Below are 205,483 nucleotides of genomic sequence, written 5' to 3' on the forward strand. Positions count from 1 at the left end.
CGGTCCCCTATGTGGGATATGTGCGTCTGTTTCCATGTGTGTGCGTTGTGTGCCATGCCATGCATGGGTGGTTTGCTCCTGAACTACGGCTCCACTTTTCGCTGACTGTGCAGCGTTGTGGAGATGAGGCTACCTTCACAGTGGGACAGTGGGAAATTACTGCTGTCATTCCTGCAATGGCTGACTGCCGTTGGATTTGTGGTGGTACAGAGAAATGATGTGATAGATTTATTCTCCAACAGGGTGCACGGCCATTATGATGCATACCAATCAGACAGTTTCTCAATTTTAAGAATAAACCTATCACTCTCACCTTTGCATATATTTGCCTTTAAAATGCCCTGCAGAGCACCACTGTTTTTGATGTCCAGTATACATTTCTGTTGTTCCCTGATGTGAGATGCATGCATAGGAAAATCAATAAAGCACATTTAAGTAACTCCCGTTATAAATATTACATGAACTACATCCCTTGTTCATTTTGTCATTCCTTATTCAGTGTAGCTAATCTAAATGGATGGGATTGCAATATCACTTGCCAAAGCACAGAACAGCTGAGAGCATTTTAAGGGAAATTGCCATCATTTGGCTCTCAACCATGGCACATGGAAAGTGGAGGTCAGAGGAGTAATTTGTAGAAATTGGCAGACTGTGTCAGTTGCTGCTGTTTGTGCAGTTTCTAATTCTGGCCAGAGATGGCAGCAGCGAGCCCTGTTGTATGACTGCTACATTCTCCTCCCAGCCTTCTACAAAATGATCTTGGCTGGCTTTTGAAGTGTCACCATCTTCTTGTTTACTGTAATGCTATTAAAGAGGATGTAGAGGCATAAATTGAAGGAAAAAAAACAATGTTAGAAGAAAAAAAAAGAACAACAACAACACATTATTTCAGTATTTGGTAGAGTGTTGTAGTGCCTGTTTTGATCTCTCTGCAGACTTTGGCTCTATGAAAGATTAATTACTTCTGAACATTAAACGCAGCCAAGCCAGACAAGAACCTCCCATCTTTAATGATAGTATCCAAAAAGGTATTGCAAGAATCATAACCAACAACTGTTTCAGGAGTAAAAGAGGTTAGTGTGCCCATGTTTGTTTACGTGTGTGAGTATGTGTGCAGTAGGACAGGCAGTAATTTTGCTTTTATTCAAAGCAGCCACTTCCAATTCCACCATGCTTCAGGGAGCAAGGGACAGAAATTACTTTAAAGAACAATAACAGATGTAAGCAAGGGTATTGTTAAAGGTTCATCATGCACTAAAGAGGTTTGGTGGCCCACTGCATTGAGTACAGATGCGAGTCATGTTCGTAGTCCTGTGTTTAAAGAGCAGGCGACGAGCGCCTCAGGATAAACATGTCGCTGACTGACATCACTCAACCCCAACTCTGTGATTTCTGTGTGCTGCTGCGAGCCGAGCCGAGCCTGGTCTGCTGGGAAATGCACAGTATGATCTAATCTACCACGTGACGCGTGTCCTGATGTGTTTCTGTGAACATGTTTGTATGGTTCAACACCTAATTCATGTACAGTGAATTCACATGGGAAGATTAACATCATAAGGTGAGAGTGACAATTTATGTCTGATTTAATCTGAGCAAATACAGTGGGATTCAAAAGGCCACATTCACATTCTAAAAAAATGTAGAATAGAATTTTAACCTGAAAATAAACCTGAATACTGTAGGTCAAATTTTATTCTGTCGACTATTTATTCAAATATTTTTTTAAGTAGTGTGTGTGTGTGTGTGTGTGTGTGTGTGATATTAAAAAGTATTCAAATATAGTAAATACAAATAACATAATAGTAAAAATATCAGTCTGTATGTCAGTTGATACTGGGCTGTTCAATTGTGTTTGCTCGTTTGCCCTTTTTTTTTAATTTAGGTTACTTTTATATATAATGTAACATATACTAATGTATATATAATATAATCAAATATCTCATATAAATCACATATCATATACAATTATTTTGTAACATTAACCCATTTTTCACAATGTATATTATAATGATGTGATTTTGTACGATTTAAGATGATTCATTTTAGTTTTTCTTATTATTATTAAATTTAAATGACCTAATATCAAAAATATTTATTATAAAATAATATATAATATAAAATAATTTTGATAACAAGAATTCATTTTTCAAGCTATATATTTTGATATGATGCCTACATTCATTTTGTAGCATTTAAGATTATTGTTTTCAAATTACTTCTGCTGTCATTTTATGCTCATGTAAAGTAAATTTTTAATAGCAACTGATTTTTAGAACTGTACATTATAGTACTGTGATGTATTTTAATATGATTGTTTTTAAGTTTTTAACGTCTTAATTGAAATGTATTTATTTAAAATAGTGTAGATATGTAATATCCCTTTATTGGTCATCAGCTATAACAAAAGTGCAAAAGGTTGATATACCAAATTCAAAATTCATTTTCAGTTCATCTTTACAGAAATTATGCAAATAATATATTTTGTCATTTAAAAAAAGGCGTTAAATGTGATAAAAATGCAAAACAGAAACGTTTTCACAAATAGGCTTTTGAAGCACTGCATTGTGTCTGGAAACCTCTCCAGTGGAGACCGGAGCTGCTGGTGGTTGGCATTTTCAAAGCTCTGGCCACCGAACCATGTATCCTCTCTGCGAGCACTGCCTTAGCTCTGTCCCAGATCACTTTCATCACAAGGCTAGTGTCTAATCAATCAAGTGGAAAAAAAAGAGTCACAGTCAGCAATGAAATCGCCATGAAGTACGGTCTGGATCCAGGATGAAAACCCACAGACCGGCACACTTGTACAGTTAAATCAGTTGATTTCCAATGGATTTGCCAGTTTTACATGTGCTATTATATTAAGCACCTCATTGATCTCACCCGAGCCAATTGTACCAGCAAATTCCTACCTGTAAGTCCGGCCGTTGCCAAAATCAGCATTCAGAGCTACCACCCACCACTGCAGGATTTGGATTTAGGCTGTCCCACACGTCGTTGCTTTTTAATGTCCATCTTGTGCACGTAGTTGAATTAGATGTGCTCTGATCCATGTCATGGCTAATGTAATAAGGTGCACCCTGACACAAGAAAGAGAGGCGTGATTAGATAAGCATTCAGAGCAACTCCACCATGTGACACACCCTGACACTCAGCAGGCGTTCACAAACTTGCGTGCCACGACTATAAATCGATCCGCCCTTTAACATATTTTTTGATGTAACAGCTCATGAAAATGACATGAAACAGTGACAAGTGTGCTCACAGTGTGAAAGAGCCGTGGAGGCATTACTCACTTGTGATGTCTTTATGTCCCGCGACATTCAGTTCCATTAGACGAGGTCTGAACTCATAAAAGGAATTGGGTCTAATAGCATTGATATGAATGCCACGCTATACACAGTCTCCGAAAAAGCGCTCAATTATTCACCCAGTTGTCAACTCCCTGGCGCCTAAATGCTTGCCCATCTGTGTGACATGAACCGCACACCATATGATTATACTAATGTATAATTATATAACCATGCGTGCATACATATAGCTTGGTAAACTACAAATGCTGCGATTCCAGCTGTGCTAATGTCAAGAACATTAGCGTTGAGGTATTGTTGGGACACGAAGGCAGAGTGAGGTTTGTTTCAGAGCCTGTCTGAGCATTAAAGAACATGTCAGTGTCTGTGAGGGAAGCTGGCAGACATTTATAGCCGTTGAGTGATGCAATTGTGGACTGATGGAGAAGATGGTTAGGCTCCTCTAGAGCCCACAGGCATGTTCGGTAATCAATGCACACTTAAAAAAGGAGGATAAACAGGAGAAAAACGAGATGGCTAGGCGGAAAACAGCCCAACGACTGCAATCCAGTGATGCTGATTATCATAAAGCTGGTTACTGAGATGTCATGGGGTGTACAGTAACAAAGCTCAGCCTAGATTTGTGTTTTTCCTGTTCTTCTTTCTTAACTTTAGGCTTATTTTCTTCTTAAGACCCTGAACTAGCGCTGTCTTTCCCACAGAACTGCCTACGCATGTTGACTCATTGCCTGTGGCCAAAGATTGACTCGACTCTCGGTTTGCGGTGTAAAAAAAAAGACCTTGTTTTGGAAAGTGAGTGAGATGGATATTAGCCAGGCAGAGGAGATTATTGAAGTCTTTCGTGTCGCAGGTTATCCTCTGGCACTTTAAATTCAGTTTTTGTCATGATTAGAAACAGCACCAGTGAGATTCATTTCTCAGGTCATTGTCCAGACAGACTACTCAGATGCTAGCATCACATGGCTACATGGGGAGGAATGATTGACGGCCGTTTGAATAATAGAAAAGCACCCTGCATGTTTAACTGTGGGATTCTATTTGCTGCTCACATTTTCATTAGCAATTAATTCTACCAGGGAGCACAGCAACACATGGGGATGCCTCTAATTCATGTTTACTGATGTGTAAATTCTCTGTAATCTGAATAGCTTTGTTAAAATGTCAGGGATGCTATTTTGTCTGGCTTCAAAGCGCCATCCACAGATTTTGCTGCCAATTTGTTCGTTCACAATTTTTATTTATAGATGTTTGCATGTTTTTACAAAAAGCTATATTGCAGACTAATCAGCATCACAAAAGAGAATTAAATTAGCTTATAAACAATTCTAAATTGTTCTGATTATTTAGGGGTGCACTGATGTTTCACTGATTCTTTACTATTTAACCTGAATTAAAAAAAGAAAAGTATTTAGTATTTATTTATTTATTTCTGGTAATAATAAAAATATATATATTTAGTGAATTGCTAAAGAGAGTTGCTGGGGGGTAGATGGATTTGATAACACAGTGTCCAGTACTGAAGCTTGTTCGTTATCGTTTTGGATGACTGAGACCAGCATCCGCCATCTTTGACCTTGGAATTTCAGTAGCTTGAAAATGGATCTCGTTTCGATCACTTTCCGCCTGGATGCGTACAGTGTGAGCATCCTTCATTTGCTGTCTAATGTTGACAAGACTATGAGGTGTGGGCCTTTGGCTGTCATGAGACACTATGTCACTCAAAGGTGCTTTGACTCATTTCCTCTCTCCATATCTGGTTTTTCCTCTTTGTCTCTGATGACTTCATTAGATTTGGGCATGCTCTCTTAATCAAAAAACCATACGGACATGTCAAGAGAGAGTGCAGAGCCACTCCCTCCCTGTTTTGTTCTGCTAAAATATATCCATCTTCTCACATAATCTCTGGTTTCTCTCAGGACATGGATCATCTGGGTTTTAGTGGGCGATTTGATTTATAACACTTTTTAACCCATTCCTCTCCTGTCCTCCGGTCATTATGCTCGCCTCATCTGTCCGGCACCTTCTCTCGGTTTGTTTGTGGACTCTCTTACCCTCCTTGAGCTGCAGGGTCTTGCCAGGGCCTCTTTGATTGCGGTGTTTAATGAGAGGCAGCCACCACAGAGAAAGAGAGACAGGAAATCCATAACCCAGAGAACAGTAAACCCTGCCAGCCATTAATCACTGACAGCAGTGCTCCTCCATGGCCTTCACCGCTGACAAAACCCTCCCTTTTTCATCCTCCCTGGGAATGCGCGCCAGTCCTGCACGTAACACATAGCAGACTAGACACACTTGGCCTGTTAAACACCCCACAACCAGTCAGTGCAACCGACCCATCCAGTGCACATCCCTAAACTAACCCATCACATGCACACACAGCCCCGAGGGGACGTTCGAGCACTGATCCAGCCTTCAACAGTGAATGCGACTGCCTCAGAGAGTTAAATCAATGCGCTCAACTGTCCCTTTGCATGAGTCTCAGCGTTCTATATGAACACAGCTGATCCAGCAGGCTGCTCTTGAATGCCACTTGTGGCTGATGGTAGTTTAGGACCCACAAACAAAAGCTTATAAATATTATGTTATGATTTGACACGTGTTTGTTTGAGGCACATTTGTGTGTCCTAACATAACTGGCCTATAAAGCGATAAAAGCACTCTCTTTATGTAAATCTGAGCTTTTGTCCAAACCCGCAGTGACTGCATCAAGCAACAGGACATTTCACTGTCTATTTATATGGCCCCGCCCACTGTCAAATCTGATTGGTCTAAAGCCTGCTTCTCATAACTTTATATTGGATATCAAATATCATATTTGCAAATGCTTTTCTGTATGATTTTAAACCAGGAAGTCTATTAATTGTCTAATTAATTAAAATATTTTATTCTTAAATAATAATTTTATTTTTTAATATTGATTATTATATGTATTATTATAATTATAAATACAAATACAATTCCAATATATATTCATAATTGTATACTAATTACAATAATAATAATAATAATAATAATAATAATAATAATAATAATAATAATAATACTAAAATTACAAGATGAAGAAGAAAAAGAAGAAGAAAAAGAATGAAACATTTGGGGAAAATTTAACATTGTTATTGCATATTTTAATTATATTTATTATGATAATTACATTAATGCGTGTGATAATAATAATAATAATTAATCTGAAACATTTGGGGAAATTAACTTGTTGTTATAACACATTTTATTTTATTTTATTATTTTTTTTGTTATAATTTAATACATTTATTAATTAAATTCCTTCTCTCAGGTTTTCTGTGCACAGGTGCTCTATAGCTATAAAACTTTCTGAGGTTTTTGGGAGAATGTTGCTTGTAAATATTTCACCTGTGCTGGAACACAAGTCATCGTCTCTTGAGAGGCTTGACACAAATTCTCAAAGACCTTTGAACCATGCAACAACACAAGAAGCTATGTTTGCAGTGTTATCAGTGGCTAAATTTCTTCATCTTTTGCATGTCAGGGTACCTTTCTATATCTAAATTGGGGTCCAAAATACTCTTGTGATTCGATTTCACCTTTTCTACATTTTCATTACAAATTATATTATCAGCATTTAACAATTGATTGAAATTGTTATGCTGATAACATAATTTCTGATGAAAACATAGAACATTTGAAAAATGTTTTTGAATGCAGAAAAAGCTTGTGTTCGGGTTTAGTAAAGAATAGTTTTTTGCTCTTGTTCCAGTAGCAGCGCAGGTAGTATGGTTGTGAGGGAGTTGGCGTGGTCGACAGGATGCCAGTCTTGGAGAAACAAGAAACATCTCCCCACTGCAATCGCTGAGGGATCTCTGCCCAATCTGATTACTGCATTCGTCAAGCGCCACCCTGTTCTGCAACTAAACAAAGCCATCACCAGATAAGACCCTGCTGACTCCTTCAACACTGCTTGAGACAATTCCACACTCATGTAAATGTACCCATCCCCCACCCCACTCTAACCTAATGCGCACTGGGCAGGGAACACATTGAAAAATAGTGGAAATGCTTTCAGTTCTGCTTATTTGATGGACAGAAGACGAAGGTCTACATTACAGTCAAGCTCTAATGCATTGCATTACACATGCCACATCCTCAGATTACTTCTGGTCATGTCCCAGTGGCAACCCTGAAAGACTGCAACTGTAGCTCAGTGTTTGTGGATTTTCCTATTACAAGCCTGTCCCAGCTCTTTATTTTTCAGGTTGTTGTATTGCTTGTTCCTAAAGGCTCAATTCTAGAGTGATTACTGACTATAGTTCTTGAAGCCTGGATTGGGTTTATACCAATATGTCTTGTAATGCTCCTCGGTGAATATCTTATTGGGAGCTTAACAGTCTGACATTCCTTATCAGGAACTGATGGTGATGAATGGCATGATCAGTGTAAGCTTCTCCACATATGTTTACATCATTATGAAAATTCTTCTTTTCTAATCTGAAAAGAATGTCATGTTTCAGGATTCAAATCAAGAAAGGGCGGTGTTGCACCTGCTTAGAAATGGTAAGCTTAATAATGCCTGTATCAATTTCCTTATTTTATGTCCATAATTAATAACAGATGGTCAGTTTGTATTCCCACAACTTTTTTTTTTTTTTTTTTTTTTTTTTTTTAACCATTGATTCTTTATTTCTGTAACACTTTAGTTTGGGGACCAGTTCTTATGAACTTACTATTAACTATGACTTTTGCCTCAATAAACTCTTAATTTGCTGCTTATAGTTCGTAAGGTCATTGTTAAGTTTAGGTGTAGGATTAAAAGACCTAAAATTCTAATATGCAGAGTAAGGCATTAATATGTGCTTTTTAAGTACTAATACACATGCATGCTAATTATTTATTTGTTATTAATTTATTTGTTATTTATTAATTATTATTTGGATTTATGAATAAAATAAGATCTGTATTACCATTACCCGAAGAGTCTGATGGTGTTACATTGTCAAATAAGATTCTTAGTCAAAATAAAATTAAACATTTTCATTAATATTACTATTATTATTACTATTATTTTAACCAGTGTCTAATCTGGTGTTATTATTATTCTTACACAAGTATTATTATTATTTCAAATATTTTTTGTATAGTGATTAATTTTTTTTTACTTATGTTGTGAATGTCCCTTCAACATTGAAGGCATTTGTTAACCGCTGACATTATTATACTTATGTATACTAAACCACTATTTTAAAAACCCATTAGAAATTCCTGAGGGAAAACTATTGCATATTATTCTTCCGGTTTAACATCATAACTGAAGGGCTCTATTGCAATAAAGAATAATTTGCTGTCTGTGAACACAGTGACATAATTAGTGCCTCCTCAACATCATGAAAATGATGCCCTAAACCATACAGAGCCAAACAGACACAAGACTGTGTTGAAGCTTATTAGAAATGTTAGATCCTAGAACAGAAGTTTAAGGATGCAATATTTCATCATTAATTTATATTATTCAATAAATAAGCATTTAGAGCGGATATGAGTGTGTTTAAATTGAGCTATTCCTGCAACTTTCATTTACACTATGGTCCAAACCAGGCCATGTCATCAAGGCGGCAATGTTAAAATACAGATTCCTTATGAATAATTAATAACATTATTTTAAATGAGGGCCACAGACCAGTATTGGGATGCAACATTCTTTTTTAACTATGCCTTCAAAAGACAAACAAACAGCAGGGCCCATTGTGAATATGTCTGAAGATGCATCTTCTGCGTTTCATTGTGTTACAGTAATCATACTTTCAGAAATTCTCTCTCATGTAACCTTAAAAGCCAAAGAGCGAACAGAGCATGAGGCTTTGGAAGAGGAATCATAATGCTCAGACTAAATATGCTGCATATCTGACAAAATAATGTTGTATGTTGTAAGTAGTTATAGTAAACATTTAGGATATAAATACATAAGTCAATATAATGTTATGATTTGTAATGGGAAGCCCCATTAAAATGCTGTCTTAACATAATCTTGTATTGAGTAATGTCTTTGAATTTTCAAAGTCTAAATGAGGAAATAATTACTTTGCTGAAATTAGAAAAAAACTCTGGGGAACTCATAAAAATGAATCAAGATACAGGTCCATCAAAAAGGAAAAGGAATAGGAAAGGAATAAAACACATGCACACAAAACTGATCATGATTATGTACAGTAATCATAAGAAAAAAAGAACCTTTAAAATGTATTGCACCCATTTTATGATGTTTTTCCAGATGTCAAAGAAGACCAAAACAGCTGATTCATTCTAGCCCCTTTCACAGGAGACAGGTACTCTAAATTAGATTTTATTCGCATCACAAACAACATCCGTGCTGATGAAGACACATCAACACAGAGCAAAGATTTCCCCAGAAAGCATGCATGTCATCTCACGCCTCACCATAAGTGCCTGAGGAACTCACACCTTGTGTATTAAAACACCTCTGGTTTCACATGTGTAGAGATTGGGCCTGTTACCAATGCAATGTTTTGACGTGGAGGGACGAGCCATTGAACCATGCAACTATTGAGTACAAAGCTGGAGGTTCCCAAGAGAGCTTTGGCCCACTTTTCTTGTCAAAAGATAATAGCTAACTGAGCAGAAGAGGGGACATCGAACATATTGGTTTTTGAGCATTCTGTTTAGTGTTCCTCTCTGAAAAAATCCCATACCCAATAGATGGTGCCCAAAGAGCTAATAATTTCACTTGTATTTAAGTACATTTATAATTACATTTATTTACTTGAGTGCAACGTTCTATTAGGTATTCCTAACTACTATACACAGCACATGTATTAAAATGTATTACAGTGTACATGTTGGATACTTATTTTTTGTTGTTAAAATGCAACACATTTGCAATTTTTTTATTTTAGATAGCAACAGTAAAGACTACAAACAATGCAGAGAAGACTGAGGTGGTGGATGGCTACATGTTAGTGAACTGCTGGGTTTGCATGCAGTATTCATACACTATTCATAGACAGTCCTGTGGTGATCCTACCCATGATGCTTACCTTAACCTTTGTAGGCACAAATGTGAATCTAGTTGTGTTCACAATGTGTTATATTTAAATGAAATGCTTGAAAACAATATGCTAGGTTTAATGTAAAAGCAGGAATGCAAATCTTTTTATCTTTATAACATTATATTTAGGTCTTCCCTTAAGATGTGTGTACAATTTGATCCGTAAAGCACTTTGTCTTTTTTACTTTCTTTTTTTTTATGGCATTGCATTGTCATTTTCGATTGCACAATTTCGATTCACAATTGCAATGAAATTGTTTTAACGTGCATATTATATATATAACATTATTTAGTTGTAAGTACTGTAGGTTATATAATATACTTCACTTCTTACAAAGCATAGCTATTTTCTTTTTAATCACTGGGAAAAATATGCTTTTTAGATTTTTTTTTAAATTTATTTATTGTCTGTTGTGATTCAATATAGCAACAAGATCTCTCATGCCAGGGTTTCTCTCATTAGTAGTTGTAAAGAAAAGTGGAGATATAACGCTTTCAACAGGGAACCAAATCTATCACTCTGCTCCACTCGTATATACTATTCCAGACCGTCTTTTAGTCTTGGTGTTGCTTGGCGACAAACAGAGCTTGACGTTTCTTTTGGAACTAATTTAGTTGGTGGAAAACAAATATACTGACTAATCAGTTTGGAAAAGTAAGTTCCTTGATATTAATTGCTGTACTTGTTTAAAGAATTGTTCAGCATTTCAGCAGCACTGAATATTTTGAAAACTGAACGTTTTTACCTGCGGGCTCCTGCCTATGGCCAAATCACAGCCATGCTGATGTTGTTCTTCCATTAGTATAAATGCACACTGACAGTTTACATTACAGTGGCCATGTGACACGTATATGGTGCAAGTACAATTACACGTTTAATTAAATAGCAATAGCCTATCAAGGACTATTTTATTATCAAAAACAGATTTATAGAATAAATTACAAATAAACTGCATGCACTCAAATGACTCCTTAACTGACGATATTACTTGTCAACATGCACACTGTAATGTGAAGTGTGATAAAATGCTTTTATTCGTGGCGGGCACGATAACGGCTAAAGCTGTTTCCTCATCTGTATGTGAAGTTGTTAATAACGGTGAGCGCTGTCCAAGGTGCTGCAGCGCTCTCGCCCCGCCCATCTCCATCACACACTAACCGGGAGACACGTGACGCGATGTGCTGACAGTCCCTGGCAAAGCTCGCCTGAGAAACACATCGCACCTTGTCTTGCACACAGAACAGGGAGCGATATCTTCTATTTTATATGCACCGAAAATAAACTAACATTTACATTGGAGAATTTCTTAAGGATGAATCGTTTTGTACTGAATCTTAATTGGTTGTTGGGTCCGTTTTGAATTATTTTTTCATTTTATTTTTTTAATCTATTGGGACTTAGGTGATCCGCATACGCGATTTCTTCTGCTCATTCGACACCGATGCAGTGGTTTTTTATTTATTTTATTATTTTTATTTTTAATCAGATGAAAGCCTGAATCGATGTGGAGGAAATCAACCAGATTCATCAGTGAGGTTAACCTGTCAAGAGGCTCACAATGGTCCATTTCTCAAGGTAAAATAATTAAGGATTGTGTACATGTAATTTGAAGGCGTATTTGAGGTTATGAGCCGTTTTCGGTGAGAGTTATGGATGTGCTTCACGCGCTCACTGCAGTCACGCGCAGGTGAGATGATGCAGCTGGGCTTCATTTCAGTGTAATTTCACTCTATGGCCGATTCATTCCTGTTTACAGCTGGCCCTTGCTTCATCTTAAGCGACATCTGATGACTCCCTATATTTCCTGGTCGCAGCGTCTGAAAAAGAGCACGGTAAAGCCGTGTTAAAGGTGTCTTTCTAGCTCTGTTTGAACAGATGGTGGTTGATTATTGGCTGTATTGCGCATCTGAGTCATCACCAATTTTAATCAAAGGAAAGGAAAAATTGAGGAAAATTGTTATTGTTTGAAAGTAAATTTTAAATGGCATCTATTTGTTTTGTAGGATCCCGTTGTTGTGTAAATCGCTATTAGGATGATCGTGGGTAGTTCGAGACTCCATCTATTAGCTACTGATAGCAAGGCATGACCGTAATTGTTTCGAGAATACGGTAAATAAGACTGCGTTCTGTACATTAAACGCATATGATATGTTGTGTAAGATCCATCTGTGAAAGGGGGTCGGTTGTTATCTTGCTAAGTAGCCCAGTGTAAACCTGACAGTAAACACATAGGAATTCAAGCATGAACTGATTGGTTGAGATCAGTTGACAGACAGCCCAGAGGCCAGACGATTGCAGTGTCATTAATGCTTAAGAGGCGCGCGATAAGCCCCCGCCCTGGGCTCATTTTGGGATGCAGGACTTGAACCGAGCGAGGTTCACTGAATCAAACGAGATTACCCCATTGCACACTGTATCGATGTTGCCGCCCGTTCGGACCTTTTGTCAGACTGCACATACCCTCCTGCTGAAATAATTGTAAATATGATTGCCTGTATGTCTGACTGGGCTGTAAAAATAGTCGTAATTATAAAGGAAAATAATTCGAAATACCAAAAAAAAAAAAAAAAAAAAAAAAAAATTAAGTGGTTAATTGTAAGACTACCATTCCATACCTTACGATTTATTAGTAAACTATATAGTAACACTTTTTTATACATAAAAATATACTCATAAAAATATATGCATAACTAAATAAATATTTTACGGAGACCATTTACATATGTAGACTATTATTAGGCTTATAGGGGGGTTAAGGGGGGGTTAAGTTTTGTTTTATGGTGTGCACATTTTAGGGTTTTATGTTGCATGTCATATTAATTAGTTAATATTTGCAGCATAATTTAAGTGTATGTTTAAGTGTATATGTTTGTGTGGAAACACTGCATTCTGTATTTATATTATTATTGGCACAGTTGCTGCAGAGACAAATTTTGATGACGTAGAAGCCGTCATGTGGTCTTCCATTATTTTACCCGTGTTATTAGAATTTATTTTTCCAGAAACAAAATTATTTTGAAATAGGATGGCATATTAACCATATACAACTAAACAATATATATATATATATATATATATATATATATATATATATATTAGTCTGGAATTGTAAAATATATAATGACCAGAATGCTTCATGCAATGTTTGCTTTACATACCCATTTTGCAGCAGCAGCTATATCCATGTCATGAGAGAATCTCTCTAAGATTAAAACAAAGTGGTATGGAATAGCCATACTCCAATAAAAAAATAAAAAAATAAAAAAAGATAATAATAATAATAATACTAAGTCCATTGGATACCATTTAATACTCTTTATTTGAGTTAAAGCTACTTTGGTTTAACCCAATCTACCTCTGAAAATTATAGATTTGTTTTTGCCTTTTTTGATTATTAAATTATTAAATCATTATTTGATACTGTGGGGAAAAAACAACAGCCGCCTGATGAAATACACATGAGTTTTCTGGTTCATATGCCATGAATTATACTGAGAATATACATGAATTATAATCACTGAGAATTATGGCGAGAAAAGCAAATATAAAGTACTGATGTAATTGAAGATTAATGCAATCAATATCAGCGTGAAATTTGAGGTTTCAATATCATTATCACTATGAAATCGTGGTTTTGGGTATGTATGATTGTGTTGTGTATGCTATCTATCTTTTTAAAAGTGGCCACCTTATCTTTCTTTTCCAATAAAGAAATTAAGATGTTCTTTTTCATTCTTTTCAGATTATGGATCAATATGTCAAAACGGATGTGAATTGAAGGTTTGTGAACACTGAGGGCCCTATTCGGGCCTACACGTTAACTCTGCAAAGTGTACTTTTTTCTGCTTTTGATTAGGGCTGACTTTAGGCCTACACAATGACTTTTAACTAGATTTAAAAGACCCTGACATTAATGTCCCTGTATACCCCTAATGAACTCTCTGATGTACAGCACTACACATGGCTGCAATTTATAGATACTTTGACTCGGCCCCGCTGTAGCACATCTGGATCCCACTGAAGTTTTTTTTTTAGCTAAACAGTAGCCTTATTTTTTTTATTTCAGTAGACCAGAATTTGGGCCTTAGCGAGACCCTTTATTGTTCTGATTTGTATATTTAGATTTTGAAAAAGAGTTGGCCGTAACACAGGCCTTCTCCCTCTCTCAGTGAACAATGAGTAAATTACCCCAAATGCATACCAGTCCTGTATGTTATAGAGAGCTCTGTTACACTTTAGGAGCACATCACTAAGAGAGCTGAATCATTTTAGTTTTCGATTAGTTCTATTGTTAGTTCTAACTTCCTTAACTATTCACAATGAGCTTCTCAATGCGGAACGGTGCACATCTAATCTGGATAGGCTTACTGGTTTGTTGCCTTGTCGACATGGGGGCCAGTATGGAGTTCACCGGTGCAGAAGGCCAGTGGGCACGGTTTCCTATGTGGAACGCCTGCTGTGAAAGCGAAATGAGTTTCAACATGAAGACCAAAAGCGCTCATGGACTTTTAGTGTACTTTGACGACGAGGGATTCTGTGACTTTTTGGAACTGCTCATCCACAACGGTAGACTCAGTTTGCGATTCTCCATCTTCTGCGCCGAGCCGGCGACTGTGCTGTCCGATACCGCCGTCAATGACAGCCGCTGGCACGCTGTGACCTTGCGCAGGAATTTCAAAAAAACTACGTTAGTTGTGGACGAAGAGATCAAGTGGGTGGAGGTTAAGTCGAAAAGGAGGGACATGACGGTCTTCAGCCATTTATTCATAGGAGGGATACCTCCTGAGCTGCGATCTGTAGCATTACGCCTAACATCTTCAGCCATCAAAGATCAGGTCCCCTACAAAGGATGGATAACCAATCTGAGGGTGAACAGTTCCGAGCCGCCGCTTATTGGTAGTGAGGGAGTCAACAGCGGCATTTGTGAAACTGACCACATTTGCCTGAACGGAGGAGTCTGCAGCATTGTCAATGACGAACCCATTTGCAACTGCTCCGAAACGGGATTCCAGGGAAAAGACTGCAGTGAAGGTAAGAGGCCTGGATTCGTCGTCTCCATTGTTGAGGTGTTGAAATGTCTTTTCAAACACAGCCTTTTCACTTCTGTTTTCATTATAACATTGCACTAGTTTCTCAGAGGCAGTGCATGCTACATCATGTCTGTTCCTGGCCTCCACTATGGGCCCAGTACATTACATGATTAGATTACCGCTGATCTCAGTTGGAAAAAGCCAATGATCTGAAGGAGATCATTTAAATAGGCTTTAGTGCCGTCTGTGTCAATTCCGGAGCATCAGTGAAAGCCTGTGCTTTTGATAACATGATGTCAGCAGAGGCTTCTTTTTTTTATGCTAAATTAACTTAATATACTATTGACACTGCTCTGGCATTACAATTAAGTACAAAAATGATGAGTTGAACACATGCACACAAGCCCATGATTGAAGTATGATGATTTTAATATTATTCTCCGTCTGAATTTAAGGGGTTGGGTGCTCTAATTATATAATCAGCCAGATGTTCCATAGAGTCACTGTAATGACTTAGCCAAAGTTACAATTTCAACATCACAGGAAAAATAGTGGCATACTCAATACAGTATTCAGCAACCATCACAAAGCATTTTTTAATCCAGCTTTACAAGAAAACCTCCTCTACTGCACTTACAGAGTTATTTTAATTATAGAAGTGATTAAAACGACTGATGATGTAACTAAATAGGGGGAGGCCATTTCTAATTCTGTCCTTTGAAAACGGATGGTTGAACGCATATTACAAGAATTCAGATTTTCATGCAAAGTCTGTTCCCTTTTGAATATGTATGTTCTGGTTGGTTTCCTAGTTTGACTTAATCCCTTGGTGTCTGATTTCACTGTTTTTATGTTCTTTCCATCTTTTTCTTCATTTTTACAACGTCTCTCTGGACTGATCTTGATGTTGATGGATATAGTCTGGGTTAGGTCGAAAGCCGAAGAGGCACCATGTTTCCAAGGAAACTACATACCCACTGAGTAAATGTTGCCCTCCTAAAGCACAACAGAGAGACAGTATGTTTCACTGACAAATGTTCAAACTAGAATAGCAGTCTTGTTGTGGTACAGTGTTCACTGGGCTTTCAGCTACTGTAAATGCATCGTCTAGTGGATTTGATGAGATTATGACAAAAGGGCAGGGCCCTAAGATGCTCAGCAGCTGCCTAAAATCAAGATGCACCGCTCTCCAGCCCCTGTGCTGGTAGAAATGCGCATCTTTGCCGGGTGAGTCAGAATAGACCTACCCACGCAGCTTTGAGTGGCCTCCATCACACGCTTTTGGATGACACATAAGGATATGTGGAGATGGTGGAGGCTACGGGACGTGTCGCTCTTGATCATTAGTGTTATTTGTTTATTATTGGCGTTTCTTGAGATTAGCAGTGTTAGGCTTGGCGCTGCCTGCTTTCTTTTTTTCCACTGTAGTCTGCTTTGATGATTTTATTGTTCAGTGCAAAAATGTGTTGTTTATCAGATTAGTTCGATTCAAAAATCTACCATGCATTTTATTAGATTAACTGATATACACTCTTTAAAATAAAGGTTCCATATGAAGAACCACCGTTTGAGTTCCGCAGAGAACCGTTTAGTTAAAAAATATCCTTTTTTTTAAGCAAAGGATATTTAAATAACGTAATAACTTTTTTTCACTTTAAAGAACATTTGTTTTGCAATGGAACGGTTCCATGGATGTAAGAATTTCTTCATGGAACCATAGATTATGATCCTTCCTTTTTCTGTCAGAATTGTACAGATGACCTTTCATTACGTCTTTCTCTGTTTCTGTTATTAGAGCAACGACAAATCTCCAAATGGCACCGCGCAGGACAGGAAAGCCATTATAAAGGATTAATTCCTCAAATGAAATAGATATAGAGCCAGCGTGGTGTTCATTAAAATGACAGCATCGTTTTAAACTCCTCTTAGCCTAAATCTGTCCTTGCTTTGGTTATTAATGCAAATCTGGCCCATGAAGCTCCTGCTGAGGGGAAAGCAGGCTACTTTTTGTCATTTTTCGTGTTGTCAGCTTGATAACCGAGGTGATCTGTCAGCTGACCACCGACCACCGTTGCCAATAAAACACTAAGACTCAAATTTTTTTGTGGATAAAGAAAGGGATAGCTGCATATTAAATGACTCATTAATGAATGACTAGCTTTTTCATTTAGATATATGTGCTGCTTGCTTTATCTCTGTCGTCATGGAAAAAAATTGCAGTGTGGTGAGAGCATGTGTACGTGTTTGTAGATCTCAGGCAGGAAAGGGTGGTTTGTGGATTAAATATGTCCTTTCTCTCCACACGTCCACTCCGTCATTCTCTTGACAGGCAGTTGTGGTAATAACCTTCTTTAGCAGAGCAGGTGTGGGGCTCTCAGCGGGAGAGGTAGTCCGCACTGCAAAGAATAACAGTGCTATGGGTAATGAGATATTTTTGCCCTGCTGGGGTTAGAGAAAGGGCCTTATTTTGTGTTATTATGGTTAATGCTCTTACAAGTCTGAATTGGAAAGCCAAAAGGGTCTGCTCTGTATCAGCTTGCAGCCATTGATACCTTATCTTTATGCTCTATTAACTGTATAATGTGCTCCGTCTCCTGGTTAAAGATGGCTGTAAGGTATCTGCAATTGACGTCCATGTGGTTTCATGTGCTAGGAAACTTTGGTTGGAGAATTGGATTGTGTTGGAGGGCTTGTTTACAACAGCGATTAGATTGTTTCACCTCATCTCTTATCTTTTGTGGTGGAGCTAACATTGTAAGGGTCGGTCGGTCCCTGGCTGTGCACTTTGTCGTTTAATGATGCAGTCAAATTTTAAATGCATTTTTTTTTATCTGCTTTGGATCTATGCAAATTAATTAGGGTGGTGTAGTGTAGTGTACACCCATTAACCTCTTGCTAATGAAATAAAGGACCTGCTTTAATTGGATACATCAGCATCTTAATTTTAATGACTTATTTAATCATGTCACCAGGGGCCTGTTTTGAAGATGACAGAAGATAGACTTTGAAAGGATAGTTTGCAAAAAAAAAAAAAATATATATATATATAAATATATATATATATATATATATATATATATATATATATATATATATATATATATATATATATATATATATATATATATATATATATATATATATATATATATATATATATATATGTTGCCATTTACTTTAACCAATGTCATTCCAAACCTGTACGACTTTCTTCCGTGAAACATGGAATGTTTTAAACCATTTTTATCCATGCCATGCAGCATAAATCAGTAGAGGCCCAAACCATTTGTACCTCGTTGGTTTTCACTGTATGGAAAATAACAGTTTAAAATATGTTGCGTGTTTCGCAGAATTTTAGGTGAACTGTCTCTTTACGTCAACATACATTTACCTGTGCATTGCAATACCTACATAAATTAAGCAAATATTTGCAAAGTGGAAAACTGGAAATGGATTAATTCACTATAAGGCATTCCAGTATAAAATCCATTGACTAACGAATCACTGTATGGACAAAAACTTCCTTTTTGTTCCGCAGAACAGAAAAGTACATGAAACATGTGCTCAACAGAACACAAAAGTTGTACAGGTTTAAACATAGATATGTATAGCTAGATGCCCTATTAGTGGCTGTTTCTGTGGGCCACTATACATAAGCCATCCACCATATTGGAATGTCAAAGCCGGTCCATAAACATTCAAGAGCAAGGTACAGGTGCATCTGAACTACAACTGTAGTTAAATGCACATGAATATCTGTATCTTCAGTAGACTTCAGAAGATGCTTTTGCTTAATTAACACAATACAAGATGATTATGCCATTAGATAACAAGGCATTTAAAATGTGCTAACGTTTTAAAAACCTGTAAACCAACACATTCTTACCTGTGAAGGTTTATAGTTTCTTATGGAATTTAAATTTAGGTGATTTTTAAAATCAGATGCTGCAGTATGTTGTTGTATCTTGAAATTAATTGATTGTTATTGTGAGTAACGACATATAGACCGTTCAAAGATGGCGGACGTGTTGACTTGTCTGGAGAGGTCAAATGTGGCATCTACCTATACATATATATGGGTTTGAATAAATGGTGACATAATGGCTAATAAATTTCTATTTTGGGTAAACTGACCCTTAAGCCAAAAGACATTTGTGTAATCAGCACATTACAATGGCCACATAAATGAAGCAAATTCAAACAATGTATAAAACCCAAAATGGATTAAGACTATTAATTTGGACTATTATAATATCTGTGGGTTCTCCCCATGTTTTGCAACTGACTTTTACCTTCCTTGATCTGGCAACATCACTTGATAATCTTGAATGGAGGGGGAGCCCGTGTCAAATACACTGTATACTGAGAATTCCCCTATCAGTGGCGGATGAACCCTTTCCAGATGGACTAAGCTCACTAATCTCTCTGTACTGTAGATGACTGCAATATGGAACTTGCTGCACATTGCTCCCTGTGGGGGAAATGTTAAACTAGATTTGGTGAAGAGGATTAAAATCCCCATCACTGGCGCAATGACAAAGCGCTATATTTAGAAGATTTTACAATGAGTACTTTTGTTTTGAATATATTTTCCAGTGGTTTCTGTTTGACTATGGGCAAAACTCACTTATATTTAGTCAAATGGGATTTGGATGTTTCTTTAGGATATCAAATGCAGAAGAACCTGTGTCGCACATTCACCCCGTTTCAACTGGATGGTCATTATCAGAGTTTTTTGAGGTTTTATTAAATCGCTGTTGACAGCTACATCTTAAGTGACTTTGCCGCTGTGCTATGCGGAGCGTACGCTCGTCATATGACCCCTTTGGGCAAGTTCCATGCGTGTGCGCTTGAAAGTAACATGCTCTGACTTACTGAAAACTGCTTTAAACGAGCATCTGGAGCTGCAGTCCGGTTTGTAAAGGGCTGCATGAGTGCGGGCGTCACATCATGGCTGGAGTAAGGGTGAGTTTGTGTGTGTGTAGGTCATCCTCAATTTCTATCTCTTATTCTCTGCCAAATTCAGGGCTGTATGCAAGGGCAGCACTTAAAAGAAGCTGTCAGCTCAATGAAAGCCTGCATGTCTCTGGCTCCGTGTGAGCTCTGCAGTGCTAAGGAGAGGCTCCATGATCCTGATCTGTCAGTCAGTGAAATGTAAATACAACCGCTGTTCGGTCAGCCTGCCTCTGAGAAGACCAGGCGGAGCGTATATGTGCGAGTGTGTGTGGTGTTCTTCCAGAATGGCTGCTGCTTCCACACACACAAATACTGTATATCTATATTTCGCCCTTGGTCTAGCAGGTTTTGTAAGAGAGAATGTGGCACAAAATCAATAGAGTGGGTCCTTGAAACTGCTGTAGAGTCAGTGTAGATGGCTAGTTAGTGTTTTGTGATAGTTTAAGCCAATTAAACTGTTTAGGATTTGTTTTTGTAGCATTACTTTTATCCCTCCGAGCTGTTTTTTTTTTTTTTTTTTTTTTTTTTCAGTGGGATGAGTTTTCACATTTGTCAAACCAAGTAGGGTTTGTCAGCCTCTTCATAAGCTGATAAGAGAGGATAGAAAATCACCTGTCATTTATCACTGCAACACTAACAGCTAAATATTTCTTTGTCATATTTTCTGGCATGGCACTCTTTTATGTTTATTTTTTTTCTCCTTTGTTTTCTTTGTTCATACATTCATCAGCATTTTTTTTTTCGTGGCAGTAGTGGTGCATGCAATTTGTGTTTGGTCGGGTGGAGGAACCGGCTGCGGTAAGTCCCGGGTCATTATTCTCCTCCTCAAGACACGGAGGTAGGATTGGATGCTTTAACTTTAAGATAGCCAAGTCCATTTTTAGGGAGTCTTGGGTGAGTTGATCCAGGGACTGAAAGTGTCACCAGAAGTAAAAGGTGTGATGAATAAATGCATGTATGAAGGTAATGTACTCTTTTTGTTTTAGAACAGAAAAATGGTATTTCAGTGTAAAGGGGGTAATAACATGACATATGCATATTCAGGTATTGTACATTTCTTTATTACTGACCTCACTGAATGATGTTGTTTTCTCTTAGTAGGTTCATTTTGCATCATCTACAGGAATTTTTATTTCCAAACATGTGCATGCTTCACAAATAGCCCCTGTAAATTCCCCTCACACGCAACCATGAATGCCATTTAAAATTATAAATATTAATTCAAAGGATGCAAATTTTTTTGAACAGTCCTTCAAAAAAATAAAAAATAGTCATAATAATAAAATAAGATTTTCCTTAGGGAAAACAGCATATTTTTCTATGATTTGCTTTCTGTAAAACAGCTTCTGTGAAATTAGGGGTCCCACCATTTTTTTCTCCGTCTTCCAGTTAATTATGATGTGCATGTTTGCGCATGGTCATTGATATACTGTGAAGAGTCAATTTCACCATGTGTTTTATCAGCTTTTGAATGACTTAATAATGTGTTATCATCATCTCACCATGGAACAACGCTCTTTCAGAGTGCTGTAGACACAATGAGATTAGATCTTGAGGAGGACAGAGGACACTTAAAGTCAAATAAACCCTCTAGTCTCCACATTTTTCCATGGTAATGAATGTTTGGCCTGGGCACAGGATGATAAGACGCATGGTAACCACGGTAATCCTCAAGGCTGGGCCACCTTCCAGTCTGCATGCTTCTTAATCAATGTCTCCTTCTTTCTCTTCACGCCTCGGCCGCCCCTCCAGAAGAGGCCTATGTAGGAGGTGGGTAGACATATTTTTCTTTTCTATTTTCTTTTCATCCGACCCGTCCCTACTCATGCACTTCTCTCTGTCTTCATATTTCAACCCTTTCTTTTAGAAATATTATGTATTTCCTATTTATTTGAATTCGGTACAAAAACAGTAAGTGGAACTGGTGTACAACACAGGTAAAAGGTATGCAACTTCAGTCGAAAGCGCTTCCTTAATTAGAGGTTGTCAGTAAACACATGCTTCACTCAATCCATGCACATGGTTCAAGAAACCAGAGGCTGGAGCAAAGCTCATTTACATTACATCTAAAGATACAGACACATGACTGTAGCTCCTAATATGAGCTTCTGAAACACCTATATAGTGAATAAATTACAGTACATGGAAATTCACATCCATACATTATGAAGCGTTCACTGCAATGGAAAACCTGGGCAGTCTTTGACAGGTAAGTACCATAAACAACTGAAAAACTCTCCTGTTTCTTACTAACAATTCCAAATACAGTTTATAGTTTTATAATGATTCATTCTTTTGGAGGTATTGCTATATATTTGGGCTGTGGCTCACAGAAACCTAAACAGACATCCTATGAAAGATGAAATGGGTAATATTGATTTATCCCAATATAAACTGTACGTAGATATTTTGTTATTGAATTTACACATTTTTGTGTGCAACCTAACTTCATTTTGCTAAGATCCAATCTGTGTATTTATCATCTTCTTCCTGTGGAAGGTTGACCAGGCGGACGACATGTTTGATGTATGGTGACAGCGAAGTGATATATATATTTTTTTCTAATCTAGATTTGTCTCTTTCGAGTGTGACCAATAAAGCATTGCAACCGCTGGGTTGAGGAAATGCTTTTTGAATGTTCCCTCACACCCACTCTCTCCCTCACCTCTTGACCCCACCCCAAACCCCCTCCCCTCCCCCCATCCCGCACCGCAGGCATCCTCTGTCCAGACGATGCCCGCGTGTCAGTGTGACAGAAAACCTTCCCATGATCCCGTTCTCTGTGCTGACTGTGCTCTTGTCTTCCCTTAAGGTCTTGCGCACCTGATGATGGGCGACCAAGGTATGGGTTTCATTTCTTACTCACCTTTTTGCCTCCATCAGCCACTCCCTCCTCCATCTCTCAGCCTCTCTCTCTCTCACTGTCTTGTGCTGAATCCTCCTCATCTCCCTTCACTGCTGGTAGGGATTTACTGGGGCTGCTTTCTTTCTGGCTTGGCGCTGAGTCAATGGATGGTTTGGTCTTTTCCATTATTTCCCCACCCTCTCCTCTGTCTCTCCTTCGCTCTCTCTCTTTCTCTCTCTCTGTCTTTTGGTTTTAACTTCCCTTCAACCCATCATGCCGCTTCTTTTGCGCTTTAGTTTTTTTTTTTTCTCCGTCATTCTCTCAACAGCCCCAAAATTCCATTGCTGCTTGCCAACTTCATTTTCATATAGAGGGGGAAAAATACTTTCAACCCAGTGGATGATGTGAGTTACAGGGACTTCTCTCAGGGGTTTGTTCACTCTTTGTAAATGTTCTAGTCTGTATTCTCGAGCTCCAAAACTGGAAAGCATTAGCTGTCTGTTCGATATTCATGCATTCTCCCTCATCTCTCTCATCGTCGTGTTCTGGCATGTATCACGATAGGAAGCTTCCATCTCCTCTTGCCTGCCCTTTCTCTTTTTGTCTGCAATGCATGGAGTCTCTTCTGAACGTAACCTTTCATTTTTCTGTCTCTGAATCTAACACGCGGCCATGATTCTGACTGTTGCCTCTTTCCTCTCCTTTGTATTTTCCTGTATCTCTCTGGACTTTCTCTTCATGGAACCATTATATCAATATCATAGGGAAAAGAAAAGGTATATAATGCTTCTTTCATACTATGTAATGATGTAGTTTAACTTGAGCTCTTTAAGCTCTTCATGTATATCCCTGTACCTGTGGCTTTACACATTCATCTGTTTATTCGTGTGTTTGTGGTACTGAAGTCACACTGATTTTTCTGTGTCAATCCCTATAAATATGACGAGAGACTGGAAGGTAGGTGAGATGTCATGAAAATGGGAATGCGTCATTGTGCAGTTTGTCAATGAATGCAATGTAGGATTTTAATGAGTCTGCTAGTAAAATTCAGTTGTCTAGAAAATCAATGCACAGAAAATGTAGATGGATTATTATTGGCAACATAAAATTGATTAATTTTTAATAATTAATTAAGGCAATTAACCATTTGTCATAATCTACAGTATAACAAAAAAATAATAAAATTATAGATCGATCTCTATATGGATAGAACAAAGGTCTCTATAGATAGAGAGGTTTATCGCCATTATTTATACATATAAAAAATCTGCATGAAATATTGACTACACAAAGGGCACATTGAAAAGCATTCAATATAAATACATGTGTTGTCAGATCATCAAAAAAAACAAAAAAAACAATCAGGTAAGAGGTAATATTCGGATTTTCATATTCTGCAGGCATTAGTCTCATTTAGAACATTCCATACAGTCTATACGCACCAATGCATATTAATGTAGTAGCACTTTACTGCTCTTTGATATTATATTACAACTTTTGAAGAGCCCGATGAGATCCAGCTAAGGTAAGTGGACAGCACCTGGCACTATCACAACTGCAAGTACTCACAATCCTGCACTCGGCTAACAGATCACTGCATGCTGGTTTATCCACTGAACTTTAAACACACATAGACTGATGGGGTTATTCACCTTGGTTTGAAATATGAGGGATCCCGGATAAGCGGATCAGGTAGGTGTGCTCTCTGTCTTTGGCGGGTCTCTTTGATTGTGCTCTGTAAGGCACTGCCACCCAGGCCATCTCACTATCCTGAATGGGCTAATGCCCACAGGAGTTGTGGGGGCTTCAGGCTTCTCTTAGCACATTTGAATACATTTTCAGAGGCATTTATATTTTCTCTCATTCCATTTTCTCATAGAAAATTGATTTTCATCTTTCTATAAAATTGAATGAAATGGTGCGTGTGGCGGCTGACCTTGCCAGCAGGGTCACACTGGCATTATCAAATGAATTTCGCATTGTGTTCCTTTTCTGTGGATATATGTTTGTGTAAGGACCACATTTGTTATAGAGTAAGGAAATGAAGTGAAATTTGCATCTCTTGTTCATTTATATTCTGTTCACCATTCTCATAGCATCTTCCTAACTGCACACATTTGGTTTTGTGGTTCAGTGAAGTCCTGCAGTTAAATTTAAAACAATTACAACACCAATTTACCAATAACTGCAGCATAATTAATTACATGGCAGCACATAATACATTCAGAGATTCAGGAAAACTTCGGTTTCATCACAATCTTAATATTGGGATGTTCAGTTGAGCTCTATAAATTACCAACATGTCTGAAATTTATTGTAAAAGTCAGTAAATATAAACATATAAAATATCTATTCTTATTACTTTCTTATACATGGTAATTGAGTGCCAAAACTAAATAACAGAGTAAACATTTTAAGTTGCAGTTTTAAATTTGAATTAAGCTATGACCAAATATGATAGCTGAAGATATGAAAAAGGTTTTAGTATTAGCGATTCTGTTTCTCCTAAATGTGTGTTTAAACGTGAGATAAAGTTCTTAAGGGAAAAATATGGAAAGCGCATTTATCACCATGCGATTTCACATGCTTGTCATCTTAGCATTTATAATGAAAGCTTGGTCTGGTTTTCAAAAAGAGCCCTGCAAGATTTGGAATGTTACAAAAACAGTCTATATGCAAAGTTCTTACAGCAGACTGAAGAACAAATTAGTTAAAAAAAACCCAAGGAAAAAAGCTTGATCATTTAAAAAACCTAATGTTGAATAACTAATAATTTATTTGATTTGATTGAATTGCAAAAGTTACGTTGTTAAATGTAAACTGTACATGTATCCTCTTCTATTACCTACGTTTTCTGTCTTTGTAATTCATATGACATAATATGATACTATCTATGTCATATGTTTCGAGACCTTGAAGATCAGGAGTTCTTTGAGCAGTGTCCTTACATTCGGCATTAATGAACTCTAAGCCCTCACAGACATTTGTTTATGTTATATGTGTGCTTCCAACCAATTTTTACTTGACATTAGCCGGTTCGAAGACAAGTGCAAATATCTGATTTAAATAAGTGGCAAACAACATAGATGAAGAGTGGGTCTTTGAGATTGGGCTTGTCTGCTCTTTGCAGCTGTATTACCGTTGCTCTTATGCTGATTTGCTTTGGGAAAGACAAAAGATGTGCGGTAATACGGGTTGTGCGCAGAACGCCGGTGGGTCTAATTGCTGTCATTTCACATGGAGAGAGCCTGTGAAGCTGAATCGCTGCTGCAGGCGTTGTAAAGCCCGCAGACTCCAAATTAGAATTCTTTAAGTCTAATTGACATGGCAGCATAAAGAATACCAGCAGCTTGGATATTTATGGTAAATCCTTTGAATTGTAATCTGCACCTGTTTAAATGAGCAATGTTGTGGTAGATGTATCAAATTTGTTCTATTCGTGAAAGGTCTTTGTGCATTGGCTCTCATGTCGGTTGCGAGTGAAATCATCCAGACAGCTTGTTCCATTTAGCATTTTTAGCTTTTGCTATAATCTAGAAAAATGCTGTGCTGGCAGCTTACAGTCGTTTCTTCATTGCAGAGAAATGTGCCTCAGACACCATCACTCACATGTGTCATTGTCACAGATGAGTGTGATAGAAAGAAGAAAGCCTGCTGTGACGTGTTGATCAATACGTATTTAAAATCCCATTATGCCTGCCGTTGCACATCGGATGCCTCGTTAATGTAATTACAAAAGTGGAACGGCCTCTTAAATTACTACCACTGTACCTTTGCTGACTTGCAACTGTCGCATTCATTCATACACTGCGATGTATTAAATGAAACGCAGAGAAAATAATGTAAGTCTGCACTGGTGGAAAACACCACCGGGTTTCTGTTCTGGAAAAAGAAAAATGACTATCCTGCTAGCTTAACCACAATGTCAATATTTAGAAATAAATCAATATCGCTACCTCACAGACACTGGTGATTAAAGATTAAAAGATGGTAATCTACTCTGTACTCTGGCTTCATGCGAAACTTTGTGTACAGGCTAAAAACAAATACGAAAAGTACGAACTCACCAACTCTTTATCTTAATTGTAGCATAAGTCACACAAGGTCACACATTTTGGTTATAAGCACTTTCTGCAATCTAACAGCCGCTCAGCCATCACAAATCCCATCACCTTACTCTGTTCTCATTCAGTGCTGTTTGACACAAAACTTCAAATACTTTTTTATGAGGAAGAGAGGCAGTGTTTCAGGCATGCTGCCAGTTGGAACTGATGTTGTGTAGCTTGAAGTATAAAAAAGCAAAGAAAGAAAGAAAACTCCTTTTTTTCTGGAGGAAGTGTATGTTGTGTTATTTATGGATTTAATACTGCCTCCAGACTCCCAGTCTTCATATCTTAAAGACACCAGTCCTATGCTAGACCTTATCTCAAATTGGGTGCACATTTCAATCAAACATACACTTTCAATTGGAATCATTTTGGATGATATTTCACTTAAAATATATAAATAAATGGGAGGGGGAAGGGGGGGGCATTAAACGTCAATGTCAAGTGGCCTAATGTTGTATTTTTGTGTAATAGGAGAGTTTTGTTTGTAGGTATTTCCTTTGCAGATTACTAGACAAGTTTTTTTGGAGGGGCTCATTCTTTCTCGAACATTTCTGATGCACTCAAATCTTTTCAAACCACTTCAGACTGAAAACAAGACTTGTGTAGCAGATAATGCAGGTAAAGGGAGACACTTTATTGCAAATCATCATTGGTGTTGGTTTTCAAATGTGATCCATATGGCTTCATCAATACCTCACTATTTTACTGTAGGTAATCTTAAAGATTCCAGATAAAAAATAAAATAAAAAAGTCCATTATGACGGACAAAACAATTGGTCCAGTTTAGCCAAACTATCTTTGAAATACAAATGAATGTGGATGAATGACAGGACCATAAAAATGGACGCACATTGGTGAGTAGATGTTAGATGTAATGATGTTCTCCATTCATGTAAAATATCAGCCTACACAGAACATGGACTTAATGCAGTTAGCAGATGAGTGTCTGATATACATTATTGTTATCATGGATAGCGGTGACTATTGGTAAACTAAAACTAACTGCTGAATGCAGTGATTGACCAATGAGAGTCAAGAATTCCAGAGCGCTGTGTAGAAATTTTAGCTGAGGTATTCTGAAACAAGCATGCATGAAAAATATGTATAAATTAATTAATAAATGCTGTTTAAAAAAAAAAAAAAAACGCTTGTTGCTAGTATATATATTGCATCAACTAATGTTATCAAATTGAACCTTACTGTACATTGTTCCTGAATTTTTTATTTATTTGTTTTTCCACAAAATGATAGAGTATGTGATTAAACCCAAGTGTTCCACTTTATCCGTATCCATCCTACACCTACAGTTTGACAGTGTTTTCAGCAGATAATACAACCGATTTATGGCGGTGGTTATATCCCAACATTTATTCAATTGGAGCAGTCTGTAATGGAGGACAGCTCATTTCATAGGGTTCAGAGGCATGGCTAACCCCATCAGCGCAGCAGACATTTTAGGATTGTGTCTGGGCTAAAGGTGCTGAATGCTGAGACAGTCAGGGGACTGCGATGAGTTCACCGTCGCCATTTATGTAGAGCCGATCATTGTTAATAAGATGATTTTCTCATTCAATTCCTGTAATGAAATCAAAAAGTAATCAGCAGATGTCATTCATGCATTTTGGGGATGGGGGGGTTTATCTTTGGGAAAGGCGAAAGGATTTCTTGATAGGTCAGTCTAGCTGCTGAGAGACACTTTAATCTTAAATGCCACTGTGCCAGACCGATTCAAAATGTATTATCCACCTCTTCCAAATGGATTTTAACTGAACGCTGACATCATTGGCCCCAATTTGCAAGTGTGGACGCAGTGTACTGAAATCAAGGAATATAATATTCACATTGATATTTAGAGAATCAAGCCACAATATTATGTAGATGTTTTTTAATTTATGTGGTGCAATAAATTATATATATTTTTTCTAATTATGTTAGTTTTCTAACTTGTTTATCTCTTTATGCAAATTAAAGTGGCATAGAAAAAAAATTATCTCTCTTCCAGGGAGAAACAATATCATACAATATTTTTTTAACAGTGAAATTTATATTTGCTGTGAGCCATGCCATTGTCAAGTAATAGCTAGCAACATTAGATTATTATACATAATTAGGAATATAATTATATTTAATAGCATATTTATTTCAAGCATTACATTAAGACCTAAATGACCCTCGTCAATGACAACAGTGTGATATTACCAGATTTTATTGCCATACGTGTTACACTGCAAAGTGTTATATTGCAATCAGTGAGGCAAAATAGGGCAAAAAAGACTATGTAATGAGAGGGAGGAATAGATAGGCTCAGTCTTTCTCTCCTTTGGATTTGATGCAACACTGTTATCTTGTTGAAGGAGAGGAACATGCTGAGCCTAATTTGCTGAAGCAATGCTCGCTGGCAGTATTTTTCCATCAGGTCAAGCTATTTTGAAAAACCCTCAAGGTGTGATAGTGCTTGGACTCATTGTTGTGGTGTGCCTGCCAGAATGTCATTACCAGCATTGGTAGGTGGGTTCTATCCTCAACCACTGCACTGCACGTTCACATGCGTGCTGTGGTGAGTTGATAGCTGATATAACCTTTTGGACGATATTTAGGATATTGGCCTGTAAACATTTAATTAGTTGAAGTCTGTCACTGGTTTTTGATAGTGATTGGCAATCTTGATTTGTGTGCAGTGTTGGGGAAGATAGAAATTGATGCTTTGCAAGCTACAAGCCATAATAGAAGTGGTTTAACTACAGTATAATCAAGTGTTTCATTAGGATTTTTTTCTTTTTTGCATAAAAGTATATAGAACTTAATTATGGGGGTAATATATTTTTTAAATGTATATCTATATGTAGATTTGGCAGGAGCTGAATGGTGTTCATGACGTTTTTTATAAAAAAGCAATGTCAAACAATCCAAAACGGCAGGCGGAATTACATGCTCAAAATCCTGGCTAAGTTCTAAACACAGCAGAGCAGACAATCTGCAAATAAATCCAAATCAGTAATTAAGCTGGGAACAATCCAAAAGTCAGGCAAAAGAGGTCGATACAAGGGCAGGGTGAAAACATGGACAGTAAAGATCACTTTGATAAAGCAGAATGACAGTACTTGGCAATGGGGGTATAGGGAGCATTGTTCAAATACAATATTAAAAGGAAATTGCTGAATGGGATGAACTGTCCATGGACTGAAGTGTGACAGAATAATAATGCAATATAATTAATAATTAGCAGAGAACCATATTATATATATATATATATATATATATATATATGTTGACGTGGCGTCAAAGTTACAACCTTCTTTCTTTGCCTGAACATTTGGGTGGTGTTACGCAAACCTGTCTACACAGTGATGTACACGTGTTGAGGTGTATTTAAACACCTTTTATAAAAGGTATTAACTTTTATAAAGAATATATCTTTGGGTTTGAGACTTTAGTCTTTGCAACTTTAGGGATCTTATCTATTCGCGAACAGCTTGTAATACTCTAAAGAGAAAGGAAAACTTGAAATCGCATCATATGACCCCTTTAATAAATCTGAATGTCAGGAAGTAGAATTAAAGTTAAGTAAAATCTAATTCAGTTGATTCAAAGGCTTGTTTGAAAGTTTTTATAAAGGTTTAAAATACCTTAAAAGTTGAAGTTTTATAGATTCAGTACATTTCTCTTCCTATTATTTCAATTCAAATTCCAATTCAGTTTCCTTTGGGGCATGGACAATTGAATTAAGATTTACTCTCATAAATTGAAAGGGAGCTAAAAATTTTGTGCAGCCATACCAAATACAGCTAAAATCTAGACGACACCAGATTGAGATGAATGGTTAGTTTTCTCCAGGTATTATACGTAGATTTTTTGGATCCTGCAGCTGTTTTTGAGCTTTGCATTATACATAGAAGCAGGAAGTCGTGACAACCTTTTAAAAACGAAACCCGGAAAAAAGAGTGAAAGAAAACAAAAAGAGAAATCATTGGCAACACAAATCAATACACAATGGACACACAAGCTACCCAGGTGAGCTAGATGGAGATCAGACATTGAATCGACAGCCTGAGTGACTGAGGTGATGGAAAACTATATTCTGGGCAGACGAGTCACAGTCCCTGAGGCGGAGGGGTTGGGGCCCTAAGCTGAGTTTGCACAACCGTTTCATTTTCAGCGGGAATACGTCTGACCTTGGTTATTTAAGATTAGCATAAATCTCCCATGAGTAGAGCTGGCAGTATCTCACTCCCTGTTGTGCCACTTATCTTCATAGAGCATCGTTTGCTAGCAGCCAAATTGTCAAGAGATTATTTTTACTTTATTTATTCTTTTATACCTTGGTAGCAGATGTGATATCGTGATTTATTGTTGGTTCAGCAAGTTGATGCCAGGAATAAACAGGACGCTTATCTGTATTATAATTTCTGATAGAGCTCCCACAATAAAGCACTGTAGCCAGCGTGACCTTTAAAAGCGATTAAACATACAAACATGTGCATTTGGAAATGAACCTTAAATACACACACGCGTGCACACAAAGTTTTTTTTTTAAGCTCTGAAGTGATGCATGATGACAGCTTGTGTATTGAAAAGCAGCAAATATGCATGAGAAAGGCTGCTAAGCATTTTCCTCTTCACAGTCGGTGGATTGTGAAGATAGATGTGGATTGTGTGACTCACATCTCATTAGTCGTAAAGCTTATGTATTCATAGTCACTACTTTAAGTGCCATATGTGAACTTCAGATTCAGGTAAGAAAAAAATAAAAATAACCAGTCGGATCCCTGCAGCTAGTTGCCCCTTAAAGGTTTGCAATGCAAAAAGATGAACAGACATTTTACCTGATTGACAGGTATTTTAATGAAACCATAAACAGGGCTGTTTTCCCCCATTGCAGATTCAAGTGCAAATTCAAGCCGTACTCTTGAAGTAATTGTAATACCTTAATTAACAGAACACATGAATGCGTAAAGGCCTCAGAAGGGAAAATATATATTTAACTCCTTCCGTTCAGCCCACTTTGATGAATTTAAAATTTCTCACACTGAAGGGATGGGGAGCACCCCCGCAGGACAATGAGCTCTGCCATTTCCCCATTCCTCTTGACCTGCCAAATCTGTGGCGGCCAGCACCAGTCGGCCTCCCTGGGGGTGTGCGGGTACTCATTAATCTCCGGCCCACAGTCCCAAAGTGGGCAGAGTAATTGTTTAATAGTAGATACTGAGAGATCATGACTCTCATCGTTTGACATTTATGAGGTCATCAGTGTCTCTCTACATTAATGTACATATTTATTCACACGACACGACTGGGGCTTTACTGATATCCGGCGAACCGCACAGCCAGCTGAATATAATAAGGGTATCTGCGTGACATTTCTAATGAGTGTATAATTTACTCAACAACGCAATTACATCTCTGATATAACGATGGGTTGTGATTGACATTGTGTGTATCTTAATAACAAACCACAGTGACATATTTCACACGGAAGTGTTGTGTGTCTTGCCCTCGCTGATACTCCTTCTGTTTGCTTAATTATTTTACTAATTATCTTGTAATGGCATAATGTTTGCCACTCTATATGTCAACTCTAAAAATAGGTTGCTATTTATATTTTTGACACAGGCTGGGGAGTTTCAATGAGTGTGGACTGCAAATTTTTTATCAGGGTATAATTATTGATTTGAGCCATGGACTGGCTGTAGTTACGCCCTTATTAAAACTGAAACCTCTTTTCATTAAAACCTCCCAAGCCATTGCTCAGGAAGGGATGTTGAGGTGGTTTTCTCACGTCCTGCTGACCACTTCAGTCAATGAATGGTTGTGACCAGAATCTCTTAAAGGAAAGGTTCACCCAAAAATTATAATTCTGTCATCATTTTCATGCCACTTCAAACCTATATATGATTTTATATGAATATATGAAACAACCCTGGACCTCACTGACTTTTATCGTATGGCAAAAACACTAATTTATTGCTTTCTTCTGTGTAAAACAAAAAATATTTTGAACAATGCCTTTTGGGGGTTTATTTGTTCATACAATGAAAGTCAATTGGGACCAATGTTTCTTTTGAACCGCACAGAAGAAAGGCAGTCATACTGGTTTGGAACAACAAGAGGGCGAGTAAATGATGAATGAATTAGCATTTCTAGCTGAACTGTCAGTTCTGGAAGCACAGACATGTCATGAAAATCAAACAGTGGTGGCATGATCAAAATTGAATATAGTGATAAAGTTGACTGAAGTAGCAAACTCTGCTAGTTAAATTTTATAAAGATAGAAGGCTGTTTTCCTGTGATCTTCACTCGCTGCCTGGCCAATTCATTTAAGTTGACTTAACAGAGAGACCTCTTGGATTGGCTGTCTCAATCTAAAAGTATGGCCCATCACATTTTTAATAGCAAACACAAGATGGGCTCACTGCCACAGTGGCTCTGGGGCTGATCATTTGTCTCGTGTGGAGAGTGGGGCAGTAAATCAGCCCTGGCTGGGGATGTGACGTCTTGGATGGGGATAATTTGTGCTCATTCTGTTTTGGAGAAACTGGGCCAGAGATCATTAGGCCATAAATCATGCCAAAGACGGATGCAAATGTAAAAGAACAGGAAACACAAAAACAGAATCCTGATTTAAGACTGGAAATGGAAAAAGTGTGCTGTTTAAATGACTTCATGGGCTGGTTTAGGTGGTAATTTTCCTTGAGCAACAAACTTTTTAGAATTAGTTCTTAAAAGACTTTGAAGTAGTGATTCTCATTTTTGAAGTATGTTTTGAAGGGGTCAGTGGAGTGTTACAACCTCTTGGTGCATAATGAAGTTCTGTAAAGTTGCAAAGACTAAAGTCTCAAATCCAAAGAGACATTGTTTATCAAATTCAAAATGGCTCATTCAAACACGCAGCCACATGTCTATATCACTATGTGGAAATATTTGCATAATGCTGCCCACATGTTCACGCAAAGAAAGAAGGCATGGTTTCAGTAACTGCAGTTTGTGTTAAAGCAGCCATGTCAAGGAGATGCTGTGTGTTTCTATGCAAAAGCAAAAGCACTTTATTTGTCCCCTTTTTTAAGATTACTTACAACAAAACAGCAACGCATTTTATGGGCGACCATTTCGTGAACTAGGAGAGGAGGTCATTCTGACTTTGCACGACAATATGGTGCTTCAAATCAGCTACTGGAAGTATGTTGTTATTAGTTTAAATATTTGCCATTGAATATTCAAATGCCAAATTTTGCACATCGTGGGTGTGTGTGTGTGTGTGAGAGAGAGAGAGAGAGAGAGTGACGGTCACACAGTGAAGCCAGCTGTCTTAACCGTCCATGTCTTGTATACTGCAAACACATATGAACTTCATCACTGTCTGTCACGTGACTGTTGGTAACTGATGGTAAACCTAAAGAAATTATTAACTGTCTTTACATTTATTTTGAAATATGAAGCTTGCGTTTATGAAAAGGCGCGTTACATTTCTGATGAGTGCTTGCGGTGTTCAGCCAATCACGATGCACTGGGTCAGCTGGCCAATCAGTATGGAGCCAAAAGAGTCTCAATAAAGATAAATGCACACACTACATTCACATATGCACACACAGGATTCATACATGCACACACATAATTCACAAATACACACACAGGATACACAAATGTGCACAAAATTTACAAATGCACACACAAAATTTAAAAAGCACAGAAGATTCACAAATGCATACAAAATTCAGAAATGCACACAAATTCAGAAATACACACACAATTCAGAAATGCAAACAACATTAACAAATGCACTCAAGATTCACAAATGTACAGAACAAGATTCAGAAATGTATTTCTGATGCACACACACATATATCTTGATTTACAAACTGCTTGCGGTCTGTGAACTTCACTGCATTTGTGTGTGAATTTTGAGACTCCTCTGACTTGCCTTGACACACAAATGCATGAAATGATCAGCAACCAATCAGATGTCTCCCTTCTTTTAGCCATTCACAAGAACGCACTCCACGTGGTTGTTTACTTATAAGCCAATCACATGAACCCGTTCACACAGCGTGATATGCCTGTGGTGTGGCATATTATAGCCTACTTATTTATGAAATTGTATGGAAATACAGATGTTTAGATTACAATTCAGGTTTATTTTTTATTTTTATTTTTATAAAATATAAATTTAAAAATGTCTCAATACATATAGCCCAGACTGTGACTGCAGAAAAAAAGTTAACCATGGATTCATAAATTTGCAATAGGCAATTATTTCATTTTATTGAAACATTTTAATGAAAGTAAAAAAAAAAAAAATTACACCTTTTTAATATTTTACATATATCTAAATATTCTTTTGGATGCAATATAGAAGTCACTTTAATTATAATATTCGGTCCCTACATGAAGAGAGAGTCAGTGGTCCGCTGCGAGAGGAAAGTGACTCTCCGGCTGCGAAAAGTGGGTGTCCGGCTGTCTGAGGAAAGGGAATCGTTTGCTCAACTTGGCTGGGTGAGGAAAGTGAATCGTTCGCTGAGGAAAGTGAGTCGCTCACTGCGTGACTCGTGAGGAAAGTGAGTCGTTCGCTGCGTGAGGAAAGTGAGTCGTTCGCTGCGAGAGGAAAGTGACTATCCGGCTGCGGAAAGTGAGTCTCCTGCTGCGCAAAGTGGGTGTGCGGCTGCGCAAAGTGAGTCGCCGGCTGCGTGAGGTAAGTGAGTCGTTCGCTAAAGAAAGTGAGTCGTTCGCTGCATGAGGAAAGTGAGTTGTTCGCTGCGAGAGGAAAGTGACTCTCCGGATGTGGAAAGTGAGTCTCCTGCTGCGCAAAGTGGGTGTCCGGCTGCGCAAAGTGAGTCGCCGGCTGCGTGAGGTAAGTGAGTCGTTCGCTAAGGAAAGTGAGTTGTTCGCTGCGTGAGGAAAGTGAATCGTTAGCTGAGGAATGTGAGTCGTTCGCTGATTGAGGAAAGTGAGTTGTTCGCTGATTGGCTTATAAGTAAACAATCCCCCACATGGGGTGCATTCTTGTGATTGGCTCAAACAAGGGAGATATCTGATTGGTTGCAGATCATTCCCTGTTAAAAAAAAGGCATTTGTGTGTAGAGCCAAGTCAGAGGAGTCTCAAAATTCACACACAAATGCAGTGAAGTTCACAGAACGCAAGCAGTTTGTAAATCAAGATATATGTGTTTGTGCATCAGAAATACATTTCTGAATCTTGTCCTGTGCATTTGTGAATCTTGAGTGCATTTGTAAATGTTGTTTGCATTTCTGAATTGTGTGTGCATTTCTGAATTTTGTAAGCATTTGTGAATCTTCTGTGCTTTTTAAATTTTGTGTTTGCATTTGTGAATGTTGTGTGCATTTGTGTATCCTGTGTGTATTTTTATGAATTATGTGTGTGCATGTATGAATCCTATGTGTGCATATGTGAATGTAGTATGTGCATTTATCTTTATTGATACTCTTTTGGCTCCATAAATCAGAGCTTACTGCGCTTGTCTGAAGGAGGGACTTTGTATAAAATGACACGTTTGAGAGAATTGGAGTATAGAGGACCTACAATAATATACAGTATTTTAAAAATTATGTGTTTTTTTAATTAAAGCATGTCATTATATTATGTTACACCAAAAACACAAAATAATGATCGTTAAAAAAGTATCATATAACCACTTTAATTAAATATAACAAGCATTCTGTGAAGGACAGTGGAGAAGAACAGATTTTTTCATGTCATCTTACAGTGCATTATTTGAGGAGTGTTTTTTGTTTACGAACAGTTGGTGTGAGTGGTATGATCATGTATCTTTGATTGAGGGGAAATGGGAGTACTTTACATGTAAGTTGTTGCTTAGAAACTCATTTCTGCCTTTTTATTTTACCCTCTGAATGTCTCGGAGCAGGATTTGATGATGAAATGTGAGATAGCTGTGTGCAGTGAAGCTAGTGTATGTATATGAAAATTCAGCTTTGCCATCACAGGAATAAATTACATTTTAAAATAGAAAACTATTCTTTCAAATATGTAATATTTCACAATGTCAATGACTATTTTATTTTTCATCAGTGCAGCAGAAAAACAAAAACATAATTATTCCAAACTTTTGACTGATTAAAATGTTATTATATTTATCAGTATTTTTTTGTAAAACAATTAAAGTATTATTATTATTATTATTCAATTTATACAAGTTAACTGTATCACTTTATCTTTTTACTTTTTGTTCAGTCTTATATTTTTCTTTGTCACTGTAGAGTTCTAATAGAATTCTAGAAGTATAATTCAAAGTCGAATATAAGATTTTTATTTTTTGTATTTATTTATTTATTTTTTCATTATTTGTGCTGGGAACACTTTAGTTTAGGGACCAATTCTCACTATTAACTGGTTGTTTATTAGTACTTATGGCTGTTTATTAGTACTTATAAAGTATATATTAATGCCTTCTGCATGACCATGTTTTAGATCCCTTAATCCTACCCCATAACTAAATTTAACAACTACCTTGCTAACTGTTAATAAGCAGCAAATTAGGAGTTTATTGAGGCAAAAATTGTACCTAATAGTTAGTTAATAGTGAGAATTGGTCCCCAAACTATTCTTATACAGTACAGAATTATCTTTCCACCCTGCTTTTGTGTATACTCTTAATTTATACCCCGGAGCGGCGCAACAAAGGATGAACGCACTGTGTTGTAAACAGTGACATGTAAGACCAGTCTTGCATAATCAGTTCATCCCAAAACGATGAAAAAAATCATTTGCACATTGTCACTTAAAGGGATAGTACACCCAAAAATGAAAATGTGATGTTTATCTAGCAGATATTTACGGCGGATCGCAGAGTTATAAGTGCATTATTGCCACCTATCTCTCAAGTGGACCATTGATTTGAGATTGTAGATAGAGTGTCAATGGTCCATTTGGTGGTGATAATGTACTTATAAGTCTCCGATACACAGCAAAGCAAGAAAAAGATACATCATGAGCCAGGACACGCTCAGGACAGTTTTAACATTTCAGAAATTGTGTGAATCAGAGGTAAAAAAACCCCAAACAATATAAATACTGTTCAGTTTCTTGCACAGACCGATTGTTTTGTGTCTTTACACATCAATTTATCATCATGAGCCGCAGGGTTTAATTTGGTTTTGTTTGTGTACGTTTTTTTTTTTTTAACTCTCAAAACTGTGATTCCCATCCACTTACACTATGAGACTGAAATACTGCAGAGGTTTGTGTTAAAAATATTTGTTCATGTTCTACTGAAGAAACAAAGTCACCTGCATCTTGGATGCCCTGGGAGTAAGCAGATAAACATAAACATTTTATTTTTTGGTGAACTATCCCTTTAACTTCTGCTGCTTGACTTCACGGAGTAATATACTGAAATTAATATTAGTCACAGAAGAGGTGCAGATTTTGCAATAAATAATAATAAAAAATAGACTGCATTAATTAACATTTTGTTGAAATCTCTAATAAATGTCATGTTATTCTGTTAAGATGTATGTTTGGAATAATGGGAGAGTCATGATGTCCATTTGACACAAACAAACAAAAAATGTTGATTCTCAATTGATCCAGAATTGTGCATCCCAACTCCTATAGGTGACTGACTGTTTGTCTCATGACTTTAAGTGACGGGCAAATAGTAATTGTTAGCCCTGACATATGTTAATAACATAATTTATAAACATATGTTATTAAAAAGTGCTCAACTTTATTAACGTCTTTATTCAAAGTTGAACATGCAGCATCTTTGTCATTAGCTACGATTCCATCACATTACACATTTTTTTTTTAGCAATTTAAAAATTTCTTATGACATCAGATAGCTAAATTTTGGGAAAATTCCTTTAATTTGCAAAAAAAAAAAAGTTTTTTATCCACGCTTGAGGTGGTTTTTGACTTGCGAATTAGAGTTAATGCGAATAATGGGAGGTGGAAACACATTTACCGTATAAATTCCATTACTTGGCGCGATGGAATAGCATAACTGACTAACCATCGGACCGATTTTGTTGCATAGCATCTGAAATGTTATGGTCATTCTGAAATGCCACAGTCTGTTGTATCTCTTTATAATTGCCTCCCTGAACTGTCTTACACGACTGCATTCCCAAACAGCAGTCATCCACTTCCAAAAGCAATGAACGCATTTATTGTTTTGTTTCTTTTGGACTCGTTAGAAGGAAATGGTGCTTATTTGCAAATATTTTATGTGATATTCCGGTTTTCCACATGTTCATTTCAAAATTTGTATGGAAACATGAGGATGAGGATGCTGCTGTTGCCATCCTCTCTGACTGGGGTGGGGGACGGATCAGGTGCCTCGGTCCTGCAGAATGACACGCATCAGAGGCTATTTACAAGTGGGTATATGCAATGCTGATTGATAAAGAAATGGTATACATACCTGCATATACCCTGCACTACACCACCGCCTTGAGCTTTACATTTACCAGCTAGAGATAGATGCTTGTACCCTTTCACTTTACCCTTCACAACTGCTCTCTCCTGCTGGAAGGATATTATACACCTCTATATATGCATATTCAATCCTTGTAAATGATTTAAATGTATGTTGTTTGCTCTTTTCTTGCAATTCAAGGCATATTGATTCTGCCCTACATCCTTGTGCACTAAGATCTATTCAATATTCATCCATTAGCTTGTTTTGGTTTCTTAGATCCCTTTTTAATTTGGGTGGGAACATTCACAGTAGTGGGAAGATGCAAAGAGTGCTTTTGGTGTGGGTTGTGTTGAAGCTATTACAGAGCTGTATGATACTTGAATGATGTAAAACAAAAGATTTTATGTTAGAGGAGTTGTCGTGGTTACTAGAAAAGGTCTTAAACAGTAGCTGATGTTCCCCTTGGGACCGAAGAGAAGACTAGCATCACACGGAGAACGGTTGCCTAGCAGTGCTGGAGGAGTAGTTGCTTGGCTGGCTGTGGAAGGCAGTGCTATTCAAAGTATATCTAGTCATATTCAAATGAAAAGCACTTTTGGGTCTTCAATATTTGACGTTACGCTGATCTAGGCAGGTAAATGGGTGACGGATACAAATAATGTTGCATCTTTTGCTCTGTTCTTCCTGTATTTGCAAACAATGTAGTGCAGAGCAATCTTCATTAATCCTATTTCATAATGCTTTTGCTAATTGATTAAAAGGTGATTGCTGAAAGGTATAACATGTTCTGGCTGCATTGGTCCGTCTAGGTTCTAATTGGTTTTTAATTAAGTCTTTCTTTCTTAGAATCTGTATCTCCAATTAATGCTTTTTAAAATGATTGGATAAGTAAGGCTGTTTTCTTTCATAAGATTTCCAATAATCCATATTCATGACTGTTATGGTGTTATGTTAATGAATTGGAGCTCTTTACACTGGGTAGAAATGAGTTCTCTCTCCTCTTTGCTCCTTGTGATAAGTGTGAAGCACGCCGCGCTCGAGTGGAGAGCGAGCTTCGGAATACATTTAGATTCCCACCACAAGAACAACCTGTCAAATTGGAAATATGGAAATATGACAGCTTATTGAATCCTAGGCAATTTAATGAAGAATGATATTTGATAGGCAAAGCATTTTTGTCAAAAGCAATTATACAAATCGTGCCTGTGCCAAGCCTGGCAAAAACAGCCTTGATTCTGATTTCTTTTCCGTTCATTCTGTCTTCAGATGTACATACGTGCATTCATACCATAATTTGAGTGAGAATCAGAGGAAGAGAGCGAGAAGAGAACAGGCTGGCATCCACAGCATGTGCCAAAAACCATAATACCTCACAGAGAAAGCACTCAGCGAACTGAGAAGAGCAAATGGACCAGATGTCAAAAGAGCAACTTTGCTGTGCAGCCTGTGCTGAAACAGAGCAAGCCTCTTTCTAATGTAACAAGGGCACACCAAAAGGTGTCTTCTCTGTAAATTATATATTTTTCTCCTTCTTTTAGGATGTGCATCATACCTCGTATTCCTCAAAACCGAAGTTTTGCTTCAGCTCAGTATCAAATGTATTATTGGCCTTGCCTAGTACAAAATAAAAATTGTAAAAAAGTCAATAAAAGACATTGGGGGACCAATGCTTGTTTTAAAAAGAAAGAAAATACAGGTTTGAAATTACATAAAGGTGACAGAATAATTTTTGGTGTCTAATCCTTTTACAACAAAACTGCAAAACTTGTCAAAACTTTCAAAACTCGGTAAGCTGGTGAGTCCAGGTAGTCACTTTGCTGATTCAGTGAAATCGCAAATGTGCTGCGGCCATTCGCAGGAGTATATATTTCTCATGGTGGCGCTTTAATCCTCCACCGCTCGCAACGTGAATACGTGTCTGTATGTTTTACATGACCCATGCCTGATACTTCATTTGGGGAATGGAGCTAATTTGTCTTCCCAAATGGATTTAGATTGTCAGGGATTTAACTAAATTGAAAGCAGGGAAGAAGAGAGGTAGAAGAACAGCGAGAGATCTGTTAAGGTGGTGCTGTTACTGCTGACAGACTTTGCTGTGGCGACTGGGATATTGCAGCCATTTCTCACTGCCGCTGCGGCTGCAGGAGCCACAGGATGCAGAGCAGAGATCCCTGTGTATAAGGCCATTAGGGACCTGGGCAACCACTGAGCCTAAGGGAAAAAATACTTCACCCAGACACAGCCTGCAGCCAAAACACTGTGTGTGTGTGTGTCCAGGCACTTGCCTATTCATCCAGCTGTTCATTATAACGCTCGTGTATACACTGCCTCAATATTTAATGGTTCTGTGATTGACTCATCTCTACCTCGGTGCAGTCAATGCCACGGGAGAGATGGGAGGGGGAGGTCACTGAACTGTCCATTCTTTTCCTTTAACAGCCAAGGATGTAATCCAAAGCTTTTGAATGTTGTCTCGCTTTACTGTCCTCACTAGCTTTGTTATAATAGCATGGAGCTGCAAGCTCATTTCCTGAATCAAATGGTCTTCGTGAGTGGCAGGATACGGGATGCCCGGCCTTACAGAGAGGCCTGTCAGCCACATTAATAATAGAGGACTCAAATTGCCCAAACGAAGCTGCAGCGAGGAAAATCAATGTGGAAAATGATTGCTGGAAGCTATTTTGTGAAAGGAAGACCTAGAGTCTCATTGTTTGTCTCGCTTTCAACCATTTTGAGCCGTGATTTAGCAAAGTACAATAGGGGATCTGTAGAGGGGGTTTGGTAAAAATTCACCTTCGACTGCTAGCTTGATGGTTCCTTTATAGATTGATATCTGTAGAAAATGTCAGTGTCTACATGTTTATGTCATCTCATTTTAAATTAGAAGACACTAGTGAATAATTTGTGGAGAAATGCCCAAAATCTGAATTTGCATTTTAGATTTATATAATCCTTTAGAATGTATACACTACTGTTCAACCTTACCTTTTTCATTTTTTAAGAATTTAAAACTTTTATTCAGCAAGAATGCATTAAAGTCATCAAAAGGAAAACAAATACATTTAGAATGTTACAAAAATATATATATTTAAACCTTTCTATTCATCAAAGAATCTTGAAAAAGATTATGTTTTCCACAAAAGCATTAAGTCAGCATATTAGAATGATTTCTGAATTATCAGGATATCGTACTAAAGACTAAAACAATGCATGCTGAAATTTCAGCTTTCAAATAGAAAAATGTAATTGTAAATAGAAAACAGCTGTTTCAGATTTTAATATAACAAAATTACTATAATATGTAATTTATGTAATGTTACAATCACAACATCTGTTGCAGCAACTTAAAGATGACAAGCTGTTGTCTTGAAGATCTCAGTTCTCTAATACTCTTGTACGTCTACCCCGTACCTCACGAGTTTCATTTCGATGTGTAGCGTTGTTTTATGCTGTCATGAGCAAGTTACAGGAAAACATCCTGACTCGCCAAGATCTTCCTGTTTCAAGACCTTGCTGTCCTTCTTGCTCCCGAGGTGAATCATGAGAGCGGTGTAGTATGATGTATAAAGAAGGTTTGTATGATTTTTCATAGGTGGACTGTTTGTGTCAGCAGGAGGGAGAGGGTCTGTGGGCTGCTGTGGTTGGGGAAACTGATTTCATCAGTCCTGACTCCTACTTTTGTTGCCTAGACAAAAGTGCATGATGAGAATTTTCTCGCAAGACAATGACAATGATCATGATAGATGCTCTCAAAATGGCTGCATCTTTATCATCCGCCGTTAACTCTATATTCTCATTGTTTGCAGTTAGTGTGTTTACAAAAAAAAAAAAAAAAAAAAATATATATATATATATATATATATATATATATATATATATATATGTTCATCAAAATGAGCAGGGGGAGAGTGAGACTGCAGAGTTTTTGTTATCAAATTGATCATTATAAGCTTTATCTCGCTCGCAGTGTGCCAGAGAAAACAAACGGTTCTGTCAGCCGCAGCACATCACCCATAATTCCTCGTCCTTTTTGCTCCATAAACAGTTGTTCCATCCACACCGACCTTGGCGAGAGAGATAAATAAGTGGAATTAATTTGTTGCTGGGGCGACAGGGAGGCGTAACGAAGAGCACTGCCTGTTATTAATGTCCCTCCCGGCTGTGGCCGCACCCCCAAGGACCATAGACACTCGGAGAAGAGGTCAGGACAGAGGGAGGGGTGACCGGTCCAGTGGGCAGCACAGTGAGAAGGCTCAGGGTGAAAGAATGCACAAAGAGGCCACTGAGAGCCCGAGGCAGAGACAGATGATCTGCCAGATTGACAGGAAATTAGACTGAAAGCTGGTAGATATGCCAACGGGTGCTATCTCTCCACAGAGCGCTGCTTTTTGATAAGACCGGACTTGTGATCCGCAAGGATGCATTTAGTGCGTCAGTGTTAGGTGTGCTTTTGTAAAATTTTACATTGAGTCAGGCAAGTCATAATATTGAGCCAAGCAATCCAGTCCTCGTTCCCCGGTTCGGTTAATTGAACCTGGCGAGAAATAGGGCATTGTCACATAAATGGTGATTGACCTCGATAAATTTGAGGCAACTCTGGTGTGCGAGTGGAGGTCCGACCAGACACTTTTCTATGGCAGACCCGGTAATTAGCTTTAATTTCCAACCTTTATGGCTCATCATTAAAATTAAGCCTCCCAGTAACGCATTTATTACCCTTCTCCGGAACAGTAGATGTTCCTTGCAAAAAAGAAACCCATTTAGACGAGAATTTACATTTTAACGATTATTCAAGCTGCTGTTTCAGAGAAATGTGATGCACGCCGTGTGACTGTATCTGATTTTTACAATATGCAACACGTCCAATTAGCACAGCTACTGTAAGCTAACGTGGGCCCGTGCGCCACAGGATGACCAGGGCGACTCATAGTGAAGAGGATGGTTGGAGACAGCAATTATCTCACCCACTTCTCTCAGATGGAGGTATAAATCTCCATCCACTCTTGGAGGAAGTATTGTTTTGCACATAGATTTCAAAGGATTACTCATTCCGGTAATTCAAGAATAGGCAGTGCATTATAGGGCTCCAGCAGGCCGACTGATGATTAATTGTCTGTACTTTTGAAGATGCAGTTGGCATAGCTGCCTTACAGTCATGTTTATATCTGGACCTTGCCGGGATGGAGTGGTTCACGCTCCTACTAAAGCATATGCGATTAAAATGTGTGATCTACGGTAAATTTTCAGGGACGTGATGGAAAGTCAAGTCACACTTCATTTCGCAGGGTTCTTTGTTCTTATATAGATGGTGACTTAAAAAGTGTTCTCTGTGCAGATCAGTTTTTTACAATTGATTATGTGCATTACTCAGTGACGAATACACATCTTTAAAGTGCTTCACACAGCCGTGTCTGTGGTCTAAACTTGCTAATTTCTTTTCAATTATTTTGATACAAAATGCACTCAATGACCATATTATTCAGTTGCTTTTCTGAAACAACTCAGCAACTACCAAAATAATATTTACAAATCTGCATATATTTCCATAATTTTCATAATTGTTTTATACATGTTTCATCACTGTGCTTTTTTTTGTACAGTAATACCTTACTGAAGAATTAAAAAAAAAATGTATATACATCTAACAGTGAACAGTACTTGTACAACCATCATTAATATTTAAATGTTAATTTCAGCATTTATACAAATACATTTATATAAAACATTATATGCAAAATTTGCATGTGTTAACATACATAGTGAACAAACCAAACTTAATAAGGATTAATTAATGCTGTTAAAATGTATTGTTCATTGTTAATTCACGTTCGCTAATGAAGAATGATATGTTTTAGCTAATGTTTACGAATGAGACCTTATTGTTGATTCCACTTTAAGCTGAAAACCACCCTGAAGCTGAGAACACATTTGATAAATTGTGTAATAATCTATGTAAAAAGTTGAAATAGCCTACCTTTTTAAAATGATTCTGTTACTTAAACATGGCTGACAGAGGAAGTAGTGACTGGATGCATCTGTAACTGGGTCACAATGCAGAATGCATCATTTAATTCTAGGATAACCTTCATGCAAGACTTATGTGTGTTGAAGAATAAGTGAAGAAAATAGCCTTTCACCACTGTCTTACAGTTGTAGTGTAACTAGTGTAGTGTAGTTACAGTTGCATAACATTCCTTAATCCCAGGAATTTCTTATAAAGTATAAGACTACTATTCATATGATAAGATGTACCAGATGATGCAGTGAATGCAGGATATGCAGATGTACTGTATATGCAGAGGATTGCCAAGGACGGACCAGGCATGCAAAGAGATTGCATCACATGTGCATAACAATACATGCGCTGTTCAGATCCAAGATAATATAATAAAACATTTGTAAAACTTCACAGTAATGCTCTGCATGCTAAAGGCAGGGTAGGTGATTTGGTTTTAAAAAACATTTTTGTTATGCTGGTTGAAAGTCTCTTTACATCCTAACAGAAATCACTAAGTTAAGTGGTCTAAATTTATTTATATCGTCTGTGGAAGGTGGAGGATCATAAAATGTTTGTCCAATTATACGATGATAGGCTGTCCTACCTGCCTGTCGATGTATGTTTTTGTATACATCATAAGTGGATTCCATTATACTATTGCAGACTAAGGGCCCTATTTTAACGATCTAAACACAAAGCTTAACGCACATGGCGCAGGTGCACTCAGGGCGTGTCCAAATCCACTTTTCCTATTTTAACAACGGAAAAATGGTCCGTGCGTTGGGGCGCATTTTTGGAATGGGTTGTCCCTATTCTCTTAATAAGTAATGGGTAATGGGTCTAACGTTCAATAAACCAATCAGAGTGTCATCTCCCATTCCCTTTAAGAGCTAGATGCGCTCACGCCATGGCAGATCGCTATTTACATGGCAGAATTTGTTGGTGGAAAAGCTGAATGCTTCTCAAGCGAAGAAACTGATCTGCTTGTGCGCGAAGCAGATCATCTACGGGACAAGCAGGAATCCACCAAAGCTTCATGAGGTGAAGAAAGCGTGGGATGAAGTAGAATTTTATTCATCATTATAAGTAGTAATAGGCTTAATTGCAAATAGGTAGCCTAATTATAATACACGCAATGACTATCCGTCATTACATTTTTATATTTATGTAGCCTACACAATAATATTATTTTAGACTGTAATTCTTTTGTTTTTAATATTTGGCATGATTGTGATTGGGAGTTTCTTCCGAGTGGAAAGTGAAAAGAACTAAGAGAGATGTCAGCTGAGACCCTAAGATCTTTGCTGAATGGAAAGTCAAGGCATGAGGCCTGGTGCAGACTTAGGGGTCCAAAAGAGTTCTGAAGGCTCTCAGGATGCGCTTGTCCAATGAGAAAGGCTGAAATTCCAGGCGGGAGGTTGGAACTAATGAAGAGTTTTTCAACCCTTTGTCTGAAATCATGGCAATTTGTAAAATGGACCTCAAGTTTGGGATTCTTAGAATACTAATATATTTTGCTTATGTACCAACATATAACACACACTCTTGTTTAGATCATCAGAAGACGAATTCATAGATACTAAACATTAGATTAGATTACATATAGGTAAGATTACATAAATGAGCATAAAACAGTCAAATTCAACAGACAATACACAAGAACAGCAATAATATGCACAATGACCTAAAGTACTGTATATGTGTGTCCATTCAAATAGATGTTTTATTATGAACTTATTAGAGAAGAGTCCCTTTTTATGGGCAATATGTGCATGTTTTTGAGAGACATGAGTTAATAGTTGCTTTGCCACATTCCCGAGAGCCATAAACTAGCGTTATCAAGATAGCGTGCCTTTGGTTGCTGTGGAACTAGAGGCCTGTTCTGCCTTTTTTGAGGTGATGGATAGGGCATTTTGGTGGAAGGGTCCATAGACCCTTTGGTTAGATGAGGGGGAGTTAAATATATAATTGATAAATATAACAAATATTTGTGTGTCTGATTGGTCCAAATTCTACACAGTTATTATTGTAATATAATGCACTTTGTACTGTAATATTTTCTCACTGGTGGATTAGACATGAGGTAATCTGACAACATTGCATTCAGTCCTCCACCAACGCCATCTCTCATCATGTCTGCTTTTGGAGGAGGTGTGGCTTTTCAGAGTGATTATGCAGGAAGGGTGGGATACATTATTTTTTACATCTTTTGATTAATACATATTTGATATACATAAAACTTTTAAATACAGTTATATTTAATAGAGTAAGAGTAAGTTTGTGATAGTGCATGATAACTAATGCATTAACCAATAAATTGACCTTTTTTATTTTTATTTCATTGATACACCTAGTATATGGCTTCTTGCATTTAGTATTTTAAGGTTAGTGTGTTTTGAGTGACAATGTTGCTGGCTGAGAGCACTTGCTCTTCAATGGTTGAAGGAGTCAATATTGGTTTTACATCAGGTGGAGTTTTGGTGCACACTAAAAGTCAGATTTACTGATGTGTCAGACTTTGTGTTGTGAACTGTGTGAGGAGACTTTAAAAAAAGTGTGGTCACTGGTCAGTATTGAGAAATGCACGTAACCAATTGACGTTTAAAAAAAATATAACATGTTTGAATTATTGTCTACAGTATGAAGCAGCTGTATGGTATTGATTGAACGTTAAAGGCTGTTTATGTATGTGAAGCTTTTATTGTTTAGAGTAGTTGGTCTTTACAACCATAAATTTCCTCAACAACAGTATGCAAATCTTTTCCTGCACAGTAATTACTCATTTTAAGTAATAAGGGATCCAGCTGAAACTGAGTTTTGTTTGCTGTTGTTCGTACATCTGTGTTCTTTGTTTATGTTATAATGCCCACAATGCCTTGTGTGCCTCCATGGATCAATTCCAGGCAACCTGGCAATGTGTCACAGTAACTGACTGAAACTGAAGCAAGATTAACTTTGATACCCTCCAAAACTCTGGCCCCGATTATTTTTTGTGAACTCTGCTATAAGACCGAATTGGACTGAAGGTTAATATCTGGAGCGTGCATTCATTTGCATACATTTGCATCCATTGACAGTAACGGGCCATCCATCTGAGTACGGTTCAAGAGAGAGCAAAAAGTGATGTGCAAGAGGGACAGCAGATGAGTGAATGAATCTGTGAGCGTTCAGAAGCATGACCTCACCGGTGATTGATAGTGTATGTGAGTGTAAGAGTGTGATCTCATAGGCTATCAGGTTACTGCAGACCACCACAGAGTAGTGAATGGCAGACGTGGAGTCTGATGCAGCTCCTGTGAACAAGTGAGAGTGAACATCCACGGGTGTGACTGTGATGTTTACCGAGCCCACAGTCATGCTGCCCTCCTTCTCCTTAGATGGGGGTCCTAGGCAGGCCCTGTCGCCTGGCAACCCACTGAAATAGCCCAGGACATGTCATGGGGGAGAGGATTACACTGTAATCAGGTTGCAAGGTCACAGTGAGAGAGCGAGCGCCAGAGAGAGAGAGAGAGAGAGAGAGAGAGAGAGAGAGAGAAATTCATTGCTGCAGAATATAGAATTTCATACTTTTGGTTGAACTTCATTCATCAAGGTGTCTGTTGAATGGGCATGCAGCCATGGGGATGAAGAGGTAAAGGTTGCTGGAGAGCATGGTGAAGTGGGATGATGGCAGGGTTGGGGAGGAGAAAATGCCCTCAGGAGTAATTGGATGGGGAGAAAGGATGCTCAGGACATGAATTGTACACAGAACAACTGGGCAGGTGTCGTCTGGGTGCTGGCAAGTGGTTGAAATTGATTTGAGAGTGTATTTAATTTCAAACTTAAATCAAGTCGATCTTGGATAGAAATGTTTGATACTTTTTTTGAAGGGTTATTTGCAGGATTCTAACCCTTTCTTCTCCTCCTGATGAGATGGTACTCTTTCATTTAGATTACTTAGACGCAAAATATAGTAGAGAGAAGCAGCCCATTCCCTTCCAATTTCTTTATTTTGTTTGGTTATTATTTTAACCCCGGCCTGTGACTGGGACTAATGAGCTATTGAAACACATTTGGGGAGGTGCCACGTTCGAGGCGGGAGGTGGGGAGGGATTCGGAGAGAAAATTGAGAGAGGAAAGATGTGGGTTTAAATAATGACAAATCACCCTGACTGATAGAAGTGTAAGATTGCTTTTACTGATTGGAAGAGAAAATATTACGGCCTCTTCTCTGGGAAATTGAAAGGGTATAAATAAATTATATTATAAGGGAGGGAGGGTGGAGTCAATGAAGAAAACTGGAGAGGGAGCAAGAAAGAGAGAAGGAATGAGGGAGGTAGGAAGAAAGACAGAGCTTCAAACTGTCTAGGCCACACTGGGTGAAAAGGATGAGGAGACATTGATTGTAACACATATCCCTACAGCTTATGGGTATTAATATAAGAGAGTTGCAAACATATATTTTACTGGTGGTCTCAGTACATAATACTGTGAGATGGTGCAAGCAGGAAGTTTCTTGAAGGTATAGTGTGTCCAAAATGAAAATTCTGAAATGATTTATCCCCCCTCATGTCCTTCAGTGTATGATTGATTGATTGATTTTGTGGTTCTATATAACTCAAGTTTTGACAAATATTTATATTCAATATAATGAAAATGAATGAGGACTGAAGCTTGAAAACTCAAAAATGATTCCCACTACTAATTGTTTATTAACATGCATATTACTAACATATTCGCTGTATATTAATACCTATAAAGCACAAATTGACACCTTATTGCACCAAAATATTAACCAGCCTGAATAATCATTGAGATTCAGACAATCTTGCTCCATCTTACTGTCATGCTGCATTTATTACTCATCATTACATTATCATGTCTGTGTCACACGTTGTTCACCTCCCTTCTCTCTCGCAGCTCATCAACCATATAGTCATAGTCAGCAGGAGCTATGCATATGCTTCCCCATTAACACATTTACCCACAACATATACATAACACTGTGCACATCGAACACTTTGGCAGTTGACAAACTTGCACACACACCTATTGAAGAAGTATTGCTTTAACAAATGGCTTATATTTCACATTCAGGCCTACATTTAATCACAAACTGACTCTAATGAACAACGCAAATCTAATAGTGAAATGCCTTAAACCATACATATGTGGTTTGGTGTTGCACTACACATGGGATATACTATAACAGTCCTCATATGACATGAATATGCTGTTACATTTTGAAATAAACATGCAAACATGTGATTTCACTTGCATATCATATTGAGTGCGTGGGGTGGGATTCTGGTATTTATGCCATTGCATTTTTCAGTGTAATTGCGTTTCATGGTTCAGCTAAGATATGAGTGGGAGCATATGTGCATATCAAAAACAGCATTTGCTTTGCTTATTAAATATGCATTTGAAGTATTGGTATACCACATCGCAATGTAGCGTCATGCACAACCTCTTGCATCTGTCATTACATGTTGAGGTTACTGTAGCTTCATCCTTTGCACAGATGTTGTGCCCTTTTAAGTCATGATTGTGTTTGAGGCATTTCTGTCAGAGCATCAATTTTCTCTGAATCTCAAAAAAAGAAAAAGAAAAAACGCTCTGTGATGGAGGACGTGTGTGTGTTTGTGTGTGTGAAAGTGTTTGCGACCTGCAATCCACATGGTGATGGGTTTGCCATGACTGAGGTCTCTTTTTTATTTATTTTGGATTTAGATACGATGTGGGTGTGTGACTGTGTCTGTTCCCTTCCTCCATTCACCTCTCTCTTTATATCTATCCCTGCCTTTCAGTCTCCCTCTTTCACATCTTCCCCTCTTCCCCCCTTTCTATTCCATACACAATCGATTTTGCTCTCTGACAGACAGCGGTTGCTTTTGATCCTAATCCTGTTATCTGTTTATACTGTGTCCTCAACATGGTGGCTGATGAGATTTCAATGCATTACTGTCACCCAGTCGCTGACAGCTCGACATCTGTATGTGTGGCTATGTGTTTGTTGCCCAATGCGAGTGCAGTAGAGAGTCTGATGTAGGTGGATTACTTTATATTTTATCACTAGTTTCAGGGTTTGTTTACTGGTGGGAATGTTGGACTACAGTACATAAAATGGTATGTTACTTTACCTCAGTTCAATGCTTGCGCACCACTAAAATGATTATTGCTTGCCTGCTGGGCTTCCAAACACAGAACACGCTCGGTTTTAAGCCATGCATTTAATTTTTAAAGGGATTCTATCTTCGTTTGCTCATCCTCATGTCATTTCAAACATGTTTGACTTTTTAGAATACAAAAGGAGATGTTGTATTCAATGTTTTGAAGTAGGGTTGCATGTTTAATCAGGAATACTGTAGGCTGACACCGAATGATTGTCATTATTCACTGAAAATGTGTGTGTTCCATGGAAGACAGAAAGTCATATGAGTTTCAAAATACTAATGATGACAGAATTGTCATTTTTGGGGCACCTGTTTTGTGATAACAATATAAAACTATAAAAATGACAAACTACTAAACTAAAAAAAAAATAATAATAAATAAAAATAAAAATTCACAATTTGTAAAAATTGTAATTAAAATGAAAACGGAAAATATAACAATAAGAGCTAATTAAATATTAATAAGTACTATATTAGTACATAAATAATACTTAAAAACACAATTTGGTGTACTGTTCCTTTAAGAGAAAGGTTTTGCAATATTTTTCTCGCAGCTTGCTCCAATTGATGTCAGTTAGTTTACTGGTAGCCGTGTGCATCTTAAATGTGTGCCAAAGGCAGACCATCTCTGTAACCTCTAAAAATAAGCTCAGAAGAGGCACAAGTGCATCAAACTGAATTGTGTATTCAAGAGACACATCAATTAGTCATGATGGTCGAGACCGAGAGAAGCATCCCTAAAGAGTTTATGCATCACAGCTCTGAATATCCTCCCTTCTTCTCTCCTCTTTTCTCTTGATTTTTTGCACTTGCTGTCTTTTGACTGAATATTTTTCTCCTTGTCCTTCTGCCTCTATCTCTCTCTCAGTCATTCACTCCTCTTCTTTCTTGTTTGCGTTTTACCTATCCATTTATCTATCTTTCCTCTTTTCATGTCCGTCTCTTGACTATCACTAAATGATGTATTGCTGAGTCTAGGCAGGATGAGCGCCAGCAGTGATAAAGAAGCGTGCTGCCTCGGTTTTCTGCGTCCTCCATTTTGATTCAGTGGAGCTGTCCACGCAGATATGCGCTGAGGCATGCACATCGACACACTCCTGTGACTATAGCAGCACGCACACACAATCTAAGGTGCAGTGGTTGTCAAGCGCGTTCGAATGTCTTTCAGTCTTTCTCAGAAAGGCTCAGGCAAAGTCGTCCTTGAAATAATGGAGGGAGGCATAATAGAGGAAGATGGTGTGGATGGCTCTGTTCCAAAACCTAGTGTGCAGCCTACGTAGACAGCGGGGGGAAAAGAGAGAAAAATGAAGCAGGGAAAGTGTTGATTACAATGTCATTCTAATTAAAAACCATCTGTTTTACCTAATATTTGCGTGTTGTGTATATTCTATGCTTAATCAAACACACATTGTTAGCTTAGCAACATTGAAATTAGGTCTGTAAAATGATCAAAAAAATAAAACCGATTATAAGCTCTCAAGTTATTTTCACTATTTAGTCTACATCTAGACAATCAGGTGCAATCATTCCACATTTCACACTTTCATTTGATAAAATTTAGGCTGCTGTCTTTTTAACACTGGACAAACGCAGATTTAAAATACTTAGTGTGTTCGACTTGAACCAGTGCTGCCCAGACCGATGACATGAAAATACCACAAGATTGAATAAAAATCATACAGAGCCATCTGCTCTCTATAGCTCTCGCAGTACTTTGATGGTATACACAGAACAGTCTATGCAGCGCTGCTTCAAGTTGAAGACACCTACTGTTACACGTGTTTTCTTTCTCATCTCTTTATGTTCATTTAAGACAAAAAAGTCTGTGTTTACAAGGATATACTAACATAATTTTGTGCATATTGCTTGCGAGATGTGAAAGACAAGCCAGGTTTGGTAAAGAACCACCTTTTTCTGCAAGTTCTTTCCCTTTTTGGGCTTAAAATCACATTAAAATGTGAACACTAGAATAGTTCTCATTTAGCAGAATCAAAATGCACAGGTCTTATGGAACCGGTTCTTGATACCCAACCCTAGTAGCAAGCTAAGTTTTGTAACAGAGCTGATGTGGAGACCAAACTGTCCTTTCCTTAATAATTATAAATGAATGTCACTTTGTTAACTTAGCAACGTGCCAACACCAAACTCTACTGAGATCCATTTTGAAATGAGATTCTTTGTGTGTGGAGCTATATTTGTATGCTGATAATGAGTTGCTGTCTACGTAGCGTTCAAAATTGGTTTTGGAGCTGAGCGATGTGGATGTGGAGACACACACTGTCTTTTCCTTCATCATCACAAATAAACACTTAGACTGACAGTCTGATGGAGCCCCTTAGCATTGGGTTGCTATAGAAACACCAGTACTCTTGGAAGATGACCCAAATTAGTTTTCCAGCAGCCAAGCGTAGATGGTCTCCCACCTGGGAGGGTGAAGGAAAGAAGGGAGGAACAGAGTAGAAAGCAGAGGGGGTTAGCGAAAGAACGTACAAATGGAATGAAATGCTAGATAGAGACAGGAGAGGTTTGGTCTGGGAGAAATAGAAAGCAGAAGATGATTCCAGCTGCTGATAGACAGATGTGATGAAGTCATGACAGGGGACAGAAGAGAGAAAGTGACAGAACAAAGCCTTGTGATTTGATACGGTATAGAATGTGTCAAGACGACATACTGTTTGAAGGTAGAGATTAGTTTGCCGGAGAACTCTCTCCATTTTTAAAGGTCACTCCGATGTGGTGGTGCTTGCATTGACCGAGGCATTATAACCTAAATGTTCAAAACTCAGAAAGCTTATTACAAGCCTACGGTCAGATTAGCTTTACCGCATGCCACACACTAATCAGACCAGAAAATACGGCAGGGATTACACGCAAACAAACTTCCCCCGCCACACAAGCGCCATTGTGAACGCTGAGTAACTTAGTTCGAGCCTATCAAAGGCTTGTTATTTAGGGGAGAAAGATGCTTAATGCCAGCCATCAATGCTGAGGAAAAGCTAAAATATTCTGTCTGCTTTCATATTGGGCTAAAGTGTGTTCCATTATTGATTGAAGTCTTAATAGACTGCCCCTCTCAGGAAACACAATCACTGAAATTGATCCAGACATGTCAATAGATTGTCATGGGCCGAAGAATGTCACACCTGGTGAAAACCGGGGCGAAGGAAATCAAATAAGTCAATTAGCATGCAGGGAAATTTCCCAGCTGGACTCATTCCTTTAGGTTCATGAGAGGGGGAGGTTGCCCAGCAACCAAGAAATGAATTAGTCGGTGTCTTCTCTTGGTGTGTCGTTGACACATTTCATTCCTGACCTCTTCCTCAAGTCCATCTGGTTTGGGCCACACAACTGGCAGACAGATAAAAGTCACTTAATGAATTCATTGAAGCCAAAGTGAAGCACATGTGACGCTGATGGTCTATTTTTCTTACTGGTTTACCTAAGATTTGGAGGGATTGTGGGACGTATGAGGGAACCCTGCTGGTTACTGACCGGTTAGACCAGTTCAAATTGAATTGCACATTAAAAAAAAAAAAAAAAACATGCAGCGATGAGATTAAACCAGAATGAATTTCTGTGCTGTTTCAGGCTGGTTTAGATGGTAGTTATGCTGTTTACAAGCAAAAAATAACTGAAAACATTAATAGAATGAATACTGATTGCATGGTGTTATTTTAGTTTCGAGTGTATTCTTTTTCTTCTGTTTTTCCAAGTGTCAACTAGTATGGATTGCTTTGAATTTTCGATGCCACTATCTAAGAGAGCAGCACAGCTGATGGCTGAAGAAAAGCCAATATACAATATACAGTATGTTATTATACTGTTTAATTTAAAGGTAGTAAATAACACATGCTATGATGGAATGTGTATTTTTTCCACATAATATTTAAATAAACTATAAATCATTTGAAAAATGAATAAATATAAAAAACAATTAAATATTAAAAATTAATTTAAAAATGACAAATATTGATATTGACAGTATACTGGTCTTAGCAATATATAGGTTGATCAGTAGTTAACTTTTTGTAAATTATAATGTTTTCCTTATTTTGAAATTATCTTTTTTGTCTTTATCTTAGCTATACAAATCACTTTGAATTACGGTTGTTAATGAATTGTGCTCTATATATCTGTTTAAATAAACTCAGTTGCAAAGCTGGCTGACCAAGGAGGTCTTGCTGGTTTAGCTAGTAAACATCTGTTGGGGAGACAAGCACTCCACAATCGAAAGCACAAAATATATTGGTCTTTTCATTTGGTTGCGTTTTATTTTGAGATTTTACTGGACCAGAAAGGGTGCAGATGAGTGGAGCTGCCACTGACTAGAGGGGAGGATAATACTTTTTTTGAGTAAATATTGTCTCTAGTTGGAGATTTGTGACTTGGATAAAATCTGAATCATGAAGGCAATGAAATAGATTGACAAACAGCTGTTTCTTTATCAATTGGGAGTTGGTGAAATGCCTTTCCCGGCCAATTTAACCCCTAGAAGCACCCGCACTTCTGCAAGTTTGTGTGGAGAAAGCTGTGCTGTTTTCCTGGAGTGTAAAGAGAGAACTAACAGATAAAAGTCTTGACAAATGTGAATGTGACCCAAACATGGTGTAAAAAAAAAGGAAAGCCACTCCATCCCTGCTGAAACTCTCTGGATATGTTAAACCCTTTATCTATGTTGCACCATGCGCTGCGTAGGCCCCTGGTGTGATATGTGTGTGAGTGTGAGCGCTTTGGATAAATATATTTGCCTTCACACTTTAGAACAACGATGAGCTGATATCTGTATTCACACAATGCATGAGTCTATTTGAGATTCATGAATCACGTGGAGACAAAACCTATTCCATCCAAAATGGGGGCACCTTCTGCAACCCCCGAACCTCGGCAACACAAGCAATCAAAGAGTTCAGTTAGTCTAGAAGGGAAAACAAAAGATAAATTCTGGTTTTAGATATAAAGCAAAGGCTGTTATCCTGTCCTATGCTGTGTGCGCTGTTTGCTGATATTAAACCTCTCATTAGATTCAAACACTTCCCCTTGAACACGATAAGCCCAAGGCAACACTTTCTAATTAGTTTATGTGGCCCGCTGGTGACTCAAGACGATGTTTTATTTTTCCTTTTTTGGCAGAAAAGTGTCATTATCACTCGTGCTGATCTTTTTGGAAGCGCTTTTGGCCTGGTTGGCTCCAGTGTGTGTTAATGCACTTGTTAGCGAGAGGAAGTGGCTGCTGTGAAGGAATATCTAGAGGCTAGTGCAGCAAAGTGGAGCAGCTTACATTCATATGCAATGCATGTTATTTTGCCCGTGTCTAGTAATGCTCAAATGTAGCTGTTATTTAATGTTGCTGAAGCTACTTGCTAAGGTACAAGCTAAGCTAAAAGCTACACACGGTTGTAGTAGCTTGTAAGTTGTTTAACAAGACTCCCAAACAAAAAAGAACTCTATAAGACGCTATAAACTTTAAAAAAAAAAAAAAAAAAAAAAAAGAAGTAATATGGCTCTCTGGAAACCTGATTCTGATTTTTCAGTCTTGATGTTCAGCGGTCAAACATTTCCATAAATTATATTCACCTGTGTCCATGGCAATGCTGTATAAAGGCCCCTTCACACCAAGAACTACAACGATTTTTGTGTCCACACCAATGCACACTAATGTTTTGTTAATTATAAGTGCACACTGCAGTTATGCTGTCTACCACTTTAAATACTTGTTGGATGGACTCTGATTGACTGTTTGTTATCGTTCATAAGAGAACATATCTTTCTGATATAATAGCCAATGATATTGCTTCTCTGTGTCGATATTGTTATGGCTGTGAGAGTTATAGTTAATAGTTATTATAATTATTGTCCTCAGTGTAAATGACTCTTAACTGACTACTCCTTAACATACCTACAATATGTTTTCTACATAGCTCTGCTTTAGTTTGGATCAGTTAGTAATCATGTATTTATATGCTGAAAAAAAAACTGGCTATATCATTATAGCAGTTTTTCAAACAGCCTTTGCTAGTTCATTAGCTTAGGACTGTTTACCTCTTGTTAAGCGAGCATGTTATCTGTGTTTAGCGTATCTTCTTTCAGCATTCTTTGCTGTTGCGTAAGGCGAGAACAGAGTGCCAGGTAATTATGGAGTTTTTGGCCAGCTTCTGGAACATCTCAGCCTTTTAACACAGCTCATTAAAAACTGTGGCCATTGAACCAAAGTCTACACAATGTCCATTCAGCGCTGCTAAAACCCCTTATTCATTGTAGCGAATCAGATGGAGTCAGAATGGGTAACAAAGCACAGCATTAAAATCAGTGAATGCAGCTGATATTCGACTGGAACCAAAGAGCGACAGAAGAATCAACTGAGGCACATTGACTGGGCGTCCCTTGTGAAATCTCTGCCCTGACCTGCCAGTCACACCAGACATCCACACTGTCCCTTCGCTGGGCCGTCACTGTGTGAGTGGTTTGGGTGACCACTGGGGCTGCTTCTTCTCCTAGCAGCGCTGACAGCCGGTCAACTGGCTTTAGAGAGCCAAGGCCGATGTCAGCTCGCATGCAGCGTGGTCTAAGTGACCTTGGGCATGCCCGTTGAGACGTTCTAGTTTCACTCAGTTCTCTTTCTGTATCCCAAGATCATTGTTTTTCCAAAGCTATGAAATTTTCACGATTCTCTCACTCTTTTTCCTTTCTCCTCCATGACCTGCTGAGTTCAGAAGAGAATTTATCCTCCGGGGATGCCTGGCTAAGTGTCAACCTCGGCATTTCTCCGTAGTGTTCCTGTTTACCTTTCACTGTGAGTTAATACTCTGTCAACACCATTAATCCCCAGCATAATAGGGAGCGTCCGCCAGCGTCCGCAGTGTTTACCAGGCTGCCGACAGCTCCCCGAGATTGATTCAGTGATGCTTTATGTCCAGCAGTCTGATCTAATGACACGGCTGTAAATTCCCAGCATGGAATGGCCACGGCTGCAGTGCCTATAGTGGTTTTGTGAAGTTTGTTCTACCAGGCTGGGTTCAACCTCACATCTGTTTACTGTACCGCGCCATGTATTTTATTGGGACCCATTTAACACTTCTGTTAGCGAATGTCAGGTACAGACAGCTGATGTACTTTTTTGGTCACACTTGGCTCACTCTCTACAGGGGGACTGACTAAAACCCACATAAATTTTCTTAACTGTCTATGTGTGTCTATGTGTGTCAGAGAGAGAACACGAGTGGGTGTCTGAAATCACAATGACAGACAGCCACATGAATGAGTTTGTCTGTCTGTCAGTCACATGTTTCGAGGATGTCTGTGTTTGGGTGTGAATGTCTGTAAACTGTCATCTGTTTGGTGCTGAGAGCTTCCATAGGTGGGGTGAAACATAATCCCCTTTCGATTTCTCCATGAAACTGGTTCACTGTCATAACCTCAATCCCTCTCAAAGAAACTGCCAATTTGGGCCATGGGGCCTTGCGACTACGGCGCAGTCTGGGTCTGATTCTGGAGAGTCTGATAATAGAGCAAGTGTGTAAGTCACATCTCCCACCCTCCTCCTCTCATTGCTGTGTTCTTATTAGAAGTCATCTAATTTTAGCATCTTCGCAATGAATGTGTAGGATTTTGTTTTGGGTTATTTTCAGGTGTCATGCACATAATTATGCTTTTGGGGTTCAAATAGCAGTCCAGGTTCATTTGGTGCCCTCGACAGATTCAGACCAAAGGCCATGACCATAACGTATTCAATAAATATTTCAATATATAAATCCAATATGAAATAGTATAATGTTATAGCTTTTGTGTAACTGGTTGACAGTCAGAGATCACCATGTATTTTGAATTTACTGTATGGAAAAGAGAAGCTTTAGCATTTAGCTAATGGCTCCTTTTTTATTTTATGAGAACAAAATCGTGACTTTATTCTACATCCTTAATCCTACCTTATACCTAAAATACCTTACTAACTATTATGTTAGGTAAAAAATGTTAGCCTGAATGCACTGTAAGTCACTTTGGATACAAGGGTCTTCTAAATGCATAAATTGAATTTAATTAAATTTTTTATTTCATTTAACTATTAATAGGCAGCAAATTAGTCGTAGTAAATAGTGAACAAGTGTTCCCTATTCTAAAGTGTTTCCAGCTGGGGTCAAATACCTAGCGTTCACACCATGTCACAAATACTGTAACTCTGAAAAGACAAAATTATGACGTTCTTTTCTGAGATGTTCATGTCCTAGGACCGGAAATTATGTTTTTCTATGACAACACTATCAACGCCTAAATTAATCTGCAGCAAGTCAGGTACAGTGGTCACATGATACAAGTAGAAGCTCTCAGAAAATTCCCAGTTTACAGATGGTAATTATGAGTTCTACAAGGCCATTAATGCTTTTTCCTAGTTGTAATTTTGTAATTATGGTAATTGCAACATGGGATTAATGCACCTATACATACCTGGTTAACTGTAAAAAGAGCTGGCCTTTGAAGTACCATCTGGCTGATGTCTGTATCGTCGCTGACAACTTTTCTGTGAAGAGCAAACATTAAAGTTACAGTCTTTATAAGGACATCTGACCTTAGGGTTTACATTTAAATGTGCAGTGTGCCAGTCAATAAAGTAATCATCCTCAGAACAGGTCTCAGTTAACCCACATGACAGACTGCTGATCTGGAGGTGGGATAGGTGTACATTTTTTGTGCATGCTTTAATGGCGTGCATCTTGAGACAAGACAATGGCACTGACATTTTTAAATACATGTCAGTACAAAGTATTTTTAGAAAAGACAGCTTGAAGGTAAAAGTTAAAGGGCAGAAAAGAATGTCCAAAAAATAAATTTTCCACCTCATCCACAGCACATTGAATTCACACAATCAAGAGTGTGTGGAGGCGTGGTCAGGAGATAAACTTAATAAGATGAGTTAATTTATTCAAAAGTTCAAATGTGTATACAGATTAGTAGAATCTTTGCAGTAATGCAGTCAAACTTAAATGTAAGTATATTGTAATTGAATTGTTTAATTAGATACAAAATCAGGGCATATTGTATTTATAAAATTCATTATTTTTTAAAATGATTTACTATTTCATATTAGTAGGAAAGGGCATTTTTGTAATCCTGTTATTCCTCTTTGTGTAAAGTTTTCTTACATTATTTTGAATTAATGTTAAAGCAAAATAGCATAATTCACCAGAGCTCAATGTTTTTCAAAAAAGCGATAAGCATCTGTTATCGCCTCCGGTGGGATGTAAATTGTGTATCTTAGATCTTTCCATCCCTCCCTTTTGTTCTCAGAAGGACAATGTTGATCTTTGATAACGTACAGTGATGAATGACTGTGATGCTCATTCTGTCCCTGTGCTCATATTAGCACAGTGATATTTGACTGACAGCCTGTCATGGAATTACACTTGCTGCTGCATGGTTCGCACGTCTGTGATGATTGTGGTTGAGGGAATGACATCTATTGAGATTTCCACACCGAGTGTTACTCACAGTGGATGCCATTAAATCACCCCCTTACTCGACCCCTCCCCCTCCCCATCTTAGCAGTAAAAACTCGCCTCAGGAGCCAAACCAAGATAATGGCTTTCCCATTACAAAAACACCAATATTTGTAAGACCGCAAACTTGCCACAAACCTACAGGGGCTGAGGTAGGAATTACATTTTCACTCTTATTGGATAGCATTTGAAGCGTGCTGTGAGATATAACTTTTATTTCTTGTGCCCTGAAATCAAAAACCGGTTTCTGTGAAGACAAGTCGACCAAGATGAATGACAGATTTCTACTTTCTTTTTGTCAAAACCCAATCACATATCCATCCAATCGAAGCCACTGATGTCTTTTGACTCTGTTCTCTCTGTAAATGCATGGCTTTGGTTGTTGCATTTACTTATTTATTTAATCTAGATGAGAGAGACAGGAGAAGAGCTTGAAAACTGTGACAGAGGAGAGTGATTTTGTTAGCAGGGCAGTCATGTGGAGTGTGATAAGTGACGGGGGCTGTGCTTGTGCGTGTACTTTGAGCAGTGGAGCATGTGTTAGCACAGCTAGTATTCACTTTATAAATGTGTGCATCACATGGGCTACAAGCCAGGTCACCTTCCATCCACTGGAGAGGTAACATTCCCAAATGACCGCAGAGATGAGAGGTTGTTTCTTAAATGCATTTCTGCACAGCAGAAAGTCTAACTTTTAAGTTGAAACATCATTAAAACTAGATAAGTTTTCTTGAGAAGCAACTGAGTATAAGATAAAAGACTGGTTTAGAGAGAATATGTCTCTATAAGTGTATTTTGCTGTTGTTGTTGAACAGCTAAGGTATAATGTAGGTCAGTAAATACATATACCTGGCAAAGTTTCATAAAATAAACACAGCAACTAAAATTTTATATTTTATTGAAAAGTGTTATTATCTTTTGCAAGGATTTTTGGATGTTATCTTGGAAAACAAGTAAAGTTGGGGTTGGTAAAAAAAAAAAAGGTATGTTTTTTTTTTTAAGAAATCTGTTATGCTTACAAAGGCTATCTATTTGATAAAAAATACCGTAGAGTAAAATTGTGAAATATTATTACAATTTAAAAGAACTGTTTTCTATTTAAAATGTAATTTATTCCTGTGATGGCAAAGCTGAATTTTCAGGAGCCATTACTCCAATCAGTGTAACTTGATTCTTCAGAAATCATTTTCTAAAATGCTGATTTGGTGCTCAAGAAATGTTTCTTATTATTATCAATATTGAACACAGTTGTGCTGCTTAGTATTTGTGTGGAAACAATGACACATTTCTTTCAGTATACTTTAATGAATTGAAAGTCAAAATGAACTGCATTTATTTGAGATTGAAATATATTTCATTGTAACATTGGACTATGGAAAGCTGCTCGGACAAGTTACAATTAATTTTACATTTACATTACATTTACATTTATTCATTTATTTTCCCTGAGAATGACGGACAGAAAAGGAAAGTTCGAGCCTAGAGAAATGAAGTGAGCTTCTAAAAGCTAGAGTACTTTATGTTGTCATTATACACTTAAAATGGTAATTTAAATGTAATTATAATCTAATTAGGTAATTTCCATGTAATTCTAACAAAATACAGTTAACATTTTGTATTCTGATTACATAACACCAAATATTCTTTCACTCCACAAGCCTGGTCGACTGCCCTGCTTAGATGCTCTGTGATTTATTCCAGCGAGCAATATATATATATATATATATATATATATATATATATATATATATATATATATATATATATATATATATATATATATATATATATATATATATATATATAAAAAATGAAATGAAGTGGCTGAGAGAAAATTAAAGACGAGGAGATTGAGAGAAGTAAAGACAGAGAAGCCCCAGTCTCTCATTTAACTTATATAAGCACATAAACACTTGAGGCATGAAATGAACAATTGCATAGTTTACAGAGGCAGAATTATGTAGATGAAGTGAAGGTAGAAGCAAGGGAAGCTTATCAGAGAGCAGCAGGGCTGTTCCCTCAGCTCGTCTCTGGGTGTGTGTGTTTATGGATCAGGAGTCATTCATAAAGCCCTAGCTGAGGTGTTTACTTGTGTTTTCGTCTGTGCATATGGAAATGGAGGAAGCTGGGGCCCGGAGTGAGACTGAACCTCTACCTGAGGAGGGTGCAGCTTTCAAATGCCTCGTCCCGTCGTGTAGTCTTCCTTCCAAGCTACACGGCCCCCTGTTTATCATTCCAGTAGCTTTGGCGTTTTGTTGCTTTTGGTCTTCTGTGGAGAATTTGATTACCATAGCGTTCAGGAGGAGGAGACGCAGACCTGAGCGTAATCGTCTTGTTTGTCTCGGCTGGTGTTTGGAAATGAAAGGTAGTTCTGTGCTCTAACTAAGTGTTTCATATCCACCATAAGGTACGAGAACACTTTGATGTCTTTAGTTGGTAGTACGTTCTGTTGCGTTTGCAATGCAGTGACTTGGCTGTTCTGAAGCGTAGCTGTCCCGTGTCCTGTCTTTGCTGTCATCTGACTCTATGGGTGGTCTATTAAATTCCCTTCTTTGATCTGTTAAGCACGGAGGGGAGCTTTCGCACAGAAAATGAGCAGTTGCGTTTCCCTTCCCAACTGCCTCAACCTGCTCTTGTTTTCCTCTTCACCAGCAATTACCATTGGGGCTTGCCGACACCCTCCCTCCTTCCCTCCCCAGTCTGTAGTTTCTGTGGAGAATGGGAGGTGAAGGGCGCATGTGTAAAGCACACTGATGTGTTAATCACATTTTTCAGTGTGTTCGGTTGGTGCCGTCTTGCTGTGAAGCAGCGTACAGCGCTGCAGCACTAACTGTCAAGTCTTCCATCACGGATGGTAAACTAGCTACTGGAGCAACAGAAGCAACCACACTTTCTGTTATAGGAGAGAAAAGAGGAAACAAGCATAGCTATGCTTTCATTAAGAAGGGATGGTTCACACTGACCCATCAATCTACAAAAAAAAAAAGAAAATAGTAATAATTCTGTACACTCTTAAAAATAAAGGTAATTCTATAAGTTCTTCTTTTATTTTTTATGTTAATGGTTCATAGAAGAACAATTTTTGGCTCTACAAAGAACCACTCAAAGAATGGTATGGAGTGTATTTTGTGATCCAGTGAAATTTGAGTTTAGGAAAAAGAATAAAAATGTTTTGTCAGATGGGGAAAGAACTTAAACTTACAAAGTTCAGTGAAAACAAGTCTTACTGCCTTAAGATGTGGTCCAGTGTCAGCAAAATTATGTATCCCAAAGTTGTCTGTTTTTAATTGTGTAGCAATGTATGTAGCTGAACTTGCCTCTATCAAACCAAGCAGCTTTCTGTTAGTCGATGCAGGGGATTCACTTGATAACTTGAACTAATGCCCAATCTGCTTGGGGAAATATCTCTTCATTTTACTGTTCCTATTTAAACAATGGAATTTTATTTTTATTTTTATTTTTTTTGCCAAAAAAATAACAGAAAAACTGTAAATGTGATTGCAACTTCACAAAATTAAAAAATACAGAAATCTAGACCAATGACTGTCTTCGCGAGTGAGTCAATGAACCGTTCGGGTGATTCGTTCAAAAACACTGATTCATTCAGAGGCGTAACAAGTGGCTGAGTGAATCATTCAGTCCAACCATTTCTAAACACTGATCCATCTGAGAACTAAACAAGTGAATTAAATTTTGAATCATTAAATTTTCTCAGCTACTGCTCTGATTCTTTTTCAACTATTTTCGTAGCCAGACAAAAATAAGTAAACGGCACTATTATGCATAAAATGTAAGTACTTCAGTTTTAACTTATTGTTTATTAATTTATTGTAGAAAAGTAATATCATAGTTGTGCTGTTGGCCAGAGTTCCACTAAAGCAACACTGGCACTCTTACTCATAGAATATTGGCATACAGAACTGTACGTGAACATTTTCACGAATGCCATTTTGATGGTGTGTTAGCGCAGTGTGAACTAGCCTAGACTCCTACATATGGAGTTCAGTGAGTTTCATGAATGAAAGGAGAGAAGAAATAGAGGCAGCTCTGTGAGGGTCGCACCTGGGAGAAAAAGTACAAACGATGTGGTCACTCCATTAGTGGTTACCTTACACAGATATGCTTTTGTGAGGTTGTAAATATAGAGGATCGATAACCTACAGTCTAACAGACAAAAAAGCAGAGAAATGCATTTAAAGATGGAAACTAGCAGAGAGCTGTGTTACGTTTTTGTATTCAAGCTTCTAAAAATACACCAGTGCTGAGAGGACAGCTTTCCACACAGTGTCAAACGGAGCTTACTTTAGCGATCTGCTGAGTGGTGGAAATCTGGTCTGAGATAATGGCATTGATATGCAGTAGGGATGAGAGAGCGCTGCATGCTGGCTCTATAGGCAGTGTCTGCTGTGATGGGAGGGTCTATCATGAAAGTGTGTGTATGTGTATGTGTGCGCATTGATCAGTTGTGAAGCTGTTCTGGCACGTATAGACTGTATGCCATATTGCGTCCATGCTGGAGAGCTTCAGAAGAGAGGGTAGTGCTCTGAGTACTGAGATTCTGAGCTTCCCTCCCTGCTGTTATTCAATATCAGCACAGACCCATGCATCCACATTCACGGTCTGACGATAACATAAAATTACACTCATGCAGCACTGAGATCTGACTGAGTTTACAAAAAACACCTCTCTCACAATCTCTTCTTCTGTCCGTGGGAATCTTGACAGTCTGTATACGCCCACCTCCTGTTTTTCTTTTAGGAACAGTTCACCCCAAAACAGAAATGCTGTTATTTTCTCAACCTTGTGTCATTTAGAGAACTGACTGACTTCTGTTGGACATGAATTAAGTTTTTTTGGTTTGAGAATATAATTGGCCTTTTTCCATAATTAAATCATGTTCAGTTTTGTTACCATTTCTCAAATGTAGTAAATTACTCCAAAAAGGTTTTCAGAAATTATTTCGAAAGACAGAGAAGGCAGTGTAATATATCTACTGACTATACTTGTATAGCACAAAGAGACAAAACGAAAGACTCTCCTTTCCGATATTTTTTTGTGAATTACAAACCTAGAGTATCCAAGTACATAGTCTGATTCCTGAATAATTAACTCTTATGAGCCAGCTCTTTCTAGTGCAACCGGTATAGTCCAGTTCCTGAATGAATGACTCTAAGTTGGTTATTTTTAGTGAATTGAAATTATAGTGGGCATCCATTGCATTCCAATTTCCCAAATAAATTAGTTTTACAAGCAGGCTCTTTTTAGTGAATCAAAAGCTTACAGCACAACCATTGTGGTCCAAATCAAAAAACTTCTTTTTAGTGAATTACAAACAGTGCGATAGGGTTTGCGTGGTGAGGAAAATTTCCCACCAGTTAATCAACGTGTGACAACATCGGTAATACCAGTATCCCTGGGGGATGGGTCCTCTTTTCCTTGCTTTTAAATAGCTTATAAATGCGTGCGTGTTATACTTTCACTTTTGAATTAGTGGCAATTGGCAATTCCATGTCAATTGCTTAAATAAAAAAAAAATGATATTGAATACATACAGTACCTTTTATTACCATAACGAATAAGAATACCGCCACGCAGGCTGAAAAAACTGAACATCGGCAAACTGTGGACCCAAACAAATAAGAACCATGGACGTTTACTGCTTATCCAATATTAGAACATTTTTAAAGTGAATAAGAAAATAAAATAGGCTTAAATAAATTACACAAAGATTAAATAAGATAAAACGATATAAATAAGAAACAAATGTAAAAGAAAAACTTCTACTAATAATTACTACTAATAATAAAATAATAAAACTTTAAAAAGGCATTTATTAACAGTGCTTGCAGAGTTGTTGTTTTTTTTTTTTTTTTTTTTTTTAGGCTGCGGCTCGACGTCGGCTTCCTCCTCATTTTGTTGGGTGCGTTGCAACACTTTCCTACCGAGGATGACAATTTCTTGGTCTCTTCTTCGGGTCGTAGTCATCCCGGTAGCGTGGGTCCAGGAATGTTGTCTCGCGCATAACTGTGTGTTCACACCGCCACCGTCGAGGGCGTCAAAGTGGCCAGATGTCATTCATTTTCAATGTGAGCTGGCGTCGAGGAGCAGCATCTGAGATTGTTCATGTTCCTGGTGCTGATGTGCAGTAACCATATAGGAATAATAATCTAATGATATAATAAATAATAGTACAGTAGTCCAAGTTTACTTTTAAACAAATTTCCTTCATTATACTTGCATTAAGTAATGTTTATACTTGATTATATTTACTTAAGTAACATTTTCAATGCAGGACTTTTACTTGCATCAGAGTATTTTTACAGTGCTTTATACATTATTAGGTTAAGGATCTTAATACTTTGTTTGTTTGCTTTGCGGCCACTTTCAATACAAGATAAGTATTCGATCTGCGTCAGAGTGTGGTGTGAAAGCACAGTAAACTGCCGGCTTGCTTCTGGCAGAGCTTCATATTTCTCGTCTAAAATATATATGATGCCAGCTTTCAGGTTGGCTGCTAGTTTTCCATCCTTATCCCATTGTTTCCTCTTTAATAAAATGCAGCACAGTGAGAAGAAATGACGCAGTTATGCTGATGCAGCCACAGTGCGTTCAGTTTTTAATTATAGTGTATGCTCTGTTTTAAAATAAATTATTTATAATTATTATTTTGACTTAATTCAAATAAATATTTAAGAAAAAACGAATACTTAACAAAAAAATCTAAATAATGGTGGCGACGGTGTCATGGTGGGAAAGTGATGTAACCGGTGTTGTGGCTTAAAACCGGTAACACCGTCAACACCGTCTATCGCAGCAAGCCTACAGTGCAACCAGTATATTTAAATTCCCAAATAAATGACTTGTTATTTTTACTGAATCAAAGCATACTGTGTAAGCAGTGCAGTTCAGTTCCTGAAAGTATGACCTTGTCTCTGTTCTTTTTAGTGAATCAAAAAATACAGCACAGTCAGTATAGTCCGATTCCTGAACTAATGACTTATAAAGTAATGACTAAAGATACACCAAATGGCTGGGTTTGTCAGTATTATCTCATAAAATATTACTTTTTACTATTACTAATTTTTTCATTCAAACTGTTCCTTTAACATCTATCTCTTGCGCTGTCTCTCTCTCTCTCTCTCTTTCTCTCTCCTGATTGATCTTCTCTGTTACTCAGTTCAGGCGTGTTTCTGCTCTACTTTTGCTCTCTCTGAGGCTCTTATTTTTCTGCTGATCTCTCCATCTCCCACTTCTGTTTTTCTCGATGTATGTTTATGTCCATGTCTCGCTCCCCCTCTTCTCTCTCTCTCTCTCTCTCTCTCACTTTCGTTAATGGGGTGCTCTGAGGTCTTGTGCGCAAGGAATTGGCAGAACACTGGGACATATGGTAGGGACTGAGTGAGAGGGTTGGCTGCTGGTTTGCTGCTCCAGAGAGGTAGCTGGCTCTGACAGGTCAGACAGGTCCCAACTCATAGAGGAGGACTTTCCAAAATAAAAGTGCCCGCACGGGTTTCTCGAGAAGAGCTGTGAAATAAATAACGAACTGAATCTTCTCCTTGAAATTGAGATAAGATCTGAAGATTTTACGTCACTCAACCACGGGCTTCTAAAATTTGACGTGGTGTCCTAGAGAATGCCAGCATTTAAAAACGCTGAGCCTCCACACCTGCAAGAAAGGGAGAGCGATAGAGAGAGGGAGTTCAAAAGTTGAGACGGATTCGTTAGGAGAGGAAGAGATGCCTCTAGGACGGCAGGCTGCGTGTCTGTGTGATGCCGGTTTGTCTCCTTGCATTTGCATAAGAAAGGCTGTAATGAGGTGCTGTGGAGGTGGATAGAGCGTTTTGAAGTGAGTTGTGACTTTGCGCTGCATGTTCCACAGATTCACGGCTATTTTTTGAGAGATATGTGTTTGGAGCGTTTAGCTAAAGGTGTTTGGTCACAGCTGAATATAGAAAGACATTTAATAGTACCATATCTCAGAATAATAATTAGACTCTTTGTTCATGAAAACTGGAGCTATGAAACTTGGATTTTTTTCTCTCTCAGTGAACCTCAGATGAGTGAATGCGTTTTCAACCTCAAAAAAAGCACCAAGCCTTTTTCATTTCAATTTTCAAGAAATTATGAATGATGTTTATGGGAGATCAGTTGCCACATTCATGTTTTAAGGACGAGAAGCACAGTATTTGCATGCACTGTTTTGTAAAAGATGTGCTTTCAGTCTCATCAGTACTGAATCATTAGAATGATTTCCCAAAACCTTCAGTTTTAGTTTTACCAGATACGAGCTCTTATCTCAGCAAAGAAAGACTCAAATATTATTTCTCTCCCTGAAATGGAAACACTGCCATTTGGAGAAATTGTAATTTCAGATTGAACTGCATCCACGATATAGCTGCCTCGACAGCTGAAATAATGAGCCAGCCAGTCTTTTGCGCTTTTTGTATCTTCCACCGTCTCATCCCATTCACTGGCAGATTTATGATGTGAGGAATAATCAATCAAACAATAAATCAATATTCAACAAAACACATCTGTGGCCAGTCAAGTGTGAAATGCTCCTCCATAGCGCCAGCTCACAATAGCTTGATGGGTCTCGGCTAAGCTCTGAGATGGATACATTTTGATATCTGGCCTTATCAAGGTCGGAGCAGCTAAGCAGATTGAATAAACTTGTCACACATTATATAGTGCCCTGTCTGAACATAAGGGGGAAGAAAATATCACACAGAGAAATTAACTGGAATTATGACCGTAATGGTTCCTTGCTATCCAACAATATGTATTAATATTTATATTATGTCCATTGATGCAGTGATTGTACTTGAGGCACTTCTTAGTAGCTGAAAGAGCTAAATGGCGGTATAACTAGACCTCAGAGTCAGTTTAATGGTATTGTTGCTGTCCATGGTCCATACCCCCTGGGTATATATTTAGCTTGGGTAATTGCGGTGTTATTATCTTCTGTTGTTGTCATTCCTGTTGTTTTTCTTGCCATTGTTAGATTGGGACTCAGCTGCGGCTTTGGAGCTGCTCTCATTAACTCACTGTGCGATCATCTCCAGTGGCAAAACAAAGCACCTGATTAGGTGTACTGCTCACTGGGAGCCACTTTGACCTCTTCTCTCCTTTACTCTGATAGCCCCTATACTGGATGTGCAGTGATGTACAGTACATCTAGTTTACATACTCCTGATTTTCACTCAGAAATTGTTAGTAGTCAAAGTTAGAGTCAGAAAAGTTAGTTATACATTTTTTTACATCGTTTTTTGAAAGTTAGTTATACGTTTTTTTGTAATGCCGTGAAAAAACAACAGAATCCATACTTTTTTTATTTTTACTCGATGAATGGAAAGTTCAAAAGAACAATATTTATTTAAAATAAAAAGTGTTTTGAATAGAAATCATTATTAGATCACATTTGATCTATTTAATGCAGTCCTATTCATTGCTTAATAGTATATTAACAAAACAAAACAAAATTAACTATAAATATATATATAACTCTATACCCAAGGTATCAATGGGTACCTTATGCCACAGATTACATTTAATTCTGTGAAGGTGAGGTGAGTGTCACAAAATTAACATAAATACCACACACACACACACACACACACATACATACCTTGTGCAAATTGTTTGGGGATGCACTGCACTTCTATGAATAAGAGAGGAGGACAATATTTTGCTCAAATTTTATGCTGGTTGCTCAGGGAAAGAAGGTGTGAAAAATGGAGAGAGGCGAAGTGAAGGCTGGTGATAAATGATAGAAAATGTGGATGTGTTATGGAAGAGGGAGAAGGAAATGTGTGAATACACATGCATGTAATATGAGCCTACTTAATTGCTTCTGCTTCTCCCCAGAATGCATTGCATCCTTGATATTTCCAAAAGATTTTAAGGGAGTTTCCTCACAGCATTACAATAAAGCAGCAAAGTTTTTTTTGTTTAGAAAAGATCACATTCTTTTATGCAGGTCAGAACAAAAGTGTTTCAAAATCATTAAAAGGGACAGCGTAACCAAATATGAACTCATTTCAGTCTAAACTCTTTGTAAGACAAAATAAGATATTTATTAGAATGAACAAGCTGCTTATATTTTCGATATACTTAAGAAAAAAAATGTTGGTGAAAAAATTGTCCCTATGAAATTAATACAAAATTTGATTACAAAGAAATGGCAAGAAACACACTAAATTAAAAGTTACATTTGGAAAGACTGAAGCCATGCATCTTAAAAAAAAGGCATAATATATCTAATTTGGCAATGCAGAATTAAAAATCAGTTTATGCACTTATCAAAACAACAAAAGCAGTCAAGTCAAAAGTATTTCAAAAATATGTTCAAACATCCCATTTTATGTCAAAGAACTTGACATACAGTAAGTTTCAACAAGATGATATTTACATATACTGCCTTTACACATTCAAAAAGTGAACTTCCTCATCATAGATTTACTTTCAGCTGTCATGATTGCATTACACCTTCCAATGCTATGCCATTCATATCATATCTTGTGAGAAATGTTGATGTGCTAGAGCAAAACAGGACCCAAAAAATGATTAAGAAACAAGCATTGTATTTTAATTCCAACTTAAAAACAGAACAGCTGTGGTCATGTTTAAACCCCAAACAGTTAGGCTATTGAATGTTGTGTGGAGTGATTTAATACTGTGGTCCAGTTAGACGTCATTATTAAATAAAAGAACGATAGCTTGTGTTTAACTGTATGCTGTTACCCCACCCCCTTTCTCAAGCAGATAAAATACAAGCAGCTAAGCTATTACTTGAATGGGTTTGTAAGTAATCTTGATCTAGTGGGCTATCTTGAAGAAGTGTATACTCCAACTAGATTTATCTGTGCCCAGAGCCTCAGTCTCCCTTTCAGCCCCACTGTCGTTTATCTCCGCTCTTGTATTCCCTACAGCGTGAATGGGGCCATGGTGGTAAAGCTATATGTGATTCGCCATAACATACCTCTGGAGAGCCTGCAAAGGTCTTTTGGCTAAAACACAAAGAGAGGAAGAATCAAAGCATACAGATAAAATGAATGCACTGGCCACTGAGGTACATGGTTGACAGGTGAATCATTCACACTTTATTCAATGACGGTGCAGTATTTCTCTAAAGATTACAAATTCAAATAAGTCTGTGGGCTAGTGCTGAAGTTGTTTTACCTCATCTTACATATTAATTGTAATTAACTGTGAGCGAACTTTCATCTTATGAAAAATCAATGTGGACGTCTTTGGCAGTTTAACTGGTGCCTAGTCCCTGTTCAGTCTGACATCAAATGTTCACGTATAGTTAAAAATACAGTCAGAGAAGATGCTGTGATTTTCTTTTCTTAACTAGACACATTCTGATTTGATCATTTTGGTGTAGATTTATGAAGACATATTCAAAGGCCCGAATGAATTAGTTTTATGTTCACCTTCAATTAGTAATGTTTTGTGTTTTGTGGAGCATTGTTGGCATTATTATTTTATTATTTTATTTACATTTTTTACTACTGTATGTCCATAAAAAAAAAGAAGAAAAAAAAAACAGCTCAAGCTCGAATGGAATAAGATATGGGTATGGCAAAATGACTTTATGAGATTTCTGTTGTTGAATAGAAAAAACAAGTATTAATTCATCACCACCGCTGCAGTACTGCTAATTAGACAAATTCTGTCATATTGTGAGTATTACTTGCAGCAAAATACAGATAATTAAAGTTGACACTATTGCCAGAAGTGTAATTTATTTATTTATTTTTATTTTTTTAAATATCCCACCCTTACTGGGGAGCCATTAAATAATGGCTTTTCGTAGCTCTTCTTTCAGACTGTGAAGGGGAAACATAGTGCAAGCTTGTCTTCCTGTAACATGGGAGTTCTCAATGCTTGACTGGCTGTTTGGCACAGGCTGTCGCCTATAGCAGCTTTGAGGTAACAAGCCCACAGACATGCTGCCCCCAACGTTGATGAAGAGATAATTGCTCAGTCAGAAGCATACAAGACATCACTCTATAAGTGCGAACAGAAGCTAAAGCAGTGGTTCTCAGAATTAACTTTGGACATCACTGAAATCCATTACACATAATACAGAATCATTCTGTATTTAAGACTTTAAAAAACATTCTGTATAGCCATATATTTGTCCATTATTCGCAGGCGTACATCGTATGACTCCTGTTAAACTCCCTCTCCCTCTAACTTTCATCAACCAATGTGAGGAGCTTTCAGGAGTGATGATAATACTGTGCCGAGGTCGAAGAACTGCAAAGTGCTCTTCCACCATACATTATAGTTATCATTTTTTATTAGAAAATTGTCACATTTTATTTTGTGTCTCCATACTTACTTGTGTAACTACTCATGTAACCATCTTTTAATAGGGAAATCATGGAAGTGTTTAGTAGCTTCTAAATTCATCCTTGTTTGGATTCTAAGGAATGTATGGTGCTAAGCTAAATGCTAGCATAGTGGCACCATGCGCTACAGCGATTGAGTGCATGCACTGCGATGGGAAAAGGAAAAAAGAAAGTTGATGGAAGAACATAGTGGAATATGGAAAAATGTTGCCGTTTTCCTTTAACCTTGGACCTCATTATTAAAACCCAAAAACGACCAATAAAGTCTGTCAATACTTATTCTGTAAGTTAACTGAAAAATATTATAGTTCAAAGTGCCATTGTGTAATAAAATGCTTTATTACAGAATATATTACAGAATTATATTATATTACAGAATATTTCTCTTTCAAATAAATGCTGTTCCTTTATACTCATCAAAGAATCCTGAAAAAAAAGGATTACAGTTTCCTAAAAAATATCAACAATAAGATTTTTTATTTTATTTATGTATGAACAGCAGAATGCTGATTAAAAATGTCATAATGCCGCTGTTCCAAATTAATAGTTAAAGCAGCAGATGGGGTAGAAGTGCAGTGTCAGTAGGTTGAAAGACAAATTATTCAGCATTTGATGTCATGGATCGTACTTCGATCCAACAAAGAAAAGGACCTACTTTAGCATTTTGTGTGACACATTTGGGTGCAGATTGTTTGGCGAATGTGAAAATAAGCTTTACAAAAAAAGCTGTTATTGAAAGATGAGGCAGTGCCAATTATATTAGACTTGACAGCAAATACACAAGCAATCCTTTCACATTCAAAAAGTCTAACCAATCATAGCAGACACCCAACATATTGTCTTAAAGGCAGAATATCAAAAACAGCCAGTTTAATCAAATAAAGAAGAGGAAGGATAGAACATATAATGTTATACTAAATTACAGCTGGTTTTGCAGCAGGAAGATTGACTAACATGAAAACAGACTACAGATAGCCTACAGTGCAGGAAAAAAGGAACAGTACATTGAGTATAAATGGAGGCACACCTTGGTTCCACCAAGTGCAAATAGCAACAAATATCATCTTGTTTGCATTAAGAGCAAATGGAAGTAATGTGCTGTGTGTACGAAGGGTAAATTGCCTGAATAGTGGCAGTTAGAAAAAAATAGCCTTTACGGTTGGTGTAAACAGACACCGCCAAAGATAAATGATAACAGGTAGGATATGGCTTTTTAAAGCACAAACAGAAAATACATGTTATGTTATACAGAAATCAGAGCAAACTGCTATGTGCTATTGAGCGAAGAAGTGATTGGAGGTCCTTTTTATCCAACACATAGCATAATGCTGTATTTAAATAAGCCTTCTTGGTTATCTGCTCTTGAAGATGAAGATTTGATTTCCTACTAAGAGTATTTGCAGAGATCAGAGGGAAGTCCCAACAGAGACTGATGGTGCCGAAAGACTCATAAAGCACTCTGTTACTGGCATTTAAATGGGGATTTGAGGGGATTTTGTTGTTATTATGGGCATCCAATATATACATACCTGTGTGAAACAGCGTGTGTATGGCCCAGTGTGTGTGTGTGTTGGTGCAAAAGCCAGTTTGTGTGTGCTGGTGCGACTCTGTGGGCGCCTTCCTGCACTGAGTCACTTTTATAGCTGACTCAGTGGTATATAGAGGAGGTGGAAGAGAGCCAGATACAGCACCACCCTTTGGCTCTTTGTGCAAACACAAAAACACTTCATCAGCTGAGGAAAAAAGCTTATTTAACTCGAACTGGACACAGGAAGGGTGATGAAGGATGGAGAAAGAGATGGAGTAAATGAGCCTTGTTGATATCTCCAGGGTTTATCTTAAGAATATTCCAGATAATTCCAGAGCAAATGAGCTGGTCTCATGGTGTGTTAGGTTAATTGTGTTGCAGATTCCTGGATTTATGGTAATTTGGTTCAGTCTTGCTGTAAATTGCCTGTTAAACTCATTAATATTCCTGATGAGAAGTAGACTCAGTTCTGCTCTGTAATAATGAAATTATATTTACCAGTAGCTGTGGAGATAGGACTTCGCACTTTATTAATGGGCGCCTCTTCAGTTTATATTTTAACCAAGTTCCCAAAATACACTTGGATCTGGGTGACAGTAGGAGTTGTTTGTGCAAATGGGAAGAGGAGTGAGAGTGTGCGCGACTGGTTTCTGTGCCAGCACACTTACAGTAATGGGTCTCGCTGACTGATTTGGTAATTATGTCCTGATATGTGTGGCTGCTTTATTTATGGCCACCATCATCAAGGACCTTGGTTCTCATTTATGAGCAAGATGGCTCTGACCTCAATCTCTTAGCTGTGTTTGCACATACTGACAGCAATCAATCTCTCAGATTGACTGTGGTGGGTTCCTACTACGTTTGACCCCTTTAGTATGACTTTAGACTTAGCTTTTGCCTTTGTACAGGTAGGTTGTTTGAAATTAGCAAGTCTTGTGTCGAGTAAGCATGGAAGCTGATTATATTACGGTAAGTCATCTACTCCATATTACTATGTATGTAATTGAGGGCTCCATATGCTCACATATCTAAAGGGTAAATGACATATAAAAGAATCCGCTACAAAGAAAAGGTGATTTAATGTTGGATTCATACGGTTTTGGAATTTTTTTTAAACCATTTTCAAGAAAGGTTTCAATGTAATGACTCCAAAAAAGTCATATGATGTAACAAAATGGGAATTATTATCACATTTTCCTTAAATGTACAGTACATGCGTATTTTTTATTTATTCTTTTTTTTTTTTAATCTAAAATGTATTTATTGATTTTTGTTATATCGTGAATTATTATTTCATAAGTAAGGTTTTGGAAAGCCACAGTTGCATGGCATTTTAAAACCTTGCCGTGTTATGAAAAGTTCAGATGATCTGATATTTTAAGAAACATATTTATCTTGACACACAGTCGTGAGGGTCTGCAGGTGTCCTCTCTGTGATGTCATTTCCTTTTTTTCTTGCATGTTGGTTGGAGCACATTACTATTGTTTTCACAGTCAGAACATTTCCATAATCTTTAAAAAATATTAATAAAGGATTATGAGAAAGTTTATTTTTTAAACAAGTTTTTCATTAAGAATAGCTACATTATATCACCTTGACATCTTTATGCCCCAAAAATATCAAATGTTATTAAATAAATTGAAAAATGTGCTTATTATACAAGAGGTTTGATTCTTTATTGTATCTATGAATTGCATTTTTATTGTATTGTTGAATAAATAAATATATTGGCAAAAAAAAAAAAAAACGTTATTGACTCCTATACTTGCTTATCTTTCTAACTGGACTTTTATTTTGCACTATATTGCCTTGCTTGCTTTGGTATTGATGCATCTCTTTTAATAGAAAGGAAAAAAAAAACATTGGTCTGCTCTCAGCTTATCTGCTTTTTTCTCCATGTTCTTGCAGAGAGAGAGGAGTACGTGGCCACCTTCAAGGGTTCAGAGTATTTCTGTTATGACCTATCCCCAAACCCCATCCAGAGCAGTAGCGATGAGATTACGCTCTCCTTCAAGACCCTGCAGCGCAATGGACTGATGCTCCATACTGGAAAATCCGCAGACTACGTCAACTTGGCGCTGAAAAATGGTGCCGTCTCACTGGTCATCAACCTGGGCTCTGGGGCCTTCGAGGCCCTGGTGGAGCCCGTCAATGGGAAATTTAATGACAATGCCTGGCATGATGTGAAGGTTACCAGGAACCTTCGTCAGGTAACCGCGCAGAAACGGCAGAGGTCGAGATTGGATACATTCAGATTCAGATTAGCAGCATCAAACTAACCCTCAGACATTATTTAACTGTATTTAACCACTTAAATCAAGACCAGGGTCAGAAACTAACTTTTCCATTAAGGAGCAATATTTGCCCTCTGGAACTGATTCCCAGAGGCAATTTGACCTTTGTAAGGGGAATTTACATAATCAAATATGTGTTATGCTTACTTAAATTTAACCAGTTACTTCAATCAGTTACAATACTGTAGACTGTTACTAATAAAGTATGACTGTTTAATGCTCCACATATACATCTAATTACACACATATTGCATAATGTAAATCATCTATTACATCGTACATTAAAACTAATTACAGGGTGAAGCTGCAATATCATGATTGTTGATTATTGCTCTTGATATAGCAATAATGATTATTAATGTTGATTAATAGAAAGCTTTTTTGGGGGGATATAATCACTAAAGCTATCTACACTGCTAATTCAGTCTCTTACTTACAACTTTGAAGCACTGTTTATGATGAGAGAATCTGCAACTTCAGATTTCAGAATTCTGTCAACAACTCTGGCGTTTTCAGTGGTGATGAGTCCAGACGTCATACTCCACAGAAATGTGTGCCAGTGGTTGTAACACTCAACACTGCAAGCAATGCATAAAAAGAAATATAATGCAACGTGAGCGAATCTGTAAATCTAATGCAGAAATCAACTTTTTTTTTTTTAATTTTACTTTTTTACTTTAAGCATGACAGATGTAATTGATCTAGCTTAATTGTGCAGGGGTCAATTTTTGCCCTTTAATCTTGAATTTGAGGGGCATTTTTGTTCATTTTGGTGGCATTTTTGCCCCAAGCCCCCTGTTAATTTCCGACCCTGATCAAGAAATACACCCATTTAAAATATAAATTTTTTAAATGTATTTGAAAGTTACTTAAAGACGAGACTAAAAGAGAAAGTTCTAGGAATTTGGTGCACTTTTATCATTTTAAATTAGCACTAGAGCTAATTTATGTAGCAGAGAGCAGAGCTGATGTAAAAAGATGTTTCCCATATTAAAGTATTCATGTAGCAGCCATGAATTCATCTTTCAGACATGAGTCAACATACCTTTAACCCTGTTCCCCTTGACTAATATTTAAATTCAATCTCAGATGCTACGGCATCCATATTTTACTGTCACTATTTGATAGCGCCACCTCTCACTTCATTACATGAGTACGTCACCTGTCAGTGCAGAACACTTTTGAAGTGTCAAGACTTGGAAAAGCTCCTAGATGTCTGGCACAAAGTTGGATAGGACAGGCAGTAAACATAAAAAGCTCTGGTGCATTCTGTAACCAGTAAAGTTAGCGAAGAGCCAGGAATAGGAAGAGACAGTGTTTAGAACAGAATAGACTAGATCCGTCCCAGAGGAACTCCACGGTGCAGATCTCGTCTGCTTCTCCTTTCCTTCTCTTCTTTTGCCCTTTTTAAATGTTTACTAACCTGCTTTTGGGGAAAGAAACTAACCTTTCATCCATGGAATGTGTCATTTACTAACCTGTTACCTCTTACTAACGTGCAACGCTGATGTACTAACCTTGGCAAGAGACCATCTTTTTTGATTGAGGAGCGGTGTTCTGTTCACAGTTTTTTAATTTCCTTTCTCCCCCCTTTTCCACAAAGCACTCAGGCATTGGACACGCTATGGTAAACAAACTACATTGTTCGGTAGATATCATTCTAATTGTTTCTTAGTTTGGGTTTGCCGTGTGTCTATTTTCCTTTTTTTGAATCGTAGACATCAATTCTAAACAAAAAAAGGGGGAAAATGCGGTTGGTACTCTTTACGCTTACTTCCCCTGCCCTGCCCAAATTCCCCATTTCTTTTCCTTCTCATTAGTTGGGTTTCCTCAGCTCTTTATGTCCCGTCCATCTTTTCTTTTGTTCTTAGGTTATCTTGCATCTTTTCCTTCTTTGGGTTCTTTTGCATAAGGTTTTGCTCACCGATCGGTCTCGGCTGGCTGGCTCTGAGTTTTTTCATTGGTCCAGCTAGCTTTGAGGCCTGTTGTTCAGCATGGTGTGCATCCTGGCCACCCCGTGTACTAACACCTCTGCTCCATCAGTACATTCGAGGCTGGCATGGGTGGCCGGTCATCATCGTCTGTTGTAGTTTTTTTACTTTCTTTCTTCATGTGAACACGCTTATGCATGTTGACACTTCTGCTGTGGTTGGTCTCATGAGCTACGTCGTGTTTGTGTCCTTCTCCCTCCCATTCTCTCTTTACTTATTCCTGTGCAATCTAATCTGTGAGAAGAATTGTTCTCTCTAACCAACCATTGCTTGCATGTGGAGAGGGAGGGATAATGAAGCATGCATCCATTCAACCAGATCTGTGAGATGTGTACCTCTAATTGCCTGTGCTTTCATTTCTAACCCCTTAGCACGCCGTGTTGTTTGTTTTACCTCATACAATAACATTGAAAACTGCTGAAACTACTCACACGCACTGGATTCAAGCAATACTAACTCTCAGAAACACACCTACTACTAACACCATTTTTGTGTCTGCTGATTTATTTTTTGTGCTCTATTAATGGCACCACTAACATTGAGCCTGGGCTAATGTGCCGCAGACTTCCTCAGCTCAGACTTACTAGAAGTTAATGCCAAAAATGTAAATCTAGAAAGATAAAAAAAAAAATGTATATACATATATGTGAACAAATTAATAAGAATTCCTGGAACAGACATGAAAATGGGTTCACATTAAACCAATAAAAAGAGAATAAATAAATGCATAAATTAGAAGCATTAAAGACAAAAACAAAACAAAGCTGAGCATCCAAATCCTTACGAGGGGGGACCAAAACCCTGTAACAGTATTCAAGTTATATGTGAGTATAGCGTGTCCTTTCCCTGTGCTTTGTTGTGTAGGTTACAATATCCGTGGATGGAATTCTGACCACCACTGGATATACACAAGAGGACTACACCATGCTAGGCTCGGATGACTTTTTCTATGTCGGGGGTAGTCCCAGCACTGCCGATCTGCCCGGATCCCCCGTTAGCAACAACTTTATGGGCTGCCTGAAAGAGGTAAGTGCTCTGAAAATTATTTTTGGAAAAAGTCACTGCATCCAGAAATATTCCAGTAATTGAATCAAATTCTGTTGTTACTGTATTCATTTACTTTTTGGATTGTAGAAAAATATGGCTAATTCACTATATACTGATTTATTACTGTACTGATTTAACTAGTTTCTTTTTATTGAAAAAATCCTCTAAAATATTCATTTCTTTTTGGAACGAAAAAGAGAGATGCTACATTGCAGCTTGTGGGTCTGTATAGACACATGCGTTTATATGTTTGACTGACGTCAATGCTGTGCTCCTGTCTCAGGAATATAGGATTTCTATAGGATTTAGACTTTCTTTAGGATGTGTCCCAGTAAACATTATGGTTATGCTGCTCTCTCTGGCCCGTGTAAACCCGTAACACGTCACGTACACCAACAACTGAAGGAATTATTTATCACTCGCTACGGACTCAGGAGCCGAAACACAATGGCAGGGTTGAAATGCATTCTCTAATTAACATTGCTGATGAGGTTTCCTCACATCTGAAGACTGTTAATTTGAAAATGGGTCACAGATCGTCAACAGCCACAGAACTAACATATAAACAAGAGTGTGACAAATAGGATAAATAAGTAAATAATACATTTCAGTTCATGTGAAAAGTAAAAGCCTGTCTAATGAAATACTTTCAAATCACTCAATTTCCAGCAATATTTGATGGGTCTGCATGAGAAATCATCGGTCCATTATCCTCACATGTTCTTCACATGAGCTATCTGTGATCATAATACTCCTCAGAGGAAAACCGTAGAGAATATGTCGTCTCATCCATCAGCTTCTATCCTACATGTTAGACTCGCGTCTCTGTGGAATGGGTTGTCCTCTGATACGCCAGCTGGTGAAGTAAATAGCTGTTCGGACTGCCAGAAAGTCAGAAATGCTTTTGATGTTATAAACAGATATTAAGTGCCAGCCATGTTTGTTTTATATAAAGAAAAAATCATCTTTATGTAACCTTGGTTTGCTTATGAAAAGCAGTTAAATTGAGCTGATTGTGATTGATTTATGAAACGGAGACAATGAAGCACTGCTCTTGGTTGAACTTAAGGTGCTATAGCTCCTGGTGATTTATTCATTAACCTGTAGACCCACAGTTAGAGAGAGATGCTCACTGGCATTTACCTTTTTAGTCTATTTATCACGTCCAATCTTACACAGTCTAGGTCACTAGACTTTTCATTGGTCGCCATGTGTCCCAACACAGCAACAAAATTGTTTATTGCCTTTGGTAAAAATAAATAAATAATGCTAAATAATGCTAAATAATGATAGATCGATCTATCTATCTATCTATCTATCTATCTATCTATCTATCTATCTATCTATCTATCTATCTATCTATCTATCTATCTATCTATCTATCTATCTATCTATCTATCTATCTATCTATCTATCTATCTATCTATCTATATATACTATTTTCATATTCATGCCCCCTTGTTATGTCTGTTTTGGGTTTGTTTTTGGGGTTTATAGTCATTGTTCCTGTCTAGTCATGTGATTCCCTGTGTCTTGTTTCTATTGATTGTCTAGTTCTGTCTTGCTTGCCATATGACCCTATAGTTTAATATAAGTAGCCCTCATGTCGCCATTGTCTCTTGTCTGTCTTTGTACTGTGTAAGCTGCTGTTGGTGAGTTGTTTTCATCTCTTTGCCAAAACCAAGCCTTGCTCCTTGTGTTTTGGCTCACTTTTAGTTTTTAGTTTTTTTTTAACTGCACTTGGGTTCATCACAACTTGCCTTCAGTGGACTAATTATTAACTTTTTTACATTAAGATTACCTGTGATTTCCTTGAACCCTTCATGTAAAGTTAATCCAACAAATTTTAATAACTTAATGAATATCTTTTTTTTCTATACTGTACATTATAATATTGTGATGCCTAAATTTACATTTAACATTAAAACATATTGATTTTAGTTTTAGTTTAGTCTTTTATTTTTATTTAGTTATATAAAATATAACAATTATAATATAGTGATTTATGGTTATTATACATTGAATTATCTTCTTATCATATATTATTATTATTATTATTATTATTATTATTATTATTATTATTATTATTATTATTATTATTATAAGCATAGATTTTAGGGGGGCTGTCTGTAGATTTCTTGGAATAGACCTGGAACTAGTTTTTGAAAACCAGTAGTTTAGATGTACTGTAGATCCTGGTTTTAGACAGTGGAATCTAATTCATCAAATAGACAATAATACGAGTTCCTTTCTTAATGCAAATGTAACACTTTAAATGCTCTCAAATTCTTACAAGAGGCACAAACATGAAAAAATGTCTTTTTGTAAAATTTTGGAAGCATTGGATCAGTGCAGACTCTCCATTTGTTTCCCTTCTAAGCCTCCAGCCTTCATTTCAAAACCAATCCACAAGCAATCAATCAGTGTCAAAACATGAAAGTGCAGACTAGTGTAAGCTGTGGTCTGCTGCTGCGTGTAGGCTTTTGGTATCTTTTTTCTGTGCTTAGGCATTCTCATTTTCACAGATTATCAACAGGCCTGAGGTCATTGACCTGTGTTAACAAACACTCCAGTGCTTTGAACTCATGAACAAGAATTAATACTAAGAGGATTCTGAATGGATACTCTTCTTGGTTCATTCACAAGCTTTACTGGCATTAAAAGGACCACTGTGTGTAGGCAGTACAAGGGATCTTTTGACATTTTATTTTGTCATTATTTTGCTTTGCAAAGGTCATGTTTAATACATACGCGAGTACTTATTTACGGCAAGGTTGATTTATTCAGGCATTTAGAGCAGGGGGCACAAGATGCTCATTCATCATTTGGTCAGTGCTTTCCAGCCTCCTGATCGTTCAGATCAGGTGCTACATTCAGATTTGTCGTCCCTGTCCCTAACCTCCCATCTGTAATGCACTCTTCTCCGGCGGCCATGTTGTGCAGTGTTTTATAACAGATCGCTTGAGTTTTTCCCCCATGTGAGCTTATGAAGCGGAAAAGAGGAAGGGGCGGGATTCACTTCTGTAGCCCATTAATGGCTGGAAAGGCTCTTGTGCCTGCCTGTGATTGGCATTTCTGAAGCATCATCAATAAGCTTTTATTGCATCCGCATACCATTATGTTCTTCCTGGCAAGGGCTCAAATGAAATCGAAACTGAATTAAAAGAGTGTTGTCGTGAACACTTCACAGTCTGGTGCTCGGGTTTATATCACAGGGTTTTGGCTTTGTGGAGGAGCGACCGAAAGAGCTTTACCTCACATTCTGAAAGGGCAGAAAATGCTCTGTTATTTGATTCCATCTGGACTGAATAGTAAAACAACACCAGGAAGCTCGAATGATTACATACCCACTATAGTACAAGATAAATATAGTAAGGATATGTACTTTTTATCTCGAGACACCAGACAAGTGTAAATGTCAAAGTTTCTTTTTAATTGCTGAAATGGCTATTTATTTATTTATAAATCTGGAATTATTTGTTTTTATACTGTAATATCCAGAGTTTTAATGACCACACAGATGCCAGAGGAGACTGATGGTTATTTGTTAAAAATGCACCTGAAATAGGCAAGACATGACGTTTGCTGCCTAAATAACCAATCATTATCAGTAACCTCTCAAAATAAGCTTTTAGTGTCACTTCAGTGTCATTGAACCTGCTTGTGATCAATGCAGCAGTCAAAGGAAGGATTTCACATATAGTCAAAATATTGATTTGAATTTTTGAAGGATTTAACAGCAATGAACAAGTGGAGTTCGTCAATACATTGATAAGTACATGTTTATTTGTTTAGTTTTTTTCATTTATTACAAATGCAAATATTACATGCAAATTCACCAACGAATTATATTTATCTGTAGCTCCAGTCAGGAGCGACAGTATTGGGTTTCTGGGCCTTTTGAACAAATTTGGTTGAACATTGATTTTTGCTGTTAACTCAACGAAAGTCTGTTTTTCTTCTCTTTTCATATAAAGGTTGTGTACAAGAACAATGATGTAAGGCTCGAGCTGTCTCGACTGGCCAAGCTAGGAGACCCCAAAATGAAAGTGAGCGGTGTGGTGGCCTTCAAATGTGAGAACGTGGCTACCCTAGATCCCGTCACCTTCGAGACGCCAGAGTCATTCATTACCCTTGACAAGTGGTCCGCCAAAAAAGCCGGTTCCATCTCCTTCGACTTCCGCACCACTGAGCCCAACGGGCTTCTCCTCTTCAGCCATGGAAAACCCAAACCGCAGCAGCAGAAAGACCCCAAGAGCCCCAAAACCCTAAAGGTGGATTTCTTCGCCATTGAGATGCTGGACGGCCACCTGTACCTTCTGCTCGACATGGGCTCGGGCACCACCAAAACCCGTGCTGTCAACAAAAAAGTCAACGATGGGGAATGGTACCACGTGGACTTTCAGAGAGACGGACGATCAGGTAGAATTTGGCTCTATGACTTAATTGCACAGCTGTTCTTATGTTCTGGTAATGTATTCAATATAGTTAGATATTGGCTGATATTCAAGGTCTATGAAATATTGACAGCAGTGCTCTCTTACGCTCGCATGAACACAGTCATAACCATGCCTTCCGGAGCTCACTGTCAGGCAGGCATTTGAATATGAACAGGACACGCAGTCCTTCCTGTCTTCCTCCTCCTTTCTTGCTCTGTCTTCTCTGGCGGAGTTGCCATGGAAACCAGATTTGGTTTCCCAAAGGAGAGAGCGTGCACAGCTCTGCCAAGTAAAGACATTCATCCCTAACTCTCCCGCTATTTCCCTTTTCCTCGCATGTCAATGCTGTTTGCCTGAAGTCAAAAGGAACGGCCTTTGGTACCCGTTCATTTTCTCGCTTCTGTGAAAAAGTGGAAAAGGCTCTATTGATCCATGGTTATTGCGAATCTCTCATCTTCTCTTTCTGGATGTAAAAAATGCCAGTCACCTGCATTAGTTCTGACATATACTGCAAGATTAAATTGTGAAAGTTATAAGGAGAAAATTAAATAGCTTTTGGAGCGATTATGAAATCAGATTTATAAAATAAGAGTGGTATTTTTGTTTCATGCCAATATAGTATTCAACTGGGATTGGATACGGTTTCGTAAGGAGCACAGGTCTCTTTTTTTTCCACGGGTTTAAACAGTGTTTTTCATCAAATCATCGTTTTTATCCACAGGGCTCGGTTTGATCTTGTTCTCCAGGCTTTATTGCTGCACAATCCAGTGGCTGTCATTGTGAGTTCAGGCACATTTTGAAAGAGAGAATAAACCTTTTCTCTTAGTAGCATTTCATGGGTATCTGAAACACCATTGACAGATGGGACCTTGCATTTAAGGCCCACAGAATGAGCTTTGTCACTCTCCCGCCTGCGTGAATTGGCTGCCTACGCAAGCCGTTTGATCATATATGGATAGCCGTCCTGGTGCAGGCTGAGTGTGTGTGTGGGCATGCTGGTGTTTTTGCATACGGTTGTGCATTTGCATATGTGTCTATTAATGAGAATGTGCATATGTACACGTATAGATGTATTTCAGGGGCGTTTTTGATGAGAGAATATAGAAATATGAGATTGGGTGGTGTATAAACCACTTCTTTTTCTAAAGTGACACCATACACCACAAATTGGCCTGAATGAATGGGTCAAACTGGTGGAAATGGACAAGCAAAGTACAAAGTAAACACACCCACTCAGACATCACCACTTTCGGTCACTTCTGAATTGAAACAAACTGGAAGTGATGATATATGAGTGATGATTTAGTGACCACTCAGCTCAGTTAAATGAAAGCTGCACTTCCATGCCTGCGACATTCATAAAACCTGCAGTGTTTACAGAGGATTTGTTGACTAATGGTACAGAAAGAAGGTTAATTTTAATAATAATAGCCAAACATCGGTTACCAGTAACAATTCACACAAGTTATGCGTTTAATACTATACTTCTGCAGTTCTTAATTAATCAGCAATATTAAAAACTGTTTAAACTTGATGAGATTTTAATGTGATTTTTTTTTTAAATTGTGAAGTCATTAACTCTTTCTAACATTTGTATTTGTTGCATTGACAAATAATCTGTTCTGTATCTGTATTCATATAGAATTAGATGAGGGTGGGCTGAAACTAGTTGTGTGTCAACTAAGTGAAGAGCCCATTTTTAACTCCGTTAATTTATACAATTTAAAACTTAAATTGTAGTTTATACTGTAACATTATTTATTTTTTTAAGGAAATCTCTTATGAAGACTTATTTGATCAAAACTATTGTAAACGTAGTAAAATTGTAGTGTGTAGTTGTGAATGGTAGTGTAGTTTCCATATAGCATATATTCATTGTATAATAAATTATTTAAATTAAAACATTTAAAAAGGGGGAAAAAATGTAATATAATATCTTGAAAATATAATATCGTAAAATAAAATATCTTGGTGTAATGTTACTCACATTTGCATTTCATTTGTTTTTATCTATTTTTGAGCCCTTCTGAATAAGATCCTTGACTTCAAGCACATCCATAAGAAATAGTATGTTAATATAATGCATAAACAAAATTGTACAGCATCGATAGTTTGTTGATAGTGCAAGATAAATTCCATACACGTTTCAAGCCAACACCGTGTGAACATCAAATGAACTGGAACATGAATTTACATTGGAATGAAAAAACCAAATGGGACTTTGCATCCATTTTCAGAAATTCACTCTAGTTAACTGGTCTGTGTATATTTTATGCATGTGTACATAATTTAAAACCGGACCAGCATTACGCCTTGCTATAATCACTGAGCAGAGTGAATGGAAGTCGAGATGATGGTGAATCCTCATTATTGATGATCCTGGGGGAGATGTTTGGCGGCTGTTTAGGGGTACAGTCGCCAAGTGCGCAAAACAGGACAAGATAATGTGTGTGTGTGTGTTTGTATGTGTGTGTGGGGTGGGGCTGGGGGGGTGAGCACAAGACGAGGAGAAAGAGCCGCTATGCCTCATCAAATCCACACAGACTTATTACCGACTTAGGAAAATGAAATTCTTATTTACTAACACTGTTAGCATGTTACAAGTAGCATCTCTTCAGTGATGTATCAAGTGGAATAGAACGGAAAGCACTATTTCAGCGTATTTGTCAAAAAACGCTTGGCAGGGAATAAGTTACACGGAGCATAATTATAATTTACTGTGCCTCCATGTCTGCTCGTTTAGTGTTTCTGCCATTTCTTTGGGTTTGCCTGTGAATAATGAGTCAGATACAGGAGGCCGTAATCAGTCTATGGAATCACATTTAATCTCAAAGTGAATTTTTCTCCCTCTCGAGGTATGTGACGCAGATCTGAGCTCAGGCCCAGAGCTCTACATCACAAACTGGAAAGCATTGCAGAACGATACTGCAGCCATTCATTCAAATCCCACAATAGCCATTAATGATGAAAATAAATCATAGATCTGAGAACAAATACATCCTTTACTGGAGCTTGGCACACATATAAATGGACATACAGTACATACTAACAGTTCAGCTTTTTCTCTGATCTATTTACCTAAGAATTATAATAAAAATCCATATATTTTTGGCCAGTTTTTGTTTAGATTTTAGAGCCATTTAAAAGTCCAAGTTAGCATTTGCAGACTGACTTAAAGTCACAAGTCACCAAAAGATAAAAAAGCCATTCCAGTAATCAGTGCCATTTCTAGGCATAGGCCTAGGGCACCACCAGCTGAAGGGGCACCAATGAGCTCTCATACTGGCACTACATTGCTACATTTTAGCAGGGTTGTGATAAAGAGTGGCGTGGTCACCCTGAAATATGACTCCGCCCCCACTGGATGCGCCAACATCATTGGGCTGGAGTACTGTCAATCTGACAATGCCTGTATGCCATTGGATCAGAGCGCTGTCAATTGCTGCCTGATTGTTGCGTGCAAAGTTTGCAGTTGGAGCAATCATCAACGCCATTAGATTAATGGGCTCTGTCATTGCTTTGGCAAGACAATGTTTTGTTTTTGTTTTGTTTTTTGCTATGCAATAAAGCTTCAAAGGCCAGTTTAAAATATTGGCACAGTAAATAAAGTGCACAAAAATCAGTATTTTGTTTAGGCAGTATTTGTGGCAGCTGATAAATCATGTTGTGAGATTTGTCAAATTGGAGTTTTTGCGCCAATGCATTGTTAAAGGGTCAGTGTGTCATGTAATATCCCCATGAAACACTTTAACAGGCAATAAAAAAATAGTGATATAGTAAAAATCATTAATTCATGAGAACAATACAGCCTTTATTAAACCACTTTGTCGAGTTTAATTCAAACTTACAGAGGAGTCAAAATACTGAATCAGTCGCATTCACATAGAGGGAAGAGCGTCACAATATTTAAAGGGGAAGTTCACACATTAATGAGTAGCAAAAGATTAAGTAGCTGCATTGATTACTTTTATGCAGCTGATCAGGCTTTTATATGTAGTTTGTGGTAACAAAGGGTTTTATAGGGTTGACTGAAATAATAATGCAACAACTGACACTTTATATCAAGCAAAAACAACAAAACAATTGAACAAAAAACAAATAAATACAAAAAGTAGCCATTGATAAAATTTAAATGTATCCAAATGCAAATGTAATAAAATTAAGTTATGTGTGATTTATGTGCAAATTCTGTGCATTGGCTTAGCTACTAGGGATTGTTACATCGGGCTATACAGGCATCTAGTGGAAATACAATGATATTAAAGCTAATAAATTGGGCAAAATGTTTATCTTAACATTGCATGCATTCAAGTGTATTGTGCACTTTTTTTCATTTAAAAGTAGGCCTACTGCTAAATGAACAAAAGTGTAATAACATTTGGTTTGCAAACACTTTAAACAAAAAGGTAAAGCCTAAATATCAACTTATAACATTAATGTAATTAAATTAAATATAAAACAAGCCATTTGTTACTGCCAGGACTTTAACATTTAAAAAAATAATAATTTATAGTTTGTTATAGAAAAACAAGTTTTGCTTAGAGTCAAGAGCCTCGATCATAGCATTATAACAGGAATCTTCCGAGTAGAGACCTGCATGATCGTGGGACCAATCGCAGCAGAGTGTGGTGCGGGACAACACTTGATGGGCAGGTAGAGACTCGTGTGGGATGCAGGAGAATAGTTAGGGTGTGCTCACACTAGGCAATCTTAACCCTGCCAGAGCACGTTTGACCCACAAAACCTGGTTCGTTTGACTAGTGTGAACGCTTTGTTTAGCAGTCCCTGGCTCGATTGGAAAAGGTGGAGTAAGAGCGTGGTTCAGTTATATATAGATCTGTGTGCGAGAGAGCTTCTCGGCTGTATTCATGTGCTATCAGAAACTTCCTATTTCCAACTTATAAAGTCATGATTACGAGCTTGTTGCATTCTTTTCTGTTAAAAACAGTAGCCAGTGGTTTGTGAATGTAGATGCTTAGCCTAAATAATTTGATGAAGACCATCACCTCCTGTGACCTACGATATGTCTATATTTGTATTCAGAGCCAGTGAGCAACAGACCTTCATAATAATAACAAACTGTGTTAATGTGAGATAAAATAATATTCGGCATTAGTCAATTAATCTGTTAATATGATAATAACGCATTAACTTGCCCAGCCCAAATATATATATATATATATATATATATATATATATATATATATATATATAGATATATATATCTATATATATATTATCTGGGGGAGCGCCAATAGGGATTTCGCCTAGGCCTTCAAATTGCTTAGGAATAGCCCTTCCAGTAATAGTAAGCCAATAAAATTTGACCTTCTGGAGCCATTTTTTTTTTTCTTTTTTTTTGGGTTCCCATGAGGATACAAGCTTAGAAATCATACAGAATGATCTTAAATGAAAGTTTTCTGTAAGGGGGAGGAATAGGGGTAAGGGGATAGAAAATACAGTTTGACCAGTATAAAGCCTATATAAGCCAATAGGATGTCCCCATAAAACACTGTCCTTTGTAAAGAAAAATCTATACTGTAACTGCACACTTAGCTTATTTTGACTGATATTTCAGCAACAAACATTTGTCAAGGTACCATTTCCTCAAAATAGAGTTTTGTAATAAAGTACAGTATAAAATTAAATAAAGTAAGTAAAGTCGATAATGGATAAGTAAAGTCAGTAATTATTCACAGGTGAAAAATGGTAACATCGCAATCAGTTATCAATAATTTGTTAATAACAAGCCTGTCTTGATCTATTAAAACAATTAAGGTCACAAACTGATCTGTTTGTCATTACATTTCCTACCTAGACAAACTTAACAAACAATGAAGCATAAATAAGTCCTAAAAGACACCAGCCACAAACCCGTACCCAACTCGTCTATGATTATAAAAACTTGTTGCCCTAACTTGCACCTCCATGAGATGTTGCTTTAGTGCTTTGTTAAATAAGCTGTCCCTTTAACGTGTTGCATGCCTTACAGTGCCACCACTCGGTTACAGTCACACTAATTTGCCTTTATAACAGAAGCTGCATTTTTGTCACTAAAGACTTAAGGTTTTGGCACTGAAAAGACGGCATCTTTCATTCTAAGCTGCCTTTTATTGAGTTTGGACTGAGTGTTGGACACTAATAAACAGGATTCCGCAGTGGCCAGCGCTTTGCGTTAATCCCTGCCTGTTCTCTACTATCTTGCCAGTAATGGCTGTTCTTTTGTAACTGCCTTCAAGGCGTGAATAATGGCAGTGCACAGTGGTGGAAAATGAGAAGGAAAATTCTGAATTGACGGCTGCGTACAAATGCCTGTTTGTTGGAGTCGCCAGGAAAACAATGAGGATGATTATGGAACTCGTGAAAGCGTTTTAGCGTTATTAGACCGAATGAAAGACTCGCCTCACCTGAGAGCACTGTGTTTTTGCTCTTTATATTAACCACTGTTGTAAAAGCGGTATTTTAGGCATAAACCATAAAAGCAGAGGGCGGACTGACAAATCATTTGTGAGAACTGAAACAGTCACAGCCAATAAATTAGATATGAATAGAGCTCAGCGTTTATTCTGTTGTATGCCCTTTTGATAGCAATGACTATGCAGTGAATCTGCTACATATTGTCTACTGTTGCTATGGAGACCGCTTTTGAATTTTTGTCTTTGTGCAAGGGTTTGCACTCTCAGTTCAAGACAGCACTAAACAGATTATAACATGAAAGCTTGTGCACATATATGAATGTTAATCCATCTGTGATGGTTTTTGTGACTGTGAGGCCTTATTTCCAACAATATGTAACATTTAAATGATTACTATATACATCCAGTAACAGTATACACACAATATCATACTGTACAGAGGACTTCATTATAAAGATTCCCTTAACAAAATAATGTTTGTAATGAAATATGTAAAAAAAATATATATATATATTTTGAATATTATTTAAATTAGTCTTTCTATTCCAACAGTTTTAATACATTAAAAAAGTGCATATCTTAACCAGAAATTAAAACTAAAGACTTCTCAATGTGCCTATGGCCCAAATTTTGTCCTGGGCTTCCTATTTTTTTCAAGCTCCAGTCTTGTTCATAACTCATATTTTTGCTATTGACATCTATATCAAGCTGATTTGATCATCCGCAGAGTGAATTTATACTCAACACATTCCTACAAATGCAAAACTGACAGATCAGTGCTATATGCGCTGTTCTGACAAATAGTGACAAAGTGTCGCTCTGAAATCATCTTTCGCACTTCCAAGCTTAAACATGAATATACAGTAGCTACATCATTTCAAATTTACTTTGAGGAGTCTGAAACCGAGAGATTTTTGTCTGCTTTGTGTGCTTTGAAAGCAAAGGGGGTTTTATTTAGAGGAAAGAATGAAGGATAATTTCAGTACCCTTAAAGAGCCTCATTTGCATAGTCTGTAATTTGCATATATCATTCCTCATTAAAGCTGAATCAAACTTTGTAGAAGTTGCTGAAATAGCATCTAAACATCAAGTTAAACCAATGAAATTTGCTCCTTGTGGTTTTGTGACAGGTACCATTTCTGTCAACTCGATCCGTACTCCCTACAACGCTCCCGGTGAGAGTGAGATCCTGGACTTGGACGACATGCTCTACTTGGGCGGCCTGCCAGAGGACCGTGCCGGCCTGATCTTCCCTACGGAGGTCTGGACTGCACTCCTAAATTATGGTTATGTGGGCTGTGTGCGAGATCTGTTCATGGACGGCCAGAGCAAGGACATCCGGCGAATAGCAGAGGCCCAGAGAGCTGTCGGGGTGAAGCCGTCCTGCTCTAAAGAACCTCCCAAACAGTGTCTAAGCAACCCCTGCCTGAACAGCGGCACCTGCAGAGAGGGCTGGAACCGATATGTATGTGACTGCTCGGGGACGGGCTATTTGGGACGCTCCTGTGAGAGAGGTGAGTACCTGTATTTTGCATGTAGAGTCTAGACTTTGATTTAACATCGTGTCAATTGACACTCTTTTCTATGATGGCCATGACTGACAACAGTTTTGATGTAAGCTTGTCTTCTGTTTTCTGTTTTTGTAGTACCTCCCACAGTGAAATCTCATTGGTGTAAAATCTACCATTACATAATAGTGGACCACAAAAGCATTTAATCATATTTGGTCACCAAAGCCACACTTAAAATATATGAATTTCATTGTATTAAAATAAAATTTTATTTAACAAATATATGAAATAGTCTGATCTCAAAACAATGATGAAAGGACTTTTCTATTTAACTTTCTTTTTTTCTTTTTTTTTTTTACCGCTTGAATGAGACTAACAAACGTACTTTTAATGGCAAGACACTGCCATTAAAACTCCAAACTACACATTTATTTTATAGCATTTTATCTATTTCCATCTGTATTCTGGTATTGCCTATTTTGCATCTAATCTCAAATACATTTACAAATACATATCAATTTTCTTAAAAGCACTTAAATACAATAAACATTGGATTCATATATATATTCTGAAGGTTTTTACAGAGGGGTTTGTTCATATATCACTCACCTGATATATATTTAAAATCGTATACCCTAAAAACACATAGTGAGATGTTTCTAGCTGTTGTCAGTATTTTCTGTTGTATAGAGTGAAAACAAAAAAATCATATATATCCAAAATCACCTCGGTAAAAACTTTTAATACTCAGAATTCTGTTCTGGAAATGTATGCAAATTAGTGTATAGTTCATTTGCATAGTTATAACTACATAACATTTCAGAATATTTGTCATACAAAACAAATGCCATAATGTACTGTGATTAATTAATTGGGGAAGAATGGTGATATCTATTAGTAAAAATGTTCATCCTATTCACCTTAAATTCTTTGTTTGAGAAGTGCACTATATTTCTATCACATAAATGCCAGCTTTTATTTTGATTTTATTTTTAAATACAAGGACCTCATACATTTTGAAGTGTGGCTTAAATAGCCAAATACTTTTTAGGGATAAACCACATATTTTATCATTAGCTGTGATTTTGTTGCTTAGTGCATTCTTCCTCTTTCACGGAAGGACTGAAGTAATCAGTGCTTCTATGAAAGATCTATACACTCATTCTTTCTCTCATGACGTGTAAAGACGTGGCACTCATTCAGAGATATTTTGTCCATTATGATGCGTAGGGGAGGGTGACATTCACCGCTTTGTCACCTCGGCCTTAGCATAGAAGAATATCTCTCTTTGTCAGTTCATCCTTGACAGTGTGGAAGAAAGTGCAGCTGAGCTGACGTTACTGTTACCGTGGTAATTGTGTTTCTCTTCAGTCTATGTCATCTTCAGAGAGAGCCACTCAAGCATGGATTATGTTTTTGCCTTCTGTCTCCCTCCCTAGCAGAATTTTAATTCTGTTGTTTTTCCAGATGAACAAAGCAGCCAGCGTTCACTCCCTCACTCCTAAAAAGGAAGCCAGTGAGAGCTCTAAGTCCAGCTATGCATTTGTATCCCTTATAGGCATTTCCTTATATTCATTCTGGTTGGCCTGCGTGAAGTGCTTTAAGCTATAGTGGCTAATTCTTTAATGGAAGTGCATCTCTCTAAAGCTTGTTGCTGTTGTCTGGACACTGATATCACCCTGCAGCAAAGCCACTACTGTGGGAAAATACAATCAATTATATGCGCATTGTTGAAGCTCTGTGCAGGAATTATGGAAATGATTCGGTCAATTAAGCCATCAAAGATGGCTTGCTTTATCATCACCCGAGCAAAGTTCACCGCAATAGGCATCAGAAGGAGATTGGTGCAGTCTGGTGCAGTTTAGGGTGTTGCCAGCTTCCTCCAGATGTGCATTTATAAGATTCCAGTCACAGAAAACAGCTTTTTGTGCAGCGGTAGAATGTAGAAATTAAATTAGATGGACGTACAGAGAAAGAGAGAAAGAGACAAAAAGAGACTGATAAGTGTTAATCTTGTCAGCAACATTATTAATGGAAATGTTTGTTAAAGTTTTATGTATTTGTCAATGATAATGAAGATGAGATGACAAAGATGCTTAATGACAATAATTAAATCAGTTTAATTAAAATATGCTTAAAATATGATGAGGGAAAGATAACTACGATATTTAATGCAGCAAATGATTTTAGAAGAAGATAAATGCAGAAAGAACTGGTTGAAAAGATCTAATTATAGTGTGTTGAAAGAGCTGAACAGCAGTGTGTGTGTATATATGTATTTAACAGATAATGAAGCAAACTGACAGACAAACTTGAGTGCTAGTCAGAATGAGCAAGTTGTTGTTGCCATAACGCGTTACACTTCAGAAATATTCTGAAAAGTTTATAAAGCGGAAGATCAATAACAGTCTTTAAGGCATGAAGAACAAAGTAACTGAAAAATAACCCATCATAATGGCTGTTTGTTGTTGTTGTTATATATATATATATATATATATATTTTGTTTTTTTTATCATAAATCTCTTCTGTGATTTGATACGTTTAAATATAGTTAAAAAAAATTTCAGAATTTAAAACATTTGTTAATAGTTGATCTTAACTAATTAGTACATCATTTCAAATGAATATGAATGATGATTATATACTGTATATTTCAGCCTACAATCTAACTAAAATTTGACTACACATTACTGAAATGTAAAATATTTTCTGTTTAATGTATACTAAATGAAATTAAAATGTAGAATATTATAAAGAATATTAAAAGAATATTATAATGTTTTTTTGTGTATGTGTGTGTGTGTATGTATGTATGTATGTATGTATGTGTATATATATATATGTGTCTGTGTGTGTGTGTGTGTGTATAATATTTATTTACTGTAGAGTAATTAATGTACAGTAGATTAGAGTTAGATCAGAGTAAACTGGACAAAATTAATGGATATGAAATAAAGAGGGGATTGTTGTTTGTTCAAAGTGTGGAATACTAAAATGTTGTTTTATTTAAAAAATATATATTTCAAATTATTATATGATAATTCTATGTATATTTCCGTCTAAATTAATGAATATGACACAACAAAAGGCCACATTTATAGGACAATAGAAAGAAGAAAAAACACTGAAATTGAACACCACCGACAGATGTAGACAGGGTGAGTTAGGGTGAGCAAAAGAAAAAAAAAAAGTTATCTGAGCAAGTCATTACATTCACAGTTGGTCCTGCCCAGCTATCTGAGGTGAAATAAACTCAGTGCATAAATCCATAACCACCCAGCTGCTCTCAGGGCTTGACTTACTTGAACAAAGCATTGAAAGGAAAACAAACGCCCCAGAATAACATCTGCCCTAATTTCCTATTATGTCTCCAAGGGTCCTAATGGGCTCTTATAGTGACTAAACTTAGCGTGTAACCTCTGCTCATCCCTCAGTACCTGATAGTTCTGCAAACAGAGTTTTACCCTACAGCGTTTATTTTGTTTAGAGAGGAGATAGGATGTGCTTCAAGCGGGTTCAAACAGCCAAGTCATTATAGACTTCACTTTTATTTCCCACAGCCACACCTGCTTGATTTTGCACGGTTGGCATGTCGTTCATTTTGATTCCCATGTCAGTATGTGTTTCATTGCCCCATCCGCTGCATGCTTTTAGACTTCATGAGGTGTAGTGTTGCGAGCAGAAAAATTCGAACATGCATTTACGGTGAAGGTTCCATTGGCATGCGGGAACTCACCATGAGCAATCCTGAATAATGTATGATGCCTCTGAGCCAGCTCATCCTGTTTATCATGATTGTTGAACATACATTTCCCTAATCCCTGTGGCAACCATAGCTCCTGTGCACTGCAGTATTTTAACAGGGAGGGCCTGGGGCTCCAGCATGGGATTGCTGACTCTCTGGATGTCACCTAGCAAGCTAATCTCAAAGAAGTTCAAAATTCAGGGAGAGTGTATTCAGATGTAGGCAGATTAGACCATTTGCATGTCTGTGAATGTGAGATGGAGGCGTGGCCTAGTAGTGATTAACAAATGCACTATGAAATGTTGAGGATACAGGTGATGCAAATCTGCATCTGGCTTGTGTCATTTCCTGAAACTGCTCTTACTTGCCTACAGCATTTCCAGTTCTTTTTCTGTTATCCCTATCAGTTAAAGGGCAAAAAGTCTGACAATAATAATAATAACAGTAAAATGTTATTCTGGGGGCCATCACTTTACAAACTATTGTAGAGCATGCTATATGTCTCCAGTAAAGATGAAAATCATGTTAAATAATGATTTACTTTGTTAAAATGTTGTGAAAAAAGCATGTGAAAATTGTCATTTTGCTCATCAAGGATACACTAAATACAATTTCATGAAATTAGCTTTAGCAAGTCAGACATTTATGTCAGCACAGACAGTAATGTATTTAAAAAAAAAATATCTTTATCATTCAGCAAATATTGCTGTACTGTATGTGACACAACTAAAACCATAAAATGGTATTACTTAGTTGCCAAAATAGCATTTTTGTTTTAATGTAAAGTACTAAAATAACTACAACTAAAACTAAATACTAAAACTCAAGAGAAAAAAAGTCATTAATAATAATAATAATAATAAAATTATAAATTATAATCAATGATACTAAAAAAAACACTGGAAATAATTTGTTTTCATGACAGAAGCTCTGCAGTGCAACAGAATGACAGTGACAGAACAAAAAACACATTTTAAAAGAATTAAAAATACAAAAAATACAAATAATTAGATATTATGTTATGTGGGAGCTTGATGGAAAAGAGACAGAAACAAATGAGGTATATATTCCTGCGTAGCTGTGTGTCTCCATTTTCATGGCTGATTCTACATATCAGAGCTGAGCTGGACAGCACAGAGCACTAAATGAAAGTAGCAACAGATGGAGGGGCAGATGGAGAGAGTGACCAGCCATGTACACTCCTTTCTACCTGTGGTCCTCCAGTTCCGTCTCTCTCATTACAGACCAGGAGAGCGGCACTTTGAGGAGATTTCGTGACTCGTCAGTGCTTGTTGTGACAAGATTTGCCTCTAATTAAGAGATCTGTGTCATCTATCTATCTATCTATCTATCTATCTATCTATCTATCTATCTATCTATCTATCTATCTATCTATCTATCTATCTGTCTGTCTGTCTGTCTGTCTGTCTGTCTGTCTGTCTGTCTGTCTGTCTGTCTGTCTGTCTGTCTGTCTATCTATCTATCTATCTATCTATCTATCTATCTATCTATCTATCTATCTATCTATCTATCTATCAATAATCAATGAGTAAAACCCTTTTCATTTTCAATTCTGTCCAGTTGCAATCATTTGTTATCAAATGGGTTGTGTCAAATATATAAAAAAAAAAATCAAGGTACAATTTTATATATTTATAATAAAATATATATTTTATTATCAGTGTTTCTACAACTAAGGGAACTATAATACTAAGATTTCAGCTGTTTTTTTTTTTCTGTTGTTAGAAAGGTAAAATTGAAAAGCCTTATTATCACCAGTTTGTGCTTCTTTTGAAATGCTTTGTATTACAATCTGCCCAGATCAAGACTTTCAGTCTAAAATCTAGAAAAATAAATAAATAAATAAAAAAAGTGATCTATACAAAGTGTAGGGGGGGGGGGGGAGAAAAAAAAAAGTTTGAACCACTTTTAATAACATTAATACAAAATATGAGAAATGAAACTTAAAAAAAAAAACTTTGGGGGGGGGGGGGGGGTAAATAGGTCTATTGTGAACAACATTTCTATTGTGCATTTATAATTTTTCAATTATTTGTTTTAAAGGTTTATAAAATACTATATGTAAAAACTTTGTTTTATTTAAAAAATGTAAAACTTCCAAAATTATTTGATATGTTGTGGAAGTGGCATTATGACAAAGTACTCATAAAACTTCCATAATATTGCTGTCCTACACTGTTGGGAATTGATGGTAGATCTATTAAACCAGTTAAAGAGAGTTATTTAAGTCCACAGCATCCAGAATTGCCTGTAACATCTCTTTCTAGTGTCTGAATTTATGAACGGTTGAGCTCCGTCGATCAGTCCCTCAATCCTGTCGTTTCCTATCCTCCCTCTGTTCCATCTCCATGCTGTTTTCTTAGCATGTTTCTTCATTTGAAATCTCTGCAGACCTCTCCCAGGCACAGAGAGCATCGCTTCCATCTCGTCCAGATTGGATGTGATGTGTGGGCTGTCGAGCGGTGCAGATGCCATACTGCTGCGCTCTCTCGCTGTGTGACTGCATAGCGCTGTCTGAGGAGGCAATGAGGGTCTTTCTGAACCACTGGCCATACCTCTCTTTTCATTATCCTCTCTCCTGGTGTGAGGCTGCTGCACTTGAGACGAGAGGGGGGGGCTCGTTTGTCAAGCTGTCATTGTTTTGAGGCTGCCTCCTCTGTGGAGCAGGCCTTGGCGGGGAAGGCTAGTTTTGGGTTTAGGGTTAAAGGCTACACTGTTTTTTCTTTAAAACTTTCGAATAACGTAGTGAATCTTGCCCAATAAGACCAGGAATGTATCTTTCAGAAGTTTCGGTTCTGCAAGATTTTTTACTGATGTTGTATTTTTATTTTATCAAATCAGTGCAAGTAAAGCCACTAGTATTGTAAAATATTATTACAATTTAAAATAACTGCTTTTGATTTTAATATATTTTGAAATGCAATTTATTCCTGTAATAGCAAAACTGAATTTTCAACAGCCATTACTCCAGTCTTCAGTGTCACATGGTCCTTCAGAAAATATTGTAAAATGCTAAAGACATTATTATCGATGTTGAAAGCAGATGTGCTGCTTAATATTTTTGTGGAAATCATGATATTGTGCTATTTTTCAAGAATCTTTGATCCAAAGAACAGTATTTATTTGAAATAATAATAATAATAATAATAATAATAATAATAAAGCTTTACTGTCATAAAATAAATGAAAGGAATAAAAATATTAGTTTAGGGCTGCAACAAATAAAAATAAACATCTGAAATAAATATTAACTAAATAAAAAAGGGCTGCAATTCTACATGCTATAAAAGTAATGGTATATTTATGTGAGTATAACAACTATGCTTACGAATTAACTAACTAATTCTTCCTACTAATATAAATGAACAAGAAAATAAATAACAGTAATGCATTACTATGATTTGAGAAGTGAATTACTGCTTTTGCTTTCACATGTTTTGTACTTTTGTTTGTTATTCTGTAAGGTTTATCTTTTCAAATATTTTTTGAAGATAATTTATAGCATAATCTGCATGGATAAATCCTGCAGTTTGTGCAGTGTTTGGAGGACAACACTGGGCAGGAGGTAGAATAGAAGTAGTAGAAGTGCACGTTGAAGAACATGAGCGAGAAGCTATGAAACATAAAGCTAACATTATGTATTCTTGCAGGCCTCTCAAAAATTGAGTACAGTTACATTGACAAAGCTGCTGTAAGGTGGAGCTTGTTGGGTAAATCAATGTTTTGCAAGAGTTGAGACACATAATACTCGTGCAACATGACTAGGGTATTTTTTTTGTCGATGGCAACATTGTCTCACGCACTCTCTCTTCCTCAGGGGGTGAATGTACATCGCTGCACTGATTTGTATGCATGCTGCCATACTTGTGTTCCTGTCTTCGTCTTGTTTACCGCTGTCTCTCTCTCTCTGTGTTTGCTCTCGGGCTCGGCAATGGTGTAACAGAAACAGGGGATGCTGAAACGAGACAGGCACCAAAATTACAGGAAGATCGTGTGTCTGTGTGTGAAGAAGAGTTCAGCCTAATTGGTGATAGCCTGCAGCCTCGTCATCTCCAGAGCTTCCTCACAAGCGAGTGATGTCTCTGTACTGGTTCCATGCCAGATGTTGTCCTCTGGCTGAGAGGCCGGTCTTTGCACAGAGGCAGATGTGTCCGGCCCCCATTATCGTGCTAAATTATCTAGGCATATACACAGTACCAAGTGCCTCATCGGAACTATTTGGGTTTTTTCTGCCTCTCTTGTCTCTATCTTTTAAACAAAACTCTCATACTCAGCGCTTCTGTGGTTCTGTACCCCTTTTCCACCAAAACTGTGCTAGTGATCTGCAAACTTCTTTTAGAATTGGCCCTTGTTTCTCCCCTAATAGCAGAACACAGATATAACTACTACTGATTCAAATTTAGCATGTTAATGCATACGGTTAAAAGTTTAGCAGCATAAAATATTTAACACCGTCAATACAAGGGCGGAGCTATGGTTAGCCAAGTGATGCCTCTGTATTTTTTTCTTTTCTTTTTTTTTGACAAGTATTGCATTTATTTAGACACAAAATGTCTTTACGACCACATCAAACGGGAGACTTTGACGCACACTCCAATTTCACCTCAGTGCCAGGCGCTAGTCAAACAAGTGCGGAAAAGGTACAAATGATGAGGAGCTTCAGAAGAACAACAGTGAGCTGCATTCAGATGACATGTTGTCAGGCCGTATGTCAGTAAAAAACAATTTTCCTGTCCTGTCAGCCGTTATACCGTGCTCGTAGCCCGTGCTCTTCAAATCCAAACACAAACACAGTGACGCACGCTGTGTTATATTAAAGCACTACAACATATTAAAGCAAAATTAAACTATGAGCTTGCAATGTCGTAGTTATGTCATCAGTTAAGTAAGGAAGTTACCAAAAAATGGCTATTAAAGCTGTCTTCAAACTGTGCATATAATTATTTGTCATATGAGTCAGATTTAAGAACATGTCTCTAAAATGCAGTGGTTTTCACACTGTCCTGTCCAGCACCGTCTCCCAAATCTAACACACTCGATTCAGCTGGTCAGCTCATTACTAGAGCCTTATAGACCTGAAATGGGTCAGAAAAGGTAAAGAGTTGTGAGAAAATATAATGCGTGTCAAATATTCATCATGTTCAGAAGCGGCAGTAAGGAGGTAACGATTACCGGTTTTGACGATTAATCATGATAAAATTCCCCACGGTTAGTATTACCGTTTCATCTTTTAATTATTATTAAAACCATATTAGGTCACCGCAATTTGAACAACTCGTGACAAATAAATGCTGTCCAGCATAAAACACAGCTTTCAGTGACAGTCCTATGTGCGCAAAGCACGGAGAGTAGTTTCATTTTGAGTGAAAACAGGTCAGAATAGCTGGGAGATTTTAAAAGAGTGCTAAGGGAATTATACAAATTAATATATGAATTAATTAATTATATGAATGTCCCTTTGAAGGTTCTGACTGTCTTCAGAAACCCTTCCATGGCATTTTGTTTTCATCTTCGCTCCATGTAATACTTAAAAGAATTGTTCTGAATCGCAATACTGCTTTGTCCATGGAGGTTATGGTTACGGGAAACCGCTCTGATTCAGCTTTTCCATAAGCGCCACCTGCTGTTAGCAAGTGGATTTACAGAGAATTATATTTACAGCTTGTCTGCAGTTTCTGTCTGTCCGAAAATGGATGGAATTTGCATGCCCTGCTGTAAATTTTGACCGGTTGATGAAAAACAAGCTTATGGATTCTAAACATTTAAACAATTCAGATAAGTTATCTAGAATTATTTATGGAGCAGATAAATTACATACAATAATTTATTAAACAATTTTCATTTTGACATATTTTGTTTATTCAAAGGCTGAATTGTGAGGCTTTTATTACTTTATTATCTTTTTATTAAACTTTTTCAAAGCTTTATTTGAACATTTACATTAGATATTTCAACATGTTATTAAACTGTTGTCATCCAAGTTGTCAATTACTTTTTTAACATTTTAAAAATACAATGATAACTGTATAACTAAATATAAAATACCATATATAAAATACTATATAACCGTGATAATTTTGTTCACTATAATCATGATAAAGAATTTTTCATACAATTACATAAGCTGCAGCTCCTAAAGCAGTCAAAAAAAAAACTAATAACCAGCTGCTGTTATGTCTGTTTATCAAAGAACAAAAGGACCTCCTAGAGACATCAGTAGTATTGGTATCAGTAGCCGGGTTTCCATCCAAAGTTGCAAATTTATCTTATGCGTAAAATTGGAGTTTCACACAAAACATTTGCGAACAAGCACCGTTTCCAACCAACAAGTCAAAGAGAACAAAATCGTCACTTCCTAATAAACTGGCACTATACATCACTAAAAGTAGGAGAAGCTACTGAATATAGTAATTTACCAACCCATAGTCAAATTATTTTTTGATGTGCTTGGAGGAATTTATTTGCAAAATGCATACCCATCTCCCATTATTTGCATTAACCTTATTTCGCAAAAGACACAAACCACCTCAAGTGAGCGTAAAAACTTTTTTGCGAATTAAGGCATTTTTATTCGAAATTCAGCATTTTCACCACTCGATTCTGATGCAAAACTTCAAAATTTGCAAAAAAAAGCAGGGCAAAGGAAACCCAGCTACTGATATTCACCTTCAGACATTGAAAAAGAGGACACTATTTTAAAAATATTCTTTATTATAAAATATAATATAAAATAGTCTTTATATTATTCCTTAATTAATTTGAAGATTGAATGTAAAATTGTTGTAATATAAAAGTATATTTAAAAGCTTACTTTTTTGGTTAGATTAATAGCGATTCATTTTAGAAAAAAAGGAACAATTAATCGATTGACAGCACTAATAACTACTGTAATAACTACAACACAGTACTGTAATTGCCAAGTACCATTTTATACATTATTTGTAAATAAAAGCCTGTAATTTTATTGTAACCATGGTTCTCACACAATGTTATACAATTCAAGGTAACATTGCCTTTGGAAAAATAATATAGCTTCTGCATCTGGCTTCGGCACCCTGTCAGTTGGCATGAGTCTCCTCCTCTCTTTCTGGTCTGTATATTTCTGATTGAGCAGCTGGTGAGATTATGCCAGTCGCTCTGAGACCTTGACTATCTCCCATTGCAAATGAGATGTCTTGAGATCCGGCCCACTAAATTGAATCGCTCAGTAAAATAATTGAGATACGAATAAACAGATTAAAGCAATGGACGGCGGTAAACGGTGCTTCAAAAGCCCCTCAGCAGGAATACATTATATGGTGTCTTGATAAATACTGCTTTGCAATAAAAAGAACAAATAAAATGTGGTGTATAATGAGTCATTTTTATGGCCTTTATCTTCTGGTTAGACTGAGCAGCTCTGTGCTACTGTTGTGCAATGCTGTAGAGAATTTCACTGTCTGGCTGTAAAACATTTTAGTAACCAGTCATTCATCTGTCGCAATCAACACTAGGGTTTATGATCAGCCACAGAGCTGCTGTCAATGCCTAGCACCATTTTTCGTGTTTCCTAAATTCTCTCTTCTCTCTTTCAGATGCCACCATCCTCAGTTATGATGGCAGTAAGTTCATGAAGATCCAGTTGCCAGTAGTGATGCACACAGAAGCAGAAGACGTGTCGTTGCGCTTCCGTTCCCAGCGTGCCTATGGTGTTCTCATGGCAACCACCTCCCGGAACTCAGCAGACACTCTGAGACTGGAACTGGACGGAGGGCGTGTCCGACTCACTGTCAATCTAGGTACATCAGCCAATTGGATCGCTCATCTTAATAATCAACACCACACATAGATATGAAATGTCACTCAACATAGCATAGAATATTTTGGTTTCAGTTTGCAGGCATATTACTACACTATTTGTTTAATCTATCGTCTATGTTAATAAGATTTACAGTGTAAGATTTATTTTTGCCAATATTTCCCTTTATTATTCAGGTAACTCCTAAACGTTTACTTGCCTATGGGGACATATCATTGACTATTAGGCTATTGTTTTTATATACAGCTAATTATAAACTATTAGACTATAACCATTATATTATATTAATTATATTACCGTTCAAAAGTTGGCAAGTCAATAAGACCACAGAAATGAATATATCCATACTTCAAGGATGCATTAAACTGATCAAAGTTACAGTAAAGACAAATGATTATATTACATTTCTTTGAACTTTGTATTAGCTTTGCCATCACAGGAACAAATTGCATTTTGAAGTATATTAAAATAGAACATTTTTATGCATTATTTTATTGAATTTTGATCAAATAAATGCAAACTTGTTGAGCATAAGAGAGTTCATTCAAAAACAAAAAAATCGCAAGCTTTTGAACTGTATTATATTATATTATATTATATTATATTTTTGTTAATATGTTAGATTTGTATATGTTTTTTAAAAATGAGAACATTGCTGGGTGTTCCTAAACTGGGGCTTTGTCCAGTTTAGCTCATTTTTTCGGGATACTTTCATATGTGCACACACACATGCATTAAACATTTTGCAATCCTTGTGTGCTGAAGAGAAGGATGTAGAACCTTCAATTGCCAGAGTCTGCGGCCAAGCGCTCACTCCCAGATGAGCACGCTGTAGACTTTCCCTACCAGAGAGTGCACAGTCCCTGCCTTATACTGATACACAATAGTCCTACTCCTGCATAGACTCCCCGCTAGAGCATTACACGTGTCAGGAGTACTGACAAGCCATTGTTCCGCCCAGTACATTTCATTTACATTTCCCCAGAAGCCACTACACTTTCCTCCCTCGTTTGCACAGCTTAATATTATACAGTCTTGCTCCACTCGTAAAGCACCACCTCTGCTGTTCACGAGTTCAAGCTAGTTCAGACTAAATAAATTTGAACATCAGTCGTTTAACTGTCCTCCCACATCATGTCAGGTGTTTCTCATGCAAAACTGAGCTAAAAAAGTTCCTCTGCAGAAATGTGCAGAACCAAACATTCCTTTGCTAAGATGAATGTCAGCCATTCCCATCTGGCAGTGTGACATACACTGTGCCATTAAACATGTCCTCTTGCATATAGCATGTCTAAAACCTGCCAGGAGTCCCGGCAGGCTCAAACCTGCACACCTCTGCACACACAAACAGACACGCACCCACACAAACACCTATCATCCATTCTGTCCCAGAGGGTACTGCACTCCCTGTTAGGGTGGACACACGTTGCTCTCTGGCTGTTAGCGGCCACGATTTTCACTGTGGTTGACGACACGCGACGGGCTGCAGCCTCATGGGAAAAAGAGAGAGCTGGATTTGTGTAATGCTCTGAATTCCTCTCGGCCCTCCACTCCATCATAGCACACACTGAAGCATGGGACAGCCCGGACTGTGCACGAGAAATATCGATTCTCCATTCTAGAAAGACGCTTTGCAAAAGATAGTAATGGGAAAGAGGGGCCTCTTCCTAGGATTCAAGCAAGGTTTTATATTATACAGTACCAGCCAGAACAAAAGCAGTTGTATTGAACTGTTCAGTAAGGAGTCTCAGAGGTACTGTACTTTCCAGTGTTTTAAAGACAGTTCACCTTGAGTTTTTTTTTTTTTTTTTTTTTTTAAGATTTAGGATTTAAGTGTTAAGTCAAATTCCAATGGGAACATAGAGGTTTGGAAAAGCGGTTAACATCTCGAATTTAAAGTGATACCAGGGCTCGACAGTAAGTGTGAGAGAGTTTTGGGCCACTTGACAGGCCAATTTTACATTCATTGATCTTGCACGTTGATTTGTATGCCTTAAAACTTAACAGTTTGGTCTTATTTGATGTAGCAAACATTGTTGTGACAAATTATGTTGATTTGTGACTACCATAATAATATCAAGCTGGCTAGTATTGAAATTGCATCTTCAGTAAGAATGATTATGATTATAATGATGGGTATACTGTAAATAATTTAAATTAGATTTTATTTTTTTTATAATAATAATTTAGCATTTACTAAATCAAATAAAAAAAATTCTAGCATTTCATGTTTAGCACATAAAATAAATTTCTTGCAAATGTAAACATGTAAAGTGATCTTTCTTTTGTCTTGGAGCCAGTGAAGTAGCGCAAGTAAAAACAACTTGAGAAAAATCCTTATTGTTGAGCCCTGAAGAAAATTTGTTTAAAAGCGGTATTAGTAGCATTAATAATGTTCATGCCAATATATACTGTCTTTAGGGAAATTACTGAGAGATACTGTTCTCAACAGATCTCAGTACTCAAGTACTGTTCTTTTTTCTTTTCTTTTTTTTGTGCACACACACACAAACTTTGCCCATACTAGCTTTCCTTGAAGCTTCACTGTGAGAGATTGCTGTAAAACTATAAATTATTCCTATATTTATTCATGCACATGGGGTTCTTCTCACATGCAAGCGGGAAAAGTGAACCTCAAGTCAAGGGCTGTGAGTTTTTGGAGTGTTTTTATCTACAGGAGCATTCTGAATTCAGCTCTTCTCCCAAGAGTCTAAGGCTTACTGTGGACACGCTCTGGTGCTCTGCTGCGACATGTCCAGAAACACTACTTTTTCCCCTCTTTCTTATCTTTTGGCCTTTTTCCCATTTCCAAATTCTTCAAATATGAGTCGTCCTTTAATTCCTCTGTTTGGGCTCATTAAAAGGAAATGCTTTTTTTTTTTTTTAAATGTGCATATGAGAGCATCAGCAGCGCCAATGGCGAGGACAGGCTGTTTCTCTGGCAAGATTCTCTCTCTTTTCTGCTTCCTGAGCTGCTTTCTGAGCTAACCCAGAGAGCAAATTAATCAATTACCTCTGAATATTCAGTAGTCCTGAGACCAGTATGAAACTGGGTGTAATCACATTTCAATTCATGCCAAATTTCCCTAATTTTTAAATATATTATGGCACAGTGAAGGCATGAATATTCATTAGCGCAGACAGCGAGTCCATATCCACTCCACCTGGGGTTCATTATCAGCACGCAGGAGGTAGAAAATAAAGAGTATGTCTCTGGTCAGCGAAACAGCACCTCTCCGTTCCACCTGGTTTGCGTGTCCGTCCCCAGTTTGTGGGCGATGTGTTGTAATGGATGTCTGCAGTCATAACCTTGAAGGCTGAATTTACATCTTGTCTGTTCTCCCCCATCTAGACTGTATCAGGATAAACTGTACTACCAGTAAGTGACTTATCCCCTCTCTTCCTCTTCTCTCTGCCTCTATGATGCTGAACCAAAGTGCCCTCTGTAACTGTGCTGTTCATTTGTATGTATGTGCGTGAGCGTGTATGCTTTCAGAAGTGTAAAACATTGCGGTTGCGAGGCCTCTGTTTTGCGGCCAAAGTGCAAGCTAGCTGTCAGGTACGGCTAGTTTCTGCCTGTGGGCTGCAGCAGCCTTCAGGCTCCCTGGCAGCCATTTTCTAGGAATGTGAGCTGATGGAGCTGACTGGAATGAGAGGAGAGGCGATTAAGTTTCTCACTCACAGATCACACTCCAGCTCACGCCGTTTCCAATAACCCTCACAAAGATCATTTCTTCAGAGAGCCTCTCTTCAAATTCCCTTTTCAGCCCCGAGCTTGAGAGCCATTGTCTGCCTTATATTTTCCTTCCCTCATCTTTTTGTTGCTTCCTGGTCACTGCAGAAGGAGAGATCATCAGGAAGTATTAGTTTTTCGGTGGGAAGAGGAAAATGTTGCTATTTTTTGAGAATCATTAGGTTGATCCATGCCTATATGAATTTATTTCCTTTTTTTGCAACAAAAATAATTTGATCATAGAATCTTCACCGGGTCTTTTCCATACACTACTGGCATACATAGAGCACAGCTGTTAGACTCCAAAAATAGCTTCCGGGGGTGGGGGTGGGGGTGTTGGATGTATCATGATAAAAGTAGTCCATATGGTGTACGCTACATTCTAATTCTTCTGAAGTCATTCAATATTTAAATAAAATGATGCAGTCTCAGTCTTCCTCTACAGTGAGCTGTTGATTGGAAAACTGTTATGACTGGATCATTGACTCAAATTTGATTAATAAACAGATGTTAAAGGCATATTAAATGGCATAAATTATGGCATAACATTTTTATATAGTGGACTATATTTAATTTACCTTTTTTTTTTTTTCCTTCCTATGATTGACATGTATATTCTGTTTTTCACAGACGTTTCCCCTTGAGTGAAATATTTATGTATATTGTAATGATGAGCCAAAGACGTTCGGATCCAATTGCTGCGCTTTATTAAAGAATGGTCAAACAGGCAGAAATCAGGAATGGCGTCAGGTGTGTCAGGGATAACCAGAGTCGAAACCAGAAACAAGCAGAGATCAGGGCAGGCAGCAGAGAATCAGAGTCAGAGTAATCAGTCCAAAGATCAAACACGGGAATGACAAACACTGGGAAAAATGCTCGTAAATGTTAGACAGACTAAACAAGACTTCGCAGTGAGTGAGAGTGAGTGTGCTGCTTGTGTGTGTGTGTAAATGAGGTGCAGGTGTGGCAAGGAAATTAGCTGATGAATGAGGTGCAGGTGTGGCAGGGTGATTGTGATGCTCATGGGGAATGTAATTTGGGTGTGGTGCAACAGATGAGAGGTGCTAGAGTCCAAGTGACATCTGGTGGTTGATGGGTGGAATGGTCCTAAGTAGAGTGCCCTCTACTGAAGTTCATGGGCACTCCATCTAATGACCGTGACATATATAATATATAATGTAAATATAAAACAGCAGACAGGCTTATTGAAAGTGCAAATTCATTGTCTGCCAGCAGGAGGCACTTTAAGAGCAGCAGAAACAGGAAAGATTAGATAAAAATTACATCCAAACTTTTCTGAAGACAATCGGTTCCCTTCAAAAAAAAGATACATTTATATAAATTCACCCGTGCCGTGTTTTGATTTTGAAACGTGCAGTGCTCATGTTTATTCAACGAAGTCAAAGCATTTGTGAAAATCTATTTGTGGCGGTCAATTTGTTGATATTGTGGATGCCACAAATAAGTAAATGTATGAGAAACCTAGCTAAACATTTGCCTTTTTTTTTCCACTTAAAAAATAACAGCAGATTTGAACCAATGTGAGGATGAGTTAATTATGACAGATTTCAGATGTGCTTCAGATGTGGTACTGGAAGAAGAAAAAAAAGATGCAATGAGAAAGATCAGTGTTCTCCATCTCTGCAGGCTTTGCCAGTCTATTTTTTCCCTCTTTTTTTTTTTTTTTTTTTTTTTTTTGGTTGAAAACTCCAGCCTTCCCTGGCATTGATTCTCCAAAAGCTAATTAATGGCAGTCTCTAAAGGCTCCTTCAAATGAGTCTTTGTTTATTTTTGTGTTTGCTTGTATCCGGTACGTATCTCTTTGCGTGACTCATCATAGAATGTTATGTTCCCAAACTGCCATTGCTCATTCCCATTCAAAGAATGAACGTAATGATCAGCTCCCTCATCATCGGACTAATATGGTTCTGCATCCAAATTTGGCTTGTACTGTTGCATAGTAACAAAAGCGAATTTGTTTATTCACAGGAGTAGGCGAGCCTGAGTTTCTAGTCCAATCAAGAGAATCCAGACATTTCAAGGATTTTACCTTTAATCACATCATCTGATAAAGAGTTTTGTCCGTTGGTCTTACTAAGTATATTTTGCTTGTGAGACTTTACAGGCTTTTGTGAGTGGATTATTGTTTTGTTATTTCGTTTCGACCCTGATCTCTGTATATTGGCTAATTTGACAATAAGGCAGTCATCTGTGTTAACATGAATGCCAAAGATAACAAAGCACCTGAGCTTTCTCGAGGAGCTTTGCCATTTCCTTTTGTCTGCTCCCTCTGCATAACAGGAGCACAACAAACTCTCAGAAACATTAAATTTATAAACAGTCCCGAATTAGAGTGAGCATTCTAAGATTTTTGCCACAATTTTGCTGTCTGAGACGAATTTTAAAGATTGTAAAATGTTTATTTTCAATTTTGTTGTCATAGGGCAAATTCTACAGACTTGAATCTCTTAGTGTGACATGCTGATTCTCAAATAAGATGTCAGACGGGACACAGTCTGCCCAGTCAATGACGTATATCGTAAAATCTGTTGATGTCACACAATCTGTCTTGGCTTTTCTCACTTGGCTCATAATCATACAGTCTGACAAGCTGCATTCATAGCTACAAAGGATTTACTGTACATGCCTCCACGCTTCCTAGATGTTTTTTTTTTTTTTTTTTTTTTGTCACATGATCCTTCTGTGATCATTCTTATATTCTGATTTTACACTTGAAATATTTCCTCTTATTATCAGTATTCAAAACCATTGTACAGCTTTATATTTTAGTGGAATTCTTTAATGAATTTTGAATGTTTAAATAACAGCATTTATTTGAAATTGAATTTTTTGAAACATTGTAAATATCGGTGACATTTTATAATTAGATTCATCAGTTAAGTAAGGGATAATGTACATCCATCTGGTTGTTATCGCAGGATAAGCAGTTATTCTGCATATACACATGAAAGAGACTGCAGCTGGCCTCAACAATCTTCTCTTGCTGTGAGAGACAGAGGTGACTCCATGTGTATTTAATCCTTCAAATATTTGATTACGCGTTGTGTCATGTATGCTTAGACCGACAAAGACTGTAACTCAACTACGCAATAACCTGCTATGGCTCAATTATAATGCTGAATGTAAATGTCCTTACTTCCACAGATGCACTGCAAATATGATACATTCTTGATTAAAAATAGCTAAACCGAGCATAACATAATTGAACAGAAGTTGTTATTATAGGCGCATTAATTCCCATTAACCATAGATAATGTGCAAACTGAGTGCATGTAAGATGTATCTGATTGGTCCGTATTTTTTAAAGCAAACATTGAGCTGCCAAGCCTCATATCAAAAGTGGAACTATATTTTCCAAAGACAGCACAGGTGAAATGCAAGAACACACCCTGTGTGAACTGCCCTTTGCACATTGACATGTCCCCCAACAGCAGATCGCATGAACAAATTCCAGTCTGATTATTTAATAAAACCTTGCGATACTTCTCCACAGAAACGTGTTTACTGATGACAAGACACTTCGATGCATTCAGAACATCCTTTACAAGAATCAAGATATTCATGTTAATTCAAAAAGACTTCATTTCTTTGAAACAACCTACTCCATAAATATGCAGCAGCGTTGCCGTTTACTGAAGCAGCCGTGTTCATAAATATGCAGTGGCGATGCTCCTGTTTCATTTGTGATGCAGATAGAACGGCAGACGGGGTGAAAAACGATGCAAGCCCTCCGAGCTTGAGCGAGCCACACCACTTTTTGTTTTGTTTGTTTGTCTGTATTTACTGATCTTTACATGGTGTGGCTGACTGTCAATATCTCACACATTGTGACTTTGTCCTTTGAGAATAGTATTAAAAGGCAGTTTACTTAAATAGGTCCCACAGTTTCAGCCCTAACCTGCCCTAATTTCTGAGTGCTGGAGTCACATCATGATGCCCCTGTTCCATCACAGTCTCGGTATCCCAGTTTTCCTCAGTGATGTTCAGATCTGGGCAGCAGGGATGACTTTGTTTGAACCACTGGGCATCGGACCCGAAACCTTTTATCCCACATGATTGGCTCTTTATATGATTTGTTTCTTCCTAATCAAGACCCAATTTTGTCTCCAAAAGCGAGCCATCAGGAGTCCCAGGGGTTCAAAGAGATACCTCAACAACTCAGCAGTCTGCACAGCAACGGCATCATTTGTGTACCAAATATATGTATTTTTTCCCCGATGGGACTACATGCTGTTGATGTGGAAATAAAGTTTCCAGAATATTCTCACCTGCATCTATTCCTTAGAGGGGAACAGTTGAAATGGGCCCAAGCCATCAAGCAGTCACCTCTTCGAAGCATAGAGTCTTGCTGATTGTGTTGGGTGTTTTGGCATCGAAGAAGCAAAACAGCTCTAGCTTGACGATGTGTGAAACACAAAGTTGCCGGGAGCTGTCAGGATCATCCACATCCCCCTCACAGTTGGGCATCTACCCACACAGTAAGGAGCCTTGGGAGATAATTATACACAACTGCATATGAACACAGAGGAAGCTGGAAAAGGTGTGAATGGTCCCGTGAAAACCACAGGAACCAATTCCACATCGATAGTGAAGAAGGAAACTCTGGCATGTCTGAAGAGTGGTTTGTCACCTGCCGGTACAGTTGGTACAGTAAGGTCTTAACAATTCAGAAATGGAAAAGTTTCACACGGTGGTCCCCTGCTGAGAGTTTACCTTTTAACACAACACACAGAAAACGAGTCTGACTCGTTGCGTTGCTTGTTTACATTCTGTTATTTCAGTTCACTCAAGAAACAAATTGAGTAAGATGTTTTTCAGAGCTATTATGAACCCTTATGTCATTCATTTTGTTGTTTATTGATTTTTTTTTTTTTTCACTGAGGAGCTGAAAATGAAAAACAGTATCTGTTTGATTAATGTGGTCAGTGAGATGATTTTTATTTATTTATTTATTTTTAAGCAATGAATGCTTTTATTCATCAAGGACGCATTAAATTGATTAAAAAGTGACTGTTAATACATTCATAATGTTACAAAACATTTATATTTCAAGTAAATGCTGTTCTTTCAAACTTTCTGTTCATCAGAGAATAGGCCTACTGGAGAAAAAAAAAACATGTCATGGCTTACACAGAAATATTAAGCAGCTGCTGTTTTCATCATTAATAATAATGATTAATAAGAAATGTTTATTGAGCACCAAATCGGCATATTAGAATGATTTCTGAAGAAACAAGTGACTGGAGTAATGGCTGCTGAATCACAGAAGTAGAAAAAAAAACACACTTAAAAAAAACTTAATATACATTTTTATATGATAAAAATTTTTATATTTAGCATTTATATGTTAAATCTTCCCGTTTGAACATCAGAAACGGCATTGATGGCAGCCATTTAGTTTTTTCATAGGATGTTTATAGTTTTAAGTTGACTAAACCTTCAGAATACATGTGCTATCTTCTGCTATCCTTTATAAAATGTAATTTTTATTTGTTTCTGTTTTTAAAAGTCATTCATTTTCCACCTCACTCGGGAAGTGTAAAGAGAGCACCCTTTTTTCTGTTTGGTAAATGTAGGCATCAGAAACAGGCCATGGATGGTGACCATTTAGTTTTTTTTAGCACATGTGGGCATTCATGGATTTTAAGTCAATCCAACCTTCAAAATAAATGAGCTTTTGTGGTGCTACAGTATTAGTCTTGTTGCATCTTTTTCAGTGTGAGTGTTGTTATGCTCAAGGACATGGCTTCTAATTGTCTGAATCTATGACAGAAAGACAGAATCAGGGATTCTGAGCAAAAGGAGATGTTTTATCCCGTGGAGAAACAGAAGCAGGGGTTTTGCTATTGTGCAGTCTCATCTCTCTCTTTTTGTATCCTCATTAATTATCTTTGTCAGCCATAGCTACTCCTGTCATTGGTGCGTGTGTGTGTGTGTGTGTTTATGAGCGTTGTTCCTCTTCTGACACAAAGAACAAGCCGTTGCCAATTAGGGACTCTGTCTACCCCTGGGTGACAGTGTGTTCAACTAAGAGCGTGCTGTCACATCAGCTCGTGGGTTGTTAATATGGTCTGAGTGTCAGCAGGATGAAAGATGTATATTTAGAAACCAGTGGGGTCACGATACGCTCATGGCTAAATCAGGCTATAGGTTGAGAGCAGCATTTTGGCTGGTTAGAGGTTTGCACTTCAGGCATCCATATTTTCACCTTGGGTCTCTGACATTTAGAGTTGCACCATCGAAATGGTTCAGCTGTTCGGATTTTGATGACCTTTAAATTATTTTCTATAAAAACTGCTTCATACGACAGAATGAAATGTGAGGCGTATTGGTTTAAGGTTGGAGTTTTATATTGCGGTTATTTATTAGGCCGTGATGCGAAAGTTAATTTTTTAACCTGCTGTGCTCTTTTAATAAACAGAAAGACAGCCTGCTTCTCCCGGTTTGAATTATAATTTAACCTAGCAGTACCTTTTTTTTCAGTAACCATAATAATAAAAATAAATAAATAAAAATCCATCACACACGGGTGGTTGCAGACACCTGAAATCTCTATGCTATTTTGCCACTTTTGACAGGATTTTGTCCGTGATCGATGGTTAATTGCAATGCATAGTAAAAATAGAAAAATGGAGTTGTAACGCATCCATATTTAAAAAATGCCTTTAGCATTGCTGATTCGTCAGTCCCAGTAGAGCTGAATTACTGTGTCCTCAATATGAAGCTCAACCTGCCTCAAAATGGCTGCCTGCACTTGTTTCACATGGGTATCGTTCTTAGCTGGATGAGCTAGATATGAATATATCTCATCTCTTTTGGATGTGCGTGTCTGTGTGTGCGCGTCTTGCTAGCCCTGTCCTGTCAGAGTGCTCTAGCCAGCCCCTGCCCGCCTCTGTCTTATTTAACTCTGCCCTCTCTCTCCACCCTGGGAGATGAGAATCAAAGTGACCAGACACACGCAACCATCTGCCCCAGTTCCATGGCAACGAGCCGCCCTCCCAGACAGAGAGAGATGCTTTTTGTCTTTGCTGCTTGTGAGTTTGTCTGAACACAACTTCCTAATAAAGGCATAGCAGCCCTGGACCTCTAGCTGTCTCTCCAGCTGTCCAATCACATGCTGTCACCTTTTCACATGCATCCTTTTGCAGCGATGGTCAGAGGTCTAAAACAATCACGTCATGTCTTGTATATCGCCGGAGGCTTAACATTACTGCCCCTTTCTGTTACCTCTCAATGGTGGGTTGATCTTTATCTTAGATCTGCAAAGATTCCTTTATGGGGCGCTGTTGCATAGTCTGAAACCTTACGTGCTGCTGCTTTTCTTGCCTTTAGAGCTGGCTCATAGCCGGCCGATCTGGATTCATAATTGAGAGCAGGGAGGGATAGAAAATCGATTGGGAGCCTGGCAGTTTTTTAATGGCGACTCTTTTTACCTGTTATCAAGTGAGATGGGCTTCAGGGGCCTCTGACAATGACACGCTGCCCTCTTAGCAGCAGTTTGACTGATTAGGAGAGACAACGACGTGTCAAAGAGAGGCAGAGCGGCTGAAATCACAAAGCCTGCAGGCTCCTCTTCGCGCGCTCTGATCATCTAGTGGGAGCTCGATTGGAGCCTGGAGGTCCAGGGGCCCCCGTCGAACTCGCTGCACACGCACACGGGATAAGGGGAGGCTCTACAGGCGAGAAATTGCTTTCTCGAATCGAGTTTACAGTCTGTATGGGTTTTTGGATGCGTTTCCTAAACCACTCAGGAATTGTAAGAACGTGAGACGCATATGTAGCTGAACATCTCGACTGACATCACAGATGCAGACCGGTCCCTCAAGAAGGGCCTTTGTGAAAACAGTTACATGGCTCCATCTAGTGGTGGAGGTGGGATCATTATTTTCACTGCACTCTATAGTAATAGTTCGGCAAGACCGTATTCATAACAGGGCTGTTGTAGAGATCATAAAATGAACCACAGGACATAGATAGATCTGTAGTGTGAATGCGATGTGTGAGAGTATCATTTCCTCTGCTATTTCTTATTTTTCTCTACATGGATATCAGTCACCTCTCTTTTTAGTTTATCCCGTTTCACAACCCCTTTCTTCCTCTGTCTCTCTCTCTCTCTCTCTCTCTCTCTCTCTCTCTCTCTCTCTCTCTCTCTCTCTCTCTGTGCTCTTTGTGTTAATCACTGTGTGGGACATGTTATAGGTAAAGGTCCAGAGACCATATTTGCTGGCCAGAACTTGAATGACAACGAATGGCACACAGTCCGTGTCATCAGAAGAGGCAAAAGTCTGAAGCTAACTGTGGATGACCTGCAGCCCTCTGAAGGTACAGCACATTCTCCCATCTTAAGACTCACAATCACACACATGCAAATTTGAATGTGAGCATCCTATGCCTTAAGATGTGTAGAACACTTGAAGTTGGAGTTGGAAGGATGAAGGTTAATGTCTCACCTTATATGAATATAAATTTGATCAATGCTTTATTTTGAATTAGAAAGTTACTTTAACAAAATACCAAAATTTTAGATTACAATGGCAAATAAAACTTCAAATTTGACCTGTTTAATAGTGACCTAGTTTAAATTTGTTTTTGAATTTACATTATTAAAATATTTCCTGTTGGTTTGTATGTCCCTACCATCCAAACGTTTGGGATCTGATAAAAACAAAAAAACAAAAATACTGTAAAAAAATAGTAACATTTTGAAATACTATTATCTTTTAATATGTTTTAAAATGTAATTAATTCATACGATGGCAAATTTTTTTAACAAACATTACTCCAGTCTTCAGTGGCATATGATCTTTTAGAAATCATTCTAAAATGCTGTCTTTACTGAAAAAATAATAAGAATATTATCAATACTAAAGACAGTTTTGATGCTTTATTCTTTTAAAGACAACAGTAATAAGTATTAATAAAAAATTGCCCCAAACCTTCGAATATTAGTGTCATTTTATAAATACAAATATAAAATATGTAAAGATAACCTTGTTGATATAGCCTTTGGGTGTATAACAAGGCTTCCATGTAAGTAAGTAAATAAATTAATAAATATATAAAAACTTTGATTTTAAAATATGAAACCACCAGTCTTTTATATTATATAATACTTATATAAACAAATTTACTTATATAAAATAAGAAATTATTTCTTTGTTGTATTGTTATTGGGTGTGTGAAAGTATGAACAGGGTCATGAAACATAGAAACAAACCGTTCTAGATATTTACTCTGAAATAACATACAGCACGTTTCAAAACTCAAATCTAACTCTCCAGTTTAAAATATGAATTATTCTTTTGATAAATGAGTTTGGAATCGGGACAAACATGACATCGCAAGGACTAAAAGATTAACTTCACACTGTCCCTTTTAGTAGTGCGTAAACAATCTGACGTCAATATCGGGATTATTTTACATACAGAAATCGTTCAAAACTTATTTTCATTATAACCGCTGGAGCAGCCAATTCAAATGCATTTCATGACTCCTTTCAAAATCCCATGTAAGATAAATCACCTGCAGTGTTTATAAATCTCAGGGACGAGCCACACATTATTACATGTCCATAATTATTTTCTTTAAGTAATTGCATGTACTCTTTGTTAACGGTCTTGTGGAAGGGCCTTTTGTGAAGAGATATGGTGGCTCACTTCCAATAGCCTTCCCTCAGTGCTCCTCAAGGGCAAAAACACCTTTTGCAATTTGCCCACGGAATGAAGCGTCATAAGAAAAAGGTAGTTCTTTCCCACAGTGCAGTACAATCATCTTTAGTTTTCTTGCTGAACTTGCTGGTGTGTATTCGACACTTTGAAATAGACTTGGTATTTCGCTTAATGCTGATGCATTCAGAGGCCAAACCACTGAGGGAATGCATTATACTCGCATAACCTTACTGATTTTAGAGTGAAAGAACTTCCTCTTTGGAAGCTTTAAATGAGGTTTTTTTTTTTTTTTCACTGGATAGCAGAAAGGTGAACTTAACCTTTTTTCCTTCAAATTTCCTAAAATACTTCTAACATTCTTCCAACTCTTAATTCTTTTAGGTTTATCTAGTCTTCTATGTTTAATCAAATTTGGCCCATTCGGCAACATTGCAGCCCAGTCCCAAATATTTTACTTTGTGTACATGCGGTCTTGCAAAAATTGTCATGCCCGTGAATTCCACAAAACTTTAAGGTGTTCCGTTTGTCCACTACATGACAGTCTATACTATATGCAGCATAACCTCACCATTTTGGGACAGGGCCTGTTTGACAGTCTCCCCTTTCTACATTAAATCTGTTTTCGATTATTCGCCCTGTAAGGTCAAATCACTGGAGACCATACGCAGCTGGAGTTCCACAATGTGGAAACGGGCATCATTACAGAGAAGCGTTATATGCCTGCTGTGCCCTCCAACTTCATTGGACACCTGCAGGGTTTGTCCTTCAATGGCATGTCCTACATTGACCTGTGCAAGAACGGCGACATCGACTACTGCGAATTGAATGCCATGATCGGCTACAAGAGCATCGTGGCAGACCCAGTGACCTTCAAGTCTCGCTCTAGCTATGTGACTTTGCCCACCCTTCAGGCCTACTACTCCATGCACCTGTTCTTCCAGTTTAAGACCACTTCACCAGATGGCCTCATCCTGTACAACCGAGGAGATGGCAACGACTTCATAGTAGTAGAGCTGGTTAAAGGGTGAGCTCCACCATGTTTGATTGGAATGCATCGAACATTTGATAAGTCCTTCACTAATTGTCTTCATGACCGTTTGCATGCAGATATCTCCATTATGTGTCAGACCTTGGAAATGGAGCTCATCTCATCAAAGGGAATTCCAACACACCGCTGAATGACAATCACTGGCACAATGTGATGATCTCACGAGATACAAACAACCTCCATACGGTCAAAATAGACACTAAAATCACCACCCAGACTACCATGGGAGCCAAGAACCTGGATCTGAAAGGTACTTTTGATGTTTTCTAAATGAGAATGATCTCTGGATGATATGAACTGATCATTAGAGCATAACTGATGTTATGTTATGTTATGTTATGTTATGTTATGTTATGTTATGTTATGTTATGTTATGTTATGTTATGTTATGCAAAAAATGTTTGCCTGAATGCACTGTAAGTCGCTTTTGATAAAAGCGTTTGCTTAATGCAAAAATTTAATAGAATTTATATTATATTATATTTAGGGCTGGGCAAGTAACCGCGTTATTATCATGTTAACACATTCATTGATTAATGCCGATAATTATTTTTATCATGCATTAACACAGTTTTTTTATTATGAAAGTCTGTTGACAAGACAAATCATGAGTCACAGGAGTGGATGCACCCAATTAAATTACTTAGCCTTAGCATCTGCATTCACAAACCACTGTCCACTGTTATTTTTCGCAGGAAAGGATGCAACAAGTTTGTAATCAAGACTTCATAATCTCTGACTGCTAAACAGTGTGATCACACTAGTCAAACAAACCAGGCTTTGTGGGTTAAGATTGCCTAGTGTGAGCACACCCTAATTATTCTCCCGTATCCCACACACACGGGTCTCTACCTGCCCATCAAGTGTTGTCCCGCACCACACTCTGCTGCGATGGGTCCCGCGATCATGCAGGTTTCTACTCGGAAGATGCCTGTTATAATGTTATGATCGAGGATCTGGACTCTGAGCAGAACTTGTTTTTCTATAACAAACTATAAAATATTTTCTATAAAAACGTTAATGTCCTGGCAGTGACAAATAGCTTGTTTTATATTTAATTGAATAACATTGATGTTATAAGTTACAAGAAATTTACAAGAAATATTGTAACTGCTGCTATATAAAAGGAATACTGCTGTAAAAAAGTACATTATTTGTTTAAAGTGTTTGCAAACCAAATGTGACCCTGGACCACAAAACCAATCTTAAGAGTCCATTTTTCAATGTTGTATGCTGAATAAATAAGCTTTCTGTTGATGTATGGCTTATTAGGATCTGACAATATTCGGCGGAGATACAACTATTTGAAAATCTGGAATCTGAGGGTCCAAAGAAATCTAAATACTGAGAAAATCGCCTTTGAAATTTTCCAGATGAATTCTTAGCAATGCATATTAAACATCAAAAATACATTTTTAATATATATTCAGTAGGACATTTACAAAATATTTTCATGGAACATGATCTTTACTTAATGTCCTAATGATTTTTGGCATAAAAAATTGATAATTTTGACCCATTCAGTGTATTTTTGGCTATTGTTACAAATATACCCCAGAGACTTAAGTCTGGTTTTGTGCTCCAGGGTTACAAATGTTACAAATGCACAATACACTACTTTCGCCAGCCATTATTAATTTTGTGCACAACAATGTGATTAATTGTGATTTATCACAGACAGTCATCCGATTAATTGCAGCAATCATGTGATTAATTGCGAAACATTTATCGTTATATTATATTACATTATATTGGGTGTACGCTACTATTTAAAAGTTTTGGGTCTGTAAGAATTTTATTTAATTATTTATTTTTAATCAGAAAGAGTAATATTGTGAACTATTATTTGTTATAAATTATTGTGACTGAAGCAGCATTATCTGCATCTATAACTAGTCTTCAGTGCCACATGATCTTTCAGAAATTATTTTGTGCTCAAGAAACATTTCTTGTTATTACCAATTTTGAAATCGTAATATTTTAGAAATGGAAAGTATTTGTACCAATGTAAATGTCAATTTAATGCATATTTGCTAAATTAATGTCCTTGTTAATGTTACTGCTAGTGTTCTTTACCTCACATTGACATTCAAATTGTTGTGTATTGCAACAAAAAAATGAACCAGCAGGGGGCAGTGGTGTAGCTTTTCTATGGGCATTTGAAATCTCATGCTCAACATAGTTGAATTGAAAAGACATTGTCAGTCAGAGCGTATATTTCCTGTCTCTACAGGTGATTTGTATGTGGGAGGTGTGGCCAAAGAGATGTATAAGGACTTGCCAAAGCTGGTGCATTCTAAAGAGGGCTTCCAAGGCTGCTTGGCGTCTGTAGACCTGAACGGCCGTTTGCCAGACCTGCTGTCAGACGCACTGTCCAATGCCGGCCAGGTGGAGAGAGGATGCGAAGGTGAGGAAAATGGTATGAAGGAAACATACACCAGGTCGGCTTAGCGAGTTCCCTCGCTTGATGACTACATTCTCCAATCCTTGTTTCCTCTCATGCACTTGTTCATCCTTGCTGCTTCTTGTTCTCTTCATCTGTTTTGTGTTTTCTTCATGCTGGGCCAGTTTTAACCGGTTTCAGGATTCTGTGTAAATTAGGAGTGAATGCTATGGACAAATCCTACTCATTGCCAAGACATCTTGTGTTTTTTTCCGAGCTGTAACAGTGATGAAGCTGAATATATGAGAGGAAAGTGGTTATGTTCAGTGGTTATGTTCATTAGTGAAAATAGTTAACAGTAATCCTTTTTTCATTGAAGCTCATAAAGATGATATCATAAAAGCGAATCATCAGTTTACTAACATAACTCAGAATGGCCCACAGGACTGCTGCGAGAGCTATGCCATAAATATGCTATTTTGTCTTTTGTCCTTAACAGATGAATCGAATGCATTAAAACGGAATGCAGTGCAATCGTTCCAAAAGGGAAAACTAATTTAAAAGAATAATCATGAGATTTATTAACAGTGATATTGTGCAGCAAAACGCATATTAAATTGGTTTTTGAAGGAACACATGACACTAAAGAATGGAGTTATGGCTGCTGAAAATCCATCACAGAAATAAATTATAGTTGTTTAAAATTGTAATATTTCACAGTATAGCTGTTTATAATATATTTTGGATCAAATAAATGCAACTACTGTGAGCATAAGAGATCTAATGCATAAGAATGCATCACATCTAAACAAAGACAGCCCAACACCAACAACAATGGAACAGTATTATAATAAATATGTTTACCTGAATGGAGACTTATCATAGAGTGTTATTATTTTAAAATGAATTATTATCCTAACTACAGTCAAAAACCATATGTTTAATGTTAAAAAAATCATTTTTTTTTTTTTTTTTGGCAAAATACACAGACACGTTGTTTTTATATGGCCATCAGTATATTCAGCTGTAAAAGAACTGCTAATATTTGCTAAGAACCACAACAGTACAAAAGCATACAAACCTTACAACATGAATGCAAGTATTTATTTTTTATAAAGTCATTATTTGATCACATTTACAGGGAGATATCATGGCTGTAAACGGTGCTTCCGTTCAAACCAAACCTACGCTACTGGCTTTTATCACATCTGATCCTGTTCTCTCTCCTCATCTCTAACTCCACCTCTCTTCTTCCCTGGGTCTCTGTCTGCTTTCTTCATTTCCTCTCTCTGTTCCCTTACATTTTTAACGACTTAATTTGTTATAATCACAGACATTCCAGTGCCTCTACTAACATCTTATTTGTTTTGTTTAGTTTTTTCTTTTTCGTTTGGCTGACAAAAGTTGCATTGCTGAAAGCTGACTTGCAAGGTAGATAGCCATATGTGTGTCTTAACCAATGCCCCCTGTCCCCCTACTCCAGTGTGACCGTCTGATGTCGTAGATCACGTTTGCCCGGAAGCCAGTCTAATAACTCCATCTCTGTAAATACAAGCACCGTCTGCACTCCTTGTATTTACAGCCTCCCGGCTTTTACCTGTCTCAGAGTGTCCTGTGTTGTAGTTTACCCTCACTTACCTGTCACTGCTCTTTTCATTGGAGCGTACATCTGTTCTGTTGTTAACTGGAGGCATGCCCCTCCCCCCCCCTCCTTCCCTCTTCTGACAGTGTCCCCCTCCACCCACTGCATGTGGTTTCAACTCCTTCCACACCAAAATGCAATGGAAATAGTCTATTGCCTTTAGCCCCCGATTAGGGCTTTAAAACTAGATGGAATTTCCCAAGCGGTTAGGGAATCTCTCCCATGAGTTTGAAGGCAGATCACTCCGCTCAGATATATTTTGGAAGTTGAAAGAAGCTCATCAGGGGAGCGAGCCAACCCTCTGTTTCTCTGCCTGAGACTTTAAATGAGCTTCGCTAAGACAGATCAGGTGAGACAGGAAGAGTGCAGCTCATCTGGATCGTACCGGCGGCTGTCGTAGCATCTCTCTCTCTCCTCCTCCTGCTTCTCTCTGCCAGACTCGCTTCACCTCCGAGTCAAGCGGCCAAGCCCCAAATGTGCGACTGATTGGCCAAATGGCTGAGTGATGGAGAGGAGGGAGCGTTTGAGGGCCAGGGGCCTGTTTTACATGCTGGCTGAAGTAATGAGAGAAATGAGAACAGAAGTGTTTCTGCAGGCTGTAATATGCCTGGCCCGTCGCCCCATCGCTTCGCTTCTGTAGACGAACACAAAATGAGCTGTTCCAGACGGCCCCCATTTATCTTACAGCCCCAAGTCCCCAGGGAGTGCTGCTGCTTTAAACCCACCTCAGCAATACTAGGAGCAGATGTTATTATCACACGGGGGCCTGTATTATTACTGCAGCCAATACACTGCACATTACCGCCAATGCTACTCAGTCTCACAGCCACTGGTGCAATGCTTGAATTGCACTAATCAAGTCACCTGTCCACATTTAATGTCTTCTTGAGTAATGAGACCGATTAAGGTGCACTCTGTATTTTTTTATTTGTTTTTTACCTTGTTAAAAAAGTTTTAAGTGGTACTTTTTAAAAATCGTGCTCACCTGAGACTCAATACTTCACTCTCAGAAATAAAGGTACAAAAGCTGGAGCGGTGTCTTTTTAAAAGGTACTCAAATGTAACTTTAAGGTACTAATATGCATCTTTTTGGGTTAAATAAGGTACAAAGGTGTGCCTTTTGAAAGGGTATCACCTCAATGACAACTTTTGTACCTTCTTTTTTTCAGAGTGAAGCTGATTTAATTTACATGGAGCAGTTTGCCTCATGACAGCAGACATGCTGAGATTGCTAACCTCCCTATTATTATATAATTTCAATAAGTTAATCATGACCTGCTGCAAATAGCATGTTTTTACTGTGACATTTACTACAGGTATTTGCTGTTTGAGTAATGCTACACTCATGTTCAAAAGTTTGGGTTTTTTAGGTGGAATTAAACTGGTCAAAAGTTACAACATTTATATTATTTGAAGAATCATGAAAAACGTATAATAATTTACACAAATATTAAGCAGTTTAATAAAAGGGTTTAAAAAGCAGTTTTAATAATTAATAATATATACAATAATAAGCATTTTTTTTAACAATGATAATATTAATAAATAAATAAATGTTTCTTCAACACCAAATTAGAATATTAGAATAATTTATGAAGCCTCTTGTGATGTTGAAAACCTGAGTAATGGCAAAAAAAGTCAGCTTTGCCGTCAAAGGAATGAATTACATTTTAAAATGTATTCAAATAGAAAATGGTTATTTTAAGGTTTTAATATTTTGCAGTATTACTACTTTTACTGTATTACTACTTTGACTGTATTTTTATTAAATAAATTTAGCCTTGGTAAGCATAAGAGACTCTCATTAAATATTTAAAATCTTACTGACCCAAAATTATGAGCAGAAGTGTACTTCAAAGCCACTAGGTGTCAGTGTACGTCTAAAAGTACATCCTAAAATGGCCACTTTCTTATTAATATAACATGTGAAAAGCAGTATGTCAGATTAGTAGTTTGTCCGTAAATGTAGTATTTGTGAATATGCCAGGTGTGCACCCATTGGACATTGTATCAAATTTGTTAATGGTGGGAAACAGTGCTGTAGCTGTCATCATAGGTCATTGCCAACATATATACTGTATATAGTGTGTCTAGTCTGTATTCTTACTACACATATGCAGCAATTATCAAATGTACTTTTTAGAACTCATGCAGTAATTTCTTTATCACATGTGGTACACACTCGTTCCATTGTGTCAGATGCAGCTAGCACAACATAAACTACAATTTATTGAGTGTACCTTTTGGTGAATGCCGGGGTTCATGAATTTAAGATAATGACACAATATAATCTAAAATAAGCACATTCATAATGCTATATAAAATCGCACTGAAATGGAAAAGATTTATACATTTCTTTTTCTTGTACAGTAGTTACAATTAAATGTAACACATTAATGTGCATCTTTAATTTATTTATAAATTATTTTCTTCACCCAATTGAGATCCCTAATGTGCGTCTGAGAAAGATTAATATTTAGTTAAACAGAAGCTTTTCTCCTCACTTGTAGTTGTTGTTGTTGTTGTTGTTTTGATGTTTTTTAATAGGGGAGTGAGCAGATGGGATGGTTCTGTGTGCCTGTTTCTGCTGCAATAAAAGCTTTTCACTTTTATGATTTTTATGTCGTAAGGGGCCTATTAATTTACATACTTTTTTTTTCTGTTTCTCTCTCTCTCTCTCTACACTACTCTGTCATCGGTCTCTTTAGGTCCCAGCACTACCTGTCAAGAGGATTCCTGCTCCAATCAGGGCGTGTGTCTGCAGCAGTGGGAGGGGTTCAGTTGCGACTGCAGCATGACATCATTTGGAGGGCCGCTCTGCAATGACCGTGAGTCTATCGCCTCTCCTTCTTTACAGCTACTGTAGGGAAACCCAGAAAATCTCATCAATGGATGAGAGCACATGCACTGCTATTATATATGGTATTCCAACAAACATCAGCCAGTTTGATGATTATTGTATTTTTAGAAAATGGTATTGAATATATAAACTGTGAAAAATAAACATGCATATGTTCATTTGATTCATACTCACATCAGATGTGAATCACATTGAATTAAAATGGAATTTCAGTGACCCTTAGAAAGGGGCTATTTCCAGAACTGGATACTAGTGTGCTGTGTAACTGCCTACTGCACAGAATACACCACATTCCATAAAAACATTTTAAAATGGTTATTGTGCATTTATAAAATGCTTATTTGGATTTCAGTAAATAGTATGTTAGTATTCCATTCTGAACATTGTCGTTCTTAATCTTACAGCATACTTTCAAAATCTTGCAGTCTTCCACTACACCACTAGAGGGGGTTGGTGGACAATGCGTAGATGGGGATCTGCACCATGCTGTACTGTATATCACTATGTGCTGCAATAAGCTAAAAGAAAATATTTAGTAGACTGTTTCTCATAGATATAAATTATATCTAGAAGGAAACATTGCATAAGCATGTGTGGGCATTTCTGAATGGATTTGTAATATTGAGCTGTACTCTGACAATAGCATTGACTGAATTTGGTGTGAAAACCTCTCGTGCTTGTAGCCTGGGAAAGTGCTGAGTGCCAGGAATCTGAAGCAGAGTGAAACTCCTTGAGATGGTTTACGGAAAAGAGCTAATGCAGGCTCAAGCCATGCACAGCTAATCCATTCTGCGGGTTTACCAAACTGATAAGAGCCCGCCTTTGTTCAGGAGGAAGAAGCCACATAGATGGCTTGCATTACATCATCCGCATCCCCACACCTCGCTGGAATCTATTCAGTGTGTTTTTTTAGAGATGAGAACGGCAGAGGACGATAGGATCATTTTGCTACCTAATTAGAATTATAAAGAAAAACACATTTCTTTTAGTTTACCCCCCCCCCCCCCCCCCCACACACACACACACATACACACAGTGATTCAGACCGATGAATTAAATAAATTGGTGGATTTACGCATTTCGCCTTCATTGTTGTGTGTAAGCCCCTGTGTTAATGATTACAGACTGAATCCATCTTTTACTGGGCACTTATTTGAGCAAGGATTATATGTGCACACAATATTAATGTTCCTGCACGGTCATATGCTCATGCGCACACACACAAAGGCTCATTTAGATGGGTAGAAGCCCAGTGATCATCAGGCCGTGAAGGCAGTGCAAAGAGAAAGAGGCTTTGTCTGAGCATAGTGGCAGAGAGGAAAGCCTGGGTTAGACACTCAGATGTGGACATGCATGACCACATCATTCCACCTCAAGACCTGCACTACATACACTACAAACCCATAGTTGTCCCAGGTATGGACACTCTGAAACAAGCTTTCACTGACACATACACATGCGCGCACTGATCAATACACAGATCCCTGCGGGGTGGGTGCAGAGATAATTGAGAGATAATGACCAAATTACTAATATTTATATTAGCACTATTTTTAATTAATGACATTAATATTTTTGTTAAAAACATTGCTTTAGGGATAGTAAGATATCTTTAATATTTAACTAAATAATCGCATTTTTAAGATGACAAATGCATGAATTTTGTTATAATTTATTATTCATAATCATATTTTATTATAAGAAAAAATATGGCTTCATGCCCTGTAGGAATTTATAAGCTGGTGAATTTTCTCAATTTCTATTTTAGTGCAAGAAAATAAAAACTGAATCCAGAGGTGTAAAGTATTTCAATATATGTAATTAATTACTGTACTTGAGTGTATTTTTTGCTACTTTGTAGTTTTACTGAGAATCATAGATAATAGCAACATTTACTCTTTACTTCACTACATTTGTAATGAGCTTTGCAAGTACCACGACAGACCTATATGATGTCTATGTTGCAATTACATATTACATTTTGCATGGCCCCTAGCTTTTTCTGCAGCAGTTTATTTTTGCTTTTAAAGAAGTGATATCACCAACTACAGGGAATTGAAAGTACTATATCTTGTGCGTTCTGCCCTTACTCCCCCAAACTTGACAACAAGGCTATTTTAGTGTTGTTTTGTTCAGATTTTTTATGTTTTTGTTTTTTGAGGTGTTCAGTTGTAGTTTGGTTTTAGAAAATAAACGTGCGGGTGTCCTCACAAGTTAACTCTTTCTTGATTTTCACTGGCAAGTCTCATTGACTAGTGCATCTTTGAGCCAATATTCAGTATGAGTAAAAACTGTACTGTTAAAATCACATATTCTAAGACTTTTACTCAAGCTGTTGTCAAGTTGTTGTAATTTTTAGTGAAGTAATTTTTCAGGTACTCTTTACACCTCTGACTAAATCTCATTTTCAAAATGACAAATGTACAGTATGTTTAAGTATTAATATTACATGTTTAAACAATAAACCACAGAAAAAAAATATTTAATGGTCTGTAGGAAGCATTACTTTTCTCAATCTCTTCATCATTGGAATTTGTGGCAAAAGTCAATTCTGAACAAATTAGTCTCATCATGCATGGACTCAAACACACATCAGATCTGAATGGCTACTATCAACATGAACAGTTTGGTTTGAGCAGGTTATCAAAGAACACTTTAGAAAACTAGAAAGGAAAAATAGCAGTGCCGGGGTTCTCCACTGAATGCATAATTCTTTTGCATGGTCTTAATACTATTAAAGACCTAGAGCGTAGATAAGAGACGAAAGAATTACATGATTAAAAATGACCACAGCTGTAGAGAAAAATGTGAAGCGATAAATGAATTGTGATATTCATGACGGCAGTGCACCCATCTGCTCTTTAACTGAACAATATGTATTTAAATATGTGCTTCATTTTTAATTAGCTTGTTGCTTATCAAGGATCTTGTTTCTTAATAAACAACAACCCACCGGTTACTGGAGCATCATGGGTTGGGGGGGGGGGGGGGGTTGATTCATGCTTTCTGTAGTCAATGAATAGATGGGGAGATGGAAAAATAGAAGAAAATGACTGTAGGGTTCATTACTTATTTGTTCTCTTTTGACTTCATAAAACATTCCTAATTTCTTCATTAAAAAAAAAAAAAAACGAGCGAAATGAGAGGAAGAAAAAACAGACCTTTCCACTTATTTCTCCCTTACTGTTTAAAATACTTGAAACCTTTTTTTTTCTACACAGAATGAAAGCGCCAGTATTAAAACATGCTCTATTTCCTTTGAATCTGCTTTTGAGGTCAGCTGAAAAAATAAATGGATTGGCTCAAACATGTGACTGCCAGAGAATAGCAAGGGTCCTCTGCTCAAAGCAATACAGTGTTTGCCGTTAGGTGGCAGCCTTGTAAACAGAAAGCAGATGCTCATTTTGCAGGCTGGGTTCTCATATTCTTTTAATATCTCAGGGAACAATTAGCTTGCTATGAATGCAGCCAACTGGTTCCCAGATGATTTCATAAACCTCTGGAAATGATGTTTTGTTGCATACAACACTGTGTATTGCTCAAGTCACAGTGATAAAATTGCCTTCCAAATAGAGCAGTTTCAGCTCCTGATGCAGTCTGTCTTGGAGCCCCTGGCGAGGCAGCTCTGATCACCCGGCTTTGTCAACTTTAATTATACAGTGCTAACGATGCTCAAAGCTGAGATGAGGGAGAGGCAACGATCTCCTTGTGTGAGAAGAGATGACACCAGTGTCACATTTAGTGCATCTTTCTTCACACTCCAACTGGAGTCTCTGTGGAGAAGCACACCTGCAGACTTCCTCCTTGAACCAACAAGCAAACACACCCACAGCATGGGGTGCACATGAGCGGGAGGGTGAAACTTGCACAATATTTATTTAGTGTGTTCTTTTTTGTTTCATTTGTTAGTGACAAACTCACAGTTATAAATCAGAGATACACTGTATTTGGGGTTTTGATTGATGGCACTTTTAAACTGCTCATTTACACATCCTATTCCACTCGTTAGTAGAATAGATTGGGTTTTTACCTAGAACAGTGGTTCTCAACGGAAGGGTTGTGACTAGTCATGGACAGTAGTGTAAAAAACTAAGCTAAATGCTAACCATATAATTATGCAAGTAAATTCTAAATCTTGCCTTACATTTTATTCTGTGAAACTGAAAGAAAATATTTTGAGTAATCAAATGAAAGTCAGAAGGGTTCAACGTTGTTTTTTGCTCCATTGTATGAACAAAAATAGTAAAAAAAAAAAAAAAAAGTAAAATATGGTCATTTATGTTCCACAGAAGAAATAAAGCTGTACTAGATTGGAGGTTAAATAATGACAGAATGTATATTTTTGGGTGAACTGCCCCTTTAAGCAAATGTTTCCTGTGTCTTTTTATTGTTGATGTCAAAGCCTGGGCATCAATCTAAGCAGTATTTTGACTTGGTACAAATCGGGCAGATGGCAACATGCTTGGGTTGCATGACTTGCCCTCATTTTCATAAACTGTAAAATCAATCTGTTTCATCACAAAATCTGCAAACAAAATGTCAAACTATAAAACACCTTGCAAATTTATTCTGATAAAAACAGACTACAATTACAATCCTTACTTGAAACAATGAAGCAACTGTTGCATCTTGCAAGAAAGACTGCTATTGAATCAAGTCAGGCACTGTCCATGGTGCTGAAGTGCGCCCAGTGAGAGAACTCATTCAGCTACACAATGGCCGAAGAGGGATGATTATATCAAGGTTTAACTAGTTTGTGAAGGGAAAAGGAGCCCACACTCTCTGTGTTCCAGCTGGACTCTTCTCGAGCCACCCCTCTGTCAAGGAGAAACGAAGACAGGAAGAGCGAAAGAACGATTAGGAGGACGAGACACGAGACCCCCTTCCACAGCTGCACGCGCCTCCCTGATGATCGTGGGGGAGGGAAGGAGGAAAAGAGGGGGAGGAAAACTCAGCCAAGCTTCACCGTTCTCCGTTTCCTCTTCTCTTCATTCAGAGGGTCTTTTCCTCTAAGCATGCTGCTTATGCTGAATGAATGCTTCCGCTACAGAGACACTGTAAGGAGTGAGAGAAGAGGAAGACTTTCTTAACGCTGACATTTTCAGAAACTCTGACAACCTTTTTCACGTGCAGACCACTTTTGCCCTTTCTTGGTTCTCTCTTTCTGTTCTCCTGTGATGTGTCTGCTGATGTTTCCTCTGAGAGTCAGTGCGGTCTCAGCCAGCCAGGCAGCAGCAGCTCTTGTGTGGTGTGTGTGAGAGAGAATATGTGTGTCGTTTGGGGAGGGGGAGAGGCACTCTGTATTGAGTTAAATGCTGCAGCGGCGATCTCGTCTTGTGTGTGCCATCGCTTCTGGTAGTCTCCCTGCTCCTCTCCTTTTCTCTCAACGGGGATAACGAGGGATGCTTCCTTGTCTTCATGGGATACAGCAGGGATTCATGTGATAGGAAAAGTCCAGGACTGCTGGGAGGTCTGTAACAAAGGCTGCTCACTTTTTTCTCCCTCTTCTCAAATACACCACTACGCCTTCCTTACTGGAGTACTGGATTGTATTCTGTGGTTTCTTTCTTTTTCTTCCTGCAGGATTTTGCGTTTTTGAATGCCATGAACAGAGGGATTTAAACCAGGATCATTAACCTTCTGAAGTTTACCTTATCTATGCTCTTTATTTTTTATCCATATCTCGGAAGAACTCTGTTGAAGTTCCCTCTCCATGTGGATTCGGCACGTGCTGTTGTTCTGTCTCTCCATCAGTGATTGGGCTGTTGCATGGTCAGGATCCAAGGCTTGAGCGGGACATGGATTGCCAGGTGGTCTAAGGACGCCCCTCTTTAAAGTCCTTGCACTCCGGTAGCATGCTGCGACTGTGGCCCTGCGGGGCTCCTGGTGGTCTTGCTTCCATCCTGCTCCGCATCAGCCTGCGTGTGGCTCTCTGGCTGCCACCGCTGACATTGGGGTCAGTCCTGGCTCTGGCAGAGGGGCCTGGGGAGCTGTACGTCCCTCAACATATGCCTCATCACCTCATGCCTGCCGCCAGATCCCACGCCCCCCTGCGGGCAGGACATGGTGCGTAGCTTATTCAACTGCCACATTCACCTTCTCACCACTTTGCCATTCAGTAACCTTTCGTTCCTAGAGCTCCTGTTTTTCTGTGTGCTGAGATTTTAGCATAAGAAACGATATCATGCACTTGTAATATCACGGTAATTGGCCGAGCTCTGTAAGTGCACTTGCGCAATTATTTGGTCAGGATGCAAATGCGATCTTTAAGAGGTGTTTGTGAACATTATGCAGATGCATTATGCAGAGTACAAATGTTGAGAGCATAATGTTGGCTGCACCACAATCACTTAGCGACCAGCGATTCAGCCTTCTGTTATGCTGACTATCCTTGAATACATGCATCTTTGTGTTATTTCTAGGGGCCATTGAGGGGGTTGTTTTTATATAAGCACTGGGGCAACATCCTTAACCTCTCCTGTTCAAAAGGCCACATCCGTGCACACCGACTTGAGCTGACCTTTGACATGGTGAAATTATATTCAAATTGCATCGTGGTCATCGTAGCTTGTTGTGTTGTGTGTGGATTTAATGCAGCGAACCAGCCAATTAGGTCTAGAAGGGACAGTGGACAGGCTTTTTTTTTCTTCTATTAGACCCGAGAGCTATCCTAAGATTTTCACACTGGGGCACCCCCCACACCTCCTTTGAAACTCTATTACTTCTACATTCCCGTTAAATCCCACTGGCCACCACTCTTGAGACCGGTATACAGTATAAATTGAACACCTTCAGCTTTATTGCACCAGATCCCCCCCCCCCCCCCTCCCAGATTGTGTTGTAATGTCTCGTTGTGGCTGCCTGTTTAAAACTATCAGGGCGATTTCCACGCTGTGTGTGCAGAGGGGCTTGAGCTGTCAGTATGTGATCCACTGCACTTATATAACGAGACCTGGCTGCATCTCAGCATTATCCTCACAGATAATGCTTTGATAAAAAAAAATACTATTGAATAGAGGCAGGAGGAAGAGAGTGGAGGCTTGTGAAGTGAGACGAGTCATTTATCATCCTTTCTGAAAGGCTCTTAGTTTTTTTTTTTCTTTTTTCTCTACCTCCTTGCCTCTCTCCCTATCACTCTTTCCTTCTGTCTTTGTGATATTCCTCTTTTCTGTGTGTGTGTGTGTGTGTGTGTGTGTGTGTGTGTGTGTGTGTGACACAGCTGGCGTCTCTAATGGCAGGGTGTGCTGAGATCACAGAGCCCCGCTGCTCGAATGCGTCCCCCCAGGCAGCGAGGCAGCGCATCAGGGTCCATTGCTTCTGCCTCTGCCTCCCTCCCAGCCAAGCTAATCTAAACCTCTCAAACCTCCGGACCTCTTTTGGCAAAGAATATTCAGCGACATTGTTCACAGCTGAGCATAATTCACAAGCGCTGATAATAATAAACTGAAACCGCTTCCGGCTATGTGTCTGCTATGCTATTTACAGCACCAGTGGACACCACCTCAGCCAAACTGCTAATCTGTCCAGCCCTACCTGCTTCAGCACTGTTTTAGTTCGCCGTTTGAGAACATCACGAGTTCTGTTGTTGTAGCAAAATTGTCATTTAAAAAACATTTACATTTGGTTATGTTGAGTGCAGAAAATTGTGTGCATGCACCCTTGTCTGTGTGCACCAGTAAATGTGTCCTCTCTCCCACTGAAATGACTGGATGGGAACTAAAAAATAAATAAAAGCAGAATTCTGAATTATCAGAATTAACCTGGGCTCCAGCAAAGTGGGTGTTCCACCACAGTTTTCCCCCTCTCAATTTGCTGCAGTCTTGCACTTTTATCTCCTCTTTCCTCCACAGTTACACCGACAAATATAACAGAAGCTACATTTAGATGAAGTTATACAGTAGAAGAATGCTGCATTCTCTCACACCTACAGGAAAATGATCGAACCATGTAGGTTCAACATTACTCCCCCTCGTATGAAAAAAAAAAAAATGTGTTCATGTGAGTGTCTTCTTTCTTGCATGTTTCCAAAGGCTATTAATGACTATGTGAGCTGCTTTAGTATGCTGCCCCTCTCTTTCTCTCTCTTCCATCACTGCAAATCTGAGTACAGTTGGAGTAAGTGAGCTTATGAGGTTGAGTAACCTTCCTCTATCTATCTCTGTCTTATTTGCTCTCTTTTATGTCAGAGCTATAGTTTAAGAGGCCTGAATTGCTGTAATGAGGGTGAAGCATAGATTTTGCTTGTGAATGGTGCTGTGCCCGGCTATATATGATACTGAGAGGCTGAGAATTGGAAGCGTAGGCTGTTTTGACTAAGAGGGAGATAGAGGGAATTAAAAGAGGCAAAAGGATGAGCAGAGTGGTCCAAGTCTACATGTACTTGACAGTGTTATTCCACTGGGAACAATATAGCATCACCACTTGCAAACAGTGAGACATTGAGTGACTGTACAGGGCTGCAAGCTGAACTCTATAGTGGGTGCATTGTGTATGGGTGTGCGAGTTTATATGAGAAAGACATATCATCCCCTTGATAGTATGGAGGTGATTGATTCTTTAAATGCTATACACTCTCCCAAGAGAATCTGCAGAAAGAGAAGGAGAGAGTGAGAGAGAGATAGAAGGAACAATAGCTTTGGTGTGTAATATAAACCCAGTCGAGCCAAACCTCCAGAGATTTCTCATTATGTCACTGTAGCTCACACATGGGGCTCAGGGAGGCTTAGACTGGACGTACTGACACACACACACACACACCTGCAGAGATTATTACACATGCTTCCGTCTAATAAAATAGTTATTTTTTAATTCATCGCTCAAAGTCGACATACATTAGCTAGCTTAGTTTTTTTTTTACCTTCCTTCCTTCTTTCCCTCCTCTTCCTTCTTTCCCTCCTCCTCTTTTCCCTCCGCTTTCTCCCTTTCTTTACTTCAGCCTTTTCCTCCCTTCTTCCTTTCTTTTTCCTTCTCATCCTTTCTTTCCTCCTAACTTTTTAAATTTTACCTTCCTTCATAAATTTTTCCATCTTTTTCTCCTCTTCCTTCATTTCTTCACTTGTTCCTTTTGTTTGTTTGACTTTCTTTCCTTCCTAACTGCTTTTTCTCTCCTCCTTCCCTCCTTTTTTCCTTCTCTACTTTATTTTTTCCATCTTTTCTTTCCTCCTTCATTTTTGCCATTCTATAATTTAATTCCTCCTTTACTTCCCTCCTTTCTTCTTTCCTTTCTTTCCTCTCCCATTTTCTTCCATTGTTTTTTTTTCTTTACTTCCTTGCTTTTTCTGTCATCCTCCTCTGCTTCATTCATTCCTTTAATTTCATCATCTGTCATTTATTTTTCTTTCTTTCTTTCTTTACTCCCAGAGTTCCTTCTTTCTTTTCCTCCTTCTTTCCATCTCTGCTTAAATTCTTTCTTGTCATTTGTCCGTCTCACCTACCTTTCATTCTAACTTTCTTCCTTTTTACCTTTTTTCTTTTCTTTTTTCTTTCCTGCTTTCATTTCTTTTCTCATTCCTAAATACTCCTTCAATACAAAATACAAAAAGTGCAAATCATACACAATACTGTACACTCACAAGATAAATTTACACGCTCACACACCCCGAGGCTAAGCCTCATCTTCTCCCAAACCCCCTGGACGTGCTCAGGAGCCGAAAGCTCGTTATAAAAACACAAAGCAAATCAAAACAACATCCACTAAAGTGCCACAGCAGACAGGCTTTCAGCCAGCACAGCACTGACTGCTCATTCCCAGCTCTACCCTAATTAGCCCTGGAAAGGTCAGCAGGAGCTCTACCACGACCACAAACCCCAATGCTCCCTGCCTCTTTCACTCTTCAGTGGTCTCTTTTCACATATGAACTGCTGTTTTTCATCTGAGTCTGTGAAGGAGCATAGAGTCGGCTGTGGCGAGTATCCTCAAAGGTTAATTGTTCTGCTATAATATGCTGTATAACGCACTGCTATCCAGATTTGTAGAAAATTCAGTTTGTGCCAGGCTGTTGTCTTTAAATTACATTGCACTAAACATGAAATTAATCAGAAGACTTTACATTTCACAGTGGGTTTTATTGTTTTATTAGTTCTGATTCATTCAGCCCCCTCAGGTCTGACAATAACTGACGAGAGTATTAAAGAAATGAAAGGAACATGTTTTGACAATGCCAATGATGCATGTAAAAATCAAACCCATGAGGCATACATGAACTGAACAGTGTTAGAGCTGTCCATGTGGACTCTCGCCTGTGTCCCGAGGCAGCCAAGCACCCACCCACCATAGAGCCTAAACTCTCTCCCAACCGGAGATGAAGTCTATTTCAGTCAGCCGGAGGATTCCTTCACATGCAGACAATAAAACCATGTGTTGCACTAGACCTGTCACAAACATGACGTCTGGTTTTGAAACCTGCGTCTTAAGTCGATTCTTGGAAAGGGAGGGAGGGAGAAACCGCAGTCAAATTTACGAACGCTTCTCTCTTGCTGTTTCTGCGGAAGATAACGGCCAGTTTACTACACACACATATGCAAAGATACACACATTCATCTACACATCCGCACCCTCTTAGGTTGGCCGGTGTTCCGCTCGAGCTGTTGCCTGTAATTACCCAGTTGGTGTGGAGCTCTGTGGTGTCAGTCTGGTAATTGGAGCTGCAGTAATTCACTTTTTAATTGCCTGTTTATTATTGCAGAAGCCTCAGTTTTGTAGTTGCAGCACAGCTCGCATTGAATGTTTAATAAACAAATACAATGTCACAGACTCATATTTCACGTAAACATTATAATTGCTTCTCATAAAAAACCACCAGCACACTCTTGCCCACACACACACACACACCTATTCTTCTCAGCATAATGGAACAAAAACAATTTTCTGTCCATTACCTGCCAGGTGGATAAGGTAGCAGAACACACAGAAAATAATATACCACATACCTGTAAAACATACAGTGGGGTCCAAAAACTTTTTTTTTTCACCTGGAAACAAACAGAAAACACAGTTTGAAAAATTTGAAATATAGGGAGAATATGGGGGGAGAATATGAATTATATTTATAGTTGCAGGGGACAAACCGCACAGTATATATAATATATATATATTACATTTACATTACATTTGGTCATTTAGCAGATGCTTTTATCCAAAGTGACTTACAATTGAGGACAGTGGAAGCAATCAAAAACAACAAAAGAGCAATGATATATAGTAAGTGCTATAACAAGTAGGTTGTTTTTTTGGTAGTTTTTTTTTTTTTTTTTTTTTTTTTTAAGAGAAAATAGAAGAATATTGTAGAATAGTGAGTGCAAAAGTTAGAGGGTAAAATAAAGATGGAAGAGATGGGTTTTAAGCCGATTCTTGAAGATGGCTAAGGACTCAGCTGCTCGGATTGAGTTGGGGGAGGTCACTCCACCAGGAGGGAACATTTAATTTAAAAGTCCGTAAAAGTGACTTTGTGCTTCTTTGGGATGGCACAATCAAGCGATGTTCACTTGCAGAACACAAGCTTCTAGAGGGCACATAAGTCTGAAGTAATACGTTTAGGTAAATAGGTTCAGAGCAAGTGGTGGTTTTGATGAATTCAATGCCTTGAATTTTCTGCGAGTAGCTATTGGAAGCCAGTGCAAATTGATAAACGTGACGTGTATTATTTTCGGCTCATTAAAAATTTAACTTGCTGCTGCGTTCTGGATTAATTGTAAAGGTTTTATAGAACTGTCTGTCTGGAAGACCTGCCAAGAGAGCATTGCAATAGTCCAGCCTGGACAGAACAAGAGCTTGAACAAGGAGTTGTGCAGCATGTCCCGAAAGAAAGGGTTTGATCTTCTTGATGTTGAATAATAATATATATATATTATTAATTTATACACTAATTTATTGCATTTTATTTACAACAATTCCAAAAATTTTAAAGTTTAAGAGTAGTCTCAGATAATTTTAGGACGCCACTGTACACATTTTACCCATATGATTATAAGTTTGAAACATTCTTAAGCCACTTGCAGTGTTCTTGAGACTTGTGAAGGTTACAGTTACAGAATCCCATTTCATTTTTGGTGGTTTGAAGTGTTACTTTAAGATTTTTGTATACTTCTCTGTGTGGGGTCTTCACTTTGCCATCTGTTTATTTTGACAGCATTTTCATACCAGTGGGGTGCATGTGTGTTTGCGTGTGTGTGTGTACTCACGCGATACATTGGATGTGCAGAACTGGATTGTAGTGTGTGTGCGTGTGTGTGTGTGTGTGTTTGCCCACTGGGTGAATGACTCCAACCCTGCAGAGTTTGACTGATGTTACTCATTCTTGCATGCAAGTAGGAGGTGGGCAAACCAACACAATGCTCCGTAATTTTCGACCAAACTGCCAAGGGCCCTCATAATGCGTCTGTTCTAAGGAAAGAGGCATCTAGGGACATGAAGCAGAATCGAGTGGGAGCTCAATTCATTTCCCAATCCAAGACACTAGCACATTGTTTTGTGTATCTGAAATGTTTATAGATGGAAAGTCAGCTCAGCGCAGCTTATAAATATTGTGTTTTCAGCAGTATGATGAGCCCCCAAGACAATGACTGTATTGGATGTTGTAGATTTTACATTTAAACATGGATCTGAGAAATCAGATGATAAAATATTAAATTTTATTTTATTTTATGTATGAAATGATAGTTTTTAAGAGGGGACAAGGGGATCGGGAAATTACACAACAGATTCGAACTTAGATTTTGTCTCGATGTGTCAAAGCACACATGCTAACCCATAGGCTACATTAAAGGGAACTTTTGCAGTCTTATGAAAATAAAGAGTCTTAAAGGTATAATTCACTGAAAAAATTACATTCTGTTTTTATTTAATCACTCTCATGTTTTTTTTTAAACCTGTATGCCAACAGCACGAGGGCTAATAAATGATGACAGAATGTTCATTTTTGGGTGAACTATTCTTTTAAGCAAAAGTAGTATTTTAGTTTGTGAATAAAAGTGGAGAGGGATCCATATGGAGCCTCCAAGACCCTGGCAGAAGAAGAAGCTGGTGCGTAATTTAATTTCACCAGCACATAAAGGAGATTACAGCTATGATGGGATTCCAGAGGGCCAGGTAATATCTATCTCATTAGAACAGCTCTCCCAAGCATTCACACAGCTTTTCTATGGGGTAGCAGTCGGCCCTCTCTCCTTTGCCTTTTCCTGCTGATTGACCTTAGAAGGGCGCTGGAGTGGAAAGACCCACATAGTTGTAAGGTAGCGAGGGTCTTCTTTAAAACCCAGACCCAGCTGTCCACCCAGCCGAGATGATGGAACATATTTAAGGGGCTAATGGTCTGGCTTGCACAAAGAGCCTGCCTCATTTAACAGCATCAGAAAATAGACTTCAGAGAAGAGGTTTAACCCCGTTAGAGGGAGGCCAGCAAGCTCCTTAACCACATCAGGGATGGGAGTGAAAAGTCAGGCCGAGGGAGATAAGAAAAGAAAGAAAGAATGAAAAGAGGGTGCCTTGGAGAAGCTCCCGAGTAGTTGGGATGAGAGCCAACTGCACAAACAGAATCCAACAGATATTTTCATATTTCATATGTGGAGTGATGACAGGAAACAGGGAGAGAAAAGGGGAAAATAAGATCAAAACTTGACGCAGGCCAGATTCAAACCCACTTTTCCCACTTTTGCAACACATCTTGGTTTTGAAGCATTTGTCACTATACAGTGCTTCCAAGAATACGGCGGGTATTTCAAGAGAATTATTTCACAGCTCTTTGTATTTCATAGCACTTCACAGACTAAATTATTTCAGCATAATCAATAATTCATGCTCATTTATTTACTTAATCAGTGGCTGCTTTAAAAAAATGGATAATGTTCAGTCAGCGCCCTCTGAATGAAGTACTAATCCCTCTGTTAGTGGTTTCTTTTACGATCGGTTGTCTCTTAAAGGGATAGTTGGCCCAAAATTGTCATTATTTACCCACCTTCATGTCGTCCCATGCCTGCAAGACTTTCTTTTCTTCAGGGAAACACAACATAAGATATTAAAAAAACATTATTTCACTGTGTATAACTGTATAATTTTGCACAATTACAGGGAACTGATCCCCTATAGTAACTACATGTTATTAATAATATCACTTCGTATTTAAATAATTACTCTCTAACAAGGATAACTTACAAGTTGTATATTTTGAAAAATGACTATTTGTTTTATTTGCCTATACAGTTGGGGATTTACTATGTAAAGACATAATAAGGGAAGACATTCTTCAAAATATTATTAAGTCTTCGATGTTTGGAGGACATGAGGGAAAGTAAATGATGTCTGAATTTTCATCTTTGGGTGAACTATCCCTTCCAATGCATGTATGAGTCAGATGTCATCTTGTATTTTTAAAAGGTGATTGCGCTTTGATTAACTTTCAGTACACTGTGCATTACCTATTTGTTTCCCAGTAAATCTCTGCACAGCTTTACGCTTCCCTTCCCAGGCAAATCCATTCACTCACCCACAGCTGTGAATTGCAGTCATACTGAGCGACAGATATGAGGCAGGCAGCCGTAGCGGTTCACACGGAACAGATTTCAGCAGAGCCGAAATCTCATCCGTTTCCTCTCCCTATCTGCTTCACATACATGATGGCCTGTGCGCATATGTGTGTGTGAAGTTCAACCATCTGAGCCCCGCTAATGAGCAGAGCTCATTTCCCTGCATTTCAAACAAGCCCGACTAGGGAGTCATCACTAACCAGGCGTTAGTTTGCGTGTGAATCCGTGAGTAGTCCTGAACATTTGTGTACCCGTGTAAGCGAATGTGCCTGCCCCGAGGGTGTTGTTTTCGGAGGGGGTCAAGCGGATCGCTGACACAGTGTGAAACAGTCTCATTGAGATGAGTTCAAGGGGGCCGGCAAGAGCCCGCAGGTGAAAATCACACAGAGTGGAGCTAATGAACACGGCTCTGCAAATAGAGAAACGTGCCAGGAAATAACCCAGCCCTTTTGAAACCACTCTCAGCACTTTGCTCTTCTGAGAGCTCCGGCCTCCTCTGGGTTTTTCCGCCGCACTGCTTCGCCGCCCGTCTTATCTGCATCTGGAGCTCAGAAGCGCAGCAGTCACGCTCCGCAGAGAGGAGAGTGTTGAAGTGCGTCTCGCATCTCCCGAGGCTGTTATCTTGAGGTTGATGAGCTCTTTGCTCTGCGAACATTACCCCGACTGCACCTGCCACAGTAGAAGCGCGTTCGCCCCTGTTTTGCTATTGAATTCACGCCTGATCAAGAGAGCTAGCGCAGTCCGCCAGTTAATGAGATCAGCTCCATTAATAGTGTCTCTCTCTATCTCTCGATGCAAAAAGCTTGACGTTGATTTCCCATTGAAACCTTCCTGCAAGCGTTGAATCACAGTGACCCTGCTCACAGTAAGCTACCTGCCTCTGACACTGTAATTAGCTCCATCAGGCATTAGCATGCATCTCGCTGAGCAGGAATAGCTCTATAGTCTGGTCTGTGCCATGTTTGCCCACCTTTAGGCAGAATAAATGCATGTAGAAGTAGGTGCTGGGCTGGGGGCTGAGGGACTGGATTGATTGTCCGGTGTGTCGGCGGGTGAAGAGAGCGGCTGTAATCAGCTCAATCAGCCCCGGGCTTGGATGGGGGGTTGTGTGCGTTGAGTGGTTGTAGCAAAGCGACTCTGTTTAGCTCATGCTTCGGCAAACACAGGTGCTCCTGGTGACATCAACTTACCAAGGGTCAGATAAGGGCTATAATTTAGCCAATCAGGGGCCAGCAGGGGCTGTCTGGCATTCTGATGGGTTCATCAAGAAACTCCCGCACTGCATGTAATGGAGCAGGGCCGTGCATATGCATGGAAATACTTTTCCCACTTACTTTGATGTATTCACTTAATATTCTGTTTATCTCTCTATCTCGTTCTGCAGCGGGAACCACATACATATTTGGACGTGATGGAGGGCTCATTGTGTACACATGGCCGCCCAACGACAGACCGAGCACACGAGCTGACCGACTGGCTGTCGGCTTTAGCACCCAGCAGAAGGATGCAGTGCTGGTTAGGGTGGACAGCTCTTCTGGCCTGGGAGACTACCTGCAGCTTCAGATTGTGAGTCTTACACAAACAAACACACACTTGCTGTTGGGTCACAAAGTTTGAAGCCACTTGTGATAATTATCACGTGAAAATTCAAGTGAACATTTTATTTAAATAATTTACATGTATTTCAGATTTGATTGGTATTTAATACAAACCCATTTTTCTTTAATGCAGCAGCAAAAAACTGCATGCATTCCACAAGTTTGTGTCAACCCTGATGATAATTGTTATCCAGCATTATTTGAGAATTATCCAGTGGGTTGAAAGAACATCTGACCGTCTGTGCATAGAGTCGCATGATAGAAGCCACAAATATAGTCATTTAGACCAAGAACTATTGCAGAATCCCAAATACACTTAAATAATATTGGACTTGAACATAATATTGAATATTGAACTATTTTCTCTCAGAAAATGTATCAAATAATTGAAAATAATTGGCAAGTATCATGATTTAAACTTGGAATTTTGAAGTCGAAAGAGTGTGAGTATTTTCTCGTTTTATTTTAAATTTGGAAAACTATTATTATTATTTAAATTTTTTATGCTATGAAAATTTGGTGTTGAAACAATTTTTGCTCAGAAATTGTAACTAAATTTCACAATAATTAAATAATTCACAATGAATCGGCAATATTGATTTAAACTTGGAAGACTGAATTTTTTTTTTCTTTTTTCTTTTTTTTTTTTGTAAAACGTATGCCAACAATTTTTTATTTTTTATTTTATGTTTTATTTTCATCTATGAAAAAATTACTTTTTTTACATTTTATGTCATGAAATTTTGGTGTTTAATTTTTACTTAGAAATTGTTACTACATTTTTACAAATAGTTACAAAGAATCACACATTGATTTAAACTTGAAATTTTGAAGTAGAATAGAAATATAATTTTATGGTGTAGTAATTGTTCATTTTACGTGAGAGTTTCGGTTTTGATTTAAATGTTTCAAACTTTTCAAACTTTATTTCCAGGGTTTAAATAAAATAAAAATAGTCCCAGATTTTCAATATGGTCGATATGGACATTTGGTCCCAACTGTTTGAACTTGCTCAAACCTGCACAGATTTCCCTGAGCATCCCTGCTGTTCATTCATTCTCACACAACCCCCAGAGTAGAAATTCACAGAAAATCATGCTCCCGATGAGCCCTGTGAATGATCATTAGGGTAATCACAGTGTTCTACACCACCTCCAACACTCCAAGTGCTGGTCTGTTTTAGAAAGCTGCAGCGCCTCAGCTCGCCCTCATGAATAAAATCTGTATAATGTTCAGAATAGAAGGCGCTACCAGTGCTTGCTCAGAGGATGCTATTTGATAGAACCCGCATTTCCTATGACATGCTGTGCTGGAGGAGTGGGAGGTGGAGGAGGTGGAGGAAAGGGGGTTGGAAAAGTGTTTGGCACTGAGCTTCGAAGAGTTGTATGTGTTTTTATTTATTTATTTTGCATGCGTTCTATTTTTTTTGACGCCCACTCCTGCTGTAATCACAAACTTGATTCCCAAAAGAATCAGCTCTCTCTCTCAGGGGTGGCATCATGGCGTGACGGTTGCATGACTGCCTCAGCAAATGCGTTCCGAGCTCGGTGAGGTAATGATTTCTCTAGCTAAGCCCTGGAGTTTACAACGCGTGCTGGTGTCTATTTATGACGTACTTCACGTTTTTATTTAAAGGGGAAGTTCACCTAAAAATGAAAACCTCAAATTCCAAATTGGATTTTCTCTTAAAAAAAAAACACACACACACAAGTATTTTTTAAAGAGTATCCTGACAGTTCTATTCAATAAAATAAAAGTAAATGAGAACTGGGATGTCAATCTTTTTTTTTTTTTTTTTTATGATTAAAAAAATGTGTTTATTTTGAAGCTCATTATCCTGTTCTGATTTTCTTTTTCACGAAAGAAAGAAATTCCTGTTTTAACACAATTTCCGTGACATAATTTTATTTCTAGTGAACTTTGCCTTTAATAAAATACATATTCTCCACCAGAGTTTGCATGCCCTGTGCCCTGTGTAAATTTGCAGCGCCGATATGTTGCTTCAGTATGTGTTATCGATCAGCAAAATCACAGAAGCTCAGAGCACAAGAATGATATGGGATGCCAAGTAGACTGCTGTAGGTTATGATTTACCATCTCATGTACTCGGAACATTGTGTTCCTCGCTTCTCGGTTCAGATATGCGCTTTAGAATGCAAGGTGGTAGGTAGCAGTGATGTCTTCGTGAAATGCATCTTAAAATGAGCTCGCAGGAGTTGCGTAAGCCCAAGATATGTAACACTTTACATAATGCCTGTAATTAACATTATCACCGATGATATATTTCCATATATTGGCATGACAATTAATCAGGCATCCATGACTGATGTATGGCTTTTTGGCATAGGGATGGCAGGGAATGTTTATGAGCAAATTAAAGGCCCTTAATGTCTTGATGCGATTAGCGGTGGATATCTAGGCTAATTCTAATGTGTGACTGGTGGAGTCTCTGCAGTGCTACGTCTGCCATTTTTGATGCTTGTTGGACTGATGGCTGCTAAGCCAGCATAAAAGGTATTTACTAAATGAATCAGCCTTGTGTAGGAGGGTAAATTAGCTGTACCTACATCGCTAACCGTCCATAAAGCAGATATCTAATACCATTTTTACCTCATAATTAACAAGGGGGAAAAATATTTTCCCTTGCATTTCCGTTAATTATATTTAGGCACTTACAAGATTATGTAAGTCAGTATTGACATCAATGGCGAGACTGTTCAGCGATGTAACGGAATGTTTTGATAAACCTGTCTGTACGCTGGGAGGATATCATTATCCAGAGACTGCCTTTCTGAAAGTGAATTAACTTAGGATCATTGACCATGTTAATGAGCGGCCCTTGATGTCCTGATTTTTCAAACAGACAGTGGCGTCCCTCCCCCCGCGCCACGTTTCTGCTTATGACCCTAAACACTTGTGACAGAGTTCATTTAAATCTCATCATATCACCATCACTGGGGATTATCGTTAGTCATCGTTCACCCCAAATCATTGAGCCACTTGCTCATGCAGAGAGAGAGAGAGGGAGAGAAAGAGAGAGAGAAATAACAAGACGGATAGGGAGAACTGTAAGGAATGGTGAGACAGGCACTGTACAGAAAAAGAAAACATTGGTACACATTCTTTCACTCAGCATAACATCGCATTTTAAGGGGTAATGGCCTATTAAATGCATTTCTTCTGCTCAGGATGAGCTTGCCAGCTGCTCGAACCCATGGCCAAATGCCCCGCAGACCACCTGGCCATTTGTGGCAGCCTTGCAAGCCGCCAAGCAGGACAGGAGCGAAGGAGAAATGGATGATGACTGTGAAGGAGTCAAAGCCAAGTGATTATACCCCTGGGGTTGACCAGATCATTAGCACTTTCTGACCTCTTACACTCTTGATGGCAAATGATTGTGTGTGTGTGTGTGTGTGAGCATGCGGGCAGTCTAATGAGCACATCAGTCTAATTGAAGAATGGTGACGATCACAGCTAACTCAGCAGTGTTAGGTACAGAGGTGTGAACAGTAGCACTGGAAAGAATGTGTGTGAGAGAGAAGGAGAGAAAGGAAGCCTTCCGAGAGCACCTGTGTTGCGATGTTAGCAGAACGGGAACACTGACCATGTTAAAGTAATAGTTTACTCAAAAAGCTTGTATCACTCATTCCTCCATGGCGAACAAAGTGTGAATTTTTGAAGAATACACTGGAAGTGAATGGAGATTAAAAAACTGTGAAAAAAAGCATCACAAAATGATCTTCAAAGTGGTCAGTGTGACTTGTATGTTATATTACCAGTATTTTTGAGCCATATAATATCACCGTCTCGAATGCAGTGGTGTCATTACCACTAAAGCTATTTGTGATCAGAGAACCAATATTATAAAGCATTAGTGTGCCATATTTTTTGTAGTATACAGTATGTAACTTGTCCATATGACACTACCATTCAAAAGTTTTTAATGTTGGATGCATTTATTTGATCAAATATGCAGAAACATTATTACCATTTTAAAATTATTTTCTATTTTAATATGTTTTAAAATGTGATTTGTCTCTGGGATAGCAAGGCTGAATTTTCAGCAGCCATTATTCCAGTCTTCAGTGTCTCAGAAATAGTTCTAATATGCTGGTGTGTGCCCAAGAAGATTTTTAATTTTTATCTGTTGAAAACAGTTGTGTTGCTTAATATTTTCTGTGGAACCTGCAATAAAATTTTCAGGATTATTTGATGAAAAGAAAGAGCAGCATTATTTATGTAGAAGTCTTTGCTGTCTCTTTTAATCAGTGTAATATGCCATTGCCTTCTAAAGGAAAGCATGAATTTCTTTGTTTAAAAAAAGACCCAAACTTTTGAACGGTAGTGTATGTAGTCCATTTAAATTCTTCAGCAGAAGAAAAGATCAGTGCATTAACTTAACTTTCATAGCTTCAAATTACAGACTTTAATATGGGAAAAACATATGACAGCAGAAGTCTATGTAGAATGTAAAGCACAATTCATATGGACCAGTTTCATGATACGATCATGCTGCATCTTTGTAGTTTTAGTGCATTACAGATCCAGTCCAGATTCACTTTGTATGAAAAAAGATAATATTTGCCAGGATATTATATTAACCAAAAAAAAAAAAAAAACTTTTTTGTTCTACTGAAGAAAGATAATTTCCATTTTGGGGGGGACTGTTCCTTTAAAATAGGGAAATTGATATTGGATCCATATAATCTTTTAATTTTTTTTTTCACCCATATTTTTTTTAATATTTTGTATATATTTTTATGTCTCCAGTCAGAGTGACTCAGGGCAGCCGGAGAGACACATGCTCACACATGCACGCACACTTATTCACATTTAGATGGAGGTGAAAGTGAAAGAGAGCGACAGATGCAGATTTTCTGCTTCACATGTGTCTGAGTGGGCAGGACATACCTGGTCAGACATGAGTGACGTGTGACATGGCTCTTAGTGACAGCAAAGTGTCTGCTGACCTCATACCGTCAGTGCAGACTAAGCCTGTCTCCACCCAGCAGCTTAGATGGAAACAGCCAGTGCTTTGGAAAAATGCCATTTTGTTTCTCTCAGTTGAAACCCAGCGGCATTTGTTTCCTCTCTCCACTTACCCGGATAATTTGAGTATAAGTCACTCATGCGCTCTGTCATTTTAACATACCGTCAAACTATATGCCAGGTCATTATACAATTTACGAGTGGTATGGAGAACAGTTTGCGTGGCCACAGACGATTTAATGTTTGGTCTTCGTCAGCCATTTTTCCTTGAATAAGTGCACCATATGGCAAACTGTGCCTTTGCTATCTTTAGTATCTGAAAGGATAAGCAGACAGATGGCAGCAGAAGTAAAAGCCGAATATTTAAATTTATTCATCAAAATAAAAGAGACAGGTGTTCTTTTAAATGCTCTCTTTATGACAGACTCAGCCCACTCGTTCTTTTGCTTTAAAAAAAAAAAATATTTACCACGCTTTTTTCTTCAGATTAGAGTCAGTGCATGAAAGAATGTGTTACTATTGAAGCCCAGTGATGGGTTGACAAGGATCACTACAAAAATAGCAGTGCTCCGGTCTGACGTGGATTTGTCTATTGTAATATGAAATGATATTGTCTACGAGAGATATTGCATTCAGGTCAGCGCTTGTATTTGTTTGTTGTTGGGTTTTTTTTTTTTCTCTTGCAGCAGTTGCAGCAATGGGGAGACAATGTGCATGACTTCTTGGATATCTTCTGTAGTAAACAACGCCCATAGAATGCAATTTGGTTTTCAGGTTCGAGAGGAACTAGGACAGAGTGCTATTTTCAGTTGTTAGAGAACTTGGAAAAGAATTCTCTGCTGCCAAAAAGATTCATGATCTCACCAGATCCGGTCCTTACCAGAAGATAAAGAGAGATTGCGAGAGCCAGTAAATACTAGAGCAGGAGAAAGAGACACGAAGAGAGGAGGAGGAGGAAGGGGTGAAACAACAAGAACTGCTTGCCAAAGTGGAATTATTCTGCGGACACAACAAATTTATCCGTTTCACCAAACCTGCAGTACTCAAACATAAGGGCACATGCTCTCTGGAGCGTGTCACACACGGTGTGATATTTTGATCTAATATCAAACACAGGTTATTTATGAGAGCGTATATTGCTTGTCTGGGTGTTCTATCCAATTAAGCGCATTCCCTTGGTGTTAGCTTGAGCATAACTGAGAGGCTCTTTATGTAAAGTGGCTGAGGTTTTCTGGATGCACCAGCTCATTTAAGCTGAATGCCATGGCAGATCAGCATCCCCGCTGTGGCACACACACTCCGTCATACTCCATAAGCTTCTGCCTGCACCTTTTCCTAAAATAAGACACATCATTAGTGGCTCTTCTGTCCTCCAGGTTTCCGGAGCAACCGTCCCAGACCTTTGTGTGTGTGCGCGTGTGTGTGTGTGCGTGCATGCGTGTGTGTGTGTGTTTGGCTCCTCTTGATTGAAATTTTCTGCCTTTTTCTAATATCACAGTTATCCATCGATTTATTTCGAGCTTAGAGGGATAGTTCACCCAAAAATGAAAATTGTCATCATTTACTCACCCTTATGTTTTTCCATACCAGTGCAATTTTCTTTGTGGAACACAAAAGAAGATATGTTGAAGTCAGTGGGTGGTTTTGGACCCCATTGAACTTCATTATATAGACAAAAACAGTTACATTTCTGAAATATCTTTTTCACAGCTTGTGTTTCAGGTTTGGAATGACATTAGGGTAAGTAAATGATGATCGAATTTCCATTTTAGGAAAATTCTGCCGCTTGGTAAACCGCCACTTTAAGGCAAGACCCCACAGGCAATTGTTTTTTAAAGCACTGATCAATATGAAATTGTGGGCTATTTGGCTTTAATAACTTCTCTTCTTCATTCAAATATACACATTTTATTACACTTTATCTATTTATGTCTGTAGATTTAAATTACAATGCATATCTTTAACGGCCATTTTCTCTAAATGATTTTTTTTTTTAAGCACTTACATACACCAAACTTTCCAGTTTTATATTCTGAAAGTTTTTACAGAGGTTTTTTCAGTGATTAAAAATATTCAAAGTCCCCTCTCTGAACACATTTAGCTCTAAGATATCAACAAAACATGACATTTTAACCAATATTCCAGATTTCAGGTCTGTAAATCTATGCAAAATTGTGCATTTTTAATTAGGTAATGCCTCATCTGCATATTTAAACATATCATTTTAGAAAACGTGTAATAAAAAAAATGTACTGACTTAATGTACTGTGAATATAAAAATTGGGAAGTGAGGTGATTTATTTCTTTTTTTCACCTGTGGTGTCTTGCCTTAAGTAATAAATAAATATTTGGTAACAAGTATACTTTTAAGCACAAGAAACCTGCTGCTCTGAAATATATATTCTCAAGTTCAGAGCAACTGAATTATTTTTGTGTCTGGCAAGAGGAGGTCGTTGTAGTTCCTGAGTAGATGAAATGCTCTGTCAATCAGGATGGCACCATGGTTGACATCTAATTGCCTACAAGAAACGAGAGAACTCTAGAGAACAGTGTTGCTATAACAACCCCCATTGAGTCTAATGAGAATCCAGTTGTATTAGTTCTTTATATTTAGAGCTGCACTGCAGGTCTCGGTGGAGAGGTGACATGAAGCTTGAGACGGACAGGAACGGCCGAGAAGCAGCTGTGTGGAATCAGGCCTTCCTTTTAAATGACACCCCATCCTTCTCTCGCTTTAGGGATCATTTAGCGAACACCAAATCCTGAGCAGAGCACCCAAAACATTTGTTATTCTGTGATAATCTGGGATTTGGTGTCACGGCTCACTTTTGCTCTCCCCTCCCTTATGTTTAGCCCCTGAGGCATTCATAATAGAGCTGCCTTTTTTTTTTTTTTTAACAGAAAATTCTGCGAAACTGGGACATTATCACGTCCGGGACTGAATGTAGGACGTTGGGTGTCCCTCTTAAACTATGCCCACTTTAAGATGCAGGAAGAAGACCCCTGTGAAAGTCCAAACGCACTCATACAAGTCAGAACTAACTTAAAAATGCTTACAGACTTAATTTGCATGTCCACGTTCCCCCTGGCCAGGATGGTGTTGATTCAACGCTGCCATTTCCGTGTTTTCAAAAGGCCTGCCACCCGTGTTGGTCCCAGCCACCAAACTGAGAATGAAGGATGAGGTCAGCTACCCGAAGGGACGGCCTGGACGAAAGGGTGAAAGAGAGGTCGTTCTCCAATTAGAAGGGGGCGTGGCATGTCACAGCCCGTTAGAATGCAGGCCAAGCTCTCACATCACTTCCCTGACCACAAAGCTGAAAAAATGGGCTGGAAGTGAGAGATTGGCCCTGGAGAAATGATGTTAGAGAGCACAGAGGAGGGTGAAGGAGACACTGCCCCATTGTTCCCGGTGATGGAAAGAGGATAGGGCTAACAGGCAGAGTCTATCTTCATTATGAGGTGTGAGAGGCAGAAGGAACATCCAGCTTCTGCGCAGCTGGAGATGACAACATAGGGTGTGTGTGTGTGTGTGTGTGTGTGTGTGTGTGTGTGTGTGTGTGTGTGTCAGAAAAAGAGACCTTGTGAGTATCCAGACAAAAACACACATCTCCTGGGAGGGTATAATGAAGTCTGGTGTTGAGATTTGTCCTCTGCTTGCTCTCTTCCTGCAGATAGGTCTGAATTAGGGGAATTCACAAAGGGATCTTCTCATGCACACCTCATTTCGTTATTTTCAAATGCCACATGTAGCTTTTGCAATCTGCAACAAATCAATGGAAAGGACCACACGTTCCCACAGCAGCCCATTTAAGTTTTTTTTTTAACTAATGGCCTCCATCTGTCGTGAATATGTCAAATAACAATTTTCATGATTGCTTGCACTCATGTGCAGGCTTGTAATAGCGTTCATAACAAGTTTGCAACAAGTTTTTTAGTTAACCAAGTAGTGCATGTAGGCACGCAGGTCATCAAGCAGAGCACAGAGTGGGCATAGTTACGTAGTTTTATATAAGACACGCACCAAGTGGATCGAGTGAGTTATTATTAGCATGTGCTTTCATGAGAAGTGGTTGTTTACACATGAATATGTTTTATTGTAATTAGCAAAAGACAACCCACCCACTGAGCTGCATCAAATAGGAAACCATTAAGGATTGAGGACATCTAGTGGTGTGGAAGTGAAGCACACAGTGTGATTTCACACTCACTGCTTGCATTAATAAGACAGAAACATGCATTGATGAGAATTTACACTGAAAATGACAAGCATCGCATCAGAATACAGATTAGATTCCGTTTCAGTGAGACTGTCACACATTATTCTGTATGACCAGCATATTGCCTTGAGGCACTGATTTGGAGGGGAAAAATCTTATAAGGTTATTTTTTTTCTTGTGATTTCCTGTGATTCGATTATGTTATCTGCCTGGAGGCTTGTTGAGAAACTTTTGAACGTGAACGGGAATGAAAAAGTATTATTATTCAGTTTACAAGGCTTGATGTGTGACACAGTCAATTTTATTTTGACATCTGTAGCCGTTGTGCCACCCTCTTTAAAATTATGGATTGCTGCTGGTAATATTGTTCTGCCATAAATGTAGCATGTAAGTTTATGTCTTTCCATCTGTGTTGTTTTATAAACACATAGATAGATAGATAGATAGATAGATAGATAGATAGATAGATAGATAGATAGATAGATAGATAGATAGATAGATAGATAGATAGATAGATAGATAGAAAACCCATCTGCTTAGTATGGGGTTCTGATTCTATATATATATATTGGGTTTTGTATCACCCTGCAGGATTGATTCAAAGGGGATTGAGTTGAAATTATTTTAAGATATGAGAAGAAAGAGGACACGGGTGATACGAGAGACATGAAACTTGCATAGCTATGCAGGATATCAATTGCCTTTGACTGTAGCGTCATTTATTACAATTTTTGAATCGCAGTATTCTATAAAGCTAATGTTTTTGTATAATCAGCATTTGGCTGTTTAATTGAACTTTGTAGAAGGTATCAGCTACAGTATGTCTCTCATATCGCTCATTTCCATTCTTGTAATTAAATACTTTCAACTGAAATCAATATTTCATGTCCATTTATTTCTTTAATTGGTAAGTAATCGTGTAATGACCAGGATGGTGTACAGTCAACCGATCATTAATCCAAAATAAACTACTTTAGGGCGATACTTGATCCTCCCGCTGCACGATGGTGTCCTGATCGACCTGTCAGGATTTATTAACCTGTACATCAATTACGCATCACATTCCAAATGCAATAATACACACTAAATTTGATTTCATGCAATATTTTCTAAATGTCTGAACCAAAACCATAGTATTCTCTCTATATACACAGACATAACAAATATATCCCCGTTAATTATTGTCAAAAGAGAATAGCAGAACTGCTAAAATGGAGAAAAAATACTTGCCAGTTTCTTTATTACTATTCATTTCCTTCATGTAATAGCCTCATTAAAACATAAATTATAGATATTTTTGTTATTAAATATGAATGCCGCCTTTTGCTGGCAAATTAAAGTGGTGGTAAATCTTTCTGATACATTTTGCTGTCAGGAGAAATTGCGCACAGGCTGATAAACTATCACCTTGTTTGGTCCTCAATAAATTCGGTACATCTGTTATTCTGCCAGTTAAGATGGAGTATAGCTGCTTCTTTATGAAAGCGTTTATTAATAATCAAACATTGTCTTCTGCAAGGTTGCTAAAACAGAGTGATGATCATTAAATCTGGTGTTCATATGCCAAAATAAGCTTCATATGCTTTATGTTGGCGGAATGAATCAGAACATAATGACTATGATATAATCTTAAAGTCCTCTTGTTTTATCTCCCTCCCTCTTTCTTTCTTTTTTCCCCTTTTTCTATCTCTCTTTACAGGAAAGAGGAAATGTCAGAGTGGTGTTCAATGTGGGCACCGATGACATAAACATTGAAGAAACCTCAAAGTTTGTAAATGATGGAAAGTACCACATAATTCGCTTTACGAGAAGTGGTGGTAACGCCACCTTGCAGGTGGATGATCTGCCAGTCATTGAGCGCTACCCAACAGGTAAGAGCCCTCAGCCTTTATATGCATGTTCACACACACACAAACACACACACACGCTATGCAGCGATGCAGCTATGCACAACGGGAACAATAAAAGGCTGGCAGAGCTCAAGAAAAAGAGTCTGAATCACAGGGTTAAGAATAAAATGCCTTTGTCTATGATTGTGGTTTCTCACAGTTAAAAAAAAAAAAAAGGTAACCCTGGTTTCCTTCCCAAATGTCAGCAGAGATGATTGCTCTTGGGGCTTTAGAAGGCTGAAAATGTCAGAGCCAGGGTTATCAAATTCGCCAGCCTCTCAGTCGCCTGAAAAGCCCTGACAAAAGCTTGACAAGAGATCAGAGATGAGAAATAATCCCATTGCTCTCGTTTGTCAATCATGATGAAAAGGAGGCGGCTGTATTAGTCTTTTAATTTGTATTTTACATCGAGCTCTTCTTAAACCATCTCTTCCATTACAGAGATTATTTGCTCTTGATCTTCGCAAACGTCTTTTCTTCTCGGGAGCAGACGTGATCGATTGTTGGTGGTAAATGTTAGAGTGTTCGATGACTGAAGTGGTAATGAAGCTTGGAAAATCTCATGCTTCCCATAAGTGCTACGTTGCTCATCATTGCGTTCAATACAGCTTGTCATTAAATTCGAAATGCGCAGGGAAATGCAAATGTATACTCGTGAGACACAGTAGGTTCAGCTGTAGATACATTGCGTGCACACAATTGCATTTTGTATTATTTAATTTGGAGAACAGTAAGATTCTTAACAGGATTATCCAAATCCAAGAGTTGACATTTTGTATTTACGACAGCTTAGGCAAACTAGGACATACGCTGAAACAAAATAGCATGGAAATAGACATAAGTTATTGGAAACAGGACTATAAAGAATATAGAGGGACAGGAATAGAAACAGACACAGAGAAAGTGACTGTTTTTTTCTAGTAGAGACCCTCTCATTGTTTTAGTGTAAACAAACAACCCAAATACTGACAGCGTCTTTCATTTGGAGTGGAAGACAATTGCTTGTTATTTTCTCTCCGCTTCCTGTTTCCATTGTGTCTTGTGGATTTAGTGAGCAGTGCACTTGTGATTGCCCAAATACTAATGCATCGTATGTCCGTGGCAGAATGGGAGAGACTTTTCCAATGAAATATATGAAAAAAAGAAGATTAGTCATGACCGCTTCATTTTAATCAGCGCTTGATTGACTCCTCTCTCTATTAAGCGAGATAATAAATGCATAGAATTTAAATTGACAGTGAGGGAGAATAAAATGGGGGGTTTGTTTATCTTGAACAATTAGCTCTGTAACTAGTGTAGCTTTAGCATACAAAGAAATCGTGCCATTTTTCCTCCCAATCTTGACCTATGCTGACATTCTTTCACCTGACCAGTTGTATTGTAATGCACTTGTAATGTAGTAATTACATTTAGTAATAACAGATGTATTAAACTAAACTAAGAAATGGAATTTACAGAGTAAAACAATATTTGTATATTTAACTTCCTTCTCATTTCAATTCATCCCCCTGAAGTTTTGTCCGTTTTACTTATTTACTTATTTACTTGTTTTTACTTAAATTAAAATGTATTAAATCAAATTAAAATAAAACTTCAACCAAAATAGCATCCCTGAATGTGTATCAGGAGTGTTTTTTTATTGCATGCTTTATTGTTATTTTAGTAGAATGGGGAGCTCTTTGGTCTGACACTGACTGGCAGAAAGGATAATACTTGAAGCAATAGTTCACCAAATTACGAAAATCATGCCAACAAGTTTTTCTCCTGCAGAACACAAACTTTTTTATTTGTAATTTTATTTTACTTTTTATGTAATTATTTTTTGGATGAATTTGGCTGTTTTTAATTTAAATGTAACCCAAAACAACACAGGACCCCACTTTTATTGTACTGCTCAAAAAAAAAAAAAAAGGAAACATTTCTGGAAATATATTTTATTCTGACATGAGAGTGAGTAAATGTTGGTAGAATATTCATTTTTGGGTGAACTATCCTTTTAATTTTTCTTAATGCCTACATGAAATGTAGGATTGAGAGTGAAATAAAATGCAGTCCCTGTTTTCAGCAAACTTGACAAAAAATTCTTAGTTCTGACAGCTTAAGTAATCACAGATTTTGTAATTTAAAGGATCTTTAAAGGAACTTTGATGAAAGTTGAGGGTCACAACCCCCATATATAGCATTTAATATCACTTATGCTTTTTGGCCATCTGTAGAAATTTTAAATGGATGCAAGTACTTAAGTAGACCTTTTTCACATTTAGTTAAAAAAAAAAAACGTTCCTGACAAAATTACCGCCATACAGCTACTGCTGGGCACAAAATGGCCACAGCATGAGGTTTGTACTGGCAGAGGGATAAATTGAGGTGGTGTTGCTGTCCTTGAAAACCACTGTATATTGCCTAACATTACAAAAGGATGCAGAACATATTTTAAAAGCACCAAAATGTTTCCTGGATCATTTAGATGCCTTTGCTGAAACAGGAAAGCGTCACAGCCTAATATTTTGAAAGGAAAAGTGTTCAGACTATTAGCATGCTAAGCTAACTGGGCAGTCATTTTCACTTTACCAAGAGTCCCTAAGGCAACTGCCCCCTCATTTTAAACCGAACATGACCACTGCGTGTGTAACTGTGTGAGTGGGCTGGTGTGCGTGTGTGCGTGCATGTGTGTTTATGTGCATTCAAGCAATCATGCGCACAACTTGCCCTTAGTCATCCGGTCCTACTTCAAGAGCTCCTATTGCTTTTTCCCCTTCTTGTCTTGTTTCTTTTAAGCTATGATTTGAGACAAATTGCTCCTTTCACTCTTGATTACTGTAGGTAAAGTGCACAAGTGGACATAAATCAAAGTTAGACCTGACAGCACATGGTAGGAGAGAGAAAATGACAGAATTAAGGTGGGGTGGGGGGGTACAAATGAGTGAAAGTATAAGGAAAGGGGCACTCATTGCAATAGACTAAGACTAAGTTTCTCACAGCAGAATATCGGCACTCTCAAACTCAAGTCCAGAATCAAGCACTCCATCTCTTCCTTACATGCAGCCCTGTGAGAAGCCTTATTTCCCTGTCCGCGGGTGTTCTCCTCCTGCAATCACCTATCAAAAAGAGTATTGTGCTGTGTTTGAGAAGCAATTTAGTCATGTCATTTCAGTGTCGGATACAGAATAAAGAGCTTTACCTCAAAAGTGCAGTCGACTAGAGCAGCCATACTCATGTAAGGAGGTATACGCTTAAATTACTTTAAAGGAAGGATTTGCCAAAATTTCTCACCTCTGTCATTTCAATCCTGACGTTCATTCTTATGTAGAACACGAAATGAAATAGTTTGCATCCATTATATGTTTACACATTCCTTCTTTTGTGTTCCACTAAAAAAAGAAGGCCATGTAGGTTTGAAGATAGCATTTTCAGTTCTGTCAGTTTAGTGTGTAGTATTTGTGCTTATGTATATAGGAAATGAGGACACATTAAAATAGAAATTTGCTAGTAATTCTCACACTGAATTTTTCACATCTTAGCCTTCGGGATGTCTTGCTACTCTACTTTTGTTACATCTCGTTGAGGAAACATTTTCATTAATTCATATTTTAATCATACTTTAATCGCACATAGAGAGAGTGCAACTCTTTTTTTGATTGACAAATAACAAGTTAATGGCTCAAAGAGTAAAAATTAGCGAGGCGTAATTATACTCTTTGGAAATCTGAGCGTGTCAGGTTTATGTTGAATTTTTCAGTGAAGTCAGGAGTGGTAATTATGTGTGGGCCGTAATGGGAAAGAAGTAAATGTTTTCAAGTAATCGCAATTCAATAGAGCTACCGTAGCTGGCTCAGCCTGGATATGTTGCATAAATATCTGCATTTAAGCACAGCTTCTACTCGAGATCATGTGGTGCCCACTGTGGGGAACGAGTACCTAAATGTGTCAATATAGACATCTCTGAGGTCAAGCTTTTGTTAGAGCAATTTCAGATTCACATGGGGGAACATGAATAGTGACTGATCTTACATGCATTACTGATGAACTGATAACCTTCCTGTTGTTTTAATCCTCTGAGTGTTTTTTTTCTGCTACTTTGATGTTTTTAAATGTATTGTGATCTGATAATGTGAGATTTATCATATCAAAATGGACTGAAAATACCTTAGATTAGATAGCAAATGTGAAGCTAAAATCAAATTGGTTGCAAAACGCTGAAATGTACTGTAATGACACTATTTAGATTAAAATGAGCTAGTTTTCATGTATAACTAGATGAAAAATCTGCTAAAAAGATTTAAAAGATTACCATTTTGTAAATGTCTTATGTAAAGGAGTGATATTGTGTATAAACGTGATTGAGTGCATATTTAACATAGTGCTTCTATTAAAATAGGGTTAATTTGTCTGCTTAAATTTTAATTGTATGAAAAGCTTCATCATTCTTATGTATGCAACCTTGATGTTCCGAATTAAAAAAAAAATGAAAGAAAAGAAAAATAAGAGAAAAAAAAAACAGACAGTTAAGGTATGTTTACTGTAGGTTTTAATCTTTGACCTTTCAGATTTTAACAATGAAATGTCTCTTTAAACTTTAAAGGCAACATTGATAACGAACGCCTGGCGATTGCTAGACAGCGAATCCCATATCGGCTTGGTCGAGTAGTTGACGAATGGCTACTCGACAAAGGTAAAAACACTGATTAAAACTTTAAATAAAAGATAATTTGATCATAAGCAAGTGATATTTTGCACAGCAAATAAACCATCTAAAACATAAATCCCCTGTATAACCAAGTTTAAAAATTAAACAAATGTAGTTTGTAATATTTGCACTGTACAGTTCAATAATGTGTGGTTATACTGTACTTGTAAACCTGTCAGAGGTTAAAGGGACTGGTAATATACTGATAACTGAAGTTAGTTCAATCTTTAACCAAATATGTTTACATCATTAAAATACTTCTTTAAATAATGTTCTTTTGCAGCAGTAATAATCTAAATGACTAATTAAAGTACACGTCCACAGTTGAAATTATTTGAATTCATAATGATGTACACACACCATTTAATGTATATATGCATATCTTATCATGCTAAACATATTTCTTTTGGAAACTGCTAAAGTGCACAGTTAAAAACTCAAAGCAAATGTCTCTTAAATAGCTTCAATGATTATTGGCATCAGATATGAAGTCCCTTTAACAAGCAAGTTAAACACACCAGAAGGGAAAAGATTGAATGCATGCTGCAATGTATGTAACAAATTGAATCGTTCAAAGTGTTTTGTTTTCAAGTTTGCTTGTTTTCTTGCTTTCCCTTTTCAATGGAATTATAACCATGATGAATCATTTGTAATGTTTCATGTAGCTGTAAAGCCATTCTCACATAAACCATATTTCAGTCTAATTAATTTAAATTACCATTGCCCTTGCTGAAAAGGCAATCTCAATAAAATGTACCAGACCTGTGCATACAGGCTTTGTAATTTACAATAAACTGTTGTATTTAAAGATTAAAAGTAATTTTCTCACGGAAAAAGGGGAAATTTGTACTTTTTACAGATGAAGAATATTTGTGTCTCTCATCGTGGTATGTATTTGATTGTCCTTTTAGCAAAGTCCCATTGATTTTTTTTTTTTTTTTTTTGGGGGGGGGGGGACCCAGCATTCTCATCCCCTTCATTTATTTACTTTGTGCCAACAGCAGCCATTAAATTACAGTCGATAAATTACCAGTGTTGCTGTTAGCATTAGTGTAATTTATTGCTTCATGATCCCCAGGGAAAATTACGGTTACGGTTGTTGTGTGTTTCACCATCAGGACTTCCATCAGTTCAGTTTTCTCGTGTGCGTGTGTGCGTGTGAGCGTCTATGTTTGTTAGCGTGTGCATGTGTATGTGTGCGTCTCCATGGCATGGGGGAGCGGGCCATTGAACACTCTTGTATTTTCTGTAACGTTCTTCCCCGGCAGGTCGGCAGCTCACCATCTTCAACAGTCAGACCACCATAAAGATTGGAGGCTGGGAGAAGGGCAGTCGGCCCTTCCAGGGCCAGCTCTCAGGGCTTTACTACAATGGCCTAAAAGTCCTCAACATGGCTGCTGAGGGCGACCCAAACGTACGTGTGGAGGGTAGTGCCCGGCTAGTAGGAGATATGCCCTCCTCGTCTATTACGCCTCAGTCCAGCGCCTCTGCCACAGGCAACCGCTCAGAAACGTCACCCTCCATCAACGACATCACCACTACAACCGCATCCAACCGCCAGGGCAAGCAGACGACAACTCCACAGGTCAGCCTCCACTTTATTCTAGTCCAATATCCCGTGAAAGCTGATGCTGGCATTTGATTTTGATTTTTTTCCTTGTCAGAATAACACTAGTGTTCTGCATTCATGAAAAATTTTAAATCAACATGGAATTTAACAGATGCACTCAGTGATTGCTGTACATATTTTGGATTCATGCAACGTCAAACGTTTTCTATTAACACTGTAAAAAAATGTGCTGTTTTACAGTCAGACATTATTAATTTATTACACAAGTAAAAGTGTGCAATAAAAGGGTGAGATGATTAATGATCAGTAGTAGGCTGGTCATGTGATCTCAAATGGTCTGCCCCCATGAGGCGTCCTGCTTCATTTTAAATAACATTAATATGTCTTCATCCCATGTGAGTGCACATGATGATATTATATGTTTACATAAACATTTGTTTGGTTTTGTGTAAAATGTTTTAATGAGGAAAAAATTGCTGAGTGCACCTTTAAAATGGAGTTTTCCGGGCTCTGAAAAATTTCTCATGCCATTAAAAATGTTGTGCTAGTTGTAAAATTAATATTCTAGGTGCTGCTTTTAGGTAGAGTAAAACTTGCATGCCGATCATAGCGATGCCTGAGCAAATGATACTTCAGTTGACAAAGTGGTCCAAATTATTCATTAGAATAGGTCTCACTTTGAATGATTATTTTTAAAAACACTTTCAGTACAAGAACTGAAAAGGTCATGAAGAGGTGATGAAGATTCCGCTGGCTCAGAGTGTTGGAACCGACAGGTGCATTTAGATTGCAGCAGACGTGTTGTGTGTTGTCTGGGTCTCTATGCTGTTACAGGCTGGCTACATCATTACTCTTGGCCTTGCTCTTTATTCATCTCACATATACTGTACTCACTCAGCTTCTCTTTCACCATCCAAAACATTACAAGTGGTGTTTCAATAAGTGACCCAGACAGCAACAAGGCCGGTTTAAACTGAACTCCGTGCTCTCTCAAGCAAAAGAGGCCTCGAGACTAAGACCAAGGCACTTAAAGACAAGCCCGTGGCTGGATCGCATATTACCAAACGGGCAAAGGGTTTCGGCCCGGCACAATTCAATTGCTTTCTGACATAAAGTGATTGGCCCATTTCTTTTGTGGATGTGCTGGGCCTCAGGATGAGAGAGTGTCGGGGGATGCTGGGAGACTAGAGTCAGTCAATAAGTGTGTGTGAACAGAGAGAGCCCACAGGCAAATGGAATCAGGGCCATAAAGGGGAGAAATCAGTTGGGAAGAGTGTAGGTGGACGTGCTTTCTCCTTTATAACTTTAAGGTTTTCTCTTGCCGGTCTTTCTCTCTCTGAGTCGAGCGCAAGGCATCATTCAGGGCCCTGACAGTGAGCTCTAATTACGGTGGCGCTGTAATTACATGTCAGAGCAGGAGACTGAGCAGGGTGATTGACAGGCTTGCCAAGGCCAGTTCAGTCTCGTCTCCTCGACTTTATGCACTATGATTTAGCCTCCACAACAATAAAATCGTAATTTGATATAGTTAAAACTGATTCTGGCACTGCATACTAAATTACCTCCCTGCTCAAGGGCACTCCAGGCACGTCGTGTGAAAGTGATAGTTGTGCAATAACAGATATTTCGATCTATTAGCGCCCAATCGTGATGTTGGCTTATCATGGCCTTGTGTGTGGATTGCATTACAAAATGGTGGGCTCGCCGCCCTCCGCACACCGTTGATGATGGTAAATGTTGCCATGGAAATATGAGACTCCTCTCTTCTCAGCACAGCAGTGTCTACACCACTCTCTAAGTCTGTGCCATCTGCGCTCCATTATCATCCATTCCAATCGCTTTCTCTCTCTCTGCACAGCTGTGCTGTCCAAATCAACTACTACGTTTTTTTTTTTTTTTAAGATGGATTTTAAATATCTAATTAACGATAAATACTGAATAGAGAGGGATACAAAATCAAAGAGGAGTTAGTTGTTCTTTGATTACAGACCTTTGTGATGAACATTAGACTAGAGCGGCCATCAGACCAGAGAGCTCTCTGTAACAACAGCTAATGGAACTTCTTGGGCTCTTCTGCTTCTTAACATTTTTCGAAGTCTCCCCCTTTAACATCCTTGAATTAGCAGAGACTTGGAAGACGGGCTAAAGGAATTCAAGTGGCGCTTGAGAGTGCGAAAATTGCTGTGCATTATGCTGAAGAATAGTGAGCTGCATAGATATGTAATTGTTCAATCTGTATGAAAAGTTTGTGAATTGGAAGAACTGAAAAATTAATGCAGATTATTATTTGATTAGATTCGATTATGTGGGTCAATGACATACAATACTGTGCACGAGAAAGAAGAGGGAAAATCTTTCAAATATAAGAAAAAAAATAGCTTAAAACACCTAAATTGTAAAAAAACAAAAAAAAACAAAAAAAAAATACCTTTGGTATATAGTTTTACATCATAGTTTTTGGGGAGTCATACCACATTATATTTTATATTCTAAACTAACCACAAAAATAAAAATGATTCTTATTTCAGAAATTAAAAACATGCTCATCATAGATGACATTCAAGATATTCAAATCATTTTGTGTATGAACTGCATTTTTTATGAGCATCACATCACTAAACCATATAATTAATGTTTGATTAGTGAGCTCAAGTACAGAATCTTAAATATTCTTATTCTATTTCATAATATTGCTTTGTTTTAAATAAAAAAAATCCTAAAATGTTCAGTTTGTTTCCAGATTTAAGTCCCAGACTGTCAGTGTGGCCTTTGTAGATAAAGGCACTGTAGATAATAGAGATTATGTTTTTGTACAAATGGTTTACAAAAGGAAATAGTATTTCTCGCAGATCAATTGATTTGCTTGTAATACAGCAAATGTGTGTGTAGTGTAAATGAGATGTGTAGTCTTTGGAATAATTTAGCATACTGCGCATGGCCAGTTTTTTTTTTTCGTTTAATGGCTTCAGATCTGCTCTGTGAGAACACTTAATCTTAAAATGACGTGTGGAGCTTGGATTATCCTCAGATAAACTGTTTTTGCTATTGTCTGACAGTGGCTCACAGTATATAAGCTTTTTAAAGAAGCGTTAATGATAGAAATTCCGCAAGAAGAGAAGCGCTGTGTTTCACTCGTTCAAACAGCAGACACAACAAACAAACAACTGAGGCCGTCTCAAAGGAGCCCAACATGCATGCACAGACAGCTTGTGACTGACAGATGAGATGTTTAATATTTCTATCAGAAGTTGATTTCCTTTGTGACTACCACCCGCACGAGTGATGTTCCGAAGTTTCAGCTTTTTTATTATCTTCTTTATCCCGCTCCTTCTATTTGTATTTTTTTCTTCTCTGAAGTATACTTTCTCTGCATTTTACCTGTTACATCACCCCGTTTATGGATATGTCACTGGTCTGTCTTGTTTTTGATGCCTTGTTTCTGATATCCCTTCCACATCAGTGGCCGTGGTGTTTGGCTCGATGGGATTTGGCATGCTAGGAACCCGTGTGTTTATTCTGATCTACAGGGACATCTTACTGCAGCGGGCCGTCAGGCAATGTGCTGGGCTTTAAATAATAAATGAGCATTTCCTGTGTGAGCCGTGCATGTCATTAAACACCCTAGGGTATCTTTTAGATCTAGAGATGGGCAGAGGGCAGTGAAGCGCCACTTCTCTGCTTAGAAAATGGCTGCGTGGGCGTGTGCCACGTGAGAGTCATGCATTTATAGATGCCCTGTGTTGCCGCCGAGTGGATTTGATTCCATCAGATGCAAAATAGGTCATATTTATTTTCCTCTTAGTGGAAGAATTCACTGGGAATTACTGTAATGTGTTTACAATGTGTGGTCCTGGTGTCATTACAAATCAGTTCTAGCATATATATGGAAATTGCAAGTGGAAATTGTGTTTAAATTTGTTTTGTTTTGCCTTTGTTATTTAATTTATTTTGCTCAACTATGTGTATGTGTGTGTGTGTGTAGTCTGTCAAACCTAGCAATACTTTGTGGGATGAAATGAATATGAAAAATGTCTCTAAAACAGGGCTATTCAATTTGGGGCCTGAATACGCCAATCATTTTCATCCGGCCCGAGGAAGAGTGCGCAGGTCGCACGTACACAGTGAATTGATTTTGAACTAATCCGTTTGTCCACAAGGTGCCAACGCTGGCCCAGGCCAGCCGAAAAAGAAAAGGAAGAGATGCAATAACAACAATCTTCTGGAGACTGCAACATCAGTAGACGCCAACACTTGTGCTTGTGTGAGGCACCAAAAGAACCAAATGCAATTCACGATGTTGCTTAATTTTGAATTCCCAGAAAATTTCATATTACCCAGTAATGATCATAAATATTTTAATGCAAATGCTGTACTTTGACCTCAATTATATGTGCATGTGTGTGTGATCCGAATGTGTCACAATCCCAAAATACAACAGTCCAGCATAAAGCTTCATGTGTAGTCTAATGAGGTACCCAATCTTTCATTCTGTTGCATCACGAGGGCAGGAGAGTGTTCAGCACAGTTAGATTTAAACTGGTTCAGATTCCTGGGCCCGTTTTTCCACTTGTGTCTAATTAATGGATCCCGTGACTTGCCCTGCATGCACTGTTGTCCCAGTGCTCATTTACACTGACCTCTTAAATCAGTCAATCAATACGATTGTTTGAGCTGGCACAAAGTGAATAATAAAATGGACTGCTCAGCTACTTTTCCGGAGGTGGTAGATATTGCAAACAGCTATTTATCTGTGTGCTTTTGCATAATGACAACCTTGTTAATTGACATAAAGGCTTTTCATGTCTCTTTTGTGGTCTTCATGATTTGTGTTCCAAACTGTCATCCCTAATCTCTAATGTGTGTCGCCGTCGAGACCTTGGCTCAGTTTATGTTCTTTTTATGAATTCAGTCACATTCATAATGTATGGTTGCGTTTGTTGCCAGTGCACAGATTCTGCAGACGCAGGGGACAAACAGAATCCTGTGAGACTGACCATGGTGCGAGTAAAACATTTGACTACCGCATATCTGTCTTTATCTGTTCCGACCCCTCCTTTCTCAGTTGGCGTGTACGTGCCTAAAGAGTGAATTTGAATGCGAGTTAAACGAGCATTTGTGCTGGTTAGTTTAGCTGGCGGAGGCATTTAGATGGAGCTGAATAACCCAAGGTCCCAGAGGATCAGGAGGGCCGGTGGAGATGAAAACAGAGTTTTTTCAGTCCGTTGTGTAACATTCACTTTCTCGAATGTATTTTGAGAGTATGCATGCATGTTTGATGTTAGATTGTAGGTTGTGCCTCTGCTGAGTTTCATGGCAGGGTAGAAGGTGTGCAACCCCCCTCCCATCCATATACACGCATCAATCTCTTTCTAAAAAAACGCTATAATAAAATGTCTCCAACTGAGCAAACCCTTAGCAACCTCAAGCCGAGTGGCAATGGAGATTGGCTGAGATGAGTCAGGTGATCAGCTTGCAGTCGTACCGTATTTTCCCACTCTCTCTCCCGCCTCTATCCGTGTGTATCTTTCTCGTTTTCTCTTCTCCCTCTCTTACGCCTTCCCTCCCTCTCTCTCTCTCTCTCTCTCTCTCTCTCTCTTCTAGTCTGTAGAAGGCACTCATAGTCTCTCTTGATGCACAGACAATTTATCATCCCTATCTGCTTACCAAAGTAGGATTTCTCCAGTCATCACTTTTGATCTGACAGAGCGGACTTTATTTTACTGGTGTGGGGCTTTTGTATTGCTCTAGGAGCAGGGACGGGGAAATCAGAGAGGGGGAGAGGACAAACTCTCACCAAAACAGAAAAGCAAAGCTGTGTAGAGGAAGCAGACAGTGTAGCCAGGCTGCCATCATGGATGCGAGGTGGCATTGTTCCTCATCCCAGGTAGTCTCTCTTTCTCACGGTCCTTCTCCATCCAGCCATCATCGCATGCAGTCTTTGATGTTGTCATATCCATGCAGTGAAAGAGGCATGCACCATTTGTCTGCAGCGCTCTGCACATAGAGCAAGTGAGAGAGAGAGAAAGAGGGAGAGAGAGGGGCAGAGAGAAAAAAATAGAGATTTGGGGCAGCAGGGAGAGAGTTAAGGGAAAAGAAGGAAAACTTGTATTGCATTTGTGAGCATGCATGAGGTTGACATCATTAGTCGCCGATGTCCACATCTATTCAGCCAAATTTTCATTTCCAGTCATTCGTGGCATGCACTATTCTTCTCCTCCTTAACTAGATGATTCCTTTTGTCGTCTCGACCGCCCACTTAGGCTGTCATTTGTGCCGTCCTTTTTTGATCTGCATCTCATTTTATTCTGCCCCTCATTAAAAGTGTGTGAAAATCAAGTGCTGTCCTCCGGTAAAGTTTAGCCCAGAGTGCTGTGAACAAGTGTGTAAATTGTGTTGCGTGAAGTCTGCAGGTTGCCCCCTCTCTTTCCTTGTATAAAATCTAGAGCTTCAGTCTGTAACAGCATGTTCTGTCTGTGGGCAGCGTGTATGATCAGATTTATTTATGCCCACTTTTATGACCTCTGAGAGTTACTTGTAATGGCTACTTGTGACTCATATGTCTTCTAAAAAAATGAGTCAAGAGTTGTTTGAGTACTTTCATGGTCAGTCTTGATGCATTTGCCTGTTTTTTTGTTTGTTTTTTATATTTTTTAAGTGTTACATTTATATTTCTTATTGAAACTTGAAACTAACCGTGAAAAAAAAAATAGGTGTGAACTAGATTTTATCCTTCTGGAATCGACTGAACAACACAAAGTGAACTTTTTAAACCAGAAAAGAAGTCTGACTGAATGCTTTTAGTGAGTTTGTTCAATAAAAACAACTATTCGGCTAATGGTTAACATTATCCAACATTCAATTAATATCCATGAAGACAAAAACAGTTTTCTTTGGAATAGAATCCACCAATGTATCATTAAAAAGACAAGCAGAAACATGAATTTTAAAATTAAATATAATTTAGATGTTATGTAAACTTTAATAAGAGAGTATTAATTAGGTGTTATAAATAACCAAGGTATTGTAATGCTTTTGAATGTGCTGAAATAACCTATTTTCAAAATGAGAATTATTCTTGATTTGACTTGGAAGACCTGCACCGGAAACCATCTTAATTTCTATCTTCTATGAAAGGTCCAGGTTCTCTATTACTCATCTCAGTATGGCAATAGGTGATGGGAGACGGAGTATGTGTGTGTGTGTGTGTGTGTGTGTGTGTTTAGCTCTTTTAAATCTTTCACGAGTTGAATCTTACATACAGGATGTCAGTGAGCGCATATATGGAAGCCCTGTGGGCCAGCTCTATATATTCCTGTACACGCTGGCTTTATACAAGCAAGTGTATCTCCATTGTGTTTCTTGCATTTTTTTTTCTTTTTTCAACTGTTCTTGTTAGAGAATACTGCAGTGCATCAGTGGCCATTTTTTTATTCATTGTATGAGCTCTCAGTATTTTAAACACACCACTCTCAGCGAACTGAGGCTGCATTTAGCACCAGGACCGATCTATGAATATTCAGTCTTTATTAGCAGTGCTGCTAAGTTAGCTGGCAGACTTTGATGTTCTTCTGCTTTCTCTCATTCTTACTTTCTCTCACACTGGCTGGAGGAAAGGAATATGGAGAAAAAGATAAAGGAAAAACAGGTAGCGAGAAATCAATGGTTTGCTTTGCAGGTCCCAACTGAGCCACCAAGGCGATTCAGCTTTTATTTCGTATCATTTTGAACAGGCTGAATCTTCATGTCACCATAGCAACAACAACAGACAGCGCACTGTTCTGAGATATTCGTATTCGTGGTGGAGTACTAGCATCTTAAAGACTGAAAGAGAAAGAGATCGAGAGATAGAGGTGAATGTAAGCATCTGAGCCTGGCCATCTCAGATGGGCTGTAAAATGTATAGTTTTTTTTTTTTTTTTTTCTTTGAGTGCAAATGATTGAGTGCAAGGACTTGAGTTATGTGACATATTTAAGATGGAAATTGAGAGAACTGTTAGAGGGTTTTGAGGGTCAATATTTGCAGACTACAAAATTAAGAGTAAGAGCCTGAATATGACCACAAAATAGTGTTACTGAGCAGTTGGCTGGAACTGCTTGACAATATAGATAATAACATAAAACCTAGGTTGGTTAAGGTAGGGTGGCCATATGCGCAATTCATACACGTCCCAGCCAGGATTTTAATAATGCCTAAAATATCCAGGTTTTGGAAATTTGCACTGTGCAGGTTGATCATTGTGTAGCATTCATGAGATCTATAAAGAGCAGTGCAGACGGCTCCTTATGCTTTCAAATCGCTTTCACATGTTTCTTCGTTCGTTTGACTTGAAGCGTTGTTGCGCACTTAGTTTTTTTGGGGGGGATTTGTGTGCAGCGATGCTTCGAATCAATTGAACGAACAAACACATGCTCATATTTGCATCGCTTTGATCATTCCCTCTAGATCTTACCTTCTCACACGCAGCCCCACGATTGGTCGACTATGTACAATACCTGCATGTCATCAGTCAAACTGCTCTGGATGTTTCAGGCAATATTAAAATCCTGGCTGGGACGTGTCCCATATGAATGGCACATATGGCCACCCTAGTTTAGGGTTGGAGGGTTCAGTGGGTCAGATCCACCCACTTCCTGTTCCTGTCTTATCCAGGGCATGTACAGTTGGCTCAGTCAGGTCCTACTTTTAGTCTGTGTAAGGTCTTACTTTTTAGTTGAGTCTTGCAGCTAAGAGGTAATTGGAATGGGCTTTGTGTGTGTTTTGTGTGTGCGCGTGTGTGTTGAGGTAACTCCTTTCTCATTAGGGCACAGCTGGTTCCCTCAGCGTTCACAGGTGAGCCGAGTGCCGTCTTCTCTCTCTCCCTCCGCTCTCCCGCCCATTTTGGCTCTGTGTCACATCTCTTATTGTGCCTGTTGGCAGTGCAGTAATTAAGATCAAGCAAAACGGAGTCTGATACTGTGCACGTGGTGTCTGTGTGTGTGCGTAAATGATGCTCTGATAGCACACACAGTCTCTTACATGTCGCACTGTAGTTATTCAGCAGGAGGAAAATGGACAGTCATAATGTAGGCCGCTTCTGTCCCTCTCACCCGCCTCAGCACAGCTGTTGAGTGGGCAGTGGATGGAGAACGGCGATCTCAGGCAGATGGATGCTGAAGGCTCGGTCTTAGTCATACGTGACTTTTCTGCAGAAAACAGCCTCACGCTCAAGTGCTTGTGTAACACCACATCTGAGGACTTAGATTCGAGTTTTGACACTTTGCTGAGGGGCAGTGTTTCCAAAAGTGGAAAGAGAAGGATGGTTTCAGGCAATCAGCTGCGTGAGAGGAATTCAAATGCAGATCCTAACAAAGGTTTGGGTGGAGCATGTTCATGTAAAGCCTCCAGTTACAATGTCATGTAGTTATTTAGAAGATCCCTGTCTGCTCTATACAATTAGGGCTTGGCAGTATACGTTTTTCCATTTTGATTCTATTTTGAATATAAATACATAAAAATGTTTTAATCTATTTGGTTACAATTACTGTTTATATGTGCTGTTTCATACCATTATTGCAACCGAAGAGTTAACTGTGACCAAATAGATTAAAAACGCTTCAATGTAAGATCTACAAATTCAAAACATGAAAAAGAAAATCTACTTAAGATAGTCAAGGCATGTTTTTTTAATGCATTCAAAATGCCATTTGAGTATGTCCTTGAACATTTTTGAGTGAGCACACAAATATGTGAATTCCAAGTTTTGAATTATAGTTGAAAAGGATAGTTTTTACTGGAACAAAATAAGTCAAGGAAGGATCTCTAAACTCGTCTAATGACGTGTTATTTAGGAAACATAATTAGAATTTATTTTAATATTGCTTAAAGAATCATTGAAAATACACAATTTTTAGTTGCAAAGTTTGGGGTCAGAAAATAAATTAATACTTTTATTCAGCAAAGATACACTAAATTGACTAGAAGTGACAGTAAAGATACGTATGTATAATGTTACTAAAGTTTCAAATATATTTCTTTGTTTACTCTGTTCATCAGAAAACAAAAAAAAGTTAAGGAATAAATTAAAATTTAAAATATATGAAAATAGAAAACCGTTATAAATTGTAGTAATATTTCACAATAATACTATTTTACAGTATTTTTTTATCAAATTAATGAAGCCTGGGTGAGAGTAACAGATTCCTTTAAATAATATTTTTTAATAATATTTCCAACCCCCAAACTTTTGAACAGCAGTATATGTTGTTAAAATTCAATATATGTTGCCAAGCTCTTACATGTTAGGATGTCTGTTCCGGCACAGTAGTGATACCTCATGGATTTCCTCTTGTGCTTTCACTTTCCTGCTGATCTTTAACCACTACACAACACTTCATCCCACTCCTCCTTCACCATTCTAGAACTCCCTCCTTTCTGTCTGTGGTCATCTCAAGAGAGGGAACACTGTGTCTAAGTTGTCTGTCATGCTTAGCCTATGCATTATTAAAACTGTGTACCTTACCCCATCTCTTTTATCAGAAACATAACCACATTTCAGTTGACTACTTAATTCAGTGTCTATGGTAATTGAGGTCTTTTATGCATTATATGTCAGTTGACAGAATGAGAGACGGAGCGGTATGGATGACTTCACCCATCGGCCTGTGGTTCCTTGGACCTATATTTTATTATTCTTTTTCTCTGTAAAGTCAGGCAGACACATGCTGCTGCTGGCCTTTAGCGAGGGCTCTGTTGTGCACTCCTGCTGCAACACATTACCTCCATGTCTCCCAGCCTTCCAGCAGCAGCAGCACATAAACCAGCACTGTAACGTCAGGGATCTAAATTATTCACCCGCACTGACCTACTTGCAGGGTGTTTGAGAGCTGGGAGTTGAACAGATATCACTGCAAGGAAAATGGCAACCATGTGATTACAGCAACCAGTTTAAAACAACTGTGCAGGGTGCCCTCCCACTCCCATTTTCCTCTCCCTTTCTTCTCAGTCTCTTTCTCTTTCTCTTTCCGTGTTGTTTCATGCGGTCCTCGTGGCTGTGATGATGGGTAAAGGTCCTGATCGGCGTGGGCATTGCCCCGCAGCCTTGTGGGCGGACTGTGTGAGCTCAGAGAGACAAATCAATGTCTTTCCTCCCTGCGCGCACACACTCAACCAGTTCTGCTTTCTATTGGGACAAACACACATGCCTATACACGTTTGACCAGCTGGCGAATGTATACACACTCCGGCTAATTGCAGAAAGAGAGAGAGAAGTGTGAAGACTGGCACTAAATGGATGCCACCAGAGCGACGTCGTCAGATGGAATTTTCTGCCGTAGCACTGAGAGCAACGTCGAGCTCGCAGCCTTTTTGCATAGTTGATGGAGAATTCCTGCACGGAGAGACGTTCTGAGCTATTAAACCTCAGTCGGATACCATCTTTGGAATTCAAACCGTGAAATCTCAACATGGCTTTCTTTCCCTTCGGAACCATCACTGGAGCAGAGGCAAGATTTCCTTCAGTATGTGGTGTTGTGCGCGACTCAGCGGCGTGTGTTTTCATTGATAGGGCTTGTCTTTAGATTTGCTTCCTATGGTTTTATTTCAGATTAAAAGACATGTTTGATGAGATTGTTTTCCAGCGGGAGGGAATGATGTGAGGGGATTTGATGCTCCTCACACCACATGTTCCTGCGTGACTGTCTTAAGTAAACTGCAGAATTGCATTCGTCAAGGGATTTGTGAAATCTTTGTGTATGTGCGAGTATGTGTTTGATAATATTTCCGACTGCCTTGATTTGGAAGTCTCTCCAGACTGTACCATTAGGTGATATGAACACAGAAACAGTAGTTTTTGCAGAGATGTTGTGACCTTTGATGGTTAGGACAACCTTGATCACGCCTGTGAGTCAAAGCAAAGAAGACTTGTGAGAGATGTCAGAGTGGAAGTAGAAAGGACATTTCCTTTTTTTGCTCCTCTCTCTCTCTTTCACAGCATGAGGCCTTAGATGACACAGCAGCCCTATGAAACTGTAATGATGCCACTAGGTGTTTTGACTAACCCTTCGTCTCTTCTGTGTCTCTCTGGTACAGGATGATCTTCTGGTAGCGTCGGCAGAATGTCCCAGCGACGATGAGGACATTGACCCTTGCGACCCAAGTTCAGGTGGGTTAGGTCAGTCATCTTTCTTTTATATTATTACCGTCCATATGTATTCTTTTGTTCCAAAATTGTTCACCGTTTTTCCATCATTCTGTTTGAAAACACTCCATGAAAGATTATTTGGCTACAGTACAAGTAAAATAACGCAAATCCATTTTCTGTGTAGTGTCTGCTTACTATAATTTGGGGGTGAATCATTCCTTATATTTGACATTTTACAAATCATTACAAAAATAGTGTTAAAATGCCAAATGGCAGCATTTCTCACAAATTCAGCCAAGTGGATACATTGTACAGCAGAAAAACAGTCCGAGAAATAATGTGTCCGTTGTGTCAAGTGCAACAAGATTCCAGCAAGAAGTAAATTTTCCTGTTCACACCGAATGCAAAAATTCAACGCAACACAACAGCCAATCATAACAGCGAGAGCGAAGTGGAGAGCGTAAAAACCTAGAACACTTGTTGTATTTTCAGCACTTCAATGAAGCGCCATCCATTTTGTGGTGTTCCTTTTGGATCTTGAGGGTTTTGTCCTATCCGATGTTTCTCAGCTTCCAAAAACAACCTTTACTAGGCTCATCTATGTTTGATGTTTAAAAATCCGAAGCTGCTGTGCAGAAATAGAAAATGTAGCGGCATTCACCGCTTGTTGCAGCTAGTTTAAACAGGAGCTCAGATTAACTCGAAAAAGCTTTTATCGTTTTGTTGCCAGTTAGGATTCGCTGTTACCTGAGCTGAGTTGTTGCTTATGTGCTCATTTATCAAAGTATTCACAATGTGCGCTGAAATATATATTTGTATAATCTGCCTTTGCCTCTTTAAACAGACATTAATATCTCATTAAACCAAATTAAATCCTTTACCCTGTTTATGTGCTGTAAATATAGTTTTTTTAATTTTCTTTTTGGCACAGAGGGAGCTCATTGCTTAGATGAGTTTTTAAATAGGTCATTATATTAAACAAACTTAAACTTGTGCCTGTCATCAAATTTCTTTGTGCTTCTGTATAATTTCAACTCACATATTTCATTTTGCCAGTTTGCCACATAAAACATATGCTAAAGTCTATTTTATTTTATTTTTTATTTCACCCATAATCCCTATTGTATGTCATTGCTTGTGTGCAGGTTAAAAAGACCTGGTGAATTTTGTTGAGGTATAAATTCAGAAAAGGCCAGAGAGCATGCTAGCGTAGCACATACTGCGTTTCTCATTTCTCCACGCAGCGGGCACATCCTGGTTACTCAGTCGACTGCGCAAACCACTTTCGACATGAAAAATGAAGCACAAAGGTTAACCCAATCTGGGTTCCTTCAGGTGGATTAGTTACAACCGCTAGTGGCCCATGTCGCAATCATATTATACATGGGGCAATGAAAGCATGTCCATGACATAACAGAAAAACATGCTAACAAATCAAGCAATGTTCTTGATAATAAGCACAGAAAAAAGAAGAAACATAAAATGTTGGCCAAAGCTCAGAAGGTCTCAGATAAATGATGTAACGGATCCCCAAAGTGTCCTCCTTCCACACAACATTTCTAAAAACAGATGTTTGAGCAGAGGTCGCCATCCATAATTCCCTGCTGTACTTTGTCATCTTCTCATTTCCTGCACCTGCGGGTTGCAGAGGATCGGGCCTAAGCTGTAAACGGCTTTGTCGCAGGTGTTGTTTTGTCGAGCATTTGCGCACAGCCTGCAGCCGCACTGTCTCTCAGTTACTGTCCCCTCTCCAACAGACATAAATCAGAAGAAACTATACCACACTATTCTACCTACCATACTACTCTCTGTGCCAGGAATAAATAGCCAGGAAGTGAGGTTTACTCAATGGTCACGACTCATGGGAAATGTGCAACATATCCGTTCTGATCACTAAGTAAGGTGTTAGCACAAACTTACACTACAAGTTTGTCCATTCGGTGTTGGCTAATAATATATATATATACACACACACAGTGGGGCTCGGAAGTCTGGGCACCCCTTGCAGATTCTGTGAAAATATGAGTAATTTTCAAAAAATAAGAGAGATCATACTAAATGCATGTTATTTTTTTATTTAGCACTGTCCTGAGTAAGATATTGTGCATAAAATATTTAAACATTTATTTCACAAGACAAAAAAAATGCTGAAATTATTAAAATAACCCCACTCAAAAGTTTGGGAACCCTTGGTTCTTAATACTGTGTTCTGTTACCTGATGATCCTCGACTGTTTTTCTGTTTTGTGATGGTTGTGCATGAGTCCCTTGTTTGTTCTGAACAATTAAACTGAGCAGCGTTCCTCAGAAAAATCTTTAAGGTCCTGCAGATTCTTCAGTTTTCCAGTATCTTCGCATATTTGAACCCTTTCCAGCAGTGACTTTATGATTTTGAGATACACCTTATCACACTGAGGACATTTGAGGCACTCAAACACAACTATTTAAAAAGATTCAAACATTCACTGATGCTCCAGAAGGAAACAAGATGCATTAAGGGCTGGGGGGTGAAAACTTTTGGAATTTGAAGATCAAGGTAAATTGTACTTTATTTGTGTACCGGGAAACATACTAGTATCTTCTGTTGCTTACGAAGGGCAGAACTAAATGGAAAAAAATTATATTTCAACAAAGTAAGACAAATTTGGCCATCTTCATTGTGTTCAAAAGTTTTCACCCCCCAGCTCTTAATGCATTTTGTTTCCTTCTGGAGCATCAGTGAATGTTTGAACCTTTTTAAATAGTTGTGTTTCAGTCCCTCAAATGTCCTCAGTGTGATAAGGTGTATCTCAAAATCATAAAGTCACTGCTGGAAAGGGTTCAAATATGCAAAGATGCTGGAAAACTGAAGAATCTGCAGGACCTTAAAGATTTTTCTGAAGAAGGCTGCTCAGTTTAACTGTTCAGAACAAACAAGGGACTCATGCACAACCATCACAAAACAGAAAGACAGTCGAGGATCATCAGGTAACAGAACACAGTATTAAGAACCAAGGGTTCCCAAACTTTTGAGTAGGGTTATTTTAATAATTTCAGCAGTTTTTTTGTCTTGTGGAATAAATGTTAATATATTTTATGCACAATATCTTACTCAGGACAGTACTAAATAAAAAATAACATGCATTTAGTATGATCTCTCTTATTTTTTGAAAATTACTCATATTTTCACAGATTCTGCAAGGGGTGCCAAAACTTTCGATCCCCACTGTATATATATATATATATATATATATATATATATATATATATATATATATATATATAACAAGTGGGGCTGCCTGATTTATTGAAATGGAATCAAAATTTCGATTCGACAGAAGCTGCGATTGTCATGTGTATCTTTCAGTGAAGCACTGAAAGTCCAAACATGCCCCGAAGAAGAAACCCAGGAAATGCCTGTAGTGGTAGCTGGATAAACAGCAGATTTAACTGCTTTTAATGATTCAACATGACTAATAAACACACGACTATGACATATCTGAGTTATTATTATTATAATTTTCATTCAAATAAATATATTTATAATGCAATGCCTTTATCACTGCTTAGAATTCTATGAAATATGTTGCGTGCCTTATTCTGTGTAAGAAGCCACATCATCTCACAGAAGGATTTATTTATTAAGTGAGTTTGGAGTAAAAACATGTTATTAAATGTGGTATTTTCACATGCTTTCAGATGGAGCAGCATTTACTGACATTACACAGTGCCATAGTTCACTTAGAAGCTACGCAAACAGGTGTCATTAACCCAAACGATTTCTTTGATTTCATAATCGCACAATAAAATCGTCAGCTTTTTCGTAACTTGTCAGTGAACTATGGCTCTGTGTAATAAAAGGTGTTCCATCTGAAAGCACATGATGATGATTTACTGCTGATTACAGAACCGGCTTTACTAACATAATGCGCATGACAATTGCATTCGAATAATCGTGCAGCCCTTATAGCAAGGTTGAGTGTCGTTTTTGTGGTTCATATCCTATTTACTCAAGTGACTGTACGGTGCCGTGAAGCAGATTCTCAGTGGGATATCTAATCTCATCAGGAGAGAAATCAATTTGGAAAAGAAATATTGATTTTTGGGTTACTTTCAAGTTTCTTCTAGCTTCATTCCTCTTTTCGTATTTCTCGTCCGCTCAGAACTTGGCTATAGAATAATATTGTTACTGTGTGAAAGAAGTAAGAAGAAAGAACAATTACTTAAAGGTTTTTAAGAAAGGGGCAATCAGCTGGTCATTATTGCAAATTAAATCTTGACAGGGTGATGGACGACGCCAACGTGGAGTTAATTAAATGGCTTCTAACCATATAAATATGTAAATATGTTGACATGAAATATTGATGTGAGTTGAAGTTATTATTTTACCTGAGTGTTATCTTAAAACGAAGGAAAATAAAAAGTGTTAGTTTACAAAACAAATGGCTTAGCAACAAGATCAGCACCCCAACAATATTATAGTACTATTATTGCAATGAAACAGAAGTAGCAGTGAATCATTTCTTCAGTATTGTGATGTACAAGGTTCCCAACCCTGGTCCCAGGAGTATCCCCAACGCAGAACCTGATTTTACCAAGTGAGACATGTTCCTGGGACAACATCGTTGTTGACCCTGGAACAACATTGTGATTAACCAATCAGATTTGAAGAACCAGTTTTTAGATTTTGTGAAGTTTACGCTTAAAATCAGTGTCTGGTGCTTGTACATCAGTGTCATTCATCTATCATTTCCTCTGATTTTAGGGATTACTCATGGTTAAGGTTAGGTTTAGGTGTAGGGATATGGTTAAGAATATATTTTTGGAGTAAAATGTTGTTCCAGGGTCAACAAAATATGTTGACCTAGGAACACTTCGAACTTGGCAAAATCAGGACGTGCTATCCCCAACTCAGAACATTTTGTATGTTTCCCAAATTAAACTCACCTGAATCTCTACTAACACTTCATTAGTAGAGACATCAAGACCTGAAATGGATGTGTCAAAGAGAGACATCCAAAATGTATATTGTTGGGTTACTCCAGGAACAGGGTTGGGAACCAGTGGGAGATTTTATTTCCTACCCCAATGAAACATGGGGTCGATAGGGTCCATAGCTCCCAGGAGCAGGGTTTGAGAAGTCAGTTGTGCCACTGGAAGCAGTGTTTATTTTAACAGATTTTGATTTAGTTTTAGTCTTTTGACAAATTATGTTAAGGTTGCATCATGCAACAGACACAGATTTAACTGCTGTCACACACATTAACAAGAACATGGTCCTCCTTCCAGTGAAATACCAATGGTTATATAATATGCATTCTTTATAACTTTATAACCACATTCTTCATTCTTTCAAGCAGACATATTTATTTAAATAAATTTAAATTAATCCTTATTAGAGTTACTAAAGTAATTCAGTCAAGAGCAATGAGTGATTTTCTCTCTTTGTTTTGTTGCTTGAGTAACATTAAAGAGCCAGTAAGATGAAAATTCTAAGCTTCCTATCACTGTTTATAAGTCCTGTACATTAGGTTTAAATCCAGCCAAGGTTAAAAAACATTGTCATTTTGTCAAAATATCATTTTAAAATTACCTCAATTCTCAGAGATCCTCAAACGGTTCGCGCGAAGCTGTTCAAAAGATTCAGAATATCTGTTTTCGGCAGCACTTGTTTAGTTTTAAAGTAGACATGTCTTCGTTGAGTATTCACGGAGTTACACTTCATTTTAATGACGTGTTTGTACATGACGATCAGCGCAGACAGGCTGCAGACAGCACACATACTGATAAGACGCTCGGGAGAAAACAGACACATAACTTCATAATCATACTTCGCGTTGTGATTCGGAGATGCTCGTTGTTAAATAAAGTTGGTAATGGACCCTCTTTTATGGCCAAACGCTTTGAAAATCCCGCTGTACTCACCGAGATTAGAAAATCAGTCATCAGTGAAATGTTGTGAACACAACAAAAGGGATTTGTTGTACTGCTCTGTTATTGTGGTAAAAATTAATTTTAGCCATTGGTTCTTCTGATCTTCATTCCTTGGCAGTGAAAATAAAACTAACTTGCCTTTACAATTAAAAACACACTGTCTCCTCAACATGATGCTATCACACCAACCAGAGCGTCTGTGTGGGGGGTTGGGCAGGTCAGAGTTCAGTTTCTCCCAAGACGGTAGACGGTGATTATTATGCAAAGTGTTTCTAGTGACGTACATAGAGATGGGCAAAAGATTTAAAATCTATAACGACTCGTTTCAGCGATTCAGAGTCGACTCCTTACGTTAGAAGCCAATAACTTTATAAATCGTGTACTTTTTGGTTTAATTACTTTGCACATTGTTTACACTGATGGACAGCTACATCATACACTGTAATACAGGTAATTTTTGATTTCCCATCTGTCTGGCTCTTTAATGACAGACAAGAGCAACTAAATTAAGCTGCTTTCCCTTTAAAACTGAATGCACGGGTGCTTTATACTGATATACATTATTATATCCAGTATTCTCCCAACTGTTCACTTAAGACGTAACCGAGTGTATTTACATGAATACTCATCAAAACATACAATTCAACATCATTTTTCTGTTAATGCGAAGTGAAAGAGAGCCAAATTCAGTATCCATTGTGTGCGAGGTGCTTTTCTGTGTGCGTGACTCAGGTGTGTGCATTTAGAAAACCTGACCGAAATTGAGGGTTTTTCTGGCATCATTTCAACATTTTTTGTCAGTAGTTTTTTTTTTCTTTGATGAAAATGTCAATAGATTTTCGTCATAATTTTTGACATTCAAAACAAGTTTTTATTTCGTTATAGTCTTGTTTTCATGTGCGAAAATTATGACAAATTATTCATCAATGAAAAGATCACTGACTAGAAGATCGATTTAAGCAGTGTTTTCGGTTACCCAATTGACCTTGACTAATATTTAGCATTGCCATGAATGATGGTGCATATTGGGAAATTGCTGAAAAAGTGTATTGCCAACTGAAAGCCCCAATTAACCAATCAGAATCTCTCTCTCTTTTCCTTTCCTGTGTTTCCACAGCTCGACCTCCACTGCCTGAAGCCAAGGGTTACCCCAGCCCAGAAGTGATTCGGGAGTCCAGCAGCACCACGGGCATGGTCGTAGGCATCGTCGCTGCAGCCGCCCTTTGCATCCTAATCTTGCTCTACGCCATGTACAAATACCGAAATCGTGACGAGGGCTCGTACCACGTGGATGAGAGCCGTAACTACATTAGTAATTCAGCCACACAGCCCAACGGAGCCGCCGTCAAAGAAAAGCCTATTGGCGTGCCCAAAAATAAAAAAGATAAAAAGAACAAGGACAAGGAGTACTACGTCTGATCTCACAGACCTTCTCCCCGCCCCTTACAACCCAACCATAGATCTTGTGCTCTGAACTCACACACAAAAGGGGAGGGGAGATCCACCTGTGTATAGCAATTGTGAAAAAAAAGAAAAATAGAAAAAGACAAAACTGTCTTAGATTGACCTAAGACACAATATACTGTTACTAACAACAAGAAAACATCATTTACAACCAAGCACACCAGAACTTTACTAAGCTGAAAGGTGTGAAAAGAACTGCTCAAGAAGAATCCACGTAGTCAATACAGTTGTGGATCACTGAGAGACAAGGCCGTTGGTTAGAATTAAGTGTATTTCATATTATGTTGCCTGTATATGTGTTGCCGGAATATTTTCGTTCTAAAGCCAGACAAACCATCTGCAACAATCCAAACAGACATTCACCAATGGGACAGACGGAAAAGGAGTGAAGGACTTAAAAATGAGATGCTTCCTATGATTGTTAAATCAGCCAAAGTATTTGACTCCCTTTTCTGATAGCAGTATTGCAGGTTTGGATGAGAAAGGACCGCTCCTTGTGGGATCCGAACTGATTTCCACTCGGTGGACAGAACCCTTGGTGTCAAAGAGAATTGTGGAGGCCTTAAATATCAATCCAAGTGTAAAGGATGATGGATTTTCTTTCTGTTTGTATGTTTGTCAAAACGATGACAGATGACGACAAGGAATACCGGGGCCATTCGGGATAGATTGAGGAAAATCTCCATGCACGTAAAGTATCTTATTACATGTTTATATACGGTGCAAAGACTATCTGTGTGCTCTCTGGACTGTGGCTGAAGTGGTGTTTTATAGCCTGTTATATAGACGATGCCAACTACAGTATACCTGCTCTTCAAACTTTTTTTTTTCTTTTTTTTAAGAAAAAAACCAAGGTGAAAATAAATGAAAAACAGAATATTCAATGTTAATGTGTTGCTATAGCGATAGAACCTTTTCTGCCATTAGCTATACCGTTTTTATTTTCCCTCCTTTATGTGCATCTCCAACATCTGTTCTTTTTTTTCTTTTTTCTTTTTTGACATACTCATTCCTTTTTGTTTATTTCTTTGTTCGTTTTAATTAATTTTTATTTTTTTCTTTGCAATTGCTGTTGTGTCAACATTAAAAGATGAGTATAGGTTTTGGAAAGCAAACAGACATGTGGAAAACAAGATTTTGGACTGTTTAAGCAATATCCTCTTGCTTGTCTTAGTGACCAAACAAATTATGCATGGTATTTAGGACTCTGCAGAGAGACAATATCATAATTTCAAAAAGTAACAAATGAATTCATCCCCCCCAAAACTGAGTATTGGATTATAGCTAAAAAGCACAAAGACACAAAAACAACCCTTCAAAAGTGTTGCAAACATTCTTCTCTCTGCTATCTTGTACTGTGTGGAATGTACAAGAGGTATAAACTATGACATTCTGAATAAAATGTTGCTTTTTGTTTTTTGCGTGTTTTTTTATTTGTGTACAATTTTTCTATAATACCTTCTTTTGTTTTTATTGTGACAATTCTTTGATGACCTCAAAGTGAAGATTTATTATGAAAAAAAAAATAGTTTTGAAAAATCTAATGAATAAATAAAATATTAAGACCTATGACAGCATTTGTTCTTTGTTCTTTATATATAAAACACATTAAAGGGCTTTAGAGAATGTTGTGGTGTTCAGTTATTTATTTCTTCACTCTTTTTACGCATTTTTTTAAGAGCCATGGTAAGTTAATTCAACAACAAAATACTTTGCTGAATCTTTCTTTTTAAATCACCACACCCATGACCACCGGCGGCGCCAGGGGGGGTCTTGGGGGGTCTCAAGACCCTGCCAAAAAATGCCTTGACCCCCCATTTGACCCCCCAGCCTCTTCCTGATTAAAAAATATATATATTCGGGATAAAGATCCAAAAATGTTTCTCTTCAAACTACGCAGAACAATAATAAATAATAATTATTTCGACATTTATTCATACACTGAACCGAGAACCGTTTCTGTCGGACGTGTCCGATTCGAGAACGATGAGCTGATGATAACTGCGCATGCGTGATTCAGCGTGAAGCAGACTGACACAGAGCGCATCTGAACCGAACTGATTCTTTTGGTGATTGATTCTGAACTGATTCTGTGCTAATGTTATAAGCGCGGGTAAACCAAAGGCTTGAATGAAGGGCAATCATCGCCAATGACGGCATTGCATCGAGCGCAAAAGAACCGGTGAACCATTTTTTTTTTCAGCTGGTTTATTTGATCGAATTGTCCGAAAGAACCAGTTCACTTGAGCACCTGCTCCTTTGCCCCTTAAGTGCCCTTTTGTCAAAGCAAAATTTCCTCAATTTTTTTTTGTAATAACATAAACTTTTGTGAATGCCTGCCCACGCCCAATCATAATATTAGTACAATTTATTAATAATAATTTAGCCGTAAATAGAAAGACGAACATGATGACCGTTCACCTGACTACGACCTCATCCAACCGGGAAGATTCCTCATGCTGCACTCGCATTTTTTAATTGCTAGAGGATATTTTCAACATCGTGGCAGCTGGTAAGTGGTGTTTCATTCTCAGCGAAGTGATTTTGGTGTTTATTTACTTATTATTATTTTACAAGAACGATGTGATGTGAGAACATGCAGATACGTTGTTTATATTGCTGTGTGTAGCCTGTAGTGTAGAAGTAACACTAGCGTGCTGTTTGAGGGAGAAAAAGTTTCACAGGCATCGAGGGGTCTGGTCTTTTTTATGTTATTTGAATAAACTTTTATTATATTAAAGTACTTATTTATTTTTAACACGTAAAAATAATTATCACAACACTGGTAAAGCTTATTCAGATTTTCTCATTCTCTGAATTATCATTATAAAAATAAAAACAATTCAGAAATGAATTAAAATATAATTATATTTTAAATGTGATGCAAATATTTTTTCTACAATAGCAACAGTGTTTACAACAGCAAGACCACTTTAGCCTGTAAACTCAATAATATCTATCTGGAAATAAATGTAAAAATATCAATGTCAATAAAAATGCATAATATACCTGACATCAAAGTGCAGTGTGAAGGATATGAATAACAAATGTAGCCTGTCATTTGTTTACATTGCAAAGGTGTTTTTGTTGTTTAGTAGCAGAAATATGCAGTTATTAGCCATGTCCACTGTATTTTTTGTTGGTTTTCATGAGACCCCCCTTGAAAAGACCAGGACCCCCCATTGCCCCCCCAATCAAAATTGTCTGGAGCCGCCACTGCCCATGACATCAGAAATAGGACTTTTTCGAAGCGTCAGCTCTTTTTAGTTTCACTTAGTACTTTGTTACACCATAACGTCCTGTTAATAAACAAAAAACTGCTGCTTTATGGTTCACAAAAAGAAATTAAAAATCCCAGGGAGCCCCATGGGGTGTGTTGGGCTGTGTGCAGATATTGAATGAAGCTATCGATTGGGCATAACAAAGAAAACACACAGTTCTGTTCCTTTTTTTTTTTATAGAAGAACGAGATGTCATGATAAAAGCACTGGCAGAGGTGGACAGTGAGGCGGAGGGTTCAGGATACTGCTTCTCTTTAATTTTCCGCACAGGAGGAGGCCACGGAACAGCTGGTGTGAAATAACTACCCCTACTGGGAGGCATGCGCTGTAATTTATGATTCATGAATTATTCACACCCGCCATAGACTTTTCATCAGGCCTCATTTCAACATTCTTTGCGGAGGGAGTGTGGGAGGGAGGGGCAGCTGGACTGGAGGTCTGTCACAGCCGGCCTTGAAAAAAACCTCTGTGATGGTTTTATTTAATTGTCATAATCAAAGTTGTTGGTTGGGGGGTCACAAATGTGGACCGTAGATGACCTTTTGTTATCAAAAGAACTGATATTAATCATGTGTAGCTTTGGGATTCAAACATGGTTTTTAAAATTGCATGCGGTTTTAAGATATATAAAAAGACTCCATCTCTTTCAGTACTGGCATCATTCATCATGAGGTTTCACCTTGAAGGTTCTGTATGATTGATTTCATGACATAGCACCTTGAATTTAACACCCTGTTCTGCTGTCCTCAACTTGATATTTTTCTCAGTCTCTAAAATCGACCTGACATATGAACATGAATTAAGCAGTTCGACATTCGTTACTGTTCTGTGAATGTAAAAAATATTTTCAGTGGTGGGCTTAGTTTAATAAATGGCTCTCATTACCTGGGTCTAAAAATATATTCAATTAAACCAAGATATTATATATATATATATACAATGTGACTATGAGGCGATTTACAGAAAACCACACTAGCTATGATTATCACTCACCAAATATAATGATATATGAAAATGAGCATTTGAAAATGGCTGAAGGGTTGAGCGTATGCAGAAGCTTCTTGGTGAGGTTCTCATTCTTATAAGGGCTAAAGCAAAGGCAATGCACACATCAATTTTTAATAAACCTAATGATGGACTTATATAACAGATGGATGTTTATTCCTCCCGATCTGTTAGCAGGCAAACTTCCCAGAGCACTGAAAAACTCAGAACTCTTTACACACGTACTTATCTAACAGCGTCTGTGCTGTGCAAATGATTCTTTGCCAACAGGATAGTAGACTTTTACAGAGTTTAAAAATTAACATGAGAATAAATATTTTTAATTTAAAGATTGTCGAATTTGTAGTTTTGTGAAAAGAAATCAAATGCAAATGTTTTTGACCAGCTCTTGCTGACTCAGAAAAGCAGTGATTCTCACTCTCATCACACCACTATCTTTGTGCTGAGATGACGTCATTTCAGCTCACACACACTGTTCTGAACACCCCCTCTGCCAAGCATCATAACTACATCCCTACATCACTAATGCTACAAAGGGTATTTTACTCAGTTTAGCCATTATCTTGTTTTATATTTTTAAGGCATTATAACATTCTTCTATTCTGCTTCTATAGCTTCTAATCCTACCCTCAGCCCTATACTCTGGCCCTGATCTGAGTCTGAGTTGATTTGTGATGGGACAACCTTTTTGTCAGAACAATGGAAGACAGGACAGGGCGGAAAGGGCATTAAGACTTTGAAAAATCAGTTTGAAAACAATCATCAATTTAGCATTTCCATTTGGTACCACTAGTGAGTCAGCGTTTCATCACCTCATGCTGTTAGAACAAGAGCCAAATATCTAACATATACTGAATAGCAGTACGTTATGGGTCTGTGGGAATCGCTACTTTTATAGGTCATTTTTTACACTCACTTGGAAACATGGATGGAACTAGCCTGCCTGAGATTTTGTAGGCCCAAAACTTTTAAATGAGCTCAGATGGCTATTTAATTTGTTTTTCTCAATCACTTTGGATTACTGTATATTTTGTAATGGTCTTAACATTCTCCAAATTGTAAATGCAATTGTTACAACTGTTTTATGGGACATAATAGTAAATTGCCCCAAAAAATTAATGCTTCAAACCCTATTTACTGTATCAGTAAATTGGCCACAAAATGGCAGTCAACCCTGGAAATGTTTGTCTTAGAAAAATTTTGTTGACACTCTGAGTTATGTCTGTGTGAATAACACTAAACTTTTTAAAAACAGATTTCAACAGTAGGTAAAAGTTTACTGGGAAAAGTCAATACTGTAGTATGCAGAAAAAGAATAATGCATTGATTTTTTTCATAGCACTGTCTTCATGTAAATAGAAAATGTTCTGCATCACAGATATTTATGGAATTTACATCCATGTCTGACAGACTGGATCATTTTGCATATGATGGCTAACATGCAGAAACAATGTTTATAAGTTATGAAGAGTACTGGGAATCAACTTATCAGTTTTGATCAGCAATTCATGTGAATTGTGCAAACAGCACACATGCCAAAACGCGAGCTTGCTTAAATGAATAAGAAATTCTAATCTGTTTCAAGATTTGATCTTATTGTTTGCAGAAAATAATCTCATTAGAGAACTGAGGCAAAGTGAGGAACAACAATACTTTTTATTGGATTATTTATCATCGTTGATATTGTTGTCATTTAGTTTGATTTATTTTATTCAATGGTTCCTATTTGTGATGTACAGCACTTTAGAGTTACTGTGTAACTTGAAAACAGCTCTATAAATAAATAAATAAAAATACAATAAAAACACAGCAAATATAAAGGCTTTATAACAAAAATGATTGACGCAATTTTCCTCAGCTCTGCTTTCTCTCCAATATAATAACTGTTTTCTGAGGTCAAGAAATACAGTGTTATCATCGACTTTCAGCAAATTTGGGAAATTATCGATTGCAATCAGAAAATTACTTTTCAGTTGTACTGTAGCTTTTAACATACTGTACCCTCTGATGCTAATTCACTATTATTCCATGCTGAAGCTTGCAGCTAGAATGAACTTGAAAAAATGAACTATTCACTTGTGCTCCACACCATGTAAACAATCCAGGAGGGTTGAATTCGTCATCAGATTGGTTGAATTCTACAGGATGTCCATGAGACTTATGTGTTAGTTTCTTTAACATTCCACCTGGAAACAAAGATACCATGGCGCCAAACCCCCTCACGAAAGAAGAAAGCCTCTGTGTTTACAACTGTGATGAGCGCTTATCAGGATCAATTAAATGCTGGTTTTTCAAAAGTATGTGAAATATTTAATGTTCATGGCAAAGAATCTTTAAAATATGTCAGAGAGTTTTACACACCCATCTGTTACTGTGGCAACATTTCCACGCCTCAAAATGTGATGAACGAAATGAACTATGACTGTTTGACCGACATGTCAAACAACCTCATAGGCAGGCCTTGGCCAATGAAAGCTGCCATGAATTCCAGACCTTCAGTCTGAAGTGAATACATACACAAAACTGGTGTGGCTTCAACAATATGGCAATATTGAACCAGTCTCCGCTGGTTCCGTCCAGGCCTGAATTTTCTGTTTCTCCGCTGGTTCTGTCCAGCCCTGAATTCTCTGTGTCACCACTGGTTCCACCCAGCCATGAAATTTCGGTTTCTCCGCTGGTTCCGCCCAGCCCTGAATTTTCTGTGTCTCCGCTGGTTCTGCCCAGCCTTGAGTCTCCTGTATTCCCTCCCGGCCTCCCTCTCCCACCTCCTCCTAGACCTGCCAGTTCCCCTGCTCCACTTCCGCTGGGTCAATCCAGCTCCATATCTCCTTTCTCTCTGCTGGCTCTGTCCAGCCCTCCCATCCTTCCTCTCTCATCTCCTCCTAGACAAGCCAGTTCTTGGACCTCATCTCTGCTGGTGCCAGTCAGTCCCGCAGCTCACCCTCAGTCCGCGCCATCTGGGCGAGATGGTTCGCCGCTGGACTGCCAGTCTCCAGCTCCGCCTTGGCATGTGAATTCCCTGTCTCCGCCTCCAGCCTCCGAGCCCTGGACTCCTCCTCGGTCCTTCGACCCAGCGACTCCGCCTTGGCTCTTAGCTCCCTCATCTCCACTGTGGCCTGGCATCCAACCTGCTCCACCGGGCTCTCTCGTCCCTCCGGCTCCACCTTGGTCAGTCATCGACCATCCGCTGCCTCTGGACTCCATTCCTCTGGCTACACCTCGTCACTCCATCCCTCCGGCTCTGTCAGGCTCCTCCTTCCCTCTGGTTCCACCTCCATCCTCAGTCACTCTGCAGCGGTCTTACAGGGCTCCGCCTCCGCCTTGGTCGCCTGAGCCTTCTGCTCCACCTAGGCCCTCTGGATCCTCGTCTTCACCCTGGCTCTGCGACTGCACTGCTCCATCTTCGGCTCCTCACCCACCGGTGCAGTCTCCATCTGTTGGCCCCCTGGTGTCGTCGGCCCCTTCTCCACCATGGCTACTCCCGCCGTCGAATCCACCATGGATCTCCATCCTGGCTGGTCTCTGGAGCATCATCAGGCTCCTCCTGCTCCGGGCTCCTCCCTGGCTCCTCCCTCCATCCACTCCGTCTTGGTTCCCAGCTCCTTGCTCCCTCTTCGCCTGCCCTTTGCCTGCCAATGTCCACCTCCAGCCAAGCTGGGACGACAGATATTACAGTTTCCACCCTTAGGGAGAAATAGGCAGATTAAATAGACAAAATCTGTGCCTGTAACCTTGGCATGGCTTTGGGACAACGTTACGGCCCAAATTTTAGACAGGATGCACTGATTGACAGTGCCTGCAGGTCACCCACTCGCTTGACCAATGCTAATTCCAATAGGAAGGCGGTCTTAGGTAACTTGGGCCTCAGATCGGCTGAAAGGAGTGGCTTAAAGGGATAGCACTCAGGACTATGGACATGTCCCAGGTTGTTACGGTCTGAGGAGAATTCAATCTCCGGGCACCCTTCAAAAAAATTGGCTGCAATAGCTGCCCCATAAACTTTGAGCCTGGAAGGTGTGTTCCTGTTGTCCAACAACTCTTGCAAAAAAATCAGCATGTGGCACATGTCCCGAGAACTCGGTCCAGGCTTCGTGCTGCACACCAGTCACAGATGACTGACCATTTAAGGCCATAAAGACATATCGTAGATGATGCTGTAGCTTCTAAAATGGTGTTGCTCACTCTCATTGGGAGCTGCATAGGCTTCCATCGAAGCTCCAGAGCTCTACAGCTCTGGACGGGGGTGCCAATTATGCCTTGTGGAGAAACAGATTGGGCAGTGCAAGTTGTCTTCTGAGGCAAAGAGGTCAACCTCTGCCTTCCCGAAGACAGACCAGATCCTCTGAACCATCAGAGGATGTAGTGTCAATTCTCTAGGAACTACATTGCCTATGGACTGCAGACTAATAGCATGTGATAATTAACGTAATATAGAAATGTATAGAAATTCTGCTGGACCAGGCCCTGTAGGAGGCAATTCCTCTGGTGGAGTGTGCCCTCACCCCTAGAGGGCATTGCAAGCCTTTTTTTATTAAGTAGCTTGTCAGTGAACTACAGATCTGTGTAGATACACGCTCTCATCATGAAAGTGATCTGTCTCAGTAAGCACAGCCCCAGAGTGGCCATGGCCCAGGTGAGCTGCGTACTCAAAACTGAAGTTGTCAGTGATATAGAATCATTGGTGACAGCATTCTCCTTTGATCCGCCTAAAAGATTGAACCTCTTAAAGCAGTTGTATCTGTACCGGCGTGAATCACTCAATCCTTGTCGCTCAATCTGTGAGTTTGTCATTTCTTACTCTGAGCCGCTGAGAGGGGAGAAATAGGAGGGATGGGTTCGCCACCATTGAAGAAAGCTATCCACCAGCGAAGCATGGACAGACTCATGCTTTTGTAGTGAAAGCAGCTAGCAATCACATCCTCAGTGGCACACACACAAATATGAAGCTGTCAGCAATACAGAATCATTGGTGAGAGCATTCTACTTTTATCCGCCTAGAAGGATTGAACCGCTCAATGTAATGGCACTGATCCTTATGTGTAAAATACACTGTAACGATATGCAAATCCATACTCATCGGGAAGAAGGAGGCGGGAACCGGCGCACAATCAAAAAGCATTTTAATAATTCATAAATAAATACAAAACGGCGCACCAGCCCCTCACGGCCGACTGGTGCGCATAAATAAAAAGCAAAACATAAAATAATATCCCAGGCCTGGTCCTCTCTCGTCCTTCACGGTCGTCACTCCAGTTTTATATCCTTCCATCTCCTACGTGGGACTCGATACTGGCGGTGGGGCGCAGGTGTAGCTCATCTCCAATCACTACACCTGGCCTCACTCCTCGTTCCCACGCCTCTCGGCCCCGCCCCACTCGACACATACACCAGCAGATCAAAGTGGTGGGGGAGAGTGAACACACAGGGTCTACGCCAACATGAGATTACACAACACAGTTGCTCAGTTCCAAGACTCACAGTTTCTTTCTCCGAGCTCGATGGGAAAGGAGAAACGATGGTGGGGCTGCCTTCATTGAAGGCGATTCCGAGAGGAGAGGAGCGAGACTCATGCTATCAGTGAGCTCATTCCATTTCAGTGAGCTCGCAGTCTCTACATGGTCACTGTCCAGACAGGTGACACACTCACTTTGCCCTTGTGCCATAACATTTGGAACAACATCGCTAAAAAATTTGCTCAGAAATGAGCTCTTTTAGTTCACCAGATAGCTGCAGGGGAAGTTTTCTGGCTTCTTCCTTTGCCGGGGCTCTTCAGCGATGGTGAGCTGCAGGTTGAGCTTCTTCTTCGGCTTTGTAGTCCAGCGTCAGCGAAGAGATGATTCTTGTCGCTGAACATTATTCTGATGAAATGACACTCTGAGCCAACTTATATAGACTGTGCGATGATCATGCTGAATTTCACTGTTCCTCTCTCACTGAACGACAGCAGCTGTACAACTCCATTTTGCATTGGATGAGTGACATTTTTGACCGTGATGTCATGGTAAACTTTACATATTGATTAAAGTTAAAATAGTGCATCATTCAGATTTGCCTTCGGTTAATATGAAAGTATAAACAAGGGATCCAACAAAAAATAATGTTAGCCAATTCTTTTTTAATAGTTAATGGGTTGGTGTCTTTTATCAACTAGCTTGTCAAATGTGTTAAAAGTATTACTGCATGTTAGGGCTGGGTGATATGACAAACTGTGAATCGACTGAACTTTTTCTAAATAGTTTACATAGATTGGCCAGTCGGGGTAAGCAAATATATCCATGCCATGCAGCTTTTAGTGGGCAGAAATGATTGGAATGTTGGAGTGGAAAAGGAAGCATGGATGAATGAGTAATAGGATGTGATGTGCTTGGTGCAGTTGCACTTATTATAAGTGTATGTGCCCTCTATACATCTATAGCTCTCATTAGATTCAGTGGTTGGAGTTTGGTTAATACTCCTTGACAAGTTCTGTTGCTACTTTCTGACTACGTTTCTGGCTACATTTAAAATCAAAATATATTGATCATTTATTAATTGCTGTAATGCTAAAATGTTTGTTTTCATTTTCCAAACAGGTGGCCAGTGATTAATTAATAAATATTTGATTGCTGAATATTGTACTCTGATTGAAGTAGTTGTTTAGTAGAATCATTATTTTTCATATATTACATGAATGACTGCCAGACACATAATATATTATTATATGTATGATTTACAATCAAATAAATTAGAAACTAGTTGCTATGAATGCAGCTGCCTTTAGTTGTATTCTTAGGAATGTCTTGTTTGTCATTGAGTCAGTGTTGCTGATGCTGATGCAAGGTAGGCCTTTCTTTACCAAACACCAAGTAAGTAAATTAGGATACAATTATACGTAATTTGCAAAAAGTTAATCATTAAACTGTTGGTTACTTTAAAACTAAGCTTCATCTGGGAGATCACAGGGATATGTGAATATTTGATCTGTTAACTGGTTGCATATGTCAGATTAATTGCATGACTCGTGCAGAGTCATGACTGCATGACTGTTGTTATCAAACGCCCCGACTGAGTCAGTGTAATGGTGAAGGGATAGATAAAATAGGCCACTTAAATGGAAGCTCCGAAAAGAAATTCCATGCTTCCTTGTAGAAGTATTTTTTTTTTTTTTTTCAATACAAGTTTATTTTGATACTTGGTGTGGCTGCTGTATTTTGTAGTTTATTTTTATACACTTAAAATAAAGGTATTTGGGATTTTAAAACTTGTCCTGGGCTTTAGGGTATAACACGCTGAAATTTACAACATGCATTAAAGGGATAGTTCAATGGCTGAACCACTGATTTCACATGGACTATTTTAACGATGTCCTTTCTGTGCCAAAAAACTTTCAGTTGGGTTTCTGTCTATTTATCTGAGAAAGCTCTCAGATTTAAACAAAAAATATCTTGATTTGTGTTACAAAGATCAACAAAGGTCTTACAGGTTTAGAACGACATGAGGGTGAGTAATTGATGAATTTGAATAATTTTCATTGTTTTCAAGTTTTAGTCCTCATTTTGGGCAATTTTCCTACATTAAAAATTGCAGCTAAATACAGTGCATTGATGCACAAACGTGGATTTGTTCTGTGTGTATATAAAAAGAACAAACTAGTTTTTTTTGTTCACAATGGAAAGTTCTGAGCACAGCTTCTACAACATGCAAGATGCTTATAATAATCAATGAATACTAAGGAAATTTAAATGGATGCAAGCCTCCATATCCTCAAAACAAAATTAACTCTAATGATTGTTCCTCCAATCTTTTTGAAAATTAAAAGGAAAAAAAATCTTGGAATCGATTCCATATCCAGGAATTGGACTCAGCCTGCCAGGCGGCGAATCTGAGCCTGTCCCAATACCCAAACTCATGGTCTTGGCATGTCACTGGTGGTGAGCTTGAAGCAGCTGCAGCAATGTTTGCTGTGAAAAATCCATTAGAAAAAAAGAAAAACAATAGAAACCCAAACTAAATCACCTCGTTGTCCAGTCAAACTAGAGGTCTGGAACTAACTGTAATATAGCAAACCTTGTTGAAACTATAATGGATATATACACACACCCAGGGAATAAATAGTGTTAGCTATTTTAAAATTCTTTGCCTAACTCCATGTAGTGACCTTATGTGAGATTTAATCTATTTATTCAGAAGCTGGCGTGACCGAGGCAATGATTTTTTGAGTTCAATAAATGTGGATATTCTCAGCAGCGAACATGATTTATCAAAGGTTGCATCTGCTGTCTGACAGCGATGATAGATAACCCTACGGACAACTCTTTACATCTGAAGTGAGAAAGAGATCATTGGAGTTTTTGTTGCTTGCTCCCTGCATCAGTAGAGCAGAGATTGTTATCACTCTGAGTGATATCAATGGGGTAATTACAATAATAATATATAGAAAATGAAAATGTTGTCCTCAACAGGAGAAAAAACGTCAGAGATGGCTAAAGTCGTGAGAACAGGTAAGATTGATTTAATTTACATAATTACATACATCACTCATATCCCATTAACAAAAACAATTTCTGAATCTTTTTGTTCCATATTGTGTATATAGACCATGTGGACCATGTAAGGGAAACAGGTCAATTTAGCTCAAAGGGAATCATTTAAGATTTTAAAGGGAATTTGAACAGAATCACTGTTTCACGGCTGTTCACGGAGACGCGCCTGCGGTTCAGTGAACGAGCCGTTTAACATCAAATCTGCGCTGGATACTAATATCCAAACTATAGTGAAAACACTATCAATTAGCACAGTTACAAGATTGGCAGTTTAAGACATTAACTTGTAAGCACAAAACACAAGATACTTCTCTTTTCAATATGAATAAGGCTTTATTAGATAAATCTAAGACATATAAACTAATCTAACACATAAACGCACGCACTCACACATTCACACAAGTTGCAGGAAGATCGAAAGTTAGGAAAAGATGAGTTTTAGAGAATGGAAATATGGAATCCCAAGTTCACAGCAATACGTTAAATTGCATAAACATGAACAACCATCAATCACGTAATTAGCGCTCGCATTGAGTTCCTCAATGAGGTTAAAATAATATTAGATACACCAGTAAAGGTCACAGTCTGGAGGTAAAGTTACTTGCATCTCCTGTGAAGAAGGAGCCTCGGTGAAAGGGCTATCCCGAGGTCGTTGATTGGCTGGAAGTTCAGTCTCTGAAGTGACGTCTTTGGGAGCCCGTGCTTGGGCGTTGGCTGAAGCTGGAGTTGTGTGGCTGGTTGGAGTTCAAACGCGCAGACGAGGTCGACGTTACAAAACTTAACTCAGAACACGAAACTCTCAAACGGAAAAGAAAAGAAATAAAGTTTGACGAGACTAGGTTGTGTTCCTTCTCATCGTGGCATAGTAGCAGCAGGCAGGCACGCTTGAACCGCGCTCAAAGAACAATGATGACTAACCGCATGGCTACAATGCTACAAGCTAGCAGAAGCATAGCTAGAGACTAGAAACAGACATGGCTAATAGCAGCAGCTAGGGACTAAAAGCAGACTAAAAGCAAAATTTCATGGTGTCCAAAGTATTTAAACTTCCTTGTGGGCCACCCCTCAAATGTTGCCTTGACCAATCAGATATGGTCTTGGCTCAGGGGATCATAAATCATTTGTTTATCTTACCAAGCATGTGGTTCCTGCCTCGCAGGATCTAATTTTGGACATGATTCCTATAACACAATTATGATATATTTTACAAATAAATGATTGTCAGGACAATATCAAGCAAGAAAATTCAATTATATCAATACTAGACATGACTATGTATCCTATAGTTATCAAAAGACATACACAATAAGTGATTATACATGATAGTCAAATGTGTGGGTTACACATAAATGAATATGGAGTTAAGCAATGGAATGATTCGTTTATAAGTCTTTTTGAGTTCATTCTGGTCCATATATAATGTACAGAAAGCAGTTTCTTTGCCATTCTCTGGCAAAGGGACTTTTCTGTGGAGACAAAGGTTTAAAGCCCTTCCCCCTTAGGAATTTCAGTCTGGTTTCACTGGCTGGGGGGAAGTCAATGCAAGTATTTAACTTGATCTCCTGGGTTTACATGTGATGTCCAGCGTTGCATTTCAATCACGAACAATAAATTTGACAATCTCTTCTTCGAATTAAAATTGTCAATAATTGTTCTATTGGTGTTAATGTTGAAAGCTGTTGTGTGAACAAGTTGGTTGGTTGGTTATCTTGCTTGGTTCTTGTGGCACTAGAACTGATTTATGACTTCCTGAGGAGTTCGGCTCTCGTTTCAATGCACACAGCTCTGATAGACTCTTTAATTTGTCTGGTTCCACTCATTTCTGCTACAACCATTTGCCACAGGGTACAGAGGACCATACCATATATATACAGATATATATATATATTAGGGCCGGGACTTTAACGCGTTAATTGAGATTAATTAATTACACAAAAAATAACGCGTTAACTAAGATTAATTAATTACAGAAAAAAAAATTCCCGCATTTTTAATAACTTATTTTTGCACCGCGGAACGTTTCTTACTGGATGAGTTTCGGCGGGACCAATTATAACTAGCGTTCGCATCGGTTCGCATATCACCGCAGCACATCCGAGTCTCAAGTATCACCTCAACGCAAAACATATAGCAGCTAGCGTGGACTTTACATTTTATGTTGAACTATGTATTATTTTGTTGGTGCAACAGTTTATGTTTAACTCTTTATTGTTTTGACCAAGGTTGTTGAGAGTTGGACTTAGTATGTTATGGCCTCTGAAGCAACAGAGAGATGTTTTCTAATAGTCAGTGTTTCTAATGTTCTGATTTCAAATTGTTTCTAAATATGCTATTGCTACACTTCATGGCAAAAATTGCACTGGTCTGCTAGACTTGGTTAAACAAAAATAAACAATATTTTGTTGCTAAAGCTTATGTATTCAGTCATTATTCAATGGTATACTATAAATCCATGTGAAAAAAAATTACTTCTCACTGTTCTCAGGTCAAATATTTATATGCGATTAAAATGCGATTAATTTCGATTAATTAATTACAAAGCCTCTAATTAATTAGATTATTTTTTTTAATCGAGTCCCGGCCCTAATATATTTATATATATATATATATATATATATATATATATATATATATATATATATATATATATATATATATATATATATATATATATATATATATATATATATATATATATATATATATATATATACAGAGGACCATATATATATATATATAAAACATTCCATTTACTTTACCTACTTACATAATGTTACTATGTCTTACATCTGTTTTCATGATAATATCTGAACTGAGTTTCGGCATTTTTAGCTGCACCAAGCCATATTCATCTGTCAACCTCTCTGCAAGTTTTATTTCCATACTTTCATTAGCTTGTTACAGGTGTCCCAGCCACTGAATGATTGCCGTGCTCCATCTGGGGAGGGTGGAGGACAGGACAGTTTTTGCTGAGGTGATCACTCATCTTGGGCACACAGTCCTGAAACACTCACTTTTTTGTGTTAATTTCTTTAGGTCCAACGCATCAAATCTGTCAAAAGCCGCTGAAATGATCTGAGAATGAAAGTAGCGGAAAAAATACATATTCCATTTTCCCAAATTGTAGATATGAGAGCTGTGTAATTAACTGTGAAAAAGCCCATCTCTGTATAATTGTTTTTTTGACTCATCATATGCTCAAGGCCACAAAGGCAAGCTTGTCTTATCTTTCTTCCAGAGTTCTAAATACAAAAAGAATCCTTCTGAATTCCAATGAATACAAATAACAGGTCACAGTATGATGTGGTTCTCCATTTTGCTCAAGTCTTTAAGAGCCCGGCAGATTATAAAAGGGAGGGGGGGAAACAATTGACTTTGCTTTTCCTTACCTGTCAAAACAAGGGAAAAAATGAGAGGTTTTCTTCCTACCTCTATCTCCTTCCCAGCCTGCTGACAGCTCTATAAATCATTATGAAATAATTGTGTGTTTTAATTAAATGTGAGGTGGTTGCTATCAGTATTCTGGGCTTTGGCACAGACGTTTTGTGTGCTTTTGAGGATGTGTGTGTGAGACTCATCTGTGCTCCAGTGCACAGGGTGGGGGCAATAACTCAGGCCTGGGGGGACAGCTATAGGCATACTGGTGTAAATACTGGCCCCTGGTTTGAGGAGAAGGACCTTGGTGATGGCAGTGCTGTAATTGAATGCTCTGTGTATTGTGTTATTACAGTCTGCAGTGTCATATTTCATGCATGGCTGTGGCGGAGTGCACTGGAGTGGGGTTGACATCCTTATCGGGGGAGAGCTGTCTCAAATAGGGTCGTGAATGGAAGATGGTCGATGGAAGCGGAGAAGCACGAAACTAGCTTCAACATCATCACCAGAGGCGGTCGGACCGATCCATGCCTCATTCTCCATCTTAAACTTAGTCAAATCAGCTCATATATCTCGGCTAATGTTCAGTAACATGGCCAAATATCAGGGAATTCTTTTCAGCCATTGTATTGATGATGAACCTGGGTAATGTCATTTTTTAAAGTGAGTAGATGAATGGCGGCACATAAATCCTATATGATAAGTGTACTTTAGGATGGAGAACGTACCAGAACACTGTGGATTTTTCATTACTACCACATTTCAATGGTTCATTTTCAAGCTGAACAGACAAACCAAGGACTGTTTTTTTTTTTTTTTTTTTTTTTTTTGTCTTTGCAGGTATTTGAATATGATAACATATGAAATATGATAACATATGAAGTAGAGAAAATCCAGGATTTTGTCTAGGACTAATTAGGAAGTGTTTGTGTTCAGTAAGCTGTCAGTGCCTGTACATTAGGAATTCAGCTTAAATAATCCAACATTATAGCTTTGCATGAAAATGCATTGCTTAAGATTAATAGCATAGAGGCTTCTTAAAAAATTGATGTTGAAAAGAACTGCAGAGGTATTTCAGTAGGAATATTGTCCATCCTTTATAAATCTGTATATGAGGCTTATAATACTGTGACATTATCCCTCTTTTTTGTTGTTACGCCAGAATTTCCATTCAAAATATTTTGTCCAATTTCAATGGGGATTTGACATGTTAGAACATAAGCTTTGCCAACAGGAGGTTTCAGTCTTATCAAGTCGATAAAAGCTATGCCTGTTGCCTAGATAGAAAATTGCTGCCTGGGGGAATTGCCAAGATGGCTGCCAAGTGAAATGAGTGAATTGAAACGAATGATTCATTTGTGTGATTTAAAGTGATAATTCACTTAAGAAATCTGTCTTTAACACAACCTCAAATGTTCCAAGTTGCGCTGTTATTTAATTATGTATTGATCGATTTTTCAGTGGAACACAAAGGGAACCATTTTTAAGAATCTTGACACTCTTTTCTAGTTCATAGTCATCACTGCTGACACAACTATATGTCTTTATGTTATAGAAATAATTTAGCAAACGTTTAACAGACAATAAACTATAGCTATAAAAGAAACGAAACACATCAGCACAGATCCTACAGAGATATACCTATTGCTTAAACCATCAGAAATGTCTTGCTCTCAAGAGCGTAGCTTCCAACCAGTAATATTCTGTTAAATGTGTTGCTGTTGAAGATAACCCTTATTATAGGATGGCTTTAACCTGAATGGTAAAAAGCAAAATGCAATTTAAAACTCCAAGCCAAACATGTGAGTGAGAAGGAGCCACATCCTATGACCTTGAGTATTGTGAATACTTAAACAGTAAGATTTTCCACCCAGAACCACAGTTACCAATCTCATTTCAAGACGGGCTGTACCATGCCAATGGCCTTGCAATCATAAAAACGGTTGGATGTCGATGACATTGCCTTTCTTCTATATGATGCCCCATTTCCAAAGCTGCTTAAGATAGACCTGTTACACCATCAAAGAAAATAAAAGAATACAATTCATGTTCACAATATGGCCTACCGGCAGGGGCTCTGTGCACTTCTGCTGTTGTCCTTTGATGAGATAGCCCTATCACTGCAGTAGGACGATTTCCAACCAGAGGACGGAATGGCAAGCTTTCCCATCAAATCACACACTTCCAGTAGTGAAGAGGGGCGATGATGCGTGTGCCGAGAAGCAACAAGGGAGTGTTTATATTGTGATTGGTTCCACATCCCAGATGGCTTCATAATTATCAGAATGTACATGTTTAAAGCCTTTTTAAATGTCATCATCTCACACAATGCAATTAGTCTAGCAGATCCTGTTTGTATTTTCAGAGGTTTTTTTATGTTATGTTACTGGTGCCACTGCTGCATAGAACACTAATCATAAACGGATATCTCGTGATCTCTGCAGCGTGGAAATAGACACAAAGAGCTGGCTTCTTTTCTCTCCAGGGCAAAGGAAAGGCTTATCACTCAGACAGAAGCATGAAAGGGACGGCTAAACCAGGACACCAAGTACAACACATCATCTTCTTCTTATTGCTTGTCATTCCTTCCATCCCTTTCTTTTCATCTTTATTATTAGCACTGCTTCCATTTTGAAGTACATCTCTTTTCTTTCCCTCTTATTCCCCCTGCTGTACCTGAAAGATAAATTGGGAAGGTTTGCCTGAGGCTTGACCAAATCTTCTGGAAGTTACATGTAGGTGTTCTGGTGAAGACAGCGTGCTTTAAAGCCACGGCTGTGATGCCATCAGCATATAATTGATTCCTCACACTGATCAAAGATATACTGCAGTAGGATATTTTTTATATTCATAGTTATGGGACCAATTTTATAATAACATGCTTCCTCTGTGCTTAATGAGCTCAAAAGTGTGACATCTATTCTTTGGAAAAGTACAGAGGTTATAATTTCAGTTGGGGTTTTGTATAACTTATAATTTTACTAACTTTACAACATTTATTAATCTAGGTCAATGCTATTTTCTACATGAACTAATACATTTATAACATTTCAAGTTATAAATTAACAGCTTCATGCATTATGAATGAACATTAACGATGAACATTTATATATTTATAAATGTATAAATACCAATCTTAATGAATTTAACTTTTTTTGTAAAGGGGTAGCATAAATGACTGCTCCCAGCTACATTTTGTGCTATTTTTATACTAAATTGGGCCTTTTTTAGCTTTAGCCACCAAGGAGAAAACTAACTTACAGTTTTGTGATCTCAGTGAGTGGATTGTTTTTTCAGGCAAACCTAATAAAAAAAAATGGCAAAACACTCAGGGAGAGAGTTCCATTGATTTTTTAAATCTTCATTCAGGTGTTTCACAGGTCAGAAAGTGACCTCTTCTATTTCCGCTGGCGATGGCACAGCTGAGCCTCTGGGCTGTCTGTCTATCCGAGCACTGACCCTAGAGAAGACTGCAGAGCCCTGACATTTCTCTGGATGGAATATGAATGGCAGGGTGCCAGGAAACTGTTCTAGATTATATGAAACCTGCACATGTGAGGATGGACAATGAAGACTTGCACTCAAAGTCAAAATCAGCGTGTATCAGTAAACGTACACTACTCACCAAAGCTGCATTTATATAATCATTAAAAAACAGAAGTATTATGAAATATTAGTAAAATGTAATATAACTGATTTCCATTTTATAATTTTTATTCCTATGATTGCACAACTGACTTTCCAGCAGCAACATTACATTACATATGATGCGCCACTTCATATTTTTGAGGAAATTGTGATATTTTCCACCAATCCCACCAAATCAGCCTATCAGAATGGTTTCTGAAGCATCATGTGACACTGAAGACAGAGTAATAGATGAAAATTCAGCTTTGCATTTTAAAATATATTGAAATAGAAAACAGTTATTTTAAATTGTAATAATATCCAAACCTAACACTTTGGTGAGCTAAAGAGACTTCTTTCAGAAAAAAAAAAAAAAAAAACGTAATTATTCCTAAATCTTAATCTTAATTATATACTTATTTTAATATAGATTTGAAAAGAACAGTAAATAAATAAATAAAGCATTGTCATCATCATGTACTTACCGTAATGTTAAAGAAGAAATCCGTTTTTGAAGTGATATGAGGGTGAGTAAATAACTGATTTTTTTTTGTGTGTGTGTGTGAACCACCACATTAAAAGAAAATTAAACATCTGGAATCTAAGAGAGTTGCTCCAGTACGATAATATTCTGTTTGAATTTTCTCAGTTGTGATAGCTGTAATAGAATTTACTCTGTACTTATAATAGTTGGGAATTTTGCCAGTTCTGTCAAATAACTGCTTCACCACTCATAACACTCATTGATATGCATGACTGTGTGCTACATTTGAATAAATGCTCTCATTGTGTAGCGCAGGGGCCATCCAGTCAAACAGATGAAAGAGGCTCTTCTCATGCACTGAGTGTACCTGGCAGACAGGCATGTGGGACACCTCTACTGTCGTGGGTGATTGACTGAGGAACTACATTGATATTTTGAAAAGAGCTTGACAGATGAGAGACTCAGACGGTCTTCACCTACCATCACAAAATATATTGGGCTTCCTATCAGCTGTAACCTTTAAAGTGTGTGTTTACCTGCGTTTGTGTGTGTTTCCATGAAAACTAACAAAACCCGACCAAGGTGCATCAGCATGCTAAACGCTAGAATCACAGGAAATGTGTGCTAGTCTCATATGCGAAAAAATAAATCTAGTAAGGCAGAATTTCATGACATAATAGGCGCTCTCCTGCTGCAAAGGCTGTTCCGAAACTGAATTATTCTGCCTCCTAAGATATTTTGGCCAAATTCCAAGGCAGCATCGATCAACATGTGAAGCATGAGAAATAATTTTACTACTGAGTATTGTCTTTAACTTCACCTAAGATGATGATAGTGTTACATGTTAATTATGTCATTATTTGATTACTTGATGTTGATGCAAAAGTTTTTTACTTATTTATTTAAAAAAAAAAAAAATTTTTTAAACTGTCTGAAAGAACCAGTTCACAACAAAGAACTGGACTTCCCCTTCACTAGTAGATGTCCAGACCAACCCAATCTCATAGGAAACCATAACTATTTTAAAAGGACACGATATCATATAAATTCATATGATGTGAATTGTACAAAAACATATGACTTTTAGAGAATGTAAGAGAAGCATGAAGATCCACCATAAACCTCACCCCTAACACAATCACTGGAATTTAGGCAAATCATAAGAATTCATTTCTGTATTTGTTTGCCTTGTGAGTATTTGTAGTATTTTTGTATTTGTTTGCACCTGTGAGTATTTGCTGCATGTTTGTGTATTTGTTTATGTTGTGTGTATTTGCAGTGAATTTCTGTATTTGTTTGCATTGTTAGTCTTTTCAGCGTGTTTCTGCATTTGGATTGTGAGTATTTGCAGTGTGTTTCTTTATTTCTTTGCACTGTAAGTATTTGCAGTGAATGTCTGTCTTAGTTGTGAATATTTGCAGTGTGTTTCTGTATTTATTTACATTGTGAGTATTTGCAGCATGTTTCTGTATTTGTTTACGTCGTGAGCATTTGCAGCATGTGTCGTCAAACTGATGAAGATGTTTTCTCAATTTGCTTGTGTTTTTTTCTATTTGCATGTGTTTTGATTTTGTTTTTTGGCTGCAACGGGTGAGCTCTCCCGGCACCGAATTTTTGTATTTTTTTTTTTTTTAAAATGTATGTTAATACTAGGGGTGTAACGATACGCGCATTCGTATTGAACCGTTCGGTACGAGGCTTTCGGTTCGGTACGCGGTACGCATTATGTACCGAACGGTTCGTTGGACTAATTAATTATATTTGAAAAAAAAAAGTGAAATATAATGATATGCGTTCAACAAGGTAGCCCAATAACCCAAACGACGTAACAGGCAACGCCCCTGACACCCCCGAAGAAGAAAAAAACACCAACTTATATATTTATGTTAGGCTAATCAGTCAGGCGCTCGCTCACTCAGTACGCGCTGAAGGCTCGTTGCAAAATAGCCAATGCGTTTAACAGACCAGAAATAGAAGATCCTCCAATAACCAACAGGTCTGGTGTTTGGGAATCCAAAGTGCACCCAAACACCAGACCTGTTGGTTATTGGAGGATCTTCTATTTCTGGTCTGTTAAATGCATTAGAAATTTTGCAACGAGCCTTCAGCGCGTGCTGAGTGAGCGAGCGCCGTAGGGGCCGTTCACATATCGCGGCTAAAAACAAGTGGAAAACGCTAGGCGCGTCTTTCTTCTCCTTTCCAAAGCGCTCGGGCAGTTGCGCCCCTGAGGCGTCTGCCTTTGCTAAGCAACAATGACCTGCTCTCTCCATGAAGACGCGGAAATTTCAGCAAAGGATAAATGGATTTCCAGCTCTAAAAATCGCTTGAAGTAGGCTAGCACTGCTACTAAATTTATTTCAAAATTGAAATCCATATACAACTATGATCAGCTGTTCCTTCATCTTGGCTGAGCTTTCAACGTTGTTACGGGAAAGGATGAAGCTGATTGGTTAGTTCTTGTCACATGACCCGCGGTGAGCTTGCGACAGTCTGAAAAGTTGAGATGTTTTTACATTTTGCTGTATCTAAAACGTACCGAACCGTACCGAACCGAACCGTGACATCAGTGTATCGTATCGAACCGAACTGTGAATTTTGTGAACCGTTACACCCCTAGCAAATACTCCACCAAAAATCTCCATGAGTCCATATTATGCAGATATTTGGGACCCTCAAAGCTGATGATTCTAAAATCACGGAAAATGAACATAAAGTTAAGCTTGATGAAAACACAAAGTTAAACAGAAGCACGGAGGACTGTCACTGATTCGTCAACTGGAGTCATGTGGATTACAGTCATTTTCATTTTGAGTGGTATTTGAAGCATCAGTTTTGAGGGGGCCATCTTTTTGCATTAGATGGACTCACAGAGATGGCATATTTTTCTAAAAACTCCTTGCAGTGTTCCACAAAAGAAAGAAAGTCATATACATCTCGGATGTAATGAGGATGAAAAAAATGATGGAAGAATTTTTATTTTTGGGTGAAGTATCCCTAAGGTATTGCATTGTGCAAAGCACAGCATTTAGGAGCAGAGCTAATAACACCAGCATGACCTCATGTGCATCATTTAAGGTAAATAGATCACTCCACATTGACGTACCTCTGTGCACTCGTATTCAGTGTGACACGGAGCTATGAAACCCGGGCAAATGGTGCATTGTTCATCACAGTAGAGAAGGCAGGCAAGAGCTCAATCTCTCTGACTACCCTCATCGCTCTGCTGTGTGTCATCGGGCAGTGGGTGATGTCAGAGAAGCTGTCATTTGTTTTGGCCCGCCATAATCATTTCCTGACTTCATGTTTCTTTTCCACTGTGTCACTCTCACTCACCATGATCATTACTCATAGAGCCAATCATGCTTTATCCTCATGCCATCAATCACAGGCAGTCCCACCCTCTCTGTACCAGCCGGTTATGTGACAGCCGATCTAATGCATCATGCCAGGGTCTCTGGGAGCAAAACGACGGAAAAAACAGACAAGGTGAATAAATGTGATTGTGTGTGGGTGCTTTTAAATGTGTGCAGGTTAGAACGTGTGGCTCAGCGGGTAGGTTTGAATGTTGATGAAAACTTTGACAGCTTTGGCTTATGTCAATGAGGGCATGTGTGTATGTAGTGTGGCACCACACACATGTCTGTCACAGCATGGGATTTTATTTATTCATTTCACTCAATAGATAACGGTGTCAGTTTCTATAAGGTGTGAATATATCCTCTATCGTATTTTACAAAAAAAACACAATCAGAACACCTCATTATCACTAGTTTTATTTTGATCACCCGGTTCCGCTATTAGCTTATAGTCCGTTAGCATCGGTAGCGTGGTTGCTGCTAACCGCACTTGCATTGCTAATACTCTATTCACACACATTGCCATTGCTTTACTCACTGTTACTTGCTTTAATGGCGTATGTATGTCTTCCTTTGATTGCAGGTGAGGACACGTTGTCGAGCTGGAGGCTGTGGAGAAGCAGATTCATGACCTGGAGGTGAGGCAGGCCCAACTGAGAGAGTGGAGAGCTGCGCTGGAAACCTCCCGGGATGATGCTCACAAGTCCGGAGTAAGTATACAGTGTGCTGCTAACAGTCCCACCACGTCTACTCCGTGTGTTTCTCTGCACAGGCCCGGTGAACCCAGGACGAGATCTTCCCAGATGTCCTTCACTGGGACACCACGGACCCTGGGTGCATCCACAGCGGAGAACGCGAGCTAGGCCCCGAGCGACGACTTCTCCCCCTCCGGTCTTCGAGATCTCCACCCAGAACCACTTCACTCCCCTCCACGAGACAGGACATGACGGTGTGATCATCGGAGACTCCATTGTCCGACACGTCCATGCTACAATAGCTGAAGGTAAAGTGCACACTCACTGTTTCCCTGGTGCTCGTGTTCTTAAAGTTTCTGCGCAGATACCCGCGATCCTGAAGGCTGACGAGAGCCCCGGAGCGGTCGTGCTTCACGCCGGGGTTAACGACACCACGCTGCGGCAGACGGAGATGCTGAAGAGGGACTTCAGGAGCCTGATCGAGACCGTTCGCAGCACGATGCCCGCGGCCATGATCATCGTGTCAGGACCACTGCCCACGTATCGACGAGGACACGAAAGGTTCAGTAGACTTGTTGCTTTAAATGAATTGTTGTTGTCATGGTGTAAAGAACAGAAACTGCTATTTGTTAATAATTGGAATCTTTTCTGGGAGCGTCCTAGGCTGTTTTGCGCGGATGGCTTGCACCCCAGCTGAGTCAGAGTAGAGCTGCTCTCTGACAACATCTCCAGGACACTTCGCTCCATGTGACTAGTAAGCCAATTCTCAAATAACTATCATGATGAATTTTGTTCTACACGTTCAAATGATAGAAGAACTTGCACTGTCCAATCTATTAAGACTGTGTCTGTCCCCCGAATAGTGAGGTCAAAATATTAATTTAATGTAGGATCTAGAAAATCGTATCGCGATTAAACCAGAAAAATATAAAGTAAATGAACAAAAACAATTTTTAAAGTTTGGGCTCATAAATATTAGATCACTCACACCCAAAGCAGTTAATAGTTTTGATATACTCTGCTTGACTGAAACCTGGCTAAAACCAAATTATTATATTGGCCTTAATGAGTCTACTCCACCAAACTACTGTTATAAGCATGTGTGCATGCTGCGTATCACTGATATTAACTATATGGCTCAGCATTACCATCTTGGCAGAACTATTGTTCCATCCACCAAAGACAGATTCGCAAATAACCTGCCTGATTTATCTGAACTGCTATTTGTACCCAATAATACACATGAACTAGACGAAATGACTGGCAACACGAGCACTATTTTCTCTAATACATTAGAAGTTGTTGCCCCCATCAAATTGAAAAAGGTTAGAAAAAACATACTGTGCCATGGTATAACAGTAATACTCACTCTTTCAAAAAAGAAACTCGTAGTCTTGAACGCAAATGGAGAAAAACTAACTTGGAAGTTTTTAGAATTGCGTGGAAAAACAGCTATAGATGTCCAGCTATAGACAGGCTCTAAAAACTGCCAGGGCCGAGCATATCCACAAACTCATAGAAAATAACCAAAACAATCCAAGGTTTTTATTTAGCACAGTGGCTAAATTAACAAATAACCAGACGCCACCTGATTATAATATTCCATCAACATTTAATAGTAATGACTTCATGAATTTCTTCACTGATAAAATAGGTAACATTAGAAATATAATAGCGAATGTAGATTCTACAGCGTCTAATACTTCTGTTTCATCCATCGCACCCAAAGATAAACTGCAGTTCTTCACAACTATAGGACAGGAAGAGCTAAATAAACTCATCACCGTATCTAAACTAACAACATGTTTATTAGACCTGTACCCACTAAATTACTGAAAGAGTTGTTACCTGTAGCCGAAGAACTGCTTCTCAATATTATTAACTCGTCGTTATCTTTAGGTCACATCCCAAAACAATTTAAGCTGGCGGTTATTAAGCCAGAAACCAAAACTAGATCCTAGTGAACTGGCAAATTCTAGGCCTATTTCAAATCTTCCATTTATGTCAATTTTTTTTTGAAAAAATTGTGTCTGCTCAATTGAGCTCCTTCCTGCAAAAAAAAAATGATCTGTATGAAGAATTTCAGTCAGGTTTCAGGCCCCTTCTATTTTCAATATACATGTTGCCCCTTGGTAATATTATTAGAAAATACAGCATTAGTTTCCACTGTTATGCTGATGATACCAAGCTATATATCTCAACGAGACCAGATTAAACTTCTAAATTATCTAAGCTAACAGAGTGTGTTAAAAATGTAAAAGATTGGATGACCAATCATTTTTTTAAAAAGACAGAGATATTAAATATTGGACAAAAAAACAGTAGTATTCATCATATAATAATTGCTGT

General features: G+C 38.2%; 1 protein-coding gene across 13 annotated transcripts; it reads left to right on the forward strand.

The window, feature by feature from the left end:
• Nucleotides 1-11,444: 11,444 nt before the first annotated feature.
• Nucleotides 11,445-180,358, forward strand: LOC128025257 (neurexin-1a-like). 13 transcript variants are annotated; one of them, XM_052611432.1, is made up of 23 exons: nucleotides 11,447-11,917; nucleotides 14,085-15,373; nucleotides 22,081-22,098; nucleotides 23,141-23,170; nucleotides 77,112-77,413; nucleotides 79,101-79,124; nucleotides 80,353-80,514; nucleotides 84,513-84,957; nucleotides 92,521-92,904; nucleotides 104,243-104,446; nucleotides 107,819-107,845; nucleotides 116,420-116,542; nucleotides 118,531-118,912; nucleotides 118,996-119,186; nucleotides 121,170-121,343; nucleotides 122,724-122,750; nucleotides 125,670-125,789; nucleotides 141,726-141,907; nucleotides 152,848-153,019; nucleotides 157,620-157,709; nucleotides 158,993-159,309; nucleotides 171,362-171,443; nucleotides 178,443-180,358. In XM_052611432.1, the coding sequence occupies exons 2-23, from the start codon at nucleotides 14,662-14,664 to the stop codon at nucleotides 178,742-178,744; spliced, it is 4,470 nt and encodes a 1,489-aa protein (XP_052467392.1). In that variant the 5' UTR covers nucleotides 11,447-11,917; nucleotides 14,085-14,661; the 3' UTR covers nucleotides 178,745-180,358. The 13 variants fall into 13 exon arrangements, with proteins under 13 accessions (XP_052467401.1, XP_052467392.1, XP_052467393.1 ...); XM_052611433.1 differs by having other exon boundaries at nucleotides 22,084-22,098; XM_052611434.1 differs by having other exon boundaries at nucleotides 11,448-11,917; nucleotides 171,362-171,434.
• Nucleotides 180,359-205,483: the final 25,125 nt, after the last annotated feature.

The sequence above is a fragment of the Carassius gibelio genome, chromosome A12, assembly GCF_023724105.1.
Source record: "Carassius gibelio isolate Cgi1373 ecotype wild population from Czech Republic chromosome A12, carGib1.2-hapl.c, whole genome shotgun sequence".
Taxonomy (NCBI): Eukaryota; Metazoa; Chordata; class Actinopteri; order Cypriniformes; family Cyprinidae; genus Carassius; species Carassius gibelio.

Coding starts and splice junctions, on each gene's coding strand:
- LOC128025257 (XM_052611432.1), top strand. CDS start 14,662: ATGAGCTTCTCAATGCGGAACGGTGCACATCTAATCTGGATAGGCTTA. Junction 116,543..118,530: donor TGACCTGCAGCCCTCTGAAG/GTACAGCACATT, acceptor TCGCCCTGTAAG/GTCAAATCACTGGAGACCAT. Junction 122,751..125,669: donor GCTGAAAGCTGACTTGCAAG/GTAGATAGCCAT, acceptor CGGTCTCTTTAG/GTCCCAGCACTACCTGTCAA.